Source organism: Peromyscus californicus, unplaced genomic scaffold, assembly GCF_007827085.1.
Source record: "Peromyscus californicus insignis strain IS unplaced genomic scaffold, ASM782708v3 Scaffold_15__1_contigs__length_86483966, whole genome shotgun sequence".
Classification (NCBI taxonomy): Eukaryota; Metazoa; Chordata; class Mammalia; order Rodentia; family Cricetidae; genus Peromyscus; species Peromyscus californicus.
In genome coordinates this window covers 51,534,058-51,745,152 of record NW_026294447.1, presented here as the reverse complement: position 1 = coordinate 51,745,152, position 211,095 = coordinate 51,534,058, and the positions used below count along the sequence as shown (strand labels likewise).

At 50.7% G+C, this 211,095-nt stretch overlaps 4 protein-coding genes across 6 annotated transcripts; 2 read left to right on the top strand and 2 right to left on the bottom strand.

The window, feature by feature from the left end:
• Window positions 1-10,277: 10,277 nt before the first annotated feature.
• Lyset (lysosomal enzyme trafficking factor) lies at window positions 10,278-12,049 on the bottom strand. 2 transcript variants are annotated; one of them, XM_052738835.1, is made up of 2 exons: window positions 11,944-12,049; window positions 10,278-11,093 (listed from the first exon to the last, which is right to left on the bottom strand). In XM_052738835.1, exon 2 carries the CDS (start codon window positions 11,075-11,077, stop codon window positions 10,682-10,684), a length of 396 nt encoding a protein of 131 aa, XP_052594795.1. In that variant the 5' UTR covers window positions 11,078-11,093; window positions 11,944-12,049; the 3' UTR covers window positions 10,278-10,681. The 2 variants fall into 2 exon arrangements, with proteins under 2 accessions (XP_052594795.1, XP_052594794.1); XM_052738834.1 differs by lacking the exon at window positions 11,944-12,049 and adding an exon at window positions 11,518-11,937.
• Window positions 12,050-12,074: 25 nt separating this feature from the next.
• Moap1 (modulator of apoptosis 1) lies at window positions 12,075-14,056 on the top strand. Its single transcript, XM_052738833.1, is given in 3 exon segments — window positions 12,075-12,204; window positions 12,386-12,822; window positions 12,824-14,056. Coding segments are annotated over 2 exon segments (1,062 nt in total). The 5' UTR covers window positions 12,075-12,204; window positions 12,386-12,498; the 3' UTR covers window positions 13,562-14,056.
• Window positions 14,057-48,238: 34,182 nt separating this feature from the next.
• On the top strand, window positions 48,239-190,662 carry Itpk1 (inositol-tetrakisphosphate 1-kinase). Of its 2 annotated transcripts, XM_052738829.1 has the most exons (11): window positions 48,239-48,480; window positions 80,401-80,425; window positions 132,917-133,042; window positions 148,991-149,108; window positions 169,148-169,246; window positions 169,730-169,770; window positions 173,175-173,340; window positions 177,118-177,243; window positions 178,370-178,437; window positions 184,081-184,243; window positions 188,833-190,662. In XM_052738829.1, the coding sequence occupies exons 1-11, from the start codon at window positions 48,386-48,388 to the stop codon at window positions 189,189-189,191; spliced, it is 1,386 nt and encodes a 461-aa protein (XP_052594789.1). In that variant the 5' UTR covers window positions 48,239-48,385; the 3' UTR covers window positions 189,192-190,662. The 2 variants fall into 2 exon arrangements, with proteins under 2 accessions (XP_052594789.1, XP_052594790.1); XM_052738830.1 differs by lacking the exon at window positions 177,118-177,243 and having other exon boundaries at window positions 48,241-48,480.
• Window positions 190,663-194,079: 3,417 nt separating this feature from the next.
• Chga (chromogranin A) lies at window positions 194,080-205,964 on the bottom strand. Its single transcript, XM_052738828.1, has 8 exons — window positions 205,707-205,964; window positions 204,936-204,982; window positions 202,604-202,697; window positions 201,771-201,839; window positions 199,121-199,255; window positions 197,200-197,601; window positions 196,227-196,693; window positions 194,080-194,524 (listed from the first exon to the last, which is right to left on the bottom strand). The coding sequence occupies exons 1-8, from the start codon at window positions 205,750-205,752 to the stop codon at window positions 194,441-194,443; spliced, it is 1,344 nt and encodes a 447-aa protein (XP_052594788.1). The 5' UTR covers window positions 205,753-205,964; the 3' UTR covers window positions 194,080-194,440.
• Between the last annotated feature and the right edge of the window lie 5,131 nt (window positions 205,965-211,095).

Sequence of the window (211,095 nt, the reverse complement as noted above, 5' to 3'; positions counted from 1 at the left end):
CAAGTGAGTTCCAGGACAGGCACTAAAGCTACACAGAGAAACCTGTCTCGAGAAAAAAAAAAAAAAAAAAAAAAAAAACTGCTTGTCGTGGTCCTAGACAATTGATAAGAGCAATATGATATTGTGTGTATACATCTATATAAGAATAAATATTGAGGCCCAAGTCAATAAAATATATTGATTGCAACTTATATATTTCTTGTAGGCATATTGTTTTAGTCAAAAAGGAACTGTTGAATAATTTTTTGTTTCTTTTGTTTGTCTGTGTAGCTTTGCACTTTTCCTGGAACTCACTCTGTAGCCCCAGGCTGGCCTCGAACTCACAGAGATCCGCCTGGCTCTGCCTCCCAAGTGCTGGGATCAAAGGCGTGCGCCACCACCGCCCGGCAAAATTAAATATTTTAATTATAATATAATCTATTTTGTTTTGAGACTGGGTCTTGCTATGTATGTGGCCTAGACTGACCTGGAAATCACTGCATAGCCCAGCTGGCTTTGAACTTGCCCATATCTTACTTCTTAGTGTTGGGAATCACAAGTGTGTGCAATCATGCCTGGCTTTATGTTGTTGTTTTGAGACAAGGTTTTGCCATGTAGTGAAGTTTGATCTAGAACTCCCTGAATGTAACCCAGCCTGTCCTCAAACCTGTGATCTTCCTGCCTCCACAGCTTAGGTGCTAGGATTATAGACATATTCTGGGCCTCATAGAATCTTAGCTGTAACAAATCAAAATGGCTTGCTTCAGAGATTAATTGAATCTCAGAATAGTTATTTTTGATTGTTTGTGCTACTTTACATAGCTTTTGAGTGCTGGGGGTATTATATATACCTCAGTAATAGAGTGCTTGTCTATCATTGCACAAGGCACTGGGTTTGCATCAGTATCTGAAAATGAAAATAGGCTTTAGGGCTGGGAATGTGGTTCTGTGGTAGAAAGAACATTTGCTCTGTGTGCTTTTCTTTTCTTTTTTTTTAAGACAGGATCTCACTACATAGCCTAGTTAGCTTCGAACTTGTTCCTTAGACTAGGCTGGCCTCGAACTCATGATGATCTGCCTGCCTCTGCCTCCTGAGTGGTGTGTGCTAACATTCACACCTGCAAATTGCATATTCTGATACCTGAAATTACAGTTGATATTACTAAGGACACTCAGTTTACATGCTTTACATTTTTAAAATGTTTTTCTTGGAGCATAGACATTCCACTAAGCACTCTTAGGTAATTTGAACTAGGAAATATTACTAATGGCCAGACATTCTTGTTTAATGATGTTTCTATTATTTAAATTCTCTAGGTTAGCATAACCCTTAAAAAGAAAAAAAAACTTGCCTGTATATAATTTAAAATATATTTTAAATAATTTAAATTAAGGGAGATGAAGAGGTGGTTCAGCAGTTAAGAGCACTGGCTGCTGTTACAGAAGACCTAGGTTCAATTCCCAGCATCTATATAGTGGCTCACAACCTTCTGTAACTCCAGTCCTGGGGACCTGACTCCCTCATATTAGTGCACAGATATACATGCAGGGTTAAAAAAAATAGTTGCCAGCCGGGCAGTGGTGGTGCACACCTTTAATCCCAGCACTTGGGAGGCAGAGCCAGGTGGATCTCTGTGAGTTCTAGGCCAGCCTGGACTACCAAGTGAGTTCCAGGAAAGGCGCAAAGCTACACAGAGAAACCCTGTCTCAAAAAACCGGAGGGGCGGGGGGGGGGGGTGGGGGGGGGGGGGGGGGGGGAATAGTTGCCAGGCGGGTGGTGGCAAACACCTTTAATCCCAGCACTTGGGAGGCAGGAAGATCTCTGAGTTCAAGGCCAGCCTGGTCTACAAAGTGAGTTCCAGGACAGCAAGAACTAAACAGAGAAACCCCTGTCTTGAAAAACCAAAAAAATAAAAAATAAAATAAATAGTTTAAATTGATAATTCGACTTGCTCCTAAAATGTCTATATTTCCTTCTTTGTTTAATAAATGTATTTATAAAGACATTTCAATATAGTATTTTGTGCTTATATAGTGTTTTGAGGTTCTGGGTTGTAAGTTTGATGGATCTTTTATTAATTTTTATGTTTTCTGGTTTTTTGAGACAGGGTTTCACTATGTAACCCTAGCTGTCCTGGAACTCTCTGTAGATCAGGGTGGCCTTGAATTTGGAGATCCCACCTGCTTCTGCCTCCCAAGTGCTGGGATTAAAGGCATGTGCCACCACTACCCGGCTTTTTTGTTTGTTTTTTTAAAATATTCATTCTAATACTCTTTTTTTTTTTTCCTTTGGTTTTTTCGAGAAAGGGTTTCTCTGTGTAGCTTTGCGCCTTTTCCTGGAACTCACTTGGTAGCCCAGGCTGGCCTCGAACTCACAGAGATCCGCCTGGCTCTGCCTCCCGAGTGCTGGGATTAAAGGGGTGCGCCACCCACCGCCCGGCTCATTCTAATACTCTTAACTGCTGACCTTTTGAAACAGCTCCAACTTTTTACATTTGTACAGGAAAGTCAACCCTCACATTTGTACCTAAAAATAAGCCTATCATGAGCTTATGATTAATTAAATGATTAATCTAAAAAGTGAAACAAGGTGGTTTTTTTTGTTGTTTTTTTTTTTTGATTTTTTGAGACAGGGTTTCTCTGTGTAGCTTTGTGCCTTTTCTGGATCTCACTCTGTAGACTAGGCTGGCCTCGAAACTCACAAAGATCTACCTGCCTCTGCCTCCCAAGTGCTGGGATTAAAGGCATGCACCACCACCGCCTGGCATGAGGTAACTTTTCTTAAAGAAATGCCTAAATAGTATTTATTATTTTAACTCTAGGGCCCAGATCCACATTTTGTAAGAGGTTATAGTTGCTTGGCTGTGGTATTAGGGGCATTTAAAACACCAGGAAAAAAACTTATCATGGAGTCAAACATAGGGGGGCATATATGTTGTTGTATGATACAGTCTCACCACCTTGGGAGGCAAAGGGGAAGGATCTGAAGTGCTGGGATTTCCATAGCAAGGCCAAATGACCGCTCTTTGATGTGCACTGCACCCACTCCACCCTTGCTCAGGTGTGCCCTCCTGTTTTTTCCAGACAGGATCTCTGTATGTAGCCCTGGTTGACTTGGAACTCTGTAGACCAGGCTGGCCTTAATCTCTCAGAGATCTGCCTGCCCTTGTCTCCCCCCTGACCCTTACCCCCCACTTCCCCAGTGTTGTGCTTAAAGTTTATGTGCTGCTTCTCTTTCATCCTTTAGGTTTCAATTTTTTTTGTTTGTTTTTGTTTTTGTTTTTTGAGACAGGGTTTCTCTCTGTAGCTTTGGAGCCTTTCCTGGATCTCGCTCTGTAGATCAGGCAGGCTTCGAACTCACAGAGATCCGCCTGCCTCTGCCTCCCAAGTGCTGGGATTAGGTTTCAATTTAAACATCTTCTCAGGGTTGTATTTAATTTTTTCTTGAGAAGGCTTGTACCCCCTCTCTGATTGCAACTTCCATATAGGTTAGGAGAACTAGGCCAAGTATGGAGTAGGGTACCATCAAATAAAGAAGAAGAGGAGTGTGGGGCAGTGGTGGCTCACGCCTTTAATCCCAGCACTCGGGAGGCAGAGCCAGGGCTGGTCTACAGAGTGAGATCCAGGGACAGGCACCAAAACTACACAGAGAATCCCTGTCTCAAAACAACAACAACAAAACAAAACAAAAAAAAAAAAAAAAAGAAAAAAGGAGAGGTTCTAGACTGATGTATATGCCTGGGCTTAACCTTGAAAACAGTTGTTTTAAACCAATGTGTTGCCTTCCAAGTATAAAAGTGTCATAAAAATACTGTAACTAGGTTGGGCGGTGGTAGTGCATGCCTTTACTCCCAGGCAGAGGCAGTGGAGCTCTGTGAGTTTGAGGCCAGCCTAGTCTAAACTCCAGTTCCAGGACAAGCTCCAAATATACACAGAGAAACCCTGTCTCAAAACAAAACAAAAATACTGTTAACTATTTTAGTTCTCTGGTGACCTTGGGATCAAAATTGCTCTATTTAAAGTTGTGGTCCAGGAAACAGTGAATTCTAGAAATAAGCTGTTTAAATCTTAAAAAGTAGCAGCTCACATTAAGATATCAATAGGCCACTGGAGTATAGTTTTAAATAGAAATTTACTCTGGACAAAATTCTGGTGGAGATGGTAGTTGTTTATGAGTGCTTTCTAGATCCACAGTACTGGAACACCCAGAGACTGAAACTATTATGTAGTTCTGAGAGCTGTTGTACTTTGTACACATTGGGTGGCTTAAGAAACTATACTTTTCATGACTGAAACAGAAATTTATTGAGGGCTCTAGCCTTCCACTTAATTAAAAAAACCTTGTTTATGTTTTTTCTCAACACCAATAAGGAAAATTCCAAGACAACCGATAATATAAGAACTCAAAACAAAAATACATTGAGGGACAGTTTAAATATTGGCCTTGAAGAAAATATCACTAAACCCTGAGACCTAAAAGAGCTGGATTAAACTGGAACAGGTGATAGGTTAGGCCACACACTTAATAGTAAATATTAGCTTTCGGCTTTGCTCTCTAGGGAGAGTGAATTAGATTGGCTTTTACAGTATAACAAGAGAAGTATACATTCATAAATACTGAACACCTGTGTGCCAGTTACAGTTGTAAGCATAGTGCCCATTACAATACATGACAAAAATCCAAGATTTTGAGGAATTGTACATGTGATCGTGTGAGGATAGGTAAGTACTGTAGGGAAAAGTTAAACTGGGAAGAATGCTTGCTTTCAACTAGGTAGTCAGAATCTCACTAAGATGACATTTGAGCCATAGTTTGAAGAAAACACAGATAGAGCACAAAGGCTGTAGGTCAGAAATTTCTGAAATGTTCCAAAATCAAGATCACTGGAGCCAGGCAAGGAAGCACATGTCTGTAATCCCAGCACACTGGAGGCACAGTCAGGAGGATGCTAAGTTTAAGGCCAGCCGCCTGAGTTACAGAGTATGAGACTTTCAGAAAAGGAAAAGCTGGTTAGTGTGGCTGGAGAAGAATTTGAGCAAAAATGTAGGGAATGACAGGGTTTCTCTGGGTGGCCTTGGCTGTCCTGGAACTCCCTCTAGATCTGCCTGCCTCTCCCTTCTGAGTGCTAGGATTGAAGGTGTGTGCCACTATGCCCAGCCTGAGACAGGGTCTCCAACTTCACATGTAGCTGAAGTTGTCCTTGAACTGATTCTCCTACCTCTTTCCGAAGTGCTGGATTACAAACATGGCATAACTGATACTAGACTTGAAAAACAGGTTTTGATGGGTTGACTTTGACAGCTTGGTTGTAGACAGGTTAAATTTCATGAGCCTGCTGGTAAATATATGAAGTGTAGGCAGGCAGTGCAGTGAAGCCAGGTGTAGTGATGCATGCAAGTGATCCCAGCTGCTTGGGGGATTGAAGCAAGAGGATCAAGTTCAAGACCATCCAGGGTAACTTAGGGAGATTCCACTTCCGAAAGCAAAAACAAATAGGTGGTGGACATTCAAGTAAAACTCTGGAGAGGGGTACTTAAAAGTACAAGCCTGGATAAAGTGACAGACAGCCTAAGAAGAGACATGTAGAGTTGGAGGAGATTCCCCAAAACAATTCATCAAAGAAGCAGCAAGCAGCTAAGAGGAAGAAGAAAAACCTGAGAATTAGCTAGAACTGAGCCACTCAATATATGCAGCTACTGGCTGCTTGTGGCTGTTCCTCTTGGCTCATGGCTCCTGAATGAGTAGGCAGCTAAAGAACATCCATCACTAATGATGGTCCTGAACTAAAAGCCAGCTGGAGAAAGTATGGCAAGGATGCAGTGTCAGAAACTTTAAAAAGTAACTCTAGAATCAAGACCTGGTCGTTGGGTTGGCTCTTAATCACCAGTGAGCAGTTTCGGCAGAATGGGAGGCAAAAGTCTGAGAGAAGCATATTTGGAACAACCCAGAAGAGATTTGATATCAAGAAATGTAGATAAGATTTGCAAATGACTCAAGTGAACTTTCTACAGAACATTTGCTGTTACTATTCCAAAGTAAGCACTTGAATCTTCAGTAAATGCTATGGTAAAACACCATGGACCAAGCCGGGCAGTGGTGGCGCACGCCTTTAATCCCAGCACTCAGGAGGCAGAGGCAGGCGGATCTCTGTGAGTTCAAGGCCAGCCTGGTCTACAAAGTGAGTTCCAGGAAAGGCATAAAGCTACAGAAAAACCCTGTCTCAAAAAACAAAACAAAAACAAACAAACAAAAAAGTTAAGACACCAGGGACCAGTTCTTTTCAACCCTAATGGAAGCATCTGAAAAGTATTAAGACAAAGTGATCTGGAGCCCACCTCCATGGACCTTGACACTATTTATATGTGAGTTTTTTCTTTTTTTCCACAACCACTTTACACCAAAAGAAATATTAATGCATGGTGATGTCCAACCACAGTCAAAGTCATCTAGGACTTCATCTGTGGGAGGATTTGTAACATGGTGGTGCATACCTGATGAAAGAATGAGTAATGAAATATCACAGTAAGTGCTTCTGCCGGGAATTTAGAGACTGAAGATGCTAAGTCATTAACACTGGGTATTTAAGAAAAGACTGACACTACCCATGCCATACAAACATGTGGTTGTGTCACAAGAGCAGTGAGTTACTTGTATGAGCACTTTATATCATGACTCCACCAAAGACAAACTTTTTAAAGATTGTAAAATGGAATCAGATTCTATACGTCAGGGGATTTTTAAAACTAGAACATCTCCTAAGTCAAAAATGTGTAATGAGCCGGGCGGTGGTGCCGCACACCTTTAATCCCAGCACTCGGGAGGCAGAGCCAGGCGGATCTCTGTGAGTTCGAGGCCAGCCTGGGCTACCAAGTGAGTTCCAGGACAGGCGCAAAGCTACACAGAGAAACCCTGTCTCGAAAAACCAAAAAAAAAAAAAAAAAATTTAAAGTATCAGCCAGGTGTTGTGGTGCATGCCTTTAATCCCTGCAGAGGCAGGCAGCTGAGTTCAAAGCCAGCCTAGTCTACAGAGTGAGTTCTACAGCAGCCAGAGCTATATAGAGAAACCCTGTCGTGGCAAATAGATTTTTTTTAATATTACTACTTCAATACTAATAAAAAGGGAAACACTTAATTTTTCTGCAAGTACAAAGCTGGGATCTGAAGCCAGATATCTTGGGTTCAAATCTTGGCTCTTCTGATTTTTGCTGTTGTTTTGAGACAGGGTCTCACTGTGTCACTCTGGCTGTCTTGAAAGTCACTATGTAGACTAGGTTCAGATCACCTACCTCTGCTCCGAAGTGCTAGATTAAAGGTATGTGCTACCACATCCTATCTATGGCTCTTCCAATTAACATTGCTTTTCCAATTAGTGCCATGTCCATAGACAGGTTATTAATTCCTGCGTGCTTCAGAGTCTTTGAAAATGGCACTCATGCCAATATAACACCTGCCTCAGGAATGGAGAATTAATGTAGAATGCTTCCAAAACATTTCTGCAACATGCCTACTAAAAGCACTCAAAAGATGCAACTGATTCCCAGAAATAGGTATGTCAAACTTTCCCTGGAGCACTGAATAATATGATAGCAAAAGATGTGTTTTTTCAGCAACTAAATTGAGTTGGTTTTTTGAGACAGGGTCTCTTGGTAGCCCTGGCTGTCGTGGAACTCTATGTAGACCAGGTTGGCCTTGAACTCAAGAGATTTGCCTGCCACTGCCTCCCAAGTGCTAGGATCAAAGGCCTGCGCCACCACTATAAGTTCTTAAAGCTGGGCAGTAGTGGCACATACTTTTTCGAGACAGGGTTTCTCTGTGTAGCTTTGAAGCCTGTGCTGGAACTAGCTCTGTAGACCAGGCTGGCCTTGAACTCACAGAGATCCACCTGGCTCTGCCTCCTGAGTGTAGATGTAACAGTCTTATTAAATAAGAAACACAGAGCCAAATGCAAAGTTAAAAGCCCAAGAGGTCAGAGTAGTAGCTAAGAGCTGATACTAAAAACCCTTTCTTACCCTTCGCTGCCACTGTCATCCTTCCCCTCAGAAAGAGACCTACTTCCTGTGTATCTGTCTTTTTATTGACTTTCAGTTCTGCCTTCTCATTGGTTGTAAACCCAACCACATGACCTCCTCATCACTGCCTGTCTATATAGACCTCCAGGTCTTCTATGGTTGGTATTGAGATTAAAGGCATGTGTCTCCATGCTGGCTGAATCCTTGAACACACAGAGATCTGCTTGTCATGTGATCGGGATTAAAGGTGTGCACTACCACCGCCTGGCTTCTGCTATGGCTTGCTATTAGCTCTGACTCCCAGGCAACTTTATTTACTAACATACAAATAAAATCACATTTCAGTACAAATAAAATATCACCATACCTGAGTGCTGGGATTAAACGCATGCACTGCACCGCCCCCCCCACATACTTTTTTTTTTTAATCCCAGCACTCCTGGAGGCAGAACCAGGCAGATCTCAGTGCTAGCATGGTCTACAGAGCGAGTTCCAGGACAGCCAAGGCAGTTACATAGAGAAACTCTGTCTCGACACCAGAGAGAGGGGGGGGGCGGGTTGAGAGAATCATAAAGTAGATTCTGATGCTTTTGAGCTAAGCATGGTGTCTGCATGCACACCTTCCCTTTAGTGCCTCCCCCATCCCCACCCCCCACCCCCGTGGATCTCTGATTTCAAGGCCAACCTGAGTTCCAGGACAGCCAGGAAATGTCTATTTTAAAAATTAAAGTTTCCCATGGAAATCTTAGGCTCTCTGCTCAAATACAGCATAAAGTGGGGTTGTAGCTACAGTTTTCCTTCCTGGCCCACAGTCAGGACAAATCTCTCTCACCCGCCAGTCCCACAGCTGCTCAGACCCGACCAAGTAAACACAGAGACTTATATTGCTTACAAACTGTATGGCCATACCAGGCTTCTTGATAACTGTTCTTATATCTTAAACTAATCCATTTCTATAAATTATACCTTGCCACATGGCTCGTGGCTTACCGGCATGTTCACATGCTGTTTGTCATGGCGGTGGCTGGCAGTGTCTCCCTCACTCAGCCTTCCACTTCCCAGAATTCTCCTCTCTCCTTGTCTTGCCTATACTTCCTGCCTGGCCACTGGCCAATCAGTGATTTATTTATTGACCAATCAGCAACACCCTTGACATACAGACCATCCCACAGCATGGGGTTCCTGAAAAACTTGTAGGACTGCGGTTATATCAAAGTGGTTGAGAGTTGGCTACCATGTACAAGGGCCTGCGTTTGATCTCGAGCACCCCAAAAAGCAGAAACAGAAAGCTTGCAAATGTATAAATTGAGAAAAACTTTCACTAATACTCATTTTCATTTTTGATATGCGTCAGTAGGCAGTCTACACAGACAGAATAGTTGCCATTTGTACAGAGCACGGGGTGGTGTGTCAGTGGTGAGAAACCGGCATCTGGTGATGACTTAGCTTTGCTGCTTAGTAACTGACCTATGGCAGGTTGCTTCTCTGCCTCCTGTTCCTCATCTATAAAGCATAGGTAATAAAGTGCTGCTAGCTCTCAGGGTTGCTGTAGCTTAAGAGTAAAGACCCCAAAGCCCTTGGTTATTAAACCAGTGTGAGATGTTTTAGTATTATCATCACTGCATACCCCATCTCACTCCGGAACAGTCTGTCTTTGGTGATCTGTACTGGACCAGACACAGATGCTGCTAGTGCAGAGTACAAGGGATCACATCTTGATGCAGCTGCTTTAAGACTCAACGTTGGGTTAGAAAAGAGTGAGAAAGAAGATGACATGATAGCCTTTCAAAGGGTTGATACTGAGAAAGACTGGACTGAATTACCTGGTTTCATCTTCCATGTTATTTCTAGACTTTCAACCATTTTATCTGTTCAGGTGCTACGTAGTTCTTAAAAGATTAGTGGTTTAGGTAGCCATTAACCTCCCCCACCCCCCAAAAAAGAACCAACAGCCATCATGGCTGGGAATGTAATTTAGTGGTAAAAGTACAAAATGCACCAGGTGGTGGTGGCACACAACTTTAATCCCAGCACTTCTGGAGGCAGAGTTCCAGAGGCCAGCCAGGGCTACACAGAGAAACCTTGTCTTGGAAAAGAAGTACAAAAGGCTTGGGTTCAACCCCAGCACTGCTCCCCCTCTTCCCCCCCAAAAAAAGAAACCCAGAAAGGTAGTAGCCACCAGCTGAGTAATTTTATACCCGTCCCTTTTAAGCCAAAACAAGAAAGCAGTTAGCTCCAGCAGGGTGAATTAGTGTCTTAGTCTGAAAAATGTTACAGCAAGCCAGTAATTGTAGAAAATTTAAATTTTATGATCATGGCCAGACCTGTTTACACTTTGCACATGGATATATTCATTGTTTTCCCCAGTGGAAAAATTTCTGAATCATACTATGTTGCACATAGACTAGAAATAAAAATTCGGGTACTTTTTCAAGTTTCTAAAGACTGCAAATAACAAGCCATTATTTTACTTCCAATATCTGAAGTCATCAACATGATTCTGTAGTACTGTTTCTCAGGCTTTACCTAAAAAGTCATTATTATTCAGATAAAATAGTCCTCTTGTCGCATTTTCTAAGTCTCTGTTCCACCACAACTTCCTGAGATTTGTGAGGAAACTTCAGTCTTGTGATCAGCCTCCATGTAGTGCCCACAGTTTTGTAATCATAAGGAAAAAAAACGGTGACCGGCTTTATGTGTCAATCAATTGCAGCCTGCTGATCTGATTAGAAGCCTTGACAAATGCCTGGTGCCGATTGCAGATAACTGCCAAGCATATGGGGATGATACAATAGCCCACTGTTTTGGGATCAGCTCTTGTACAAGAATAAAGAAACAAAAACATCTGTAGGTATGGTATCAGAAAAATAACTGTCCACAACCAAAAGGGCAGGGAAAGTAACCGAGCTTTCAAGGAGTGTGTCCATGTGGTTCCTTCCCGAGGCTCCTCAGGGTGCTGCTGAATGTGTTCCAAAGCCAGCCTGTTGTAAGTCTCATTGATTTCAAAAACATAGTAAAATGCTGCTGCACTTGCTAGCAAATACAATCCCACTCCAATCCATCCCATCCGCTGACGGAAGTTCATCATTCTCCATGCTCTGTGCCTTCAATGTAAACACAGAAAAACTACAGTTAGGGTCTAGTAATGTTGCCATGGTAACTATTCAAAGTGCACTTGATTTAAATTTGAGTTCTGAAAAGCACGAGCATATTTAACAGCTGTAAACAACTTACAGGTGGTTGTTTTTATATAACAGTTGTGAGCCCGTAAAATAATGGTTTCAGTATATATTGAGTACTGCTATTTGTGTGAACACCACAGTGAATGAATCATCACATCTTGTTTGAATAGACACAGTACACCTTCGTTTCATATAAAGGGGCATCTAGTTTTCACACAGGACATCGCACTTGACAGTTGAAATGCTTTCTGACTTAACACCATTACTTCAGACATTAACACTGGGTGTTCCACTCGTTAAACCAATGTCGAAGCCCCCAAGTTAAGACGGTAACTCGAACACTTACAGTGGTCCCGAAAATCTTCCTGTTCCCCCAGCAAGCGTGCAAGAGTCACTCAGTTCTGAATAGTCAGGTGCCTTTGGCATTTCAGAACAAGCCACCTTAAGAGAAACCCTCTGGGTCGCGCGGCTCGGAGGTGAGCGCCGCCGCCGCCGCCGCCGGGGAGCTCGAGCTAGTAGTGATTAAGCTCAGCGTGACTTCGGCTGGTCACGCGGCGGCGGGCCCCACCGCCCTCTGGAGCCCCAGTCAGGGGCAGCCACCTGGAGATGCTCGGCCGCCGGGGCTCGGGGCAGCCGGGCCCGCCCCCCGCAGCAAGCGCTGCGGCGCCCGGGCTGAGCAGGCTGCGCCAGACCTAGCCGGCAGAGCCCCAGCTCGGCACCCGCCGGAGCGCCGGGCCAGCTTGACAGCAAGCTGAGCAGCCCCGGGTCTCACCTTCCTGTCCCGAGTGGCCCGCCCGCTCGCAGTCCCGGATGCCGCCGCAGTCAGAGCTTCCGTCTCGGGCCGGAAACGCGCGCCCGCCTCTCGTGACGTCAGGCTGTCTCCACTGTGCCGCCGCCTACCACCTCTGCATCAGACTGAGGTGGTTGTTCCCTGAGGCGGCTGCGGCGGCCGATTTCCTGCGCTTCCCCGCACCGTGTACCCCACTACCGAGCTCGAGACGTAGTCCCCGGGTCTCGTCTGAAGCCCTCAAAGGTCAGACGCCTTCCCCAGGATCCGGGCGGCGCGTCTGTCTGTAACGGCGGGGCCGTAGGCCCGATGTCGTCTTTGGGCGCCGAAGGCGGGAGGGCCGAGGAGCCGGCTGCAGCACAGCACCGCTGCGGGGCGGCGGGCAACGCGCACGCGGTTAACTAACATGGGTGCTCTGTCTTCTCAGGCTCCTGGACCTCCGCGAGTTGAAGAGGCAAGTGCGCACATCACTGTGAGTGGCGGAGGCGGCGGCGGCGGCGGCAGCGTCCGAGGCGAACTAGGACTTAAATACTCGGCACCATGACTCTGAGGCTCTTAGAAGACTGGTGCAGGGGCATGGATATGAACCCGCGGAAAGCACTGTTGGTTGCCGGCATCCCTACGACCTGCGGAGTGAGAGACATCGAGGAGGCCCTGAAGGCTGGCCTGGCTCCCTTGGGGGAATACAGACTGCTTGGGAGGATGTTCAGGAGGGATGAGAACAAGAATGTAGCCTTGATAGGCCTTACAGTAGAGACTAGCAGTGCTCTGGTTCCCAAGGAGATACCTGGAAAAGGAAGTGTCTGGAGAGTGATCTTTAAGCCTCCTGATTCTGATAATGAATTTTTATGCAGATTAAATGAGTTTTTTAAAGGGAGAGGGCATCACGATGGGTGAATTGACCAGAGTTCTTGGGAATCGAAATGACCCTCTCAGCCTAGACCAGGGCATGATCCCTGAAATGCGAGCCCCCGTGCTGGCACAGGCATTAGATGAGGCTCTTAAGCCTACCCTGCAGAATCTGAGGTACAAAAAACTGAGTGTATTCTCAGGCAGGGATCCTCCAGGACCAGGTGAAGAAGATTTTGAATCCTGGATATTTCATACTTGTCAGGTAATGAGAACATGGCACGTGTCAGATATAGAGAAAAGAAGGCGGTTGATAGAGAGCCTTAGAGGCCCAGCATTTGAAATTATTCGAGTCCTCAAGAAAAACAATCCTTTCATTACAGTTGCAGAATGCCTGAAGTCTCTTGAGACAATATTTGGGATTATTGATAGTCCTAGGGCATTGCAGGTCAGATACCTTACTACTTATCAGAAGGATAATGAAAAGCTATCTGAATATGTTCTAAGGTTGGAGCCTTTATTACAGAGATTGGCACAGAAAGGACTAATTGAGAGAGAAGTTCTGAATCAGGCCCGTCTAGACCAAATCGTTGCAGGGGCAGTCCACAAGACAGTTCGAAGAGAGCTTGGACTGCCTCAGGGTGCAGCCCCAACCTTACTGCAGTTACTGGCAATGATAAATGATAAGGAGGCAGAGGAGGAGGAAGAGGAGGAAGATGTCCTTCAGGCTGAATTAGAAGGGTGTTTCACTTGACCCCAGACCAGCAAGGATGTTATGATGAGCAGAACATGATGGAGAAATTCATTTCAGTGAACAGCTCATTCCCACCTTGTGCTGCCAATGTGTTACTGACATGGAAAATGTCATTCTACATTGATGCTTATTTAAATCAAACAATCAGTCATTCTGATTCTAGTCATTCTAGTGCAGTGTTCCAGAAGGCCACGCAAAGTTCATCTGTACATCCAGTAGTTGTGTGTGACCTTGTTATCAGTTCGAAGTTTGAAGTGTTGCCCACATTTATGGTGAAGACCCTGAGCCAAGGCTGGCTAAGATATTTAGGGTTTCTTTTTTTTTATAATCAGTTATTGATTCTGTGCAATAAAAAAGCAAAATTGAATGCTGAGGCTGAGTCTACAACAGCTATCTTTAGGTTTGTGATATATCTGATGTGTTGTCAGAGTGTCTGGTTTTAAATGTCATTTTCTTGGTGTTATAAAATTGAATAAAGAAATGCTAATAATAGAATGTCGTGTTTGATGTTTCTCTACTTCAGGATTCCAAAATACTACATTTCCCCTGAGACAGGCTCTCTCTGCGTTGCCCTGGCTGACCTGGAACTCACTCTGTAGACCAGGCTGACCTCGAACTCAGATCTACCTGCATCTGCTTCTCCAGTACTGAGATTAAAGGCATACGCTACCACCGCCAGCTTGATTTTTGTTGTTTTTAAACAAGAACCAGACTGTACACAGATTGTGGCAAGTAGTAGGCCCAACTACATCACTGTTGAATTTGGAGGTAGAAAGGAAACAAAGTTTTGTGTATTTTTCCAATCCTAAAAATCTTGTAAAATAACCCAGGCATGGTGGTGCACACCTGTAATCCCAGCACTTAATACATAGGGCCAGTGGCAGGAAGATTGGCCTTTCAAGGCCAGCCCAAACTATGTAGTGAGACCTTATCTCCAAAGACAAAATTCTGTACGTAGGGAAACTCAATTCGCACCTGGGGAAATGGACACATGCCCAAGATGAAAGAGGTGGTGATTGGAGCAGTTCTCTTCTTGCAAGGTTGGTGTTCTCTCCACTGCCGGGAAAGAAGCAGTGCTAAGGAAGGGAGCTACATCAAGAATCTGGGCCAGCCTCACCATACATGCATGTCACCTTCTGTGCTTCGGAGTGCAGTAGATTACTCTGAATTAGGATACATGGTCAGTTCCCTTAAGTTCCCCCACTACAGAATGGCATGTGGACTCTTGAAAGCTGTGATTCTGCCCTTGTTTGTGTGGTGGTTTAGGACATTACCAGGCATTGTCCTACAGCTCACTCATTTGCTGTCTCAGTTGTGAGAAACACTACATTTTGTTGTGTAGACACACAAGTGTTAATAAATGCTGCACTTCTCCTGTGAGAAAACAAATGTTATAGGATAATTCCTGCTCTGAAGGTTTATTCAGACTCAGTTATAATAGCTGACGTTGCACATGTCCTTGGCCAGGGACTGAGTACCAGCTGAAGATCCTATGTTCCAAGAAGCTATGTCTTCTCCCCACCTCCCATTTAATGAATGAGTTGAGGCAAAAACAAGTAACTTGTCTAGGGTTTTACAGGTAGTAATGTGACCAGCCCTTCACCCCCCTCCAACCTTCCCTTCCCCATTGGGTCTTTATTCTGGGTAGAAATCATGAGTAGGCACAGAGATCTTTAAGTGCTGGTCTTTGACAGGTTTTGTTTTGTTTTAAAGATTTATTTATTTATTATGTATACAGCATGTATGACTACAGGCCAGAAGAGGGCACCAGATCTCATTACAGGTGGTTGTGAGCCATGTGGTTGCTGGGAATTGAACTCAGGACCTCTGGAAGAGCAGCCAGTGCTCTTAACCTCTGAGCCATCTCTCCAGCCCTTGTTTTGTTTTGTTTTGGTTTTTGGTTTTTCGAGACAGGGTTTCTCTGTGTAGTTTTTGGTGCCTGTCCTGGATCTCGCTCTGTAGACCAGGCTGGCCTCAAACTCACAGAGATCCGCCTGACTCTGCCTCCTGAGTGCTGGGATTAAAGGCGTGCACCACCACCACCGCCCCGGCCTTTGACAGGTTTTGTAGCCCATGGCGTTTGGCAGTGGTGGCAACAGACAGGTAGGAAAAGCACATGGTGGCCCCAGGTGAAGGCCTAGGATATGCTGGACCCTTCAGCATTACAGCTCTTTTCTGTAGGAGCCTCTAGTAACCAGGCCTTCTGCTCTAAAGTACTAAGTTACCATGTAGGCCTCTCTAAAGTGGTACAGCGGTTATGCAGACCATTGGGATTTCTTAGCCCTTGGCAGAAGCCAGTGTCAAAGCTCACAGGCCTCCGGGTGAGACTTTTGCAAAATCACACAAGCTCTCTGGAACCTCTGGTGACAAGGCCTGCAGTTTTTCTTTTCTGGCCCTTTCCAGCCTTTTGTCCATCTCTTTGTCTTTGTATTATCATCCTAGCCCCAAGTCATTTAAAAATAGGCAAGGAGACACTACTTGAGAATATGGGGAAAGCAGCACAAAAGGGTATTTCCTAGTGACTCAGCAAGTGAGCTCAGCAGCCTGCTTAGATAGGCAGGGTGTTTGTGCCAGCTTCAGAAAACCTCATGTAAATTGAGGATTGTGTTTGCACCAGTCACAGCATTGTCCTTCTGACACTAGCTGTGTCAGTCACTACTAAGTGATCAGAGAAACTGTCTTCCCTGAAAACGGTTGCAGGGCTAGCTAGGGTTCGTTGAGGTTGTGCTGGCAACCATCTGGTAGAAGCTGAACCAGTCCTGGCTAAGGCTGCACCTTCAGGAGCTGGAGCAATTGGCTGCAATTGTGTAGTGCTTCTCAAGGTGTCCATGGAATGTTCAAAACAGTGATGTCATAAGGATAGTCTGGCTGGCTATCTGACAGTCCTTTAGCTCAAAGCAGCCAAGACAGCAAGGGGGAGACCAGCAACTAGTGGATTAAGGAGTCAAATTGCCCCATCAATTCGAGTGCTCACAATAAAAATGAACTTACTAACAGTGATTTTAGCAGCACTTTAATAATGTTTAACACCTGCTGAGTGCTCCCACAGTCTCCTTATCAAATTGACAGCCCAGGATTTACATCCAAGCTGGCCACTGCCAGAGTCCTTGATCTTTCTTTTCCAAAGATTGATTTTTATCTTATGTTATGAGAGCTTTGCCTGCAAGTATGCATGTGCATCATGTTTGTGCGGTGCCTGTGGAGGCCAGAAAAGAGAGTGATGGATCCCCTGAGACTGGATCACAGAAAGTTGTGAGTCATCATAGGAGTGTCAGAAACTGAACCCAGGACCTCCGCAACAGCTTAACCGTTGAACCATCTCTTCAGCCCCCTAGAGTCCTTGATCTTAATCTGTTCTATGGTATCTTGTTAACTTCTCACAGGAACATGTCCAAAAACAAGTTTGCATTTGACAGACAGGAAGCTTAAGGAACTGGAAGATTCAGTGCCAGGAGGAAAGGAACACTCTTACTCCAAAGAGCTTTTCTTTAAAAAAAAAAAAATCTTTTATATGTATAAATATTTGTTTGCATGCATGTATGTGCAACCACATGTGCATGCCCTGTGCGCGCAGAAGCCGAAGAGAATCGTGGAACTGGAACTGGAGTTACTCGTGATTATTTGCTGCTCTATGGATGCTGGGACCACCGAATGCTGAGTCTCCTGCAAGAGCAACAAGTCCTCTTCCCTGCTGAGCCACCTCTCCAGCCCACAGACTGGTCCTCGGCATACAGCTGGTGAATGCTACATAAGTGAGAAAATAAAAAAGGTTTACACTTAAGGAGCTGAAAAATAATAAAAGCCCAGATGCCCTTTTAAACAGCTGTGCTTCAAAAACACAAAGGCACTAAAATGCTATCTATGTTGACATACTAGGACTTGAAGGGGAATTTCTTTTGTTTAAAACGGAAATGCTCAAAGAAATGAAAGGAAGGTGGCATGTCAACAGTCAGGGGCCATCCCGGAAGAGCCTCCTCACAGTACCAGCTACAGAGCAAACATCATAGTGTTAGTTCTAACCCAAAGTAAATACCTGTGAGTTGGTGCTGATGTAAATAAAGATTGAGTAAATAACTATGGGAGAAAAGATAAATCTTTGCAGAAGAATTTCAAATCATTCATGTGGCTACTTTACCTTTTTTTGGAAGTGTGTTAGTTACTTTTTTTTTTGTTTGTTTGTTTTTTTTTTTGTTTTTTTGTTTTTCGAGACAGGGTTTCTCTGTGTAGCTTTGCGCCTTTCCTGGAACTCACTTGGTAGCCCAGGCCGGCCTCGAACTCACAGAGATCCGCCTGGCTCTGCCTCCCGAGTGCTGGGATTAAAGGTGTGCGCCACCACCGCCCGGCGTTAGTTACTTTTTATTCTTGTGATAAAACACTATGCCAGAAGCAACTTATGGAAAAAAGAGTGTTTCTGTTGTTAGGTTATTTGTTTGTTTTGTCTTACAGTTCCAGAGGGAGAGTCCATGAAGGCAGGGAGGGCATGACAGCAGGCTGCCGGAACAGGAAGTTGACTGAGTTTGTCATTCAGGAGGCCCAGAGAGCTAACTGGAAGTGGGATAAGGCTACAGACTCTCAGAGTAGGTCCCCAGTGAACAGGCTTCCTCCAACAAAGTTCCATACTCTTCCTCTAAACAGCGCCACCAACTGGGGAACAGTGTGCAGTTACCTGAGTCTATGGAGGACAATTGTCATTCAGACCACCCAAGGAAGCAACACTTTTTTTTTTTTGGTTTTTCAAAACAGGGTTTCTCTGTGTAACAATCCTGGCTGTCCTGGAACTCACTTTGTAGACCAGGCTGGCCTCGAACTCACAGAGATCCCCCTGGCTCTGCCTCCCAAGTGGTGGGATTAAAGGCGTGCACCACCACCACCCAGCTAGGAAGCAACATTTATCATGTTCCTTTCCCTTTGCATGTCAGCTCAACTTGGTGACTTCTTTCTAAGGATGAAGAGTATGGAATGGGACAGCAGTAACTTTTCATGGAAAGACTTGGCAAATGTTCCCTTGGCAATATCACAGTGATATCTGTGATGCACCGAGGACCCCTAGTGCAATGTAATAAAGCCATAACCCCAGGCTAATGATGACAAGTGCACCAGAGAAGCCCAGTTGGAGACATTTTTAAAAGTACTGACTGAAAAACTATCCCAGACCAGAGGCAACTAAGGAATCATGGTAACTTCATATAATGCGATATGCTGGAACTGACCTTGAACACATAAAGGACACTAAGTGAGAACATTTAACCCAGAGCTGGGGAAATGGCTCAGTTGCTAAAAGCACTTGTTGCTTTTTCAGAGGACCTGGGTTTGGCTCCCAGTACCCACAGGGTGGCTCTCAACCATCCATAACTCTGGTTCCAGGGGATCCAGAGTCTTCTGACCATGCATGTGACCAAGGCATGCATGTGGTAGACATATATACATGCAGGCAAAACACTTATGTACATGAATAAATCTAAAAATAAAAGATCCAGTCAGAGGCCTAACTGTCCTACCTAGATTCTCTGTTGCTATAATAAACATGACCAAAAGCAATTTGGGGAGGAAAGGGTTTATTTACAGCTTACAGTCCACCATCAAGGGAAGCAGAGGCAGGAGCTGGAAACAGAAACCACAGAAGAAGGCTGCTTTACTAGTTTGCTCTCCAATGCTTGCTCAGCTTGCTTTTTTATACAACCCAGGACCATCTGCCCAGGGGAGGCACCCATCACAGTGCGGCTGGGTCTTTCCACATCCATCATCAGTCAAGAAAATGCCCCCAGAGACTGGCCAATCTGATGAGGGCATCTTCTGAACTGAGGTTCCCTCTTCCTAGATGACCCTACCCTGTGTCATGGTGACAAAACTCATGGGCACACTAATAGCAGTATCTTTTTTTCTTAGAGGGCACCAAATGCACAGTCGTAAGGTAAAATGTTAATGGTAGGGAAAGTAGGTGAGTATGGAGAAACTCTGTCTTTGTGACTTTTCTGTAAGTTTAAAACTTAAGTAAAATTAGGCAGAGTGGTGGCGCATGCCTTTAGTCCTAGCACTTGGGAGGCAGAGGCAGGCAGATCTCTGTGAGTTCAAGGCCAGCCTCATCATAGATCAAGCTCCAGGATGGCCAGAGCTACACAGAGAAACCTGTCTCAAAAACTTAAATAAAATTGTTCAATGAAATGCATACATCCATTAAGTACTTACATGCAAATAACACGACCCGGATGCCAGCCAGCGCATTCTTTAGGGAGTGAGTCCCAGGAGCACCCACCTGTCCCAAATGTTGTTCATTTAATCCCCACTGAATGGCACAGAGCACTGAGTAGATCCACACCAGCCAGAATAGGATGGATCTCTATGAGTTCAAGGCCAGCCTGGTCTACACAGAGAGTTCCAGGTCAGTCAAGGTTACATAGTGAGACTCTGTCTCAAAAAAAAAAAAAAAAGTTATATTCCTGCTTTGCTCCAATGAAGACTTCATATTTGACTTCATATTTGTGTAATGTTGCAGAGGTTGAACAAATAAAGCAAATACAAAACAGGAGATAAATTACAAAAAAAGCCATCCCTTCCTTTCTCTTAGCTTTTGTTAGTAATTACACATAAAGCTGAGTGAAATGGTTCCTCTTTAGGGAGTGGCTAGGCCAGCTGCCCAGGATTCCTCCTAGACCAGGAAAAAGGTCCAGCCTGGGAAAGTACCTGGTTCCCTTGAACTTAGTGCAGACCGGGGCAACTGAAGGGACAGGTGTTCCCATCCTCCAGGAACTCTTGGACTCTGCTGTCCTCCTGAGCCGAGGTTACCCTTCCAGCCACACGTTTGAGGATTTTCTCCCCACCCCCGTTCAGTTCGGCCACTTATCAGAGGTGGGTGGATGACAGCCTGTAGGCTGCATTCTTCCTGGCTGTAACCATGGCTTCAGCAGAGGGCATGGGACACTGTCCAGTAGATTGTCTAGAGTTCAGCTCCCGGGTTCCCACTGAAATGTGCACTCTCCGGGTCAGGCTCAGTGTTCCTGGTCGGTCCGGTTACTCCAGTTCCAACACAATGCCATATTCTTGTTTGTTTGCTTCTTTGTTGCCGTGGTGGGGATTGAACCCAGGGTCTGGTGCATGCTAGGCAAGCACTCTGCAGCTCAGCTACATCCCCTGCACTTTGCTTTACCACTCTCATACTTGCATGCAGTAATGCAGGATCCTTCGGTTTCTTTGGGGCAGGATCTAGTTGAGGATGTAGTGGGGTTGCTTGTCTGAGGCCTGACGTCACAGGCCTCAGCTAGAAGACCCTGAAGTTGTGAGAGGCTCGTCACTCATCTAGCTATTGGTGCTGAGTCAGCCCATGCCGTGTGTGCCAGCAGCACCCAAGATTTTGTCTACCAGGGCTGTCTGGGTGACCAGGGTTTCCTTACAACATGACAGGGAGATTTTTGTCACAAATGGCTTTTTATTCTGAGGGGCTGTGCTGTGTTTGCCTCACAATGGAGACAGGGAAGTTCCTATTAAATGCTCCTCAGAAGACAATACACCCAGTGGCCTTTTCTGGGGGATAGAATACTTTATCATATGCCCAACTCCGAATACCCTTAACACTGCCCCAATCCACATGGATTGTGAAGACAAGACACAGACCTGTCTTACACATAGGCGTTGCTAAGTGCAGTGATTCCAAAAGATATGCAGGCATCGGAAGCAGCTTGCCCTTTCAATCTTATTTTTTCTTTTTAACTTAAAATCTGCTATCTTTTTCTTTTCCTCCTTTTTTTTGTTTTTTGTTTTTTTTTTTGTTTTCTAAGGTAGTGCTAGGTATTAGACCCAGTCATGTTCTAAGTGCTAAACATATTCTGATAGTGGGCGGTGCCCCCAGGGCACCCCAAAATCTGTTTCATGCATAATAAGTTCATCCCACGGGCACAAAAAAGTCTGCTCTCGGCAGAAGGCTTGTTTTTGTCATGGAAGAAACACACTACAAATTCAGGCACATTCTCCCTCAGCATAGGAGGTCCTGTGCTATTCTACTGAGCACAAGAACCTGCCGGAGCTGATATTTCCCATGCTCCTTTTCTGACAGCCAGCCACATGGCGTGTTGCTTCTTGCTGGGGTTGTGTGTACTCACAAACTTTGTCAAGCTATGGAAGAAAATGCCTGGGGTTGTAATCTTGTGAGAAGTTAAGCAATCGAGTTTGGATACATTCAAAAAATAAGAAAAAGCCTCAAATGATGCTCTGCCATTGGAATATGGGATGTCATGCAATTAAAAAAAAAATTGACCCAGGATTCCCTCAGTCCAAAGCTGGCAGGGTGAAGATGAGGCCCGGCCAGTGGAGTGTTTGCTTACAAGCATACACAGACCTGAGTTCCATAGTCACACAGAGGAAAACACAAGCGAAACGACAAACAAAACAAATCCAACCTGGTGGAGCTGTGCGCTATTCACGATGTTGCCACAGTGTGGCGATATTCCAGCGGATAGGAAGAAGCTTCCTCTCCACAGCCAGGGCGCCACAGCTGGCTGCGATGTGCAGGGACACGTTGTCTTGGAAGTGTTTGGGCTGCAGAATGCTTTGGGGTTATAATCAATTTTGCAGACAGATTAGCTGAGATAAAGCGCTCTGAGAAACCAGGCATCGCAACAGTGTTTGCTATTAGCCCAGGAGCCGGAGAGAAAACTTCCGCAAATCATAATGCTATAGCGGCTATAGAATCCATACTATGAGGGTCATGCCCTCAATTTTAGAATTATTCTTATGAGAAAGCATTCTTGAATTTTAGAGTTTTAGATGACGCCTGTCCCAGAATCCTGTTATTTGCTCTAAAGTCAATTGATTAGGTCAGACTGAGCCTGCCGCTTCTGCTGGGAAGTACAGCCAACACCACCCCCATACACACCCACACCCCACCCTCACCTCACCACCCCCACCCCCACCTCCCCACACCCCACACCCCCGCCTTAGCCTTGGCTTCCATGTCTGATAATTCTACCCACTAGAAATCAAAGATATTTGCGGGGGTGGGGGGGGTGGGGGGGGAGGACTTGTGTCTAGGACTAGAAAGATGGGCCAGTAGTTAAGAGTGCTGGACTTAACCATGAGATCCTGAACTTGGGTCCCAGCACCCATATAACAGGCCAGATATAGTCTTAGCACCCATGTAACGAGCAGGGTGTGGACATGATCATTGATCACCACTGTAACCTCAGGGTTTTGAGAGGAGACAGGGCCATCACTAGGATGTGCTGGACCCCAGGACAGCTGAAAAGATGAGGCTCTTGGTTCAGGGACAAGCCCTGCCTCATAATCTAGAAGTGCTTTAAAGTAGGCTATATAAAGGGCTATATAAACCATTTCTTGATTATTTTTAATGCCCAATAAATACAAATGGTGTGTAAATGGTTGTTACACTGGATTGTTCAGGATATAATGGCAAGGGGAAATATATGCATGTTCAGTGTAGACATGATTGTTAAAGATTCATTTTCTGTTCCCATGTGTGAATATGTGCTCATATGCATGCATGCCACAGTACAGTGTGCCTATAGAAGTCAGAGGATGAGCCAGGAATGGTGGCATGTGCCTTAATCCCAGCACCAGGAGCCAGAGGCAGGTGGAGCTCTGTGAGTTCAGGGCCAGCTTGGTCTTTGAGTTCAAGGACAGCCAGGGATGTTATACAGAGAAATGCTGGGTTTTTGTTTTGTTTGTTTTTGGTTTTTTTTTTTTAAAAGATTTATTTATTTATTATACATAGTGTTCTGTCTGCATGTGTCCTTGTAGGTCAGAAGAAGGCACCAGATCTCATTACAGGTGGTTGTAAGCCACCATGTGGTTGCTGGAAATTGAACTCAGGATCTCTGGAAGAGCAGTCAGTCCTCTTAACCACTGAGCCATCTCTCCAGCCCAAAACTCTGTCTTGAAAAAACAAAAAGAAAAGAAAAAACAAAAAGAGAAAAAAAATCAGAGGACACCGCAAGAAGTGGTTGATCCTTCCACTATGTGCCTCCCAATGAATGGAATTCAGATGGCCAGGTGTGTGAGCAGGTGCCTGATCTTGTGTGTACGTGTGTGTGTGTGTGTGTGTGTGTGTGTGTGTGTGTGTGTGTGTGTCCAAATCAGTCTTCCAAGGATACCAATAGGTGCTTATAAAGAATCCCAAACTGTACAGCGCATACAGCAGACAACCAGCAGAGTGTGCTTGGGATCTCCATCAGGTCGACATCAGAGTCACCGCCCTCTACTCTGGGTGCATCTACTCTGCCTGGACATTTACCTGACGACAGACGTTCAGCAGAACCAAGAGGTGTCTGTCTGTGAAGAGGTGGAGGGCCAGCATTTCTCAATAGGGTGTTCTTTCATAAATGATGTGAGCACTGCAAAGGTCTCTGATTTGAAAACTGGGTAGCTGGAATGAGTCGCACCTTCTCTCCAGATAAAATGTCACCATCCTGAGACTAACAAGGCAATGGTGCCGTCAGTCAGGCAGAGCTCTCAATCAATGATTCACTCCCGAGATCCTCTTTCAGGGAATTAGCAGCCTTCTTCCCATTGCAGACAGGGTCAAGGAGGGGTTGATGGAAGCAGCGTAGAGAAGGAGGACAACCCGTCACCCCACAGCAAAGGCCAATGCCAAACATTTCCTAAATCCTTGGGAAACCTGACTGCTATTTATCAAAAAAGCACAAATGAGGAAGCTCAAGCCCGAGGGAAGCCTGGGTTGATTTACCCAGTGCCAGATAACAGGCTGCCATCCAAGATTGCATCATTCTAGAAGAAAGGTGGTTACGGTCCTGATTAAGTGGAAGGGGAAAATGCAATTGAGTCTCATAATTACAAGAGAATTACTCAGCTCGGGCTTTTCCAAATCCCCTTTACATCTGTTATCTTAATTTACCCCTGGGCAATCTCCTGCTTTGAATGACCTTTTATGACAGCACTCACTCCCCTGTTTAGTGTGTGTGTCTGGCCCTCCTGCTGGTTTTATGACCTTCTTGGGGGCAGAGACCATGCATCCATAAAGCCCCAGCACTTGGCATGGTATTCGTTAAGACTTGTGTTGCAATCCACAGAAACCCACTGGATGCAACTGAAGCAGAAAGAGGGCTTTGTTCTGAAGAGCCTCAGGGCAGGGGTGCAGCCACGTCTTGGGCGCCCAGGAACCAGGTCCCACAATCACTCCGTATCTTGCGTCTTCCTCATTAACACCTCTCACCGTTCCTCTTCATTCGACTGAAAAGCTGGCTGCCAGCATCCGACTAGCCAAAGACCCAACTTGTCTAGCCCTGCAAGCAAAGCTTCACTCACTCTCTAGGTCCCAACCTTCCCAATTCTCCAAGGTCTGGGCCTCTGATTGGTCCAGCCTCAGTGAGGTGTTCACCTCTAGTCCAATCAACTGTGGCCAGAGGGGTGCGGTCCAATGGTAGGACCGAGGTTGTTCCTATGGTAACCATGTGCGGTGGGGGTGGGGCGGCGCAGGAAGTAAGAAGGCACAGTTCCCAGAAAAGGGGAGAGGGCAGGGCTGCTGAACAATAGGGGGCCACGTTCTGGCAAATTCTTGGTGTTCTGTAAATGCTCACTGAGCTGCCTTTCTTGGAACACAGTAGGTCCCCCGAACGCTGCTGAGTCCTTATGGCTCTGGTCGTCTGTGATAGCTTTTGGTAACCTGCACTCCCTTGGCCTGGCTGAATCCTGCTCTCCCTTGGGACTCCTTAAATGTCTTGTCTGACCCAGAATACACTGGGGATTGTTTCTTCAAATTCGTCACCGAGGCCGGGCATGGTGACTTGTAATTCCCAGCGATTGGAAAGGTGAAACTGAAGGACCAGCGTGGGCTTCTTGGAAGACTAAACGAACCAAACAGAAGCACCTCCCCCCCCCCCAAAAAAAACCCCACTACTTCACCTTGTTAGTTACTCATGTTATTAGTGCCTTCCTTCCAAACCCCCGTGTCAACAGTAGCCCCACAAGGTTGACCCTGCCACCTGTTGAGTGGGGTGGATAAGGAATTAATTCCTCATTGAACAATCATTTGACCAATGGGTGATAGGAGAAGTTGAGTAAATCCTTACCCATTCCTCCCCGTAAACTATCCCAAGGTGAAATGTACCCCTTGGGAGGGTGGTCCTGGGAGTCTGGGCATCCTCGAACTGAAGGGGCTGCTTATCAGCTCACCTCTCTTGCTTGCCCTCCATCTCTGCTCTCTGGTCTTGCTCTTCCTTACGAAGGAGAAGCCAAATGGGTCTTTACCTCCAGTTCGCCTTCCTAGGGAGTGAGGGATGTCCTAAGAAAAATGATGAGTCATAACAGACATGACATTTAAGCAATGCATCAGAGGCTGGGGAGATGACTCCATGGGTAAAATAGCTTGCCATGCAAGCAGGAAGACACAAGTTCAAACCTCCAGAACCCACATAAAAGCCAGATGCATAGCACGAAGGTCTATACTTCCAGCACCTATGTGGGAGGATGGAAAGTGGAGACAGGAGAATCCCTGGGAGTTTGTGGAACAGTGAGTCTGGAGTATGCAGTGGAAAAACAGCAAGAGACTCTCTCTCAAACAAGGTGGAAGGCAAGGCAAGACCCAAGGACAAGGTTTTCCTGCGATCTCCACACCAGTGCCATGGTGTGCACATGCCTGCACACACACACACACACACACACACACACACACACACACACACACACACACCAGTGTTGTCAGAATTCCCCATCCATCCATCTTTGGGCTCTGCTTTCCTCCACACTGGTTCTCTGTTTATTCAAACTTTTCATAAACAGACGCCAGTTTGTCTCCAGACCCAACTTGTCCTTCCTCCCTCCCTCCCTCCCTCTCTCTCTCTCTCTCTCTCTCTCTCTCTCTCCCTCCCTCCCTTTCTTTCTTTTTTTGATTTATTTATTTTTATATTGTGTGTATGGTTGTTTTGCCTGCATGTATATCTGTGGGCCATATACCTGCAGTGTCTACAGAGGCCAGAAGAGGATGTTGGATTCTTCTGAAACTGTAGTTAGAGATGGTTGTGAGCTGCCATGTGGGTGCTGGGAATTGAACATGGGTCCTCTAAAAGAGCAGCCAGTGCTCTTAACTGCTGAGCCATCTCTCCAGCCCTTTATTTTATTCTTATTAATATTTTTAAAGACATTACTATGTAGACCCAGATTGCCTCAAACTCACAGTGATGCTCCTGCCTCAGCATCTCACATGTAGGGATTACAGGTGTGAGCTACCATGCTAGGATTCTGCTTTGTTCTTAAATGCAAAGAATGCTTTGTTCCCCATAGTTTCAACCCAGAATAGGGAGCTCTTCCTTATGGGCTCTGATTGGCTTTTAGACGGTACTGTATTTGCCTCAAACCAATCACTAGAAGTGGGCGCGATGCTTGTTCTCCAGGTTTTTGTCCTTTCAGGTTTCCAGATAAACAGAGGTGGTATTGGGCAGAGAACAACAGACACAGAGAGCGGAAGTTCTGTTCTCTTCCCGTTCCCCCTAAATCCAGCTGGGATCTATGGGGCTGGGAGAAGGGTAGGGCTGAGTGGGCATGGGAGGAGGGTGGGGAGGAGGAGGGAGGAGGGTGGGGAGGAGGAGGGAGGAGGGTGGGGAGGTGGAGAGGAGAAGGTAGGGAGGGGGATGGGAAAAGGATGGGGAGGAGGAGGGGACAGGGTGGGGAGGGGCAAGCAGTTCTCAGAGCAGTTGAGTGGGAAGCTGCCTTAGTTACTTTTCTCTCTGCTGTGACCAAATGCTTGTCAAGAAGCAGCTTATGGAAGAGGGTTTATTTCGGCTCACAGTTTCAGGATAATGTCCATCATGGTGGGGAAATTAGCCATTGTTCAGGAAGCAGAGGAGATGAACGATATTTGCTCAGCTCACTCCCCCCACTCCGGTCCTGGCTGAGCCCCCAGCCCACAGGATAGTGCTGCCTGCATTCAGGATGCCTCTTCTCTATTCTACCAAACCTTTCTGGAAACACTGTCACAGGTATGTTTCCATGGTGATTTTAAATCCCATGGAGTAGACATTGAAGAGTAACTATCACAGAGGCTGAAGCTAGAGCTGGCTAGGGGCACTCTGTGGGCAAGGCCCTGGCATCGAGATGGGTCCGCCTTAATTACTCTGCAGCCCTGGCAAAGCCTCATCTGTCGCCAGGTTCTCAAACTGGGAGAAGCACCTCCATCACTCAGCAGCCAGGGGCCACACAGAGACATGATCTGTGGGGTCCTCATTCACCACAGGCTGTCATCCAGATGGCACTGAGCCCTTCCCCTGGGGAGATACACAGGGAGGTTGGCAAGACCATACTGGAGGAAATCACCATCTCAAGGGATGTCAGGATTTTCCCAGAAGTCTCAGGCCAGCAGCTCCCCTGTGGGCTATCTGCCGGCTCATGGGGTTCACTCTCCCAATCTTTCTGATCTCCTGGCCCTTGCCTCTCTTCTTGTGTCCCCTTGTTATCCTTATGATGCCACACAGCGAACCTGCCCGTGAGTCCCCAGCTGGTAGAGCTAGTCTCATTTTCCTATGCCTAAGAAGACCTGGTGCTCCCAGAACATAGTGTCAATCCAGTGTGTGTGCGTTCTGTATTAGTTAGCTTTAACGTCACTTGCTGTGAATCCACTGAGACTCAGCATTACTGAGGGATTGTCTACACTGACCTGCAGGTATGTCCCGTGAGAGATTTTCTCCTGAGTGATGTGGAGAGTCCCATCCAGCTGTGGGGGGTGCCGTTCTCTAGGCCAGGTGCAGTAGTAGAGGTCAATTCCCCCCCACCCCCAGCTGAGGACCGAACCTTGTGCTTGCTAGGCAAGCACTCTACCACTGAGCTAAATTCCCAACCCCGAGGTCAATCTTGAATTGTATGCATGGAGAAATTGAACTGAACAAGCAAGCATCATGCATTTACTTCTCTCCGCTCTTGCCTGTGGATGTCCTATGACTAGCTACATGGAGTTCCTGCCTTGATTTCTCCACAGTGATGGATTATAACCTGGAATTGTAAGCTGAGATAAACCCCTTCCTCTCCTCAGTTGCTTTTATGCCAGGGTATTTTATTACAGCAAAATAAACTAGACAGGCCTTCAAGACCCTCTGAACCCCGTATGGAGGTCTTGACTGGGGTTCGATCTCAGAATGTGATAAAGATGGCAGAGCTTCTCCCTGCAACCCAGACCAACAGTTTCATTTCAGAAGACTCTCTGAAGCTTTCCTGATACCCACCTCCCGCCATGACCCCGGCACACTGTCACCTTAGAGCTAGAGCTTTTGTGTCACCGTGTCTCTTTTTGAATCTTCACCATGCTGGGAGCTCCTCGAGGGGTGCCCAGACTGTCACATTTATGAGCACTGGGATGACTGAGGGATGACATGGTGTGTCCCCAACTGTAAGTACTTATCCTGAGATCAGGGCAGAGCTGCTGTTTAAGCATGAAGGTGTGTCACCCAGAATGGCATTGACAGCATTAAGGGAAGATGCTACCCACAGACAGGCCTGGTACCAGCAGAGTGGACACTAGGGATAGCATTGATGATGGATTCCCAGAACCAGGGTCACAGAACAGAGAAACTGCAGGCCAACTGTGACCCACCACGGGCATGCTGGAGCATGAGGGTGTCCTGCCCCTGCAAGAATAAATATTTTAAAATTGTAAATAGAGGGCTGGAAAGATAGTTCATCAGTTCATAGCACTTGCTGTTGTAGAAGACCCAGGTTGGGTTCCCAGCACCCGCATGATGGCTCACAACCATCCCTTAACTTCAGTTCCAGGGCATCCGAACTTCATGGGCAACAGGCACACATACCGTACATATACATACATTCAGGCAAACACTCCTACACATAAAAAACAAAAAATACATAAATCTAAAAATAATGAAAACAAGCCAGGAGGTGGTGGCACACATCTTTAATCTCAGCACTTGGGAGGCAGAGTCAGGCAGATCTCTGTGAGTTTGAGGCCAGCCTGGGCTACAGAGTGAGTTCCAGGACAGGCTTCAAAGCTACACAGAGAAACCCTATCTGGAAATACCAAACAAACAAACAAACAAATAAATAATGGAAACGACTAGGGAGGGACTGTTGACTCAAACCTTTAATTCCAGGACTCTGGGAGGCAGGTAGATATTTGAGAGTTCAAGGTCAACTAAGACTGTACAGTAAAGCCCTGTCTCAAAAATAAATAACTATAATAAATTAAATATATATACTGAAAAAAAAAACCAACTAAAAAAGACAGAAATGTCAATCTGGAGTGCCTGGTATAGAGCGTGGTGAATAAAAGTTAGTGTCTCGTTTGCTTGCTGGTCGTGTGTAAAAGAGTCAAGTCTCTTAAAGGAAAGAAAGTGAAGAATTTGTCACAAAAGCAGACGTGCTCGCTGTCTCTCAGATCCCGCTACCCCTTTCTTGCATGGTAAAATTATTTTTAGCCAGGTTCAGAATCGCTTAATTACTACATGCTTCCCCAGTCTCCCGTACAGATTGACACGTTCTGCAACTAACTTCTAGACGTCGGGGGTGTGAACAGAAGTGAGAGATATGTATATGCATTCTAGGTCATATCCTTAAAGGGAAGGCACATATTGTCATCTTCCTTTTGACAATTTTTTTTTCCTTCTTTCTGGCTGGAACAGGAATGTGCCGACAGGAGTGGAGGAGCCGTGTTGGTTTCTGTGGTGGAAGATGGGGGTTTGGGATGCAGACAAAAAGAGAGCAGAAAGCAGGGTGTGGGGGTGCACACCTTTAATCCCAGCACTCAGGAGACAGAGGCAGGCAGATCTCTATGAGTTCTAGGCTAGCTTGGTCAACATAGTGAGTTCCAGGTTGACCAGGGTTACACAATGAGAACTTGCCACAAAACCAAAAACAAGCTGAGCGATGGTGTTGCACGCCTTTAATCCCAGCACTCGGGAGGCAGAGGCAGGTGGATCTCTGTGAGTTCAAGGCCAGCCTGGACTACAGAGGGAGTTCCAGGAAAGGCGCAAAACTGCAAAACTGCAAAACTACATAGAGAAACCCTGTCTCAAACCCCCCCCCAAAAAAACCCCAAAAAACAAAAAACAACAAAACAAAACACAACAACCAAAACAACAACCAGGTAGTGGTGGCGCTTGTTTTTAATCCCAACACTCAGGAGGCAGAGACAGGCAGATCTCTGTGAATTTGAGGCCAGCCTGGTCTATAGAGCAAGTTCTAGGAAAGCTAGGGCAAAACAGGGAAACCCTGTCTCAAAAAAAAAAGAAGGAGGAGGAGGAGGAGGAGGAGGAGGAGGAGGAGGAGGAGAAGAAGAAGAAGAAGAAGAAGAAGAAGAAGAAGAAGAAGAAGAAGAAGAAGAAGAAGAAGAAGCAGGGGATAGGCTGGAGTGACTCGGAGCAGTGCCATTTTATCCTAGCAGCTCAGACTTTCAAGTGCAAGCAAAATTAAATTTCCGTTTATTTGCAAATCAGAGAAATTAAATTTCCATTTATTTACAAATCATCCATCTTTGAGTTTCATTATAACATCCAAACCCAACCTCAGTCATCAAGGAACTCACAGTATCTGAAAATGAGGCAAGAATCAGACAGCAGGAGGAGCAGACATCAGGACGGCTCCGGAGCTTGTGGACAGCGCTTCGGTCAGCCAGCCTTGACAATCGGGAGTTTATTCAGCTGACTTCGGTATCTGACATCTATCTACACAGCATTCTTGTGTTTCGAATGCTTTCTTTTTCACATAGTGCTTTGGGCTCAACTTGTAATTTTCCAGCCCTGGCCTCGGAATTGACATTCCAACGATGGATTTTCATTTTATCAGTGTAGAATGGTAATTAAAAATCTGGGCACAGGTATGCAGTTTACTAAGGGCTGCTGTTTCTCCTAGGTCTCCGTCAGGGAGAGCTAGGGTGTGTATGTGTGTGTGTGTGTGTGTGTGTGTGTGTGTGTGTGTATTTACACATCCATCTAGATCTATTTCTAGATCTATCCATACAAACCTAGAGTTCACACTAGCATCTCAGTTGATCCAACGCACGGTCCTGTTTCCCCAGAAGTTGGTTCTCTGCTGGGGCAGTGAGAAGCTGGATCCCATTGCCTCCAGCTGTCCCAGTCGCTCAGCCTCCCTGTATGAGCCAGTCCTCACCTCACCCAGCTCATGTCCTCCAGCGCGGACCCTACAGGCACCCCTGCTGGTCCTCGGCTCCCACCCAGTGACGGGGGAAGAGCCCAGAGGTGCAGTGTAGAGGGATTCCCATGCACCTGCTCATCAACTTGTTTCCTCCTATACTCTGGGCCCCTGAACCCGCTCCTGGAGGAACCGTTTGCCCTTCGTCTCTGAGTCTCTGAACAACTGGCACTGGCTTTTGTCTCCTCTCACAGAAAGCCCCCTAAGAAGGGGCTAAACAGTGGGGTACAAACAGTAGTGTTGGACTCTGGGGCGGCACCAACCCCACTGCAAGGGTCCTGTCAGCTTATGGTACTTCGTGGTTCCTTAAGAGTGAGCAAGCCAGCTGGCCCTCCTGACCCCATGCTCAAGTGATGCCGTATCCCAGTGTTTCCTGTCTTGATGACTCCAGGAGCCAGGCACTGAGTGAGAGACTTCACAGGGAATAGTCCTCCCTCAGTCCCCTTATGCGACACCTTCCAGGACCCACGGAACTACATGGGAAAAGGTACATACATATAAAATATGTACGTACAGAAGATACAGTTCAATCCCCAATGAAAAAACAATCCTCGTGAATTTTTCTTTTAAAAATAGGCTTAATAAAAGAAAAAAATAGGTTTAATTTTTTTGTATTTTTAGACATCTACTGTTTTAAAATGCAAAGCTGCTTTTGCTCTCTTGCTCTTTCATATCCTAAATAGAATCCAGCTTTCTCCATCATCCTTTTAAAAAAATAATTTATTTATTCTTTTCTTGTGTCCCCTGGTGTTTTACCTGCATGTATGTCTGTGTGAGGGTGTCAGAAACCCTGGAACTGGAGTTACAGACAGCTATGAACTGCCATGTGGCTGCTGGGAATAGAACCCAGGTCCTCTGGAAGGACAGTCTTAACTGCTGAACCATCTCTCCAGTCCCTCCATTATCATTTCCTGAAGGGGCCCTAGACTACTGCTTTTGTCTGAGACAGGGTTTCACTGTGTAGCTCAGGCTGGCTTCTAATTTGTGATCTTTCTGCAATGGCCTCCTGAGTATTGACCTCGGGGTGTTACACATACTAGGCAGTAAAAAAAATAAAATAAAATAAACATCTTACTTCATATCAGCAAATCCTATATTTTCAAAAGTTTTAAAATTATGTTTATTTGCTGGGTGGTGGTGGTGCACGCCTTGAATCCCAGCACTCAGGAGACAGAAGCAGGCGGATCAAAAAAAAAATCATGTGTATTTTACTCTGTGTGTGTGTGTGTGTGTGTGTGTGTGTGTGTGTGCGTGCGCGCGCGCGCTGCTGCGGCGCGCGCTGCTGGAGAGGTTAGAGAAAAACTTGAGGAAGTTCTTTCCTTTTCTTTCCCCCCCCCTGGAGCTGAGGACCGAACCCAGGGCCCTTGCACTTGCTAGGCAAGCGCTCTACCACTGAGCTAAATCCCCAGCCCCAGGAAGGTCTTTCCTTCACCACATAGGTGCCAAGAACTGGACCACAGATGTCATTCTCCACCCTACTTTTGAAAATGGTATTGTCTTTTCACTGAACCTGGAACTCACTGATTGGCTAGAGTAACTGGACGGAGAGTCCCTGGGATCCACCTGTTTCCCTGGGACCTGCTTTTACTTGGGTGCTGGGGATCTGAACTCAGGTCCATAATGCTTCTGCAGGAAGCACTTTTCCAACCGAACCATCTCCCACGCTGTTGACTCCTCTGTCTTCATACTCGTCTCTGCTGTCTGGAGCGCCCTTCTCTGACATACCCGCTTCCTCTAGCTGCCTCTGACCATGGGCCCTTGCTTGCTCCTCTGCGTGCCCCCTGGTTCTTATCCTTAGAATTAAAGTCATTGAATTTTCCTCCCTCCAAACATTCTGCAAAGCCCCCTCTACTTTACAAGCACGAAATAAATTCATAGATAAGAAAATCTACCCACGCACACACTTTTTAAAAACGGGTAGGATGAACGCGAATTCACACTGAATGGTTGAATCCATTTTCCCACATGGGTACCTAGAGTCACAGTAAATGTCACAGTGGCACAGGTGGGGTGACAAGCAGCTGACTCAAATTTCTCAGAGATGTGATTCCTTACCACAGTAAGCAACTCTTGCGGAGCAAAGACCTGCCTTCCCTCCATGCGCCTAACCCTTGAATTCTCTGTGAGTACAAAATTCTTCATATATAGTGATAAAACTGAGGTGGGCTCTGCAAATATAAGCAAAATCTTTAGCTGCGAAACTGGCCTTGTTGGACACTCTAGAATGACGAAAGAGGATTGTTTTTGCTCTTCATATCTTTAGCTCTCTTGGACATGGCAGGATGTCTGGTGACCCTGGCATCGGCCGACTGAACACCTGGTAGCACCCTCTAATTCATGGCTAGCCTATGCAAATTTCCAAGATGTCCACTAGGTAGCGCTGCTGCACTAGGCAAGAAACAGTAGGGTCATGGGACTATTCCCCGCTCCCCCCCCCCCTCCACCCACTACTCTCTCTCTATCTGACACTTTTGTGTGTGTGTGTTGCCTGTTTCTGCACCCCTGCTGTGAGCTGCGGGAGGGTACTGATGCACCCAATGCCTAGAACAATGCCTGGGACAGACCAGGCAATGGGTGAAAGAGAGGCTGCCTCAGTCAATCCCCTAGAACTCTCTGTAGAATGGGTTTAGTCAGACTCTACTCTTAGGAGACCCAAGATTTGGTAGTCAACGTGACCCAAGTTCAGTCCTTTTTAAAATCCAGCCCCTGGTAGGGGGTAGCTGGGAAATGTACCTCAGTGAGTACAGTGCTTGTCTGGCATGCACGAAGTCCTGGGTTCGACTCTTGGGACTATATAAACAGGGTGTGGTGACACATGCCTATAATTCTAGTATTCTGGAGGTGGAGGCAGGAGGATAGAAAGTTCAGGGTTATCCTCTGCTGCATAGGGGATTTGAGGTCAGCTTGGGATACATGAGACCCTGTCTCAGAAATAAAATCCACCCATTAACTTTGTATAGTATTGAGGTTTTCCCACAGGCTGACTGACATCATGCCTCCTTTGCTCTCACAATATTTTAGTTTGGTTGGTTGTGGTAACAGTTGCTGGCTTTTTTACCAATGCACACAATACTGTGGGTGGTCTCATTCGTCCTCAGGAAATCCCTACAATATGGTATCACCATGTTCCATGTACACACGAGGGAACCAAGACTGAGCGTCACACACTCAGGCACAAGGCCTGAAGCATTTACTGTCCACAGGCAGAGACCAAGGTCATAGGCACCCTCTGGATATGCTGTGGGCAAGATGGGGTCCTTCAGAGGCCTGCATTCAAGGTGTTAACTCTGCCTCCATCTTGCTGTGTGACTTGGAGCAGGTCACTTAGCCTCGGTGGCTTTATTGATGAAACAAGAGAGCCATTCAAAAATGTAGTTTGACCACAGGCCACAAATACGGCAAATCTATTCCAACAGGAGACAATGAGGGTCTGCTGTGGATGGTGTGCCCAGGTGGGCCCAGGTGTGCTCCTAGTGTATTCAGAGGGTAGCTAGGAGTGAGCTTGGAGGACATCAAGGTAGCAATGTCTCATTCTGACCTTTAGAGAGAAGGCTGGGGGTGGATGTCATGGAAACAGTGCACCAAGCAAGAGCTTGTTGATCATGGTCCCTCATCTGTCTAGATTCTAGGCCACTGTCCACACCCTAGCTGTCATACTCCTCACACTGACCTCAGTCTCACGTTAGAAGGATAAAGATCTGATCACCCCCTGAAGGAATCATCCAGGGGTTGGGCACAAAGAGAGAAAGAACTTTCTAGAAGCTAAGGAAGTAGCTTCAGAATCGGCTGTCCTGGTAGAGGCAGAAGCTGGGGTGTCCAGTCAGGAAAGTAGTCCATGAGCTTCAGTAAAGTCTTTGAAGTTCTTTCTGTCACCAAGATGCAGGGCTGATGGTCTTAGACGTTTCCAATCAGTCCAGCCTGCATGCTTCTTGAGGCTAAGAGGCCTTTCCGTTCCCTTGTGACTGGCCCTTCCAAATCCTTGTGTGGCTTTCCTAGGGACATGGAAGACACTTCTGTGACTTATTTCTCCAACTCTACTGGGGCCAGGCCTGCCTGGATATTTCTGTCTCTCCCAAAAGAAAACAAAACTTTACTCACTAATGTAAGCAGGCAAAATCTTTACCCACTAAAACAAACAACCCAGCTCCCCTAAGCCATGCCCAGCGTTCCTAATATGGCATCAGGGACTGTTCCCTGGGACCCAGTGGACACGACCATCCCATTCCTGGAAGAGGAACAGGGACGGATTCCAGGTGGCAGATGAAGGTCACATTCACACTAAGGGGCTTCAGAGGTTGGATGGGGCTCTTCAAGACCAGGATCGCCAGAAACAACACATGAAGACTAACACATTTGCATTTCCGATCCGTAGGGATGTTTTCAGTGTGAGTTTATCTCAGAAACAACACAAGAAGACCAGCACATTTGCATTTCCTATCCTTAGTGATGTTTTCAGCAGGAGTTTATCTCATTTGGGATATGCTCAAGCTTAAAAATTATTCCTTGCTTGTCAGAGTTCAGATTTAACTGGGCCTCTTGTATGTTCGTTACAACCTTCTGGGCTGCATATAAATATGGTCAGAAACCTAGAATGCCTGGTGTCTGGAAAGGGACAAAGGACCTGCCAAAGAGGGCGGGACTAGCATCCCAGGACTTCTCTAGAAAACACAGTCCCTTTTGTCCCCAAAGCAACTAAAACGGAAGTGGTTCCTGCTGAGTACGCTTCACCACCCAGGAAGTTAACGTCACCTTGAGCCTTTGGGAAACACCTGTGACTTGGAATTTGGCCCTGTAATCCACCCAGGAGGAGCCATTTCCAAGAACGGAGTCATAGGTAACCTATACAGGCCAAGACGCCCAACCCACACTATCTAGAATAATCATACACACGCTTCCATGGCTGTGCTGTGCTGCAAATAATTGCTTAGTTCACACAATTCCAGCACGTCAAAATAACAGGAATAAGTCAGGTGCTCAGTTTGTGGGAACTGGTGAAGTAAGGCGACAGTGCAATTAGTTGGTAGGCTGAATATTAGGCATCCATTAAAGCTAATGATTATTAAAGTTGTTGTAACACAGGAGATGTGTAAGGGATGTTGACAAGAAGGGGAATCAGGATTTGAGATTAAAGACACGTTGTCTATTTAATAGAAAAGCCACAAGAAGGAACTCTGTTAGCTGTGACCACATTGGGTAATTTGAGTCCCATTTTTGCAAAACAACCTTTAATGAATGTGTCGTGATCATAAACATTCAAAACAGCGCAAGGGCTGTCTCCACAACTCAGTGGCACAAATGTGTGCTCAACATACACGAGGCCCTGGAGTTGCTCCCCATACATGAGCACAGAAGCATGGAGGGAAAAAACAACAACAAAACCACGCTGAAAAGCTTCCAGAATCTTCCTTTTCTTCTAGCCAGGTGGAATCCTGAATCTACTCACCACTCTCTCCCCGAGGCCTGCCTTGCTGTTTTTACCTTCTCCCCCTGCTTTCCACTGAACTAAAACTAAGATTTCATAAGCTCATCTTAGTTACCAGGACCTGCAACCAAGAGCAGTTGAGACAGGAAGTTGAGACATACACATAGGCCTGCCTTCGAGGGAAACAGTCCCACAGCACTTTAATGCTAGTGCTTATGGCTGTTCTTAACGCCCCCAGTCCCAAGATGTTTTCCAGCACCCCAAACGCAGGGTCCCATGGGGCTGAGTACTCATTTACCTGGCCATCACCCCCTGAACCATGAGCTTTTTGAAACTGAAGAGGGCATCTTCCTTTATTGCCTTTCCAGAATGTGAACTGGCTTCCACAGACGTGCTAAATGAGCACTCTGTGGATCCAGCAAAGGCCTGGCCATAACTTGGGGATTGAGTATCTCTTTCCACCTTTAGCTTGACATTTTTTTTGTTGTTGTTGTTGTTGTTTTGCTTTGTTTTTCGAGACAGGGTTTCTCTGTGTAGCTTTGGAGCCGGTCCTGGAACTCACTCTGTAGACCAGGCTGGCCTCGAATTCACAGAGATCCGCCTCCCTCTGCCTCCTGTGTGCTGGGATCAAAGGCATGTGCCATTACTGCCCGGTGACATTTGGTTTTTAAGTCAGCTGCTTGATTGTTTCTGGTGGGTTCCAGGCTCCAGGACTGTCGGCAGATGCTATGTCTGTGACAAAGGTAAGCCCCAAGGCCTTCTGTTGTAAATGTTGTCATGGTTTCACGCATCCAGACTGTCATAACATTGATTCATGGAATCAATTCCACCCACCAAAAATCTTGGACAAGCAACTGGTTGACTATTAACCAACTTTTTTGTTGTTGTTGTTTGTTTGTTTTTTAAGACAGGGTTTCTCCGAGTAGTTTTGGTGCCTGTCCTGGATCTCGTTCTGTAGACCAGGCTGGCCTCGAACTCACAGAGATCCGCCTGGCTCTGCCTCCCGAGTGTTGGGATAAAAGACACGTGCCACCGCTGCCCTGCCCAATTTTTAAATTATTATTGTTGTTGTTGTTATTAAAATGCATTTATTTGTTATTTATTTTCTGCAGAGGTGGATGCATGCCACAGCATGTGTGTGGAGGTCAGAGAACACCTAGTGGAAGTGAGTTCTCTCTCCATTTTTCCACTGTGTGGGTCCCAAGGATCAGACTCAGGTCATCAAGCTTGGCAGTGAGCATTGTTACCCACTGAGCCACCTTACCAGCCTTTGATTGGCTTTATAAATCTAATGTTGTGTGTGTTTAAATTTAGTAGTGTCTGGGGTCTCCCCAAAGTGTAAGAGAGAAAAGTGAAGAGTGACTAGGGAGACCCTTTCGAACTGGCTTGGCAGGCCTGGACTCTAGGTCTTGACTGTCTGTCCTGCTCTCTTCCCTGATGGCCGGGAATAAGCCAGAGAGAGACCCGAAAGGAACAGCTGTCCCAACAAGCTTGGTACCGGGTGCTGGGGTCCCTTTGTAACAGTCTTACTTATTAGGAATGACGCTCACACTTTTGATCCCCACCCCCAACCATTTAAACATGTGAAACCATTTTTAACTTGAAGGTCATACTGAAAGCCATAGACTGGAGGGGAAGTTCGTCTGGCTGTCATTTACTCCCTTAGGAAGCAAAAGGGTTTATTTCAGTTCACAGTTCCAGGGTCAGTCATCACGGCAGCTGGGCACACTACACCTGCAGCCAGGAAGTAGAGCAAGATGAATGATGGTGCTTGCCTTGGAGTTTCTTTTTTTTTAAAATTTGGCCTATGGTGATTTCTTTCTTTCTTTTTTATTCAGCCCATGGAGATTTCTTTTCTTTTCTTTTTCGAGACAGGGTTTCTTTGTGTAGCCCCTTAGCCGTCCTTGACTCAGAGATCCGCCTGCCTCTGTCTCCCGAGAGCTGGGATTAAAGGTGTGTGCCATCACCACCCAGATCACTTGGCTCTTTTCTTTTCTTTCTTTCTTTTTTTTATTTTTAAATTCAGCTCATGGAATGGTACCACCCACATTTTGGGTGGGTCCTCCCACCTCAATTAACCTAATCAACACAGTCCTTTGTAGACAATTCTCACAGGTGTGCCTAAAGGCTTCTTTCTCTCCTAGGTAGTTCCAGATCCTGTCAAGTTGCAAGTGAACACTAAGCATCAATCATACTCCCTTCTGGGTCAGAAGTGGCTGGTGATGGCTGTTTAGGGGGGTTGCAGTGCTGGGGTTGAGTCCAGAGCCTCCCACATGCTCAGTATACAACTCTGCCACTGTTCTCCATCTCCAGGTCCCCAATTCCACCGTGTAACAAGATTCCCAGGAAAGTGAAGAGACACGGCTCTTGGGAACATGCCGGCTGCCTCCTTACCTTCACCAACCTGTGCTTGAACATGGCCTTTGAGCCACAGAGCTAATGACGGATACTGTTTGAACCCAAGCAAGTACCCATAAAACTCCGATCACCAAGACATGTGGGCTGTCAGCCATGCCCCCTCCCCCACTTCTTTTCCTTTTTAAATCTAAATTTTGAACTGCAATGGTCTGTCTGGCAGAGCCTCTAGGGTGGGACTGTGCCAGGAAAAGCAATTTAGGATCCAAGAGGCCACCAGAGGCCTCTTTCCCCATGACCCCACAGGGTGGACGTCACTAAGGCCCATGGGGCTGGCTAGGGGTAGGCACAAGTTGGTATTTCTTAATATAGTTAGTCAGTAGCTGTGTTTTCTAAGTGCCACAGAGGACTAAAAGAATGTCACGAAATGTCTGGCACAGAGGGAAATGATGGTTGTGTGAGGGATAGTTCCCAGGCTCTGGGAACAAATATCACAGAGGGCACTTAGTGGTGAGCAGTCCCTATTGCCTGGTCCCACTGGGTGTCCCCACGTTGGTTTCAGGCTGAAAGCAGTGGTTTGAGCACAAATAGCAGTGGCCAAGGAGGCTTGGGCTCTGGGCTCCAAACTCTGTCATGCTCAGGTGGCAAGCAGGCAGGACTGTCTGTGGCAGGCTCTCCCACAGGCCCTCTCAGAGGCAGGCTCTCCCTCTTCACCTCTGTTTACTGGCCTGTATAAAGGGCAGTTGTTGCAGAGCTCCCTTTAAAAAATCTGCTTCAGCCGAGCAGTGGTGGCGCACGCCTTTAATCCCAGCACTCGGGAGGCAGAGGCAGGCGGATCTCTGTGAGTTCGAGGCCAGCCTGGGCTACCAAGTGAGTTCCAGGAAAAGGCGCAAAGCTACACAGAGAAACCCTGTCTTGAAAAACCAAAAAAAAAAAAAATCTGCTTCATTGCTATGCTTCTCTGAGCCTGCCTCCCTCCCTCCTTCCCTCCCTCCCTCCCTCCCTCCCTCCCTCCCTTCCTTCCTTCCTTCCTTCCTTCCTTCCTTCCTTCCTTCCTTGCCCTGGAGGGCCCGAGGAGAGGCAGGACTGCCCTCTGCCTTTCTCCAACTTCGTGTGTTCAAGGATCTCCTAACCCTGCTCTTTTCTCTCTTCTCCCTCTCATATTCTCTCAGTTGAGGATTGAACTCAAGACTAGATAGGCACTTGACCTCTCTGCTACATTCCCAGGTGTAAATGAGCATCTCTTTAATAATTTTTTTTTTCGAGACAGGGTTTCTCTGTGTAGCTTTGCACCTTTCCTGGAACTCACTCTGTAGCTAAGGCTGGCCTCGAACTCACAGAGATCTGCCTGCCTCTGCCTCCTGATATTGGGATTAAAGGCGTGTGCCACCACCGCCTGGCTTACCTTACCTTTAATAACCTTTTAAACATTTGTTTAGTGTGTGTGTGTGTGTGTGTGTGTGTGTGTGTGTGTGTGTGTGTGTGCATGCCACAGTGCATGAGTACCAGCTAAAGGACATGTTGCAGGAGGCAGTTCTCTCCTTTTACCACGTGTTTCTGAGGCTCGAACTTGGTTATTAGGCAAGCATCTCCACCTGCCGGCCCTTAAATGATCATCTCTTGAATGAACTCATCTTTCTTCTTCTGGGTTTCCAGTGTCCATTTCAACCTCTCCTGTCTCACTCTTTCGGGGATAACCTTAGTGTCTTGATAAGTCTTGCTACCTTTGAGGAAATCACTGATTTAAGCAATATTATCCATTGGGATTTAGATCATTAGAAGTCTATTGTCAGCTAGAAAATCTAGGAAAATGTGATATGGGGCTAGAGAGATGGCTCAGTGGTTTAAAGCACTTGCTGTTCTTGTAGAGGTCTCCGGTTCGATTCCCAGCACCAACATGATGGCTTTTGACCACTTGTAACTTCCGTCTCAGGGAATCTGGTGTTCTTTTCTGGACTTTTCTGGCACCAGGCATGCACATGGTATGTATGTGTGTGTGTTCAAAACACTCATACATATAAAACTTAAGAATCTAAAAAACCACAGAGTGAAATGAGATCCAGGACAGGCACCAAAACTACACGCTATCTCGAAAAACAAAAACAAAAAAGAATCTAAAAAACCCAATTTTTAAAAAGTATGATATATTTGTGGAATGAAATAAAACAGTAATGGTTGCGTCTCACAGGTATATAGTGTGAAAGGTCCACTCAAGTGCAGTACAGAAGGAAACAAATCATCTGTGACTTTTGAATAGGGTTGACTTATTTCCATTCAGAGAAGAGGTGTGCTTGCGTGGGAGGGAGCACAGAGGAAGCCAGCTAGGGAACTGTGGTTATGGGACGGATACATATGTAAACATCTTAGAGTAGGGCCACGGAGGAAGCTCAGCAGTCGAGACCCTGGATTGGGTTTCCAGCACCATGCACCAAAATATCATACTGTCTGCAGTGTCTTCCAGCCAGAAGCATTTAACTTGTTTCTAACCAGGATTTTAGCTCCAATTTCCAATTTGCAGCAAATGTTAGGGCTAGAGAAGGAAGCTGACTAGCACCAGAGAACAGCAGTCAGCAAATCGAAGGGGTCCAGCTTCTGCAGTCCAGTCCATTCTGTTTCTCTCCCAAGGAGAACTGCTTTCAATCAGAGGAAGACAGGAGGCATCATGACAGATGCCACACAGGGAGCCGTTTTGGATCTGGGTTGCACAAACCAGTTGTAATGAGAACTTTTCAAGGTAATTAGGGATATTTGATGTATTCATCCATTTTCTGTTGCTATTGCAAAATATCTGAGGCTGGGCATGTTATCAGGAAAGAAGTTTATTTGATTCATATTTTTAGAGGTCCAAAAGCAGGGCACTAGCATCTGCCTGGCTTTGGTGAGGAACTCCTGGCTCCACCACCGCATGGCAGATGGCATCATGGTGGGAGCCTGTGTGAGAGGGGCAGACCACATGGTAAGAGAGGAAGCAAGAGATGTTCCAGGCCAGGTTTGTTCCTTCTGCATACCCAGTTCCTATGGAAACCAACCAGGGTCAAGTGAAAGCTACATTATTCTCTTCTGACATCAGCACCCCCGTGACCTAGTCACTTTCCACCAGGCTCTACCTCTTAAAGATTCAACGCCACACTGGGACCCTCTCAAACTACATTCAAAGCACAGTGATAACAATTAAGTTTTAGATGATGGTAAGGAATAATTTGTAGTGTTTAAAGGCATGGGGACTGGAGAGATGGCTCAGCCATTAAGAGCACATACTGGGGGCTGGGGATTTAGCTCAGTGGTAGAGCGCTTGCCTAGCAAGCGCAAGGCCCTGGGTTCAGTCCTCAGCTCGGTGGGGGCGGGGGGGGGGGGAGAAAAAAAGAAAAAAAAGAGCACACACTGCTCTTACAGACAAGTACGACTGCAGTTTCAGGAGATCCAATGACCTTTTCTGATTTCCATGAGGACAACCCCTACCCTCCACATAGACACAAAATTAAAAGTAGAATCTTTGAAAAAAATAAAAATAAAAAAATGGGGCTGGAGAATAGAGCTTGGGAACTAAGAGCACTGACTGCCCTTCCAGAGGACCTGGCCTTCATTCCTAGCACCCACAAGGTCACTTCATTTCCAGGGGATCTGATGCCCTCTTCTGGCCTCTGTGGACACCAGGCACACATGTGGTGGTAGGCAAAACACTCACACCTACACACAAAGCAAACTACAATAAATTTTAAAAGGAAAAAAAAGTGCAGACGCACACACCTGGGGCCCCCGATGTTTCTCTTTCTGCAAACAGCCGCTTTGGCAGAGTACTGTTCCCTGAACTCACGATGTGCCCAGCCCTCCACAGACTTTCCAGTTTGTAGTAGCTACGTGTTTCCCCTGCTACAACCTCATCTATTAAGTAATATATGATGGAAATACATATTTTACTTATTTATGTATTTGTGCGTATGTGTGTGTAGGCCTGAGCGAGTGTTAGAGGGCCTCTTTATTTTATTATTTTATTTGGTTTTTTGGAACAGGGTTTCTCTGTGTAACTGCCCTGGCTGTCCTGGGATTCACTCTGTAGACCAAACTGGCCTCGAACTCACAGAGATCCCCCTGCCTCTACCTCAAGTGCTGGAATTAAAGGCGTGTGCCACCAAGGCATTGACTAGACAGCCTCTTTCTCATTCTCCATCTTAATTTTTTGGGGTAGAGCCACATTGCTGAACTGGAGCTCACCATTTGGCTAGCCTGGCTGTCGGTTAAACTCAGGGGATCCTCCTGTCTTCACCAGGGAGATCTGGGGTTACAGATGTCCCTTGCCACACCCAGCTCTCTTATGGGTGTTTGGGATCTGAACTCAGGTCCTCATGCTTCAAGCCAAGCACTTTATTGAGTCATCTTCCCAGAACTTCAAAATATTTTAATAGTTCCATAAATATGCCGTGAAAAATGAGGCTTCTCTCACCTTATGTATCTTTTCAGAAATCAGACTATTTTTGTTCACACAAAAACAGCAGGGTTCATGTTTCCCTGACTTTTTTTTAAATGTGTATGTTCATGGTTTTGTGTGTGTGTGTGTGTGTGTGTGTGTGTGTGTGTGTGTGTGTGTATGTGTGTGTGTGTGTGAGCGTAGGTCAATGGATAGCCTTGGGAGTTATCTCCAGAAACACCATCCTTTGAGATAGGATCTTTTATCAACTCAGAGCTCACAGGTTAGGCTAGGCTGGTTGGCCAGCGAGCCCCAGGGACCACTTGTCTCTGCCTCCCCGGTCCCGGGATTACATGTGTGTTTCACCACACCTAGCTTTTTATGTGGGTGCTGGGGGTCGGACTCAGATCCTCATGCTTGTGAGGCAAGCACTTTACAACGGAGCTGTCTCCTTGGCCTCTTTACTTAATTTTTTTTCCCCCAATACAAAGGCAGTCTACTACAGACTCTATTACACTTAAATGGTTTTTATTTTTTCTTCGAGACAGGGTTTCTCTGTGTAGCCCCGGCTGTCCTGGAACTCACTCTGTAGACTAGGCTGGCCTCGACCTCACAGAGATCTGCTTGCCTCTGCCTCTCAAATGCTGGGAATAAAGGCATGCGCCACGACTGCCCAGGTGTTTTTTTTTTTCTTTTAAAAATAATACATCTGAGAGACACTTTGATGTCTGCTCTTCTGGGGGCCACAAGTGACCCTCCTGTCATTAGGTCCAGGGCCACCATCAGTCCTTGCTTTTATTCTCCATTTGATGGCCCTGTGCTTCCCTGACTTGGCTCCCCGGACTGCACATGCCCAGTGGCTTTCATTTCTTCATGGCTTTGCTGGGTCCTCTGCTCCTCCCGGCCTCTGAACCATGCCCCTCGGCTCCATCCTTGACCTTTCCTCTGCCTACTCTGACACCCTAGGTGATCTCATCCAGTCTTGTGGCTCCAAGCAACATCTCCACACTCACACCACTCCTCCCGATGTTATCTCCAGCCTGAGTCATAACCCGGACTCCAGCCTCTTTCATCAACTGCCTTCACGCTGTCCTCCCACTGAATAGCTGGTAGAACTCCTGACTTGAGGCCCCAAACCGGTGCCTCCTTTTGTCTCCCTGTCTACACAGCTGGTGACTCCATTCTGTAGTCATCCAGGCCAGGATCCAAATCACGTATGCCTTCTTCGCTTTCTTTCGTTTGCAGTTGCACGTAGTACCGCTCTCAGCAGGTGCCGCTGGCTTTTCCTTCCAGCTCGTCCCTGAGCCTGACTATACATATCTTCCTTGCCGAGCCACAGTCATCACTGGCCTGGGTTACTGAGATCGCCTCCTGCTTTTCTCTCTCCCATTCCTGCTTCCCCGGCAGAGGCGCAACACAGCAGCCAGGTGATCCAAGGAAAACCAGACAAGGTCCTGTTGCCATGGGTGAGATTCCCATTGCATTTACAGGAGGAGGCCCACAGCCCTCTGCTATCTGGCACCCCCCTCCCCACCATCCCCTTCTCAACTCCTGCTATTCCAGCCAGCTGGCCTCTTCACTACCCCTAGCTGACATCAGACCCGTGCTCTGCCTCAAGGTACTCGCTGTTCCTCAGCCTCACCCCGGTCAGGTATCTGCCTGACTTGCTCGCTCACCCTCGTTGAACTTTTGTGCAAATATCACCTCCCTAAGGTGTCTACCTCAATTACCTGACCAAATCTTTAACATGGTGCTTCCAGCTAAGCAGCCTCTTTCCTACATGGATGATGCTAGAACTCCTATGTTAGGTTTTCCTGAAGCCATTGCCCAAGGGACACCACCACTCTAACCCTGTCCCCACTTCACTGTCAGAGCATGGCACTCTTTAGACAGCACAGCCACCAACCAGTCTTTTGTATCCCGAAGTGCTTTTCTTCAGGGCTCAATCCTCAGAACAGAGGATCTGAAGGCTAAGGACCTGCCAAGTCACTTAGCAAGTGGGTGGGCTTCCCTGGTCACTTTGGAACTCTTAGTGGGGACAAACCTTTCTGAGTTACAGCTCAGAAGGCCAGAAGGAAGAAGGGTTGGAGCAGGTTTTGATCAGGGGACTAAAGCAAGCCCCGAGGCTGGGTCTTAAAGGGCTTCCTGTGAGCCAGGGGACATCCAGGACCTTGCACACACTACCCTGAAGGCCAGGTCCCTGCTAGCATCCTCAGTCCTCGGAGGAACTCCAGACGGGGCATTTTCTGCCCACTTTACAGATGAAAGCAACAGAGGAACATCGGCTTGCTCACGTTAGGAGGCGATCATAGTGTCCAGTCCCTGGCGTCTTCCCCAATCCCCCTGGTTACTCTTCCTAACTCCAGGCTCATTGTGTTTTCCCTGCTACGTCCACAGTTCTTGCCCTTTCACCCCCTGAACCACGGCACTTGCTCTGCTCTTTCTCTAGGAAACGGTCCCTAACCCCAAACTCCTATTCATCTTTCAGTGTCACAGTCTGGAGTCACTCAGCAAAGCAGGACAGACTGCCCTGTCCCTTGCATCTCTCACATGGCCCTCATCACACGCTCCAGGAGTCAATGGCTTGTGTGCCTTACTCGTCTCTGGACTCCAAGGCCAGCACTACCCTGCCACACCCTGGATTCCCTGCTTCTGCTGAAGGAAGGAACGCCAGCAAGTACCCTGAACCACCCAGACATGTTCCTAAGAAACTCAGCCTGCACCAGGGTGGGGATTTCTATCCTAGGTCCAGGATACAAAGTCTCTGCTCTCCAGGACCACCCTGCTTCTAACCCCTTCTCGTCCCTTTCTCCTATTAAAGAGAAATTAGACCCACTAGATTTTATTAAAAGCGGCACCCAGGCTGCACACCAGGGGAGCACCTGAGCTCCACTCTGGCTACAAGGAAAGATGGGGTAGTCACAGACAGGGAGGAGAGTGGGACATCTGTGGGTGGAGAATTACTGAGCAAAACCATCAGGGCTCCCGGGATTCTGGTTCAATTGCTTGATAGGATTACTATTATTATTTACATTCATTATTTGTATGTGTGCATATGCCACAGCATGACTGCAGGTCAGAGGAAGACATGGGAGTTGGTTCTTTCCTTCCACCCTGTGGGTCCTGAAGAATTGAACCCTGGTTGTCAGGTTTAGCCACAAGTGCCTTTACCAGCCGAGCCATCATCTCCTCAGCCCCACTGACAGGATTCTTACTGTAGGCAGGCCACGGTGATCTGATACCAGGGATGGTGAACTTCTCTGACTCAGCAGGATTCTTGTTAAAACTGAACCAAGGGGGGCCAAGGATACCGCCCAAGGTCAGGATCTACGCCGAGGACTCAGTCTGACTCCAGTCTGGCCAAGGCCCATTTCTGTCCTTTTACTAACAACTTTAGATTCTTCCTCTTCAATCCAAGCATTTTCTCATCTCAGACCTTCAAAAACTGTCTTTATTTCCAAAGTCAGCTTAAATGTCTCCCCCCACCCCCACCACGGGAACCCATTTTTCCTGCCTGTGTCTGGGAAGAGCGTCCAATTTCTCCTTCCTATGCCTGAAGCATTCTGATGGCTGGAATACTAAGTACTAGCCCATGGGCCGGGGCAGGGCAGGTGGCTCAGAGAATCCAGGCACTGAAGCAGTCGCCAACCTATGCCCCTTCACCTGGCAAAGAAAAGGCTCTCCTGAAGATGCTCCGTGCACTCTTGCTGCTTCGAGTCACAGTCCCTTCTCCCCCTCGGTTATAGGGCACCCCAGAGCGCGAACCTGAGTCAGCTGTGGAGATATTACAGGACAATTGCAACGAATTGCCTCCGGGGCAGTCCCGCTGGGCTGCCAAGGAACAACGACGCCCAGTGGTTTGGCCAACCTCCAAGACACACACAAGGCGCCCACACCACGACTCCCTCACCCCGCACTCTGCACTGGCCACCATCCAGCACCCCGCCACTAGCGGCGGCGCCTTTAAGACTCAGCGGCTCCCCCTGGCGGCCGCTCGCGCTTCCTCCTTCGGGAGCTCTGCTCCAGGCCCCCGCGTGTGCGCGGCGTGTGCGCGGGCGCCGGGGCACGGAGGCGCGCGCCCTGCGGGGTCCACGCGCGCCCGGGAGGCACGCGCGGGGGAGCCGGCCCCACGGGAGGGCGTGCTCAAGCTCGGGCTCGAGGCACGGGTGCGGTCACGGGCGGCGGCCCGGGATCCCTAGAACCCTCCGGCAGGCGCGCGGTGCTGCGGGGCGCACGTCCCGGCGCGGGCGAGCCCCCCGGGGCGGAGGGGGCGGGGCGGCGGCGGTGCGCGCCCACCCGCGGGGCCCAGCCAGTGGCGCGGCGCGCTGAGCCTCCGCCCCCGGCCGCTGCCCCGCCCCGGCCCGCCCCGCCGCCACCGCCCCGCCCGGTAGGACCGCGCGCTGAAGCCCGCTCCGCGTCCCCGCCGCCGGAGGAGGTGCCCGCACGCTCGCGGCGCGCGCCGGCCCCACACGCTCGGCCTGTGGGCGATTTCCTCCGGACCCAGGCTCCCGGGCCGAGGAGGAAGAAGATGCAGACCTTCCTGAAAGGGAAGAGAGTTGGCTACTGGCTGAGCGAGAAGAAAGTCAAGAAGCTCAATTTCCAGGCCTTCGCAGAGCTGTGCAGGTGAGGAGGGACGCGGCTCGGGGACCCCCCGCTGCCGGAGCTCGGCTGCCCTCGGCGGGCGCGGGGCAGACGACGGCGACCCGGGAAGGAGCGGCGCGCGGGGAGGCTGGTTCCGAGCAGCCGGGGGGCCGCGGGGGGCCGCGGGCTGTGTCCGAGGGGAGCGTGGCCGCTGTGGGCGATGGGCTCGGACGGCGGCTCTCAGGTGCACCGGGGTCGTGCCGGGAGATCCCCGATCGTCCAGGGCGGGGGAACCAGGGAAATCGGGAGTCCAAGCCGTCAGTCAGGGGCTTGAGGGTACTTTTTGGACCGGTGTGTTTTTCTTCCTCCCTTTCCTTCCCCTTAGCAGAGCAGGGTACCCGCGTTTGTGTGGAGCCTACTACGTGCTTCGCGTGTGCACAGCGCCTGAAGCTGTCATTGCATATCACCCGGTTTAAACCCAGTTGAAATGAGTAGCGATACTTGGCTTGTCTGTGTTGATTTGCTGTCTCATTAGAGCCTCGCAGCAGCCTTGCAAATTAGCCAGGGTGGTGATTCTGGGCCACGTGTCTGAGACGAGGGACACCCATCAACAGAGAGGTAGGGTACCTGCTTGTGGTCCCAGGGCTGAGGCGTGGCAGAGCATAGAAAGTGATGGGTGGACCCGTGTAGGGTAGAATTGTTTTCCACCCTCCGGGCTGGCCACCTCGTTCTCACTGTGTTGGTGCTTCAGTGGCAGAGACCTGGGGCTGTGATAGATCTTGTTCTTAATACATTACAGAGGTGCCGAGTGCCTGGAGTCAGGTGTGCCTTGCCTCTCTGCAAAGCCGTTGGTTGCAGCCTCTTCACGAAAGAATCCGAGAGAATCCAGCCCCCAAAGCCTTTTGCAAACTCGGGGTGGAAACCTTTTGTTGAGTTGTGTTTCCACTTGGTAGATTTGACTTTTAAAAATGGACTTCAGTTGTATTTCCATCCCTGGTGGGCCCCCGGAATCTTGGAGAATCGAGCAGTTGGTTTTCCTTATTCCTTGGTGCACAGAGGTGAGTAGCAGTCTGGGCTGGCACATAGGCCTGGCAGCCTTACCTTGCCCCTCATGGCTGTCCAAGAGCCTGCTGCTTCTCTGCCCCACAGCTGGATGGGATGGTGCCTGTTTATAAGGGGCCCTGGTTCTGCATCCCTTGGTCCCCTTGTGGGTTTGGCCGAGTCTCCCAGACAGGCCTCTTAGGAGAAAGTAGGCTTTTCATGGCCGGTAGGGCATCCAGTGCAGCCCAGAATTCACAAGGAAATCAAGAGGAACTCAAAGCCAGAGCTTTGGAAAAGCCCAGGGCTTATGGAACATTTTTTAAAAGGACAGTTGGACGTTTGTACCGCAAATAAACACACCGTGAAAAGGATGCCCTAGACAGCAGAGAATTTTGGAGAAGCCCCTCTGTCATGTTCTAGAAGTCCAGTTCTGACGTGAGGGGAGCAGAGCTCCCCCTGCTGTCGTATAATTCTTGGGAAATCCGAGTTCATCCCTTGTACCTTGCTTATTGATAGCAGGATGGGTCACCCTTCATCTACACCTGAGGCTTGGCCTTGGCCTGGCATGTTTCCTTCTGGAATTAGTGAGACTGTAGCAAAACAGTCCTAACCGAGACTGAAGGGTTGAGTGCTCACTGCCTGACCTGCAGCTTGGCTTGCTCTTCTCGTGGGCCCTCCTGCCTTTAAAGAGGCCGGGGGTGGGAAGGGACCCAGGACACCCCAGGGTGTCAGCCCGACTCAGGGAAATGTTCAGTTGAGCTTTCATTTTTCAGGAAGGGTTGTGAATTCAAGGTCCAGTTGCCTTCCCTTGCCCAAGTATTGGCTTCAGAGAGATGGCAGAAGGTCCCCGGGCCCTTCTGGCAGCCCAAGAATTCTAATGTGTGTTTTTATTAGTATAGCTTTAGATGCTTTGTAGCTGAAGCTTAAGAACGAAAAGAAAACGCCAGAAAGAGTTTTTCTGTTGCTTCTTTACTTTCAGGGCAGTGCCCCCTGGTGGCCGCATTTTTAATTAAACAACTGTTGAGATAGTGAACACCGCCCCCCCCCCCCCTTCCCTTTCCCCTTTACTGTGTTTTGTTTATTGTGAATGCTGGAGTGGTCTGAGAAGCTCCAGAGACATTGAGTGGGCACCATCCTGTTCTTGACATTCAGAAGCTGGGGGTGCAGCGCTTCTACTGTATCGATGGATGGTGAATTGTCTATGAATTTCCTGACGAAAAGGGCCGGGGCTGTTGGGAAATGACTTGAGTTCTGTTTCAAATGTTTGGAACAGGATCCGTGCTGGGAGGACTGACTGGTAGATTGCACTGGGCCGAGTGGTTTAGTTGACTCTCGGGCCTTGTAAAAATCCTATCTCAGCCAGAAGAGATCGTCATCTAGACCTTGTTTTGCAGATGGGGAAGGGGGTGCCGGGGGGGACAGGGTCCATACTGCTCCTTTCCTTTAAGAGCGCACAGTCCACCCTGGAGACCTTGAGACTTGCTCTGAGAGCAGAGCCTCTCCTTTCAGGCACTCCTACCCTTGTTAATGTCCCAGGGTTCAGCTGCTGCTAATAGTCTCCAGGGACACTTTTCCTTTCCAAGCTGAGCTGTGTGCCCTCTACAATGTAACATGTTCTGTTTTTCCTGAAGCGGGTGAGCAGGGCCCTTCCATAGGTAGTTGGAGCCAAATCCTGGGAGGTGCCCCACCTATCATAGGCAGGTACAAAAGCCAACCTTTTAAATATCTGTCTGATAGGATGGGGCCTCCGGCTGGCCAGCAGATGAGCTTTGGACCAACTTGTTTCCAACGCTGTTGTTTATTCCTGTTGCTTTTCTGTGTCCTCTCCCAAGTACAGGAGCATGCTCTGGTTGCTCTGTTTACCCTTCCACCTGACTCTCTGTCTCTAACCTTGGAGTGCCTGGGATGCCCCCTCATCCCTCCTCTCTATGGCTTTTCCAAGATATGCAGCGGAGGTTCCCGGGAAGTGGAGAAGAGAAGCTGGGTTGGGCCTTGGGGAGAGTGCTCAGCTGAGGATAGCTGCCCTGGATGTCCTTCTTTGGTGTGTAAGCCTCTCCTTCAGCTCCTCTCCTCCTCACTCTTTCCTTCTCGGAGACCTGTGTTTAGGTAGTGGTGAAGAGTCTTTTGGTGTAAGGTGGTGGTGAACCTTGTCTGCTCTCACGGTCACTTTGTCTGTTCTGAGACAGCGTATCACTCAACCAGACTCTTCTGATCTCAAACTCATGACGACGACGACCTTCCTGCCTCAGCCTCCTGAGTGGTAGGCTTAACAATGCGAGCCACCACGCCCAGCTTTCCGCTGTGGATTTTAAGGAGGTGCTTACATGTGTCTTAGCTCATGCAAGCTTTCTAGTAGAAATGGGGAAACCGAGGCCTGAGAACTGTGAGGGACACTGCCACCGGTTGGAGGGCTTCTGTGAGCCCAGCCTAAGTCTCTATTGGAGAATGCAGCCTCCTTGTTTGCTCAGTGTCTCTTCCTTGGAGGCCATCTGGGCTAGCTTGGCTTTTAAGAAATGTGCTTGCCGGGACATCTCAGACCAAGTTATTGCTCTGTCTTAACCCACTAGGGCCCTGTTTATACAGGTTTCTGAAAGGACTCAGGGGTTTGTTTAGGCTTGTGTGTACCAAGCTCTTTCTGGGGTCCAGGCTAGGTATTAGGCAGTGTGTTGGCGTACAGTGGTGTTCATGAGGCTTGGAATTTGGTATCAACTCTAACCTAGTCCTGGAGAGCGCTTCAAGGCCTGTTCCTTCCCCTTGGGCTCTACATTCCCACCCCACCCCATCCCCCCTGCTTAGAGACAAAGTCTCACTGTGTAGCCTAGGCTGGTCTTAAACTTGAGTTCCTTCGTCCTTGTCTTCCTCCTCAGTGCTGGGGTTATAGGTATTTCCAAGCATACCTGGCAGTCCTTTTGTGTTATGTGGAGAATAGAACCCATGCATAATAGGCAAGTACCGCTAAACTACACCCCCCAACTCTATTTCATCCTTTAAAACAAGGCCATCTGGAGCTTGCTTTTTTGCTGAAATAGCTTAGTATTCTGGGCTGGAATTCTAGGAGATTCTGCAGGAGGAGAAAAGAGGACCATTACCGGGATTGAATGAGCTGGTCTGTGGCTCGGCTTTTTTTTTCTGTATGTTTCAGCGGCGGCTGACTTAGCCGTGGTCTCAGAGCTGTGGAGGAGGGAAGCATCCTGAGTCAGGTTCACTTTACAGCAGCACGTGAAAACTGTAACCCAGCCTTGCAAATAAACCCTTTTCTCCAGCTCTTAGGTGCTGACCTGCTGTGGGGGCAGACATCCAGTCTTGGATAAAACTGCCTAGGTTTCTAGGTCTGGCTTCACAGATGACCATCCATGTGATGTCCACTTGGTGATCTTGGATTTGGCAGTTAAGGTCTGTGGTACGCGCTCACAGACCATCTTGCTAGGGGATGGGGTTGGTGGAATTGAACCTCGGGTCTTTGGGTCAGGTCAGAGAGGGGGCTCATCCTGCCTGATGGCTGTTCTTTACCACTTAGCTCTGGTTCTTACAATCCTTGACTTTGGCAGGCCGTTGCAGTCTCCTAGCTGGAGAATCTGAGAATGCAAAGGATGTAGTCTCTTTTTTTTTTTTGTTTGGTCATTCAGAAGAATTCATTCTATGCTTTGTGAAAATGTCATCTTCATTAATAATCCCATTACTATTATTAGCTAACATTTCTGATTTTCTCCTTTTTAATATTTAGGGCTTAAGATGTAGCTCAGTGGGTAGATTGCTTACCTACCTGGCATGCATGAGCACCTGGGTTTGATCTCCAGCACCGCATAAAACGGGGTGTGGCGAAGGCTCCTGTAATCACAGCACTCCCACGGTGGAGGCAGGGTGATCAGAAGTTCAAGGTTGTCTACGTAGAGTGTTCAAAACCAGCCTGGGCTATGTAGAATTCTAGGCTGACCTAGAATTTGATTTGTAGTTCAGGCTGACCTCAAACTTACAGAGATCTGCCTGCCTCTTCTTCCCAGTGCTGGGATTGAAGGTGTACCACCATACCTCCCCTCCCCGCACCCCTTTTAAAATACAGGCACTTGCTGAAATTTAGAGGGCCCAAAGCACATAATGAAAAGCCAGCCAGCCTGTCCTTTCTTGGCTCTGAGTTCAGCTGCTCAGGGAACTTAGCAGGCCATCTCCATGGGTGTTGATGTGACCAAAAGGGGAGCATGCAGCCAGCCTCCATTCTTACAGTGGTTACAGTTGCTTGGTGCATGGGGCTGTGTGTCTTAGAGAAATTCCACGTTGCTGCTTCCTTTGGGCTTCTGTATTGGGGTGTGGTGTGTGTGTATGTGTGTGTGTGTGTGTGTGTGTGTGTGTGTGTGTGAGTATGGTTCAGCTCTTCAAAGGATGGAACCTTTTTCTTCTCCTGGGGTTGGCTTCTGCTGGCCTAGACAGTTTGACATGGGTGCCCCATCCCTTGTCTGGATGTGCAGTGCTAGATGAATGGTGTAGGGTCAGAGGTCACAGACATTCTGCTTTTTCTTGCAGTTCTGAAACAGTTTTACTGTTTCAGTTCCAGTGGGTGACAGGGTGGGAGGGGACACAACCCACATGTTCACCGCATGCCTGGCCAGATGCAGGGGTGAGAAGTACTGCTCTGGGTTTGCATTTCTTTCACCGGAGTGAGATTGAGGGGCTTAGCAGACACCAGACACAGCTGAGCTCCTGACCCCTGGGTGTCCTGTTCCTAATCATCAGGTCTCCCAGGCTCCACTGGTTTCTCTCACATGAATTAGCAGGTTCGGGACATTCAGAGGTGTGGTTCCTGACTGGATGTACGGAAGGGTTTTGCTCTTGTTCACCTCAGTAAACTGGCTTCTGAGACGGTGTGCAGCACGACCTTTTAAAAAGTGATACTCGGTTTAGAAAGCAGATCCTCCACTGGAAGAGCTGTGTATTGACGGCTCTCTTCCTTTTCTGCTTGAACTGGGTCTACCCCAGCCTTCCTTCTCCAGTGCTCCTGGAGAGCTGGCCTCAGGGAAGGTGGAGAGAGAAAGCAAGACCTGCTGGGTGAAGAGGCTGGTACATGGTCACACAGTAGGCCCTGCTTTAAGGCCTATGCCCCTGCTATCAGCTGGAACTAGTCTCCTAGAAAACAGGCCCTTCCTGGGAGCTGGGAGTGAGGGTGTAATTGTATTGGGGCAGGTCTGGCCATTCCCATTGGGCTGTTTGAATTTGTCTGGGGCTTTGTCTAGCCTGCTCTGAGCCTCCTCAGAAAGCAGCCTTTGTGGCCTGCGTCTCCCCAGCAGGGCCTCACAGGCTGGTGTCTGGGCCCCTTATGGTGCCAAGCTGCAGGCTGTGGTATCCCCCTCCCCCACCCCACAGTACCCTCCCACCACCTGCTTTTAAGGTTCAGTAGGGTGGATCTGTCTCCAGATCTGTGAAGATTTGAGAATCACTCCCAGGAGGGAACCTCACCCCCCACCACCTCCACCCCACCCCCACCCCAAATTCCTGCCTGAGTACTTCTGTTGCCTTCCTTGAGTACTTCTGTTGCCTTCCTTAACCACCTCCCCATCCAGGCCCATGCCTGCTGGGTACCCCACCCTTTAAACCTCTCCCAGTGTCCCAGGGCACACCTAATGGACTCTCTAAGCCACCAGTTGTCCCTGGAGGGTGAATCAGAATCCACAAGCCAAAGGCCTTCCTCAAGAACTTCTGGGAGATGCCGGTCCTCTTTCTCTCCATCTGCTCTTCAGTGATGCTCTGAGTCCCCCGCCCCCATGGCTAGGCTTTGCATCTTGTCTGTCTCTTAAGAAAAAGGGAGAGTTTTGGGATGCCAGTTCTTACAACAATGCACATGGTTACTCAGAGGAGTAAGATAGGGTCAAGGAACTGCCTGGTGCTTTTAGGAGCCTCTGTTGATCTCCATGGCTCAGCTAAAGCTCCTTGTGACCCTGAAGTACTCCGGTCAGGAGGGAAGCACCTGCAGTGGGAATTGTGGCAGGAGGAAGGGCTAAGTCCTGGGTTAGCGTCATTCATTGGCTCAGCAAATCCCGAGCAAGCATCTGCCCAGTGCTCCGGTGCTGGGTTCTGCTCTTTATCCACTGGTGCCTGTGGAGATGAAGGGGAGCCAGCACTTCCGTGTGTCACTCACTGCAGGGTGCAGTGAGAGCCGGGATGCTTGCAAACTGGAAAGGGTTGTGCTGGGGTCGCTGAGGCCACTTAGTGCTCTGGTCCGAGAAGGTCTCTGAGGAGGTGGTAGTTAATGAGAGGGGCTGAGAGCTCCCTGGGAGCTGAAAGACTCCCAGAGTGGACAGAGTCCCCTGCCTAGGAGCTACATATCTGGCTGCCTCAGTCACAGCTCTGAGTTCCACTTGGCTGAAGGGAGCCATCTAGGAAAAGGCAGGCAGCAGCTTTGGGTATAATTGCTGACTGGCATCTGCATCCAGAGCCTGTTCCTTGAAAGTATGATGGAGGCCATGTGTTGTGGTCATGCGACCTTCCTACCGTTGGAAGGAGCTGCCACCATGCTCTGGGGACCGAGGACAAGAGGGGGCACGCCCGCCTCTGGTCTGCCTCAGTTCAGCCCTTGTGTTCGGGAAGTCGAAACTGTGGGCCCAGGGGTGGGACGCGGGTGAGCCTCAGGCCAGCTGGCCTTGCCCAGAGCCTGGAGCTAGTGGAAGACCCAAGTGATGCTTGTGCTTTGTGGTAGTCATTTATTTGTTGCTGACGAATGCTTGCCCAGCTTGCCCAACCAAAGGCGCCTGGGCTGTTGGTGCGACACACATCTGTCTTCATCGTTGTCCAGCTGTCTCAGAAGGTGAAGTATCTCCAGGAAAGCAGGCTGGGGGTCTTCTTGTGGAATGCCCTGGTGATTCTTCTGGAACATGCAAACTGTCATCCTCTGTGTTACTGGGCCTCATAACAAAACTCTCACGTGTAGGCAGCACTGGGTTAAGTAGGCTAAACCAAGGCTGGGCAGGTCCCTACTTCTTGGGTAGGGTGTTTTCGGATGGGCACATTGGAAGCAAAGATTGCCAGGCAGGTGGTCTGCACACGTAGTGTTTGGCTGTGGGATCCTGAGGCCTGGGTCTCGCCCCGCCCTGGTGCTCGCACTAGGTCTACCACGAACTGGAGGTCATCAGATGCCTTGCTGAAGCCCCTGCCCACGGGAGAGAGACAAGGCAGGGTCACGAGGCAGGTGGCCACATTTTGGGAAATCCATTCTCCACACCTTTTAAGATTTCTTGCCTCTGGCTGCTAGTTTGCTTTGGAGTGCGCTGGTGGGGCTGGAAAGAGATGTTCCTGGGGCCTGGCCAGCCACAGGCAGTACTGGATATCTGAGGAGGGAAGTTCAGAGCTTGGGGGAAGGTGAGGACACAGTCCCAAGGTGTTTTCTTCTGTAGCTTCCGGACTCTTCATCAGCTGACTGTGTGTGGCATTCATGTGCTCCTAGGCCCAAGCTGGGAAGCTGGGATGGCTGGCTTGTGCAGGTGGCCATCAAACCTTTGAAGGACTATGTTTTTCCTCCTCTCTTCCCCCTTGTACGTTGAGTAGCTCACATTAGATATCAGAGCCTGCTGGAAACCTACACAGACCTGGCATGATTGTAGATGGGAAGCCGACTCTCCCAGGTGGGTGGTGCGTCTATGTTTGCTAGATGAGAATTAAGATTCAGGGAGAGTCGGGATTCCCCCTTGGGGCTGGTTGACTCTTGAAAACCACACTGCTTCCCCTCCGCCGGGTCACCTTGTCTTCAACATAATATCCGTCCACCATCCACTCCACTCGGTACCCAGTCTCCGAGGAAAGTCAGAGGGTTGTAAGCTGAGCATCCTCGGCGTGCATTTGCTGTCCCAGAGGGTGGTGGGCGGTGGAGATGGCACTGAGCTCAGAGCTCAAGACTTGGCCAGCTGGCTGTGGTGACTGCATGCTGTTCCTCCTCCCTGCCTCTGCTCCTCCGGGGCTGGCGAGTGTGGCAGGTGCTTAGAGAAGTCCTCTCCTAGGCCAAGAGGCCGGCAGACAGGTAGCCCTCTCTCCTGAAGGCCTTTTCTGGGGGTGCTGCCCACTGTTTGCCAGGAGAGCAGAGGGTGGCAGGTGGGTACCGGGGTCAGAGAGGCCTCTTCCTTAGTTTCACTTTCATTTCTCTCTGAACACTCTTGTTCCCACCCAGCAGCCAGGCCTGGGCTGCTGAGGCGAGGGAACATTGGGACAAATGTGACCTAGTGAGGCTCCCAGGCTACTCTTCCCTCTGGACTAGATCCGGGGATGGACCTGATGACTTCCTTTTAAAAACACCCTATATACTCCTTTATGTGCTCATGGGATAGGTGCCCATAACTACCTTCTGCATACCAGCCACCCCTGGGGTCAGGACGGCTAAGGGATCCTGTTAGGGCCATCGTTTGGCCACAGCGTGCCAGGCTTGGGGCCTCTTAGAACCCTGGGATCAGTTTCTTTACGAGGAATAAAGCTGGACGGGCCTATTGGTGTCTGACATTTCCTCATTGCCCTATACCTCCCCACCTGTCTCTGGGACACGGAAGAGACTGAAGGATGGAGCAGTTAGCTCCAGCTATAGAGTGAGCAGACGGGCAGCTCAGATTCGAACCTGTCTTGGCTGACACTACAGCTTAAAGATTTTATTAAGGTCCTAATACTCATCATGAGATTCCCAGGGCCTGTCGCCTCCATCCTGGGGCAAGCCTGGCTGGTGGCTTGGTGTGGGAACGGTTGTTCTTCATGTACCCCTTTCGTCACCTTGAGCCAAAGTCAGCCACACGGCAGCCTGTGTTCCAGGAGGCTTGGGTACCCAGTCCCTTTAATGCTCTGGGGAGGGCTGAAGCTGTGCGGATGGTTAGAGAGGCCCACTTCCAGCTTCTGACTTTTGAAAATCTGCAGGTGCCCCAGCTGGTGGCCTGTGGTTCCTTCTTGGAGTGGTAGAGTTGTCATGGGCTGCATAGAGTGCATGGGGTCAGGAGATCTTGTTCAGGCCGTGGGAGCGGAGCCTCCTGGAAGACATACCGTGTGACTGGATGTGCACAGTGCCACCCACTGCTTTCCGTCTCTCCGTGGAAATAGGCTCAGAAAGAGCCCTCTCTGGAGTTTTGTGCTTGGTCCCTCCAGCGTGTGGAATTTGAATGTCGGTATTGGTGACTCCATAGCCCACATCCTCGGCTATGCATTGCTTGCCAGAGGGCATCAGGTGCTGATTCATTTATACCCATTCTGGTCAGGGTGCTGGGTCTGTCGAGGAGCCCTGCCGTAGTGTGGGTGGCTGTCCTGTGCCACCGAGCATGGCTGCCCTGTTTGTAAAGTGCTCTGTTTTAAGCTCTGACTCTGGGTATAGCCTAGTGTCCTTACCCACCATGCCCTGAGCTCTTGTGCACAAGGCCACGAAATCTACTCTGTTTAACTGCTATTCATGTTCCTTCTAGGGGGCCAGTTTTGGGGACCCTGGAACCTTATCCACTAAAGCTAGAACCTTAGAAGGTTTGCAGAACTGTTTACAAAGCTCTCCCAAATCTGGCAGGCTCTTGGGAATAATTTTTTTCGGGGGGTGGGGGGAAGTCCCTGGGCCTCAGAAGAGTGGCTGAGGGATTACTTCTTGTGTGACTTTGGGACATGGACTTAACTTCTCTGTGCAGATGGAGTAAGTGAGGGCATCATATTGCCAGGTTCAGCCAGTGGGAACTGTTACACTCAAGTTGACCTGAGAAGGTTCTGCGTCCTGGAGCTCCAGCTCTAGTATCCCTGGAAGGAAAGGAAGATGGGATAAGGCAGGGATGTAGCCTCAGAGGCCTCTTGGCTAGATTCCTGTCAGAGCAGGGGTCCCCAATGGACCTCTCACTAGGTGGCTGACTTGGCTGTGTTCCGGTCCTCTCTGGTCCCTCATTTTCTCCCTGGTTGGACTTGCTCTTGGTACCCGTGCATCAGAGGTGTTCAGAATGCGTAGACTTCCATCCTCTTTCCTGTCCAGAGGCTAGCCATAGAACTTGCTGCCCCTTGGTCACCCGATTTTCACGCGTTAAGGTGACTTTCTGCAGGGTGAAGGGTAGAGGTTCGAGATAGAGGAATATGGTTTAGAACCTTTATAGCTCAGGTGGTGGTGGCGCACGCCTTTAATCCCAGCACTTGGGGGCAGAGCCAGGCGGATCTCTGTGAGTTTGAGGTCAGCCTGGTCTACAGAGTGAGTTCCAGGAAAGGCTCTGAAGCTACACAGAGAAACTTTGTCTCAAAAAAAACCAAAAACCAAAAAACAAAAACAAAAACAACCCCCCCAAAACCAAAATAAATAAATAAATAAATAAATAAATAAAGAAAGAAAGAAAGAAAGAAAGAAAGAAAGAAAAAGAAAGAAAGGTCTTGGCAGGTGCAAGCTCAGAGGGGCAGGCCTTGCATGTCTGTGCGGTGGATGTTTGCCCTTACAGTTCTGGAGTCCTCGAGTATCCCTTTTTTGACCTGGACAGTGTTGAGTTGGGTCAGTTCTGTTCTTGGCCATTGCTGGTGGATGCCATCCCTGCCATTGATAAATTATTTTTGTTGATGTTCCCAAGGTGAATGGTACCCCTTGCCTCAATCTAGTGGTCTTTTTTTTTTTTGGCCTTGCTGGGAATTCTTCTATTTTGGGGTGTTCTCATGGGTGGGGAGGATTGGTTGGGTAGGTGTCCCTTCACCTGAGACAACCATTTGGGATGTGGCCAGTTCGGTGTGTGCCTCAAACCAGCAAGTGTGGTGAGCGGTGGGGACGGGGTGGTTGGTCTAAGGGGCAAGTTGATTATATGGCCAGTCCTGCAAGCCAAAGGGTAGATGGGTTCTGAGAGAAACCAGGGTGCTACCTGGGTCCTGTGGTGAGGAGATGTGCTGGCTCTCATGGTACTTGGTTCATGGAGAATCTGCCTTCAGGTGTAGGTGAGTCTTGGGCCTCAAGCGATGGCCCTTACAGCCTGTCATGTGTCTGTTTCCCTGCTGTTATCTACCTGGTTTACTCTCAGGCCCATGTGGTGGGAGGTGAATCCGCACAGCTGGTTCTAGTCTGTACCGAGAGTTGGCCCGAGTTCCCTAGCGTGTTTCCTCATTTGTCCCCTGTCACAACCCTGCAGAGGCCGTGTTTCCAGGACCCTAGTTTCCTAATCGCACTCGCCTGGAGTCACACAGCTTGTGGGTGTTGAAGTTGGCTCAGAGTTGGCCTTGCCAGCCCTAGGGCCCCACTGGGTCCTCAGGCCTAGGTTTATAGGGGTAGGGATTCATTGTGACCTGTCACCCTGAGCCACATCCTGTCTCTGAAGCAGGGTTTCATCTAGGGAGTGATAGATTAGGGATGGGCCATTCCCTCCACAAGGTCTCAATGGTGACGAGGTGGACCCCCAAAGAAGCTGCTCTTCCTAGAGGCAGTGGGATGAGGTGGCAGCCACGTGAGGGAAGGGCCTCCGTTTCTGGGCTTCAATTGCCAGTCATGTGAGGGCAAGGGCTGCCATATATCATCTCTCAGGTCTGGAGATTGTAAAAACCCTAGGTGGGGGCCTGAGATTTCACACACACTGTCTAGAGCCAGGACACTATTTCTAAGAGGAGAGAGGTGAGCACCCCCATAAGTCAGAGCCCAAAGTAGAGCCTCAGCACTGGCCACCTTTGCCTTTAAATAAGTCTGATTCTGCTTTGTTCCTATGGTCAGTCTACACAGATGTGCCCAAGGAGCTAGGGTCCGAAGGCTGGTGGATGGACATCCTTGGACAAGGGCTTCTTTCCTCAGAGTGAAGGATGAGGTTGCTGTGCGGACCCTGGGGTATTGATACTGAAGTGTTTTGGAGTGAAACAGTCCATGTGTTTGTTCTGTAAACACATCGGCCTGTTGCTGTTTGGCTGTGCTCTGCTTGGGGAGAGTTGAGCTGTCTGTCTGCCAGGATCCCTGAGGATCCTGTGAGCCAGGAGCAGCTGTGACCAATCAATTGGGTCGTTGGATCCAGAGGGATTCTGGCCTAGGGGGGACATTGACCTGTCCAGGCCTCAGCTCTAATGATGTGTCAAGTCAGGTCCTGGCATCTCGCTACTGACAGCAAGTCCCATGGGAGCTGTAGACGGCCCCTCTGGGAACATTTCCACCTGGAAAAGTGGAGGCAGTGGTCACCAGGCTGCTGTTGGCCACAGACCTCAGCAGTCACCTGAGGACCCTGTGCAGAGTGGACAGGTAGCGGGGGTGGGGGTGGGATGGTTAGGCCAGTCGGGCCTGGTTAGGGTTTGAGGCCTTGTCCTTCCTAGAGCCAGTGGAAGAGGAGAGCTGTTTGGAGGCCTTCCCTCTGCTTGCTCAACCTCTCTGTCAGGTGCCTCTACTGGGTGGTGGCCCAGATTCCCAGGTGTGAACTTTTGTGGTAACAACCAGGTTGCACAGCTATGTGGACGATGTGCTATGGAAGCTCTGAAATGAAGGGCTGCTCCCAGCCCTCTTCCCTGTGGCCACCATGAACAGCAGGGCTCGCCCAACCTTTGTCCTGTCCACTGGGAGCAATATTCTTGGGCCTTGAGCTGTCCAGGGACGCAGAAACTGGGGTCAGATCTCTGTGTTTGGCTGTGTGGGGATGTGTTACAGGTCCTCTGTGAGAATCCAGCTCAAAGGTCCTGGGAAGCGAGTTTGCCCTCCACTGCTTCTGCTTAGCTGTGGGGCTTCCTGATGTCAGGTTGGACATCCAGAGAACCTCAGGGCAGGGCCGGCCCTGACTTAGGCCATGGGAGGTCATGAAGAGGGTCGTTGGTTAATCAGCTGATGACGTCACAGCTCTGGAAACTGAAACTAGGCTTGGTAAGTCAGGGACTTGACCCGTGCAGTTCTGAGAAGCCTCTGGGGCCTGCCTCAGGCAGACGGTGAGAGATACCAAAGGACTGTGGTTAAAAGGCCCTACCCCAAAAGAAAAGAGGTGAGGTGGGCGATGACGACATACTAACACACCAGAAGATGGGTGTGGTAGTCCATGCAGTAACCCTGGTACTGGGAAGGTTGAAACAGGAGGATCTCCAGTTCAAGGCCAGCATGAACAGAAAAGAGAGAGAGAGAGAGAGAGAGAGAGAGAGAGAGAGAGAGAGAGAGAGAGAGAGAGAGAGAGAAAGAGAGAGAACAAACTACCCATCTCCCCAAATCAAATGGCACCAAGGTCTTGTGGGTGAAGTGGGTCCCCTTACATTAAGCCAGTTCCCAGAGGCAGTTGTGTTGCCATTTGTGTGTATTTGTGTGTTCTTAGACCTGTTCTGTGTTTCCATAAGCAAACATGAGAATGGACACGCATGCACTCTTGCAGGCACCTGAGGCCCTTCTCCACTTTTTTCTCCGTCTTCATTGACTTTGAATTGTCAGTGTTTAGGAAATAATGCCAGAAGACAGGTTACCTTTGCTGTTCTTGGGCAACACTGGGCTTGTAGGTGCTCTTTTCGGTCTCCTTCGGAGACTAGACCTCCCCCAGGGCTCATCGTGACCCTTTCCCCTTATTTTAGTCAGCGCTGGCTCCTGTAACAAATACCACAGCCTAGGGGCTTGAAATATATTCAGTTGTCCTGTTTGGAGACCAGGAGTGCAGGGAAGGCTGGCCGGCCTGGCTCCTGGTGAAGGCTTTCTTCCTGGCTCCTGGTGAAGGCTTTCTTCCTGGCATACTAGCAGCTGCTTTCTAGGTGTGTCCAGTGTCAGGGAGGGAGAGCAAACTGATCTTCTTTTTATAAGGGTGCTAATCCCACGTGGGAGCCCCATCCTTATGATCTTATCTAAACCTAATTACTTCCCGAAGACCTATCTCCAAATATTGCCTCATTGAAGAGTAAGGCTTCAACTTCTAAGCTTTTGGAAGGACGCGACTTTCAACTTGATCCCTCTTTCAACTGCAGAGGGGCTCCGCAGCCTGAGTCATTGCCCTCCCTCATCAGGCGGGGAGGGCCTTCAGGATCTAGCCTTCACATCAGGTACTGTGTAGGAGGCAGGCTGTCAGGTGTGCTAAAACCAGGCTAGCATCTAGGGCATGACCAAACCTGAGCTCTGTAAAATGGATTATCAGCTCCCAACTGTGGGGCAGTTTGGGGATGAGGAGGCTCCCACTGAGTTGATGGAGGTGGGTCCTAGCACAATGAACGGTATGATTCTAATTTATTCTCATCTAAACTTTTTTTTCCCCCAGCTGAAGATACATTTGAAGGCTGACTTTTACTGTCAATCAAAAGTGGTCTAGGGCAGGTGGCTAGTGTGGCCCTTAAGCAGAAGGGGCTGATCTTGGGCCATGTCTCTCTCCTGTCTTATGCCAGTCAGAGTGGGGAGCTGAGGCCTGCAGAAGGCTGAGCAGGGCCTGGGAGGGATCTGGTGTGGTTGGTGAAGACCCAGCAAGGCTCACTTCCTCAGTGCCCCTCCCCCGTCTCAGCAATGCTTCCTCCTCCCCACCCTGATCCCATTTGCTTGTGAGAAGGGCCCCAGCTGCCCTGGCTCTCACTGAACCCCAGCTGAAGGAGACAGACGGGTATCTTCTCCCTAAAGTTAACCCTCTGCAGATAGCATCAACCCAAAATCTGAAGAGACTTCTACCACACACCTGCCCACATTTCTTTCTTGTGTGTTCTCTTCCTTTTGGTATATAATTGTCATAGACTCCAAGTCATTGTGCATGTAGCGTTTTGGTTTCTGATTTCTACACCTGGCATTGTAGTGTAAACAGAGTCCATATTTATACTTTATACTGTCTTTAGTTCTGTCTTGCCTCCCACCCCACCCCCTCTCCTTTCCTCTCTCCCTCTTCTTTTGATGTTGCTGCTGGCATGTTAAGCACACAGTCTCTAATAGAGAGTGTCTTGGTGACCAGAAATCTAACGGTCTCCCACCGAGTACGGCCCCAGTCCCATGAAATTGTCTTTTAAAAATTTTATTTTGGGGCCAGGTATTGTAGCATATGCCTTTAATTCCAGCACTCAGGAGACAGAGGCAGGTGGATCTGTATGAGTTCCAGCCTGGTCTACATAGTGAGTTCCAGACTAACTAGGGCTACATACAGAGTGAGACCCTGTCTCAAAACAAAACAAAAACGAAACCAACAAACACAAGTTTGTTTTTTCTTTGGGTTTTTGTTTTATTTTGTTTTTGTTTTTTTTTTGAGACAGGGTTTCTCTCTGTAGCTTTGGAGCCTGTCCTGGATCTCGCTCTGTAGACCAGGCTGGCCTCGAACTCACAGAGATCCGCCTGGCTCTGCCTCCCAAGTGCTGGGATTAAAGGCGTGCACCACCACCGCCCGGCCAAACACAAGTTTTATTTTGATCAATTTTTATTATAAAAATTTCTAACATAAACAACAGGAAGACTAATAAAATTAGCACTGTCCCCCACTCTTCCCTGTAGTATCTACCAAGTGATAACTTCTGCTTGTTTTCATTTTTTTTTTTTTTTTGGTTTTTCGAGACAGGGTTTCTCTGTGTAGCTTTGCGCCTTTCCTGGGACTCACTTGGTAGCCCAGGCTGGCCTCGAACTCACAGAGATCCGCCTGGCTCTGCCTCCCGAGAGCTGGGATTAAAGGCGTGCGCCACCACCGCCCGGCCTTTTATTTTTTTTAAAGATTTATTTATTTATTATGTACACAGAAGAGGGAGCCAGATCTCATTACAGATGGTTGTGAGCCACCATGTGGGTGCTGGGAATTGAACTCAGGACCTCTGGAAGAGCAGTCAGTGCTCTTAACCTCTGAGCCATCTCTCCAGCCCCATGCTTGTTTTTATTTTATTGCCCTGATGTATTTGAAGCAAATCCTGACATCTAATTTCATATGTAAATATTTTTTGTGTGTGTGAGAAAGTATTAAAAACTTCCCAAAGAATAAGGTACAATAAAGACTGACTATCTCTAATTGCTGTAGATGGGTCTACTTATTGCCTATGCTGTGCTTTATTGAGCTGTAATCTTAGCATTGAATTTTTAGGATTCTTTCAGTTTTCTTACCAGGGTAGAAAACACTACGCATACACCACTATGAATGTAAATGTCTTCCTTCCTTTTTGGTGGAATGACCAGGATCTTTGAACCAGGATCACGTCGTCCACAAACAGTAGCTCTTTGACCTCTTTCCCTTTAACGTCCATATTTGTTTGTCTCGTGATTTTGCTCTAGCCAAGATTGTGAGCGCTATACTGAGTAGCCGTGATGTGAGTGGGTGGAGAGGGTAAGTAGCAGTGCTTTCAGGTTTTCCCCACTGGCACCAAGCTGACTATAGTGTTGTCAACTTATCTTTATGAGGCTAAGATACGGCCTTTTCTGGTTCAGATATTGAGCTTTGTCAAAGTCGTCTCCGTGTCTGTTGAGATGATCATGTGATTTATGTTCTTAAGTCTATTTATTTATCTTTGTGAGACAGAATTTCGCTATGTGTTCAGACTGGCTTTGAACTCATGGTGGTCCTCCCGCCTCAGCCTCCTGAGTGCTAGAATTATAGGTCTGTGCCACAATGCCAGGCATTGATAAGCTCTTGAATATGATTTGCAAAAAGTTTACTGAGGATTTTGCATATGTATTCCTCAGGGATGTTAATTAATCTATAGTTTTCTGTATTTGCTGTGTCTTTATCTGGCTTTGATATTTGGGTCGTAGTGGCTTTGTAACTGAACTTCATAGCATTCCTTCTCTTTCTGTTTGTTGAACAGTTTGAGTGATACTGGTATTAGCTTGTGATTATGAAGTCCCACCCCTAGCTGAGGAGCTATTGGTAATTGATAGCTGTGGGAAGAGGAGAGTTAGTTTTCTTTAAAGGTGTGGTACTTGGTAGGTCAAACATACTTCAGTGGCTGGCCACATACCCAAGAATATATAGCCAGGACTAACTGAATACAATTGGGTAGGTTTGGAATGGGGCAGATCTGGGAGGAGCTGGGGAAGGGGCATAAGTATGACCAAAATACAATGAATGAAATTCTTAAAGAATTTAGAGTGATTTATAGTGTGTGTGCATGTGCAATACCCCACTCCTGGTACCAACTTATATCTTAGTCATTGTTTTGTTACTATGAAGAGATACCATGACCAAAGCAACTCTAAGCATTTAATTGTGGGCTTGCTTACAGTTTCAGAGGTTCAGTCCATTATTATCATGGCAGGGAGCATGGCAGGCATGCAGGCAGACTTGGTGCTGGAGAAAGAAGTAGCTAAGAGTTCTACATCCTGATCTATAGGCAGCAGGAAGAAAAGACACTGAGCCTGGCATGGGCATTTAAAACCTCACACCCAGGGGCAACCTTCCTCTAACAAGGCCACAATTCCTAATCCTTTGAATCCTTTCAAAAGTCCATCTACTCCCTGGTGGCTAAGCATTCAAATATTTGAGCTTATGGGGGCCATTCTTTTTGTTGTTGTTGTTTTTGTTTTGTTTTGAGACAGTGTCTCTCTGTAACTCTGGCTGCCCTGTAGATCAAGCTGGCCTCGAACTCACAATATCCACCTGCCTCTGCCTCCTGAGCGCTGGGATTAAAGACATGCCCCTTAACTGCCCAGCTATACCTTCTTAATGTGTACAGTGGTATCAGTGGAGATGATAGGCATAAAGCCCCAAAGCTTACTGCCTTGATCACCAGATACTAGTGCACCACTGAGTCCCCTTTTTGAATGGCAGGTGTGAATTTCACATAACATTTGACAAAGAGCTTGGAGTCTGAAGGTGGCTTCCTGCTTGGAACCTGACTGCCCTGCTGGGGTCAGGGTAGAGATAAAGCAGTCCTTGCATTGCAGGTCCATTATGAGGACAGTTGAAATGTCTCTGGAAAAGCCCATCTTGGGAGCTGTGTGTTCTGGATGGCCTCTCTGGGCTAGCTGTGGCATTCCCAGGCTAGCCCTGGGGCTTCTCTAGACATCCTGGCTCATCTTAGTTTCCAGGCAGGTGATGATAGGGATGTAATTGCTGTTGGTTTTCTTTCCTTCTTCCAGAGTTGCGGGCCCATTCCAGATCCTAACTTGCTCCCCTCCCCCAGGGGACTGTCCTCAGGTGGCGTTAGCCCTCCGCTTCACAGCCGAGGAAAGTAAGCCTTCTCAGAGGAGTTGAGTGACCTCCGTTGGACCCTAACTCCCACCCCACCCCATGTGGGGAAGGTGGGCTGGCAGGAGTATCCTGGAACAAGGAAAACTTGAGTCTGCCTGCAGCTTGGCTTCTGGGGCAAGTGTCGGAGTGAGCCTGTTACACAGTGTCTCGTCCGCCATGGTCGTGGTCATTGTGGGTCTGGGGCGTTGTCCCGAGGAGAACGCTGCGGGCCTGGAAAGCCTGTTGCCACTGGAGGACAGTTGAGGAGACAGCAAGGCTGGGGATGCCAGCCACTACTGTGGCTCAGGCAGTGAGTCTAGATGTTGAGGTGGCTGCTGAGATGGACCGAGGTTATTAGGAGTACTCAAGTAGTCAGGGTATGGTCCAGGCAGGCCCTCTTCAGTGCTAGAAGTTCAAGAGCGCTGCAGAATGTCCCCACACCTCCTACAGAGTGTCCCCACACCTCCCATCCACAGGCTCAGACCTGTGGTCTGACAACCTAGGCTTCAGAGGAGGCCTAAGGGCCCTGACTGGGAGGGTTGGCCTGACACTGAGGTCTGTGTGCACTGGCCGCTTGACTTTGCCTAAGAGCTGTGGGCTGAGAAGCCCAGAGTGGCGTTTTCCTAGAAGCCTTCAGAACCCAACCAGGAACAAATGTGACGGCAGCATGGATTTGGATGTGGCCAGCTCTCGGCTGCATCCATGCCGCTGGCCTGAGCTGTTGGCTGCTTAGCTTTCCTGGACTTCATCTTCTGCTGCTGTGGACGCAGCGTGGGAGAGGCTGACGGCCCTGAGTGGTTTTCCTTGTGTGTCCTCATTCAGCCTGCATCAGTGTCCTGAGCTATCTACTGCTGGCATACCCATTTTCGGATAGAGAAACTGAGGCATTGAGCACAACCTGACTGTAGGAGGCAGGTAGTCAGTAAGTCTGGCCTTTTTACCATCTGGCTGCTGGTAGAATTTAAGCCTGTGAGGAAGGGAACGGGAAGAAGAAGGAAGATTGCCAGGTGCCTTGTAGGGAAGGCCTTGAGCTGGATGTGTGCATCTCCCCAAGCTGGTGCTTTCCCTGGGCCACTGGAAGCACTGGTCTGGGTGCCGCCTGGCCCTGGCGCCTTTCTTGGCTCCATTCTTTCTGCCTGCAGGGCGGGGCTTGGGCTGCTGGTAAAACATTTGTTGGGCCGACGTTGTAATCACTCTGCAAGGACACTTGCAATTATATCTGCATTTGGGAAGCTAATTTTCAAGAGCATTTTTTTTTCCCTTCCTAATTATGTGCAATCAGCCAACCAGTGCTCTTGGGATCCACTATCCCTCCAGCTGAGAGGCACCTGCTTCTCTCTTCCTGCCTTTCCTTCCAGCTCCGGGCTGCCAGGACACCACAGTGAGTCCTTTTTGGCGGAGACAGAGATGAGAGACAGAAGTAGGAGAATGGGGCTGGACTCTGGCATGGCTCCAGGTTGGAGGCTGGTGTCTGTCTTCACCAGGAGGCAGGTTGGTGGAGCAGTTGGCGGCAGGTGACTTTGCAGTTTGGACACTGAGCAGCAAGCGACAGCAAAGCCCAGTTCACATGAGCTTAAGTCAGAAGGCGAATTCCTGGATTCACGCAGTCTAGCCATGAAAGGACTGGCCCCCAAGGCCTCAGATCCTTACTGCTGCCCTTCCCTACTGTTTCCCAGCCACTGGGGATCTTTCCTCAGGTCCAAACTCTGCTGCCTGCCACCAGCTCTTTCCTTCCTCAGAACCTGGTAGGCTCTCTCTTTCTCCCTCCACCGCCAGGCCCTCCTAGTTTGGGAAGCTGGTGAAGCCCCACTCCAGTCTCTCATGGTCCTGCCCTGTGCGTATTTCAGGGCTTGCATGTGTGCCCTCCTTGAGGTCAGGGACCGCTCCTGCTGATTTCACTGTTCTGTTCCACTGGCGGAAACTGCCCGGCACCTAGTCAGTCTTCAGAAGCACGTAAAAAGTGAATGGGTGAATAAAACAATCTCTTAGTAGAAGGCGGCTGAAGGGAAAGCCAGCAGTCATCCGGACGACTTTAGTTTGAGAAACTGAAACTAACCGACCTGTTGTGAATTGGCCTCATGAGCTGCATTCTGACATCCTGGGGTCATTCTTGCATACCCATTGGCTTCCCGAGTGGATTACAAGTCACAGCTGACCGTTACATGGTCCTAGATGGAAGAGTTAGGTCCAGAGCAGGCCTCTGGCTGATGGCCCCAGCAGGCTCCTGGGCTCCACGGTAGCCCCACTCCTGCATCCTTTGAGGGGTCCTTCTAGGGAGAGGAGTTAGCAGTAGATTATAGAAAAGGGGTGTGTCTGGCATTGGGGTAAAATACAGGCAGGTGGTCAGTGTGTGTGGGAACCAGCCAGTGGGTCGGGCACAGCAGACAGGGTGTGGACCGTGGGTGGGGAGATGACATCTGTTAGGGGCCTCAGTGCCAGATGGTAAGAGAAGCTGCATGAAGGCATGACGGGGCAGGATGGTGAGGTGAGTCATGCTTCTGAAGTAGAAGGTCACTATCAGGAGGGTGGACACGTGGGGCAGCAGGGAGACCGTCTGGAGACCTGTCTGCTGGCCCACAGTACACAGGTCTGTGCCTTTTGCATATGTCGCTCCCGATGCCTGGCAGGCATTTCTCGCTCTCCTTTCTTCTCTCCTAGTTGGAGTAAGATATTACTGTTTTCGTCATTTCTCCTGCACAGGGCCCTGGCTCTTGGCACTGGTGTGTTGGCTGCTGTGACCCCCGTGTGGGGCTCCGAGGGATTATTGCAGATGTTTGGGGCCTGTTGCCATGACTCGCAGCTGCAGAGCCTGGCAGGGCATGAGCACTGGGAAGGAAGGGGGTGGGGTGGGGGGGCATGTGCCTGCCTGCTGGGAGCTAGCCCTGGAGCATGGCTGTGGGCAGTGGGGTCCTCCGAGGCCTTCCCTCCGTGCCACAGTCCTGCGATGCAGCTGATTTTCCTCTCACTAGCAGATGCAGAAGCCTTTGGAGGTTGGATGGTATTCTCTAGGTTTTCATCCTGTCATCTTTCCTGTGCATCAGTCTCGTCTCCTGACTACTGTAGGCATCTAGAGCTTGATTGAATTCCTCTCTGCACGGGACACCCACCTCTTCCTGGGCAGTCTTTTGCTCTGAGAGCTAACCACCTCTTTTGTGGCTTAATAGGCATCTGCTTTCTCGTCCCTTTTGTTTCTGAGAAGGTTCCTTTTGCTTGAAAAGTCAGCCAGGGGATCCAGGTTTATCCTAATTCTGGACCTTGGATGCTGCAGGGCATGTCCAGGTTACAGATTTACCGGATGTTTGAGACCAGTCACACCTTAGGGAGTGTCTTCTGGGCCCTTGACTTTTAGTCAGGGCTGTTCCTCAGGTGTGGAGGATTCTGCCCCTTGGGGACCAAGGCTCCAAGAGAGGATTTTAGCCAGGCTTGGGACCGGGGTGGGCTGAGGGACCAGAGGCAGCTCTGTCCAGAACACTTCCTCTCCCAAATATCCCAGAGGTCTCCCTAGCAGATCTGAGCCCCATACAGACCACAGTACATGGTTGTGGGTTAAGGAAGCTGAGAGACAGTCCCGAGTTTAGACCATGGCTTTGCTCTCAGCCTTGGGCAAGAGTGTTAGTGACTCTAAATCTGTCACCTGGGTGTGTGGCAGGGAGGCAGGGAGCCTGCGGGAGTTAAGTGTGAGGAGTAGTTCAGTGCATGAGCAATGCCTGGCACTCACAGGCACCTCCAGCTTCACCTCCTCCCTATCCTTTCTCACATCTGGCTTGGGGAGCAGGCTGGATGGGAACGAGACAGCCCAGGTACTGCAGCTGTTGGCCTGTTTGTCTGAGTCACGCCCAGGCCTTCAGAATCCTCTGGAAACTGGAGGGTCTTAGGCATCAGATCAAGTGGCTTCTTTTTGAGTTAAGGTGCTCAGTGCATTTGGGATGGGGACTGGGGCCAGGTCACTACATTCCCAGGCCTATAAATGGGGAGCCTGACTGGCCCCTGCAGGGCCCTGGTATGCCTGGGTGCTGGCCCAGTTTTAGGTTCCAATTGGCTCCACATTCAGAGAATCTGTTACTGCTCACAGCGCTTGGCAGAGTCCAGGGTGGGACCTGCCTGAGAGCCAGGAATTGGGTGTGGCTGGCCTGGGCATCTTTCCTTGACCTCAAGATGAACCTGGGGTCAGGATTGTCAACCTTCTCCCCAATTTTCAGCCGAGGTCTGAGGCCTGGGTTCTTAGGTCTCCAGGGTCCGTGACCCCCACCCCTTCCCAGGTCTGCTGTTCTCATCGGGACCCCTGGTCATGCGTGCTCATTGACCCTGTGGGTACCAGGTGGATCTGAGTGCTAGTTTCCTCTTCCTTTGGCCATCTAGGCTCCCTTTGAGTGCCCAGGCAGGTCTTCCTCTGTCTCTCCCCCTGGACACTTCAAGGGAGTGTCTGGGTATCATAGGGTGGCAAAGCCGCTGAGTGAAGCCTCGGTGCTGTAGCTGACGGTACAGGTTGCCTAGCTGAGATGGCCAGGCCCTCTTGTTCAGAGGGCACAGTGTCATCACAGGGGCGATCCTGAGGTGGGGAAATTGCCCTGGATTAGTTGGGTGGACCCAGGGCGGTCACAAAGGTCCTGATAAGAGGAAGAAGGAGTGCCAGGGAGAGGAGACGAGGCAGTACAAGTGGAGGGCAGTCAGTGATGTGGCTGGGAGCCAGAGTGACAGTTTCCAGAACTGGAGAGGACAGGCTGGGGTAGAATCTTTCCATCCTGGGAAGAAAGCAGGCTGACCCACACCACGGAAGGTTCTGTGTTGCTTGTAGTTATCTTCTGTGGTGTTTCATTTGTTACGGAGGCCATAGACTATGAATACAGTATTCACATTGCCCATCTCAGGCTCTGGGATGAGACTGCAGCCTCAGAAAGCAGTTTTGGGTCAAGGTCAGAGCTCTCTGTGGCCAGGTGGGTGTCAGAGCTAGGCTTCTTGGCTCTCTACCCTACCGCAGACCAGTGCTCCTTGGGACTTGCCATTCTGAGGTGCCTGAGGTTTGGACGGTATTTAGACAATTCTCTGAGATGGGGACAGGGCCAACTCTGGCCCTTGCTTTAATGGGAACCCTCAAGCACCTCCTGCTGGTAAAGATAGTGAGGCTGTTGGCTCAGTTTGGGATCCAGTGGCACACACACCAGCTCATCGTTTGTATTCCCCCACCTTTCATGTGGCTCTTAGCATCCTTTGGCAGGGCCTGTGGCTTAGGGGTTCCTCTGGGCCAGGGTTCCACAGAGAAACCCAGCACGTGATGGTGACAAGTCCTAATGTCTGTGGCTTCAGGATCCCCTCTGGTGGTCCTGGGGCTAGGGGCCAGGCTGAGGGGTGCGTTGGTTGCTCAGGGGACAGTTTGGCTACAGGTGTGTATGTATGTAGCCTTTCTGAGTGTCAGTGCCTTGCATACGTGCAGGACTGCTGCTGTAACAGGAGGTGTACCTTGAAGGTAGGTGCTAGCAAAGCGTGGACTGTGGAGGGCGGAATTCTCCCTCGCCGAGTCCCTGCTTGCAGCTTATCTTGCTCTCCAGGCCAGGATTGTTGCATTCTTGGGACTCAGAGTGCTGCATCCAGGGAGCAGGCTGCATTATGAGCTTCAGTAAGGTCGGCTGGTAGCCAGGTTGGAGGAGGCCTATGGGTATCTCTCCTTAGAGTCCATCTCTCCCAGTTGAGAGCCCAAAGGCTTCCAAATAGAGATTCTTTTACTCTGGAGAGTGGAGGTGTGTCAGAGCTTTGAAGGGTTAGACTTGATGCCTCTGTGGGTGGATTGGCCACAGTGTAGATGCTGTAGAACATGTCCTGGAGAGCTTTGTGGCTCACCCCAGCCCCGTTCTGATTCTCTTCTGGAAACCAAAGGGTGGGTTGCCCGGGCACTGGAGCCCCAGATGCCTGCTTTTCCTGGAAGGGCAGCAGGGTGAGTCACCTGCTCTGCCCACTTCCGGGGCCCCACCAACTTGTTCAAGGTCCAAGGGATTGATGAGTCAGGTTGCTTCATCTGTACTGAGAGAGACCCACACCTGGGCCTGCCTGCCTCCCTTGGGTGGGGCACCTAGTATGGGCAGGGTCTTCAGGATGCTGACTTTCCAAGTAAGGGAAGGACCCCCCCCCCATCTCATAAATAAAAAAAGACATATGGCAGCTCTCAGTTTTATCTGGTTCTTCTCTGGTGCTGTCCAAACAATTCATATGTTTGTACTGGCTTTAAAATTCTGTTCATATGTTGTCTTTATATCGGGCCACTTCAGTTCCCGGCACTGTTAATAGGAGGAAAATCCAAATCACAGAGCAGTCGGCAAGGGAACCAGGATTCCAGGGAGGGAACAGGCAGGCAGGTGCCTCCAGGCTGGGAAGTGGGCGCTAATGCAGCGTTGAACCTGCTGGGCATGGGCTGTGGGCATGGGAGGCCAAAATTAAGACCAGCCTCTGGATCCAGGGCCTCACTGCCTGCAGCCATTGAACCATTGGTAGTGTTGGCTGGTACTGTGGCTAAAGATCAACTCTGAAAGGGCCCTTGGTATAGGTGATGTGAGAGCTGGTCTTGTGGGTGAGCTCCTGTTTGTCAAGTGAAGACAGGCATTTGTGCAGAGGACGCAGCTGTGAGAGGCCAGCTGTGGGCCAGGCTTAGGTGACTTAGAGAAGAGGTCTCTCTGGGGAGCGGGCGAGAGAAGGATCTGATGTGACTGGCTGCCCAGCTCTTTGTAGGCTGCATTTTTATGTGCCCCCCTGGCCAGGAGCTGTATTAACATTTGGGGGCATGGAGATAGATAGGGCGAACCCTGCTTCCGGAAGGGCAGTTGTCAGTCAGGGCAGGCTAGGCCAGGCTGTAGGGACAGATGTTCAGGAGGGCAGAAACGTCAAAGACCTAGCTCAAGCTCATACAGAGTCCACCCACTGTGGATATACCTACTTTTCAGTGCCATGTTCCCTCTGGGGTGGCTCAGTGCTATGTCCCTTAAGCCACGGTGGGCACTTTAGACATTGTGGTCACTTTAGACCAGATAATTCTGTCATGTCCATTACAGAGCCCTGTCCTCCAGATGCCTGTGGCTCCACTCCCAATTGGCAGCATCCCCTGCCCTCATAGATGGGGTTCGGGGAGCAGCATCTCTCCAGCTGAGGCTGGTCTCAGACTCACAGTCCTCCTGCCTCAGCCTTCCAAATGCTGGGTGAGGGCCCTCCTCCTTCCCACCCTCTCATGTCTTCAGGTCAGGAGGACTAGTTGGAGGGTCCGGTAGTCACGGCCAAATGCTGCGTCCTGAAGTACATGTCATTTCAGTGTATGTTTCATTAGCCAAGGCAAGTACCGTGGCCATGGCTGACCTAGGTGGGGATGAGGGATGGGCCTTAGTGACACTTAGGAAGAGGACTACTGCTATGGATGGCCACCCTCCTGAACCTAGAGCTGTTCCTCTCCAATGGAGGGGCCATCCTTTCTCTCTGCAAGCCCCTTATCCCTTCAGGGTGCACTCTCCCTGGAGTTCTGGGGAGGGGCCCTCCCTCCACTGCTGTTCAGCTGCAAGACAAGATTAGGAGTTTGAGTAGACTCTGCCCCAAACTTACTAGTGCCGACTTTACCGAGAAGGCGAAAGTTGCCCCTAGGTGCAGGCTTTTAAGAACATTTAGGTTATTAAGCTTTAACTCTGAAACTCTTACTGTTACTTTTCTGGTATTGTTGAAGGTAATGGATTTGCCCATGGTAGAAAATACTGAACATGAGGATGTTGTTAGAGTTGTCCTGCCTGGCCCACAGTCAGGACAAATCTCTCTCACCCGCCAGTCCCACAGTCGCTCAGACCCGACCAAGTAAACACAGAGACTTATATTGGTTACAAACTGTATGGCCGTGGCAGGCTTCTTGCTAACTGTTCTTACAGCTTAAATTAATCCATTTCCATTAATCTACACCTTGCCACATGGCTCGTGGCTTACCGGCATCTTTACATGCTGTTTCTCATCATGGCGGCTGGCAGTGTCTCTCTGACTCAGCCTTCCACTTCCCAGCTTTATTCTCCTCCTTGTCCCACCTACACTTCCTGCCTAGCCAATGGCCAATCAGTGTTTTATTTATTGACTAATCAGCAACACATTTGCCATACAGAACATCCCACAGCATGAGGAAATGCCTCCAGGTCATCCACTGCTGTCCCCAGCCCTGTAGTCCCAGCCTGGGCCTTTCTGACTTGCCTTCCAAGGACTCGGATGTTGACACTGGCCTACAGTCTCAGTTCTGAGTGTCTAACGTGACCATCCTGTGGCCCCTCCATGGGGAGGGGGGTCACTTCAGTTTGTCTCTTGGGAGGACTTGGGAGGCTGCCTGATGTTCTAGTCACCCGCTGTCAAGGACACAGTGAAGGAGAAGTCTGCTTCCTCTCCAGCCCCTCCTCCCAGCTGCCCTTGACCTTGACCTGAAGCCTTGCTGAGGTCATTGTCTTGTGGTTCTTTGGATTCATTCTGTGTGCACAAGTACCCATTCTCCTTCCGAACATTGTTCTCAACTGAGTTGTGTAGGGCACACGGGGTTCTGCCCCTCAGGGCTCCCCTGTGGCCTTGGAGTTGTTCCTCCTGGGCGTACACCAAGCTTTCCGCCTGGTTCTTTGTGCTGCTTTGGGCTGTTTCTTCAGTGGCATGTGGCTTGTCAGGGGTGCTTCTTTCTCCTTGCAAGTAGTTTGCTCTGATCTGCTTCTGCGCTCACAGACAGTTTGACAGCCAACATCCCAGAGCCCACAGCATTCGTGCGTTCGTGTGCGTCTGGGTGATGAGGTGGGACAGTCACTTGACAGCCGGCCCCGTTCTCTCTCCTCTCCCCTGCCTTTTTTATGTTTCTCTCTTCTCCCTCTCTTTGGACTCATGATTTCCTTTCTCAACGTTCTGGTTGCAGCCGGATTTCAGGAGTCTACACTTTGGGACTCCCTGATGAAGACTGAGTTGAGCCTGACAGGTTACTTCATTTTCCTGTGAGGTGGAAGTAGTAGATGTGGTTTCTATGGACCCCCCACCTCTTCCCTGGGCCGTGGAGGTCTTAGGGCCTTAAGATCTGTTGCCCTGAGGATGAAGGTTTTTCTTGCCTTTCTGAGGGTCATGTCTAGATGTGTAGCGCCAGCCTGGGAATCTTCCCTGAGGAACATCATCCTGTTCCTCCTTCAAGTAATGGGGTAACTTAGACCCCCTCTTTGTAGGGCTGCATGTTTCCAGTGACAGTGAAGGGTGTGTGTGTGTGTGTGTGTGTGTGTGTGTGTGTGTGTGTGTGCACGCGCACGCGCGCTGCACTGAGAGGGGACTCTCTGGCAGACCCTATCTGTCCTCCCTCTTCCTAGAGCTCTGAGCTGGACGAGCTGCTAGGGTTCCTGGGGGAGGTCGGTCCTTTGTAAGATTTCAGTCAGCCAAACTTTCTCAGTTGCTTTCTTATTGTATGTATCCCTAATGTGGTTAAATCGCTACCAATCCACAGAAATAGCTAGTGACCATAGGAATTTATTGGGGGGCTAACTCACGATACAGAGAACTCACAATACAGGAAATAGGGATCCCAGAAAGGTGAGGTACGGCCCAGCGCTGTTCTCTGGAGATCTGCACCAGCATCCAAGACCACGAGGTAGCGAAGAGAAGAGAGTGCACATATGTTTGTACATACCTACGTGCATCCCGGGTCTTAAGGGTCCCCGTCCCAAGGGGGCCAGTACGTAGCAGCTACCTGCTGCCTCACTAGGGGCAGTGCTTCAGGGTATGGCACAGACAACCACCCACTACATCTCCCATCTGTTTTCAAGGATTGGGGTGAGGTAAAGTGAGGACCGATTAGAAGTGACTGTAGGTGGCTTAGCAGCTGAGAGCCACATGTTGAGATCATCTGGATAGGAGCAGGTTTCCTCAGGGGAAACAGAGACCATAGGGAGACTAAGGCCATGGTGAAACCAGCCCTGCCAGGTGTGGGTGATGTGTGCCTATGTCACCTGCCTTTCCCATCTGTAGCTAGAGTTTTCCTGCCTGGCCCACACTCAGGACAAATCTCTGTCACCTGCCAGTCCCACAGTCGTCAGACCCGACCAAGTAAACACAGAGACTTATGTTGCTTACAAACTGTATGGCCATGGCAGGCTTCTAGCTAACTGTTCTTACAGCTTAAATTAATCCATTTCCATTAATCTATACCTTGCCACATGGCTCGTGGCTTACCGGCATCTTTACATGCTGTTTGTCATCATGGAGGCTGGCAGTGTCTCTCTGACTCAGCCTTCCACTTCCCAGCTCTATTCTCCTCCTTGTCCCGCCTATACTTCCTGCCTGGCCACGGGCCAATCAGTGATTTATTTATTGACCAATCAGCAACACATTTGACATACAGACCATCCCACAGCACCCATCAGGCCCGTGTTTTGTTGATGTTTAAGAGCCCACCGTTGAGCGGCTCTAGGCTGTGTGACCTGGGCCAGGTTCCCTCACTTATGACAGCAGCTAAGTTTTCTTCCCTCTCCAGTTGGGCTGGAGTGATCGCAATGAGACAGGGACAGGTGATCCAGGTTCTCATATCGCTGAGCCTCCTCATGATGCTGTTTGGCCCCTTTTCGTGGTCATGGATGGCCTGAGGCCTTGCTGCCGTGTGTCTGGCCCGTGCCTTGTGTGGTTGTGGGAGCAGGTGGGTATTGGCTGTCATTCCTTCAGCAAGTGCAGGAAGACGGAATGACCTGAGAATCCCCAGTGGTATCAACCATAGAGTTCTCTCATTGGGTTCTTTGGGGCCAGGCTCTGTTGGAGCATAGGGTTGAAGGGAAGGCTAGCCACATGGTTCTTCCAGTTGGCCCAGCTGGTTATAGTGGTCCTCAGCCCTAACGTCTGCTTGGGTCCTCTGTTGGCCCTCACAAAGCATTTGCTAAGCAGCTGGCGAACATGTAAGAAGTGAGGACGGTGACCTCAGCTGAGGGAGATCCTGCCTACTTCCCGAGGCTGTGGCATTTATTGTACCCTCTGAATGCTGTGCCAGGGCTGGGAGCTAAGTTGCGTTTCCATATTTATAGCTCTACTGTACAGCAGCCCTTTCTGGGCAGCTCTTGGCTGGTGGGCACCAGAACCAGGCCAGGGGCACAGTTTTTAATTTTACTCAGTCCCTGTTTCCAGGAGCCTAGGTGAGTAAACTGCAGGCTGCTAGCCTTGCCTGGACCCCAGCCTTCTCTGAGCCCTTTTCTTGGTATAATAAACACATGGGCCATTTCAGTCCCTGCAGGTCTTGGTTTTTACCATTTCTCCCTGCGTGATAGTGGGTCATACGCAGGGACTTAGGGCTGGGAGAATGGGATCCCAGGTTCATGGGTGTATTGTATGAGTGGGTGGGGGAGGACTCACCTGAGCTGAGTCCTGAGGGATGGTGAGTGCACACCCTGGAAAGGGATGAGACAGCCCTGTGCACTGGACCTCATGGAGATGGGTCCTAGCTGGGGCTTGCAGCAAAAAAATGTGAAGCAGGTTGATGAATGAAGGTGGGTAGCCAGCAGGGAGCCTTAGTGTGGTGTGCTCTGGAAAGATGTACACATAACCCGTATGCTTAAATGGGGTGAGTGAGACAAGTGTGATGGATAGTTGGCTGTGGGACTGTGTGGGAAGGTGGTGGAGAAAGATGGAGTATACAAAGCCCAGGCTAATTCCACTGTGAGAGAAAACATATTTGTCTTCCTGAGTCTGGCTTATTTCATTTAGCACAGTGCTCTTTAGTTCCATCCATTTCCCTGCAAATGCCATAGTCTCTTTCCTCTTTACAGCAGGATAAAGTTCCATTGTATATGTATTTCTTCATGCATTCATCTACTGACAGAGCTGCAGACTGGCCCCATAGCCTGCCGTGTGTGTTAACACGGGCGTGCAGGAATGCCTCTGGTGTACTCACAGAATTGAGGAGTCGGTGAGGGGAGGAAGAGGTCTAAAGGAAGGGGGAGGGAAGCTAGTGAGGGTAGTCGAATATGTGTGACATGGAAGCAGGAAGAGGGATATTTAAGGGGAGGAAGGTGACCAGCAAGGGGCGGCCATGAAGAGGGAACAAGAGCAAAGTATAGTGATGTATATGTATTAAAATGTTACAGTGAAACCTATTTCTTTGTATGTTAAGAATTGGTAATAAAATGTAAAAGCTATGTTGGTTACACAGAAAAATAGTTTGTGGTAGGTACGGTGGCGCACGCCTTTAATCCCAGCACTTGGGAAGCAGAGACAAGTGGATCTCTGTGAGTTAGAGACCAGCCTGGTCTCCGTAGCAAGTTCTAGAGCTGCATAGTGAGTTCCTGTCTGAAAAACAAAACGGAGAACAATCTTGGAGTTTTGTCAGGTAGCATAATCACCTCCCCAAACCCAAATAACCACACCCCCCCCCCAAAACAAAACAAAACAAAAAAAACCCCAACAAGTTCAGACTGAGAGGGATATGGGTCAGCTAGAGGCCACGGAATGGTAGGAGGGACTAGAAGTGGCTAGGTTTGGAGAAGTACAAGTGGAAAAATGCATGGCTAGTGTGATAGGCTGTGGCAGACGTGAGAACCAGACCGAGGTGTTCGGATCAAGGTGACAGTTTTGGAGAATCTGCCTGTGGTAGTTGAGGCAAACGGGATTCTTGGGGCTGTCCAGGCCAGAGATCTTACTGCTGAAGACCCAGCCTGGCTCAGGGTTGGAGGGCTTGGGAGGGTGATAGCTGCTGTCAGTTCTACAGGGCTCTAGCCAAGTTTCCTCGGGAATCAGCCATCTTTTCCAGGTTGTGAGGGGGCTCATAAACCTTGCCCTTGAAAGGAGGTCCCTCTAAGGCTGCTGGCTGGAGAGACATGGCCTGAGTGTTGCTCATGCTGCTCTCTCAGCTGGTCCTGCTCTCAGCTGACTGTAGTGGATGGTCTGGAGAGGACGCTGCCTCTCTGCTGGAGTAACACCATTTTCTTTGTTTTCTCCACAGGAAGCGAGGGATAGAGGTCGTGCAGGTGAGTACAGACTACTTCTTCACATTTCCATATGGTGACCAAAGCACGAGCTTAATCTGTCTTTGAGAGAGTTTGGGTGGTTGGCCACTTTTTATGGGTGCCTGGATGGTGACATCCCCCTGGAGATCTGACATAGCTTCTGTCCCCAGCTGGGTACAGAATCAGGCTGGTGACTGCTAGTGTTTGGAGAGTTAGTGTGTGAGGAACAGGAAGGGCCAGGAGTCCTGGGGGTCATGGCGTCTTGGATGGGTGTTAGGAAGGATGAAGGGACAGCAGTGACTGGCTGTGTGTCCTATCATCCTGTCCTCTGCTCAATCTTGGGCTTATTGGCTGGAGAAGGAAGAAGGATGGATGGAGGAGAAAGAGTGATAGGTGGAAGAAGGGGAAAGGAAGAATGGAAGTAGGGGGAAGGAAAAGAAAGTGTGGATAGAATGGGGATGGGCAGAGAAGAAAGAATGGAGAGATGGCCCTGAAGTGGCTATCCAGATGCCAACAGCAGCCGTGTAGCTAGAGTTTTCCTGCCTGGCCCACAGTCAGGACAAATCTCTCTCACCTGCCAGTCCCACAGCCGCTCAGACCCGACCAAGTAAACACAGAGACTTATATTGCTTACAAACTGTATGGCCATGGCAGGCTTCTTGCTAACTGTTCTTACAGCTTAAATTAATCCATTTCCATTAATCTATACCTTGCCACGTGGCTCGTGGCTTACCGGCATCTTCACATGCTGTTTGTCATCGTGGCGGCTGGCAGTGTCTCTCTGACTCAGCCTTCCACTTCCCAGCTTTATTCTCCTCCTTGTCCCGCCTACACTTCCTGCCTAGCCAATGGCCAATCAGTGTCTTATTTATTGACTAATCAGCAACACATTTGCCATACAGAACATCCCACAGCACAGCCGTCTCAGGAAGGTCAGCAGGTTTGATCTGTCTGAGAGAGCCTGGGTATGGGATTTCCTGTTGATATTCTGCTAAGAGACCATGGCCCTTATAGTCATGTCTTTCCAGGGATGGTGAAGTGGTATTTACCTCCACGTAAACTCCACAGTGAGGGACAGGTTGAACACGTGCACCAAAGCTGTGCCTGCTTTCCCATGTCGCCTCCACTGTCCCTGTCCAAGATGAACCTGACTGTCCGGGTACCAGTCCACCCTTCCATCTGCTTTGAAGCCTATATCTGCCTGCCTTGCAGAGAGTCACCCAGGATGGGGACCAGACCAAGGCTGATGGCAGACAGGTGAAGGAAGTTTCTAGAAAGCCTGCTGAAGCATACTTAGGGCCCTTGTTTGTTCAGTTTCAGGAGGCTCCTGCTCAGCATTTGTAGGAAAGGGTTTCCCCATTCAGGCGGGCACGTACCTGGCAGGCCTGAGATCTTCTCCGTACCCTGGCTGTGGGTGGGACGCGAGCCTGGAGCCATTGTTTAGAGTGTGCCAGGCAAAAGGGTTCTGAACGCTTTCGAGATGTGTCTGTTGTTCATTTGGATGATGACTTAAGGGGGAGGGAGTGGTGGCTGGGGACAGAGTGAAGCCAAACTGGGTGCCTTCTACTCTGGCATCTAAAAATAAAGTCCATGGCGAAGCCTCTCCCTGCACCTTCTCCTGGCGTCCAGGAGAGTCTTGAGAACTTTAAAATGTGAAGACACTGAGACTCTGCAGAAGCTGGAAGCCACATACCTTGGCTGGCTTTTCCAAATCAGCCGGGCTTTCGGGCACCACATCTCAGTGTGAGGTAGGCAGAGTGCCAGTCATTGGGTTAGGTGTGAGTGAGTGAGAGGATTAGGGGGACCGTGCCCCAGGCACCTCAGCATCCATCTCCTTTGTCAGGTCCCGATTATATGGGAGGAGGTATGTCTTTTGTAGAGATGAAGAAACTGAGGCTCGGGATGTTGTGGCCCTTGGAGAGGTCTGCTGCTTGGTAGTGGAGTGAGGGTTGAGGTTTGGGCTGGCCCGTTTGCTCTGTGGTCATCTCTCTGTGTTAATGCATGATCCATTTACAAGATACCCCACACCCAGTGTTGCTGGCCTTTCGCTACTGTCTAAATGGATACAGGACTTGGGTTCAGGACCGAGGCATGAGGAACCTGGGCAAGATCCTGCTTGTTTATCCAGGTCACGGAGGTAATTTCTCTTCCTGTTATCCGTTGGTAACTGTGGCAGCATCAGTGATGGACATTTATGGGGACTGTGGTGTACCCAGGAAGTGGCCGTTTATTCTCAAGGAACATTGGTGTGTAACCTTTCCCAGGCATGGGTGTGAGTGCGTGCTCTGCAGCAGTGAGAGCCAGCAGATTCCTTCTTTTGCCTCAGCCACTCCTGCCAGGGAGATGAGGAGCAAGGCGGCCTGGGCTCAGGTTCTGGCTGTGTGATGAGCCCGCTAGTCTGTACATTGGGATAACTGGCAGACCTGTCCCAGGATCGTTAGGATTGGTTCAGTCCAGGTGACGTGATTGGCACTGGGGCTGGCACACAGGGGCTGATGACCTGCAGAGCTGTACCTCAGTGTGGGACCACAGGACACAGCCCTCCATTATCAAGGGAGTCAGCTGGTCATTATAACCCTAGGAGATAAAGACTGGAGGAGATCCATGGTGCTGGTAACGAAATTGAAAGAGGACCCGGATGGAGCTGTCACCTGGCTAGCACATGGGTGATGAATTTAACAATTCATCTCCCCTCCCCTTGAGGTGTTTTTGAGACAGGGTTTCTCTCTGTAGCTTTGGAGCCTGTCCTAGAACTCACTCTGTAGATCAGGCTGGCCTCGAACTCACAGAGATCCTCCTGCCTCTGCCTCCCAAGTGCTGGGATTAAAGGTGAGCGCCACCACCGCCCAGCCCCTCCCCTTGAGTTTTAACACTTACTTCTATAAACTGAAAACTGGGGATAGAATTAACTGTCTTACTCTAGCAGTCTGTAAGACGCATCTGTGGATGCAGGAAATGACTTTTTAAAAAGTCCCATTCATCTCCTCAAGTTATGTTTCTAATAAAGCTTTCTTTTCATGCATATTACTTGTGCAGTTTTGAGTATATGTTAGTCATGTTGATCAATTTTATATTAATAACCGATAATGATTTAGTTCAGAAGAAACTTTTGATGTATGTGAGAGCTTTATGATCATATAGAAAGCCTTTGAAGGAGGAACAGTTATATACATAACTCAGCGGTGTAGTAGAAAAATAAGGGAGAGACTTTCCGATGTAAAATACCCTGACAGTTTAAACATCTCCAAGGAAGAGGATTGGAAATTAGTCTGAGAAGAAAAAAGAAGTGTTTGGTTTCTAGCTGTCTGAGAAAGCCCTGATTATATAATCTGAAAATGGATGATGCTGGATCGCAGATCACCGGAGTATTTGGACCACATTGGATCCATTTAAAAGAGAAATAGTAACAGTTTTATTTTCTAATGTTAATATTTACATCATGTTGGATATGACATCCTCTGCAAGTATTTAAACTTACGGGACATTTCAGATATCGGCTTAAAAACGTGCCAATGGAGACAGTTTCAAACATTAATTTTGGGGTTTGTTTTGAAGGCCGTTTACATCTCAGAACCAGGTACTTCCTCAAAGAGGGATGGCGGGAGGCCATCAGGAGGCTCTGCGGGTCTTCCCACAGGGGACCGGGGAGCTCCCCTTGCCTGCCTGGCCTCCCCTGACCTGATTTCCTGTGAGTTGCGCCACTCTGCCCAGGTTAGCTCAGAAGGCTGCCAGCGTGCCGGTGTGGGTCTCTCAGGAGGAACAGAAGCCTGCTGTGTGTTCCGTGCTGAGGCACCGAGACCCAGGGGTTGAGGTACAAGGTGTGGGTTGAGCAGCCATCGCTTTCTGTGTGGCAGCCTGGACACCTGTGTGGGCCAGTCCGCAGTAGGCGACCAGGGGCCCAGAGGGGCAGAGACACTGGAACCTTACCCCATCTGTGCGGTCAGGAAGGCTCCCAGGGGAGGAGTCTGGCTGTGGGGTTAGTTTTATGCACCCAATAGGGCCTTCCTGAGAAGCATAGTCCAAGCCCACAGACCCATCAGGACTTGCCACCTTGCTCCCCTCCCCCTCTCCCCTGCTGAGTCTGAAAACTTTGAACACAGCCAGATGGATGCTAAAATGGCCAAGTGTTAAATACGGAGCAGTGACCACCTTCTTGGAGACAGCGTCTGGGGTCAGAGGGTTATTGGATTCAGGGGCTGGGCCTTGGGCTTCCCTGAGGGCTCATCAGAAGCCTGTGTTTCTCTGGTCTGGTCTGTGGATAAATTCAACAGAGATGCTTTTCTGTGTAGGGCTTCATTACTCCTTCCTCTAGTATCCCCAAACTCAATGGAGCAAGACCCAAGAAGACCCTGCCTGCCTGCAGCTGGCATGCTGGCAAAGCCCCTGCCTCAGCATAAGCCTGGCTTCCACCCCACTGGGGAGAAGGCAGGGTCTGTTAGCCTGGGCTATTATTTTAAAATGCAAATGAGTAAGCCACAAGTGTGAAAAGTACAGTAGCCAATTATAGATTCCTCCTTCCAAATTCTTGGCAGATTCAGACATTATGAAACCTAGTCTTGGGGCAGCCACTGTTTTTCAGGCTGGCAAGTATGTTTCCTCATATGCCAGAGGGAGCGGGGCCTCTACCTTAGCAGAGCCGTCACCCAATTGGGAGGCAGTACTTAAAAAAAAAATTTTTTTTTAATGTGTATGGGTGTTTTGCCTGCATATGTTTGTGCACCACATGCATGCAGGGCCTGTGGAGGCCAGAAGAGGGCGTTGGGTATCCTGGGACTGGAGTTACAGATGGTTGTGAGCCTCCATGTAGGTGCCAGGAATTGAGATGGGGTCTTCTGGAAGAACAACCAGCCTGCCCCAAAAGCTGGCAGACATCAAGCATCCGAGGAAAGGCAAACTGAGAAGCAGAAATTAGCAGGCTGTGTACCTCCGAGAGGAGGCCATGTGCTCAGGACTGCAGTAGAACTTCGTGCTGTGCCTATGCAGTTCAGGGGTGAGGTGTAACACTGGTGATGACTGTTGGGAGTTGACCGGCAAGCCCTGTGGATGGGGCAGGCTTTCTGTTGTGGGTTAGGGTCTTTGAGGGAATGGAGCAAGAAGAAGGAGGTAGGTGGCAATGGGGAGGCCCTGTAGAGGAGGCCATAACCTCTTGATGAAGAGTGGATGAGGCCTAAGTGTTATGGGAAGTTATTAGGTTGGCATCGTGGGACATAGAATAGCCTGCATCCAGACTTGGAGGCTGGGAATGGTGCTGTTGAGGATTAGTGGTCTAGGGAGTTTGGGCTTTGGGTCCTGAGGGGGTTGGCAAGAGACCAGGCTGAAGCAAACAGGAGAGTTCAGACCACTGAGGGGCTGGGTGAACTTTGGTGGGGGCAGCGTCTGGGCACTGAAGGGGTTCTGATGGGAGAGAGGAGCGCTGGGATTGAGGTGGGAGGAAGAGCTCCCTGGAACGCACAGGGAGGGCGTCAGGAAAAAGCTGGTATGGAAGGCAGAAAGCCAGGCCTCTAGCAGGAAGCTGGGGTTATAGCCTGTCGAGGGGAGATGCAGGCTGGCTGTAGTTACCATGGCAATGAAGGGAGGTAGGCCAGGGGGCAGGAGTGGTACCTGGGTGGATTTGGGAGTGAGAAAGGGTGAAGGGTCAGTCCCCAGGTGTTCTTGTGCCTTCTAGGTTCCAGGGTTCCAGGCACTGGAGGAAGGACAGCCAGGGAGGGGACGCTGCTGATGACAGAGAGGGGTGCTGAATTCAGGGGATGTTACTCGTGGAATGTTCTTGCTAGTTCCAGGTGTATTTTAGTAGCTTTATTAAAGGTATAGCTTGATCAGCCCTGTTAGGTTCCTCTGCCATTCCATTCTCTCCCGTGTCCCCAGTGGCTGGCCTTGGTGCCCTTGCTAGACTGTTTCTAGGTGAAGGAGACACCATTCCTCAGCTCTTCTCTTACCTCAGTGCTCTGGAGCTAATAAGCACCGTGGACTTCAGTGGTCTGTTCGCTTAGAACGGGGAAGAGCCTGTGGCAATCTTCTGGTCACCCCCATTGTCACTGGTGGCTTTCTGGGGACCACCTGGCCACAGCTGACCCTCAGCAGATTAGTACCTTCAAGGATGGCCACCACAGGCCTGGGAGGTTGGTTCTGCACAAGAAGATTCCATGTGGTCATCAGAGGCCAGTGGTGGACAAAGGTCTGACCCCTCTGAGGAGTTCTAAGGCCCTGGCCTGATTTTCTGCCAGTGCGTTTTCTGGTTGTGAGATTTCATTTTCTTCCTCTTTAAAAGGGGTCGATACTTGGCACCCTGACAAGTGCTGAAGGAATATGAGTCACTTTTCTTCACCCTTTGCTGTGAACACGGTGGCCTGTGAGGGGGAAAATGTGTCTTGGAAGAAGCTGTGCTGCCTCCTCACCAGAGGGAACTTTTGGATTTCTAATTATTAAGGATTTTAGCTTGTAAATTCTTTTTTTTTCAAAGACAAATTTTATGTGTTTTTTCAATTAAGGTACAGATTATTTTTTTTTCTACATGAAAAAAATTATTCACTCTCAAGCCACTTATTTGGATATCCTAAATGACAAATTTATGATCATTTTTGTGTGTGTGTGTGTGTGTGTGTGTGTGTGTGTGTGTGTGTGTGTGTTTTATAATAATGACACATGGGGTGGAAACGTTATGTAAATTAGTGTCTGTTCGTATCAGGTTTTTTTGTAGCCATAAAAAAAAAAAATCTCATTTTGGAAGACCTTTAGTACCAGCACTGTGGAATAGGGGACAGGCAGATCTCTGTGAGCTCAAGGCCAACCCCGGGCTACATAGTGAGACCCTGTCTCCAGAAACACAAAACAAAACAAAACAAAAACCCCGTCTTGGAAGACGGTGTGAGAACATTCTAAAGATGGCTGCTGAGTGCTGTTAGCGTTTGCCAGGCAGTTTCTTTCTACTTGGTGTGTGTGTGTGTGGTGTGTGTGTGTGTGTGTGTGTGTGTGTGTGTGTGTGTGTGTGTGTGTGTGTGTGTTGCTGAGGATGGACCAGTCCTAGCAAATGCCCTGCCACTGAATTATCCACTGTACAACCAACTTTATCTTACCCCTGCTCTCCCAGGCTTCCTGGAAGGGACGCATGTAGGTGCATGCAGTCCTGAGGGGCCAGCAGGCTTCAGCTCTGTCTAGCCTTTCTGTTCTCCAGCTTCAGACTCACTGAGTCAACAGAAGAACTCCTTAGAACAGAAACGCTCTGCTTTCATCATCCAGATGGCAGAAGGTGGCCAGGGAAGCCGGCTCCCTGTGCGGGGCCCTTGTGTATCCTCATTCACAGGCATCTGGAACCCCAGGTCTTCCTATGCTCCGTTGAGCTGAGCTGGGACTGGGCCTCCACAGGATCTACTTGCCTGGTCTACTGTCAAAACTTCCTGATGTCCCTTGGATGGAGTGTGGCAAGCTAGTCCTTCACATGAGACTAAAGAGAAGCAAAAAGGAAAACAGGAAGGGATGGCGAGGGCATTGGAAGAGGCAGAAGCAGATATATTTGGAAAGTGGCCTCCAGTTCTGGGGTGAAGTCACTACTCAGTGTGGTTCTTGAGATGCCACCCACCATTGCTAGTACTGTGGGAGACTTTGAGTGCCCCAGCCCAGTCTGAATCTGTTTGTGATCTGGGTGCATGCTGCAGCTGGAGACACTTGGTGCATGGCCTCTGAGGCCATGTGGGACTGGGGCACCATCTTGGGGAGCATAGGAACAGATCTGCAGCTGAGGGAATGGTATGTTGACGTGACAGCCATCACAGCTGCAGGCAGGAGCCATGCATGGTCTTCTGCTTACCTCCAAAGAACGCAAAGTGCCTTGTTTTTCTATTGAGCAGGAAGGCCGCATCTCCCTCCTCAGCCCGGCTGCTATTTCCCTGTGTGCCTTCAGAGCTGCTCAGGCATCCTCTTGCTCGTGACCCCTCCCTGCTTCTCCTGCAGACCCCACCCCTGCAGCTGGAACTGCCCATTAACTGTCTTCCCAAGGCTGGAACTGGATAGTCCATAAAGGCTTCTGGGTCCAGCCTATGAACTATGCTTGCAGGATGAGTGAAGAGAGGGTTAAGACATTGCTTCCCACAGGCAGTGCCAGCTCTGGTTGGTTAGCAGCAGCTCTAGATTCTTCTTGCACCTCTGAGTAGCGTGTGCTCATTGCTGAAATCTTGGGAAGTAAACCCAGAGACAATCATGAAAACATGCTGTTATGTCTGGGTGCTCAGGTTGGGACCTGTATTTGGGGGTAGACGAACTGTTAAGCTGTTTGTCTCTGTTGCCCATTGTCTATGTGTATGAGTGTCTGGAGCCTCAGTTCAAGGTTACTTCTGGCTGGCAGTTTTGCCGTGGATGTCTGAACTTAGGTCTTTGTAGGTTTAGATCCTAGCTCCGTGTTCACTGTGGATAGATTTCTAGAAGTGACCTTGCGGAGTTTGAGGCATTAAGACCCTGAGGTGTGACGGTGGCAATGCTTGCTTGCGATCTGTTTGCATTATGTGCACTCGCACCCACAGCGCCTACAGGCCAGTGTCTGCCACAGTGTCCCTCGTGCCTGGCTCTGTACTAGAAGCAGGGCATTAGGGAACCCAGGGAGGCACAAGGCAGTATCAAAAGCCACGTCTAGGATGGTTTGTAGTCACCACCTCAGCATACTACTTCTGGGTAGTGACCTGGATTGAGCACATGTTTTGTGCTCTGGTATAAAGATTCATGTACATTTATTCATGTCCTCATATCCAGTTCAGTTAGGTTTATAAGACTGTCATTTGTGTTTTAAATGAAGAAACAGAAAAGGCAAATAGTTGCCTAAGGTTGCTTGGGAGGAGGGGAGAGGGGAGGGCAAGGAGGAGGGGGGAGAGAAGTTGTTGAAGGCAGGCGGTAAGGTTCTAGAAGGCTTGTTTATGATCACTTTTAAAGCTTTCTATTATGGGAAAACCACACGACATTCCAAAGTTGGGAGAGCATAGCCTAACGAGTCTCATGTGCCTTCCTTGAAGCTTGCATGTGTCCACATATGGCCAGTGTCACTTCAGGGAGACCCCACTCCCACCAGGTTTTTATGATCTGTCTCCTTGTCCTGTCACATCACCTGTCGATGTTTCTGAAAGATGGAGACAAAGACTTGCTCTTCACTCCCGGGAAGGCAGTTTGGAAAGGGTGGGCTGCCAGGTGGTGGGGCTGGCTCTCATTCGTGCTGCCTCTGCCTCTGGGAGGTGGGTAGGATGGTGCCCAGCAGTGGGCTCTGGGCCTTTGGAGTGGTGGTCAGACACCTGTCTGCACCACTAGGCCCTGAAGACTTGTTTGCCTTGATACCTCTTCAGGAACGCTCGGTGTTGTGGAGAGAGGTGGCCACAGCAAGTGTGTGCACAGCCTCCGTGTGTTCTGGGATCTTTCCCCCAGCACTTAACCGGGATTCGAGACATGTGCCACAACACCAATGAATTCAGATTATTATTTAAAATTTTTATTTTCAGTGTATGACTTGGGGTTGTGTATGTATGTGTATGAATGTGATGTGGGTGTGCCAGGGAGGGCTTGTAGAAGTCAGAGCCCAGCTCTCAGGAGTTGATTCTCTCTTACTTTCTAGTGGGGTTATCAGGCCTGAGCATAAGCACCTCTACCCACTGAACCATATCAGTGGTTAATGAGTTATACTCATTAATTAATGAATTATACTACATTTAATAAGAGAGAGAGAATGTATATGTAAAACAGGGTCTTAAGTAACTGAGGCTGGCCTTGAACTCTGATCCCCCAAAATAGAGATTGTAGGTGTGCACGACTGTGCTTGGCTTTGTGTTTGCAAGTTTAGCCTTTTCCATACTAGTGTGGGCTGGCTCGGTTAGCACAGTGTCCTCCACATTGTCACCTGACCTTCATATTCCACTGCTGGCTTTGTGTTTTTCAAAGCCAGTGCTTTCCTGTGGTCCCTTTGTCCTGGGGCATTGTGGTCCCTTCCCTGCACTGGGCCCTTCTGCTGCATGGCTACTTAGGCGTCCCTTTTCAACAAGCCCCATGTTGTTACTGTTTGCCACTGTGCCAGGGTATAGAGTGATGGACCCATTCCTGGAGGGGGTCAGTGAAACCCTTGTAGTTGATTCTTGCTCCAGGAAACCCAGCTCCAGCCCCAACCACATGTGCACCTTTAACGTACCCTATGCAGAGCCCCAGTGTCCCTGAAACATGGCCTGTCCTCCAGACATTCTGTTCCTGCAGCCGGCCACATCCCTCCTCTCTCCCATCTGGTGGACACACATTGTTCCATCAGAACCAAGCTTTCAGTCACCAGCTCCTTAAAGCCTTCTTGGGCTCTCCCTTTTCAGGGACCTACCCTGAGCACCTAACCTTACAGGCATCTGAGCTCATCTCAGGGTGTCGTCAGGCTAGGGGCTTCCCTGCCTTTTTCTGTAAGTTCTTTAGGAACATGGGTCTCATCTTGTTCTTCTGGGGGCTTTGGCTACCTAGTGTACATTCTAGCATATAGAAGCATCTTACCAAGAAATCTTTGGGAATTAGCAGAAAAATAATTTAATATTACAGAAATAGGTGAACTGGAGACAGTCCCCACTGTGTCATTTCCTCAAAGTAGTGACCGTCTCCTTCTCCTTTGGCTGTACTTTTACTAACTTACTCTTTTTTTCCCCCTTTCCTCTCTGGTTCTATAACACCTATTTTATGCCTTTTAGTTCTTTTAAAATTGAGACATTCAGGTTTGCCATGCTGGCCATGGGGAAGGTGCCTTTGATTGCTAGAGATAGTGGTTATGTGTCTGTGTGCCATGGAAGATTCGTGGTCTATACTTGGTGGTGTGTGTAGCCTGGTGTTGGGCAAAGCTTGCTGTTGCTTTCCTAGGCACAGCTTGATGTATCATTTGGCATCATTTTCAAAGGTCCATCCTTTGGGAGACTGATTCCAGAAACGCCTGTGGGTACCAGAATCCATGAATGTTCAAGTCCCTTGAAAAGAGTGTTTGCAGAAAGCCAATACACTCTAGCCATCACTGGCTATGTATCACATCTAGTACAGTGTAAACACTGTACTAGAAATAAGGAATAATAACAAACATAGTCTGTATGTGGTAAGCATGCTTGTAATATTTCTTTCAAATATTTTTGATCTGAAGTTGGTTGAGTCTTGGATGCAGAACCTGTCAAGTACAGAGAGCCACCTACATTCATGAACTGGAAATGATTTTCTTTCTTCTTTAAAAAAAATTTTTTTTAATGCATGTGTTTGTTTGCCTGTATGTATGTACATACACCTCATATGTGCAGTGCCTCCTTATGGAGGCCAGAAGAGGGCATTGAATTCCCTGGACCTGGAGTTGCAGATGGTTTGTGAACTACCATGTGGGTGCTGAGAGCTAAACCCAGGTCCCCTGCAAGAGCAGCCAGTGCTCTTAACCACTGAGCCATCTTACTAGTCTCCCATGAAGTGCTATTTTCTCTATTCCCATGAAGTGCTAACTTGTGAGGTAAATTGCCATTTAACTGTTCTTGGAAAGGGATGGATGAGTTTTTGCAGTCTAGGGTGACAAGGTTTTCAGCATTCTGCATGTTTTACTTTTTACCTCCTCCTTCCAAGGAAACTCTAGTAAATAATATGATGACAGGCAGCGACAGAAGAACACCTCCGCCGTGGGAGCACATCAGGGCAATTCTGAGCCTCCTGGCAGCTAGTGCGTGTGGGAAAATGAGATTAGTTACCATGGTGAAAGTCCCCAGGAGGGAGAATGAAAACTCTGGAGAGGGCTGGGTGTAATGGCACATGCCTATAATCCCAGAAGTCAGGTGGTGGAAGCAGGGGGATTGTAAATTCCAGGCCAACCTGGATTGCAGAGGAAGAAAAACAAAGCAGAACCACACACAACAGCCCACTCCAAAACAAACAACAAACCAACAGAAAGATGATTGACTCTTTCTTCTGCACATTAAAGAACCATGGTGGTGGTCCAAAGAGGAAGGTTTAACCCGGGTGAGAAAAGGAGACCTATAATAGAAACAGCAGGAGATGGTGGTCTGAACCCATCTTCTCTGGTTCCCTTGTGCAAGGCTGTTGCACATTAGGGTCAGGGCTCTACCTGGTCCCAGCCTCACTCCCCTGCTCTGTCTGGCCAGCTTCAATTCTCCAACATCCTGCACCCCTGAAGCTCTACTAGGTGACATATTCAGCTGTCATAGGGGACTAGAAATGCCAGTGACCCAAAGAAAACTGGATGCATTTGTCTCCCACATTAAAGACGCCGGGTATAGACACCACAGAGCTATGGGGTGACATATGTCTGTGACATTCCACCCTCTCTGCTGGCCTTGTGTGGCTTCCTGTTGTTGGAGCTGCATCCACATTTGTTCTTTCTGAGCAGTGGAGGCAGTGTAGGGAAAGACCCCCACCCAGCACCCACCGGAGTCTGTTCTCACTTGGTGGTCTTCTTAGAAGTAAGTCCCTTGTAATAGTGCTTCTGACCATGCCTGGGTCAGAACTGAGCCACATCTGGTGTCAGTGGGCAGGGAGTGTGATGTTTTCACTGGGCACATTGTCACCTCAAACGACCTCAGGATTCTGTTACTAAGGAGGACGGGGAGGTGTGGAATTGGCTTTAGTTGGTGAGCCTCATGAAGATGAAGCTCACTGGGCCTCTCACTTAAAACAGGACAAGTGACTCACCTCCCCGACTTTCCATCTCCTCGTCTGTAGAATGGGAATATTGATTGATGCAGTCTCACAGGGTTCTAAGCATTGAGATATAAAGCAATGTAAGTAGGCACAGAGCTTGGTACGTGGTTTGTCTTGGAAGCAGGGGTCCAGTACCATTTACAAGTGCTAATATAGTTTTCATTAGTGACCTGCAGAAAATGCAGGTGTAAAGGGGGAGCGTGTGTGAGCCAGGATACAGGGTTCTCTCTGTATGATGTATTCCCACAAGGGGAGAGTCAGACACACCAGTCATGTATACGCCTATCTGGTTTGTTCAGAGTGGGGATGACCGGGGATGATTCTCCATGGTGGTCCAGCTTGTGGTCTCTCTGCTCCTGTTTGTAGCCCAGCTCTTGCCTACGTCTAGGAGTGGATGCTGTGTGCTCTGCAGCACCCTTTGAGATTGGAATGGCTTTTGCCCTGGGGTGCATTAATGGGCAAAGGCTGATTCAGTTCTAGTTGAGCAATGATGGGGTGCAGAGATATGGATGCTGGTTCTAGCTTCACAAACATCACTTTCCTCAAACCTAGCATGCCACTTATGGTTCTCTGGGGAGGTCCCAGGGAGTCCCAGGCACAACAGTTGTTGGCTTTTCCAAAAGGTTTGCAAATCTGGAGCTATAGCTTGGCTCTGCCTCTCTCTTCTCATTTTGTCCAGCCCCTGACTCGAGACTCCCCCAGGAACCAGAGTGGCCCTTCCTCCTCCACAGATCTCGGATGCTGTGTACAGGCAGCAGACAGGGAAAGCCTTTGCGGACCCAGACGCTCTGGGAACTTGAGCTTCTGCCCCCAGCCTGCTCCCCAGCATCACTGTCTGCATCTCACTCCTCTTGAATTTTGTAGAATGGCTATAAAGCACACCCTATAAGGAGATGCCGGCTTGCTGGGGCCCAGCCAGCAGCCGTGTCCCAGAAACTTGGTGTTGTGGGGCTGAGTCACACTCCAGAAGCTGCTCTGGAGGCTCTGCTGATCTAGTGGAAATGAGGTGCAGGGCCTGGACTGGGAACTTTGTTCAGGTCGTGAAGGGACATCTGGAAGGAGGAGACAGCACTGGAGTCTGGGAGCTAGGACATACCTGTGGAGGAATCCCGGAATGCCTTTGTCACTGGGCTGGGCCTCCATGAGCTAGCACTGTAGCTGTTTGTGCCTTCCCTGGCTGGCTGCTTTTGTTCGTGCCCACTTACAGGCCAGACTCAGGCTTCCCATGTGGAGCCAGCCTTGCTTGCCTTGTGCTGCCCAGTGAGTTAGCAGCAGAGCTGGGTTTGGGTCCCAGAGGAAGGTGCTCCTCTGCATCTCATGGGCCACTGGCTAGGATTCACCCTTAGTTCCAGCTGTGCCCTTTTGTAGCTGTGCAGTTCTGGGCAAGTGGACACAGCCAGATGGTGGTGGGCTGAAACCTGAGATGAGGTGAGGACCGATGGGAGGAGCTTGTATATCTCAGCCCCACTACCAGGAGGTGGCTCAGGAGGGCATGCAGGGCATGCAGGGCTGTGCCGGGCAAGGACTTCAGAGCAGCTTATCTTCTACCAATCTGACTCTGGTTTCACGAAGCCCACACTTGGCTAACTGAGAATTTGACTTTGACCGGTGCGTCTCCCGTCTCAGGTGGGAGAGGAGTGTAGATTCCTCGTGGGGAGGGAGTCCTTGGTTTGCCACCTTCTCCCATCATTCCCAGCGTTTGACAAGATCGATAGGAGCCAGGTTGGGCAAGGGTGCTTCTGATGAGCTGAAGGTTCAGGAATAGGGCAGAAACAGCCTGGCATGGGGGAGGGTGGTGGGTGGTGGGTGGGGTCCTCACCTCATCTCAGGTTTCAGCCCACCCAGTGACTAAGCTTAAGAGACTAGTGACCATCTGGGTGGTGGTGGCACACGCCTTTAATCCCAGCACTCAGGAGGCAGAGCCAGGCGGATCTCTGTGAGTTCAAGGCCAGCCTGGTCTACAGAGCGAGATCCAGGTCAGGCACCAAAACTACACAGAGAAACCCTATTTCAAAAAACCCGAGAGAGAGAGAGAGAGAGAGAGAGAGAGAGAGAGAGAGAGAGAGAGAGAGACACTAGTGACCTTGGATCTTCTAGAAAGCCATTTAAAGACGCCTAATAGAAGGTCAGAAAATCACCTTGATAGAGAAACAGCTCCCAGGGGCCCTGGTCCTACGGCTACCTCTCAGCCCAGGCAGCAGGGCCTGGAGGAGCAGCATCTGAGACTGTTGGGTACTTGGAGGATACTCTGGGCCCACCACTCAAGGCATTCTGCTACTTTGCTATCTGTGACCTCAGTGTCTTTGCCAGCTAATGGGCATGGGGACTCCTGCCCATCCATATTACTAGGGAGAAGACGAAGTGTCTTAGGTCCAATGACTGGGACTCAGCCTTGACTATAAGTCAGGGAGCCCCTCCAGCTGGACTATTCGTGGCCCCCTTTACTTCTGAGACAGTGCTGCCATAGGACCAGGGCCCCTCAGGAGCTGTCTCTCTGTCTATGTGATTTTCTGACCTTCTAGAAGGCATCTTTAAATGGCTTTCTAGAAGATCTATAGTGTCTTGTGTGGCCTATAAGAGCAAAATACATTTCTTCACACTCCAAGGATCCAGTGGCCACACGTCCTTTAACTGTAGAGATAGACTATTCATTGATGCACTTTAAACAAATTATGGCACAGATCATGTAATTTGTTCTCACCATGTACCTAGCTTCCGTGAGTGCTGCCTTCTGCTAAATATGGCCGTTGTCGTGGTTATTTGATTCTCTAGGTGGATGCTGGACCTGGTTCTCCTTTGTTGCTGTTGTGACTAGTATTGCTGTGAGTGTCCCGCTCTCACGTTGTGGGTGCAGGGCTGTGATAATTGCTGTGTGCCACATAAATATGAGTATTTATTGGTGTGGAGCTTGTTAAGGTAACACATACTTCCTAGGGGACAAATCCCCTGGGCGGGCATCTGGAGGAATTGTGGAGAGTGAACACTGCATTGGAGGTCATCCTTCCTGGCTCAGGGTGCCTTGTCATGTGTGCTACAGAGATGTATGTGACACTCGCTTCCCTCTCCTTCCTATGTCACTCACATTCTCGCTCCCTCTGTCTGTCCCCTGGGGTTGCCAGGTTGCAAGGCAAGGCATGAATGTGGACGGATGGGGGGGGGGGGGGAACCAGCGAGGAGTATTCGGTTCCCTGCAGTCCTTCTGTTGCTGGGTTCTGTCCAGGACTCACTGCCAGGCCCTTGCTGTCCTGTGAGACTCCGGAATGACCAAGCCCCTGACTCACTTCAGCTGAGGCTTTCGGAGACGGATGGCCATGTGACTGCACTTCAGAGCTGGCAAGAAGGGTGGTCCCTGCCTGGTCTGTGTCCCTCTGTTATTAAACGGATCCCCTGCCAGGACCATGTGGTACCTGCTCTCCCACCTGCTGTCCGGTGATTAGCCGTCACGCTACCGAATCTCGGGTTGTGATCCTTTTCTCCACCAAGCCTGAGGAGAATGGCCTAGTGCACGCCTGTTGGGCATGTAGTACCTCCCACAAGAAAAAGCATCAGACCAAGGCTGTTGGCTCCCTGCCTGCCCCCCAGCCTGTCCACTGCCCTTGCGGTGTGGGCTGCCCTGCTTCCCTGTCTGTAAAGAGATTGTGCAGTCTCTTGGGTCCCATCTTTGTGGGCCTTTCCAGAGTCTCTGACTGACTCTTCAGAAAGCAGAGTGGGGCATCTCCCCACGGAACCATCCCTCCTTGTCTCCTCAGCCTTTCATCTTGATGCTGTGTTCCTACTGCAGAATCCTGGGATCTGAGTGAGACTTCCACCCTGTGGGTGGTGAGTGTGTGAGAAGTCCTTGATCTGCTCGAGGCCAGCTAGCCCTGTGGCTGGTCTCAGTAGGGTGGATTTCCAGAGAATTCAGCTCACTCCCCACATACAGCCTCCCTTACACGTGATGTTTTTGTGCACAGCAAGTATGCATTAGGGTGTGTGTGTGTGTGTGTGTGTGTGCGCGTGTGCGCGCACACACAGGAGATTGGAGTCGGGCTGACCTGCAGGTTTTCGTCTTGCTTCTGACCTTGACCAGCTTTGTGACCTAGTATCAGACCCTGTGGTTCACTGGCTGACTCCCGAGTTCATGCACACCCGAGCTCCTCACCCCTGCCTCACTGTGGCCCAGGTGGCTTTGGAAGGACCAGGTGTGAAAGTGCAGAGGAGGGGCCGGCACATATACACTGTGGAGTGCTCTTGGTGTGGAGGCTCAGGAGGCATTCCCCACCAGGCCAGCTTTTAGCCTCACATCATCATGCTCCAAAAATGCTCGCACACAGTTTATTTAACTTTAAGTGGGGCAAATTCTGAAATGGGTTGTTTATTGTCGAAGTTGAAATTTTAATTTCTCATAAATTCCCCACAAATTGCTGTAGTACATTTATATTTATTGAATCTGTCAGGGTTGTTTGTAGTACTGAAGCCTGGGCTCCCCATGTTTGTGGGCCGTTGCCACAGCGACAGTGGGGGTCTGAGGCTCCGAGGCAGAGGCCTTGTTCTCATATGGTTAGAAGGTTCTGGATTGAGCTCTGGCTGCAAAGTATTGTAGCCAGCTCTGGCTGGGGCGAGCTATTTAAGATGCCAGATTGTGTTTTAACTTCATCTGTCTTGCCTTGTTTCCCCTCCCCTCAGGGGATACTTTGCCTGTCACTCCATCCTGCTCCCCAGGCCCTTGAGGGGTGCAGGCTCCCTAGGACCCTGGCTGCTATTCCACAGCGACTTTCTTGTAGTGGGCATGGTGAGGCCTACACCTGCCGTACAACTGTGGATGACCTGAGCCTGGTCTAGTGACTCTGGCCCACTGTTACCCTACCCTGAAGTCTTTCTAACTCTTCTCCCTTTTGTTCTTATCTGCCAGGAATGGGTTTTGCCCCTCTGCCTTGCCACACCCCGTCCAGCCCCAGTGTCTGCTGGTTCTGCCCTCCCTGGCCTTCTCTTCGTAGGAGCTTTGGAATAGGCAGCTGTGGAGACGGCACTGCTGTGAACCCTTCCTTCCCTGCTCCCTCAGAGCAGGTCAGGTGCAGGTCCCCGGAGCTCCTGCAGCCTGAGCACCTCACCAAGCAGGCTCTCTGCCTCACCTTGTTCACTGCACCCCCCCTGAGTGGGTGCTGTACCAGTCTCCTGGGTGCTCAGCCACCATCTGGTGATCAGGAAACCTGAGTCTGGACTTGTCCCAAGAGCCACTGTGATCTCTCTCAGTGTCCCAGGGGCGGTGAGAATGGCTGAGGGCTCTCGGCTTCAACAGAAAGCCTCGCTGGCGCCAGGCGGTGGTGGCACATGCTTTTCATCCCAGCACTCAGGAGGTAGAGGAAGGCGGATCTCTGAGTTCGAGGCCAGCCTGGTCTACAGAGAGAGAGTTCCAAGACAGCCAAGGCTACACAGAGAAACCCTGTCTTGAAAAACAACAACAAAAAAAAAAACCAAAAAAAAAGAAAAAAAAAAAAAAGAAAGCCTCACTGGCAGCTGGGGCTGCGAGGTGAGGCCAGAACCTTGGACCTGGCCAGGCATCTTTGGGAAGAAGGACTCTTCTTCCCAAAGAGGGGAAGGAACCTTGTAAGAGCCCTCTGCTTGTGTGCACAGGTGAGGGCAGATGTTCCTCTGGCTAGCCAGTGCTTCCGGTGCACCTGTCCTGGGCCAAGCAGTGCAAAGAGCCCCTGTCTTCGTGGAGCACACATGACTTACGTAGTGAGATCGAAACAGTAATGAATGTGTGTAATGTGTGAGCATGGAGACAGGGAGAAGCCCAGCAGGGGAAGGGTCTCGCTGGGGTTGGGGAGTGTGGCATGGTCAATGCTGAGCACAGGCAACCTCTGACCCTGTGGTTCTGCCTCCAGGGAAAGACTTGCTTTCCAATCAAGAGTGCAGTGGATGCCATAGTGAGGGCGAACTGGCCGCCACCGTGTGCAGAACGTAGCCGAGTCCCACAGATGAACCTAACAAAGGAGCTAAACTGGGAAGTCTACTCAAGTGGATCTTCCATGTAGGGGAAGGTCATGGCCAGGCAGATCTGTGCTCTGGAGGTGAGAGGCAGGTCAGAGGTGGACCGAGGTGGGGGCGGGGGAGATAGGGTGTTGTGTGGGAACACAAGATAACTGCAAATATTTGATTCTCAGTCTTGTCCACTTATACTACCCTCTTCCCCCCTCCTTTTAAATCCCCCCCTTCATTTCCTTATAGTACTGGGAATTAAACCCAGAGTCCTATTCTTATCATATGTTTATACTTCAGTAAAAGGCTCGTAGAGAATAAAGGCAAGACAATCCTTGGAGACAGAGCATGCTGTTTTCCATAGTTCGTACTGCTGAGTTATCTGAAACAATGGTTCTCACACAGCCGTGACCAGCAGAACAGGAGGGCCCTCTTCCAAAGGCTGCTTGCTGGGAAGGTCTCTCTGTTCATCAGGACTCAGGCTTTCCACAGATGCCACCTGGTAGAAGCCCGCAGTCTCAAGGCATCCTTGCTCTCAGCAGAGGGGAACTTCTGTAGTCAGGGGGTACAGTCTGTATCCCAGCCTGGTGTCTGCTTTGGAACAAATGAACAGTATTTATGGGATGAGGGGATCCATGTCCCAGTGTCTTCTGCTGCTTTGGGGAGTGTAGGTTCTGTTCCTGGGTGGGCAATACAATACAGTTCCCTGTTGTGATTTCAGTCTGGCCTCCAGTTCAAAGTGGTGCTGGCAGGAGCTGAGGCTGCCCATTTGATGCCGCATTCCATGCAACAGATGTGGGCACTCGTATCTCTGTCGGGCATTCTGAGTACATATCTGCGTGTGCTGTGTTACCCTGTGCCTGGTTGAGCCTCGTTCGAGCTCAGAGGACAGACCAGTGCACACAGGTGCTGGCTCAGGTTCGATCCCCAGATAGGCATTCTGATGTCCCCACACGGAGTAAGTCCCAGGCTGCTATTTGCTCCACAGTCTGTGCCAGGGAGGGATGAAGGCCACACGGGAAAGCAAGTGTAGATTCAGGATCAGGTAAATGAATTGTTAGGAACCTTCAGAGAAGGAGTTTTCCTACTCTCGACTTTTATTTCCTTCTTTCCTCGTCCTTCCTTTCCTCTTCAGGGTGACTTTTTCTTCCTTCTGGAGTTTTCTCTGAGTGGCCATGGTGTTTTACCTGTTGTCTTGTCTAGACTCTAGGCATCGTTCCAGGATCCACATACAACCACCTAGGAGATTGCTTTTATTTTTTTTTCCACTTTTTTAAAGAAGAGATCATTTGCCGGGCGGTGGTGGCGCACGCCTTTTAATCCCAGAACTCGGGAGGCAGAGCCAGGAGGATCTCTGTGAGTTCGAGGCCAGCCTGGGCTACCAAGTGAGTTCCAGGAAAGGCACAAAGCTACACAGAGAAACCCTGTCTCGAAAAACCAAAAAAAAAAAAAAAAAAGAAGAGATCATTTGTTAACGTAAGCTAGCTTCCAACTCATTCTTTAGTGAAGGATGACCTTGAATTTCTGATTCTCCTGTTTCTACCTCCCAAGTTTGGGGATTATAGTCGTGTACTACCACACCCATTTTATGTAGTGATGGGGATTGAACCTAGGACTTCATACATGCTAGGCAGACACGCTCCTGAGCTACATCTGCAATCTTTGACCTGGGAGACTTTTTTTAATATAGTTCTTTTTTTCAATAGCAGCATTTGGAGAGAAAGTACATCATGTAGCTGCTATGTTTCACCGCAGTATACATCCCCCAAAATCTCGCCAGAGTGGTGCATTTATTGCAGCCAGTGAACCTTCTTGGACACATCATGGTCATTTAGAGTCTATAGTTGGCATTAGAGTCCACTCCTGGTGCTGTGCCGGTGGGCATGGGAGGTCTATAGTGATATGTACCTGCCGTCTTGGTACTGCACAGAGCACTTTCTCCATCCTGAGACACCCCCCCCCCCATGCCCGCTTCTCTCCAAGAACATTTAAAGAAGCTTTGATGGGAAGGCACCAGTAGAGTGCCACTCTCTGGGGTGCGTCCTGACATTGGAGTACCCTGAAGTTCTCAGGAGGTTCTGACTGCTATGCAGCCAAAGAGGTGGGGGAGCGACACAGATTGAAGCTGTGGTTCTGAGTTGAGTGTGTGCCCAAATGCCCAGACTAGACATTCAGATTGGTGGGCATCCCCACTCAGAGCGATGCACCTGCGGATGAACGCTCTCTCTCTCTCTCTCTCTCTCTCTCTCTCTCTCTCTCTCTCTCTCTCTGTGTGTGTTAAAATATACACCTCTGCTTCTAGGTGAGGTTGATACTACCTGTCTGAGCCCCCCTGCCTGAGGACAGTTTTGAACAGCAATGGGGAAGAATGGGCTCACATTCTGGTTTCTCTCTAAAAGAGACCACATTGCCTCCCAAGTTCTTAGGCCTGGTGTCTAGAAGCCGAACCTTTCCCAGCTTGCATTCTCTGCTTTCAGTAGGGGACCAATGGCATTACCTGCACCACCAGTCCTGGGGAGACTTGGTTTGGGAGGAGGGTTGTGGCAGGGCAGATTGCGTCAGGAGGCCACGTTAGACTTAGGGGTGTACTCTAGCCCATTGAGTCTCTCTCGGGCCGTCTCTGTCCTCACTAGGGACTTCTGTCCCTCCCACCTGGACAAACAGAACTTGTAGTATAAGGACAGCCTGGATAGGCCTTCTCAAATAGGCATGGAAGTCAGGAATTCACAAGACCTAGGTTTTATACACAGTGCCCAGGATCTGGCAATCCCGTGGGAGAAGCACCCTGTTCCTCAGCCAGGTCTGCCCAGGGTGCCTGGCATCAGTCACAAAGGCCTTGAGTAGAAGCCGAGTCGGCTCCTGGGAGTCCAGCAATAAAGTCAATGTAAATATAGCTAACATTTGGGAGTGCTTTATAAAGCACTTGAAAAAAAAAATCCCTCATATAAACCCAAAGCCAACCCTACAAGCCGTAAGGACAATTAATTGCCCTACCTTTTGGCTGTGGAAACTGAAGTTCAGAGAAGTTCGCTTGATTATGGAGCTGTTAAAGGGCAACATTGGGATTCGCACCCAGCGCTCTGTTGCTCTCTGTTCTCAGACCCCTCTTTGGTGGCATCCCCCTGTCAGGATGCAGGCTCCTCCCCTGTTTATTCTGGCTGTAGAAGGGTGAGGGGGCTGGTACTCTCCTGCCTGGAATATGGGAGAATTTCTTGGTACCCAGTTCCTGAAGTGGGTGGTGGTGGTGGTTCTGGACACTTATCTGTACAGAGAGGCGTGGAAGTGTGTGCCTGTGTGGGTGGAGGCACTGGGGGCTTTGCAGCAGGCCATCCAGCTGAGGAGGTTGTCATCGGATTAGGGGTATTGGGAGAGGACAGTAGAGTTGTTTGCAGCCTCTTACCAAGCACACTGGCGGTCCTGAGGAGGCACCTGTTCTTGGGGTGTCCTGAACCTTACTTACCCTTATTTACAACTGATATCTTTTGATCTGTCTGTGTCTCTGGAGTCTCCATGCGGGGTTTCCTGTCAAGAAAGACATGCAGTCAGAGAGCATGGGACCCTCTGGTGTGGAGGTGGGATCCTGGAGGTATGGCTTCTCTGTGCAGGAGATGGGAGGTCCCTGCGTGTGCAGAGTGCTGGGAACCTGCCTGGTGTCAGACCCCAGAGAATGACATCAGTGGTATGTCACTGGCTCGTTGTTCATTTCCTTAGGCAGAGAGACAACAGATTGCCTCACCCTCTTCTGCCAGGCGCTTCCACTTTGATGAGGAGACCAGATGTCTTGGGTGAACTTGGAGTCCCCTTCAGTACCTTCTGGACACTTTTTTTTTTTTTTTTTTTTTTTGGTTTTACAGGGTTTCTCTGTAAAACAGTCCTGGCTATCCTGGAACTCACTCTGTAGACCAGGTTGGCCTCGAACTCACCAGAAATCCACCTGCCTCTGCCTCCCGAGTGCTGGGATTAAAGGTGTGCACCACCGCCGCCCTGGCCTGGACACTTTCATCAAAGCATGTTGCCTTCCTCTCCCACATAGGTCCTTCTGAGGGGGCAGCACGACTCTTCCTCTCGTGTTGTTTTTGGTAACGGTCTCTCAGTTCTCCAGCTGACCCTGTCTTCCTCTCGCTGAGCTTAGCCACCTGCACTGTGACTTGCCACCTTTCTGACTGGATGAAAGAGCTAAGCAGCTTGCAGGAGCCCAGGCAGGCCCTGGGAGTGTACTCGAGTGCATCCGGAGGCCTCTTGCCACCCTTCAGGGCCGGCTCAGTATCTGAGCCTCTCCTGTCTTACAAAGGAGAGAGTTGCTTGCCTAGGGGCTCTTGTAGAACTGTTTGGAGTGTGTGGTGTGTTGCTTACTTGCTATTGTGTGGCCTTGCGGTCAGTGTGTACATGACAGTAATAGGTACTTTACTATGCCTTAGGAGAGGGAGGAGCTGCCCTTCCACCCTCCACAACCCCCCAGCACGCCTGGGTGTGGTAGAGAGCAGAGCCACCTCAGATCTCTGTTTTACTGGCCGGCGCGGTAGACCAGGATAACCACTGAGCTTTCTTTAAAAGCACTCTAGTCCTCAGCCCATCCTCCTCTGCAAACTCTCCACCAGCCCTGGCTCGCTTCTATTTAAGGCAGGGAGCGTACTTCCTCCAGCCTGCCGCCCCTGGCCTCTGCTTTGTCCTGGGAAGCATTCCTCACAAAGACCTTTTGGGACTGGGTGAGGCAGCTGGGAGCTGCCTTCTGGGGAGGGGGTTTGTTTGGAGGCCTACTACTCCCTGAAAACCTCACACATTTGGGGTGCCTGGGCTTGGAGGGGCCTGAGCCCAACAACTCCAGAACCCAGTTAGTCCTGTTTGCACGATGTATTCAACCCACCTTGGCACACCGCCCCCTTCTCTAGACCCAGGCATGGAGCATACCAACTCCCCTGCTCCGTGGCTACTGTGTGCTTCCTGTGCCGGCCTCCAGAGTGTTCTCTGCAAGTTTTGTGGGCTCCTGGCACTCACCATAGTACCTAGCAGAGGGCCTGGCACAGACGAGGTATTGGGAAAGGATTCTTGTGAACTTGTTTACTTTACCCTAGGGCCAACTTAGAAGCTGCAGAGTTATTTTTAAGAGGATTTCAAGGGGCCAGTAGACTCTCTTGTTCTTTTTTTTGTTTATTTGCTTGCTTTTCCAGTGTGAATGATTGAACCCAGGGCCATCCTTGCACATGCAAAGCAAATACCCTGAGCTACACCTCCAGTCCTTTTGTAAAAATTTGAGACAAGCTGTCATTAATTCACTCTGTAGCTCAGGCAGGCCTTGAACTCATGACCTTCCTCCTCAGTGTCCTTTGCAGCTGGGATGACCAAGCCTGGTGATTCTCTTATTCTTCTGTCTGTAGACTTAGCTTCCCAACCTGTCTTCTCTCTTAATCTTCCACTGTCTCTGTTTGGGTGGCTTTGGGTTGGCCTAGGCTATCCATGCACACACAGCTTCCTTTGCTTTCAAGTCTTCCTGGCACTAAGGGGAAGTCTGTTTCACCTACTTCTGACCAATGAGGTACCAGGGAAAAGAGCATCTACTCTCTTATGAAAAACACATCTCCTTGGCCATGTCCCTTTCTTCCTTCCAGGTACCCTGTTGTGGGTATTTGGAGCTGTGACCCTCATTTTATGACCATGAGGTGGACCAAAGTCACCCATGGTAAACATGGCAAAATGGAAATTTGAAGAAAAGCCTCAGTTTTTGCTAACATCAAGCTGTTGAAGCACTACAGACCCCTACCTCCAAAACTTTGTTTTTATGATAGAAGCTGTTTGGGGTCATTTAAAATCAAGTACCTCTATTTATGATTCTGAGCTTGAAGGGAGTGTTTTTTGTTATAAGAAAATTCCAAGCTAGGCACGGTGATGAGCACACCCTTAATCCCAGCACTTGGGAGGTAGAGACAGGTGGATCTCTGAGTTCGAGGCCAGCCTGATTTACAGAGTAAGTTCCAGGACAGCCAGGAATACACAAGAGAAACCCTGTCTTGAAAAACCAAACCAAACCAAAAAAAAAGAAAGAAAGAAAATTTCAGTGCATCTTTAGGATAAGGGCTAGCCGTTATAGAAGCAGAACTCTGAAGGGTGAAGGGTCTGGCCACAGAGAGCCTGGCGCTTCAGGATCTCAGTACTAGTGTGGAAAGCTTTGTAGCATGAATTCTAATTGGTCTAATAATAAAAACCTGGAGTCAGATATCAGGGTGAAAGTTGAAAGATCAGAGAAGCAGCCAGCCACTAGTTCTTACCTCTACAAAATCCTCAGCCTGAAAGGAGGCTGAGTTCCTCTCTCTTCCCGCCTTCTATTCCTCTCTCTGCCCAGCCATATCACTTCCTGTCTCAACCTCCCTAATCCCTGGGATTAAAGGTGTGTGTGCCTCCCAGGAGCAAAGGCATGAGATCCCAAGTGCTGGGAATAAAGGTCTGTGCCACTACTTCCTGGTTCTGTTTCTCTTTTAAACTGGATCAATCTTGTGTAGCCCAGGGTGGCCTTGAACTCACAGAGATCCGTCTGTCTCTATGGCTAACTAATGGCTGGCTTTGCCCTCTGATCTTCAGGCAAGCTTTATTTGTTAGAGCATACACAAAATATCACCACAAAGCTTAGGTCCCTTGGAGGATGGCCGCTAGGTGTCATGCTCCCTTAGACACGCTTTAGAGCAGTGGTTCTCAACCTTCCTAACGTTGCGACCTTTTAATACAGTTCCTCACGTTGTGGTGACCCCCCCCCAACCATAACATTTTCATCACTACTTCGTAACTGAAATTTTGCTACTGTTAAGACTTGTAAATATCTGTGTTTTCCATCGGCTTCTTTGGGGTTGTGACCCACAGGTTGAGAACAACTGCTTGAGGCAAATTATGCTTGTGTATGAGCAAATGTAAAGGCCCTGGAGGGTATCAGACACATATATCTTGAGCACGGGTGGAAAGGTGAAGGGAATGTCAGCAAATAGCTTTTTTTTTGGGGGGGAGCACATGTGTCCCCAAGGGTTCAGAGACAGTGCAGAGACGTTTCAGGTTATTAAAGACTCACATTGTCTCCTTGGAAATACTTCCTCAGGCTCTCTGGGAAAGATTTGGCTCTCTTGCCAAATCATGAGAAGATGGCTGCCAGCACTGTATCCCCTTGGCTTATCAGCTTCCTTGAGCCAGGACTCAGCTTGAGGCTGGGGCTGGCTGGGGTGGTTGGCTCTGGTCGATCTGGCGGGTCCTGTAACTTTTGGCTGAAAAAGAACTGAAGCTTATTCTCAGCTCCAGAGGCTAGGATGAAGTCAGGGTGCTGACAGGGCCAGACTGCCCCTAGGACCTCCTGGAGTAGGCCCTTTTCCTCCTCCAACTGCAGATGGACCTGGGGCAGCATAGTTCTAGACTCTGCCTCCCTCTGTCCCTGTCTTCCCGTGGCCATCTTCTGTGTGTAGGTCTATGTTGTCATGGCACACTCGTGTGTGTCATGGCGCACGTGTGTGCGTGCACGCAATCCTGTACATGTGAGCTTACGCAGGCCAGAGGACAGCCTGAGCATTATCTTCAGGAATGCTGGCTACCTCCTTTTGAAGCCTGTGTAGCTGGTTAATTAGGTAAAAGTAGCTGCCTGGGGAGCCTCCTGTCTCTGCCTCGCCAGAGCTGGGATTATAAACACATACCACCATACTTTTTTTTTTCACGTGAGTTCTGGGGATACAACTGAGGTCCTTCTTCTAATGAGGCAAGTGCTCTCCCACTGAGCTGTCTCCCAGCCTTGAGGGGGGCTTTCTTTTTCTGAGGACACCTAGATCAGCATGACCTCAGTGACCTCACTTACCTTGACTTGATGAGACCCTGTTTCCAAATACAGTCACATAAGCAGCTGCTGGGGGCGAGAACTTCAGCTTGTCTTGCTAAGGGACACCACTCAACCCATGTGACAGTCACTGGTCTGTGTAATGTGATGTTCTTATTGGCCAAGTCTGTATCGCACATATATCTACCTGGATGGATTGACATGGATTCAGGCTGAGGAGGAAGGCCCTCTGAGGGGACTGTATTGCTTGCAGGCCGAAGCTTCAAGGCTGATGGAAGCAGCAGTGGGAGGGGTCGCCAGCATGAGGAGAGAGCTTGAGTGATCTTTCTTCAGTGTGAGCAGTCCATGTTCCCATTCTTCTGTCCCGATCCAGTCCCCTCTCCCACTTCCAGCCTTTGACTTGGGGGGGGGGCGTTAGGGAGGAGACAGATGGAAGAAAGAAAGCTAAGCCACTAGGAGAGTCCTCTTGTGTCACCCCCTAACTCCACTGTGCCCTCACTGGCTGAGGCTTAGCCCCAGGCTAGCCTTGATGCTCGATGTGCATGTACACACACACAAACACACACACACACACACACACACACACACACACACACACACACACACACACACACCCCTTATAGGGTCCTTTGAAGAGTGCTGTTGCAGTACAGCTTGGGTAGGTGACATCATCAGAACTCTGGAAACTGATGGACCCTCCACTGCTGTTCTTATTTATTGACAGGTGTTCCCTCTACCCTGGGAGGCAGAGAGGATGTCCCGAGGCAGGAGAAGGTGTACAGGTCATGGAGAGATGGTGGAAAAAGACAGGTTCCCCAGTTTCCCCAACGTTCCAGTTGGCCACTCATTTGCTGATGCATTTGGCTGTTGGGTTTTTTATTTTCTTCTTCCTATCCAGCTCTTTATGGAAGGTCCTGGAGCCCTAGAGCCTGAGAAATAGCCTGGGCTCTGCAGCTCACCACTTCCTGTATGCTGGCCTTATCGCCATTGGGACAGGGACGTGGCTCACAATTCCCTTTTGTTTAGAACACATGGGGTGACATGTGGGAGAAGAAACTGGAACCAGGCCAACCCCGTGCAGATCCTGGTGCTACCGTGGGGCCCTGAATTAGCATTATTTCTCCGAGCCTGTTTCTTCCCTACAAAATAGGAAATGAGAATAGCCCTCAACCCTTGCGGAGGCTGCAGTATCCCTGAGTTAATGTCTTGCAGGCTGGTCTGTGGACATCTCAGACCCTGAACACAGGCCACAAGAGCCTCCAGGTCTTATCTCATGATTGTCCCGGTAGCTGAGTTCGTACTACCCTGGGAGGGGAGGGAGAGGTGTGTGATTGCTCTGGACCCCCTCCAGGGAAAGGGCTAGGGGAGGGGGGCTCTTAGTGGAAATCTTGGAGCCAGGTGCCCAGACCAGGAGTGGAGTGGTCTGACCAGAGAAGTGAGCTGCTTTGGGAGGCAGTGAGGTGAGAGTATGGAAGGGAACGGAGCGAGCAACCTGGCCTACTTGAGGGCAGTGGCGAGCCATGGAAGATTTTTGAGTGGGTGAGCACATTTTCAGGAGGAAAGGTATTTTGGCAGCTCTTACCCAAGGTGGGTTGGCTTTTACCCAAGCTAGAGACTAGATTCTGAAGGTAGTTCTGAAACAGCGCAAAAAAAAAAAAAAAAAAAAAAAAGTCTGAGCTAGAATGTGTGACTACTACATTTTAGTTCTGGCCCTCTGAATCAGCTCTCCGATGGCATGCAGGCAGAGACCCTGGTGTTTTAGTAGATTTTGAGTGTTATAGTAGGTTTTAGGCAGGCTTACTCTTTGCTTTTCTGTGGCCTGTGTTCTGGTCATTGGTTGCAGAGCCTTGTGGGAGAGGCTTTTTGGAGGCCTCAAGGGAGCTGAATTAAAAGGCTTCACTGCCTTGGCCCCATGGCTTCCTGGCTGGTCACCTGGCCCAGCCCTCAGTGGGGCTATTCGAGGCTGAGCATTGACAACTGGCAAAGACAGAGGGCCCTGAGGTTTGACCAGAGCGGGAACTGGTACCTTTTACCCTTGAGTAGAGGCCCCAAGGTCTGGCTGTCTATGCATGGTTAGCTAGGCCATGATGCCTGGCAGGCTACTGCTGGACTTGGAATGTGAGCTGCTGGACATTCAGCTCAGGCAAAGGCTCTAGGCATGGGCTGTGAATGCAGGATTCTGAAGTGAGGTAGATCTGTCTTTTAATGCTCCTCCCCTGCCCTAATGGGGGTGGATCTGGGCTAGACCCTGGGTTACAATGTCAGAGGATTCTTTAGCTGCTGCTTCATGCTTAGCCTGGCTTCTCCCCTGACTAAACTGAGGACAGAGGCCACGCCCTTCTTCGTACCCTTGGGCTGCACCTCCCCTCCTCTTCCTCCTTCCTTTTTTCCTCTAAGATGATATCCCCCCCCCCCCGTGGGGGTGCTCAGTCAGACCCCTGGTCAGTTACTGCTTGGGAATGTCCTGTGACTGGCCCCAGGTGGCTCTGGGTCCTGTGTTTGCAGGGCCCTGTGACTCCAGCCCCAGAGTCAGTCATCAGCTGTCACTCCTCCTGCAGTCCCTCAGCTTTGCTCAACAGGGTTGTGAGTTAACCTTTATGCTGCCTTTCTCAATAATTACCAGCCTGACTTCATCACCCTCCCCTTCCTTTTGACTGAGCCTCAGCTTCCCCTTTCTGTGAAGGAGGCGCTGGACTCCATCACAGACTGGTGACTCAGATGTAGCCAGGCCCACTCCTGGCTTCTTTATCCTACCTAAGGTTTTTCCATTTTTCTTTAAATCCATTGCCAGTGTGTAAACCAGTTTCCCTATTCTTGCCAGCACTGGCAGCCTCAGGGCCAGGTCTTCTGTGGACATTGCAGGTTGGCATTCTCTGTGTGTGCCGAGACTCCCCTGCAGCCTCTGGTTCTGACTTCCAGAGTGATGAGACAGCATAAGAGAGAAGCGGGGGTCTGATTGTTCCCCAGAGTGCCTGTTGCCAAGGACCTGGGCTTGACGGAGGAGGCTTGTCACTTGAGTGTGGGAAGGAGTATGGCAGTGGACTTGGTGGCTGGAAATACCTTAAGGACAAAGCTGCAGCCAGGATGGTAGCCAGGTGCATGCTGGGGGCCCACTGTGAGAGAAAGAAGAACAAGCCAGCCATGTGAGGAGAACCTCGAGCATGTTCCCTGCTGGGCTCAGTCACGCCCCCAGCTCTTGGCTGCCGGGTCAAGAGAGGTTGTGGCCTAGGGTGTCTCTTGGGACTTCGTTCTTCTGTGGCCTAGACCTGGCTTCGGCAACACTGCGGCCTTGGGGTTCATTGGCCACAGAAGCCAGATTTCCATTGGGCCCCAGATGGGTCTTGCCACCTCCTGCTTAGCTGAGGCTGCCCAGGTGTGGGCACATAGTCCTTCTGGTGCCCCTTGTTCATCCAGGCAGCATGGGGTGGAGGCGTACTTTGCACCCAGATGGCATTGCCTGTGTGCCAGATGTGTGTGGCTTTCCTGTTGGAAGTATCCCCTAAAGGAGAAAGTGGTCAGTGGGGTGACTGTGTGGGTGTTGGGAGTTTTAGAGTGGTCAGAGGAGTGAGCATGAACCCCTTTTGTGCATACTCGGATAGATTTGCATCCTGGCACCCCTACTCTGTGACCCATTGAGCTTCTGCCTCACACCTTAGCGCTCTTAACTCACCTGCGGCCCATTGAGCCATGCTAGGGCCAATATTGAAGCTGATGCCAAGAAGTTTCAAAGGTTTTCCTCAAAGTTTAGGCTTTGGTGGGAAGCTGGCCATGCTGCACAAAAGAGTTTGCCCTTGAAGTCAAACATGAGAGAAGACTGGAGCTCTGTCCTCCTTGGGGAGACCCCCCCCCCCCCACCTTTCTCCACCAGCTTCTCCCTCTGTTCCTAAGTTCCCTGTCCAACCTGGATCTCCTGACAAGTTGCAGGGTGTGGCAGCCCCAGTGGGAAATGGAGACAGCACAGGTTTGAGTTTGGATCTTTTTTCTCCCTCCAAGACAGGACTTCTCTGTGTAACAGCTCTGACTGTCCTGGAACTCCCTTTGCAGACCAGGCTGGCCTCGAACTCACTGAGATCCGCCTGCCTCTGCCTCCCAAGGGCTGGGATGAAGGGTGTGCGCCACCACCACCTGGCATAAGTTTGGATCTTTGCCTCAGTGCCCCGCCAGGGCCCAGCTCACTTTGTCTTAGTTCCCAGTCTTGTCTCTTGTCCTGTTCAGGGTATGTATTTATCAACACCTTCAAAATGATGGGACCACAGACTCCGTCAAACCTTTTCGGCAAGTGGCTGTGTGGCGGGGGCTTCCCTGTGGCATCAGGTCACCCAGGCATCTAGGTTGCAGTTTTTTGGCTGGGAGGAAGAGGACCTGTGTTTGTCACTAGGCACAGATGAACAGAAAGTGACTGTTACCCGTCACCTGGCTGTTTATTGGGAGTGGCAGAGTAGAAGAGGTTGCTTGTTTGGTTGCCTGTGTTTGAAGCTTGGAGTTGTTACTGTGAGGTCCAGGACACGTCTGTGCACTCTTAGAAGGCTAAATCCTTGACAGGGGAAATGACTAGCTGGCCCCACTGCAGAGGGTGTTAACAAGAGAGGCAGATTTTGTTTTGTTTTTGTTTTTGGAGACAGGGTTTTTCTGTGTAGCCTTGGCTGCCCTGGAACTTGCTCTGTAGACCAGGCTGGTCTTGAGCTTAGAGGTCCACCTGCCTCTGTCCCCCGAGTGCTGGGATAAAGGGTGTGTGTGCCACCGTGCCTGGCACATGAGAGAGGCAGATATCCAATCAGTGAGGGTTCAACATAATATCCTGCAGTGCTGTGTGGGGCAGGTGACGTTGCTGTTTATCATTTTGTAGGTACCTGTGGCATTCAGTGCAATGGGGGACACAGGCTCTATGAGATGGGATTCTTGCTGCCTGGAGCTTATGGGTAGAGGACATTGGCAAGGACTGTAGTGGGAAGTGTGCTGTATTTTCAGGGTTCCTAGCATCTGATCCTTCCAGTTTACCCACAAGAGTTTCTTCTGTAGTCTAGATTTTCCTCCTCTGGCCTTAGAGGCCAGACCCAAAGGACCTTGTTGTTCTGTTGGCTCTTCAGGACACCTGTCACGGTGTCTCTACAGCACAGGAAGGTTGTAGGCAAAGAATGGTGAATCCTGGTTGGATCCGGGCAGGGTGATGACCCTCACAGCCTGCTGCTAGGAATAATTTTGTGTACCCTTGGGCCTCTAGCTTCTGTTGCAGGTCTCTCTGGCTTCTTGCTTTTTCTGAGCTGCACGGTGGTGGTATTCAAGTGAGGCCCTTCGTTACTCACTCACGCCAGCCTGGTAAGTTCTGTTGCTTGCATTCCAGATGCAGAACCCCCAGGATTTAGAATGGCACCTGCAGTGCACAGGCTACCCTGCTCAGAGAGAAGGGATGCCTCTACTGCCAGCAGGGAGGATCATGGGAGGATTCTGGAAGGAGGAAATGCTTGAAGGGGGATTTTGTGGCACAAGGGCTTGGAGCCCCAGGAAAGTTATGGAAGAGGCCGGACCTTGTTCAGCGTGGCGAAAGAACATGGAATCCACGTATGCAGAGGATTGCTCCTTTCATGAGTTTCATTTGTTCACAGAGGTCATGGAACAGGGACAAGCCCCCCTTACATCCCAGCTTGCCCGTTGTAGCCTGGCCCTGGCCCAGCTTCTTTGACTATAAATGACAGTGTGTCTGAGTGCTGGGGCCTTGTCGGGAGAGGACACCTTTGAGTGTGGAGCCCAGGCTCCGGGTCAGGCTACACACTGGGCCTGCTGGCCCTGCATGCCTGCATGGATTGGGACAGGAGGGCAGGGGATGGGGTGCCCGTCTTATCTGACCTACTTATACTTTGTGAAATGAGACTGAGTTATCTTTCATACAGGTGAGGGTATGCAGCTTTGGGAAGTTAGTAAATTGCCCTTTTTCCAGGCCAGCCAGCCAGCAGCCACTGTGAGGACTGTGTTTAGTTCTTCTGTCTCCCAAGCCTGGCTGGTTCCCACCACTGCATGGGCCTGACCCGAGTGTGACGGTCACAGAGAATGATCGTGGCAGTGATCCAGGGTAGGCACAGAGCCACTTCCTGCTCAGGGAGTGCCAAGTGACTTCTGGCTTCCCAGAGTGCAGGGAATGTTTAAATGACCCTCAGAGAGGCAGGGTGCTCTAGAGGAGGCAGGTGTGGGTGGTGTGGGTGCTGGCATTTAGGGGTGCTCCTAGGCCTTGGTGTCTGTGGTAAATGTGGGGTGGCTGGGCAGGAGTGGTGGGCCAGAAGCTGTGTACTCAGGTTAACCTCAAACTCACTTTGTAGGGGAGTATGGCCTGGTGGGCAAAGATCTGTTTGTTTTTCCTGTGTCCTGTCTTGCCCTTGTACCTCAAGAGGGTTGTAGGCCCTCAGACCTTGCTTTGACAGAGAAAAGCAAGCCTTGCTTCATGAAGTCAGTCTGAGCCTAGCTGGGCCCCGTGTTCCCTCATACAGGTCCTCTAAGTCCTCAGTTTCCTGCTCTGCGAAGTGGGCGTGAATCCTGTATTGTATTCTTCCTCTAGGTAGTGAGATGGATAATAGTTTCTAAAACTAAGACAGTTTAGTCCCGAAGGAAGGTGACATGCTGGAATTCATGGATATTCCAATATCTGGCCTATGGTCTGAGTGGGAGGAACAGCCCATTCCTGCTCTAACCCCTTCCAGACCCTCTCCCTCAATGTGGTGAGGCTAAGGTGGGGGGAGAACCTTCCTAGAAACAGCCGGGAGCAGAGGGCGAGGCATGAAGGGAGAGGTAGGTGGGTGCTGGTCTCTGGCACTTGGAACCTTGGCTTCATTGTGTAAGAGAAGGCAAGTCTGTGGTGTTAACCATGGTGGCATACTGTGGCATCTTGGGGTGATAGGAGAAGGGTGGGGATCAGGGAATTTACTCTCAAACTTGGGAGATATCGTTAAGGGCACAGTTCAGGGTGGTGGGGAGGGAGGGGAGACAGGAAATAGCCCAAAACTTTTAGGAAGAGTTCTCAGAACCTTATTTTCTGGCCTGCCCTGGCGGGAGACGCCCCTTTTCCCCTGGGACCAGGTTTCAGGTGGCTGCCTGAGCCTGGTCCTTTGTGGGAAGTGCTTTTCCAGTCTTGAACCCACTCTCACAAGGGCATATGGGTGTAATTTCCTTTTCCTGTGTTAGTATAATTGTACAGTTAGAAGCAGCCAAACGTTAAATAGTGGGAATTGGTTCAATAAATGACACCGTATTGACCTTAAACTGGTGACACTTTAGAAGATACGAAGCAGCACAGGAGTATGTTCATTATGGCATGTTATTTAAAAGTGGCATCCAAATCCCCCCCTCCCCCGCATTTGTGGGGGGGGGCGTTTAAAAGAGTTGGAAGGATAGGTAACAAAAGGTTATCAAATATCTCAGAAATCAAGGTGAGATTGGTACAAGTAAGTGGGAGTTTTAGATCTCTTACGATGGCTGTGAATTAAGTTGATAAGGAGAAAAAGACAGTTTTTTTTTTGTTTTTTGTTTTAAAGTGGCATTTCCTTATGGTGGCACAGGACTCAGTCAAGCAGCTCAGGAGAAGCTGCATGTCTGCCCCCTCAGGCCAGCAGAGGAAGCGGTACCCGAGTCCTCTCTGCCTTGAGCCCTCAGACCTGCCCTGATCTGGAAGCTGGGTTTGAATCTCAACCCTGTGCACTGAGTTCCAGCTTAGCCTTGGGTTCCTTGTGGGGACTGGGGGCTGGCCGACTCCACAGATGTTCGCCCCGGTGGACCCAGAAGGTATTCTCATTCCAGGTTACTTGACATAGAGCTAGGGCCCCGAGCCTTGTTGGCCTGTAGTCTCTGGCTGCCATTTCCTCCCACTGTGAGAACCAACCTCTGTGGTCTTGAAAAACTTTTAATAATTTTTAGTAAACTTTGAATTTTCATCAGAAGTCAGTGTGAGTTTGGCTCGTAGTCATCTTTGAAAGGAAGGCATATGCCTGTACTCTGTTCTGTCCATCATCATTGTCGTCCCCCCACAACCCCCACTGTGCATGCAGGCGGGATCTGATGTCCTTTGTGAAGAAGTGAAGGCCTTTTTTTTTTTTGAGGCAGGGTCTCTCTTATGGCTGTCCTGGAACTTGCTATGTAGACCAGGCTGGCCCCAAACTTGCAGAGATCCGCCTGCCTCTGCCTCCTGAGTGCTGGGATCAAGGGTGTGTACCACTGTACCAGGCAGCCATGATGAACTCCTGTCAGCACCACAAAGCAGATGGGGATGGCTTCTTGCAGGGTAAAGCAGGTGGCCAGGAGGTGTTCTCTGCACACGGGCTTCTTCTGCAGTTCCCAGTAATTGGGACTGCCTGGACCCAGAGCAGTGCTACCCAGGGAGCAGGAGAGCAGGTCAGCAGCCTTCAGGGCTCTCTTGTCTGGTAGCCTGGCCCTGCAGACTCCTCTAACAAACAGAAAAGGAGCATCACTGATTTTACAGCCATTACCAGAGGGAGCCTTTCCCAGCACCTCAATAATTGTAAGGCACTGGAAATCCCACCCCCTGGCAACAGGTAGGTCTCTTCTGGTCCCTTGTGGCTGCTAGTGTCTTTCAGCCCTAAACCCTCTCTGCACTGAGAGGTTTTTCTTAGCAACTCCCCTCCCCAAGCTGCCCGCCTCCCTGGGTACTGAGTTGCGTGGGAGAGAAGGCAGCTTGTTGATGATGATCCCAGAGTGGTAGAATAGGGTAGTGTTCCTTGGGGAGAGCCCTCAGCTGGTCCAGGGCTGAGTCTGATGAGTCATGAGCCACATGGGTTTTAGAAAGCTGATGGTAGGCTGGGGGTGGGGAGCATGGAGAGACTGTCACCAGCAATGATAGGTCTCCAGGGCCAGATGGGGCCTGTATCCCTGCCAGCATCTTGGGAAAAGACACATTTTGTCTGGTCTGTGTTGGTATGAGAGGAGCTGATATTGGGAGCTCAAGGCATGTTACCCTTTGCTGTCTCTGTGTCTTTGCTCTTATATTGAACTTTGGAGATGCCTGCAGTTCTTCTCATACTGTCTTAGAGAAGCTGTCCTGGTGCCTTGACCATTTCAGATTGGTGCAGGAGACCTGGGTCAGGAGTAGCGGCTCCCAGCAGTGACTCTGTGATTCTGTCATCAGCTCCCACAGCTCTCTGGTCATGGGTTTCTCTGGGAGGGGCTGGTTCACTCGCTTGGGTAGGGTGAACTTGGACTTGGTGAACACCTCCCAGCATAGCCACCTATTTCCAGACTCTAAGGATATTCCTCAGGAAGGAGACAGTTTTGAGCTGGGCACCCTCGTGCTCCGGTTAAGCTGGGACAAAGTGGCTGCTTAATATCACATGCTCGAGTCCTACCACTTGTAGAGAGCAGGTCTACTACCCATATGACCCAAGGTGCTGGCTTCATCTGCTGGGAACAGTGGGGCTAGTAACCGAAGGGGAAGCTGTGGCAGAAGGCCACTCCAGGTTAGCGGAACCCTGCCTTTGCTGTCTCTTGCTGCCGAGAGGATTGATAGTACGTGGTGCCGCCAGGCACCCGGTTCCCACTAGCTGGGTCCACCCTCAGCATTGGGTGTGCCTGGCAGACCACTGCTTCCCACTCACTAGGGTCCACAGCAGCCATGTAGGATGGTGCTACTCTAAGTCCTTCTTCCTGTTCCACAGGCAACACTGCTTTTTTCACTGTTGACTTCCCAATTCCTTCTGGCTCCATGTGCAGATTTCCAGAGTTTGTGCTGTTTATTTGGGAGTTTATGATGTATATGTTCAGTTATGTCCACCTCCTCTGAATGGACTTGACCCTAGCTTGTTGGTAACTTTGGACCACTCATGGCCCGTATAGTCTTTTACCTCATTGCCCCAATGGCACACCATGTCTGCTCTGAGACCAGCCCACCCTCTTCCCCCTCACCCCCAGCCCCCACCACCATTACTCTGGTGCTAGCTATGGAGTGAGCCCTGGTTACCCTGTGTGAATGAGAAACTGATACAAAGTGACCAAGGTCTCCCAAATCAGCCCGCTGAGATAAGAGTCCAGCTTAGACAACATGTTTCCGGGGGCAGGAGGTGGGGGGGGGGTAGAGAAGAGCAGCCCACTGTCTTAGATACAGTGGAGCCCAGTGGAAAGAGAAAACGCCCCCGAGAAGCCACAGAACTGGACTGAAGCCTGCGAGGTGGCCAGGGGTCAGTGCTTCTGGTCCAGGGGAGGCCAGTTAGGCTGAGGTGACAAGTGACTGGAGGGCCAGAACGTTGGGGTGGAGGGGACCCTGGAGGCTGGGCCCAACAGTACAAACCCCTGAGCTTTGATGTCGTCCACTGCCCGTTGTGTTGGGCAATGCCAGCTGTCCCTACTGCCACCCACTGCTGTGACTCCCATCTCACTTCTCTTTGGCCCTTCTTGGTGGGTTATTACATGTCTACACAGCCAGCACAGACATTCCTTGAGCCCCCACCTCTTGCATGATGTGAAGGATCCCAAGGCATCCGGGCAACAGACCCTGTCCTCCAGGGAAAATTGCACAGTGCCCCAGATGGCCGGCTGTGAGGGAGCCTGCCTCAGTTTCCATCCTTGGGGAGGGCTCTTGCAAGCGTACAAAAGAATGAGAAGGTGGAGGTGGGAACTGGTTGGAGGAACTGGGGTCACCTTCCGAGGAGGCTGCAGGAGCCTCAGAGGGAGGAAACATTTTTGAGAAGGAGAGTTTCTGAGTCTGGATTGAGAAACTCGGGAACCCATCTGCATCCTGGTGAATGTGATGGCTTTGCCCTTGATGGCGTGGACTTTCCGTAGTCAGCTTGCTTCTGCAGGGCCCTGGAGGGTGGTTGCCATGGTAACTCTTGGTCTCTGCGGGTGGCGTGTGGCTGAAGCCACCTCCCAGTTCATTCCAGTGTGATGGGGGAAGGATTCTGAGAGGGGCCATGGGAGGAAGGCCTGAGGCTGGGGAGTAGGAAACTGGAAAACACTGGTCTACTTTGGGGCTTCACGTTTGGATGGGGACCTGGGACCCCAGCATCAGAGGCTACCCCTTTTCAATTTCTGACAGTGGAGAAAGAAGTGGAGAAAGACCGCGAGCCAGACCATATCCCCATCCCTTGACTGGAACAAATCCCGAGCGCCTCCACACTGTCCCCAGCCCATGGTTCTGGCCATGCAGGCCCCATCCCCGCTGTCCCTTTCCGTCTCTTCCCCTTCTGTTTGTGTTCTTGTTCCAGACCCATCCTTGTTGCAGGGCCCTCCTGCCTCTTCCCTAGTCCTGCAGGTCAGTCTCTGTTCCTCAGGGCATCTCACCTGGTGGCTGGTCTAGTTCTGACACGGTATCCTCCCTCATTCCCAGCAGGACACCCCTGCTTGGCCCCTCCGGCTTCTGTGACAGTCCTGCTCTGGGCTCCCTCCTCTGGCAGCCACTGTGTACTTACTGCATCTGTTTTCTCTGGCCAGTGTTGGGGCATTGGATGGGAAGCCACCCCAGGAAGAGAGCAGTTTTTTCTCTGTGTCACAAGTGAAACCCACGGGTTCTGTGGCATGTTCCCCCAGTCCCACGAGGCGTAGCCCTGCTGATGTAGTTACTTTAACTCGGCGTCCATCGAAGAATGGACCCCTCTACACTGTCCTTGCCCACCCTAGGCCTAGTGAGATCAATCAAGGTCCTACACTCGCTTCTGTGATTGCCATGATGACAAATGACACGTAGGTGCAGTACTCTGAGAGTAAACTGGGGCCCTGCATGTTGAGTATGTGGATGTCATTTGTAGAGACCTGGAGAACCTCAAGCCTAGCCTGCTGTCGTGACAGTCCAGGGTACAAGCACATCTGTTGTCATCGTCCCTGGGTCAGAGCCTTCTTAGTGGCTCACACCGATGCCCAGTGAGATAGAACCCTTCAGGTCCTTGGCCAAAGGTCCCAAGTCCACTCCGGGGGGAGGGACTGGCTTCCTAGGGTACAAAATTGTTGCTGGTGTTTGTCATCTGCTGCCCTGAGCTCCCAGGCAGTGTCTCATGGCTGTAGAGTGCATCACAGTCAGGAGACACACTCCTCCCCATGAATCTTAGTGATGTGCCAAGGTCACAGCGAGAGCCAGGGTGATGATACAAGTCATCTAGGATCAGGCTGATTGCAAGCTGCTCTCGCAGCACTGTGTGTATGTGTGTGTGTGTGTGTGTGTGTGTGTGTGTGTGTGTGTGTGTGTGTCTGTCTGTGTGTCTGTGTGTGTGTGTATATATATACGTGTGTGTATATATATACGCACACACACAGACACACACACATACACACACACACACACACACACACAGATACACAGACACACACACGTTCCACAGGGATCCTTACCTCCTCAAGAGGCAGAGAGGCAGAGGGTTTAGTTGGATCCCAACATTTCTCTGAATTCTGTTTCATTCTCTGGAATTCTCCCAGGTGAAGAGGCAGGTTTCAGCATTGCCTGTCTCTAGTGCACCAGCCTGTTAGAGACCTTTAATACTCCTTAATATTATGTGAAACCATACCAGGTTGGAAATGGCCTCAAGGGATGCTGTCTTTGGACGGGGAAGAAATGAATATAGAAAGAATACCACCCAGGGCTTTGGAAGGAATCTGTGTAGGCTTTGTAACTTAGACTCCCAAGTTTCTGCTTCTTATTGTTAAAGAGGGTACAAGGAGATTATTTTGGGCTTGGAGAATTCTTAGCCACTTGTGGTGGGGGCTGCCAGTTGCCATTCTGGGAGGAACATGGAGATAAAGGAGGCATTGAGACACTGAGCTGTCTTCCCTTGTCAGCACAGAAAGACATCCTGGGCCTGAAGCCAGGGCAGAGGAGAGGGAGGTTTGGAACATGAAGTGAGGATCTAGATGGGGGTGGGCAGCTGTTCTCATCCCACCAAATCCTCAGACCCAGAACAGGGTCTGGGGGCCTCATTTTTGGGCTTAGGCCCCAGGCTGCAAACAGGGACACCTGCCCACTGCCACCTTCACAGCATCATGGTTTTGAGGTTCTTACCTGAGCCCCACATTCCATGGAGCCATAAAAGTGACAGCTCTCAGCATTGTGTGGTTATGTGTCACCTGAGGCACAGCATTGACACAGCTCATGTATTGATTCATGTAGCTTCCAGAGGTATCTCTTGAAACGGGGCTTGTCCAACACCCCACTGAGCCACCCACATCTTCCCACCATCCTTGGAATACTAACTTGTAAATACTTTTTTATTTAAAATAAATTTAAAATAATTAGGTCTGGAGAGTGGGCTCAGTGATTAAGAGCACTTGTTCTTGCAAAGGACCTGAGTCCAATTCCCAGCTCCCACATGGAGGCCCACCATGTCCTCGGGCACCAAGCACACATGTGGCGCACAGACATACGTGCAGGCAAAACACTCAGACACAGATGTATGTGTGTGTGTGTGAGTACACATGGAAGTAAAAAAATGACTTTCAGGAGTTGGCTCTCTCCTTTTACCTTGTGGATCCTGAAGGTCAAACTCAGGTCAGCAGGCTCCTGTGGGAAGCACTGGGTCATCTGGCTGGCCTACTTACTTACTTACTTACTTATTTATTTATTTATTTACTTATTTACTTATTTATTTATTTAAATTTTATTTATTTATTTATTTACTTACTTACTTATTTATTTATTTACTTATTTATTTATTTAAATTTTATTTATTTATTTATTTACTTATTTACTTATTTACTTATCTATTTATTCATTTATTTATTTATTCATTCATTCATTCATTTATTTATTTATTTATCTATCTATCTATCTATCTATCTATCTATCTATCTATTTATTTATTTATTTATGTTTTTGAGACAGGGTCTCACTATATTGCACTGACCGGCCTTAAACTCAAGGAAGTGCTCCTGCCTTCGCCTCCCAAGTGTTAGGCTGATAAGTACCACCACACTTAGCTAGCCAACTGCTAATCACATCCGCTCAGGTCTGAACTCGCTTCTGTACTGCCCCTTACCCCCCATCTTTCCGTCCTCACTCCCACACGCTCACCATGTTGTTCCCGAGACACCCAGATGCCCCGGTCTCACCTGGATCCTTCTCTTCAGGTCTCACTCAGATGCTGCCTCCTTGGGGGGGCCTTATTTGCTTGGTGGGGATACTGTGACAAAGTGCCACCGCCCGAGTGGCTTAAACGACAGAAGTGGGATGTCCCGATGCTTAGGAGGCCGTAGTGCTGGTCAGGGTGCAGGCAGTGCTTTTTCCTGTAGGGCAAAGGGGAATCTCTGTCGGGCCTTTCTGAAGCCTCTGGAGCTCTGGTGGATCTCCTTCCTTGATAGCAGATGTGCCACCACGGTCTCTGCCTTCGTTGTCAACATGTTTTCTTCTCCCAGTGTGCACATACCCAAATGTCCCCTTCTGACAAGGACAGCAGTTTTTTGAAATGAGGGTCCGCCGCACTCGAAAATTATGTCATCTTGATTCTATATGCAGTGACTCTTTCAGAAAAGGCCACATTCTGGGGTGATGGGGGGTTAGGACTTGAAGGTACTGTTTTTGTGGAGTCAGTTCCTCTTGGATCGGGCCTTCTGTGGTGAGCGTCTGCTCTCCCCACCAAGTACGCTGACTCTATGACCCCCGGCGGCCCGGACTTCACCGTATTTCCTGGTTTGCTGACAACCTCCCTGCTGCGTAGTGGTGCTTGAGCAGGGCCAGCACAAAGCAGCCCTCCAGGGGCGGCCCTAGGATTTGGGAAAAGCAGAACAGAATAAAGAAGCATCTTCTGGGGATGATTCGGGAAGGATCGCTGTGTTTCTTTTATGTACACATTAGACAAAGGGCTGAAGCAGAGGGGGCTGCTGTTAGTGTGCACTTGATGTTTCTAGCGACCGTCAGGTGGGCACATGCCACTCTTCCAGCTTATTATCGTGCACATTCTCCAGTCTGCTTTGCGGAGTACAAACGTGTGTCCCTTTGTGTGGGGTGTCCCCTTGACCTCAGTCTCTGCACCTCCTAGTGAGCTAGGATGAGTGTGGTTTGTGTGAGGCTGCCGAGCACGTAAGTGAATGGGAGGATTGCAGTTTGCCTCTGGAAGGGATGTGGGAATCTGGGCCATCTAGCCTCATCCCACAGGGAAGGTGGCAGTTTTGTGTGGACTGGAGTTTGTATGGCCCATTCTAAGTTTTTCTGGCTAGGAGCTCAGACATGCATGCCTCACCACGACCCATGTGTTCACTTTGTGACAGTCAGATATGGCGAAGGAGCTGATGTCTCAATGACTGTTGGGTACTTCCTCTGTTCCCCTTTCTTGTATGTGTGTAGGACTGTCCAGTCTTCTAGATAGATGCTGAGAGGGAGGGTCCCCAGATATTCACGGCTTGCTTGGAGAGACAAGACTTAGGCCAGTGAGCCGCACTAATGGCGAGTCCCTCTGCCTCTTCTGTTATGTCTTTGGCTCCTTTAGTTTCCAGGGTCACGCTGCTAGTGTGGCAGTGAACGCAGCCGTAGAAAGTCTCTGGGTCTCTTGACACCCCATGGCCACGTCTCCTTCCTAAGGGGCTGGAACCAGGTGACTGTAGTGCCCTTGCTTGCTCTGTAGCCCAGGGAATCCTGGGATTTTCTTCCCCTGCTAGGTCAGAGTCTCCAACTTAACTCCTGAGCCACTTTGGAATTGGAGAGTTTAACTGGATGCTTCTCTGGTAGGACCCACAGAGAGGCATCCCTTTCTCCCCTACACCCAAGCCCAGCATGGAGGTCCAGATCTGGGAGTGTTACGGAGAGAATATAGGCAGAAGATCAGAAGGTGTGGCTGCATGGAAGATAGGGTGAGGATTTGTGGTCAGAAAACATTTAGGCCTGTCCCTTCCGGGCAGTGACATTTTATGACTGACCTAATCCCTCTCAGGCTTCATTGTTTTCACTGTAAGACAGGGTAACATTTGTCTGGAGTGGTGGTTGTGGAAGTGCCCGGTAACTGTTATGTGGATGGGTGGGTGGCATGATGAATGGGTGGGCCGATGTTGCAAATCTCTCCTGTCCCCAGATATTCATTCATTCAGTGCATGTTTCCTGCCCTGGTATAAGCAGACATTGCAAGCTGGAGGGAGGATAGGGCACAGTCCTGACCTTGGAGAGGTCTCAGAGACAGGCCAAGAAGTCTTTTTACAGCTCACAGAGGGCATGATTGGCCAAGCCAGACTGTATTAGTCCCTCTGAAGTAGGAGGCTGAGGCTGCCTGGGAGCCGGCATCATGCCCAGGCCCCTGAACCCGAACCTGACACTTCCTGTTTGTCATTGGAAGTGGTGGCTCCCCCAAGAACTGAGACTAATGAAGTGTTGGAGGAATTGAAAGCAGAGAAGCCCCAGGACACGAGCTGGCATCTTCTACTGATGGGGCCTCCTAAGAGCCTGCAAGCTTTTCCCGTATTGCCTTGTCCAACGAGGAATGTAGGAGCAGATGCCAGGGCTCCATCAGACAGATGAGGAAACAGGCTTAGATGGGCTGAAGGTCGCTGCCTACAGCTGCCTGCTCTCCTTCATCAATCACAGTCCCAGGCACGAGGATCCAAAGGCCACCACTGTCATGGTGAGATCCCAGTGAGAGACCCCCGTCTCGTAAATGCAGTAATTCGTGTGCAGTGCCTACAGGTTGGCCTCGCATAGAGCAGGTGCCCAATGGATGTTAGCAACTGGTTAGATTTGAACCCAGGCCTTTTTGCTTCTACTCCTGTTCTCCACACTGCTAGCATGATAACTTAAAGTCAAAGAAACAAGATACTGCACTGGTTTGAAACTCCCAAGTAGCATAGCGTAGCGTGAGAAGACTCATCTCACCTGGTCCCATAGAGACCCCTGTTACTCCCCACAGAGGAGATTATCACTTATATCAATTCTTTGAGGGGTACACCGAGATGCTATGGGCATAGGCAGGTAGATATCTGTAGCCTCCCTCTGCTCATACACTCCCCTGGATCATTCCTAAGCTTTTCTATGGCAGTTTGATATCCCACCACATCCCTTCTTGGTAGATTTGATTTATTAATTTGGAGTGATTATAAATAATTTCCTGTGTGTTGGCTTGCTAGCAAGATGGAGATACCCTGAGTTCCAGTGCTGTGGATGCTTCAGAATGCTTCCATGGAGTGGAGGCTTGGGGGCGGGGGAATGGGGCGGGGGTGTCCCTGTGCTTCCTGTTGAGGGATCAGGAAATAGCATTTTGCTGGAGCGGTCAGTTCCTCCTACTGGAGTTCCAGAATCTAGAGCTATAAAACTGGCTGAGACTCCTGTGGCTGAGATGCCTAGGTAGACACTCTCCTACAAGTAGGCACGAACTACCTCAGACATAATCTTGGGCTACGTTGTCACTTCCAGGAAAAGTATCTAGCTAACACCCATCTGAGAAAGCAGAGGGGCTTTGGAACTGCGTCTTGGAGCACAGGGACAGAACTGGAATGGCCACCCCCTTGCTTACTGGCTGTCCACTCTCAGGTCATTGTTTTGCCTTCTGGAATCTTCTTCACCTCACATGTAAATGGATGGTCACCAGACCTCAGCTGCTCCAGACGGGGAGATTAGGGGAAATAATGCGTGTGATTTGCTCAGTTCGGCATCTGGTATGGGGCTTAGGCTCCTGTGGTTCTGGGAAGGGATAGCTTGGATCGTCCTGGCGGACAGCCAACAAGAATTAAATAGAAGCTAGGAGAAAATCTAGCCTCACGTGATCTCAGCTGAAATCCCTGCTGCTGCTGACATCTGCGTAGTGGGCTGGCTCTGCTCAGAGGGATTGCCTGATGTCTGGGCTCTGGTGTGTGCTGTGGAAGGGATGGAAGGGTGTTTCCTTATCCTTGCTCTGCAGGTGAGGAAGCCAGTCTGAGGGTGAAGGATGCACTCTCCCTGGCCTAGGCCTGTGCATTCAGACACTCAGCCCCACCCTCTGATCCTTTGGTGCCCTTCTGCTTGGCAGGGGCCACCTCATGCCTGAGGTGGCTCAGGAGGAAGATGATTGTTAGGGAGCTGAGGCAGGAGGACCCCGGGAGCCTCTCTTTCTCCAGTCCCAGCATACACTGAGAGGACAGCCAGACTTTGGGGTGTAGCCTGTGACTCCCCTGCATGTTGGTACAGATCTGCCAGCTCTTGTCCATCTTTATTTGCCAGCTTGTGATGTGTGCCTCTCCTCAGGACAGGAAGAGATTGCCTGGTGACAGAGGGACAGTTTACTTCCCATCATGCTGTCTTGAGCCCAGGGTTACCACTGTGTAGAGTAACAAGATGAACAGTCCCCTTGGCTAATGTGGCTGCCATCAAGGGACTTATGAGCAGGTGGAAGGGACTCCGGCGGCTCTCCTGGGTGCTGGAGAACAGCCAGGGTCATGTGTGGCTTGTTCCAGGTTTCAGCCTAATGGTTCTAAAAGATGAGGAAGTATTCTTCCCTTGCAGGATAAATGTCTGTTGCTGTGTTCTGTGTAGATATGAAACTATAACTATAGTTTTAAAGGCCTATCCAAACCCCATCGGGGCCCATTTGCTAGCATTTAACGTGTCCTTCGTCTCATTAAATGAAGAAAGAAGTGGGGTGGGGGAACTTCCTGCCATATCAGTCAAGTAGATGTGTGGTTCTGGATTGTCAGGTGACCTAGGTCCTGGGGACTGAAACAGTGACACACACACACACACACACACACACACACACACACACACACACCCCACACCACCCCTCACACACTCCTTTCACCTGCCACAGGGCCATGAGGAAAGAGAAAATCTCTTCCTAGACGGGGACACGGACCACTTACTCCCCAGGTCATTACACCTGGTTACTGTCCTGCCAGGGTGCTGTGCTGCCCTGTGTCCTAGAAAGCGGAGCTTGCCTTCCTCCTCCCCATTACCTTTCCTGTTTCCTCAGTTTCCCACGTCTCCACTAGGACTTCTTTGCTGCCGTCTTAGTGGCTTCCGAATGTCTCCCTGACATTGTCATACAGACAATCTCCATCTTTTCACAGGGGGTCTGGGTCTTCACACTTGTCCAGGTGGACATTTTCCTTAGACTTCTAGGAAGGGCTTTCTGAGACAGAGGGGATGGTGTGTGGGTTTTCAGTCTGTTTTTTAACTTGGCCTTCAGGCACTGGGCTTTTGCTATTCTTTTTCTGTTTAGTTTTTTTGTGTGACAGGGTCTCTCTACATAGCCCTGGGTGTCCTGGAACTCACTCTGTAGACCAGGCTGGCCTTGAACTCACAGAGATCTACCTGCCTCTACCTTTCAAGTGCTGGGATTAAAGGCGTGTGGCACCATGGCCTGCTATGCTTTTGCAGTTCTTAAGATTACACTGTCAATCATCTTTGCTCTCCCTCCCTCCCTCCCTCCCTCCCTCCTTCCTTCCCTCCCTCCCTCCCTCCTTTTTTCTGTGTGTGTGTGTGTATCTGTGTTTGTGTCCTTGTACATGTGGAGGCCAGAAGTAGACATCAGCTCTCTTCCTTGATCACACTCCACCTTGTTTTTGAGATAGTATCTCACTGAACCTGGGGTTTGTCTGTTCAGCTAAGCTGACTGGCCGGTGAGCTGCGGGGATCTACTTGTCTACTGAGCTCCTCCTACCTATAGCCCTGGGGTTACATGCGTGTGCTGTTGTATCCACCTTTTACATAGGGTCTGGGGATTTGAACTCAGGTCGACATGCTTATGGAGTGGGCACTTTTCAGACTGAGCCATCCTCCCCTGCTGCTCAGCACTATCATTTTTTTTCCTCCCTCTTCAGATTTAAATGTAACGACTACAATATTATTGGAGCTTTCAGGATTGGAGTCTGGACTCTAGCTTCTCAACAAGCTAGGTTTGTCCACCCACCTACCAATTAGACACAGGAGTAATAGCAAAAAGTAGAGAAAATAGGGGAAGAGGAAGAAAGAGGTCCAGTGACCATTCCTGCCCCCTCCAAAGTCCATCTCCAGGGCCCTGATCTGAAGTTCAGGTTTAAATATCAAGTAAGAAGTTTGCATAACCGAGCAGCCCTGGCCGAGGTGTGGTTCCACCCATCACTGTCTTGGCCACAGTCCCTCCTACAAGCTGGCCTGACAAGTTGCTGGTTAGAACTATATGGATTCTCTTCACAAATGACAAGCTCTTCCTCTGGCTGGCACTCATCAGGCTCAAGCCGTATAATCCTAGCGTGAAGAGTGGAGTTGGGCACGAAGTCCACCATAGCTATTGGTAGTTGATAGCTGCTGGGGGACGTGTGTGGCGTGTGGTAGGTCAGTCACCCTTCAGTGGAAGGTCACATATCCAAGAGTGTATGGGCAGCACCGACTGTACTTGGTGGGTTCAAAACAAGAGTACATGAAGTTGGGTAGGTAGGGATTGGGGATAGACCTGGAGGAGTGTCTGGGAGGGGGGAGGTGAGTATGATAAAAATACATTGTATAAAATTCTCAAAAAAACTAATGCGAGGAAATGAGGAAAGAGACTTATATTCCATTTTTTAAAAGTTAACTGAAAAGGTAACTTGTGTGCATGTGATTGTATAATGATGTAACTGCGGGAATGAAGATGCTCAGTACAGTTCTTTTTGTTGTTGTTGTCAATTAATTAATTATTTTATTTTTTGTGCATTGGTGTTTTGCCTGCATGTGTATCCATGTGAGGGTGTTGGATCCCCTGGAACTGGAGTTACAGACAGTTGTGAGCTGCCACGGGGGTGCTGGGAATTGAACCCAGGTCCTCTGGAAGAGCAGCCAATGCTCTTAACCACTGAGCCATGCTGCTGGATGGCTCTGTATCTGTATCAGAATGTTGCTGGAGATGTTAGGTCAGAGAATGGACTCTGACGGGCCTAGCAAGCTGGGCCTGGTCACTTGCCTGCAGTAGGTTCATAGTTCCTCAAATGTTAGTGCCATGAGGCACTGAGGTTTTCTGGCTCATTAGTTGTCTTAGCCCTTCTCTGGGGTACAGTGTTGTCTGCTCTTCTGCCTTAATTGAATTGCTGCTGCTTCCCATTGCCCTAGTCTCTGGGAACAGTCACTAGGGAACTGGGTCAGGGAATACAGGCACCAGCCTGCCTCTTTCATCTGGGGCAGAGGCCATTGGGATGACCAATATCTCCCTTGGCTTAATTTACAGGTTTGGATGGCCAGACTCAAGCTCCTGACTGAGGAACACGTGACACTCCTCTGGGTGCTTATTCAGGAAGCACCCATGTCCTCCCTCAAACTGCTTTTGGAATCAAACCCACAGAGAGACCCTACTGTCTGTCCCTACTTTGGGATCTATCCACGAGAGACCCACTCTGTCTGTTATACTGTAACCTCAGGGCTGGCTCTTCTGCCAGATCCCAGGACTCTCAGAGAGCACGGAGATAGACATCAGGCCTTTGATCTGGGCCATTTGTCCCACTCAGCCTTGGCTTAAGGCAAAACTTTTGATGTCATGGATCCCATTTGAAGTCACAGCTGAAAACACAGCACTTCTGGGCCACATGCAGGGAGGAAAGGTGAACGAAACCCCAGGTACCCGGCACACCCTTTGGTGTGAGCAGAAGTCTGGTGTCAGCAGGAGAGAAACCTGGGTTTCCATGCCACAAAACTGCATGCCCTTGAGCAGGTCATTGAACCTCTGTGTGACTCAGTGTCTTCATCTGCACCCCGTGTGCTCAGTGCTTGTTAGGAACACAGTGTGTAGCTTCCCGTAAGCACCGCGTGGGTGACAGTTGTCATTAACAACCACAGGGAGCTGAGGGTGTGGCAGCACACTCTTTGAGGATGTTAGTATGAGCCAGTGCTGAGCTCTTGTGACATGCTACAGCCAGAGGCTGGGGGTTTGATGTTGGTCATAATGCAAACATCGAGGAGGGGGAGATAACAGCTGACCTTTATTGAGCATGCGTGCCGTATTCCTCGGCAAAGTACCATTAACGTGCATGTGAAACTGTGCTGCTCAGTGTTCCTCTGAGGGGGATTTGAATCACTGCTTGTAAGGAGCAGGGTCTGATCATGTAAGCAGCAGCCGTGTGCAGGACGGTGAGGTTTCTTTAGGCACTCGAAGCTGAGAAGGTGGTAGCCACAGAGGCCAGTCCTTGTACCTGTCTTAGTCCCATTCCAGCCTCGGTTTGTAACATTTGAACTTTGAAGTCAGGAACACCTACCATCTAGGAAGCCGTGGGTTTTGCGTAGTGGCCCTGTGTCTCCATGGCCCCGGGCTGGGGACATGCTTTTCAGTGAAGAACCCCTAAGGGGCAGCCACAGCATATGGGGATAGGGGAGAGTGACTCTGGAGAAGCGAGGGAAGTCAGGGGTGGGCCTGTGGGTGTGGGTGAGGTGAGGGACCTACGAATTCTTCCTGGTTGTTGCGAGATGAGTTGAGAACCACAGCCTTGGGCAGCATGTGGAGAGCATCCTCGTTTTAGGAATGGGGAAAACTGAAGCTCAGTACAGTTTAGGTGACCACGGCTACCCTGAGACAATGAGGTTAGATGGTTTTACCAGCCTTGCTCACATCTCTGGCTGGTTCCAGGGGCTGGTATCTGGGATGGAGACATAGTGTCAGGACCTAGCTTGGTCACTAGGTAGGACATGATGATGTTAAGTATTGTTGTTGTGGAAGTCAGCGGTGACCCGAAGGCCACTGGGGTTTGCCAGCTTTGTCCCATATCCCCCCAGCCCTGCCCCGCGCCTCCCCCACCCCCAATGAGCCTCACAGCCTTTGTCAGCGAGGGAAACAGTGGCTCTTTGTTCCCTCTGAATCCAGAGCCTTGTGTGCTGCATGGAACCTTGTCTAGCACAGGGAGACTTGGAAGTGGAGCACCCATGGTCAGGCCTTTCATTGAGATGCCCTTAACGCTCAGGGAGAGGGACAGATCACACCCCTTCCAAGGGGAGAACAGGAAGTCTCCGGGAATGTTCTGGGAGCCAGGCAGCCAGAGAAACAGAATGCTGAACACACATGGAGTTCTTCATCCGAGCCCTGCCCTCACCCTCCCTAGGAGGCTGGACTTGGGCTGTGCCGTTTTCTGAAGCCTGCAGTCACTCTCTTGAATGTCCCCCTCTCTATGGTGTACTCTCTCCTAAGGGCCCTCTCCTTTGCAGCATCCCCTCTATGGTGGTCTGGTTTCACTTCACTCGCTCTCCAGGCCTCCGATGAGACCCATCTCTCAAGTGTGGAGAGACTGAGGCTTCTGTGAGGTTCTTTCAGGACAACATCCCTTGAGATTGATGGTGGCTTCTCTAGCTACTTGAGGAAAAGCAGAAAGACCCACTTATACAGCTCAGAGATGTTACTGCTAGGCCAGCTATGGTGGCACACACTTGTTACCCCGACATGCACAAGGGAGAATCAGGAGGATGGCTGCAAGTTCAAGGCCAGCTTGAGCTATAAAGTAGAAAAGACGGCTGGGTGTGGTAGCTCTGAGGGAGCAACAGACAGATCTCTGTGAGTTCAAGGCCAGCCAGGGCTACATAGAGAAATCCTGGGGGGTGGGGGTGGGGAGAGAGAGAGAGAGAGAGAGAGAGAGAGAGAGAGAGAGAGAGAGAGAGGATGCCATGGCAAGAGGTGGTGGCCATGCTGCAGAGTGGAACCACATCAGGCCTGATGTGTGTCCCCAAGTTGCTGTTCTTGTGAAAGGGCTTTACTGGCATAAAAATGCTTGGAAAATACACAAAGGAAGGTGGCTGACTTCCAGACTCAACTGTTTACCTTTTGCAGAGCAGCCAGGAACACAGGGAGCTTATTTTCCAAACAGCCCCCGGTTGTCAGGTCTACAGGCCTCAGGCTGATGCCCACCTCCTTCCCTGATCCTCAGGGGAATCCCTGGCTTTTCTCTGGCTGGTTCTCCTGCCCTTGCAAACTCCAGTGGCCCAAGAGTCACCCCTGACGTCTAAAGCAACAACAGTTACCGTAACCATGTCCTGCCTGGTTTAGGCTCTGACATTATTTCCCCTTCCGTAGACCTACCTGGTCCAGGGAGGATTGGAGATGTGGAGACCAGCATGGTAGTTCTGACTGAACCTGGGGAATGTGCCAGCTGTCACTCTTGGGACCCACTTCTCTCTTCATAGTTATCATGGTCTGAAAATATTGGCCTTCTGTTTGTGGTGCCTGCCATCGTGGAACCCAGGCATGGCTATAGTTCCTTGGGTGCCTCTTCTTGTTCTGGTAGCTTCTCCACTTCCCTTCAAATCCTGTTGGGGTTGGGTGAAAATGTAATGTGGAATCAGCATATAGAGCCAGAGGGGCCCTTCCTGTTTCCTCGGGGGAAACTGAGGCTAGGGGCTGGCACTGGCATTTCTGCTGAGCCTCAGTCTGTTCCAGCTACACGACGTGGTTGGTCCTTTTTTCTTCCTAGGTTCTCGGTGTTCTGGTCCTAGGAGGTAGGAAGGTCATCCCCATCTCCTCGCCTTGCTGTGAGGTCTCAGAAGACACCCAGGAGGCAGAGTCAGGGTGATCACCTTAAGTTTGAAACCAGCCAGACAGTTTCAAATAATGGCAGAAGACACTTGGGCCGCATCCTTTCCCCTCCCCAGTCTGGTGTCTTGACTGTATTTGTTTTGTTTGGTACACAAGCTTGTCACCATGGGAGGGAAGCATAGTCCTTGATGATTTCTCATTGGGAGGTCTCTGGTACTTTTTTTTTCTTCTTTAAATAGGGGTGACCTTTTAACATCTCTCCTGGCAGACCATAAAAAGTGGAATTAAGGACAGCAGGAGAGAGCCGGCACATTCCAAAGGCTTATCAGAAAAGAGTTAAAAGAAGGGTGTATCTGCAACAACAGGTGTGAGCAGGGCCTGAGGGCCCGACAAGACACAATACATAGTATGACCAAGTGTGAGGAATTGCCACTGCCCATGGGCCTGCTGGGACAGGGGAACCAAAAATGTACCTGGAGCTACAGAGATGGCCTTGGGAGATGGGCTGTGCAGAATTACCAGGATCGAAGGTAGTATGAGGACCAGGTGCAGGGACCAATGTCCTGACCTGCCTTCCTTCTGGCCCTCCACCAGGGCTCCTAGGGACGATTCTGCCAGAGGACAGCAGCTATGTGGTGGTGACTTTTGAGATTGTGACAACAGGGGACAGAGAGCACATGGGGCAGGGGGATAAAGGGTGGGTGGGGATTTCAGATCAGTTGTCTTAGGTCTTACTTAGCGACCCTCTCCCACCCAGATCCTAGGCACGTTTTTGAAGTCCCCGTCTCCCTTGCTTTGTTTGTGGATATCCTTTCCCTTAGTGGTTGGGAATAAAAGGGGACAGATACGTCCGTCCTTAGCTTGGCGTCTCCTGAGAATGACTGTTTGTAGCTGTCTCGTGTCACGAATGACCTGGGCACAGCCAGCCCTGAATCCTGGAGCTAGCTGCAGTTGAGGGTGGGGAGTGAGGCAGGGATGGCCTTCTCTGGCCTGGCTGAGGCTATGTGGGGGGTCAGCCAGGTGCTGGCGTCAACTTGCCTCCAAGAGTCTAGCCTTGCAGGTGGTGGCGGCCGTATGCTGGCGGCAGACATCTGGCGCATCAGGAAGCCTGGTGTCAGGCTGCCCGGCTGTTGGCAGGTGCTCTTGGCTTGGGGTCAGGTGATGCTGACTATCAGCTGGCCACTCTGGCTCCCTTGAGGCTTGATCTTCCCGACCCTGTGTTCTTGAAAAAGCAAACACATTCCGCAGTGGAGCAGCGCACGCAGTGCTCAGCTGATCACAGGCGGCTCTGTGCTCCTGCACCCCTCCGCTGTCAGTGACACACCCCGGTTTCAGGGTGGAATGCGAGCACCCAGGTTCTCAAGGCAGCGACTCCTAGACTTGCCAAGAATATCACTCGGCCTAGGCCTTAGAGGGAAAGAATATGTGCTTAGATGGAGTTTTGACTGGGTGACTGGTCATTTTTCTTAATCCCTCTGACCTCTGGTTCCCCTAGATGGTTGGGCAGTTGAGGTATGTTCAATAAATGCTTTCTCCATACAGCCAGTGTGTGATATCCCCTGCTCATGTGTTTTCTGCCTTTGGGAGACCTACATGTAAACATGGAGTCTATCCTCAACTACCAAGAATGATGAGTAGTGGGGCCCTTGGGCTCTTAATCTGTCTGTTCAGTCCCTTTCCGTCTGGGGTGCTACCGAGGCTCAAGGGTCCCAGATGTGGGCTTAGGTACTGAAGTTCTTCTTATGTGTTCCCACCTTGCAGCTGAACCTCAGCCGGCCAATTGAGGAGCAGGGCCCCCTGGACGTCATCATCCACAAGCTGACTGATGTCATCCTCGAGGCTGATCAGAATGACAGCCAGTCTCTGGAATTGGTGCACAGATTCCAAGTGAGTGAGGGTGCTGATGTCTGGCTATGGGGCGGGCCTGTGGGGGTTGGAGGAAAGGCCAGGTTGGCTGTACAGCTTAGAGCTGTGGCCTCTGGAGAGCTGTGGCCACTGGCAAGCTGTGGTTTCCTGGGCAAGTGCTCAGCTGCAGGCCAGACCTCAGGCTTAAGTGTAACCCAGGTTTGATGTCCTGCTCGTGGTCGGAGTGCTGCTGAGCCCAGGTAAGGTTTCTGTGTCTTCAGGGCTGGTGTGCTCAGTACTGGCTGCTGATTCCGCTTTCATCCCAGGATGGGACCCCTCTGTTGCAATTGGAGTAAAGGTCCCTTGAAAGCCTTTGAACCATGCCCTGCGTTTGTGGAAAAGCCCCTGTATTGTTTAATTTGATATTGTTTATGCCTTGCTTGACATTTCTCATGGGCCTGAGGGATGTTCCCTGTTTTCCTACCCGTTCATTTCCCCTGCAGCTCCAGGTCCTGACCCCTGAGTGATCTGCCTGTCACCTTAGGGTTTTCATGTGGCGTGACCACTGCTGCTGTTGCCATTGCTGACTTGCTCCATGTGTCCTCTTTTGTGGACAGACACGATTCTTTTCTCTGGCAGGCAGCTCGGGGGTCATGAAACAAAGTCATATTATCAGCGGAAATGCAGCTGAAATAGTGGCTGTTCCCGGGCCTCCCTAGGGCACGGGTGCTTGAACCAGCACTTTTCATCTGCCATAATTGGAGGTTGGAGATCCTTTCCTCTGCCAGGACAAAGGGACTCTTGTCACACAGCAGCCATCCTGCTGACAGTGTTCCTCTCTGCCACGTGTTCAGGGTTGGTGGCCTCGGCCCCCTGAGCATCTCATGGCTCTCACCCACTTCCTGGAGACCTCTTGCTGTGGAATGTCTTTTCCCACCAGCTGCAGCTACTCCTTGCCTCCCGCATGCGTTCTAGGGGTGGCCAAATTGGGGTAGGGATTGTCCCCACAGGCCTCTTTATAAAGCCCCTCTCATTTGCTGAGCTCAGTCTTCTCATAGGCTGAGGCTGTGGCCTTGGTCCCTCCTCCGCCTCGTGGGGCCTCAGTTTTCTTGTTTGTAAAATGAGTGCTTGCTGGGAGGAGCAGCTGGGCAGTGATGATGTCCATGCCCAGTCCTGGAGGGTGCTCGCTGCTGGTATGTGTTGTACTTACTCCCTGGGTGTCTGCTGTGTGGTGGTTCTTCAAGCCCTTCTCAGGAGTGAGGCAAGGCAGGAACATTGGCCCTGACCGTCCCCTACTCCATGGCCTGGACTTAGCCCTAAAAGCAGCCAACCTGAGTTCATCTCTACATCCCTCAGGGCAGGTCTCATCAGCCTTGTTTTATAACCAGGAAACAAGGCTCAGAGGTGTGTGGGGTGTGGCAGAGACAGGGCTCACTATTGACTTCCTGAAGCCACTGCTTGTTCCCTGTGGGTGGCTCTTACACCACTTCTCAGTGATCAGGTATTCACATGTCTTCACCACCATCCTCTCGGTACTGTGGGCACGCAGTGAAGCAGCCACCCTCGTCATTCCCCACTCACTCATGCCTCCTGTCCTTTAGGAGGACCCTGAGTATCTAATTCCTGTGCCTACAGCTCCTCAGGCAGTGGTTCTCTGGGGAGACATCAGAGCATGGGTAGTTGTGTAGACTCTTGAGGCAGAAATGCCTCCAGTCCCACAGAGGACAGTGCTGGTACCTTGCAGGGACCCTGCCAGGCCTTGTCTGGGAATACTAGACCAGGTGTAAAGAGCATCAGTGACTCCAGCAGGAGGTATCCAGAGTCATTCTGTGTGGGCTCTGGTCTGAAGTACCTTATATTATGGTACTTGGACCAACATGTAACGGGACTGCCTCAAGGTGAGGAAGCGGGTACAGGCTGGGTAGTGTATTAGTTACATTTCCGTTGCTGTGATAAAACATCATAACCAAAGTGACTTATAGAAGAGTTTATTTAGCTTACGGTTCCAGAGGGAGAGTCCGTAGCCCTGGGAGAGTCCATAGCGCTGCGATAGCATGGCAGTAGCTGGCAGCCTGGAAGCAGGGGTAGGAAGCTAAGAGCTCATGTCCTCAACTGCAAGTGTGAGGCAGAGTGGGAACTGGAAGTAGCTGAGACATTTCTTTTTCTTTTTCCTCTTTCTGTCTGTCTCTCTGTCTGTCTGTCTGTCAGTCTTTAAAGATTTATTTATTTAATATGTATACAATGTGCTCTCAGCATGTATGCTTGCATGCCAGAAGAGAGAGAGCGCCAGATCTCATTACAGATGGTTGTGAGCCACCATGTGGTTGCTGGGAACTGAACTCAGGACCTCTGGAAGAGCAGCCAGAGCCTTTAACCTCTGAGCCATCTCTCCAGCCCAGCATTTCATTCTTAAAGCTCCTCCCCACTCCCAGCAACATACTTCCTCCATCAAGACTGCACCACCTACACCTCCCCAGTGACACCGACTGGGGACCAAGTATTAACAGGCCTCAGACCACAGGGGACATTTCTCATTCAAACCACCACAGGTATCTCTCTCATGTCTCTGCAGTTAGAAAGTGATCGAGTGCCCTTGGAATCGTTGCTGGCAATCTTCCTCTCCCCTGCCCTGCCACTTCTCCAGAGTCAGACGAGAGGGAGGACTCCATTGTGTAAGCACATGGGAGGTGGAGCCAGCCTCCAAATCCATGGGCCACGTAGCCCCATTAGTATAAATTTGTTATCATTAAGATGGCACCTTCTGGAGCTTGAGAGGTGGTTCCAAGGTTAAGAGCACTGGCTGCTCTTCCAGAGGACCCAAGTTCATCCCAGAACACACATGGCAGCTTATAACTATTTGTGAACCTTGTTCTAGGGAATACAAAGCGCTCTTCTGGCCTCCATGGACTCCAGGCACACATGTGGTACGCAGACATACATGCAGGCAAAACAGCCATATACATGATGATGACGATGATAAAGTTCTTTAAAATAAATAATAATAGTCGGGCGGTGGTGGCACACGCCTTTAATCCCAGCACTCGGGAGGCAGAGCCAGGCGGATCTCTGTGAGTTCGAGGCCAGCCTGGGCTACCAAGTGAGTTCCAGGAAAAGGCGCAAAGCTACACAGAGAAACCCTGTCTCGAAAAAAACCAAAAAAAAAAAAAAAAAAAAAAATAATAATAATAATAAGGAGGAGGAGGAGGTGCCGCCTTCTTCCTAGAGCAAATGTGGCCTGAGTGCCTGTGGTTTCCCAGGCACTGCCACATTCTTGTTCACACCCATCAGTACCATTTTTCTGTGAAGGCATGGCCTGGTCAGTAGTTAGCTCACTGCCCCCATAGGGGTAACCCTGACCCTGTCCCTCTACTCCAGACACACTAGAGCCCTCAGCCTAGGGCAGGTACCACAGCTGCTCTAGGTGTAGAAAAGAACATTCTGAGGAACACGTGCTTGTGGAATGTCTCAGAGAGAGGGTCTTGGCTGGGTCTTTGAGTCTGCCATATGCAGAGCACACACATCGCTGGCTCCTAGCCTGGGATGGTAACCTTCAGCTAGGTATTTCTGGGGAAAATCACAGCAGGCAGTTTCGGCAAGGAGCCAGATGCATGATGAAGACCAGGACGTGTCTTCCTGGGGAAGAGACCAACTCTTTTGAGAAAAAGCATCGGGCTGCATTTCTCAGAGGCCCCGGGAGGTAAGCAGGAGTGTATGTAGTCAGGGGACAATGACACCAGCCTAGGACAGATTGAGGGACATAGGATGAAGGCTAGGGATTAAATCTCTTGGGGTATGGCACTTGGGGCTATCAGCGCTGACATGGTCATCTCTCCCTGAGAGGTGCAAGGTCAGAAGCCAAGCAACATGGACCTGGGATTTGATACCTTGACCTTGATCATGCTGTGACTTCACCTTAAGTGTCATGCACAGCAGAGCAAAGTGAAGGGGCTCTGCCTTAGTAAGGACTCTGCCAAAAGGGCCCCATCTGTATTCAGGTCCCCAGGGGAGGTTGTAGGATGCTATGTGGGAAAAGATGAGTTTTGGAGATGTTCCTGATGGCCCTAGAGCATAATGCTCGGTGGGTGCTTCCTGAGCCCCTGGTCCTCAGGGAAGGAAGATTTGGAATTATGGCCAGCTTCTTCCTTGTGTCCAGGTAGGCAGGCGGGAGGATGTGGACCTGGTGCATATTGCAGGTCATGCAAACTGGTTGTCATGGAAACCACTCCCAGTCAGTTTTCCTTTTGGATTAGCCTCACAATGGAGGATCACTGGGATGAGTCAGTTGTTTTTCTGTTTCAAGGATCATGTGGAGCCTGCAGTCTGGCGCCTTTGCCCGCTCCTGAGACTTAGTTATCAGTGCACGGACATGGGCAAAGGTCCTCGAGGGCCCTGACTCCTGTGCCAGTGGCGATGGGTGTGACTGGTACAGAGGCACCCTGGGGCCCCTTGGCTTCTCCTTAAGCAAGTAAGAGCAACCTTTCATCTTGTCACTTTTGGTGCCACCTGTCTAGTGTGACTGCAAGGGTAGAAACTGGTGGCCTTTGGGCTCCAGAATCTGCCTAGGTAGAGTTTGCCAGTTGTCACCCACCAGGCTCTTCCAGGGGTAGTCCCTGATAAAGTTAAAGGGAAGCTTGAATTCAAACTGATGTTTTCTCCCCATCGTTTGTGTATGAGCATGCGTTCGTGTGTATGAGTTCCCGTGTATGAGTTTTGGTCTGGAACTTGCCAAGTAGGCTAGACTGCCTGGTTAGCAAGCTCTGGAGATCTGCCTCCCCAACACTGAGATTTTAAGTGTATGCTGCCATGCTTGGTTCTCGTTCGCTCTCTCTCTCTCGGGATTGAACTCAGGTTCTCATCCATTGTAAGGCGAGCACCCAACTCCCCAGCCCTTCCTCTCCATATTGATCATCTGGAAGGAGGTCAATTGTCTTCAGTATTCCTGGACACTGTTGTTATTTGTTTTTTCAAGACAAGTTCTCACTATATATAGCTCTGGCTGTCCTGGAATTCACTATGTAGACCAGGCTGGCCTCGAACTCACAGAGATCCACCTGTGTCTGCCTACCAAATGCTGGGATTAAAGGCAGGATTGAGTGCCTGGCTGTGAACACGTTCTTTAAGGTCAGCCTTATGCTGTTCCTCCTAACTCTTCCTGGTCACACTAGCCCTCCAGAGCAGCTACTCAGGGCTGACTCTTGCCCACCCTTTGCACAGGCGTTTCCTGCAGCCAGGATCCCCTTCCTGAGGATCCCCTTCCTTCCAATAGTAGATTCCGCTCCTGTCCCAAGCCCCTCCCTCCCCACACCTTGGCCTTTACTTCCCACCGTGTGGAAATTCATAGCTCCTCCTCCGTTGTTGACCCTCCTGGGGCCACCTGCTCCCAGGACCTTTGTTCTCACTGCTGCCCTCCGCACCTGGCACATTTCCAGTATGCCTCTGTGTTTTGACAATGTGTTAGGACCATGGGGAGGATCTAGCCTGGTGCTGAATGGACCCTGTAGATCAGTGGTGGGTGGAGTATTTAGCTCTAGTGGGTGGCTAGGAGCAGGGAAGAAGAAGGCGGCAAGGAGGCTAAGGGGGTAGGTGCTCCTCCTGCCTGACCTGTGTGGAGGAAAGTGCCCCAGAGCCAGCAGGCTGGAGAGCAGGGCAGCAGGGCCACAGCTCAAAAGAGTTTTGGTTCCGGGCTGTGGAACTTGGACTTTCTCATGCAGAAAGACTGGGGAGTAAGATGATGGTGATAATAAGGTCAGATTAACTGGCAGAGAGAGGCCCTGTTCAGGAATTTTGACAGTGCAAGGTAAACTTGGAGCAGATCGGACACCAGGTAGTCACCAGAGCTTGGATATTGGGGCTGAAGACAGACCATGTATGCTGGAGGCCCAGCAGGGCTCCATGCTCAGCCCCAAGTGTGCTATAGTCCAGTGTTCCCTCCCTCAGCTGCCAGGACAAGACAAAAGCCACACCACTGGCTACATCCTGTGGGTCTTCAGGACGCAGTTTTGGGGCAAGAACATTTTAATCACCCCAAGGATTCAGGAAGCAAATATGTATCCACCCCCTCACCCCACCCCGTGCATTGTTTCCTTCATTCTCCATCAGGTACCAAGAGCTGTTTAGTCACCGTAGGAGCTCTGAGGCAGCAGACAGGAAGCAGGAGGATCTGGACTCAGGCAGGGGGTACAGCTTGCTTCTAATATGGTGGAGTTGCCAACCTCTGGTGGCTGGCAGAGAGCATGGTGTTCAAGACTCCTCCTGCCAGCTGGCTGAGGCTCTCTTGGGTATTCGGGACCTCAGATGCTGGAGCAGTCCCCGATGATTGATTGTGTCAGGGAGCTGAGAGGGTGGCAGAGCTCAGGCCTGCTCTCAGTAGGTTCTCCCGGCAGGCAAGGGACTGAGCTCAGCTCAGGACTCGTTTCCCTTTAAAAATTAAAATCGCCCATAAGGTTTTTGTTAGCATTAGACAAATTAATATATGCTTATGTGCTTAAAACAGTGCCTGGCCTGGAATGAGTGCTGTGTGTGCTGGCTGTGTGTGTGTGTGTGTGTGTGTGTGTGTGTGTGTGTGTGTGTGTGTGTGTGTGTGTAGGTAGGCATCAATCACTTTCCTTGTTGGTGTCTGGTGTATAGCAGCACATGCAGACCTGTGGCACCTTGGAGCACTCAGCCATGCTTCTGGTAACACTGTTACCACAGTGACAGTAGCACTTTGCTCCCAGCCTTAGCTGTGGCCCCAGCCATCTTATGACTTCTCTATTGTGACTGGACTCAACGAGGCAGTGATTATGAAAGTGTCCCTTAGTGGGAGGCATGCCTGTGAGGGGACCTTGGAAATGGGAGCTTGCTTAGCCTAAGAGTCAGGGTCAGGGAGAGGAGGTGGTCAGGGGGACTTGGCTGTTGTCCCTGGCTCTGCCCTTCACCAGTCAGCCCGTGTGGATCCCAGTCATCCTGCCTGGCACACGGGAGCATGTTGGATGGTACTTATGACAGTGACCTTGAGACCAACCCTGTCTGGTTCCTAAGTGTGACTGACACCTCCCAAGCTATAGCTTAACCTACCCTAACCCTCAGGTACAGATGTAAAAGCACCACAAGCATGGAGTTAAACCCAACAGCCTTCAGAGCTGAGCAGCCACTAGCAGAGGGTCTGTGTCTCACTGGAGGATGGAGGGGAAGGCTGGGGACAAAGGTCTTCTTGTTTTTGGCCTTCCAGCCCCATTAGGAAGCCAGCATCTAAACCCACAAGAAGTTGTGTAACAGTCTTAAGTTGAGATGCTGTTGGCTTGTATGTGGCCTCTGGGGTCAGTCAGAGCATGGGACCCAGCAAAGACCATGTATTGTCACCGCAGCTCTACCGCAGAGGCTGCCTTGGCCTAGTCACGTACCATGTGGACACACTGCCTGGGTCCCGGCTTGTCTCTCTCTAGCTCTTCCTCATCTCCATCATTGAGACAGTAGAATTAGTTATGCATTTTGCAGGCAAGAAAATGGAAATTGTCACCTGCCCAGGGCCGTTTGGAAAGCAGCAGGTCAGGGTTGTAGCTTATACTTTTCTCACATGTGCCTGAAGGCCTTACTTCGGACAGTAGCCAGTGGACACCCCTTCCCTTTCCCTCAGCTGGCTGGAGGGTCAGTGGCTCAGTGGCTTGGATTGCTTCGGACCCAGCGGGTGCCATGCATTGATGAAATACAGGCTGGCAGAAGCCAAGGGATTCAAACTGGGCCCATCTCAGTCCCAGAGCAGCAGACTCAGTACTGGGGTGACCATGAGGCCAACCTCAATAACTGCAAGTCTGGGTCACAAGGCCAATCCTCCCATGGTGGAGATGGCCACACAATTTGCCCATTGTTTATTTAGACTGAGCCAAGCGGTAGAAACTGGACATTGCTCTCTCTGCCAAGGGAGGGAACACCATTTAATGCCTTTGGTTGGTAGCAGGCACTCCCCCTACTCACCCCCAGTCCCTGTCCCCTGCCTACTGTGGGAAGAAGACCTAAGCACTACCACTCAACTGCCCAGGACCGGAGCCCTGACGTGTGACAGGTAATATTTTACTTCAAGGTTTGGTGCATGCTGAACTTTAGAAATGTGTTTATTATAGAACCTAATGATACACACCTATACCCTCAGCACTTGTGAGCTGGAGGCAGAGGAACCAGTTCAAGGTCATTTTTAATGACATAGTGACTTTGTGGCCAGACAGGATATATGATCTGTCTCAAGTCCAATGAACAAGGAAACAAACAAACAAACCCAAAAACGTTTCTTAGTATGTTTTCTGTTACAGGGGTTACATGCCCGTAACCCTAATACTCAGGGGACTAAAAGAGGAAGATTGTGAGATGCTGCCTCGAAGATAATCAAACACCAAGAAATATTTTCTAGAGTCTTTGTAAGAAGAGCTTTTGTATTCATTATCTTACAGTGTCTCAGCTGCGGTTCCGTTGGCATCTGGAACTGGGTAATTCTTTGTTGTTGGGACCTGTCCCATGCCAGCCAGGATGTCTAGTGACCTGTTCGGTCTACACCTGCTAGATACAGGAGTACCCTCAGACATTCCCTGTTGTGAGGACCAGCTAGGCCTCCGGATGCTGCTTGCCATCTTTATGTCTAGATGTGTGTCTGTGCTTGGGAGGGCAGTGCCCACAGGGCCAGAAGTGGGCGTTGGATTCCCTGGAGCTGCAGTTGCCAGTGATTGTGAGCCTCCTGGAATGGCTGCTGGGAACTGTCATTTGGGTCCTCTGCAAGCTCTGAACGGCCATCTCTCCGGCTCCCACTGTGATTCTTTTGTTTTCTTTTTCTTTTTTCTTTTCTTTTTTTTTGTTTCTTTGTTTTTTGTTTTTTTCGAGACAGGGTTTCTCCGTATAATAGTCCTGGCTGTCCTGGAACTATCTCTGTAGACCAGGCTGGCCTCGAACTCACAGAGATCCTCCTACCTCTGCCTCCCAAGTGCTGGGATTAAAGGCGTGCGCCGCCACCACCACCCAGCCCCCCACACTGTGATTCTTAGGAGAGGGTTTTGGCAACTCTGAGAGCTTGGGGTCAGGAAAGCTGGTTCTGTTCGTGGGTGTGAATACCAAAGCCTCAAAGAGGTCTGTTCCCTGGGCTTGAGGATGGGTCCTGTTGGCTTCTTTTCATGACCATACTCGGGGCAGAGTGGTGCCTGTCTCTGTGCTCCTAGCTTATGTGGGGATTCTATATGCTGATTTGCGTCTGTGCCACCCTTGTGGGCTACAGTTGTAAAGCTAGAGTGGCTGACTTCCTGTGACCTCATGTAAATGAATCATGTTAAGCCAAGGAAGTGTGAAGCTGGTCTTCTTGGGATGGACAGAAGAAGAATAAGGTCATCATCCTTTGAGGCCCCTCCTGGCATGTCTATGTGGATGGTATCTGCATCCCAGACTCGGACCCCCAGCCCCAGATCTGCTCTCTACCCCATTGTCAATCTCTCCACTGATTTGTAGTATCAGTCGGTCATCAAATGACTACTAGAGTCATTCATTCATTCAGCAAATCCTAATTGGGTACCTGCTGTGTGCCAGGAATAAAAAAAAAATTACAGAAACCACAATAAATTAGATAGACCAGGTAGATACAGTGCATGCCTCATGGACTGAGCCCAGACATGTGCCTGTGTGTGTGTTCAGGAATGTCGCAGACAAAGCACGTTAATAGAAGAGAACGGAACACAGCTCCAGTTAGGGTAAGGACCAGGAGGAAGCAAGACAAGACCTGTGATAACAGGGAGTCTTTGAAGACAAGTGACATTATGCAGGACCTCTTTCTGATGACCTTGAGTTGACCACCAAGTACCGTTTCCATCTTTGCAAGCTGTCCAAGGGGAAGAGAGAGCACACTGTCCACCCCCCCCCACGTGCTGCCCGTGGCAGGGATTGGTAACATGAGTAGGTGCACACTTGCTGGCAGAGCAGTTCCCACCTCTGAGCTTGCCTGGTCCACTTGCCCAAAGCGTGTGGCGCTGGGTAATTGTCTGCAGCACCACATGCCAGGCTGGAGCGTCTGGTAACAAGAGCCCCCCCCTGTTCTCGCACGGCTGGAGCCTGCTGGAAACTAGAAGGCTGGAAGGCTGCATGTGCAGGCGAGGAGCTCAGTGTCCCCTCCCGAGTGACCCCTGGCCTTCCCTGAGTTCAGCAGCACCACTGCAGACTGAAGGAGCTCCCGAGACCTGTTTTTCTCTGCAAGTTCCAGGGTAGAAGCTCTGGGTTCTGACTGTGGGTCCCAGCTGCAGGCCAACAAAGCAATGGGTGAAGAGGGCCGGGAGCCTGTGGCCACCAGGAACTCAGAGGCAATCCTGCAGGCCACCCTGTTCTCTTGATGGCTGTACACTGAATGGCCTTACTGTCCTTAACTGGTCTGCCAGAAGGCCCAGCACTTGTCCTCTCCAATAAACACTTTATGCTATGGCCGAAGACTTCATCCTCACATGGTGTTGGCATCCTGAGGCCAGGTTTCCCTTTCCGCAGAACCAAACTGTCTCTTCGCAGCATGATCTCCTCCACCCCCCGGAGTCCCATTGTCTTCCCTCCGTGTGGTCTCCTTACACCTCAGTATGTCTCCATTACTGCCCTGTCCAGCTCTGTGTTAGTCCTGGGCCTCAGAATCCTGCACAGGGCCCCTTGCTCTGTGCCACGTGAATCTTCCTCATAATCACCCGTCTGGACTGTCACTCACTAATGCAATCTCCCAAGGGCATCTGTCTTCATTTGTTAGACTTAATCCAGGGCTGGGAACCTTGGCATAGTTACTACTTCCTTCCTGAGAAGACGGGCTGGGCTAAGGGATCTTCCTTTGCTTCTCGATCTACAGGACTCCCACACTGGGAGAGAGGAGGTAGCCTCCCTGTGTATCTTTTTCCTGTGGGCATTATCTGGCTCATGCTGCCGCGTGGAGTATTTTAGTTTGTACAACCATCAGGCTGCAAGCCATAGCCCCATTGCAGCACACTCGAAAGGCTTCCTAGGAATGAGCTAGATGGTTCTGGCCCAGATGCAACTGAGCTGTCCTTCCTGGAGCCAGGTTTTCTTGTGCCATTTTTCTTTGCCTGGTATCAGAGTCAGGATCTCATGTGGACCTTCTTTCACTGAGGTGCTCTGAGCCCTGGCTTCTTTGTTAGAGGGGCTGTTAACAGGACCTCCTTGATAGGGTGGGTGTGAGAGAAGCGTGCCTATGACCCGTGTGTAATAAGTATATTAGTAGTAATTCACCTTGGACGTGAGTCCAGGTCCATCATGGTACCGATGCTTTGGTGACAAGAAGACCCCTGGCTCTCACCCAGCATGGGAGGAGTGCATAAGAAGGCCAGCCTTTGTGACTCTCAGAGGAACTAAGAGGAGGAAGATGACGCCGAGAAGGCCCAAGGTCACCTCCTTTTCATAAAGGCTCCCATGAGAGTAGTCTTCGACAGCTCTGTGGCAGTCAGTTCAGCTCTGATGGGGAGTCACTCCTGCCGTCCCTTTGGTGGTCAGGTGCTCCTGAAGCACACACCTCCCGATTCCCAGGAGCCCGTGGTTAGGACCAGTGGTTAGGACCCAGATGTCCAAGATGCCCAGTGTGTCTCCTCCTAGAGCCAAATGAAGCCCTGGATGCTAGCCCCTGCTGGATTGAGTGCACAGGTGGGTATCATCTACAGGCATCTCTCTGGGAGAACCCTCAGTGGGATTGTGCTCATATGTGTCCTGGGGAGCCTGGGATCTCTTGGGGCAACTCCCCAGTGCAGAGCTAGTAATCATGAGGGTCTTCAGAGTAGGGACAGGGTGAGCCCAGAGGTTTGCTGAGTCCCATGTTGCAAAATGCAGAACATTCTTTTTGTCTGTTTCTACTCACACTCTATGCATTGATTGTCACTGGACCCCAGCAGCTCCCTAGAGGGACTCTTTATCCAAAGCTTTGGTCACATCAGGGGACCACAGACTTGATTCCAGAGTCTTTCTTCCAGACATGGAAGATGTGACATCTTCCCTAGTTTCCAACTCTTGCTGTGTTAAACACAGTAGCCAAAAGCAGCTGGAGGAGAGCAGAGTTTATTTCAGCTTACAGTTACATCCATCATCGAGGGAAGCTGAGGCAGGAACTATGGAGGAGTGCTGCTTCCTGCCTTGTTTTCCATGGCTCGCTCAGCTACCTTTCTTTGACAGCCCGGGCTCGGCTGCCCAGGGATAACACCATTCATGGTGGGATGGGTCCTCTTACATCAGTTAGCAGTCAAGATGTGACGTTGCTTCCTCAGGCCAGTTTGGTGGGAGCAATTCCTCAAGTGAGAATTCCTTCTTCTAGGTTTGTATTGGGTTGGCAAAAACTAGCTATAACACACAGTCAGGATCTGAATTTGGAGCTTCTGGTGGCACTTTCTGTTGGAGAGCAAAGCCTGTCTCCCTGCCAGGGGACTGCAGAGATATAGTACAGCTGGCGCTCTCCCAGTCTTCTGATTTGTCTCAAACTGCAGAGGGAAAACTGTCTCCCTCCTCCCCCGCCCCCTCCCCACACACACCCCTCAGAGCCCCTAATGGCATTATCCCGCGGTCCCGGATCAACCTGTGCTCTGAGTGGGCACCTTTTTTGCCTCTGCCTCCTTATCCCTTCTAACAGTGGAACTTTCTGCCTCCTCCTGACCCTACTGGGCTCAGGCTATCCATTTCTGTGTAAAGACCAGGCTCCCCCTGTTCACTTCAGGATCTCACTCTGGTCCCTCTTGGCAGGCCAGCTCTCCAAGGGAATGGGTGTTTACCATTTGCCATGGAGATGGTTTGTGTCTTTTCTTCCAGCAATTTGTTTGGCAATTCTAAGAGACTTGTGGAAAATGCATGCAGCCCTCCATACAATAGAGGAGCTGAAAAGCTTGGAGGAAAATGTACTTGTGATCGCAGGGAAGCTGGGAAAAGCCTTCGCCCTGCTCCCGTCTCCAGAGAGATGGGCTCGCCTGGGCAGAGATTCTTCTGTGTGCACCTCCGCTTTCATCCCGGTTCCAAGCGTGCTGGCCCCTGCTTGTCAGATCGTTTCCCTCTCTAGTTTCATGTGGCTTCTTTCTCTTGTGATTTTGGCTTAAATTCCTGCCTTGGTGATACTGGGTTCTATTTAAAGGTCTCTGTCCCGGTGCAGGAACATGGGGCTGCATGAGCTTTGTTGGGGCATAGGGGAAGAAATGTATGTCCGTGTTTAGGTGGCTTCAGTCACTGGGTGGGGAGTGTCTGGGACAGCAAGTGCATGTGGCCCTGCTGTCCCCTGCAGTGCTACCAGCAAACACCTGCCCCTCTCTCCAGGGAAGCCTCATGTGGCCTTGAAACTCTGCTCCTTGGGTTTCTCTACCCAATAAACTCCTGGAACTTAAGGCCATCTGTACAAGAACCTTCAGGGTCATTTGCAGTATGTCTTGAGAGACCCCGAGAAGCCCAGTAGCTGGCTGCCTGTCACATGTTCTTCCTGGCACATTAGGCTGCTTCTGGAAGCAGTAGAGTGGGAAGGGGTTGGAGGGGCTGGAGCTTTCTTTTTGGTTTTTCAAGATGGGGCTTCTCTGTGTAGCCTTGGCTGTCCTGGAACTCACCCTGTAGACCAGGCTGACCTCGAACTCAGAGATCTGCCTGTCTCTGCCTACCAGGTGCTGAGGGACTGACTGAGACTTTCAGAGCTGGCTAAGACCATGGAGTTGGGAACCAGGTGTGGGGGTTCCTCTTCACTGGTATATCTGCTGCACCTGCAAGCCACCCAACACTGGTATCTGTAGAATCACGTTTTGTAAGTCTCTGTGAGCGGGATGGGGACCTAGTGAGTGGTGGGCTTGTGTGTCATCATGCTCCGATGAAGGAAAGGCCACCAGCAGGGATGCTTGCCCATGAGAAACCCTCATGGGAGAAGCAGGGCTCAGGAACAGCTCTCAGGTAAGCTGAGACTAGGAAAGAGTGGTAGTGGGCACAGCGGTGTGGCCTAATGGCCATTCTTCTTAGATCTGCATGGTAGCTGTATAAGCAGCCACGGGGCAAAGGGAGTCAGTCTCAGGAGTGAGTAGGTGACTGGAATCTACTAGAGTTGGTGCCAACATACAGGCCTCCCAGGTGGCACACATCCAAGGGAGAGAGGGAGATTTAGGCATTCATGGGAGAGGACAGAAAGGAAATTCTGTGTGAGTTCATGGGAAGGACTATTTGAGACAGAGTGAGTATGAATCTGGTTTTTGCCTCAAATGCTCTCAAAGTGATACTAGGAACAAAACTAGGTTCTCTTAAAAAGCTCAATGGTTCTTTCTTTGTGTTGATAAAGCTTACTAGAGAAGCAGCATTGTGGGTATTTTCCCTTGTGACCTTTGCTAACCTCAGCCTGGTGTTGTGGACCAGGGTGGGGCTGGCTTCAAGGCAGCAGTAATAAAGTAAGCTTGTGTGATCTCTTTATTTATTTATTTATCCACCCACCCATCCATCCATCCATCCATCCATCCATCCATCCATCCATCCATCCATTCATTCATTTATTTTTCCAGGGCTGTCCTGACCGTATGCTGATGACTTAATAGCGATTTTTTTTCTGTCACAGTTTGGGGGCTAAAATTCTAAAATCAGGATATTAGTAGGGCTAGTTCCACATGGAGGCCAAGGGAGGATCTGGCCCATCCTCAACCATACTCAGTATGACTGCATCCTAACTTGATAATGGCTAAAGACCCATTTCCAAATAGGTGCATGTTCACGGGTGCTGGGGAAGGGTCTTCCTCGAGCCAAGCCTTTTTAATGAAGCCCTCTTCAGCCTCTTGTAATTACGTCCTTCAAATTATAAATTTGAAGAGCCAGCGAGGACAGGTCTCATTTCCATATGTCAACAAGTGGCTCTGACTCACTCTGCCTGGGGCTCCTGGAGTCAGGACGGGGTGGCTTTTCTTGTCTCTTGGTGGGTGTGTATGCGTGTGTCTCAGTACATGTAGGTGTGTGTGCGTGCATGTATGTGTCTGTGTATGTGTGTAGGTTAGAGGTCACCCTCAAGTGTAGTTCCTTTGGAACTGTCCACTTGTTTTTTGAGACATTCCCTTACTCACCTGGAACTTGCCAAGTAGGACGGGCTGAGTGGCCAGCAAGCCCTAGAGATCTGCCTGCCTCCTCTCCCCTAGTGCTGGAGTCACAGCAGGAGCAGCCGGGCCTGGCTTTTACCTGGGCCTGGGGATTGAACTCAGGTCCTCGTGCTTGCACAGCAAGCCCTTCACTGGCTGGTCCCTCTCCCCAGCCCCTCTGTCTTTAGTTTACCGAGCTGTTTTATAGCATCTTGTCTCCCATGTGAGTTACTGTTCTTTCCCAGGATGATGCCAGACTCCTCAAAGGCCGACTCCCCCACCCCCATTTTCCCTTGAGATTCTGTAATGCCCATCAAAAACCTGCTAGATATTGAAGAGGAAGTCCTGACTGGCACATTTCTGACAAGGCTGAGCGCTTGGTGGTACGGCTGGAGGAAGTGGCACAGTCCTGTTCATCACACATTTTTACGAATTCTCCACGAATCTCTTCACCTTTCCTCTCTTCCTTGCCCTGCTTGGAGTCCTTATCCGTTGGTGCAGGAGGCTGGACTGGAACTCTGATGGAGCGTACTGAGCAGAAGGACCAGGTCTGGAGTCAGGCAGAGCTTTTACCAAAGGGACACATGACATCATCAGACTGTGACTACTCTTTTCTTCTGAGCTCAGGCCTTAGGCATACCTCTGCTTAAATTCCCATTGTGCCTACTCACAGATACCCCGTCTCTGTGTTTCTTCCTTCATGAGGCAGAGAAGCCCTTTTTGTCCCAGTGTCCCAGCAAGAACCTCCAGCCTGCCTCTGATTGGACAGATACAAGGTCACAAGTCCTCTTCTGGGCCCTTTATTAGTTTAACCAAAGTCATGTAATGGGGGGAGGACAAAGAGAGCCACAGATGCACGGAGGGTTGTGGGCGCATAGTCTCCTCATTGCCCTTGTTACAGCGACAGCCTCCTCCTCTAACCACAAGTGGGCCTTTCTTTCAGGAGTACATTGATGCTCACCCTGAGACCATCGTCTTGGACCCCCTCCCCGCCATCAGGACCCTGTTAGACCGCTCCAAGTCCTATGAACTTATCCGCAAGATTGAGGCCTACATGAAAGGTATGGACACATGTGGTTCAGCCTCCCGACGGGTGGCCCGCACACCTCGGGTCACAGGTTATTCACGTCTGAGGAAGGACAAGGATTCTTGTCTTGAGCACTTTGACACAGGAAGTTATGAGTTCGGGGGGGGGGGGGGGGCAGCCATCATAGGTAAGGAGGACCTATGTTCTCCTTTGCAACCAGGGTTAAGAAACGCAAGCCACAGGATGCTCTTGAGGAGAGTGGTTCTGAGTGCTGCAAAGGATTTTGCTGTGCTGAAGCCCTGCGGGGAGATGAGGTGGCCTGATAGCACTGTGGTTAGGGAACAGGAGTGTGTGCCGAATCGCTCATGTGGAGTAGAGTTATATAACAGGGCAAAGGAGACAGTGGGAGACCAGGGGCCTTTAATCAAATGCAGAGAGATGCACAGTGATGCTGCTGCTGCTGCTGCTGCTGCTGGACATCATGGGGTACATGCTGTCCCCTGGGCGGAGCCTCCTCTTCACCGCATAGCTTCTGCCAACTGCTGGCTCTTACCTAGAAGTCTCGTCTCTCTATCCCACTTGACCACACAGGAAGCAGGGCAGCCCCCAAAGAGTGCAGACTTCCTTTTCAAGGTGTGTGTTTCTGTGAGGTGGACATTCTAGAAAGATCCTTGTGAAAGGTAACTGCCTAGTCTCCCTGCCCTAGTGTTCCCTGCTGAGGCATTTCGTTTTCATTTTAAGCAACGGTTCTTTCTTTGCCTTGGCCCAGGGGCTGCTGAGCCCTTCCCCTTGGCTGCCCCTCTATAGACCATGTTTGTGGCCTTCTGTGGGGGCGGGACTAGTGAGCACAGTTCGGGGGACAGGACCAGAAGTAGTCATGAATGAGGAGCATCCACGTATTGGGTGAGCGCCATGTGCTCGGCCGGAAGCCTCTCATGCTCTGTCTGTCGGCGCTGTTTGCTGGGCACAGTGATCCTGACCATTTTACAGATGAGTCACGGAGCCTATGTTAGTTAGTCAGCTTTTTGTCACCATAACGAAGTACCTGAGCTAAGCTATCTGAGTAAAGGGAAGGTTTAATTACCTCTTAGTTTCGAAAGTAAAGTCCAAGCAGGGCAGTGCAGGGCTGTCCTTTGACTGTTACCTCATGGCAGGTGACTGGCAGGAAGGAACACAGATGGAAACCAGCAGGTGGTTATGTCTTGAACCATGAGCACAAGCTGAGCGGAACCCAACTTGCTTCTTTTATAATAACCCCCCTGTGAAAACTGCTGAGTCCCATTGACCTTAGGAACACCCCCCCACACACACACACACAAAACAGCCCCCACCCCTTAAAGCAGAGGCTCTCAGCCTTCCCAATGCTTCGCCCTTTAATACATTTCCTCATGTGTGGTGACCCCCGGCCATAAAATTATTTTTGTTGCTACTTCGTAACTGTAATTTTATTGCTGTTATGAATCATGTTGTAAATATCTGTGTTTTTCCGTGGTCTTTGGAGAACCCCATGAAAGGGTCATTCGGACCTGCCTCGCAGGGTCACTACTCACAGATTAAGAAATGCTGCTTAAACCGGGCGGTGGTGGCGCACGCCTTTAATCCCAGCACTCGGGAGGCAGAGCCAGGCGGATCTCTGTGAGTTCGAGGCCAGCCTGGGCTACCAAGTGAGTTCCAGGAAAGGCGCAAAGCTACACAGAGAAACCCTGTCTCGAAAAACCAAAAAAAAAAAAAGAAATGCTGCTTAAAGGTTTCACTCCCTCTTATACTACATACAGCCTTAGGGACATCCAACCACATGGACCTTGGGAGGAGACACACACTGTATTTAAACACAGTAGAGGCCTGAGAGTTAGCAGACACACAGCTGTCCCAGTGGCTCTTCATCCCCCTGCCCTTAAGCTTGCCTTTTACAACCGTGACCAGAGGGTGCACAGTGCAGTCAAGGTCCTGCTAGGAACATTGATGAGGGGGAGTCTGTCCTGGGGAAGAGCTGGCCGAGGCTGTCCTGGAGGAGTCTAGAGGCTTCATTCCTGGTGCCCCATACTCACTACTTACCAGTTATTGTGGGGTCTGAAGGCAGGCAGCCAGCAACCTTCTTCTTTGGGTCTGGATGGTTTGCATTGCTTTCCAAGATGGGTCCAAAACCCCAGGTGAGAAGGAGTGTTTGGACACTGATCACATAAAGGATAAGTAGCATTAAATATGAGAGAAGGGCTAGCTGGTGGAAGGAGATGGCAGGCCCACAGCCTCATCTGATGTTCTAACCCTGCCCATGAGATGTGTATGTGTGTGTATGGCGGAGGGGGGGGGGTGGGAGGGAGGGTCTGTGGAAGGTGCCACCATGGAGCTAAGTAAACAGGCCATGGAGGGAGATAGGTTGAAGTTGGATTGGAATCTGACTCCAGCTGCCCATGTGACCTTAGACCAATCACTTAGCCTGTTTTGTGTAACCTGGGATAATGTGGTTCATCCTCAAGGCAGCAGTTAGAATGATGGGGAATTCATCTGTAGAAACATAGTATGCTGTAGCACGAATCTTGAAAGGTCTTATTAATAAAATCAAACCTGAAGCCAGGTATTGGGGTGAATGCTGGAAGATCAGAGAAGCAGAACAAGCCACAGCCACCTCACCTTGCCATTTCCTCAGTTGATCCTGTTTTCTCAGACTGGAAGCTTCTCAGTCCTCATCCAGAATGAATCTCAGCTGAACTGTTGCTCAAAGCCTAAAAGCTTAACCAGGCCTAGTTCCTCACACCTTAAATACCTTTCTGCTTCCTGCTATCACTTCCTGGAATTAAAGGCTCATGTCGACATGCTGTTTCCAGTGTGGCTTTAAACTCACAGAGATCCAGGCGGATCTCTGCCTCTGGAATGCTAGGATTAAAGGCGTGTGTGCCACCATTTTCTGGCCTCTATATCTAGTGGCTGTTCTGTTCTCTGACCCCAGATAAGTTTATTAGGGTGCACAATATTTTGGGGAACACATTATCACCAGAGTATGCTGTTTGTCCCACCGGGTCATCTAAAACAGTAGCTTCGCACTATTTCTGCTATAGCTGCAAGGGCTCAGACATCTTTATTGGGTCTTAGAGCTTGTTGAAGACTTTTATGAGTGGGAAAGCAGGGCCCTCACACCCTAATTTCAAGGGCAGCTCAGGGCTGGTGGGAGCATGCACCCTGTGGTCAAGGAGCAGGGCTGTGGTTCTGAAGCTGCCTCAGCCTGCACAGGAAGTAGTGAGCCTGCCGGTTGCTGGGTGGTTGCAGACAATCTGGTCCTACAATGCAGCAGTGAAGACTAAAGATGCATGGGATGTGTTCCAGAGGGAATTCAGTGGCTAGGGAACGGGTATTCAAGCACCAGGTGGACCCTGCTGCTACCTGGGACATTCCCTATTACACCCACAGGAAAGGGCTCTTCCCTTGAGCCTTTAGGGCATCTAGGGGGTATGGGAACTCTGATTCATAGCTCATTCCTAGATGAGAACTAATTAAACACTGGTTTCTATTGCAGTCATTGCTTATGTCCCTGTCCGAGATGGAAGAGAAGCTCAAGCCAATAGTTCAGGCTTCCTTGGGAATGATAATTCACCCTGCTGAGCAGGGCTTTGGTGGGCAAAAGTTCTAGAAGGGCCAGCAGTGGGCTCATCTGCCTGGAACTGCTCTGAGGCCAGCCTTAGGCCTGACCTTCCTGACCTCAGAATGCTCACTCTTTGTTTTCACTACAGCAACATTTCTCAACCTGTGGGTCAAGACCCCTTTGTGGGGGGGGGGGGTCAAACAACACTTTCTCAGGGATCGTCTAAGACCATGGGAAAAATACAGATATTTACATTACAATTCATAGCAGCAAAATTACAGTTCTGAAGTAACAATAAAAAAGTTTTGTGGTTGGGAGTCACTACAACGTGAGGGACTGACTATATTAAAGGGTCGCAGCATTAGCAAGGTCGAGAACCACTGTATTACAGCATCCAATATGGAGCTGTAGGCCCTAAGAGTCTTTTCTGGAGTGGGAGTGAGACAAGGTGACTCAGATTCAGAGGAATGTCAGAGGGCTCCGTGCCCACTAGGGGCTCCTTCCCTAGGTACCTGTGGAGAAAGACCTCCCTGGGTGGGCAAAGCCAGGATAGGCAAGGGCTGAGGATGCAATGGACTGGCTGGCAGATGAGCATCGTGGTGAGGGCATTGAAGAAAGCTGCCAAGTGGTGCTTAGGAAGGACTTGGAGAACGTCAGGCCAGAGAGAAGGGACTTTGTTTTTGTTTTCAGGCAACGTTGTGGTGCTTGAGCGAGCAAGAGAGATGAGATTGGTATAGACGTGGCTGGGGCAGCTCCCAACGGTCACTGCCAGTGTCCTGTGAGGGGCACCTAGGGTCTAGACCTTTTGCCAGTGGCTCACGTCAGGACAGGCTTGGGAGGCCGGGGACAGGCCACTCACTGGAGGGAAGGTGCCAGGCAGAAGCCATTCTGCTGGATCCAGAGCCTCAGTCCCAGACCTTGTCTTCTAGAAGCCACAGGGTAGGGGGATTTATGTAGGTCCTCCCAGGCAGGGCTCGCCTGCCACGGCTTGTGAGAACCATTGATTGTACCCTAAAGCACAAATGGTTCTGGGCTGGCAGGAAGTATTGAGGGAAGGCTGTGAGTGCTGCACCCAGAATTTTCCTTATTGTCTGTACCAAGCTAACTTGTATTCTTCCTGGAGGGCAGTGGACCTGGGACTTTCTGAGCCCTTTCTTGCAAACAGGGGGTGGTTCCATGGCAGTGCCCCTGGTGGTTCCCTGCTGTATCTTTCCAGATCCTCTGCAGGTGCAGGGACCCTTCTTGGGAAATGCATCCTTGTGCATGTGCCCCAAAACCCAGCTTTTCCTTGGAGGCACACATCCCTTTTCAGGCATGCTGTAAACGACCATAATTACCCCCGAAATTCCCTCAGATAATTATAGCAATGCAAGCGACAGGGCTTTTGTGTAGAGAGTAGGGGCTTGGTTAGCCTTTCCTAAGCTGCCAGTACCCCCAGGCTGAGGTGGCCCTCCCTGTTCTCTGAGAACCCAGCCTTCAGGGGAGCCAGAGCTGGCAGAGGCTGCTGCAGAGCTGTTTGGCTTCTCTGGACTAGGGAAGGAGGATGCCTGTGGCCCGTGGGGAAAGTTCTCCAAGAATAACATGGTCTCTAGGCCAGTATCCATGCTTATGTGGCCATCATCTCCATGCAGAACATTCCCTAGGAGAACCACCCCCTTTAGTATCAGGGTGACAGGGAGGACTTTGGCCTAGAGCCCACTGGACCACCTTTTTGTAGTCAGTGCCTTGTGGCCTCAGCCTCACATTCCCAGAGCTCACGTCCTCCCAGGACCAGGAAGGGAAGTAGGACCCATTCTCTGCCTTATGTCTGCCAGGCTCAAACTCTCAGTTAGCGTGTGAGTTGCATAAGCAAAATAGGGGTTCTCTTGTCCTGTGTAAAGGCCTGGAGGATGAGCACCCACCCAAGCAGCTTTCAGAACCTCATCCACTGATAGCATGGTCCACGATGGTGACTGAACCTTTAGCCATCACACCCCGAGATCTAACTGTTAGGATGGGGAGCAAGCCAAAGGGAACAAACCCAGAGGTTCTGGAAGCTGCAAGACATTGTTCCCCCAGAACTAGCTGAATGCTGAGCTGCCAGAGAGTCAGGAAATAAGTTTGGGCAGCTCTTTGCCAAGCTGAAATTGAGAAGGGCTAGCATGAATCTCAGGGAACACCAGTCATCTGCCAGGACACACCAAAAATGTGAGCTCCTCCTTTGGAGACCTGCCTTTGCCATGGATGAATGGCATTTGGAATGGCCATTGGGCCCCTGGCCAATGTGGGGTGTAGCCTCTGTCCCTGAGCTCAACAGCAGTCCCCTCAACGCAACAGCTCGAGAGCATGAGGCTAGGAGGTTTCTGTACGACACACCCAGAGCCTAGCCCAGGACTCATTCATATAACTGCTCCTTGGAGATAGTCACCTGGTGACTTGCCTGTACCTGCACCTGTCCCTGTATCCACTCCCACCCCTCAGGCAGAGGCATGGGCAACTCTGAGTCTCATCCCAGCTTAAACTAGAGGTGAAAGCTCCCAGAAACATGACATTGTTTGGTGCAGGCCTCGGGGAGCTAGGGAGGAGGCCACGATGACAAACCATGATTTGCTTTGCATGCGTTTGAAGGCCAGTGCTCACAGGGACAACCCACTGTGCCACACAAGGCCAGGGTCCAGAGACACAAGCCCCAAAGCCAAGGCTTAGCCCTGCTGTGCCAGGCTGAGCAATTACAGGCATGGCTCTAGCCAGTTCCCTAATTGGCTGAAGCCATATGTGAGAAGCATCTGAGTGTCTCTGGATGGCGTGGATTTGTGTCCTTGTCCTCAGGGATAACACATATGAAGGGTCTTGGAAAAAGGCCTAGAGGGCTCCTTTAGGGCTCTGAGGACTTCAGGGTAAGGTTGGCTTTCCTGCCTTCCTCTTCCTGTAACCTCCCACATGAGCTGGGGAGGTGACAGATGGCCTGTCCCGGACACTGGCCTCCCCAGGGAGGGATGTGCATGGTGCAAGCAATCTTCTCTGCCTGTGGTTTTATGGGAATTTAATCATGGTTCATCTTGGAGGCGGGTTGGAAGCAGGATTGAAATTGAGTAATCTTGACACCAAGAGGAAAGAAAAGAATGTTACTTAGAGCTCTGGAAAATGGCTCCCTAAGAGGAGATGGGTGTTGTGGGTAGGGTGCGGCTGCCCATCCTAGGGGAGCTACCACCCCCACTCCCACCTTCTCTGAGCCATGCTTCAGGCAGTCACTTGGCTTCCTGTATGTCGACAGTGTGGTGGCTCTTCCCAGGATGACTCTATGAAGAAGGTTGCCCATTTTAGAGATGAGGACATTGAGCTGGATGACTCAGGGTCCCAGGATGAACGAACAGAGGCAGGTCTGGGACAGGATCTATGTTGTCTGGGTTTAGCCTCTTAGCTAGGGTTCCTGAGCCTGGCTGCTAACCCTTAGGGTACTCTGGCTCCTGCATGCCTGCCCACCTCTGTAGCTGTTACAGGTAGTGCCATAGAGGCTTTGAAGCTTTGAAGATTCCCAGGTTCTTCCATTATGGGGCCCTGCCAACTGGCGGTGTTCCCAGGAGTGAGTGCCTTCTAAGTATAGGAGGTGACTGACCAGAGAAGGTCCCAGATGCCCACTAGATGCTCTACAAGTGGTTGATTACCAAATCTCAGCCCTCTATGGTTATTGGAACATAATCCTGATTGTTCTCTGCTGGAGCAGCCATACATTACTGCAGGGAGAGCAGGGCTTTGACCCTGAGGCCAGAGTACACTGTGGGCAGATCACTTGGGAGCATAGCCTTGGGCTGGCCACTACCCCTCATCAGGCCCAATCTGTGCCTTTTCAGGCCAGCCCGGGGGAGGGGCGGTTACTGTCCATGCCAGCTCCCACTACAGCTGAGGCCCAAAAGTAGCCAAAGGCTGGTTGTGTCCCTTCTGTGTTCTGTGTTCCCCATGTTAAGGGCTGTGGCCTTGCAGGAGTCAGGAGACAGGGATTTACAAAGAGACTTGAGAACAGAAAGCAGAATTGAAAGATTTTAAATACTGACAGTCTAGCCAGAAAAGAAGTCATTTAAAAGTTTTGGTTAAGGAAGGTGGAGTTGCTAAAGAATTCAGCACCATTGAAAGGACCGGGTTCTTTGCGTGGGGATGAAGGTGCAAACACTTCCTCCCCATGATCCCATACCTGGCCTTCGCAGCACCACCAGGGTCTTGACAGCTGCTGTGATACCTGCTGACATGTCTCATGAAACTCCAGTGCCGCACCTCTTTATTCCACTTGGTACCTCTGGAAGCCCCAGCAGAGGACCGGGGAAAGTGTCAGATGTGTTGAGTTACCAGTTTCCTTCGCAGCACCACCAGGGTCTTGACAGCTGCTGTGATACCTGCCGACATGTCTCATGAAACTCCAGTGCCGCACCTCTTTATTCCACTTGGTACCTCTGGAAGCCCCAGCAGAGGACCGGGGAAAGTGTCAGATGTGTTGAGTTACCAGTTTCCTTTGCAGTAACCCCTCTCAGGGCCTTGATGGCTACACTAGTGTAAATGTGCAGTCCGGGGTGGTATGAGCTTTCACCAATTAAGATGCACCGATACTTTATAATCCAGGAGTGGTAAGTGAATTGTGACGTGCCCCCTATTATGAGACCCATCTTGATTTCACAAATGGAAAATATAGAAAAACATGCCTTAGAATCAATAAGATGTAGCTATTCTTATCTTTTTCTGTCTAGTCATCTACGTTGTCACTTCCCCTACCTCTTTTAGCAAGAGACCTGTTCCACCCAATACACTTGAAAATTCCAGACTGGGTGCCCCCCAAAGGCTCCATACTTCCAGCAATAGACAACATCTTTCCTTGAGTTTTCTATCAGCCTGTAGGACCTGCCCTTCTGCTGACTCAAATATTTTTTAATCAATTAATTTATTTTTGTGATGGGTGTTTTGCCTGCGTGTAAGTCTGTGCGTCACAAGCATGCAGTGCCCACGGAGTTACAGGAAGTTGTGAACTGATAAGTGGGTGCTGAGAATTGAACCTGAGTCTTCTAGAAGAGCACCCAGTGCTCTTAACCTCTGAGCCATCTCTCCAGCCCAGACTGGTCTTCAAAGCAGCCACTAATCAGTTTGAAATCCATCATTCTAGAGTCCTTTCTTGCTTTGCAGAAATATGTGAAATCTATACACTTTTTAAAAATAAACAGAAGCCAGATTATGTTCACATATACTGCTACAACCTGCACCTCCTTCATATCTGCCTTGTCCTGTTTCTGAGTCTGTTAAAAATGAGGGATAGTGGGCCTGTCTTTTCTGAACAGCATAATATTCCAGCATTTGAAACAGTCAGTCATCATTTATTTGATTATTTGATTACATAGGGTTATCCAGTTTTGTTTTGGACTTGTGTGTTTTTTTTTAAACTATGTTCCTGCATATTTCTGTACAAATTTATCCCCAGAAGTTGGATTTCTTGCTTGAAGATTCCAAGCATGCTCATGTTGGCAGATCTTGCTGTATTACCCTTGAACAGTTTATGTCTGATCACACCAGCCCGTCCCGGGGAGAAGACGTCCATCTCATCTTAATACCATGCTTAGACAGGCTCAGTGCCTCGTCCTGTGCCTATTGGTCATTTGTATTTCTGCTCGAATGAATCCTCCATGGAGTTTTTCCTTCTCTGGGATTGAGAAAAGAGTTGTTGCTCTTTTTCTCACTGACTATTTAGGATCCCCTTGGAACGGAGGAAACTGTTTAAAAATACATTTTCTCCAGTGCGAGCATGGTCTCTGCACTGAGGCCAAGCCAACATCTCTGCTTCCTGGATGTGTCTTGCAGAGAGCGCACTCCAGACATTGTTTTATGTGTCTTGGAAACACGGGGGCTGCTGCAGTTTGGGAGTTGAAGCTGGGAGTGGGGGTGGGGGAAGCCCCACTAGGGTCTAGAGGGACTGTAAATCAGTGGGGACAGCTGCCACTGAGCTAATCCACATTTCCAGCAGCTGGTCGGGGTTCAGGAATGTCTCTGGCCCTGTCCCAGCCGGTGTCTGGCTCCTTCACTCCTGGGCTCTGAACATTCCGGGTGCAAATAGCTGCTTGGCTCCTGGAGATGGACTCAGGTCACCAGCATGGTCTGGAGGCAAACCTCTCACCCAACTGCCTGTGGCATGCTTCCTCGGGCCACACTGGCCCCTGCTTGGAAATGCCACACCCTGGATATTTGTCTCTTCCGGTCTTGCACCCACAGCTGCAGTGGCATCCCCTTCCAGTATCTTACCTGTAGCCAGGGGGCCAAGTTGGGCTGTAGCTGTCAGTAGGGAGGGTGATGGGGCCCGAGGCCTCAGGGCCTCTGAATCCTTAGGAGCAGAGCAGCAGCTGTGGCCACTGTGGAATGCTCCCTTCATCCCCTAGTGGCTCCAAATGACCCCAGCCAGTTGCCCTCTTAGGACTTATAGTGACTGTGTGTATAGGAAATAGTTCTCAAGATAGCATGTGTTCTTATCATTTGGCACCTCAGCTCTTTTTAAATTTTGAGGCAGGGTCTCTTGAGCTGGTAATCCACCTGCCTCGACCCCCTGAGTAGCTGGGGTCCCAGGCTTGTACCACCACACTCAGCTCTGAGCTCCTAAGGACACCAGTTCTCTTGGACTAGGGCTGACTCCGGTGACCTCATTTTACCTGGATACCTTATTAAAGAGACCCTCTCTCCTACAGCCCCGAGCTGAGAGGATTGGGGCTTCCATGTGAACTTCGGGAACTGGGCACAGTCCTTTAGTGTAAGCTACCTCAGTAGGGAGAGCTTGAGAAGTGAGCTAAGGAAACCTACAGTAGCGAGGCATCGCTGGGAGGTGTGAGATGCCAGAGAGCCACAGGTTTGGGGCAGAGGATTCTGTGGAGAGAAGATGGTTATGGGTGATGTTCACAGGGAGCAACTTCCTGATACAGCTGGGAAGAAGTCCCAGCTGGGGTCACCATGGCCGCCCTTTCTTTTGTCCTAGAAGAGGGCAGGCCTACATGATATGGTGCTGAGTGAGCTGAAGTGGGGCATCCCGGATGCCCTCTAGAGGGTGCCATCACATTGCAACAGGGCTACCTAACTGTCTTCTGGGCAGTTTACAAATGCCCAGTGTGGGTGAAACCTCCTGTGTCCCTTCAGCAGGCAGAGAGATGAGTGACATAATTGTCTTACAGATGAAGGAGGGCAGGTAAGTGCGGTGGCCTGGCTAGATGCACAGGTGGTAATATTAGGGCTGGCTCTGGGGCCTCAGGTAATGCTTATCACTGTCACATTTTATTTTGGGGGATCTTCTTCCCAGAGATGGCTTTGCCTCCACAGTCTCCTGGTGCTGAGCTGGTGTCTGTGTTGAGCATATCTGCGCTGAGTGTATCCGCCATCCCTGCTCTATGGGGCAGAGTCAGCATTTGATCCACTCTGCTGAACCTCTCCAACATGGCTCACTCCTGCTGCTGACCTGTGGCAGCCTAGGGTGATAATGATAGAAGAGGCAGGGCTGGAACAGTGGCTCAGTGTGCAAAGTGAGTGTGCTTCACAGGTGTGAGGACCCGAGGCCAGATCCCTAGCACCCACATAGAAGCAGGCGCAACAGTGTGCAGCCTTAACTCTGGTACTGGGGGCAGGAGACAGAGACAGGTGGATCCCTAGAGCTTGCTGGGTTGGTGAGTTTTGATATCAAAGAGAGGCCGTGTCTCAAAAGATAAGGTGGGGAGTGACTTGAGGAAGACCGAATAATGATTCTGTGCCCCCAAGTACCATGTGTACACATGTAGGTGTATACACACACACACACACACACACACACGCACACACACACACGCACGCACGCACGCACCTGCACACAATAATAACAATAATAACGCTACAACCAGTTCTTGGTATGTACTAACCAGGACTCGAACCAGGGCACCTCTTTAGCTTCCAGTGAGGCAACAGGCCCTCCAAGCCAGGCAACAGAATTGGGCCATACCCTTAACAGTTTCTTACCAAATAGAAAGGGTTTGAAGCAAAGACGGCAAAGAGGTGAATCTGTGTCCCTCTCATAATTTAAAATGCATTTTCCCCATGCTGGGGAGGGGAGTGAGTACCGTTTTTGTCTTGGCCTCCTTGTAGGGAAACGGAGGTACAGAGAAATAAAGTTCCAGATGGGCTCTTAATAGGTGAGAGGTGGAGCTGGGATGCAAACTTGAGTGGTATGGGGCCTCCGTGAACCTGTGAGGGGCCGTTTGGGGCCTCCTTGGGCCTGTGGGAGGCCCAGTCAAGTTGGAGCAGGGGCTGTGTCATGAGTGGGGGCGGACACGGCAGGAGACGTCTCCTCCCGTGTGAACAGCAAGGTCATCCAGACAAGAGCAGTGGTTTGGGTGGCAAGCAGTCATTCCCCAGGCCATGCCCTAGGGCCAGCACATGCAGAGGGTCCAGGGCCTTCGACCTGGTTCTGTGTGAACGCTCGCTCTCAGAGGGTTGGGTGAGTGCCTGATCCTGTGTCTCACCTCTGTGCCACCAGCACCACAGACTCCTCCCTCATCATCCCTTTTGGATGAAACCGCTTCCTCCCGTACTTCAGAGACCCTGGGAGAAGGAGACAGCAACGCCAAACCCAGCTCTGACAGGCCCTGGCTGAGGCACATAGCCGAGCTTGTGGCAACCCACTCCTCGTGTGGGCTCCTCCTCCCTCAGAGCAGGGGCGATGGGAGCCCACTCTGGTGGGTTGTTCATTTGCGAGTTCACTGGTCTACAGGGGTGCAGCCACAGCCTGTTGTGCTCAAGTCTGTGAAACCCAAGCTCCCGGGAGTCGGGGGGGAATGCCCAGATCAGACTGAGCCTGCAGAGTTTGTATGGACCGGAACCTGTGCGGTCACCACTAGGCCTGGTCGGTAGGCCTGGTCACATGTGGCCTCCTGTGGAGCCCTTCCTGGTCTGTAATTAGAAGTGACAGCCTGAACAGGGAGTTCCAGCCTGGGTTGCTGCACCTTGGCAGCCTCCTCTCCTGGGAGTAGGCCATCGCTCTGCCGACTGGGACTGTGAACTGCTGGCGCTCTCCTGGCCCTGACCTCCCTCCTGGGAGCCTAGTGTGCCTTCTCTGTGTCCTGGAGGGGGGTTAGGACAGACCACCAGGCTCTGCCTGCTGGCTTTGTATCTTCGGTGTCACACACAGAACATTTCCTCCTCCTTGAGCTGTGCCACAGCTCCTGCACGTGTCCAAGGCTGGCTTATTGTCACCCCAGACTACTGAGCAGGGACCCAAGCTCTAGAAGGCTGCCTGGCCAGCCCCGGGGCAAGTCCAGGGCTTTGCTCATGGTGGTATCTTGTGTCCTGCCTGAGGCCTCTGTTCCAGCCTCACCCCCTATCAGACCTGGTGGCCTCAGAATGATCACAGAGAGGGCATGGGATTCCTCACCACACTTCCCATCCTGTCCTTGCATAAAGATACTGCCTGAAGAGGGGACCAGCCTGGGCTGGGAGGGCATGGTCATTCATTGTCGGTACCACAGTGTAGTACTTCCACCCTTTGGGGGACAGTGTGGAAGAACCGATGAAATGTCCATTCTGTGAACCCCCAAACCTGGAAATTCACTCCTGGGAATTCATCCTGTGGAAGCAATTCGCCACAAGTAAGAGTCACATGTAGGAGAGATATTCCTGAAGTTGGCTGTGGTGGAGAATGATCATTACATGTTGGGGGGACATTTCACCAGCCAAGCAGCCAGGGATACAAGATCATAGGGAATAGAGGGGTAGCAATATTCTATAAAAGCAGAAATGAGAAAGAAAAATTCATTTATTAAAAAATGAATATTGAAAATGAGAACAAAAACATACTGAGGAAAGCCAAGGAGAGCTGGGCCCTTGACCTTGACCTTGGGCACCTGACATGTCCTGGGAAGCTGGACATGGACCAGTGAATAGCCATGACTCAGAACGTGTCTGCTCTTCTGTGTGTCTCCTCAGCTGGGCACTGGCTGCATGCTCCTAACAACCCAACAGGGCTCGGTCGGTCATCCTCCAAAGGTTTTGGTTAGTGAGTGGTTCAGCTCTGGGTTAAAATCAAGCTAGCCAGCTTGAGAGCTCCACCCATCTGTTACCTGCGGAGTGGATGGGACACTGTGTGTGACCTGGGTGTCAGCACCATTCATTCCTGTGTGAGTTCCCTTTGGACTGGTGAAAGCCGGCAGCCGGGGCTTGCCCCTCCCTCCCTGAGGGCCCTCCAGCTCATGCTGTCTGTTGTGAAGTAGCAGGGTGGGAAGCTGGGAGCCTCAGAGTTTCTCAGGGACTGATGGTACAGCTCTTAGAGGAAGACAACCCACCATCTACCCAAAAAAAGCCTCTTACCAGTCCCATCCAGAAATAAGATGACAGATAAATCAACAGCAGTACCCTTCCTCCGGGAGCCAGAAATAGCCTCTCCAGCTCCCAGCACAGACTTACCAAAAATTCTTTTATCCTGTCCTCGTGGTGGGGAAAAAGAGCCACTGGTGAGGCCACCCTGAACTTCCCATGGCTGAGCCGGAAGAGCCTCCGCTGAAGCTTTCCCTTCCACAGGCAGCCGTACATCTTTGGGAACTGAGGTGGCGGGCAGCCAAGATTCCTGCCCTGATACTGCAGGGCCTGTACCCATCCTCGCCTCCCTCTTAGCAAGGTGGTCCTGTGTTCACCTGCTGGCCTGATCCCAGGAACATCCTTGTCATTGGCTGTCCCTTCTGCCTGGGAGGCATTTCTCTCAGACGGGTGCCCATTACTGTGCCTCCCCATCTCTGTTCAGCTAGGCTCTCCCTCATATTGGTCACATGCACGCCCACCTCCAGGGGACACCTCAAACCCCCCCCCCAGATGTTTTGTTCCCTTCCAGCCCTCACCCTTGTATCTGACCTCTGCACCTGGGCACCACTGTCTTCTCTGCTGCTGTATTTAGTAGAGGCTACCCTTTTGCTGTGATGGATGAAACCCAAATGCAGACAGTAATGGTTTCTAGTCCACCGTGATTTCACAGGCGTACTGGAATGACCCTGGCTACGGGGCCAAGAGCAGGGCAGTGAAGGATGAATCCTCTCTGGTGCCTGCTTTGCAGGCTCTGGGCAGCTTTCACTCAAGACTGATCTCTTGGTGCCCAGTTGGCAGCTGGGCCCAAGCTTATGATAGGAGCCCCTCCTGACTGTGGCATTGGTACAGCCTTGGTCCCAGTGTCCCCTCCCAAGAGGAAGCGTAGGACAGGCAGCAGTTCTGCAGAGGTCTGCAGTTCAGGGTGTGGATAGCCATCTCCAACTTGGATAAATGAACCAGAGCATCCATAGGTGGATGTGTCCCTCTTTCTTGGCCCCTCTGACTCCCCAGGCTCTGCTCTTAGCTATTCGAGAGTTCTGAAAGGCGAGGGGTCTGATCTATCCAGTGCTGGATGTGGCCTGTTCTCTGGAACTGACTGTGTAGTTCATCTGGACTCCAAACATCTCTGGGGAGAGATGGGCTCTCATCCTTTCTCTGCCCTCACCTCGGGCTCAGTGGTGGGCAAAGAAACCCCTTCTGGGTGTTGCTCACTGATATTTTTACTGTGAAGACTGTTGGGTTTTATCAAATGCTTTTCTTAGCCTTTACTTTATGTGTGTGAGCGTTTTGCCTACATGTATGTCTTTTGTACTACGTGCATGCCCGGTGCCTGTGGAGGTCAGAAGAGGCATTGGGTTCCCTGGAAGTGGAGTTACAATGGTTGTGAGCCGCTGTGTAGGTGCTGGGAACTGAACCCGGCCCTCTGCAGGGGCAGCCAGTGCTCTTAGGCAGCCATCTCTCCATCACCTCAAATGGCTTTTTAAAAACATCTGATGAGATGATGGCATGGTTTCCGACTTTACCCAGCCACCCCTCCTCCACCATCCCTCCTCGAATCCCTAACGCAGGGAAGATGCATTCTAGCAGCCCCAGTAGATGGTTGAAACCTCAGACAGTGCTGAACACTGTGTTTACTATGGTTTTCCCTATTCACACACACCTACAATGCATTCTAAGATATGACACTGGGGATATGGCTTGGTGGCAAGGTACTGAGCATTTGTGAGTCTCCAGGTTCAATTCCCAGCACCACAAAAGTTTAATTTGTAAATTATGTATCGTGAGGAATGTTGTTTGAATTTCTAAAGGTCTTGTAATAAAAAACCCGGAGCCTGATATTGGGGTGAAAGCTGAAATATCAAAGAAATAGAGCAAGCCACAGCCACCACCTCTTAGCTCACCGACTCCTCAGCCTGAAGGAGCTCCAGCCGAAAGGGTCGCTTCTGCCAAAAAGCCTTTAGTTCCTGTCTCCTCACGCCTTATATACCTTTCTCCACCCAGCCATCACTTCCTGGGATTAAAGGCGTGTGTGCTTCTCAAGCAAAGGCATGAGATCTCAAGTACTGGGATTAAAGGCATGTGATTTCCAAGTACTGGGATTAAAGGTGTGTGCCACCACTGCCTGGCTTTGTTTCTCTCCTAGACTGAGTCAATCTCACGTAGTCCAGGGTGGCTTTGAATTTACAGAGATCCAGACGGATCTCTGCCTTCTGAATGCAAGGATTAAAGGTGTGTGCCACCACTGCTTGACCTCTATGTTTAATCTAGTGGCTTGTTCTGTCCTCTGATCTTCAGATAAATTTTATTAGGGTACATAGTATATCACCACATTGTGGGGATCAGAGTAGGTGGCCAGAGTCTATATCCACTGAGTCACCTCAAACACTATCACCCCCTTTTTCAAGACAGGGTTTCACCATGTAGCTCAGACAGCCTTGGACTCACAATCCTAATGCCTTGGACTACCAAAGATTGGTAGGTGTCTATCAGTTCACCCTAAAGTGTCCCTAATCTGGCACTTTGGACCTGTTTAAAGGGAGAAAAGTGTTTGGGGCCATGACAGCCAATCTGATAGCCCAACTGGCTCCTGAGTGTGTGCAGCCTGGGTGCTGGGCACAGGGACAGTTCAGGTTGAGACCACGCTGCAGTAGATGGCCAGAAACTCTGGGACCTCAGCAGGGCACACAATTTAAAATGTGTGAATTGCTCCCTTTGGGAATTTACACACATGTTTGGACTGTGGGTGACTGAAGGAGATGGAGTTTGTGGATCTGCCATGGGTGAGGGGTTCTGTGGTGCCAAGAGTTGCCTTGGTGGTTTCCATGTATATGTGTTGAAGCAGCCATCTTGGAATACTTGCCCCAGAATGGGGGATCATGCTGTTCAGGACACATGGATTGGGCTTTCAGTGGGTACTTCTTTTAAAAAACAAATTTTAATTAATTATTTGAGATTTTGGGGGAGTTGTCTGTGTAGTTTTGGTGCCTGTCCTGGATCTTGCTCTGTAGACCAGGCTGGCCTCGAACTCAAAGAGATCCACCTGCCTCTGCCTCCCGAGTGCTGGGATTAAAGGCTGAAATTTCTTACAATATATTTTGATCATATCCATCCTCTACTCCTCCCCTAATTCCTCCCAGATCCATCCCCATCCATCTCCCCACCCCACCCCAATTTTTCTCTCTTTCTCTTTTTTAAAAATACCTCACCAAGTCCAATTTTTGTTCACTGTGTACTCATGGGCATGGAGCCATCTCCTGAAGTGTATGACCTACTCTTGGTCACACCCGATACTTCCTCCCCCAGGACCCATCAACTGCAATAGTTACTCAGGAGTTGGTGCTTGTGAGCCCTACTGCTCTCTGGTCTTGCATGTTGACTGGCTGGATCTCATACAGGTCTTGTGCAGGCAACCACAGTTGCTGTGAGTCCATGAGGGCAGTGGGCCTGTCATGTCCAGGAAACATTGTTTTGCTCAGTCCTCACTGACCTCTAGCTTTGACAGTCTTCCTTGATGGTCTTGGTGGTGGTGCCATCAATGTCCCATTTGTAGCTGAGCACTCCACCGACACATACCCTCCGTACTTTGTCCAGTTGTGAGTGTCTGAGTCCGCCACCCTCCTCAAGGACACTTCTACCGGGGCGTTGTTATCAGAAGCACAGACCTCGGGTCAGGAGGCCTGGTGTGAGTCCTCAGCCGCGCTGCTTGCTCACTGCAGAGCTCCATGCAAAGAGCTTCACCTCTGTTGCTGGTTTCTCGTTTGTAAATGGGGTGACAGAGGTGTTTCCTTAGGGGGCATGGTGAGGGTGAGTGTCTTAGTTCGGGTTCCTATTGCTGTGAAGAGACGCCATGACCACAGCAACTCTTATAAAGAAAACATTGAATTGGGGTGGCTCGCTTACAGTTCAGAGGTTCGGTCCATTATCGTCATGACAGGAGCATGGCAGTGTGCAGGTAGGCATGGTGCTGGAGTAGTAGCTGAGAGTCCTACATCTTGCAGGCCACAGGAAGTCAGCTGAGACACTGGGTAGTCTCCTGAGCATAGGAGTCCTCAAAGCCCACCCCCACAGTGACATGCTTCCTCCAACAAAGCCACACCTCCTAATAGTGCCACTCCCTATGAGATTATGGGGGCCAGTTACATTCAAACTACCACAGTGAGTGACTGTGTGGAACTGTGACTGGCATAGAACAAGAATTTATGGAAATGTTGCCATAAAAGCCTGAATGGGCCACAGCAGGGAAGATGCTGAGATCTCAGAAGCCAATATCGGAAGGGCAGGCTGGTCTGCCAGCTCAGAAAGCTCAGCAGAGGGGAGGCTGGGCACTCTTACAGGACATGCCTGGTAGAATCCCAGCAGCCTCTGAGTCTCCCTAAAAGAGGGGAGGGGGGCAAGTCCTGGGCCAGAGGTGTGAGCATCGCACCCTGGGCTGCAGGGGCTGCACTCTGGGGCACAAAGCCTCTGGTACAGCCTTCCTCTTCCCTCCAAAGATAGCTGTGGAGGGAAGGGCCTGCTGGCCGCTCACCAGCCTTCCTGCCCGGTCTCTGGCTCTGGGTGGAATGCAGACCTGGACCTCATTTGGAATAAGGCTTACAGCTGTGCGGTCGGACCTGCTGGGCCACTAGGTCGGCCTGCTCTCCATCCTGCTCTCTGGTCCTGTGATTTGGGGAAGTGCTGCTCCTGAGCATCTGCTGAATCTGTATAACCAGACACTGGGTACCACAGGTTGAAGGGCGAAGGCGCATGCGTGATTGGAGCAGTCTACAAATGCTGGCTCCAGACCCCCTCCTAGGGTCCCCAAGAAACTGCAGCCCCAAACTACTGTGCCTACTCGGACTTTGCCTAAGGAGAATGAGCTGAGAAGGGAGGTTAAAATGCTCTGACTATGTCCTGTGGTGGTGTTTGGCATGAGGAAGATGAGGCTGGATCTTGATTTAACACGCTGATGGGCCAAGTGGCCAGGTGCTCTGGGACAGCACTGGCTGGTTTGCTTTGGACTGGGTTTCCAAGTCTGTGGGTGGTGGGCTGCCCTTGCCCCACTAACACTCAGCCTTTCCAAGTCCCTGTGCCCAGTACAGGGTGGTCTATCTCCTGAGAGCTCATGGTCTTTTCAGGGATGGAGACTATGACAAATAGCAACAGTGACAAACCAGTAACTAAATAATCATTAGGGATTAAAAATACATTTGCTTTCCCACCAATAATCTGCTTTGTCCTGACCTGGCTTGCCAACAGAAGTATCCGGAAGTATGCATGGTATGCAAGTCAGCTTCCATGGCTTTGCCCCGAGTCCAGTAGTGTTAGAACTCATGGAGTGAAGGGGCCAGTGAGATGGCTCATCAGGAACGGGTGCCTGCCACCAAGCCCAAAGACCTGAGTTTGATCCCCAGGACCCACATAATGAAAGGAGAGAACCAACTCTGGCAAGTTGTTCCCTGACCTCCACACATGCACCGTAGCGTGTGCATGCCCTGTTCCACGTATACCAATAAACTACTTAAAAAGAATTCACAAGAATGAGCATCAAAGGCAACGGCCACACCTTCTGAGACTAGCAAAAGGTACAGGGAGGGCTCAGAGATTCAGAGGTTGAGAGGGAGCCTGATGGAGCTGTGTGAGGAGATAGCTTTCTTCCATCCCTCTGACTTCAGTTTGCTCCTTAGGGAGTGACTTTGCAGACTCTGGAGGATGTATGGGATGCCATCAGCACAATGCAGAGCCTATGCTCAGAGCTAACCACCTGACATTGTCTGTGATTGTCATGAAACCAAGATACAGATTGAGGGAAAGGCTACCGAGCTAAGCAGAGGATAGCAATGCATCAGGTTAATTTTCCGTGTGCAAAATGACATTCTGTTAGATAGCTCTCTGTGTGTAAACATAGACTCAAAGACTGAGAATTTAGTAATTATAGCTGTAAAACTGTGGGAGTTTTCATTGCACCTCACATTTTCCAGTTAGCAGATAAGAATTTTATGCTGACAGAGGGCTGGAGAGATGGTTCGGCTGTTAAAGGCTAAGCTCACAACCAAAACATCAGGGATTTTATGTTGACAGAACTACGCCGTGCTTATTGTGCACACATGCTGTAGGGCTGTAGAGTCGGGAGACGGCCAGAGCTGGAGACTGGAGGTGGGTGTAGCGGGTGGCTCTGGAGGAGTGTGCTGACCAGACTTTCTCTGCCGTAGATGACAGGATCTGTTCGCCGCCCTTCATGGAGCTCACGAGCCTGTGTGGGGACGACACCATGAGGCTGCTGGAGCAGAACGGCCTGGCCTTCCCCTTCAGTATGTACACCGTAAACTCCAGGGTGGCCATCACTACTGTGGGAGGGGGTGATGTTTACAGTTCCCATAGATTTGAGCTTGCTGGAAGCGATTGAAGACCCTGGATGCCAAGAAGAGCACACAGCCCTGGGTCCCACCTCTACCCATACCTTGATGGTCCTAGCAGGTGGAGGAAAGGAACTCCTCCTACCTGGCCTGGGGATATCTGTCTGTGTTACCCTGAGCACAGACACTACTTGATTCAGCGACTGTCCTCTCCTTACTTCCCACCAGCCCTTTCTGCCTTTTGCTGAAGGCATCTTTAAGAGTTCCTTACCTCCCCACATGCCCCCAGTCTCACGCAATATCAGGATCTAAGCAAGGCTGGGCCTGGTTAATACTAAGATGGGAGGTTCCTATCCAGAGGGTCCCAGTCCCCCTTGTCTGGCTATGTGGTTACTAGCCCTGTTAATTCCTCTCTGCTTCTCTGTCTCGCCCACATAGTTTGCAAAACCAGAGTGGCTCATGGCACCAACTCTCATGAGGTGAGTGGAAGACTTTCCTACCCGTGTGTCACCATTGCCCTCCCTGGGGCCCTGCTAAGTTCTGTTGCTAGAGCCACGCCTGCTGCTGCTCACTGTCCTGGTCTGAGTAGTGACACCCCGGTAGGTCAGCAGAAGAACCGTTCTGTCTCTGTCCTGTCTCCCACTTCATCCCTGTCCCTGTTCCTAAGGCTGCCTTCCCCACCTTAGACCCTGGCTTAGTCTGCCCAGGATGAGGCTTTCCAGCTGGGCAGCTAACACAGCAGACATCGTCTCCCAGCTCAGAGGGCCACAACCTGGTAAGAGCGTGCCATCAGCCACCCTCTTGGTGCGTTCTCAAGCCTTGCTTTGCATGTGTGCAGATGTGTGTGAGGGGAGATGGTGAATTCTCATGAGGGCTCTCAAGAGGGACCCATCCTTGAGATCTCATTCAAGCCTGTAAGTGCCATCACACTGGGGCTAAGGTCCTCCACATAAGGATTTGGGAGACACACGCATGCAGTTTGTAGCAGATCCCACAGAAGACACACCAGGCCGATGTATCCTTGGTTTTCTAGCCTCGAGTCCATCTGTGATAGGTGCTGCCTGGACTCCCAAAGAGGCTCTCGAGAGGAGTGGCTCAGTGCTGCTGGTTCAGATGAGTTTTGGGGGTAGATCCCACCCCTTTGGTGTGCTGAGACCCTTCCTTCTGCATGGGTGCCCTCCCTACCTTGGTGTCAAGGAGTCTTGCCCCAGTGCCAGAACAGAGTCTCTGGAGAGACGATGCTTTGGGGGATGATGGGACAGTAAGCATGTGAGGACTCGGGCAAGAAGGGCAGAGGCATGCAGAGGACCCTTGGGTCCCTGAAGTCTTCTTAGCCCTCAAGGCCTCACATTCTCAAGGGTGAGCTAAGTGGCCCTTTGGGGAAAGCCTACCTGGATAGCCCTGCTGCCAGTACTCCCCAGGGGAAGACTAAAAATGGAAGCCCAGACACCATGACTTTTACTGGATCTAGGTCATTCTGGTCTCCTGGCAGATGTTTATGGGGAAATGTCTATAAACAGTATCAGAACACCAGGGGACAGGCTGTGCCAGGGGGTGGCCCTGCCACGGGAAGGAAAGCATCACCAGCTGCAAGGGCAGCTGTCTGCTAAGGTCAAGAGCCATGTGGGGGTATCCGGGCTGCCTGGATTCCCAGCTGCAGCAGCACCCTGAGGTACAGCTCATGAGTAAGGAGGGAAGGGGCAGGCAGGCTCTAGAGCAGCCACAGCGCTATTCCCTGTCCCTACCAAGTAGTTCCTCTGTAGCCTGTGTCAGGAGGGACCAGGAGACACAGCTTCAGGACAGGACAGAGCCAGCACCACTGCCCGGGCTGTGCGTTGTCTGCTGTGAACCTCCAGGCAATTGCTAGGCCTCTCTGCGCATCTGCTCACATTTATAATTGGGGATTTGACAGTCATGGGGTGAGCGAGTTATTGTGTAGCTTGCCATGGAACCTGGCCCCTGGTGATTATTTGATTATTATAGGAACTCTGGGATGGGATTTATGGGTTCAGATTGGGGCAGGCCCCTGTTGACTCACTGGCACTCAACCCCTAGGTGTGGTCATCACCCTGCAGGGAGGCCATCTGACTCCCAGGTATATGCGGATGCATGTTCTCTGTTGCTGTCCCAGAACCAGGTCTTCTCCCAGTCCACAGCCAGCAATGGGCACCCCATCCTTGGGGACAGGAAGACCCATTGCACATGGGAGCAGGAAGTTTGTCATTTCAGAGAGTATCTTCTGTGGAATAGGCAGGGTGGGGGCCCCGCACCTCCTGTCTTTCGGGGATACCCCGTGACATCAGTGCAGTGAGGACGGAGATGAGACTGTGTGTAGAGGGCCGTAGGTAGGAAACGGGGCTTTTCATGGGGTCCTTATTGCTGTCCCTGCCTGGTGATCCATGCCTCTGCCTCTTCCGGCTCCATTGTCAGCCCTCACCAACCTGTTTGCTTCTGTGAGCCTGGAACCCCTGGGCATTTGTAAGCCAGTGCACACACATGAGCTCCACGGGGCAGTCAGAGTCCTTTCTCCCTCCCTCCCTCCCTCCCCACTTAAAGAACCTACGTAACCCACAGCTCAGCAAAGCCCCGGGGCCACATTTGCTGGTGGATGTTGCCTATAGCAAGGCAAGAGAGTCTTAGACCTTTCTGTGCTGTGTAGTGTGTGTTGACACCAGAGGCATTCCACAGAATCAGTGCTATTTGCTGCCTCCCACACTGGTCCCCTCATTCTTGTAGGAAGGCTGAGAGAACGTCTCTTGACACCCTCACCCCACTGTATCGCACACTGGTTTTTCCACATGGCTTGGATTTGAGCTTCTGTCCTGCCCAGCTGAGCCTCGGGCACAAGGTAGTGAGTGCCCCGTGATAGCAGATGCGAGACTGACATCTCGCATATTGGTTCAGGTGGCCATCTGTCCAGACCCATTAGCCCTGCTTAGTAGCCAGAATATGCCTGGACTCTTTCCTGGCCATGTAATGACTTAGCTCGAGCCACTACTTCAGGTGGGCAGGGTCCCATCATCCTCGGGGCAGGTCATGGCAGACTCCAGAGCCAGCCTTGTGATGGAATAGAAGAGGGCACAGTTGCCCTTCCCCGACACTCAGCCCCCCTCAGAGTCTCCTTCAGCATGTTTATCCCTAGAGGAGCTAGAGACTAGGACAAAGTTGTATTCTAGTTCCCTGTGTATCACGTGACTGTGCGAGAGGGCATGGCAAGGTGCCAGGCAGACCCAACTCCAACCCAGCCTCTCCCTCGCCTGTAGATAACTCTCGGAAGCGTGCAGGGCCTCAGTTTCTTTGTCTGCAAAGTGTGGCAGTGTGCCCGTCTCAGGCACTGTGAGGATGACACCAGCGGACCCATGCTTGCAGTAATGTTATAACAAGAAGGAGCTCTGACCCACGGCCTCCTAATCCTGGCCTACAGCGTCTGCTTCCTGTCTTTCCCTCTTGGATCTTTGTGGCGTTACACCCAACCTAGGGGGCCCGATCCCCTAGAATTGCAGCTCTCAGGAGTTTTGTATGGCAGCCCCAGTGGATACGGGGTTTCCCAATGCCAGCCTCCCTCCACCCCACACAGCACAAACCACTCAATTCACAAGCTGCCCACTGCTCCGCTCACCCTGCCTTGAAACTTGGTTTGGGAGTCCTCAGCGTAGGACTCATTGTCCCTGAGGGTCTTGGAGGGGGCCCTCTGGAGAGCAGCCTTGGACTTTGTGGAGGAGCCCTTCCTATGCTCAAGTCCGTCCATCCTGGGCACCAGCCCTTTGTCATAGGGCCAGGGAGAGGTTGTGGTGGGGGTGCCCAGGAAAGTAACAAGCCGCTCGCTGTGTTGGAGGCTGGAAGCTGATGGACTCTGACGGAGCCTTGGTCTTTGTTTCCACAGATGGCCATTGTGTTCAACCAGGAGGGCCTGAATGCCATCCAACCCCCCTGTGTGGTCCAGAACTTCATCAACCACAATGCTGTACTATACAAGGTGTTTGTGGTGGGCGAGTCCTACACAGTGGTCCAGAGGCCCTCACTCAAGAACTTCTCTGCGGGCACGTCAGGTAATCTACTGCCCCTGGTATTGTCACTCTGTGCCAGACCCTGAGGCAGAGCCAGGGTGGATACCCAGTGTCTGTCCCCTGCTATTCCTTGTTATTTCTGGGTTAGGGAGAGATGGCCTGAATTGAAGGAGTTGTGTAGGTGGATAAAAAGGTCCTGAAGAACCAATGATAGACCATGTGCCATAGGTACTGTGGGGCTCCAGCCCTCAGAGCCACTGCCAACTCCAGCAAATTTCTGGAAGCTTCTTATCCCTAAGAAGTTTCCTGGGCCCATCCAGTGATGATGCTCAGGAGGAGTATGCCATGGTGGATGGGGCCAGCCGGATATGGGAAGGGAGGGAGGGAGGTGACTACAGATCGCTCTGCATGCCACCCTTGCCTAGTGCTTCCGCTTTCCAAAAGGGATCCCTGAGTCTGAATTATCTGCGGCTTCCACAGCTCTCAAGGTGTATCAGGGTTTCCAAAGCAGGCAGCAGCTACTGAGTCACAAAGATCCCTGTGGGGGTCCTCAGGCAAGTCCCAGTGGGTACAATCACTCCTGCCATGCTACAGTGACCATCCTCTGAATCGATGGGTGGGGTCCTGGTGTCCCTCAATGTCACGAGGTAGAGGTGTTTGCATGACTCAACTTGGACTCTGTAGAGGAGCCCTTTACATGTTCCCTTCCATCCATCCTGGGCACCAGCTGTTTTGAAGCATTCAGTTAAAGATGTGTTGACTAGAACTGCTTAAAAGAATGTTCAGTGGTCCTGAATGCCCCTCTCAGGCAAGTTCCAGAAGTTTGTGGGTCAGGACAATGCCTTTAGAAACAGCATAACTCTCTCTCTGAGGATTTCTTGGACGCTGGATTCCCCGGTGAGGCTTGCTGCTGTCTGGGAGGAAAGAGCTATCCCCGAAGCACCAGCCAGCTCCAGCAGAGCAAGCAGAGGCCTTCCTCGAGGCCTCTGGAAGGCCCTGTGCCCAGGACTGCCTGTGGCCATCCCTCGGGGCTTGTTGCAGCAGCTCCTGTGGTCCCCCACCCCCACCCCCCACCCCCACCCCGGAGCCTTCTTCCCTTGGTCACTTACCTTCCCACTAACACAGTAGAGGGCAGGCACTTGGCAACTGTGCATGGATTCTCATTTCCTCACTGAGACCCGGTGGTTTGGGACAGACCTATCCTGACACTGGTCACATGTACCACCAGGAGATAGTCTTGCAGACTGTGGGGCAGAGGAGTCTAAGGTTTTTACAAAACATTTATTTGCCTATCAGAGTATTTCTTAGCATGAGGGGGATCTGGGTTCCATCCTCAGTACCTCCCCCCGACGTGTGCACGCGCACGCGCGCGCGCGCGCGCATACACACACACACACACACACACACACACACACACACACACAGCACAGCTATGCCTCGCTTATGACACGCCCTTTCCTTTCTTACCCAAATCATTTCATCTCTGAATGAAATTTGGCATCTGATCTTCTTTCTTACTCCCACAAAAGCGTGTTTGTTCCCTGCTTCCTCCTCTTTCTTCCTGGTTGTAAAGCACTAGGCCAGTTTCCGCCTTGGCACTGGGAGCCAGGAATGATGAAGGCAGGAACCCACCAACGTGCCTTCTCTCGTGACTCTTTCTAGGCCACGAAACACCCTGAAGCATAAAATCCAGAGGTGGGCTGGGGATCGGAGCGACTTTCAGTGTGTCTGTCTGATCCAGAAGTGGCATGGTTCCAGCTTTGGCCTGCATATTTTTTGTCTGACCAAAAGGACCTCAGGCTTCAGCAGCCCTTTCTCCTGACTAGTTGGGAAGGGGGCTTTGGGCTCTGACTTCTTTCCAGAGCCCACCCAATCTTCCAGCCCCTGCCACATAATGTGGCAGGTCCCTCAGCCTCCCATGTCCACCTCAGGAGACAGGTCTCCTGGCTTGGGATTGTTCTGGACAAGAGATATAGACAAGGGCATCTTCACTCCACAGCTCCTGTTCTCCCTTGATTCTCACATGCATTTTTGTCCTTCCATGTCAGTGTCCAAAGTCACATGTGTGCCCAATATAGCCCATGGCACCTTACAAGTACCTGGACCAGAACCCAAGGAGTTCTCACTAAGAGAGCCACTAAGGAACATAGAATGAATGTGCTCATGTTCTCTGCCTGTGGTTCACACTCTCATGGCTCTGGGCTCCTTCCTCATGCTCTTTCATCCTGTACCTTGGCCCTGAGGCCCCATTGCCTTGGTCTCCCAGCTTTGTGTAAGGCTCTACTCCCCCTCTCCCTCCCAGTCCTAAGGGTACATAGAGAGTGGTACCTCTTGCTTCTTTGAAGGGATGACTTAGTATGCCCAGGGTTGTCCCAGTCATTTGATGCTATTGCAGGGTGAGAGCGATACGCAAATGAGCGGGTGAGGTTGTGCTCTCCAAGGAGACTTTGCAGATGCAGGTAACCTGGCTCTGTAGTTTGCTGTGCTGACTCCAGGACGCCTGAAGTCATAAATGCTGCTTTTATTGAAAATGCCATAGACTCACCCTGGGTGGTATGCTAGGGGACCGGCCAGGAGCTGGCCAGGCAGGTTCACGAGCAGTGTGTGTTCCAGTGAGGAATAACACAAGGGAGACATAACTGGAGGGCCAGTTTTATTGGGGATGAGGGCGTCAGGGGACAAAGGCAAGTACTGGGACAGCAGGTTTGGTGGGGGTGGTGGTGAGAGAGCCCTGTGAGAAGGGATAAGCAGGTAGGCTACAGGGGCTAGCTGCAGAGGTGGTGACCAGTGACAGGGTGGTGGCCTACACCACAGGGAAAGATGGCAGACTGGACACATAGGCTGAAAACAGTGTGGTCACAGCCTACATGGCTGAGATGTCTGAGTCAATCCGGTCATTCACCCTCCTTTTGAGTCTGCCCCCCCCCCCCCCCGAGAGCAAAACCACCTGGTGACCATCCCCTTATTGGAAGTTGGGGGTGGCCTCCATGCTGAGTGTTTGGGGGACTAGTCCAGCAGCAGTCCCTGACTGGAGCTCCCAAATTATCAATCAGTGCTCCTGGGGGCAAGCGCCTTGTCACTAAGGTTAGGGAGCAAGGCCCAGGCCCCTCTTGTCTGTTAGCAGGACCAGCCATTAAAGCTCCCTAGGGAGCCAGGCACCAGGACTCTTTGCTGGGACTAGATCCCCTCCAACCCATCTCAGCTCCCCTCAGTCTCTTGATGACACTCCCGCCATGTGTTCACACATGATGAGGTGCTGGGCCTGTATCTCAGCCTGAGACATCTCTTACTTAGTAATCCTTAGGCCAGGGTACCCCAGGCCAGCAGTATCAGTTGGGGTAGAGGGCAGTTTCCCTTGAAGATATCTGTACATTTGGTCTGTCTATGTGAAGCTGTTGGGACATACTCTGTCCAGTGTAGTGGGACCACGAGTCCCTGGCATTCTGTCTCTTCCTAGACCAGCCAAGTGCCTGTGTGCACTTCTTACAGGCTCCTACAGGCTTCCCAGCCTCCCAGAACATTTCTGTGTCTACTACCTGCTGCTGCTGGTGGCCTGTCCTCACACCACAGGCCTGCTCTGCTCTTCTGGCCTCTGCTCTTGGGGACCTGTGGAGACTTGGGTGGGAAGTACTCTAAGTTCAGGAGGCTCCAGGAGGAGAAGATTGGCAGTACCTACAGAAAGCCAGATCCTAAGTGACGAAGCCCTGGTCTAGCCTCTGGCCTGTCCGTCTCTGCCACCCCTGAAGGTTCACTCGTGCCCAAGAGTAGGGACCAGTGGGCGTGCTTGACACAAGTCCGCAGGGTGTTTATTTTTCCCAGGCTCCTCCCCAGGACCATCTCTCATGCCCCCCGTCTGGACTGGCTCTGGTCGGAGCAGCGGGAGGACTGTCGGGCACACCGGGGTGGCCAGGGGCCTCTGTGCCCCACTAGCGGGAAGGATGCCAGGTACTTCAGCGCCTGCCTGCTTGGCTCTGCCTGAATCACTTCCTTGTGCATGATTTTTATGGCGCCATAGAGTCGTGAAGCTTCTGGGGGTCATGGCAGCCACAACAGGCACCTGGGCCCTGGCACACAGGCCCTCAGCCAGTGCCCATCCTGTCCTAATGCTTGGGGGCCTGGGTCCCAGGGATGATCACTGGGTCCTGCAGAGTGGGGTCCGTGACACCTCTTTTGCAAGAACTTGAGCAAGCGTTGTCAGGACCCCTTGGGGGCTTCTAGTCCAGAGTGACCCTGTGCTATTTTTGGTGGGGGTGGGGCTATGAGGGGGTAATGGCCAGAACTCAACCCCTAGGTTTGTGGTTTTGTGATTCTTGCTCTAGCGTGTCCATGCTTCCAAGTGCTTGAGAACATTGCAAACTGTCCAGCCAACCTTACATCTCCGCGGAGCAATCGTGCCTTATACCTCAAGGACATTTGTACTGGGGGCATAAATGAATGCACCATCACATTCCTGGGACTGAACTGCCTCTCTGGTGTCCAGTGGGGCTGAGGGATGGTGGGTGGCGGCAGCTGTGGAACAGGACATGTGTGGAGTGGAGGAGACTGAGACATGGAAAGGCTTTCCTGGGTGAGCCTATGAAAGCCTTTGTTCAGGTTCCTATTAAGTAGTTGGGAACCAAAAGAACTGTTTGTCTATTAAGCTCACATGCCGATGCCACCTGATTGGGGACACCTGGACCAATGGCATTTGGTAGGCTTCTTCCCTCAGGACAGACTTTTGATATCTGGGTGCACAGCCTGCCACTTCTCTTGCCCCTTCTCTTCCCAGCCTCCTGTGCATATGGCCTGCCCAGCCTTAGGTGTTAAGGAGACCCACGTATGGTGCTGTAAGATGGTAGTGGAGGTGTCCCAGTAAACCGTTCATTTCTACGTGGGATGACAAATTGAAACTGGGGTCCTGATGGGCACACATCGATCTGTGATGCAGCTGTGGGTGCCTAGCTCCACCAGAGCCCTGGGCTGCTTCTGCTGTTGAGCCAGAGGCCACCTAGAGCGTGACTGGGGTGGTGCTGCCCCCTGGTGTCGGTATTGCTGTCTCCAGGTCTAATTCACTCCATGTCTGCTTTTTCAGATCGTGAGTCCATCTTCTTCAACAGCCACAATGTGTCAAAGCCAGAGTCTTCATCGGTCCTCACTGAGGTATGTCTCTTCTCCATGATGGCCTGGCATGAGGCCACCTGAGTCTGAGCCTGGATAAGAGTGTGATCTGCTCATGGAGTCCCCAGCTGGCAGGCCAGGGTAGCAGGAAGGACCCTTGTCCCCATATAACAGGCCCACCCAGTCATGTTGGTGGGCATCACAGCCACATATGTGTCTGGACTGGGAGCACAGTGGGCCTGGTGAGGACTGCTTATAGTGAGGCAGCTCTCCCATGGGACATCCTCACTCTTGACATCATGGCTGGTATTTAGTGAACATCTATGTCAGGTTTAGCAGAGGGCTTAGTGGCCGTCCAGCAGCTTCCCAGAAAGGATGTCCAGCTTGGAGATGTCACCAACCAAGTTCACACGGGCAAGCAGGGATTTGATCCCTACCTGTCGGATGGCAAAGTGGAGTCTTCTAGAAATATCCTTCCTTCCTAGTGACATAAAGTACCTCAGGGCCACAAGCTTCTGTCCCCTCCCCGCCCCAGCCCCCAAGTCTGACCTCCAGTGGCCTCCTGCCACACTCTGAACTCAGAGCCTCTGCTGGCTTCCTGCTCTCCTAAGGTGCAGCCAGCTGTTCTGTGAGCTCTGGGTGGGTCTTTCTTCCTCTCCTGATTGGACTCAATAACAGAAGCTGCCTGTCTCTGGCGCCTGACCTGGTTTCAGGGCCCTGGCCTGACCTTGTGTTCCTGACCACTGTCTTGAGCAGCCCAGCAGTTCCTTTTTTGTTTGGGACTGTGTCTCACTGTGTGGCTTTAGCTGGATTTGAACTCACAGATCTGCCTGCCTCTGCCTCCCGAGTGCTGGGATTAAAGGCGTGTGCCACCAGCTCGGCTAGTTGCTTGTTTATGTTTCCTTTGAAGATGCAACTGTATGCTAAGAAATAAAGCGTGGCATTGACAGGGAGCTGGAGGGACACCGCTGTCCCTTGGGATATTGATAAATCTCCCTGGAACACACAGGGAACCTTTGGAGCACCAGATTTTTTTAATGTTTATTATTTGCGTGTGTGCATGATGTGTGTGTGTGTGCATGCATGTGCATGGGTGTGGAAGTCAGAGGGCAACTTTGTAGAGTTAGTTTTTTCTGTCCCGCCTGTGTGTGTGTGTGTGTGTGTTCTGATGACTGGATTCAGGACTGTAGACGTAGCATAGCACGCACCTGGACACACTGAGCCATCTCATCCCCCCGGACCACCAGGCTCACAGAAGCTGGCTGTGCACACTGAGAGATACAAGTAGTACCTTACATGGGGGAAGGCTTTCTTCTCCACGTGTCAGGCTCACTGGCACATCCCACTAGGCCACTGAAAACCCTGCGCAACACGGTGGCAGAAGGGAGTTGACCTTCCACAGGATTCCTGAGGAGCTGCCTTTGATGGTGGCCTTGCACAGTATAGGACTACTGGCCATTGGGGCCGTTAGCCAGTGCCAGAGGGATGCTTTGAGGGCTAGAAGCAATGAGCCACCTGAAGTCACCCTCTTGATTCGTCACCTATTGGCCAATGGCCTGTTTCTTTATTTGAAAAAATGGAAAGGGTCTACCTAAACACAACAGGGTCCCCCCCTACACCTGAGGCCTGTGAGCCTCCAAACTTGCACCCCACCACATGGAACCCTTCAGAGCTGACAACTGATGAAAAGAATGCAGAATGACAAGCGCAGCCTTTTCCCTGGGGATGTCACCCTCCAAGGACACCTTCAAGCTGGACTGGGACTGGCAGTTGATTCTATTCCCAGGAACCAGTGGCCAGGACATCATCATCCTCCACCCCAAAGAGTGCCATGTTAACCTTGAAGGCCCCACCCACCTTATCCCCAGACAATGCCTTTGGAAATGAGCCCAGCTTCTCCCTCCACTTTTAGACCCCAAATGCCTTTCACCATTGAGAGCCAGTTCAGGGGATTATTAAGCATAGACTCCCAGGATGTAGTTCAGTGGCAGGCCCCAGGGTCATACCCAAACATGGCCCTAGGACCCGTCCCCAGCACTACTGGAATGGGAAAGGAAAGAGGACTTGCCTGAGGTCTGATCTGAGTTGCATCACCTACCTGAGCCTCAGTTTCTTCATCGTGCCCCTGGTTCCCTGATATCTGGGAGTCACTAGAAGTGCCTGTGTCCTATGTGTACCTCTGTAAGTTTAGTGTCAGCTGCAGTAGGGGTTGAGGTCACCAGGTCAGCCCACAGGAGCACCTGCTGACTCTTCCCTTCCTTCTTTCCCCGAACCCCACAGCTCAATTGGCTTGGATCCACAGGCCCATTTCTATGCCTTTATCTAGTCCTAGGCCGGCTGTTTGGTTTTGGATAATCAAATGGCTTTGGAAGGATTTCTGAGATTCTTCAGCTGAGCTGAGAAAGTACTTTTATAAACAGCATGTCATGGGGCTCTCTAACAGGCAGCAGTGAGGGCGGCCTTGCCCAGGAACCGTACCCTGAGCCTCAGATAGCATCAGCTCAGCAGTCTTCAGCTGAGCCTCACAGCCTAGCTATTTTTATTAGCCTATTTATTGGGGTGGAAAAACAAGGTCCAGGAGGGCCATGTGACTGATCAGGGCCACATAGTAGAGACAGGAAGGCCAAGGCTGGTCTGTGACTTGCTTGGGACCATGGGCTGGGCCAAGCCACTAACCCAAGTGACCAGGAAGCTCAGGCAGGGCTGAGTGCCCATTGTAGCCAGATGGTGGCTGCCCCCGAGGAAATACTTTCCCTAGGTCAGGCACTGGACACCAGGATTTCAAGTGGAGGGACCCTGCTCTTCTCCTGACCAGCAGGGCATGGATGGGGTCCATGTGTCTGTCCCTGCTCAGTACATGTCTGGAAATTCCTTACTGTCTATTTTAAGATCCTTTGTATTAGTGACCAGGGCTTTTTTATTTGGTGGTTGTCCTAGTTACGGATACTGTTGCTGTGATGAAATACCATGACCAAAGCAACTTGGGGAAGAAAGGGTTTATTTGGCTTACTCATCACAGTTCATCATGAAAGGAAGTCAAGACAGGAACTGAAACAGGACAGGAACCTGGAGGCAGGAGCTGATGCAGAGGCCATGGAGGGGTGCTGCTTACTGTCTCTCGCTCAGTCCACTTTTTCTTTTTCTTTATTTTTGGTTTTTCGAGATAGGGTTTCTCTGGATAGTTTTGGTGCCTGTCTTGGATCTCTCACCCTGTAGACCAGGCTTGCCTTGAACTCACAGAGATCCACCTGGCTCTGCCTCCCGAGTGCTGGGATTAAAGGTGTGCGCCACCACTGCCCGGCTCAGCCCACTTTCTTATAGAACCCAGGACCACCAGCCCAGGCATGGTACCACCCACAATGAGCTGGGCCCTCCCCCATCAATCATTTGCTCAATTGAGGCTCCCTCCTCTCCGGTGACTCTAGCTTATATCAAGTTGACATAAAACTAGCCAGTACAGTTGTCTTGCTTTGAGATAGGGTCTCACTTTGTAGCCCTGACTGGCCTGGAACTCTATGTAAAGCAAGTTGGCTGCAAACTCACAGAGATGCCTCTACCCCAAGTGCTGGGATTAAAGGTATGCAGTACCACACTTAACATTTTCTGTGCTTTTTAAATTGAGATAAAAATCCACATGTATAAATATTTTAAAGTTTTTTTTTAAGATTTAATTATTTTCATTGTGTGTGTATGAATATTTTGACTGCACGTATGTCTGTGCACCACAGATATCAGAAGAAGGCATCAGATCCCGTGGGGATGCTGGCAACCAAATCCAGGTCCTCTGTAAGAGCAGCTAGAGGTCTTAACTGCTGAGCCATCTCTCCAACCCCTAAGTGATCAATTTAGAAGCAGCAGTCACACTCCCAATGTCATATAGACAGGCTTTTATATTTCCAAACCATTTTCTTCACCCTGTTCCCGTGAGTGCTCAATCTTCAACCTCCTACCCTTAGCCCCGACCATCTCGGGTCTTACCTCCACCTGCATGGATTCAAACCACGTTTCTCTGTGTGGATAAGCTACCGTTTGTCTATTTGTCTGCTAATGGACATTTAAGCTGTCTGGAACCTTTGGCCATTGGAAGAGTGCTACAGTTAACCATTGGTGTCCAAGGGTCTGTCTGAGAACCCTTTTTTAACCTTAGTAGAGTGAGTATCTGGGTCCTAAGGTATTCTGTGTTTAACCTTTTTTTGTTTTTGTTGCTGGTTTTTGTTTGTTTGTTTGTTTGTTTGTTTGAGAAAGGCTTTCTATGTGTAGCCTGGGTGTCCTAGAACTTGCTCTGTAGACCAGGCTGGCCTTGAATTTACAGAGATCCACCTGCCTCTGTCTCCCGAGGGCGAGTGCGGGGATTAGAGGCATGCGCCACTTCCGCCCGTCTTAAGAAATTTTTTTCTAATTTATTCATTTATTTTTGTGTGTGGAGGTCCCAGGACAGTTTTCAGGAGTCAGTGCTCTCTTTCCTCCATATGGGTCCCGGGGTTCAGACTCAGGTCACCAGACATGGTAGCAAGAGCCTTTACCTGCTGAGGCGTCTCAGCAGCCCAGTGCCCTTCAAGCTGTTGACGCAAGCCATTTCGTTTTCCACTTTGGCTTCAACCCACCCCTTCCCCCGGAACTCAATACGTATTGGCAGCTAGTGTGTACCCTTCTGTGACTGACTTCAACATGAGGCCATGTAGTCTGTGTCCTTGTATTCAGGAGCTACACTTTCTCACAGCCAGTTCCTCCCCACGCCCCCACACCCCAGGTCTCTCCCAGAAGGTCTAAGATGGAGGCCTAACCAATCCCATTGTACAGATGAGCAAATAGAGGCATAGGCCAGGTACTTCCCCCAAGTCCACAGAGCTGAGAAATCTCTGATGGGATTTGAACCCATATCCGCACCCCACAATTCCTCCCTGGGCCTCAGTCCTCTTCCTCAGAGGCCCTGGCCAAGGACTGTATGTAGGGACACATGCCTTTCCCAGAGCATGTACACTGGAGCAGAAAACATGTGGCACTGGAGGTGTGGTGGACTGGGTGGGCAGACCTGGACTAGAGGCCTGTGGAGAAGACAGCAGGAAGCTGGGCCTAGAGTCAGACAAGAGCATCAGCCAGCAGCGCCTTTGGGAAAGCCCAGGTCACGTGGGATGGGATGATGTTGTTTGCAAACACTTAGTTCCTCACAGCTGGGAAGAGAGAAGCACATGGCTACCTGGGTTCCCTAGGCCCTCAGCCTCACTCCTATAGGCTGCTGGCAACTATGGCATGGTGCCGAGGTACTGGTCAGTACCCCTATACCTCATCTCTACCCGGCTGTTTCCCAGTCTTCTCTGCCCTCAAGCTCTGACCCCAATGTCCTCTTCACCTTACTGTCTGCTTCCATAACAGACCATCTCCTTCCTCCCTCCTGAAAGGATTGGGTTTTCAAAACTGAAAATACGGGATCCAAATCCTGCCCTGGACGTCCAGCTTCTGTGACCCTGGACCAGCCTCTGGCCCTCTATCCTGATATCAGCCTCAGGAGTGCTTGAGCGCTAAGCACCCTGCTTCATGCACTGGTGCCTCCAGGTCCTGGCAGGCTCAGACCATGGAGGGTTGGATCCACCTCCTGACCAGAAGGACGGCAGGTCTCCTCATGAGAGGGGTCCACTCTGTCTAGTACCCTAGTCACAAAAGCCTGACTTGTGTTTGCGTTGGCAGCTGGACAAGATCGAGGGCGTGTTCGAACGGCCAAGTGATGAGGTCATCCGGGAACTATCACGGGCTCTGCGGCAGGCGCTTGGAGTGTCGCTTTTTGGAATTGACATCATTATTAACAACCAGACCGGGCAGCATGCTGTCATTGATGTCAATGCCTTCCCAGGTGAGCAGCAGGGCCGGGTGACCCTGCACTGGTGATCCCCTGGCTACCCACTATCTTCCGAGGGGTGGGGACGATGAGTCAGCTTGGCTGGGGATGGCAGAGCCTCTCCTCGTTCTGGGGCCTAGGGCAAGTGTTACCCTTTTGCAGTCTCGGCTCTTAAGATGTAAAGAACAGTGAAGCCCCAGATGTCTAGCTGCCACGCCCAAGCACTCCACAGCGCTGTATTCTCTCATCCCATCTTTCGATACTGCCATCAGCCATAGCCGTGACTGGCCTAATCAGTCCATCCCACTGGCCCTTCTAAACCCAAAGAGCTAAAAGGAACTTGGAAAAGACTCAACCCCCTATCATTCACAGGTAGGGAAACTGAGTCCCCTCCAGTGGAAGCATTCTTCTGAGATCGCACAGCATGTAATGGCAGGGCCAGCTCCTCCTGAGCAAGTGCTGCTTCCACTGTCCTGAGCTACAAGGCTGAGAGCCAGGCCCAAGCCCTGCCACATCATCCCCCATTATAGTGCCTGCTGCCACAAAGACCCCACGCTACATCCCCTCCCTGCTCCCTGCTGGAGCCTCAGGAAGCTCTGGCTTGGAGCCTCATTCCACTGAATATCCCTCAGTCTCTGCTCAATCGGGAGCCCTGGGGAGTACCATCAACTGAGCCCTAGCCTAGACCCCTTGGGCTGGGGGGGGAGAGCAGGTATAATGTCCACAGCCAGCACTCAAAAGCTCCTTGTGTGCCCTGGAGACCCTAAGACCTTGCATCATCATTGCATTTGAGAAGTGTAGAATTCTACCAGCACTTGGGAGGCTACTGCAGGAGGATTGTCATGAGTTTAAAGCCATCCAGGGCAATATAACAAGACCCTGTCCCAGAATCCTGGGGTGGGATTGGGGGATCAGATGTAAAAGAGTTAGAGTCTAGCTTTGGGTCCCCCATGGCCCCAGAGCAGGGCTTTTCTACTTCTCCACACCCAGGTATCCCTGCCTCAGGCTGGCCCCAAGCTCCCAGCTCATAATCACCCCTACCCTCTAGCCTCCTGAGTAGCTGGGAATGTAGTGTTCTTGGTTGTTCTTCATTTTCTTGATGTGGAGGAATAGCCGGGGTATGAGTGGCCAGGAAACCACCTCACCAGGCCCCAAGCATTCTGGGTACTCAGTTCTTCTATCTCCTTAACCCTCAGAGAGTACAGGGAGTATGTGAGCCAGTCTATAGCACCACAGTTCACAGCAGGAAACTAGGGACCCCAAAGGGCCCAGCCACTCCATCTGTCATTCAGTTGACATCCGCCGGGGGCTGAACTGCCTGCTCTCAGAGCTCCCACCACAGTTGAGAGGAAGAAGATGGAAGGTGGAGCAGCTGGTGGTTGCTCTGTCATGCGTGGATGCCAGAGTTAGTTCGGCAAAGGGGAGGAACTGACCCTGAAGGTGGACCAGCTTGGGTACCAGGAGGAGTAAAATGGGACTGGACAGGGTCAGAGGGGAGCTTCTGAGGCCTGTGTCCAGCCAACATGCTCAGACCCGGCCCACTGCGTGTCTCAACCCCTGGGTGTAGGTGGTGGGACCTTTGAGGTCCGCCAGAGTGTAGAATGAGGGGATTGCTGTATCAGGAGCATCACAAAGATGAAGAGGAGATGTGGGGTGATCCAAGAGCACACACACACAGCCCACTACTGGGTGGAGGGAGGTGACAGGGCCACTAAAAAAGCCTTGGGAGGAGGAGGATACACTCTTCCGCTGGTGATGGGCAGCCCTTCCCAGCTCAGACAACTATATGTATCATAAAGACAGGAGAGCCTCTTGTGTGTTCAGGGAGACAGTCACTCAGAACCAGTGTGGACTGAATCTTCTGTCAGGGGAGCCAAGAGCTGGGTTGTCCCAGTGGATTGGGGCATGGGGTTGGGTGTGTGGCTACCAGATTGATAAGGCTGAGCCCAGCCAAAAGCAGATGGGCCTGATGCTGAGGGGTGGCCTAAGGGTCCTAGTGTCCCAGGGGCCTCAGGCAGAGGGGAGCTGGTGTCTGGGAGGTAACTTGGTGTACCACCCGTGGTGTAGAGCCAGCCCTTTGGGCCCAGCAGAGGTAGGGGCTTCGTTCTGGGGCTACGTGGGAAGCCTGTGGGGCACTGGGGGTAGGTGGTAGCTTTGTCAAAGCACCCAGCTTTTGAGATCAGGAAGCCTGAGAGGCAGGAGCAGCTTATGCTACTGGCCCTGCCATGTTCTGTGGCATGAGAAAGCTGTTGTGATCTCTGCTTGCCCATGAGAGGTGATGTTGGGAGCCAAAGGACCTTATCCATGGTTACAGTCCCCACAGGACTAGGGCCCATGAGTCCAGAATCCTTCACACTGACTCTAAGGCCTTTGATGTCTTAGAATGCCAGGGTTCCGATCGTGGCCCACCTCTTCACTCTGATGGTTTAAGCAACCGTACTTCTGCCCCTACTTTCGCTTCTGTACAAATGGGAGCATTTCCCATGCTGCAGACAGATAGATTTGTGTAGTGTTGGGCGTGGAGCTGGCACCCTGCCCTGCTAGTTTTCACTTCCCAGGCTGGCAAACACCAACCTACCTCAGCCTGTTTACCAAAGTCCCCCAAGGAGGTGACTCTGTTATGCTCTGGGAAGTTTCCCCTCGCTCTCTGATCTGGTCTACCTGGTCCCCTGGGCCTCATCTGGGAGCAAAAGCAGAGTGGTTACTACGGAGTAGCCTCCTTGGTTTCTTAGCAACCCGACTGGGTCCTGGTACTCCTCCTCTCCCTGCATCATACCTAGACTCACATCTGCCCTGCCCTTCACCCTCATTCCCAGGGCTAGCAGGATATTGGGTCCTGCAGTGGGGCCTCTCAGGACTAGGTATTAAAAACAGACAAGAGCCGGGCGGTGGTGGCGCACGCCTTTAATCCCAGCACTCGGGAGGCAGAGCCAGGCGGATCTCTGTGAGTTCGAGGCCAGCCTGGGCTACCAAGTGAGTTCCAGGAAAGGCGCAAAGCTACACAGAGAAACCCTGTCTCGAAAAACCAAAAAAAAAAAAAAAAAAAAAAAAAAAAAAAAACAGACAAGATCAGAGGATCTGGATTGATCACAGTTCTGTCATGTAGGATCTCTGTGACCTGGGGCCTTGCAGAGCCCTCAAGACCCCTGTAAGATGAACTGAGGAACATAGGCAGTGAGCCAAGGAACATGAGGCTCACAGCCCAGTGGTTGACACTTTTGACACCCTAGGAACACCAGCATGGTGGCATCACCATCTTCCCTGTCATGGTTGGCAATCCCTCATCTCCACATGTATCCTAGAGACAGAGTGGTGAGGATGGCATTGACATTTGCTGTGCTGTGATTCTTGCCAGCCACTTTGTTAGCTTTACCATGAGCGCCCTTGCTTCAGGCTTCCTCAAAATCACAGGGTTACCAAATAATACAAGGTAGCCCAGTGGCCTGGCCCCCACACAGTGCCACCTCAGCTTATACCCATAGTATGGTACCAGTTCTAACCTAGGCACATCATTCCGAGCAGGTGAGAAGAGGTCTCGCCTCACATCTTTGGAAGTAGTTTGTTGGGAGTCAACAAATCCTCACCCTGACTCTGAAACCTGCTGGGTGATTCCTGGGGACGTTACTGGCATTTGCATCTGCAGTGTGCATGCATGCGTGAGTGCATGTGTGAAAGTGTGTTCTTCTTCCAGGTGGTTAACGTAAATTTTTATGCCAGAGATGGTGGCCTTGGCAATCTGTTTGTAGGTGCTGTTCCTCAGCCTGGGGCACAGATAGCATCCCTGAAGGTGTTTTAGGGTGAGAGGGAATAGATTTGGTGTGGCCTGAGGCCACCGGGTCAGACCCACCCATGTCTAGCCCTCCTGTGGTGCTCACAGATGTCTGCACTATGAGAACTGGTCTGTTGCTGTGTGGACAAGAAAGCTGAGGCTCAAGATAGGATACAGTGGCCAGGACCCAGGTCTGAGGTCAGACTCAATTTGTCAGTAATCGTATGAGGAATACACTTTGGCATGGCCATCTCTGACTGTGCATCCTGTCAGAGTTGGATGGTTACGTTCCTCAGTTTTCTGTTACTGTAACAAAATACCCAAGATGATCAACTTAAAGAGGAAAGGTTATTTGAGTTTTGAACGTTTCAGTCCGTGATGATTTCGCCCCATTGATTTGAGCCTATGACAGGGCAGATATTACGAGGAATCACTGGCAGAGGACACTGGTTACCTGACGGGAGAGAAGGCGTGTCTGAAATGACTGGATGATCTCTTAGGCTCTTCTACCACTCCCAATAGCTGCTTGAGCTGAGGACATGAACTTTGGAAAGCGCACTACTTACCCAAACTATAGCAGTAGGTGAGCCAAGGCAGTGCCCAACAAAAACAAGATTCATCTTGTATCAGCTGGAGCTATGGGACTTCCCACACTCAGGGAACAGACAACAGTCTAGGGCCAGCCCTGTGGACCATGTGCACCAGCCTCTGTGACTCCCACCACCCTTCGATACTGAGAGTGCCTCCCCAAGTCCTGGGAGCCCATTATTTCTGCTTCTTTCTCCCCTCCTATTCCTGGGCTGATACCCACTACCTTCTGTCTCTCCATCTCCAGGCTATGAGGGTGTGAGCGAGTTCTTTACCGACCTTCTGAACCACATTGCCACAGTCCTGCAAGGCCAGAGCACAGGCGGAGCTGCCACGGAGGAAGTGGCCCCGCTGAGGCACAACAGGCTCCTGGCGGACCAGGCGGGCAGCCTGGCTGGTGAGAGGACGTGCAGTGCCAGCCCTGGCTGCTGCAGCAGCATGAAGGGCCAGGACACACCCTGGAAGACTGAGCCCGAAGCCGGCAGCCTGGGTGCCGGTGGCTCTGCCAAGCTGCCGCATCAGAGACTTGGCTGCACCCCCGGTGTGTCCCCCAGCTTCCAGCAGCACTGCGTGGCCTCCCTGGCCACCAAGGCCTCCTCACAGTAGCCACAGAGCCCAGGACCCAGAGGGGCGGCGCAGAGCGTGGAACACACCCACTGGGCCAGCAGCTCCCAACGGGAAACACTACTAAGAATTCCCGGTGATCTGATGCTTCTCTGTTTTAATTTTTTACCTGATTTTCTGATGTCATGATCGGAATGATGGGGGAGACGGAGCAGAACACCAGTGGTCCAGCCTTGAGGATGCCGCCTAACTCCTGCTGAGCAGATCTCCTCACTGAGTTTACACACGCTTGTGTTCTCAACACTAGGTCTGAATGTGAAGTGGGGTGTGTGCATGTTGTGTGTGTGGTTGTCATGCAAGTGTATGTGTGCATGTCTGTCTGTCTTCATGGCTGCTGTGGGCCAGGCTTCTGGGCCACCCCGGAAGGAGGCCCGTGTCTGGCCAGGCTATTGCAACTGAACAGGCAGAAGGACGAACGGTTTCCCTGTTCCTCCCCTCTCCACCTCTGCCCACACCCAGACTTCACTGTCCCTCTTTCCCCAGATGTGGTCTCCTCCAAAGCTGGCAGTGGGGAGCTCTGTGCTGAGGCCCTGGGTTGTGGGAAGGGGAAAGAAGCTTCCTGTGGGCGGAGCCAAAGCCCCTTAGCTGTTGCCAGTCTTCACTGGCTCTGTGGACTACACCAGGCCACCATCCTCTCCACCCTGTCTATTGCTCACTGGGACCCAGAAGGGAGGTCGCCTGGCTAGGAGTCCAGGAGTATGTCAGGACCCAGGATTTGTGCTGGGACTTTGAACAAATCATTCCATGAGTCTTCAGGGTGGCTCCTGAGACAGAGAACTGAAGAGCTGACCTAGTGTTCTAGCCCACGAGGATGCCTGCTTCTCTGTGCCATCGTCTGGGTCCCTCCTTTCAGGTGAGAGGAGGCTGCCGATGGCTGGGCTGCTCCTGCACACACACACCAGCCCCTCCTGGTACAGCCAGGCCCAGCGCAGTGTTCATGGCAAGTCCCTTGCACTGAGCACTAGACAAGCCCCCGAGGGAGCTGTGCCTCACTTCAGACTCGCTCTGTCCCCACAGCAGCTGGCAGACTGCTCACTGGTCCCAAAGCCCACAGGAAAGAACACCTGTGGAACCCTGGGTGAGCAGCCCAGGACCCCCAAGACTGATCTTGTGTCTTAAGATATCCGCTCACTTTGCAAAGAGAACTAGGCCTTTGGATTGTCCTTAGATCCAAGAAGATGGAGGACACTAGAGGAAGCACCCAGCAGCCCTAGGGAGGCTACTAAGTGGGACCATGGTGGGGCATCCTTTGGGCAAGGAGGGGCTGGTTGGCTTTCTTGGAAACAGAACCCCAGGACTAACCACGTTTACAGGACCTGAGTGTTGAACCTGATGATGTCTGTATGTCACCTTCCCAGGCCTGCCCCTGAATACGGGGTGGGGGTGGGGTGGGAAGTGTGACCGGCTCTCGCACTGCTTTGTCTCCAGAATAAACTACTGAGATCAAACTACATCTCATATGTGGTCACAGTCATTAAAGATGTTTGATAAGACACCATTGGCTTTTCAGAATAGAATTCCCAGTCTCTGCCTTGTGAGCAGGCAGGGTATAGGCAGTATCCCGTTCCCTAGAGCTCCTTTCTCCCCAGGGTCACACTGCCAAGTAACTACCTTCTGGCAATGCACCATTTCCACAGGTCTCCATGCAGGTATTGAGGGCAGTTCACTTTTCCAGGAGTAAAAACGGGAGCAGGGACCTGGGGCCACATGCTTGCAGATACTTTAATGGTATAGAAATGTGACTTTTCAAAAACATGACACTACCAAGCACTAGCTGCTGGGGTCTGTCCTCACCAAGGGAGATGAGTGGGGTCTGCTCTGGGTCTAGGTCATTGTTGGTGTCACAGAAGTGTCTAGATTTGCCTTGCACCATGGGTAGGCTAACCTGCAGAATTGGATCCACTGAACCCTCAGCTATTTAGGGGGCTATCCCCATGAGCCCCATCAATGGAGGAAAAGCCACCCTGAGTGAGCATCTCTCTGAAGCTACTAAGAAGGCTCCACAGCAAGTCAAAAGCCCAGTAGGTTGATGGGGACACCAAGGAGATGGCTCAGTGGTTGAGGATGTTTGCTGTGCCATCGTGATGACTGGAGTTCAGAGCCTGGCACCTCTGTAACAGGCCAGGCATCCAGTGCTCTCCTCTAATTCCAACTCAAGAGTGTAGGGATAGAGACGGGGGGACCACTGGGGCTTGCTGGCTCCCAGCCTAGCCAAGGAAATACAAGCCCAGGTTCAGGGAGACCCTACCTTAAAAGATGGGCAGAGAGTAATGGAAGCAGACACCCCAACCCTCTTTTGGACTCTGAACACTTACAGTTGCTCCCATATACATAACATTCTTTTTTTAAGGCTACAGCAAGAAATTGAGGTTTTAATGGCTGGGGCAAATAGTGTCTGCTGAACAGGCCTTCGGAGACAAAAGGACATTGCCATTCTGACCTGAAGGCTGGCCCCTGTCTACTCTAGAGCACTCACATTGGTTGCTGACTATAAAGCCGCTGGATGGCCTTGCTGATGTCCTGGGAGGGGTTGCTTGCCTTTTAATATTCCCTATAAATCAGTCACTTAACCAGTGGGATCCCAACAGCATTCCCACTTCAACTTGCTGTGGCTATGGCCCCTGTCGCTCCAGAGCCCTCAAGCTGGTCTAAAAGAGCCTGCCTCCTCCAGCATGGGTGAACAGGAGCCATGACCCTGTGTGGGAACTTCTGGGGTCCAGGAGCCCCCAGTTTAGGCAGGCCTACGTTGAGTGCTGCTGCCCCCATGCTCATCTGCCCTGCCCAGCCAGGTATAACTCAGATGATGGCTCCAGGGCTTCTCCACAGACCCTCCCCTCATGGTGAAAGCCTACGCCTCAACCCCTTTTCTGCCAGGCCAGTGGCAGCATACTCTGGGGAATGGCCCTTTCCAATGTCCTGCAGAGAAGGACTGACTGCCACAGCAGCATGGCCCCTCCCGCTTGGGTCCTCTTCCCTTTTGCTTGTGACTGGGAGGTACCTCCCCAACTTCAGTCTTTTTCGGAAATGATCGACTTTTCTTTGATTCCTGGCTCTAATGGGGCTTGGCATCTTGGAGAGGCCCCTACAGGACATATGAAGTGATATTTCCCTGAAGCTTCCTGCATAGAGAGCTTACCCAGGGTTTATACAGAGCTGTGCTCCCTGAGGAGCTAAGTAGTGTCCACACCTGAGCTTTGTGATAGCTCCTGCTTGCCCCACCCCCACCCCACCCCGCTGTGTATCTTGTAGCCATCTGTACACCAAATGCACTTGGACCTGTACTATCTACAAAGCCACACTGTCCATTGGCTCCTGCCCGGCTCTGTCTTTGCTTCTTGTGATATGACTGCAGGTGGCTCATCTTTGGGATGGGGTCCTCTGGTGACAAGGTGTCCCTGGGTTCTGTTGCCACTTAGTCCTGTTGGTGGATGTTTTGGGTCTCTGGTAGCCTAGTGGGAATTTGTGGAATGCCATAACTGTTAGGAGGTGTCTAACCCTGAAGAAAACCATGTCTCAGCAGTGGCCTCACGCAGGGTGTGCCTCAAACTCGGGTGCAGGCTGCAGTAGCAGCGAGAAGCTAGGCCTCACTTGAAAATTTCAGGCTAAGACCTTCCACCTCTGTCCTCCCAAGTCTTCCACTGCTGAAGGAGTTTTTCGTCTGCAGTCTGACACAGTCAGGCCTTACCACAATTCAGTAGAAAGAAATATTCCATATTGGGAAACTGAGGTTCTGGGAGGGCCAGAAAGGCTGACCAAGCACTCTAGGTAATGAATGGGTGGGCTGAGACAGGGTTTGGACTGTTGGGACCCGGCTCTCAAATACCAGCTGGAACTCTAGAGTTGGCTCTGTCTGGGGTAGCAGTGATGTCCCTGCCCCTCGGGCTCAAAGAACATGCTCTTGCTTCCTCTAGCAGGAGAACCTCACCCAGGCAGACTGCTAAGGCCAAGCCCAGTCCCCACGTGTTCATCATCACCACCTGGAAGTCCCTCACCAGATGGCTTTTAGTCGAGGTGCACAGGCAGTGAACAAGGAGATAAGTTCCCATCTGAAGTTGAAGCCAGCAGAGCCGTGAACAAGCCCAACAATCAGAGGCCACATTGGCTGTAGGAGGATCTGACTTACCCAGTGAGACAAAGGGTCTCCGAAGCCAGGGTTTCATCCCAGGTTTTGTGTGCAGGCGTACTAGGCTACATACAAATGTTTGATGAGTGACTGAATGATTGACCCTAGTAGCCAGCACCCATGAGTCTAGCACACCAGCCTGGCCTGATGGCATAACTTACGAAATTCCCATGCTTAAAAGTTTGGTGGGCCAGCTCTACCTGTGACTTCAATGTACCATTTCTTCTTCCCTGCCTCCCTTTCCCCATTCTCAAAGCTGAGCCTAAGACCTGTTATTTTCTAGTAAACTCTTCCTGCCCCATACCTCAGACACCCCACGGTCCCATGCCTGTGGTCATGGGCACATGAGCACCACAGAAACCATGGTGGGGAGTCCAGCATTGATCTGGTGCCTATGACCAGTGGACCGTATTATCCTGGGGCCTGTCAACCTCCACCCAGCGCCAAGGTAACTAGGGGACAGTCCAGAAGGACAGTCTCAGCAGAAACTGTGCCCAGCTCAGGGATGGCTGGGAGATAAGCTGGCACGGGTGGTGGACCCCCTGTGGTGGTGGGCATCCCCACACCTTGTTCTGGGCACTTCAGCACCTTCATCTACAGGTGAAACTGAGGCTCAGTGATACAAAGTCACTTGCCCAGTAAATGGCCCAGAAAGGAGCCCCCCCCAAACACACACCCAGCCCAGCATAGAAACTACCCAGTCCTATCCAACTCTGAGTGGAACAGGAAAGAAAAATCAAAGAAAAGGAAAGAGCCCAAAGCAGGTTTATTCTTCCTTCAATACATTTTATCTGGAATATCTTATAGTCGGGAGTTCTTGGCTTTCACCCAAAGGTCAGAAGTTATTGCCGTTGTGCCCCGTGGATAAGGTGGAAGAGAAACTTCTAGAAAGCTGCCTGTGTTCAGAGAAGGAATCTGTGTTGACAGTCAGGGCTGTCCCGCAGAAGTGTCCAGGCCAGGGGCTGAGAACTAGAGGGAGTGAGGGGCACGAGGACAGCCTGGACTCTGGTGGGCTAGAGGCAGCCTCCCTACTAGGAGCAGCATTCAAGCCGTGGGACCAGGGTCACAGGGTGCCTTGAAGCCATGGCTGGCCCCACCAGCCAGTGCCTCAGCCCCGCCGCAACGCCTGCAGCTGGTGAGCCACCTTCTCCAGCTCTGCCTCGATGGCTGACAGGCTCTCTAGCTCCTGGTCCTAGGAGGGAACAGACAGGGTCACTTGGGGCTGGCCCGTGTTGGAATCGTCAATGGCACACTCAGCCAGACTGGCCCTGCTGTTTGTTGGCAGCTAGCCTCAGACAAGTGACTTTGCATCAGAACCCCAGGGGATGCGTCTACATCACAGGCAAAATGATGCCACCCAGCAAATGCTGGGATGCTCTGGGGACCATTATGCCCAAGGCCCTCGTGGCCTCTTATCCAACCCCCATTTAATCCTATGGGTATATGGCTCCTTTTAGGACCCTGCCTCAGCCTGGATACCAGTGCTGGTTCCTGGGGTGCAGCCAGTCTGGCTTGATCTGTCTCCTACAGCCTCTGAGCCTGCTGGACCAATGGTCAGGGCAACATCACTATGGACCTGCCCGGGGCTGGGTTCTGACATTTGGTCCTGACCCTAGACTATTCCATGCTCTGGTCAGGATGGGCAGGGAAGCAGGAGGCCTTCCTCTGAGCCACTAAGTCTCAATTTTACTGCCCTGCCGAGGCAATGTCCGAAGGATACTGACAGTGGCTGCCCTGGAAATAGGGACTCTAGATCCTTCTATCTTAGAGCAGCCCATGGAGTATGAGTTCTGTGTTGCTGAAGTTTCTAACAAGACTATCCCCCACCTCACCCTGTCTATAACACCTGGGGTCCCTGCTCCTTCACTACAGGATACCTTTGTTCGTGAGTAAGAAGCTCTTACAGGTGGGTAAAGGGGTTCTTAAAACTGCCCATCTTGTTCTGGGACCAGAGCTGGGGCAAGGAGCACAGTGCAGTTCATTTCACCTTTCCTCTACCTCCAAGAACAGACCTCCCTGCCAGTGCCCACTCCTAAGATGTCAGTGGGACCTTGCTCCAGGTCGGAAGATGGGCAGGACCTAAAGAAGGCTTCCGTGTGGGTGGGAAAGAGCCTTGAGGTCAGGGCTGTGGGTAGAGCATGCTTCCCATAGAATCCCAACTCCCTCCACAGCACTGGCTTAGCCAGGTCCCACCAAGGCCCCCTCCAGCTCAGGAGGCATCCTGCCTGCCGAGAAGCCCAGCTCCCATACCACCCTTGCAGCTGCCCAAGTGGTCTTGTGTAGATCGGGGTTTGAGAGGTCATGTTTCTGGTTATAATGAGGTGAATTAGAGAGACTCCATACTCCCATTTCAAAAATGGGGAAACTAATGAGACTCAGAGAGGGACAATGGCCTGCCCAAGATCACACAGCCAGGACCAGGTGGAACCAAGTCTACCGGTGCCTCCATGCCTCCCTGTCTGCTTACCAAGGTTCAGCTAACCCTGCCCCTGCTGTGCCGTTGTGGGCTATATGTGAGTTCGAACCCAGGAGTAGGTACAACTGAGTTGCCTGGGAACTGGGAGGACATTGCCCCCAACCAGACTGTCCCTTAGCATCCCTTCCCAGTTCCCAGGGCTACAGGTGCCCTGAGAGGCCCCAAGCCAGTCTTGTCAAGCTCTCCATCCCAAGCACCATGCCTCCCCCCCCCCCCCCCCCCCCCCCCCCCCGTCACTCCCGAATCCTGCTCACACACCAGCAGAGGCAAGGGCCCAGTAGCTCTATTAAACACCTGCTGTAAGCCATTGTCCCCTGAGAAGCCCATCTGAGGATCCCTCCAGGCTCCAGCTAAGAGAAACCATGTCCCCTCAGTGGGGGAGGGGCTGCTGGGCACAGCTACCCTTGGCTATACCAACCTCTGCTCTGCGGTTGGCGCTGCCTTCCTCCTCCTTCTTTTCTTCAAAGTCACCTCGGGCCTCCACACTATCTTCTCTGGAAGATGGCCTCCAGCCCCGCCGTAGCTGAGGCCCGGGGTCCCTGAAGCCATAGGCCCGGGCCCGGAAAGGGAGCTTCATGGAGCGGTCAGGGTCATCCTCCTCCTCCAGCCGCTTCTCTGCTGTCAGCTCCTTGGCCAGCTGGTCCATCCTGCTCCATCGCTTGCCCTCCCAGTCTCTGGACAGACGCTCCTCTTCTTCTTCCTCCTGCTTATGCTCCAGCTCCTGACTCTTCCCGCCTGGGAAGAGACCTTGGGGGGGCCCTGCCATCACATCTTCCCCATCTTCCTCCTGCTGAGAGTGCTCCGGCTCCCCCTTCCCCTTGGGTAACTGAGCTTCAGAAGCCCCGGTCTTTCCGCCTCCATCCACTGCCTGAGACTCCGACTGACCTGGAGCAGGTGGTGGTAAGAACAGGAAGTAAGTGAGGAAGGGCTGCCACGCCCCCAAGATCCTCTGTGCAGCCACCTCTAAGGCCAAGCTCGCCATCCAGGGTCCAGCCAGCCCCTCCATGGCAGCTGCACCCAGAGCACAGAGCAATCTTCATACTGTGCTTTGCTAGACCCTCCCCAAACTCCAGGAAGTGAGTTGGCAGAGTCCCTCACTGAACCTCACCCTGTCTTCTCTACATTCTCCAAGCATCTCCCCGAAGCCCCTCATCCCTCCCAGGTACAGAAGGGCGACTGTTGCTTGGTTTGGGAGACAGACAAACTGGAGTTGGCATCACAGCTTTGATTACCAATTGGCTGTGTAGTCTTGGGCAAATTATATGACCTCTCGGAGCCTGTTGTTTCCCCGGAGGGTGGGGATGACACCCATCTTTCAGGGTTGTTATGGAGGTGGCATAAGGCTCTCCCTCTCTCAGACACATGACTTGAGGTCCTGTCGGCATACATACCCCCATCTTTCTGGATCTCCTCGTATTCGGGTTGGGAGCTGGATGCTTCAGTGGGGACCTCTTCAGGCCCAGCCTTCTCTCTAACCCCCTCTGCCTCCTCCTTTTCCTCCTCTTGCTTGGTTTTTCCGGCTTGCTGCTGGGCATTCAGGCCTCTCTCACTGTCCCCCATGGCCTGTGGGTCCATATGCTCCTGGTTGGGGAGGCTGGCTGGAGGCTGGGTATTGGTGGCTGCATCCTCCCCAGGGGCCTGACTGTTCCCCATCATAGAGAACTTCTGCCCAGGCTCTGGAAAGGCCTGAGGCCTGGGTCCCTCCGTGGTTCCCTCAGAGCCATCCTGTTGCACCTCGTCAGAATCCTCTCTCTTCTCCACAGCTTCCTTAGAGGGAGCTTCTGCTACCGTGTCTGTGAACACAGAATGACAGAGTCAAGCTGAGGACCTAGCTGCCCTCAGGGGCTCCTGAGGTCAACTTCAAGTCTGTCATCGTATATCTTGGTTTCCAGGAAGCCCACCCTAGAAGAAGAATTGGGGTCACCCTTTTCATATTTCACATTTCATTTGGGAGCTTGATATGAGACCATTTGAACTGGGCATCTTTAATTCTGCTTCTCAAAACAGGATGTAATTTTGAAAGCAAAAATGGAACAACAAATAAAATTAACATAATTTGAAATGACCCCAGAAGACAGAACCCTGAACCATAACCTAGGACAGCGGCTAGACTGCTGTGTGATCTGGGGCAGACCATTTAGCCTTTCTGTGTGTGAGGTAGTCCCTGCATGTCTTGAGCTCTGTGTGATTAGTACTTACAAGGCTCCACTGAAAGATATCATGTATATATATAAATTTATTTAATCTTATTTTATGTGCCTTGGTGTGAGAGTGTAGGATCCCCTGGAACTGGAGTTACAGACAGCTGTGAGCGGCCATGTGGGAGCTGGGAATTGAACCTGGGTCCTCCGGAAGAGCAGCCAGTGCTCTTAATCACCGAGCCATCGCTCTAACCCTAAAAGATGTCTTCTTGCAGACAGGCTTCAAGAGTAAAAATCCCTCCTGTTTCTGTTTGGCTGCTGAACAGAGCACCACCAGGGACATGCTACTGTCTACCTGTCACCAGGGCTTGAGGGCACCCAGACCACAGAACTGAAGACAATGTTCAGAAAGCCAAGATACCTGTCATTGCTCAGACTCCTGTACACACACACACACACACACACACACACACACACACACACACACACACTATTCCCTTCTCACAGCACCACAGGTGATCAAGATACTCGTTCCCATGGGAGCGGTATGTGGGAGTCTGTGGAGCACGACAAGCTGCCACCAGGGTGACAATGCAGCTGATGTGGGGGTGCCCGACACACTTGTGTATGTCCATTTGGTCCAGAGGATGACCATGGACCATCTGCTGGGAACTGGCCTTTCTGTCCACTTTGGACATAAAAATCCCAGTTCTGCAGTTTGTCGCACGTATAGGATGGGGAGCTGGGTGACACTGCCCGAGGATGACCTCTTTAGCTTCAAGGCCAATGACCCAGGTCATTTTGTATTTAGAACCTGCTCCTCTGGACCCTCCTTCAACACCTTCAACTAAGGTGGTACTTAGTCCCAGAAAGACAGGAGCAGGAGACAGGGCTGTGTGACAGGAGCCATGAGGTTGGCCCAGGGTTATTGCTGCCTCTGGAGCAGGGAACTGGTGTGGGAACAATTCAAGGGCTTTGGATAAGACAGAGCCAAGTCCAAATTCCCAGTTATGGTAGGAATCCTGTGCAAGGGACTTAATCTTCTGGGCCTCGGTTTCCCACATATAAAGGGAAGGGAATGGTAGCCGCCTTCCTGCTCTGAAGAAGCAGCGCCCCCTGGGGACCACTGTTCCCCTTGCAGGCCCCTCCTCTCCCAGCTGGCCACACCCACCTCCTCCGTGCTTGGCCTCAGGGCTCTGGTTCTCAAACACTTCTGAGAGCTCATCCTCGAAGCTGCTGTGTTGCTGCTGTGGCTTCTGCTGCTCTGCCTGCTGCTTCGGCTGCTGCTGGGCCCGCTCCTTGGCACCTGGTAGGAGGGGACAAGGGAAGGTCCCATGTGGCCAAGCCCTGACACATCTGTCCATGACACTGTAGGCCTACCTCACCACCTGTGTTCTTAGAGAGAGGCTGAGGGTACAGACTCTCAGCTGGAGCCCATCAGGCCACACCATCCCTCTGACTCGGTGTTCCCAATGGGAAAGGAGAGAAAGCTCTTCTTATACCTTGGAGAGCAATAAGGGTCCAAATGGAACAAAGGTTCCCCAAGGCAGCAGGAACACTGAGAAACCCTCAGGATCCATGACCGTACAGCAGCCCTGAACTCCTCCTTTATTCAAGAAACCCCACTTCTCTGGAAACCCAAGTTTGGACCCCAAAGAAGGTAGGTGCTATGCTTACCATTGAGCCCAGGGCTGTACCTACCCCATGGCCCAGAGTCCCTTTGCCTTCATAGCCCCTGCTGCTGCTACTGCTGCCACCCTGAGAATCCTGTAGCTGTGTCTGCATCAGGACACAGCTCTGTAGCTTAGGGTCAATGCAGGCTAGGAAGTTTGCCCAACCCAGCTACAGTGGGCTCCAGGCCTCTCCTGGCCATGCCCATGGCTCTGTGACCTTGGGCAATGTGGGCTCCCCAAGGTTCAGATGCTCATCTATAAACAGACTCATGTTAAGGCAGAGGTCCCTGTGCAAGGGATACAGAACCCAAGAGGGAACAGAGTGATGACCATGATGGCTGAAGACACACCTGGTGCCCTCATAATGGAAAACAACCGATGTGCACAGATGCTGTGTATTATTAGACGCATATGTGTAAGGGTGTAGAGTAGGGCACATTCCTCTCGAATAGTCTCTACTGAAATGGTTATTTAAATGGAATATCCATCCAATATTTAATTTTAAAATTATCCTTAAAATATCTAATGTTTTTTAAAAAGCACTATCCTGGAGACCTGGAACACCTGAGCTCCAGCCCTCCTCCAACCCTAGCTACCTCCTGAGGAAAGCGGCCATGTTTCAGGGGTAGGACCACAGTGCCTTGAGCATGGACCTGGTATGGTGGGTGTGGTGGCACATGCTTGCAAGCCCAGCCCTCCAAAGGCTGAGGCAGGACAGGGTCAAGGGCAGTATGAGCTATTCAATGAGACTCTGTTTCAAAACAAAAATGAAGACGGAACAAAATGGATTATAACTACCCCAGCACCAGCCACTGTCCCCTGTATGCTAGGCATGGATTCTGGGACTGGGGCTGTTCGGTTGGTGGAGTGTTTGCTTAGCATCATGAAGCCCTGGGTTCCATCTGCAGCACCACATAAAACAGTGTAGTAGCCCACACCTGGAATTCTAGCACTCTGGGAGGGGAGGACTGGAGGATCTGAAGTTCAAGGGCAACACAGTAAGTTTCAAGCCAGCCTGGGCTATAGGAGATCCTGTCTCAAAAAAATAAAACAAGGAGGTTGGTGTTTATTGCCAAGACAGACCAGCAAGTGAGAGAAAAAGGGCAAGCTACCTCAGGGAAGGAGGGTTGTGAGGGTTAATTTTGTTGTTGTTGTTTTTCTTTTTCTTTTGGAGCTGAGGACCGAACTCAGGGCCTTGCGCTTGCTAGGCAAGCACTCTACCACTGAGCTAAATTCCCAACCCTGTTGTTTGTTTTTTGAGACAGGGTTTCTCTGTGTAATCTTGACTATCCTGGACCAGGCTGGCTTCAAAATCACAGAGATCCGCCTGCCTCTGCTTCCCGAGTGCTGGGATTAAAGGCGTGTGCCACCACCGCCAGCCCTAGGGTTAATTTTTGCTCACTTTTTACCCAAATCTCTCTCCATCTTCACACACAGTTCATACTGCCCCAAAGGCCTCAGGGTGGCATTGGTTTGAGTTGAGCAAAGGTGACAGATACATGCACAAGGCACTGAGGTCCTACCCCACAAGCATGGCTACTTTCCTCAGGAGGCAGGCGGGGCAGAAGCAGAGCTGGAGCCCAGGCCCTCCAAGTCTCCAGGGCGGTGCTTCACCCTCCCTCAAACGAGAAGGCACTGGGGGTGGTGATGTGACCAGAGCTTCCATCGTGGCCCGCTGGCCAGCTTGCACACCCTCAATGCTGTGAGCCCTCGGCCTCAAACCCCTGTCTGAAAAGGGTCTGGGAAAAGTCACCTCTCAACCCAAGACACACTGTAAGTCTGCTCTGTGTTTAGGGGCAAGCATGGAGAAAGAGTCACAAGGAAGCCAAAGCCTTCTCTCTCTGTGTGGTCTGCAGAGAAGAATCCTCATGGCCTCCCTGGATGACTGCCCTCCAGAAGAGGCCAAGGAGTGTCAGCAGAATTGTCTCTGCTCTTAACAAGGTCTACTCACTGTGTGACGTTGGAGAAATCACTCAGCCTCTCTGGGCCTTGATCTCTTTAACAGTCTGGACAATAGAGTCAAGTGGCATGAAGGACCCCACCTTTCTGCTCTGGAACTGAGCACCTGAGTATGCTCAGCTTCCACCCGGGTTCTCTTCTGCTCTCTTGCTAACTTTTCCCCCAGAATTGTGTGCGGTGCTGAAATACCTTGGAGAGCCAGGTCTTGGAGTTCCTTCAGCAAATTCTGGTGTCGCAGAATGGAGAGGACCCTCTCATCTGAAGGGAGAGATCACAGTTACCAATGGCTTTCAGAGGACAGCCCCGGGAGAGATTAGCGTGGACATTTTCAGCTGAGCTCAAGCATTTATTCTGGAAACTCAGCACCGGGAGGCAGTGGCAAGCCTGCATCTTGGTAGAACACTGGAATTCCTCATTTCCAAGATGGCAGTCACCTCCCTACTGCAGCAGAAAGGTCACCTGCTGGCTGTATGCCCAGTCTCCTGGGAAGGGGCTGTGGACCTCAGGCTCAGGTGAATGTGTAAATACTTCCCACCTCCATGCTGCCTGCCCTGTCTGTTCCTCCTGACATCCTTCCTCATTTTCTACCTGTCCATCACCAGTGCTATCATGGGCTAGACAAACTGGACTATCAGCTTGAAAAGATGTGGTCCTTCTCAGGCCCACGTAACACCCTCTTATTCATCCCAGATCCAGAGAATGGCTACCGATGTCAGCGGGACTCCAAACCCTGGGAACAAAAGCACCCAGAACCCTGGTCCACAGGGTGCCCAGTCTGCGGCTTGCTGTTCCAGCCCCTTCATTCTGCCCAGGCTTCTGGCTAACTGCCATATGTCCCCTCGAAGAGTTGACACGCTTTAGGATCGGTTCCAGGAGCTGTCACCTCTTCATGTGTGCTCCCCAGATTCCAGCACAGACCAGGGCACTGGGGCAATGACTTCCGGGTGAGATGGTTAGTCCTGTCAAGAACCACCCGCCCCCATCCTGGCCTCCCAGTCCCTCCTCCAGCCTCTGGCTCCTACCTCCTTGGAGGGTCTCCAGACACTCAGGGCTGACAGGCATGGGGCTGGGTTTGGACAGTGAATCAGAGATGACCTCCACGACACACTTCATCACCTGGGAGACAGCAAGGCAGGCTGTGGCCGGTACAAACATGGAGCTCAGCCCCCGAGGTGCCAGGGCAACTTTCCCAGGAGGGCAGAAGAGCATGTATGTTGTTTGCAAGAGGCCCTGGGGCCTTAACCAGACCTCATAGAGCTATAGAAACAGAACACACACACACACACACACACACACACACACACACACACACACACACACACACACACTATGGGCCAAACCAATCACATGGGCATACCAGTAGGTGCCCCAAGGGGATCACTGCTAAGGAAGGGCAGGAGTAGGAGTATGTGCCTACCATCTTCTCACTCTTTGAGTAGTTTTCTAAGGATGGGGCCACCTCTGAGACCTAAGAGGACCTCTTGGGGTCCAGCAGATTCCAAAGGATCAGCTCCTCCAAGATGTCCTCCAGGCTGTCCAGTGAAGAACCCAAACCCACCTGGACTCGAACTTGCCAGAAACAGGACCACCTCCCATTCTGCAGCCACACCGTGTAGCTCCACACTGTTCCATGGGAAGAACTCCCGGCTGGATGTGGGATACCAACTAGTGACATCTCAATGCTCACTCCAGACCAAGACATATCTCTGAATGTTTTATCTAGTCCGGTGAGGTGCAGCAGGTAGTGAGGCACCTGGCAGAGAGCTGACCTTTGAAGACGGTGTCCACCGTTGGGTGGTATGCTAGCTGTGTGATCTTGAGCAAGTGGCTTAGTCTCTTTGAGCCTCAGCTTCCTCATGTGTAAAGCAAGGATGAGAATGCACACCCAATGGAAAACACTCCATCCAATGTGAAGTGCCACACACGCTCAGGGAGGGACTCACAACATCAGACCTGTTTCGACAGCCTGCAGCTGGGTGGAGGAGAAGGAGGTGCCAGACATGAGTCAGGCAACACTGGCAGGGAGCGAAGGTGTGGGAGGCTGTGTCTATGGGATGTGGAGACATCCAACCCATGGTTCCAGGATAACAAGCTGGCAAAGGCTGTCAGGGTATGTAGTGAAGACAGTCTCCAAGGGAACATGCGGGTCATCCCAACTGCTGATGCCTCTGATCCCTGCTACCATACTATGGTGGTGGGAGCCGAGCTGGCAAGCAGCTCCTAGGAACATGTACCCTTTCTTCCCAACACCAGACTTTTCATAAAGAATACCGGACAACCGTCAGCCTTTGAGGGCAGCACCAGGAGACAGGAGTTGAGCAGTGGTCTCAAGAATGCTGGGAAGCTGGGTGTTGTGGTGCATATCTTTAATCCCAGCCCTCAGGAGGCAGAGGCAGGTGGATCTCTCTCAGTTTGAGGCCAGCCTAATGAGTCCCAGAATAGTCAGGGCTACATAGAGAGACCCTGTCTAAAAAAAAAAAGAAAAAAGAAAAAAAAGAAAGAAAGAAGAAAAGAAAAAATGAAAAACAAAAGAAAGAGAAAAGAATGATGGGGAAAGGAAGGCTCTAGGAAAATCACTGAGGGCCTACTAGGTACCCGTGGCTTCACCCATGAATCCTACTCTTTCTTCATCAGGATAAAGCGACACTTCGAGAAGTTGGATTTTCCAAGGTTGCTCAGCTAGAATGAGTGCTGAAAAGTGAAATGCTAGCCCGTGTACAGTTGACAACAAGTAAACAAGAAAATACAACTGAACGAATAAACGGAGAGCATTTGGTGCCTTTGGTTTTTAACTGTGGCCCCTCACAGAAGACAGCCCGCAGAACATAGAGAACAGAACTCTCTGATGCTCCGATGGAGACATCCAGATCCTGGGAGAACAGCCCTGGTTCTGATGGGAACAGAGTCCAAGAATTTGGTATGGCTTGTTTCTCACTGCCAGAGGAAGTCCTGGGCAGAGGTGGGAGGCAGAGGGGGGACATAGAGAGGGGAGGCAGAGGGGGGAGGTAGAGGGGAGGCAGAGGGGGGAGGTAGAAGGGAGTGGCAAAGGAGGGCAGAGCCAGGCAGGTCTGTGGACACTTAGGACAGGAGAAGCTATGGTCCTGGCTCAGACCAGTGCCCCTGGTCCCAGGTTTCAGCAGGAGAGACGGGGCCCCCTGGGAAGTCACTGCAGCTGGACAGCAGGGGAAGCAAGAGATCTTTGATGTCCTTCTTGTGTAAGCTGTCCCCAGCTCAGCTGCTGCAGTGCTGGCTTTGGCTCTATGCCAGACTCCCTCCTGCAGCTGCCCAAGGTCTAGCCAGGAGGGGCCCACAGGGCATCTCCCTCTCCCAGGGTACCCCAACATTCCTTCTTACCTTACTGTCCCCTTTTGTCATAGGACTGTTCACAGGGAGGGCAAAGACTGGAAAGAGGGAGACAGAGAAAGAGAGAGAGTGAGTGAGACTGCTAATTGGGGTTATTTCTCTGCATCCAGGGAAGCATAGTCCTTCCCTATGGGGCAGGGAGGGGCACTCACTCTCCCAATGGTCTCCCTCAAACCGATCCCCACCCCAAACCCAAATAAGTCGCCAGCACTGATTTCTGCTTCCCTTCCATGCTGCCCCAGGGGTGGCCCTCAGAGGCTGTACTGAAGAGCCTCAACCCTTCCCCACGGGAGGAGGGTACGTGCAGAGCTGAAATCAAGTTCAATGCGAACAAGACCAGCCATGTAGTGGGTCTCGGGTAGGCAGGAACAGAGGCAGGCAAGGAAAGAAACCCCAGAAGTGGTGGCAAAGAGCTGGAGTGAGGGAAGAGATCAAGGGCAGACTGGAGGGTGGAAGGACCGGAGAGGGGTTGGGGAGCCAGCAGCAGTCCCCTTTCTCCCCCAGTGACCTTGGTCGGCGCAGAGCCCAGCACGGTGGATGATGCGAGGCGGGGGGGATAGAGGGAGCTGCCCCGCGGGGTTGGGTTGGGCTCCACAGCCCCTCTGGGTGTGGTGGGAGACCTGGGAGACCGGAGGCCACATGGATCCAGCAGCTAGACCTTGACGCGAGCCCTGGGTGCTGTCCGTGGTGCTGAATCCTAGGGCTTTGCAAGGGACCTGGGGTAGGAGAGGGGACCCCGCTGCCGAGCCCAGAGCCGCTCACCTTGCCCGGCGCACAGCAGAAGCGCCAGGATCGCGGCGGAGCGCATGGCGAGCTGGGCGGTGCGGAAAGTGTGGACGAACTGCGGCAGGAGGATGGCAGGAGTGGCCCTATGATCTGTCCACTCGAGCTATGCCCCAGCGGGAACACTGCGGTAGCGGCGGCGGCGGCGGTGGCGGCAGCAGTAGCAGCAGCAACGCTATGCCCTCTTTTATACACACATACACACACGCACAAACACACACACACACGCACACGCGCACACGCAAATGCGCACACCCAGGAAATTACGTCATAGGACCGCCCCCTGCGCCCTTTTCCCACCTTTGGGTCCCGCTCCACCTCCAGCCTCACCTCAGGCTGCCTCCAACCTACTCTTAGCCGGTGGCGTTGAAGAGTCCCCGGCTTCCGGAGGGGCCCAGCTGAACCTCCACCTGTCAACTTGATGTGTACCCGTGGACAAGTCACTCCTGTCTCTGAACCTTGCATTCCTCCCCTATTCACCGAGGTTCCTGTACCTCTCCAGACTGCTGAGTTCTCCTCTACTTAGCGTACTTTTCTCTTGATTTCACTGGCTGGAGGCATGCTCACATTTCAGAACTCCCTGGAATACCCAGCGAGCCTCACTGAAGCCTCCTGACCCCTGCCTGAGTGAGGGAGGCCTCTCTAGCAACCCAGTTTTGTGCCTCACATTCTGTCACTGTGTGTATGTATTTATTTGTTATTTGATAGTGCTTTCACGGTGCTGAGAGCTCCTCACTGACAGCCAATGATTTCACACTTGTCCAGTGTATGGCTTGAAGGTTCAGCCCACATCTGGGTGGGTCTTGGGCTCATAGCTCTCAAGAGGCAAGTGAGGTGGCAGTGGGAGGCAGTTTCCACCATCAAGCTAAAATGGAAGTGGTCCATCCTAGTCCAGCACTCCAGGGACACCTCTGTTTCCAACCGGTCTTGCCTCTTCTTAAATGTTCTTAAAACCTGGATATTTGGGGTGCAAGTGTAGATATCTGTTGCTTTTAGACAAAGAGAGCAAAGCCAATCTCATGTCCCCAAAAAGGAAATTGAGACTCAGAAATGGATAGTCCCATGGCCTGAGTCACATAGCACATCCACAGCAGGGCAGAAGGAGAGGCAAGTCTTTGCGTCTTCCTGTGTGGACAAGGCTGCCTCCTTCTTCCTGAGATTTCGGGTGATGGTACTAGAGTTGTGGGTTGCTGCCAGCCCTCCCCCACTGGCTTAGTGGCCTGGCAGGGGCTCATGAGCATGGACTCTTTTGTTTTTGTTTTTCAAAATAGGGTCTCTCTGTGCAGTGCTGGCTGTCCTGGAACTTGCTTTGTAGACCAGGCTGGCCTCGAACTCACAAAGATCTGCCTGCCTCTGCCTCCCAAGTGCTGGGATTAAATGAATGCACAACCACTGCCTGGCCAAGCATGGACTCTTTTTCATTAGTTCCTCTAGAGTCCTTTAGAATTGAGCCAGAGATGTTTTCTTTTTCTTTCTTTTCTTTTCTTTTCTTTTTTTTTGTTTTTGTTTTTGTTTTTGTTTTTCGAGACAGGGTTTCTCTGTGTAGCTTTGCGCCTTTCCTGGATCTCGCTCTGTAGACCAGGCTGGCCTCGAACTCACAAAGATCCGCCTGCCTCTGCCTCCCGAGTGCTGGGATTAAAGGCGTGCGCCACCACCGCCCGGCCAGAGACGTTTTGTTATCCATCAAACACTCATTGAGTACCTACTATGTATGCTCTGTGTTCAATGCCTGGAATATGCTAATGTGGAAGGAAGGTCAGAATTCTGCCTTCTTGGAGCTTTGCTAAACTGAAGAGACAGACAATGAGCAATGAGCCATAACAACAAAACACATTAGATAGTAACTTAGAAGGCTGTGACGGCGATGGAGAAAAGGAGAGCTCTGAGCAGGGTGAAAAGCCTTGGAATAACAGGCCAGTCAGCTTCCTGATGGTGGCAACTTGAATAAGGACTGGGAAGAACTGAGAAAGAGAGATGTATAACACGTGGAAGAACATTCTAGGGAGAATGGACAGCTCGTGCAAAAGCCCGGGGGGCAGCCATGTACCCAGAAAGTGTGAGGCAGAAAAGAAAAATAAAGCCAATGTGACTAGAAGGGAACAAGCCCCACAGTTGGTGGCAGAGGGGAGACGGTGTTGAGCGAGGGTCATGTGGAAACTCATGGGCCTCTGTACGGACTTTGGTTTTCAGTCTGAGGGAAAGGAAGTCATCAGAAGAGTGGAGTAGAAGGCACCAGGGGCTGCGGTATTACCCTGGATGTAGCCAGTTTCTGCAGCCCTGACACCCTCCCACCCTCATCCCGCCAGCTGCCCTTGGTGACTAATGAAGCCCCTTGAGTAGCATCTGATCCTAGATAATGCTGGGCCTCTCTCCGACTGTGGCTCAGGGTGTCTTCATGCTGACAGGCTCTGTCAGAGGTCCTGGGAGGAACAACCCTGCCGATACCCCAGGGAACCTGGCAGCTGCTTATCTGGCAGTGGGCTCTGGCATTGGGCAGAATCAACACACTCTGGGCCTTGCTTACAAAGTCATATTTTCCAAACACACAGCCTCACCAAGCCCCTTATCAGGCCTCTGGGTGGAAAAGCCCTGTTGCCTGGCAATGAGGCTTTATCTGTGAGGTGTGCACCAAGGACTGTGCGAGGTGGTTTCATTAGATCTCCTCCCATCTGCCTCTGCAAACAGCCCTGGGGGGCCTCCAATTAAGGGTGTGCTTTCTTTCTTTGTCAAATGTTTACTTTCCTCTAATAAAGGTCTCCTCAGCCTGGGTGGGGGTGGCAGACGGAAGTGCCTCATATCCCAAACCCTGGGCCCTGAGGTTGGTTCACTGAGGACGGTGAGCGTAGCAAGCAGGCTAGCAAGAAGAGTCAAACCTGGGGAAGCTTAGAGGCTTCCGGAATCTTCCCTCCACCTGCTCCCTCCTCAGCTTTCCAGTTCCTTTGCCCACAGCTTCCCAGGCTGTATCACCCTCTGGAGCACACAGTGTGATACAGCTAGATCATGGGCTTCTGCAGCCAATCGGAATCCTCTAATGGGGACTCCTCAGGGGTCCACAAGAGGGCGATGAGGGTGGGACTGTGCTTTGACATGTAATCCCCAAGCCACGATGCAGGATTTCTTTGAAGCACACGGCGCCAAGCCCAGTGGTGGGCTAGGAGGTTGGGACACGATGGTCGCTGTCCTCGGTGCTGAAACTCTCGTCCCTCCTTGACCGCCAGGCTTTGGTTGGAAACTTACCTAACAAACGGCAGGGATCAGAGTGTTAAGATACTATGTTCTTCTAATGGCTTAAACTTTAAACAAATAAATAACCATTACATAATAATTAGGAATACATTTTTTTCTAAAAACAATTTGTGAAGTTTTATAAAATTCCCAACAATTGGTTATTTTTCACCTCTGAGAAACAGAAGCCTAGAAGAGTGATCCTCTCTCCTCATCACGTCCCTTACAGCGATGTTTTACGGTCTAAAAGACCCTGCTTTCTCTACAGGAGAGTCATTGGTACTTTTGGGAGATCATAGCCCATGTAACCCAGGCTGGCCCCAGACTTGCTGTATAATAGAAGCCAGCCTTGAACTCCTGATCCTCACACCTCCACCTCAAATGCTAGAATTATAGATGTGTGCCACCTTGTCCTCTTCCCCTGTGTTCACTCTAGTAGTCAAAGCTTCTAGGCTTTCATTAGGATCTTCCATCTATTTTGAGTTGGGTTTTTGTACAGAGTGAGAGGTAGGGCTCTGGTTTCAGTCTTCTACATCAGAGTATTCTGCCTTCCCAGCACTGTTGGTTAAGGAGGCTGTTTCAGTCTCCAACAGATGTGCATGGGCGCATAGATTTTTTTTCCTGAGTTCTCTATTTTATTCTGTTTGTCTGTGAGTCCATTTTGATGCAAATATCATGTTAATTTAGTTACTGTGGCTCTGTAGGTTGTTGTTGTTTGTTGTCGTGGTTGAGACATAGTCTTCTCATGTGGTTCAGGCTGCTTTGAATTCAAGACCTGCCCATTTCAGGTTCCCAAGTGCAGGGATTATAAGCACTTATAATGCACACCTGGTTGTATTAGCATCTTTTTGCATCATTTAAAAAACATTGTCCCGCCGGGCGGTGGTGGCGCACGCCTTTAATCCCAGCACTCGGGAGGCAGAGCCAGGCAGATCTCTGTGAGTTCGAGGCCAGCCTGGGCTACCAAGTGAGTCCCAGGAAAGGCGCAAAGCTACACAGAGAAACCCTGTCTCGAAAAACCAAAAAAAAAAAAAAAAAAAAAAACAAACATTGTCCCAGCTCTACCTCATACTAGCTAGATGACTTTTGACAAGTCAGTTCACACCATTGCATTTTTTCCCTTTAAAATGGTGAAAAGAACCGATATGTAATTACAGCACCTGTCATGCTGAAGAAAGAGGATCATGGGTTTGACTCCATCTTGGGCTACATAGTGAGACTCTGTCTCTAATTAGTTAGATTAACTGACTAAGTAGTTGATAAACTAGTAGAAGCAATGGAAGAGATTTGAACTGGAATATCTCCAGATTCCTTTCTTTAGTGACATGTGCCCTCTGGTTCCCTGGTCCCACTTCCCACACCTCCATGAGTCCTCCTAAGCTCTCCACAATAAGCCAGAAAATCTGGGGGACTGAAGAGATGGCTCAGCAGTTAAAAGTTTACCAGGCCTGAGCATGGTGGCCACACCTTTAATCCCAGCACTCAGGAGGCAGAGGTAGACAGATCTCTGTGAGGTCCAGGCCAGACTAGTCTACAGGAAATCCAGGACTAAATAGAGAGATCTATCTCAAAAACGAGATACACACACACACACACACACACACACACACACACACACACACACACACACACATATAAATCATAACTGTGATCCCAGCACTCATGAGGCTAGCTAGAAAGATTCGAATTTTAAGGCCAGCTTGGGCTACATAGCGAGACCTTGTATCAGAACAGAAACTAAAATAGCAACAGCAAAAGAAAAGCAAACCAGGCATCTCTTCATAGTTTTGATTGTGGTGATGGCTGCATATAAAAACTCAGCAAACCATACAATTTAAGGATGAACAAATATATGTCAGATAAGGTTGTCATTGTTTTTAAAGCCACTGTAAGAACACAGGGATTAGATATAGGAGTCTCCACGCTCCAGGTTGGTGTGATCATTGTAGGAGAAAGTTGCTGTTCCTATCTGACCCATGCAGAACCTGTGGTCCAGAGAGGTTGAGCACTACTTCTGAGGTCAAATAACCAGCTTAGTGCAGAGCTTGTAGCAAATTCCACGTTCCCTCCTTATCTATGTCTGGCACTCCCATAACGTACTGGCTGTGCTCCCAGGAGCCACCAGGGCCTTTCCCCACACCCT

Bases quoted from the DNA above. Each gene is read 5' to 3' on its own strand.
- Lyset (XM_052738834.1), bottom strand. From the start codon at position 11,597: ATGCCAAAGGCACCTGACTATTCAGAACTGAGTGACTCTTGCACGCTT. The intron at 11,094-11,517 runs GTAAGTGTTCGA...TTTACATTGAAG, and splicing joins GGAAGATTTTCGGGACCACT to GCACAGAGCATGGAGAATGA.
- Itpk1 (XM_052738829.1), top strand. From the start codon at position 48,386: ATGCAGACCTTCCTGAAAGGGAAGAGAGTTGGCTACTGGCTGAGCGAG. The intron at 80,426-132,916 runs GTGAGTACAGAC...CCCACCTTGCAG, and splicing joins GAGGGATAGAGGTCGTGCAG to CTGAACCTCAGCCGGCCAAT. The intron at 178,438-184,080 runs GTATGTCTCTTC...TTGCGTTGGCAG, and splicing joins CTTCATCGGTCCTCACTGAG to CTGGACAAGATCGAGGGCGT.
- Chga (XM_052738828.1), bottom strand. From the start codon at position 205,752: ATGCGCTCCGCCGCGATCCTGGCGCTTCTGCTGTGCGCCGGGCAAG. The intron at 204,983-205,706 runs GTGAGCGGCTCT...CCCTCTTTCCAG, and splicing joins TCTGCTGTGCGCCGGGCAAG to TCTTTGCCCTCCCTGTGAAC. The intron at 194,525-196,226 runs GTTGGTATAGCC...GTTCCCTCCTAG, and splicing joins GCGCCAACCGCAGAGCAGAG to GACCAGGAGCTAGAGAGCCT.